General features: G+C 44.6%; 3 protein-coding genes across 4 annotated transcripts; 2 read left to right on the top strand and 1 right to left on the bottom strand.

The window, feature by feature from the left end:
* The first annotated feature begins 1,314 nt into the window (after positions 1-1,314).
* On the top strand, positions 1,315-9,930 carry Enpp5 (ectonucleotide pyrophosphatase/phosphodiesterase family member 5). Its single transcript, XM_038342336.1, has 4 exons — positions 1,315-1,448; positions 3,889-4,752; positions 6,116-6,292; positions 8,582-9,930. Exons 2-4 carry the CDS (start codon positions 3,924-3,926, stop codon positions 8,992-8,994), a joined length of 1,419 nt encoding a protein of 472 aa, XP_038198264.1. The 5' UTR covers positions 1,315-1,448; positions 3,889-3,923; the 3' UTR covers positions 8,995-9,930.
* A 9,965-nt stretch (positions 9,931-19,895) lies between these two features.
* Positions 19,896-28,249, bottom strand: Enpp4 (ectonucleotide pyrophosphatase/phosphodiesterase 4). The gene is made up of 4 exons (XM_038343518.1): positions 28,060-28,249; positions 24,336-25,193; positions 23,829-23,999; positions 19,896-22,222 (listed from the first exon to the last, which is right to left on the bottom strand). The coding sequence occupies exons 2-4, from the start codon at positions 25,159-25,161 to the stop codon at positions 21,858-21,860; spliced, it is 1,362 nt and encodes a 453-aa protein (XP_038199446.1). The 5' UTR covers positions 25,162-25,193; positions 28,060-28,249; the 3' UTR covers positions 19,896-21,857.
* A 40,049-nt stretch (positions 28,250-68,298) lies between these two features.
* Positions 68,299-215,535, top strand: Clic5 (chloride intracellular channel 5). Of its 2 annotated transcripts, none has more exons than XM_038344006.1 (6): positions 68,299-68,817; positions 163,508-163,617; positions 168,748-168,873; positions 174,469-174,575; positions 203,167-203,348; positions 211,684-215,535. In XM_038344006.1, the coding sequence occupies exons 1-6, from the start codon at positions 68,299-68,301 to the stop codon at positions 211,849-211,851; spliced, it is 1,212 nt and encodes a 403-aa protein (XP_038199934.1). In that variant the 3' UTR covers positions 211,852-215,535. The 2 variants fall into 2 exon arrangements, with proteins under 2 accessions (XP_038199934.1, XP_038199935.1); XM_038344007.1 differs by lacking the exon at positions 68,299-68,817 and adding an exon at positions 117,755-118,109.
* The last annotated feature ends 72,823 nt before the right edge of the window (positions 215,536-288,358 follow it).

The raw sequence follows: 288,358 nt of genomic DNA, 5'->3' as shown, positions 1-288,358 counted from the left end.
TCAGGGCTACAAACTTCACAGCTCCAGCGCACGAAACAGACGGTATTTGCTCCAGAGGTCACTGTTGTGGTTGCTTGCATCCTTCCCTTACCAGCTGATTAAATGTTGAGACTTCAATTGTGACAGTTGGGCTATAGGACTGCCTATCCCAGACAGACTTAGAATCTAATTAGATAATTAGACACATTAGGATAGGGAAACTGGGTGGGCTAGACTGAGTCTCCCAGAGTGGCATGCCGTTATTGCCATCATATATGGTTTGTATAATTTGGCTCAAATAGACAAATCAGGACCCTGACTACACCCCTTCAGGCCTTAGAGTATCATTAATTACATTTTAAAAGTTAGTTGGCAAAAACAAAAAAAGATAAAACTGAATCACTAACAAACCAGAAGTGTGGGTGCCTTCCTGAAATGACAGGTTTAATGCCCTGTGGACACAGCAGCATCTGAAGCCCGGCAACCATCCAGAGAGTTCTGCTTTCCTTCCAGAGTAAATTAATCCAGCCAAGTCTGGCTTGGTTTAACTGGAGCTTGGGGCGGGCGGGGGGGGGGGGGGGGGGGGAGGAGAGAGCGCGGCTATTGTTTGGGTAGTCTGAACAGCAAACTCCGAACTACAGAGTTACAGAGCTGCCTAGATTGCCGAAGGCTTTCGCAGACAAAGTACTTGACACCAGCTATTCGTGAACAAAAGAATTAATGAGGGTTAGGGATATAGCTCGGTTGATGGAGTACTCAATTGGCATCCAGGAAAACCTGGGTTCAATCCCCAGAACCTCATAAAACCAGGCATGGTGATTTACGCCTGTAAACCCCAGCATTTAGGAGGACAGGCAAGAAGGTCTTAGGTCCGAGGCCATCCTGACCTACAAACCGAGTTCCAGGCCAGCCTGAGCAAAATGAGATCTTGTCTCAAACAATAAACATCATCTCATGACAATTCTTAGATATTTTGGTGACCCTCTTCGAATGAAAACCTACGGAATGACGTCACCAGTTTATGATAAAGGGAGAAGAAAACTCAGGACAAGTGATTGAACAAAAGTGGCTGTAACAAACATGAGTTTCAGACTGTCAACCGCTGGGATAGGACATTATGGTCCTGCAGCATCACTGAGGTAACAGGCCTAATAGAACAGTTCCGAGAGACAGGCTTTCTCGGAGCCTGGCCACCAGTTCCCCCTCCTCCAAACCCAGGCAGCGCCCGCCCCCGCTTCTACTGATTGACAGGCAGCACAGCTACTCCTGGGGGCGGATATTTTGCCCGGGTAGAACGACAAGCCTGAGGGAGCCAATGGCGTTCCAGTAACGGGGTGGGCGGCGACGGGTCAGGTGCTGTGCGCTGGGGCTCCGTGCAGGTGAGCCTAGGATCTGGGATCCGCCGGCGTCCCTTGCTCCCGGCCAGCTTCCCGCCCCTAACGCTCCGGAACCTACCGACCACAGCGCGGGTGAGTCCCCGGGAATGAGTGGCCTCCCTCTCGAGGCCCACACTGGGGCTATCACCAGTCCTGGGGTGGGGGCGGGGAGGCCTAGTAACCCCGATGGTGAAGAGCCTGTGCACCCACCCCACCCCCTCGAACACCTTTCTTTAAGCCCACTCCTCTTCCCTGCCCTCTGCGCTTTGATTGGTGCTCTTGATTGCACAGGCTGTGGGGGTGGAGGAAGCTGGGGGCAAGGAAGGACTGAGAAGGCCAGCGTGATCTAAAGGTTTGCATCCAGATCTAAAGGTTTTCAGGGCTTTGTGCCATTTCAGCATAGAAAAGAAAGAGATCTGTCCTTTTTTCTCATCCCCACCTGCGCTGTCACCCACGTATTTATGTTGGTTTTTATTGACAAACATTTCTGAGCTTTAGACGGCACTTCATGTCTTCTCAGCTCAGTCTGCCCCAGGAAAACAGTTTTCTTCTATTTACTGCAATTAACTGAATTTCCTAAAATAGATGAAAATCAGATGTTCCGTGCAATTGATTCTTTCTTGGCGTTAAATTATATTTGGTTGATAATAAGTTTCCCTCATGTTAGTGGAATGGGAGACAAAACTGGGGGAAAGAAATAGGGGACGGAACCGGGATGGGTCACAAAGGTTAGTCAAGATACTTGCAATATCCTGCATACAATTAACTCCCCTAGTGCAGCCGTCATTAATGTTGCTTCCAAAATTGGAAAAAAAAATGAGTGGCATTCATGATACAATATTAAATTTATGTTTGGAATCATTGTCTTGAGATCAGTGTTTAAAAGAGTATCAAGTTTAGGTGAAACTACAGTTAAAAACAAAACAAATCTTAGTCTGGCAGTGGTGGTGCACACCTTTAATCCCAGCCCTTGGGAGGCAGAGGCAGGCAGATCCTTGGGAGTTCAAGGCCAGCATGGTTGGTCTACAAAGTGAGTTCCAGGACAGCCAAGACTACACAGAGAAACCCTGTCTTGAAAAACCAAAAAAAATGAAACAAAAACAGATCTTACCTTAAGCTCCCATGTGTCATTCACATACCGTTCGTGCAAGCAAAGCCAGCATGCCACACAGGTTACATTCATTCCAGTCTAGAATACAGCAGGGCAAGACTGGGCCTCTTCTGAGTTATGATAATGTCTTCACCGTGTTTGAATTAGGAAGATGCTAAAGCAGAATATAAGAGATTTCTTTGCATGAAGCCATGATGAGAACTGGTAAGATCGCACAGGATCATTTAACCATGCTTCTTCTTTGCATTGACTTTTAAGAAACGTGCAAATGTTAAAGAAAAACAAATGTGGATTCAAAGAAATTGAATCTTGGGAAATGGTTTTGCGATGCTGACTGATTGTAACCTGGGTCGAATTTGAGAAGTATGCTTCCATTTATACTTAGTTTAGAATCTGTTTGTGCAGTGCACAGAACCCTAAGATTTGATTGTTAACAAATGAATATAGATTACATTCTCTAAATATAGTTGAAAGTCACAAAGTTTATTTCATTCAAGAAACCATGTTTAGTTGGGCAGTGGTGGCACACACCTTTAGTCCCTGCACTTGGGAGGCAGAGGCAGGTGGATCTCTGGGTTCGAGGCCAGCCTGATTGATAAAGAGAGTTCTAGGACAGCCAGGGCTACACCAAGAAACCCTGTCTGGACAAAAACAAAACCAACCAAACAAAAAAGAAACATTTTTGTCACTTTTCTCTTTATAAAAATACCTTTTAAGACAGAAGATTCAAACATAGGGGTTGAGTATAAAAATGTATATTATATATGTGTGTATGTGTGTCTAAGTACCACTATTGAATAAGTTAATAGTATTTTCTGTTGCTAAGTTTCTGTATTTATCCTATTTATAATAAAGTCAGGAGTCCCTTAACTATATAAAAGTTTCTGAACAGAATTCTGGGTTGGGCATGTAAGAAGGGCTCAACAGGTCAGGTGCTTGCAGATAAACCTGACAACCTGAATTTACTCCCAAGGGCCCACATAGTAGAGGGAGAGAAGTTGTTCTCTGACTTCCACAGGCACATTATGGCCTACGTGTATATAAATGCCTACGTGTATATAAATGCACCACACACACACACACACACACACACACACACACACACACACACTCCAAATAGAAAGGTAATAAAAATTTGAAAGCATTCTAGATCCTTCTGAAAGTCTCTGAAAAGTCATATATGCCAATCATCTTTTAAAATGTCATTGTGGAGCCCATTTAAATGATTTCTTTAAGCAATATATTTTGATGTTTAGTGGAAAGTAAAAGTTTTTTTTTTTTAAATGGCACTTAAACTTTTTGGCCCTGGTGTCCTGTTGTCGAGTGGAGTTCTGCACCACAATTTTTCCAGGCTGTGACTCAGTTTGGAAGAAAATGTACAAATCCTAGTTGTTACCATTGACTTCTCTGTTTGTTCTACAGATTACCTTATGCTGAGCTGATCAAGGACTTTGAAAATGATTCCAAAGTTTTTCGTGCTGTCTTGCACACTGGCTGCCCTAACTCATTCAACTACATTTTCTCTCCAACCAGAACAGCAGAAGGTTCTAGTGGTTTCCTTTGATGGATTCCGCTGGGATTACTTATATAAAGTTCCGACACCTCATTTTCATTATATCATGAAATACGGTGTTCATGTGAAGCAGGTCACTAATGTCTTTATCACGAAGACCTACCCTAACCATTACACTCTGGTCACTGGTCTCTTTGCAGAGAATCATGGGATTATTGCAAATAACATGTTTGATCCTATTCTGAACAAATCTTTCTCTTTGGAGCACATGGACATTTATGATTCTGAGTTTTGGGAAGAGGCCACACCCATATGGATTACCAACCAAAAGGCAGGGCACGCTAGTGGTGCAGCCATGTGGCCGGGAGCAGACATAAGGATCCATGAGACTTTCCCTACCCACTACCTACCTTACAATGAGTCTGTTTCTTTTGAAGACAGAGTTGCCAAAATCATTGAATGGTTTACAGCCAAAGACCCCATCAACCTCGGTCTTCTCTACTGGGAAGAGCCTGATGACACAGGCCACGATGTTGGACCTGACAGCCCTCTCATGGGGCCCGTCATTTCAGACGTCGATTACAAGTTAGGGTATCTGATAAAAATGCTGAAAAAGGCCAAGTTATGGAATAACGTGAACCTTATCGTCACGAGCGATCATGGAATGACCCAGTGCTCTAAGCAGAGGGTGATAGAACTGGACCGCTATCTGGATAAAGACCATTATACCCTGATCGACCACTCGCCTGTAGCTGCCATCCTGCCTAAAGAAGGTAGGTCTGACCTCACGCCCACCCGAGCTTCGCACTGCACGCGCTCAGCGTTTGAGCTGCTGTCCTTCTGAAAGTCAGTGTGCTTGTGTCCTGACAGCGTACTAAGATTTAGGTCTTCGACTTTGAAAGCAAAGACCTCTTTTCTCGGAGTATAATTCCCCCACCTAAAATACTGACACCCGGGCTATAGGTTTTAAGCATTTTAGAATCACAAAGTATGATAAAAAAAATAATTATGACCCCCCCTTCTCAGGAGAAATGGATATGGCCTTTGAATATAATTACAGTCATCTCTTGGAAGCCTGTGACCATCAATAGACCCTTAATGAAGACCCCTTTACTAGAGAAGCAATAGAGAATAAGAAAGAGAAAGTGTGTTTGTCAGTCTCGGGTTTATTTTCATTTTGGTCAGCAAGTTTTAACAGTACCTTGCATCCTTTGTAAAAATCCTCAGTGTTGGCTACATTTAGGTAAACCTTTAACATCCAGAAGCCGTTATGTAGCTGAATGTGCAAGGCCCGCCTTTCCGAATGGGACAGTAGCACCTTGGAGGGTTGGACTAAAGTATCAAGGGAGAGAATGGAGTTTGAAACGCTGTGCTACCTCACCAGTGGGAATTGTGCGCTCTCAGGGGAGCTAAGCAGATTCTATTAAGTAGCCACGTGGACGTATGCATGTGTGCCTGGACACACAGTTTGCAACTCATAGGTCTATCAGTCCATCAGATTCCCTTAGGCAACTGGAGTGCTCTTGTGGTTTTCTCTTGTTGAGGTGCAGGGACTAGAGAGACAGAGGACAGATAGATTTGATGAACCAAAGTTAAAGATAGTGGCGAGGTGTGGTACATTGGAAATTCTGGGCTATTCTCCAATTCCCCCAATATATTGGGGGCCTTTCCATTTCTCAGGCTGCTCGCCACCTTTGATCATCCTCTCCCTACCCATGACCTCCACATACCATGCTCTTCTGCAGAGATTCTGTCCCTACACCCGTAGTGACTGACTGCCACGTGTTTAGTCTGAGCCGTGTTCTCATTTGGGTTTCACAAATCCTTGGTATTTGGTAGCATCTATAAGACAGATGATGTGTGTGCATCTATCTGCATGTTTAAGTCTTCAGAAAGTAGGGATTCCTGCTTCTCTTAAAGGCCCTTTATTCTGTAAGAGACTGTGCTAGTGACAGAGGAGTAACCATTTCTATTTCCCCCTCAAGATTCTTTCTTCTTCAGGGTGTGGAGTCCACCACGCATGACTCCTCCGTTTCTTGTGCTCGCCCTCCAGGCCCTTTTCATCAGCTGGGAGTCTCCTGTGTCTGCAGGCATGTGAATCTTGTTCTGGGAACCTCTCTCTTCCTTCCTCCATAGGGAAATTCGACGAAGTCTATGATGCGCTGGCCGGTGCCCATCCTAATCTAACAGTCTACAAAAAGGAGGAAATTCCAGAACGATGGCACTACAAACACAATGATCGAGTTCAGCCAATCGTGGCAGTGGCCGATGAAGGGTGGTATATTTTACAGAATAAGTCAGATGATTTCATGTGTGAGTATGTTATCATATTTCTTCCCATTCTGCACCGTTTCTTGCTAACGTGGAGGCTGTGGATAATACAGCAGTTTACTTGCTGATTTTTCTTAACTCTCTGTTACTTTACTGTTGAAGGGTCTGTGTTGTATCAGTACTCACCTAGAAATGTTTCTTAAGATATATCCATGACAGACATACAAGGTTGAGGATAGGGCTTGGTGGCAGACATGCTTGCCTAGCATGTTAATAAGGCCCTGGGCTTGATCCCCAACTCTGGGAGAAAAATGTATAAAAATGTTGCTTTAGATAGAATTGGGTCGCTGCCCTGTTCAGTGACTGAAAGCAAAGTAGTTGCATGACTATGTGATTGTGGTGTACGTGTGACTCCGAACAGCAGATATGTACATTCTAGTTGCTGAGCATTTTTACCCACAAATAATTTGTAAATCACTATTTGATCACGCCAAGGAAGCTGGGGAGGCTGTGTCATGGGAATCATTTCTACCTTCATTTGTTCCATTAACAAACTTTGCAGGTCTGAGCAGTCTCAGTGAAAAGGTCTGCTATCTTTGAGGATATATATATATATATATATATATATATATATATATATATATATACATACATACATATATTTTAAGTTAACATCCATTTAGGGAGACGTCATAGGTCTTTGGTTCTGTGAACTGCAATTGCTCAATGGGCTGCTCACATTTATTTTTTGATAGAAAACCTCAGTGATTCTGTTTCGATTACATTATTATGCTCCTATAGCCAATGGATAGGCTGCTACTATGGTCCTTTGCTGCCAGAATTCTACAAGTTACTGAGTCCAAAGGCAGGTGTTCTCAAAGGGCATCCCTCAGCACAACAGTATCCAGATCAGCCGGAAATGGCTGGAAAGGCACATCCTTGAGCCCAGTCTAGATGTGCTGAACTGGACACTGGGAGGACATGGCCTAGCCCTCAGTCTTTATGTGGCCCAAGGAGCCTCATTCACAGAGCGTCTGAGAACCATCTCCCCTGGGTACCCATTATTAATACTGCCCATTAAATCAAACATTTACTTTAACAACTACCCTTATTTAAGATTTCCTCTTAAATCTGGTTCTCTGGCACATGTTATATGAAAGAATTATTACTGCTTTCTTATATGACTTAGAATCTAGATCTCAACTTCTCACGGAAATGATGGCAACCACCCTTACATCAATTCTGGATAATATTATATAACGGCATATTTTCAGTGTTGTTATCAATTAAGCAGATGAGCAAAGTGCCTTGTCTGATACTTGCTATTGGCTCATAAGCCCAGAGTCATTCTTCCTTGAATAAATGGAAAAGAATTATGTCATTTAGAATGACTTCTGCAGGTGGATCAGATTGACAGGAAGACTTCAGATTACTTTTGAAGTGACAGATCTCAGTGACTTTCAGAGAGTGGACTTGACTTTTCATTTGCTACAGTTGGATGCTGTTGTGAATTTCCTTGTAGCAAGGATAAGTAAGAGAACTGGAGGTCACGAGTCATTTTCATTACTCTTAAATAAAAGCCTGCCGGTTTTCATCGGTCACCATCTTCCCAGCGACCATTGCCATGCCTTTGCTCTGATACCTTGTCAGCCAGCCATTCCGTTTTTAATAAGCAGCTCTAATCCTTTGCTTTCGAATGGAATCACTGGGTATCACGTCAGAAGACCGACCTCTTCAGTTTTTATTTGTAGCCACACTAAAACACAGAATACTAAGCTGTGTCTTGATCTGAGCCACGGAAGTCCAAACTTCTCACTATGCCTACACGTTCTGACCTGGGTTTCAGAGTGGGTCGTAGCTGTGACTAAAGGGTGGACTGCTGTACTGTCTTGTGTTTATGCATTGCTTTCACTTTCTGTTGGGGATTATGGGGTTTGCTTTTACCATTAAGACTAACACCACCTTACTTTAGAATGATTAGACATTGTAGCTACCCTGTTAGTATTTGCTAAACATCAACCAACCATAGAAAAAAAACAAAAATCAACCATCCACCTGCATTTCCCACCTTGAATTGACCCAGCTCTGCACTGTTCCCTTCCTTCTTTGCTGTTTAAGGGAGTAGAGACCATAAGAAAGATTTGTAACCATTTGATTTCTTGAGGTGATTTGTGGGGTCGACAGCAGCAGAGATTACAAAAGATGATTTCATTTTTGTAAAGTCAAATGGGATAAAATTTGCTCTTGAGGTCAGAACTTGACCCTACGATAATTCTTTCCATTTGAATGCCATCTGGTTGGCTAACTTATTCATGCATTTTCTCTTCACAGTAGGCAACCATGGTTATGATAATGCATTAGCAGAAATGCATCCAATATTTTTAGCCCACGGTCCTGCCTTCAGAAAGAATTTCACAAAAGAAGCCATGAACTCCACAGATCTGTACCCACTGCTCTGCCACCTCCTCAATATCACCGCCCTGCCACACAATGGATCATTCAGGAATGTCCAGGATCTTCTCAGTTCAGCAACTCCAAAAGTTACTCCTTACACACAGAGTACCACACACAAGCCAGGCGAGTATGAGCAAGAGGAGTCGTACCCTTATTACATAGGCATCTCTCTTGGCAGCATTATAGTCGTCGTATTCTTGGTAGTTCTTGTTAAGCATTTAATTCACAGCCAGATGCCTACTTTACAATATATGCAGATTGAAGTTGCTCAACCATTGCTACAAGCATAGTGCTTCTTTAACACGGAATTGCATATTGAAGTAGAGGTTGCAAAGTTCTATCAATGGTGAACCTTCAACTTCTAGGAAGCTGATTCCTAGACATCTGCATAGGCCATCAAGCAGTTAATCTTGGGCACACTCACACCTACCTACATACACACAGACAGATCAGAACGCTCCTGTGTGCACACGATCAAAGATGTCATCGAGAGAACATCTCCACTGCTTCCTCTGGCTTAGGGGGTAGATCCTGCTGTACTGGGGTTGGCACGTACGTACAGTGTACAGACTTAACAGCTTGGCACTATTGACAGTACCTCAGACGTTGCACTTCCCTATCCTACGAGGTACCTTTCTCTGAAATGCACTTTATAACTATGTCTAGTAACTTGGTTGACAATGACAACCGTTTGCATCTGTATCACCAAATACTAGCATTTCATGTACAGACTGAGGGAAGTTTCTAGCAATTCTCGAATTATGTAGAAATCTGTCTCCTTGAATGGGAGGAGGAAGAGAAAGGGAAGGTGTTGAAAACTCAAGGGGACCAAGTTTGTGGCCTGCATGTTGGAGAGATGCATTTCCAGCAGCAGGTTGCCATGTGGGCATTTCTAGTTCCGTCTCCTCACCAAGAGCAAAGTTTTCATTTACTTCTTTCCTCCGGTAGATTCAAACACTGAAAGATGCATTCTAAAGATCTTCCCATTAGTCATTGCTTCTTGTTGATGAGTCCTAGTCCTGACTCCATCATGAGGATGCCATACATGACCTCCTTTCTGTGTAGAGTAGCAGGGGTCTGAAGGGCAGAGACCAGGCACCTTCTCTGCAGTGTTTTTATCCTGCCTGTCATTATTTGCATATTTACTACCAATAATTTACTAATAATGTTATTAATCACATTAAAAATCAAGTGAGATTAAAAAAAATAGCATTTGGTTTTGCTTATTTGTTGTTTCTGATGGCATGGAGCGAAGTACAAACATCTTTTAACCCCGAGACTTTCAAAACCCAGAGTTGCATAAGAGGACAAACCGTATTAGGTGACATAGGCCACCTAACCCTTGGAGAGGGTTCTGTGGCGCCTAGAAAACAAATCCAGCAGGACCTCAGACGAGATGTGCACACTGTAACTGCAGTAACAAAGGGTGCCTCTAGTGGTGGGTGGAGTCTCTTGGTGATAAGACGTTCGGGAGCTCGCAGACACAGAACTCGGATTACTTGATTTTGTTTCAGGAAACAGTTGCATATCCAGCTGCCAGATATTTACTGAAGTCAGAGGTAAATCCCTTTCTAGCCGTGCCTTGCCCAGCTCCGTCGCCTGGAGCTTCCTCATCATCTCAGCCCCCCCCCACCCCCCCCCGTGTCACAGCAGCTTAAAGCTGTGCCTCTAGATGGCTAAGCAGGGAAGAAGTTGGGGTGACAGAGGACCCGCAAAGAAAAGCTTTCTCTAGAAACGACACCAAAATAGCCACGAAGCCCATAGAGCACGGGGCGATGGCCGTCTGCGTATTCGCACTCCTGCCAGCTATTGCCTAAAGTAGCATGGTTATTTCAGAGCAAAGGGACCGGCTATGGGTAGAAAGTAAAGCGAGAGAAACTGGTTTTTAACATGTTCCCTAAAATGAGGTGAATCATTGGCAAGGATTATGCTGCCCCTCCTAAGGTAAAGGACATTAGTCTATGATTTTCATGTCAGTAGAGACCTCTAAATAGGGTAGAAGGGAAGAGACGCAAATAGATAGTCAGGATCCCAGAAGATGGGAAGTTAGATGCTGGTGGCGAATGGCTCGTGAGTGTACACTCTGGCTGTCTACATCCCGAACATGTGCCCACACATGGTGACTGACTGCTACTGTGAACGCTGCGGAGACACCAGCACAGTGACTTGGAGGTTTTAGCTCCTTTCAGAGCACTGCTGTTCAGACGCCATATGCGTGTTCCTCCAGATGTGTTCAGTTCCCTTTAGAAGGCGCTATTACCTCAGAACAAGGGATGAGCTCATCACAGTTTAGATAGGTTTGACTGCTAAATGGTTTGTTACATCCCGGTAAAACCATTTCCTGAAAAATCCTGTCATTCGGAACCCTTTGGCAGCTTTATTTTGTAGTTTAACCAAAATGTCTTCCTTGTCCAGCTTTCTGTAGGGAGCATGAACTAGCCCTTGGCAGTAACACTAAGATTGCCTAATTTGATAACTGCAGGCAAGAATTTGAATAGCAGTTTTAAGCTCTTCTTTCTCCTCAGTTTGCTCAGAGCCTCTTGCTTCTTTACACATTTTGTACAATTAATTGGTAAGATTCTTTTCCCTGTAGAATAGGTTTTTCTAATATTTACTCCCTCTGGCACCTGGCAATTAGGTTTCATGCTTTTCTAAATTCCAGCTCTGTAACATTAGCATCTATTAATCATTTTCTTACAAGAAATTATTCTGTCTAGAAAAAAATCTGAGAGACCTAGCTCTTGTGGCTGCCAACTGTTTCCAGCTATTAACTGGCTGGGGGTGACAGCCTCTATTTTAGTTACACAGCTAGGAACGGCTGGAGGGATTTATTCAGTGATCTAATTTAGCTAGGACCCTCACTCTTTTTCAGAGAAGTAACTTGCATGACCTCATGCCAGGGCTAGAAGCAGGACCCGGGTTCCTGATTTAGTTTACATGCAAAGTGGAGGTCAGTGGATTAATGGTCCTTAGCCTGAAGCCTGTTGATCCACTGCTAAGGAAGTTTTCTGCACGGCCAAGCTCCTTACTACCAGGCTTGACTTTCAGTGATGCAAAATTTATCTTCCTTCCTGATTGACCAGTACTGCGGGACAAAGGTGGTCCCAAGTGCTTACTCTCTTGTCAGTATTTCAGTCTCCCCTGAATTCACCCTGGTACCTTGGTCTGGGCAGATGGCTTGGCTGGTAGGTGCTTGCTGGATAATCATGAGGCCCCGGGTTAAACAGGAAATCGCTGGGTGTGATCCAGGCTTGCAATCCTAACATTGCAGCAGCAGAGACAGGAATCCCTGAACCCACTGACCGCCGAGTCTAGCCTAAGGGTGGACTCCAGGCAGTGAGAGACCCTGTCTCAAGGAAAGTAGGTGGGATTCTTGAGCAGGGATGACACCTGAGGTTCTCTGACCTCTCTCTATATACATACATGGTACATACACATGTACACATGCACACAAACATGAATATGCATACACACACGAACATGCATACACACATACTACAAAAAAAAAAAAACCCTCCAGAAATCTGGTCAGAAAGGACAGGTGGACATGTTTAGCCTTTTTCCTCCACAGTGAACACAAACATAGCCCTGGAAATGAGACAAAAGACGTAATTTTCTTTTAAGCCACCTGCTTAGGGGCCCAAAGGATGGGTGGCAAAGCACAGCGGCAGGGCTTCACATGTTCCTTACCCAACAGAAGGTGGCACTGGCCCCTATTCCCAAAGCCCAGCCTAGCCAGATGGCAGCTCAAGTAGGCTTCTTCCTGGGACTGAAGACGAGCCTGTCTGTATCAGGTAAGACAATTGACCCCCATTGGGTGCCTGTTCAGAGTCAACCCTCAGCACTGAGCCATTCTACTGAGAGATATGGCCAGCAGAACCTGTAAAAGAGGCCCGACCTTTATGTCCTCACAGGCTTAAGACTCTTACCCACTCAGAAACACCAGACCGAACAGAACAATGATAAATGGGACCAGGCTACAGAAAGGGTCCTGGCCCAAGAGCCTATTTGTCCTCACCTCCTGAGATTTGTTTCCTTGACCCCCAAATATCAGTGATGTATGTGGAGGGGTGAATTACAGGATTTCACCTTGCTCTCCTTCCTCAAGTGACCCTGGCAGCTTACCTGGGGCAATCCTCCCATCCCCTGCAGTTCAGACCAAGAGAAAAGAAGTGACTCTTAGCAGCAAATGAAACACACTACAGTCACACCACAAAGTCTGAATATGAAGCTGACCCTGTCCCAAGCTACATGCTAATAATCATGTATAGCGTAATTTCCTGCTAAGATGAACTGAAAGGCAAAGTTTAGGCCCTTCAATAAGGTAAGAAAAAGAAAGAAAAGACATACATGTTTGGAAAGAAGAAATAAATTGGTCCCTGTTTTCAGGGCACATGATCATGTCTGTAGAAAAGTCACAAACAAGTATCTAAAAAACTCTTAAGACTAGTGTGGCAAACTACAACATCACACGTACACATACCAAGACTGCTGGTATTTCTGTAGATTAGCAGCATGTGCCAAGGCTAGTCACATTTCTGTATATTAACCATGTGGATAAGCAAACTTGAAATGTAATGCTGTTTACATTATATTATGAAACAGGCATAAATATAACAAAAGCTACTGCATTTGTATCCCGAAAACAATCAAATGCTCATGAAAGAACTTGAAGGAAACTTCTAAGGATAAAAAAGATACTCTATATTTATAGGCTGCAAGACTCAATATAGGTCAAGTCATCCAAAGAGTGTCTGTAGCTCTTGATCATCTCCCTCTCCCAGGGTCCCTTTCTACAGACAAGTTATCCCAATAGTTATGTGAAAAGTCACAGGCCTCAGGGGAGTTAAACCTACTAGAAAGGGACAAAGGAGAATTATCTTAGCTGCTATTAAATCCTGCTGCCTCAATGTGATAATCCATGCAGCGTGGATTTGACACACTGGGCACATAGTTTAAGGAACACTAGAGTACTGTAAGTACATTCATGTAAATATTCCTGTGACTTGACAAAGGTTCAAAAGCTTTGACTGGAGGAAGGGCAGACTTGACAAGTAAGGTACTAAAGCAACTAACTAAGCATCCACGGGCAAACAAACTCAATCTTATGGAAGCCACAGCTCAAAACCTGGGCTGGAGCCATGGCTGGGTGTGTAGAGGCACTTGCCTCCAGGCCTGATAACCTGCGCTGATCTCCAGCAGCCACCCCCATAGCTGCCCTCTGACCTCTACATGCATGCTGTGGCATGTATGCACCCCCCACACACTAATTATGAATAAAACTTTTTTTTAAAAAGCTCAAAATGACAGTACACTTAAATGAAGAAAAAAGTTTCAGAGCCCAGAATAAGACAAGAGTTCTTAGACTTGTCAACAAAAGTACAACCCATGGAATAAATACTGGTGAATGAGGGTGTAGCTCAGCTGTACAGGACTTCTCGAGCACGCAAGGGGCATGGGTTTAGTGCCCATCAGGGAGACAGACAGGCACACACACACAAAACCATCAGAGAGACAGATGCACACACACACACACACACACAAGGGTTGGGGGGGACTATGAACTGGGAACTCAGCACTTACCAACACACACACACACACATACACACACACACACACACACACACAAAGGTGGGGTGGGGGCCTGAAACTGGGAACTTGGCACTTACCGAAATGAACTATTTTGTTGTTCTGGGAAAGTTCATGTGAAAAGAAGACAAGCTAGTGACTGTGAGAAAAGCTTCTGCAAACCACACACCCAACACAGCACCGGCACATTCAGTTTCAAGGCAGGCAATTCATGGAGACTTTTCACCAGAGACCAAATGGGGCAAATGCCGTGTGCAGCTGCTTTGCATGGGCAGCCACTGCGAAATGCAAATTAAACCACAGAAAAGTGGCAGTAGCTATGAGAATCGCTAAAATTTTAAAGTGTCATCAAGAGCCATGGGATGCACAGAAATTAGATCACCCAATTGCTCCTGGCAACATAAGCAGAAAACACACCTAGAAAAGAGCAGTTTCTAGAAAGTCAAATGGGAGCCCCAGTATTTGTCCTCCTGAGCTATTTATCCCAAAGAAATGAAGACATCTTCACAAAAGCCAACACATACTCATACTGGCTTTACATGGCTTTACATTGATCGCCAAGCCCTGGAACTGAATACCCTTCAAATTGCTGCATAAACAGTGTTTTAAAATAAAAAAGATTGCATGGAGAAGTAGCAATAAAAAGTTTATTGATGTTTACAATTAGTTGGATGAACCTTGAGGAATGGTGCTGACTGCAAAGTCTAGTGCTCCAAACACACGGCATTTCTGAAATATCATCTTAGAATTAAAGGGCCAACCATTAGACAATGCGGAGGGATCCTTGTGTTGTGTCTACAGCAGCTAGCTCCAGCTGCTCTGGGGGGACGGGGTCTCAGCGCTGGAGGTGAGGTGGGAGGGCAGTTTCTGGCCCACAGACGGCCACTCCCCACAGCATCAGACACACAGGGCTGGAGAGGGGAAGGCACTCTGCCCTCTTCTCTAAAGTATCTCATGGTAGGGGCTCCATGTGGCCTCACTTTTCAGACCCTCACTCGAAAATGTCCCATGGCCTGAGGGCTCCAAGATGGGAATTTTGAGGAGACACAAACTGATTTTTCAACGATCAGACTAACCTTGTTTCTCGCTATTTCATGTATTAAGAGTTATTACATATAAACACTTAGCAAGAGTAGTAGAGAGATTCCAAGTTCCTAATTAGCCTTTGTCATTGTGTCTTTTATACTGCAATGACACATCAGAGAACTTCTGCTCCAAAAAATGACAAAATACGGGTTCAGACCAATGATTCCACTAAAAATATGATAAAAGAATAGTAGAGGGATTGTATCAATGTCATTCGCTGTTGGCAACAGTAAACTACATTTTTTTTTAAATGTGAAAAAGCCTCTTATTTCCTCCAAAGCTACAATCATTTCAATTTTGCTTCAGTTGTGAAAGGACTGGAAATATTTATGTGACTGTTCTATTTACTTTTCGTGGATGCATTGCTCCAAATCACCAGTTCTACCGTTATTGGCAGCTTGTGTCTGATTCATTATTAGGTGAAAAGAACGCCACAGGTGAAGGGCGAAGGTTGACAAGAAGCCTCAGCGGCTGCAGAGGGTGGGAGTCTGGTCCCAGCACCCATATCTGTTGACTCATAACACCTCTAACTTCAGCTTCAGGGCATCCAACACCATTTATGGCCTGAAAACCCCAATCACACACATATGTAATTACAAAAACATGGAATGACATGCACTAATATCTATGGGAATGATTCTAAGTGTGTTATGTAAAGTAACTGTAATACTTGCAAGAGCCACAGGGGCGCTGGCACTCTTAATCATACAGATGAGGATGCCGCGAACAGAAACATCCCGAAGATTAATTGGCCATTTTACCCCTTAACACTTGCTATGCCCTCCAGTTAAATGACAGTCATGAGTTCAGACTCCTCTGTTTTTGAACTGAGAACATCCAGGACTGTGCCATTCAGGGTATTATCAGTGGCTCTTCTATGTGAGTTGGTTTGCACACGTCACCAGTTTCAGGAAGTTCCCCTCTGCTTCAGGTTTCATCCTTTTATTTAAATGAGTGATGAGTTTTAGCAAGTTCTTTCCCATTCCTTTTGCTCTATTAATATGGATGGCATTGATTTTTAATCATGCATGTGTGTGTGTGCACGTGTGTGCATACATGAGGGCAGAAGCACACAAAAGAAGAAACCATCTACAAACAGTTGTGAGCTGCCCAACGCAGGTGTTGGGAACCAAACTCAGATCCTCTGCAGGACAAGCACTGGCTCTTACTCGCTGACACTTTGATTTTAGTCATCAAAAATAAAAAGTCGTACCACTATGGCAAATTCCACGTATTAAATAACCATCATTTTGAAATACCGAATTCAGGGATTTTTCTTCATAAGATAAGAATAATGATCAAGGGGCTGGAGAGATGGTTCAGAGGTTAAGAGCACTGGCTGATCTTCCAGAGGACCGCAGGTTCAATTCCCAGCACCCACAAGGCACCTCACAGGTGTCTGTAACTCCAGTTGCAGGGGGTCTGACACCCTCATACAGACATACATGCAGGCAAAACACAAATGCACATAAAATAAAAAGTTATCTTAAAAAAATAATGATTAATTTTCTGTGATCTTCATATTTTTTGGTTCCTTACTTCACTTTCTGTAAGTCTGTGTAAAACTGATACTATTTCTTATAGAGTTAATGACACTACTTTTTTAAAAAATAATTTATGTTTTAGATAGAGACAATTAAGACTTTCTCGGTTTTATGGTAACTTTGATCATATTTTTCAAAGAGTCTGTCCATTTTATCTACATTGTCAAGTTTGTTGGCATCTTTTTGCTAAATGCAGGACTGACACGGCTGCCTCTTTTTAAGTTAGTATCACTAACTTGTGCTATACCATTGTGCTATAACTTGGGACATACCATTCTACTAATAAGGCTATAAAACCAAGTTTGGTCTTATTAGCCTTCTCTACCTGTCTTTTCTATTTCAGATTCTATCTCTTTTTCTTCTTACTAGCTTCTGAAAAGTGCTAGCTTAAATTGTTGGTTTTGAACCTTTCCTGGGATAGCAATTCAAGGTTATTAACTTCCCCCTAAATAAGGTTTTATCTGCAGGCCTTAGAATTCAATAGGTTATATATTGGGATTGTAAAATACATTCTCATTTGCATTTCTGACTCATGGTTTACTTAGAAGCATACTGTTTAATTCCAAATTATTTTTCCAGATTACAGTTATAGAATCTAATTCCCTTTGGTCGGAAAGTGTGATTTATACAACTGCAATTCTTTGAGACTATTTACTAAGACTCTCCTATGACAGTGGAAACACCTGTCCTGGTAATTCCACGGACTCAGAAAGAATGCCCTCCCAATGTCATAAGTCAAGGTGGCTGATGGCAAGTCTGACATTTTTGGTCTCATTCTATCAATCAGAGAGGAGTAGAGTACTACATTTTTTTCAGTTAGACTTAGGGATCCTTTCTCTCTTTCCATCTGTTTTTAATTTATGTCTTTGGGGTGTACAATGCTCTCTTCCTCACATATGTATGGGTGGGTCCCTTGACCATAATTCAGTGGTCCTCTCCAGCTTGAAATTTGGTCGAGAGCCTTTGACATTAATCACAACTAATCCAGATGATAATTTCCTATCAATTTCTATGTGTTCATTTTGAATTTGTAGTTTTGCAGTTGGAATATCTCTCTGGTACACTACCTACTGATACTACTTCTTCATCCAATTTTATTAACCTCTGCCATTTTCATTCAAATGCTAAGTTCCTTTACATTTAATTAATTGTCAAGATTAGTTTTTGTTTTACTACTTTCTCATTCAAGATATCGTTTTTTTCCTACCTAAGAATTATTTTTCACTAAAACCTTTGTTGTTATGGTGGCAGATGTAACACTTTTTAAAAAAGGGGGGGAGGGACTCAAAAGGACTGTGATACATTTTTATAGCTTAGGACCCCCTCAACCTGTCTTAGATACAGAAACTGATACAATGACTATTGGGTGATTGATAGATACGATGCCCCAATATGGCAACTATTTTAATACCTGTATTTATCCCATGACATGGTACTGTATATGTACACAATACGTTTCACTGTAAAAATAAAATAATTACCAAGTAAATAAATCATTCCATTGTATTTTTCTCTACAGTTAATAATTCCCTGGGAAAATATTGATTTCATGTGTATTTTCGTATTTAGCCATGCCAAAGAATATAAAATAGATTCTTAGGATTAGAAGACATCTGGAAATCTCTGTACTCTTTTAATTCCCGTTCCTTGACTGGACCAGCTTCTTAGCCTCACAGCCTTTGCCAGATGCAGATGCCTCTGGCTACTCAGTGTAGGGCTCTTCCTTCCTTTATGGCTCTTCCTTCCTTTCTATCTTGGCCTTTCCCTTCTTCAGTTCCTTTGAACTTCTTCAAACCTGAAGCACTGACTTGTTTATTTTTTTTCTGGCTCCCCCAGTCTTAACAGGAGAGCTGGTTGAGTCACATGATCTACACTAAGACAACAGAATTCTACATCACTTTATGAGATAAAAACAACAATGGAGGCACCTGAGGTAAGGGAGGGCGCCTGCAGCATAATCAGCTGTTTGATCCACGTGGGCCTATAAAAAGAATGCCCTTCACAGCGTGGGCTGCAGTGTTCTCTCAATGTTGTGGAAGTCAAGGTGGTTGAGTGTGGGGGAGGGTGTGTTCTAGTCTTATCAATTAGATTAGAGAGCGGTGTTAAATTCTTCAGTTGTTTATGCACAGTATGAAGATTTTTGTAAAGGTGACAAATGAAGAAGGATCATAGTACATTTGTCTGGGTAGACTTTATTCACATAAAATTTATCATAAGCCAAGTCGTTAGCTACAAGTTCAAACATATAGTCAAAATGTATCTCCTTTAACTTAAGGCACTCCAAGTTTCCCTAAAGTACTCACTGTTTTCACACACTGTTCGAGAACTAGCCATAAATACCCAGTGCACACGGAGCTTTGTCCTTCATTTGTAGCATTATAAATTAACAATGAAATAAACCACTCTACATAAGGGGAATTAAAGCCAAACATCATTAAAGCTTACAAATTGGGCACAGAAAGGAAACCCCCCAATTTCAGTGCAAAGGCATTTGATCCTTTAATATTCTAAGACTTTACCTGTGGATTCTTAAAGTCACCTACTGGACAGCACTGCTAGCAAGCCCTTCTCACACCCCTCTGCTCTTATGGAAGAGCCTGTATTAACAGCCTGATAACATCAACATGACTGCCCTTCTACTAGAAAGTCAAGGTACTGAGTTGACTCACAGAATTAACAAAAACACACCAACACCTTCCTACTACCTTTGGGTACTGTCATTAAGAGCTAAGTAGTTTCTGAAGTCAATACTTTCTCCTGAATAGAAAGCAGAGCAGAATTTAGTTAATCATTTGACAGCGCGCACGCACGCGCGCACACACACACACACACACACACACACACACACACACACACACACACCTCCATGTCAAAGGCTAGTTCACTACAAGATTTTCTCAAAGCAAAACTGGACTCTCAAGGGCTTTAATAGCAATACACTGTTTCAAAGACACAAATGAATGAGCACGAAGTTCAATATGATAATCTATTTAAATATTATTTCCTGAATAAGCACTTTATAAAACATTACATAGTTCTAGTATTCTGAGAATAAAAGACAAAGTAAATACATCTCACAGAAGGCTAAGACACCAAAAGGACTCCCTTCTTATGCTACCCTTTCTAAAAACTCACTCATAGGCTGGATGAGCGCTGTATAAGCCACAACTGAGCCAACAGAGTCGCTGGTACCCACAGCACTGTAGGACTATGGTATCTTCAGCTGGTGTTAAATACTCTACTGGCAGACAGCTAAAAAATGTATGCAGAAATTTTTCTACTATTTTATTTGATAAACTCTTTATCCTTTAGTATTGATGTTACATGTAACAAGTCAGAACATTTATGAACAAAATCAGTCCTGTTCTGTTCCCAAAACACCCATTTTTATGATCAACAGCATAGATTATGTATGGAATACAGAAATGCCTCTCAAAACTCCAATACTGGGCGCCAGATATCAGGCGTTGAGAAACTAGCAGTGAGTCAAGACAATGCAGTGTCTGAGATGACCAACAGGCGACACTGTCTCAAATGCTTGACTGCACTGCACACTTCCTGTAGCGCCATCACCAAGCTGGTTTCATGTTGTTAGAACTTACAGATCACTCTCGTCAGTGAACACTGGTCTTTTCTCTAACAGACATTATGTGGGCTGTTCTAATAATTCTGGTGCTGAGGAACCGAGCAGCTAGGGAGTGATGGCAGTGCTTCTCAACACACCTGCGGTTCTCAGTGAGGATTAAGAAGAGTCCAGTGAGGAAGTAAGCAGGGTAGGGCCGGGCTGCTTTGCCCCTTAGCACATGGCACCCACGTGACCGCGGTGAAGAAGCAGAAGACAACAAACTCCACTTTACATTTCTTACCACTCTGCTATATGGAAGGCACATTAAAGTCTCAAAGGTAAATATAAAAATTCTGACCTTGCAGCCTTGTATTTTTCTACAGCATCTGAACATTTCCAATAAACATAAGAACTGAAAACCGTAACAGGAGTTTTTAACTGTAATATCAACTTGTGAGTCCATGGGAGTATACAACTAAGGTTTGCAAGAAGTGACCTTTCCCGACAGCTCTGCTCTGGCACGTAGTCCAATCCCCTTTGTAAGTCACATGACATCCATATACACACACACTCACACACACACCTTACCCAAAGACATTAAACACAAATAGGGAAAAACAATTTTTCTCTATTTTCTTTGAAATTTCTTATTAACATTAGTATCCACATGGTCTGGGTACATAACCCAGGCTGGACTGGGCTCAATCTCAAGGTCCTCGGCCTCATCCACCCCATCCCCCAACTATCCGACCGACCTATGGCACTTACAACCACGCCCAGCTCCAAAGACAACTTGTGACCTGTCAACAGCTCAGGGCCTTAACATAGTCTTAGTTGTTTTTTGTTTGTTTTTAGCAGCTTTACTTAAAGTGATTTCTTTGTATGCTACAGCTCCACTATGTGGCTAATCCACTTATTAACCATCACAGAATTTCCTACTTCAAGGGTTTTCTTGGGTCACACACTACTTAAAGATAAATATAAAAATATAGGCAACTTTTTCTCCAGGATACACAAAATTCACAAATTACATAAATATTTCCCTGTCACTTACAAACATAAAAATTTGTTAGAAAAGCATGCCTATTAAATTCTGGTGTATTTTCACTGAAAGTTAGATTTTTAATGAAAAAGAAACTATACTATTTTTCTCAAAGGCCCTTGTTAGTGAAACAGGTGGTCTGCACTGACCACCAGCATCTCTACCACGGTCACGGTCATTTATATCAGGCGACACTCCAAAACAAGACACAAGGAAAACCAGAGTGGCTTTAGCATGTTTGTCTTGTCTTTTGACACATATCTCTTTATGTGATAACACCATTCCTTGCATGGATCCTTAGATCTGAAACTAATAAGACACTTTGGGTTATGCAATTAAAGGATCATCGTCATCTTCCTGCAGCTGAAGGCGTGAGAATGGACGGGAAGCGGACGTTCTGCTCTGCATGAATATTATAAGGCCTGTTAGCATGGTTAATACCAATAGTGCACTGATGACAATCCCAATGATTTCTGGGAGATTAATGCACCACTGGTCCACTAACAAGCACTTGGTATGGCTGAATGTTCCATTATTAGGATGTGGTTTTAGTCCCAGGATGTGGCACATCATTGGGTAAATGTCCACGGTGTTAATAGTGCTCTGCTTGTAACCTTTTCTAAAAGCAGGACCGTGGGCAGCAAGGAATGGATGCATAGAAGGCAAAGAATTGTCGTAGCCATGGTCACCTACTGGAAAAAAGACAAAATCATGTTATTAAACATCAATCTTTTTATTGCAAAATAACTCATTCACTATAAATACACTAGCTTCTTACCAGTCTAGTTCCCATTCATTAAGACTCTGACTGGCTGCACTGCAGAAGACAGAAATAAAATCTTTATTTCCTTCAACTTGGGCTTGCCATTTCATATGCACACGCTACTCTTCCAGACTGCAGTTCTCTCTACCTGAACCACTTATGTTTCAGTCCTATGCACTCACTCACCTTCCCATCTCCCGTGCTACTTGTAAAACCTTACTATCAACAGCACGGGCAGCTTAGAAGAATGTTCAAGTGTACAAGTCCCGTACACTGCGAGACAGAACCCTGAATGGGAGGATGGGACTCCAGGCTCAACTGTGTCAACTGTTCCAGTGAGAATTACCATAGCACGGTGTATCACTGCTTACTGCCAGCTAATAAATACCTCAAAAAATCAGGAAGGTCCGATAGGTGAGGGTTTAGAGAAAGTATTTGTGTACTGACTGTGAAAGAAATCCAGCCAACTCTAGCTTGTAACTTCAGAAAATGTCCGGGCCAAAGAAAGACATGGCTGGCCATGCCTGATACAAAGCCGACCCCAGGCTCCTCCGCTAACAACCTTGTCTATCAATGCATTGCATGAATTTCCATTTTAGGAATATGGAGGTTGGCTGCAGCATTGTGGGACTGTTACAACAAGTCTCCAACGATTCCACTGCAATTAAAATTTTAAGTAAGTATCATGGAAAAAATATTGGGAGGGGAAAGTCCCACAAATCATGCTTGTTTATATTCCCACACTGATGGATTGTAATGGTTTTGTTCTCTGCTCTGTATTTTCCAAGTTTACAAAGTAAGTATTTAAAACAACATAAATATCAATTTTACATAAACTTTCTTAGCTTCTTACCCTTGCCTGATACTTCCAAATTCCCATCCTGTAGTTTGCAACCAAATTTGGTCCTTCACCTGCTTTGTAAGCCAACGTTCACTGCCACATACGCCACTTCAGTCAGTGTGCTAAGCAGAGCCGTTTCCATGCCAGAAAAACAGAGCCGAGCAGCTGAAACACAGCTGGCCCACAAAGCCAAACACATCATCTTGCCTTCTAAGGAAGGTGGCTGACCCCTGCAATGTACTCCTGTATCAGAATTCTTAAAAGTCTTCTACAGATGAATAACCTTCCTGTGAGACAAGACATGTAACTGACCCTACACAACCAACGTTTGAGGAGCAGTGCTGATGTGTCTACTTTGCTAACTTGGCTAACTGTTTCCTTTGAACTCCTGCCCAGTGATCCACAGAACCACAGCATACAAGGAAGTGATTTCATCATTTGGGAAAGTCTGGGGGTCACTCGGGCAAAAGGAAAAGGAATTAGAAAGTGAAACAGCAGCCCTCCTTTAGTTACACAGCCTCTTAATGGAGAGTGAGACTTGGCCATTGTAAGGGGTTACCAAATGAAAATCACGCGAGAACTACCTTTGCAAACCTGAATATAGATATAATGAAATCAAAGTACCTGCCTTCCAAAGCCAGGTCACAATGTATGATAGCCTTGAGATTACAGAATACCAGAAATAAATACTTACACTTTAATGATGACTTATTTAGTACAATTGTCCAGCCTTCATCAGCAACCAAAATAATAGGCTGAATTCGATCACTATGTTGGTAGTGAAATCTGGCAGGAATATCTTCTTTGAGATAAACATTCATGTGAGGGCTACAGTGTTTCAGTTTGTCATAAACCTCTGTGACATCTGTAAAAGGGATGCAAAGGGGGAATACTGTGACTTAGAAGCAAAGCTATATCTGACTAGTGTAAATAGAAATACACATTATTTAAGACAACATTAGCTGGTTATATCACTTTTATTCTCAAAACAGAGAGCAATCATGAGGCAGTGTCAGAGATGGGCACACGCAGGACTTTCATTCACCCGTGTATCTCTCTTCATTATGTGGTATGTGCTCAGTGTCTTAGAAAGGAAACAGTTTTACACTGAGTATCCTAAGCAAATATAAATTGTGTATTATTACTGATTACTAATTCTATCACTGGAAGAAATGCCCATCTTACTTAAAGAGCTACTTACTTCTTTTGGGAAGAATCGCAGCCACAGGGGTCAAGTCTATAAGACTGTAGTTTGAGGGGTTGATGCAGGCGTCCAGATGTATCAGTCTGTTCTCAGAGCACTGAGTCATCCCGTGATCACTTGTGATGATCACATTAAGGTTTTCCCACAGCCCTAACTCCTTGAGTTTTTGTACAAGATCACCAATAAGGCCATCTATTTCTTTCAATACCCTGCTCATGTTTTCTTTATCTTCAGGCCCATATTTGTGGCCGCTTGCATCTGGTTCTTCCCAGTAGAGCGTGGCAAAGGTGACGGGTGGGTTGGAACTACTAAGCCAGGAGGTGACATTATTGAGTCTCTCCTCAAAGGGCACTGAGCTGCTGTAGCTCATAAAATAGGAAGGTGTAGTATTGTGGATGGGCACATCAGTTCCGGGCCACATGGCAGCAGCACTTGATCTGTTTCCTTGAAGCTGATTGGTCACCCAAATAGGCACTGCCCCATCCCACCAAAATGGATCCTTATCATTAGACTCAGAAAAATGTTTCTTTGTGACGCCATCATACATGGTGTTGGCCACAATGCCATGGCTTTCCTCATATAAGCCTGTCACGATGCTGTAATGGTTTGGAAACGTTTTTGTGATAAAAACGTTTGTAACATGTTCCACCAAGATACCTTCTTTGATAAAGTTCTGGAGGTGAGGGAGGTCATAGTCCTTCAGGTAGTCAGCTCTAAAGCCATCAAAGGACACCAGAAGTAACTGCGGTGTCAAGCTATAGGAAGAGTTACCTCTACAGTCAGCGACAAGTCCCAGAAATAAAAGTATTACTAATAACTTCATAACGAACACGTTGAACACAGCAGCCAGGGCTCCTAAAATATAAAAACACAACTAGGAACTAGTAACATTACTTAAGTTTCAGAAATTTAACCAACAGAAGAGAACAGTTACAAATTCTTGACATACCAGCTTTACTGATGTCAACTTAGAACTTCAATTTAAAGATAACAATAAAGTTGAAATACAGAAGGAAAAATTGCCTTGCCTTGTCCAGTTTCCAACTGATACCTGTCCCATACATCGTCAAACTGTGGAGGGAAAATGGGACATTTTTCTGTCCCCATAAACATTCCTGCTTATCTGTTTTGCTCATGTAGAGCAGGAGAAATTATTCTAAATGTTTATGAAAAATAGATAAAAACATAAGAATGATTCTTTTGTTCAAAATACAAGTAATTCCAAGCTTTCAGGAGTTTTTCTTAGTTTTCATAGCTGTGGGAATTCCACCATGCTGGCTCATCACAGTTTGTATTTATGAAAAAATCCTGCTATAAAATAGAGACAAAATAAATGCTACCCGAGAAGGGAAATCTCATTGGGCATTTGCTCCAATTTTGACATGAAGTTGACTAGCAGACAAAACTTATAAGGACTTGGATGCCACAGTAAAGAGAGAAGAAACTGAAGTTACTAAAAGAGACTTCATCTCTATACCATCCTTAAACTTTCATTTACTGCTTTAGTTATGACTATTTTTCCTAATTTTCCAGATTCAGGGTTATTCTTAATTACTCTTTAAAAATGATCTGTTGGTTACTGGATTGATCATGTGAAATTTTACAGTGTCTAAAATGTTTCAAATATAGTTACATCTAATGAGAAATGAGGAATGCTGCAATCAGAGCTGGGCCGCCACACACAAAAGAATTAGCATGGTGTTCCTGTATCCCACCACATGGAAAACTTAAAATTCATCCCAGACCTGCATGAAAGCTGAAGCTGTAAAGTTCTTAGAGGAAAATCAAGCAGGGAATCTTCATAAGCTTTTATTATGTCTAAAAACTTAGGTGTCATGCCAAAAACACAAGCGAAAGAGGGATTCACAAGTGATGGCTTCCTGTGTGAGTCTATTCAGCTGAATCTTAGAAGGTGTGAGTCCACAGAGATACAGCAGGCGTAGTTACTCAGGGGTCGGCTTGTGAGAACGCGTCAGTAATGCCAATGGGAGGGAAGTTTCTTTTGGAGGTGGTGGAAAAGTGTTCTCAGATTGACTGTGACGATGGTTATAATTTTATACAGCTGTACGTCTAAATGAGTGACTTCAACGGTATGTTCTTATATACCAATAAAATTATCTTTTCAAAGGTGAAACTGTATTCTTAAATGTTCCAACCACAAAATAGCCAACATCTTTATCATCTCTCATTTTACCTCAAAAAATGGTGTGAATTATCTCATAATGCAGATTTGGGTGTTTTAACATGAGAAGATTTTGTACTACTTCCTATATGCAAAACAATACCACAAAACAAAACCTGTTTGTCCTTTTCCTACAAAATACAAACGAAAAATCTTTCTTCCCCAAATCCTGAAGAGAAAAGGCTATTCAATAAACATATGCTACTACAGAACCCCAGAGTAGGAAAACTCGGCAGACTGGATACAAAAGCAGTCCTTGTCTTTAAGCTTAGCACAGTAAGTTTTATTCGAACAAAGTCCTAAGTTATAAGCAAATCACCAGCAAAAAGGTCCCCAAACTATTTTCAGAGAATAAGATAGCCATGGTTCCAAAAAGAAAATTATAAAACACTGAAAGAAATTCTGTAATATCCCAAGGAATACACAAGCAGATATATCTGGACTGCATCCCACAGCTTGCCAGTAACTGGAAAAACCATGTAGTCTCCAATTTAGAAGACAAAGCATCCCTTCCCTCCTCTGGGTTGGCTGTCTTGCCTGGATGGAATGCACGTCAATCAACTCTCACTGAATTACCTAGGGCATGATAGGCTTCGGTTGGATGAGCACAAGGTAAAAACGCCACTTTCCAGTATCAGAATTCCATCTGCTCTGTGGTGCACAAAAGTGGCTTTAAAATAGCGTTATCCATTACCACCTGTGTGCGCAGTGACATAACGGGTGGGTTACCCAGAGATTTTTATTAAGTGCTTAGCAATCTAAGGGAAGAAACCCAACACCCTGAGAACTTTCTACATCTTAAAAAAAAAATATAAAATTATAAACGGCCCTCACTCCTGTCCCTGACCTCCACTGTTCTAGACCACATAAGGTTTTCTAGTATCTTCAAGTTAGTACATCTATCTTGTATATCTGTGTATAAAATGCCCCCTTTAAGTACTCATTGTAGACCCAACAGAATTTCTTCCCAATTATGCTGCGTGAAACTAATTTTAAAATTAGTTGATGGGAAAGGGGTGGGTACTCGAAAGCGTGGAGTTCCTTAAAAATGAGAAATCTCTGGGAAAACGAAAAGAAAGAAGGCGTTCCTGCAGCAGACCGGCCCTCTGGAGTCAAACCGAAGGTGCACCGGAATTTTCCGGTCACAAACTGGCCAGCCCTCAAGGCTCAGGGCCGGGACCAGCGTGGGACCGGTTGTTTGTGCAGCGCCTGACCCAGCATCCGGCATCTCCCTCGGCTGCTCGCTCTCTAGTCTTTTAGGACCGGTACCTCATTCGACAGTAGGACAGCACTAACCCCGGGGCGGACGCCGCCCGGCCCGCACGCCTGTCCCCGACCTCCGTCCTCACCTCACGCCACAGTTCCCATCCCTCCACCTGCCGGGGTCGGCGCCACCTCTCCGAGCACCCCCCCCGCGCGTCCCCTCCGGGGAGACCGGAGCCTCACGTGGAGAAGAAGGGAAGCAGAGGCTCTGGCGGTCACTCCCCTCCCGCCCCCGGGGAAGCTGGGGAAGAGAGTGGCATGTCCCTTCGGACTCACCCGCAGCCGAGGCCACCTCGGTCCGGCGCGCGGAACTCGGCCCTAGCGGAAACCGCGCGCTGCGGACTACTTGCGGTCGAAAGCGACGCCGGCGGAGCGCGGCTCAGCCGTGCGCTTCCTGAGACGCCCTGCGCTAGTAGCGGTCGCCCACCCCCGCCGGGGCCAGCGGGACGCCGCGGAGACGAGCGCTGCTCCGGGCGCTCCCAGTGCGCAGCTGCCGGACACCGCGCTGAGCGGCAGCGGCCACCGCGGAGTCTGAGACGACTACCTGGATTGGACGCCCCAGCCAGCTGTGAATGGGACTCCCCTTCCCATTGGCTGGTGTCACGTACCACTCGGAGACAGGTGGAGTTTAACTGGACCTAGGGAAAAAGGTTTGCTCCTCTCTCTCCGGCCCTGCCCTCTTATCATCCAAGTTATGAGTTCCCAGTTTTAGCCAGAAGATGAGAATGTCCCTTCTGCCTTCACCTGTACAAAGAAAGAAACTCTGAAACAACCAGTTCACTTTTCTGGGCATGTTTCTGCTGTTTTGGATTCCTCTTCTGATGCGGCGGAGATATACTATTGCCTGTGTCTGCAATCCTAAATAAGAGTCAGTTAGAGTCGTCAAACTAAATTTGTTCCAGTTTTCCCTTTCACACAGCTAGAATGTGTATGTGAAATGCTCTTGCCTTTAAAGAGAGTGTTAGTCACTTAAAAATCCAACTTCACACCTAAGAGACTTGCCAGAGATAGATTGATTTTTATGTTGGTGTTGCCCAGGACAACTGACAGAGAGAGGCTAGTACTTTTCTTTGTATCTGTAATGCCCAAAGATGAAGCTGTCACTAAAGTAAGTATTCAGTCTTTGTTGGATTTAATAAGGTATTTTAAGGTACTCCGGGTTAGTATCCCCTTCCTCTGCTAAAGTTCAAGGACCCAGAGAGTATTCTCATTACTGAATCCATACCAGATACTCAAAACTGTATAATGGAATGAGTTGAGGATATCGTAATCATACACAACATCCTGAAGTCTGAAAGCTGAGCTGTGAACCCAGTAGCTGGATTTATCTGGTACTTGCAGCGGTTGTCACTAAATGCCAGACTGAGTTTGGTACCTTGGTCTGACCTGAGGGGATAGCCGTAATTAAGACCACGGGTGCGAACAGAGGGAGCAGTTTGAATGGGAATTGTCGCCTGTTCGTTATTGGTCTGCCTTGACAAACTGATCCAGTTTCAGCAGCCCCCCCCGATAATCCCAGGCGTTAGAAAAGTGGAGCATCTTGGATCCACAGGTCGTCTCTGCTGAAATCTTGGTAGAAGCCATCAAATTCAGCCCTAGAATCTGCCAGCACTGAGTAATCTTGGGCACTCGCCTCAACCTGTGTGAACTTTATCTCCTCATCGGCACAGGCGTTTCTGCAGTACCGACCTCTCAGGATTCTTGTCAAATAAGTTCTTGAAGGCAATCAAGCACTTGGCATACTCGTTGATCGTGGTATTAGCTGGGATTGTCGTGAAACCGCCCAGAATGTTCCCCATTTTGAACAATAATTAGGTTAAAATGGAAGTTGCAGGAGAAGTTATATAGTTGCACGGTTTAGCAAAACTTAGATTTTCTGCATTTGGGCACCAGTTCTGCATATACTGCTGCTTCCTTACTAGGAAAAAAAAAAGCAGAATTGAGTGCTGTATGGGTGACACGTGCAGTAAGAAAGCAATGTGCTGTCCCCAAGAGAAAGAAAAACTTCCGCATCCCCTGCCATTGCCTGGGAGTGGATCGGTTCAGAGACCCAAGCGTATGGTCCCCTCCACTACTTGAAGATAAGGGTAGTCAAAAATAAGGGACAAACTGATTCCTTTTTGACACCAGACTCTCTGCTGTCTCTCATATTATTTCTCCTATGGCAATTAATTGAAATCATGTGTCAAATATACCCGAATGATAAGGGGTTACTTGTTTCCTGAAGAACAAGAAATCCAGAAAGAAGGTGCACTTCAGAATCACTGACTTTGCAGTTCCATGGGGGGGTGATATTACTCATGCATGCCACTCTTTCTTTCTACCTGGAAATTGATTGGCTTCTGATTCTTTTCATGGTAAAGATAACTACCTACAGTTTACAGGAATGGTAAGATCTATTTTTTTTTTTACATGCTTCCTGGGCAAACACGAGACTCTCAAGGGTTTTGGTATCTTAGTGGTGGCACCTCCAATTCAGTAGACTAGTTGCTGTCTCCTATGCCCAAACTCTGAGAGAGTAAAATCAAAATAGGTAAGCAACTATTTTCCATCCACACCCTAAGCTGAGCACCGGGCAGAAACTATTTTCCCAAAATTCTTTCTTCTTAGTATGATTTGAGATGGAGTGGAGCTGGTCGTTGGAAGTTCACTAAAGTATTCGTCTAGATATGTATGTTTGGTTGGAAGTGTCACCCCAGCACCTGGCATCCCTATTTTCAAAAATCTGGGATGTTTGGTTGGAAGTGTCACCTCGGCCCTTAACATCCCTTATACCCAAAAGGTCTGGAATGTTTGGATTTCAGGCTTCACACTGGCCAGCCTTACAGACCAGGTAGCAATGACACACACCTTTAATCCCCAAGTAGCCACACTAGTTTGCCATAGAAACCAGGCTAGTAGTGATCCTTTAATCCCAGAACTAGAGAGGATTATTAAAACAGGAGGGGACAGCTCTCCGTCTCGTCTCATTCTGAGGTTTCTTGGATGGCCAGATCACCATTTTCAGACTGAGGTTGAGGTAAGAGCCAATGGCTAGCTGCTTGTTTTTCTGGTTTTCAGGTTGAACCCAACTATTTGTCTCTGAGGTTTATTAATAGTGCTTCAGGGGTAGTACTCAATTGTGTAAATGTACCACATTTTCTTTATCCATTTTGTGGTTGAGGGGCATCTAGGTTGTTTCTAGGTTCTGGCCTATTATGAATAATTGCTGCTATGGACATAGTTGAGCACCATGTCCTGTGGTGTGGGTTTGCATCTTTTGGCCCCAAGAGCAGTATTGTTGGGTCTTGAGGTAGATTGATTCCCAATTTACTGAGAAACAACCATACTGATGTCCAAAGTGACTATACTAGTTTGCACTCCCAACAGCAATGAAAGAGTGTTCCCCTTCTCAGCATCCTTTCCAACATAAGCTATCATCAGTGTTTTGATCTGAGCCATTCTGACTTGGTTTAAGATGGTATCTCAGAGTCGTTTTTGAGATGCATTCCATGGTTGCTAAGGATGTTGAACAATTCCTTAAGTGTCTTCAGCACATTTGAGATTCTTACTGTTGAGAATTCCTTGTTTAGATCTGTCCCATTTTTGATTGGATTATTGACATTTTAATGTCTAGTTTCTTGAGTTCTTTATATATTTTGGAAATCAGTCATCTGTCTATTGTGTGGTTGGTGAAGCTCTTTTCCTATTCTGTAGGCTACTGTTTTGTCTTATTGACTGTGTTCTTTGCCTCTGTAAACTCAGTTTCAGGAGGTCCCATATTTTAATTGTTGCTTTCAGTATCTGTGCTACTGGTTTTATATTTAGGAAGTGGTCTTCTGTGCCCCATGTGTTCAAGGCTACTTCCCACTTTCTCTTCTGTGAGGTTCAGTGTGTCTAGATTTATGTTGAGGTTTTTGATCTGTTTGGACTTGATATTTCTGTAACATGTTGACATACAGTTAAGCCAGCACTATTTGAAGATGCTTTTTTCCTTTGTATATTTAATGGTTTGTCCTGTCCCTTTAAGAGAAAGCTCTGCCCACTCTCCCCTCCCCTGTCTGACAAGGCAAGCAGATCTTCCTTCCACTTCCAGCCTGAGACCTTCTTTTCCAATCTCTCTCCCTTCTCCCCCTTCTCCCCTTCCCCCTCATCTCTGTTTCTCTCTCTCTCTCTCTCTCTCTCTCTCTCTCTCTCTCTCTCTCTCTCTCTCTCTGCCTTTCTCTGCTCTTCCCTCTTCTTACCTTTCCTCTTTCCCTTCCCCTCCATAACCCACTAAATAAATACCCACTTTCTCCACATGGCATTCCTATCCAGTCTTTGTCTTTCACCCGTCAACCAGCTCACACCCACAATGCAGCTCCCTGCCTGGGACTCACTGCCCCTTGTGGCCTACTGCCCACTGTCACCACTTGGGGACCTGCAGCATTTTATTTTTACCATAACAGTATAATTTTCGCTTCTTTGTCAAAAATTAGTTGTTCATATATATGTAGATTAATATCGGGGTCTTTGATTTGATTCCATTGGTCCACCTGTCTTTTTCATGTCAATACCAAGCTGTTCTTATTACTATAGTTCTATAATAGAGCTTGAAGTCAGGGATAATGATACCTCTGGAGGTTCCTTTATTATATAGGATTGTTTTGACTATCCTGGGTTTTTTTTGTTTTTCCGTATGAAGTTGAGTATTGTTCTTTCAAGTTCTGTGAAGAATTGTGTAAGTATTTTGATGGGGATTGCATTGAATCTGTAGATTGCTTTTGGTTAAGATTGCCATTTTTACTGTGCTGATCTACCTATCCAACCAGCATGGGAGGAGATCTTTCCATTTTATGGTATCATCTTCAATTTCTTTCTTCAGAAACTAAAGTTTCTTTTCGTACAGGTCTTCCACTGTTTGGTTAGCATTACCTGATGTTAGGGAGGGTCATCTGTCTATGTGTTACTCTTTCATTAGTTAATAAAGAAACTGCCTTGGCCTTTTGATAGGCCAGCTGTTAGGTGGGTGTAGTAGACAAAACTGAATTCTGGGAGGAAGAAGGCAGTGAGGCAGTCGCCATGAAGCTCCAACCTCAAGATGGACATAGGCTAGAATCTTCCCAGTAAACCACCACCTCATGGTGCTACACAGATAACTAAATATAGGTTAATCAAGATGTGAGAGTTAGCCAATAAGGGCTAGAGCTAATGGGCCAGGCAGTGCTTTTAACTGAATATTTTTGAAGTATGATCTAATGATTTTTTTAATTCCTCAGTGTCTATTGTTATGTCCCCCTTTTTTATTTCTGACTTTGTTAATTTGGATGTTCTCTCTCTGTCTTTTGGTTAGTTTGGATTAAGGGTTTGTCTATCTTGTTGATTTTCTCCAAAGAGCAAGTTTTTTGTTTGTATTGATTCTTTGTATTGTTTCTTGTTTCTATTTTATGATTTTCAGCCCTTCGAATTCCCTTCAATTTCTTTCTTTAAAATTAATTTTATTTATGTGAGTAGTATTTTTTTTTTTTAGGTATGAGTGCTCTGTTCTGCATGTATGCCTACGGGCCAGAGAGCATGAGCACCAGACCCCATTATATATGGTTGTCTAGGCACCATGTGGTTGCTGGGAATTGAACTCATGTCCTCTGGAAGTTTTTTTAATGCTGAGAAATCTCCCCAGCCCCGTGTGCATTCTTTTATGTTGTATTTGTTTAATTATGTGGAGCTAAATTACCTCCTAAAACACTCTGATTGGTTAATAAAGAGCTAAAAGGCCAGTAGCTAGGCAGGAGAGAGATAAGCAGGGCTGCCAAGCAGAGAGAGAATAAGTAGAAGAGGAAGGAGCCAAAAAGAAAAGAGAAGGAGAGGAGGACTCGAGGGACCAGCCACCCAGACACACAGCCAGCCACAGAGTAAGATGGAAAGAAAGACATATAGAATGAACAAAGGTAAAAGCCTAGAGGCAATAGGTAGATGGATAGTTTAAATTAAGAAAAGCTGGCAAGAAACAAGCCAAGCTGAGGCCGGGCATTTATAGGAAAGAATAAGGCTCTGTATTTATTTACTCCACAGAGTAAAAGAGTAAAAAAAAAAAAAAAAAACAGCTACACCTTTAAAATCATTTTGTGTTAGAGATTGCAAGTATGGAGGCCCGAAAATATGAGCCTATTTCCACATTGACCAAAGATTAGAGAATTGGAATTTACCTTTATTCCTTCAAGGTTATTGTGTTTGTTTCTCAAACAAAGGTCCCATCTAGATTTAGAACAAGGAGTTCTGCTCTCTCAAGGTTACTGTCAACAGGTGTGGCTAATATCCAGCCCTTGTGCTTGAGGAATAGAGAAGTAGATTGTTCCTACCTCAATCAAGTCTAAGGATAGGACTAAGGGTCCAGTTCTTTTATGGAGATGACTTTGGATTCTACCCAGGGAGTGGTTTGCCTACAGAATGTTTTGGTCTAGTGTGTGAGTGACTTGTTTTGTTCTAGCAACAGAATGTCTAACTATGGATGCAGCCTGTGACCTTCAATTGGTATGTTCATTCCCTTGTATCATGTTAATACAGTTTTTTTTCTTACTCCTACCTTTTAAGGTCAGGGTATTTTAAGCAATTGTAAATTAAACATGGGCAAATTTCAGTATTCACTGGAACTCCCCCCCACACTATCCTGTATGTTTCTCCATTTTATTATTTTTTTATTTTATTATTCTTTTGCGTCTTCATATTCTTTACTAATATTTTCTAAATCCCCACACCTCTACCCTGGCAAGAGATATTTTTGTCGAGGCTTGTCTCCAACATGCAAGGAAGCAATAGTCTAAACTTATTCAGAAGTGAATGACGTGCCCTAGGGAAAGCAGCATTGTTTTCTTTTCTTCCATGAACTAAGTTCAAGATTTCCTATCTCTTCATTAACTCAAAATACTAAAATAATCTATTTTCAAAGCTTAGGGTATAGCTCTTTATATATCCATGCATATGTACGTACACATACACATACAAAAACACACATAAAAATACCAACAACACCAAAGACACCCTTGAAGCTTCACTCACCGTTGGCAGGAGTTAGGTCAGAAGTTACAGGAAAATGGTTTCAGAGCAAAAGCCACACCCTGGCCGAAGCAAAACAACCCCTGCTTTCTGTTCTAATAAGAGAGTCACCAAACACAATGGAGTGAGCCGGCTCTTGAGGAGGGTAGTTTAAAGTACATATTCTGGTGTGCACTAGGTGTCTATATATGAAACCATAAAGTAGGTTTTGTTTTAGCTGTAAGACATGAAACCACCTTATGAACTATGGCTCCATGGAGATTTTGAGAGTTCAGTGAGTAAAATCATTCACCTACCTTGCTTTAAGCAATATTACATTTGAATAATCTCAGGAGAAACACGAATCATTGTTTAAAATGATCCTATATCATCTACCATGAAATTTCTTTATCCTAAGAGATATTTCCCCAAGTATTTAATAAAATGAAAAAGCACAAATTCTTCCCAGGTTTCCCCCCCCCCCCCCCGTGGAGAGCAATGTGCTCATCCTTGCTCATCCTCCCCAAAGAAACGGAAATGAGTAAGATGCAGCCCCGCCCTCATGGGGCCGCTCATCTAAAGGAGGAGCAGAGCAGATGCCTCTCTGGAGTCTCCCCGCCCCTCGTGCATTCTTCCTTTTTCTTAAGGTTCTATTGGAGACTACCCACTTTCATTTTTAAAGGATTTATTTGTGTTATTTTGAATTATGTGTATGTGAGTGTTTATATGTGTCTATATGCACGTGAGGATAGGTACCTGCGGAAGCCAGAGGCCGCAGGTCCCCCTGGAGCTGGTGATTCAGGCCATTGTGAGCTGTCTTCATGGGTGCTGCAAACCTACCTCAGGTCCCCTGAATGAACAGTGCATGTTCTTCAGCACAGAGCCATCGCTCCAGAGGGGCCCTCACCCCACATTCTTAGCCTGTGGGAGCTCAGAGAGGCTAGACATAGTTCTTCCCTCATCCACAGCATGGGCTCCTAAGGTGCCAAATGTCTTGGGTTACAGTAAATTGAGGAGTTTTCTGGGGTGTGAGGGATATATACATATATATATATATATAATACATATTATATATATATATAATAAGAAAAATAAACAAACTGGAGTTAGTTAAAACTAATCCTAGGCTGGCCTGTTGGAGCAATTCCATCCTACTACCCAAAAGAATTCGTTCAATCATGGGGACATGCTCCAGTCCAGAACAGTACAATCTCTAAAGATTAGCTGAAACAATTAGAAAAGGCAGTGTTTTGACTGAATTGCTATACTGGAAAGCTGAAGCCTGGCGCTGATCCTGCTCAACTGAAAGACCCCTGGTGTAGAGAGACTCTCACTCAAGTCTCGGGATAACATGACACCCCCCCCCCCCCGTAACTCACGAGAGACCACCCTTGCTGCGATCACACGAGGTTTATTGACAGGTACCAGTGCACTGGGGCCGAGACTCATAACCCACGCAGGGGAGGAGTTCGACCCTGAGTAGCTGGGAGAAGGGGTAGTTAAAGGAAGAAACCACAACCCAGTAATCCAAAGGGGGTAGGGAGGGCATCATTGGAAAATTCTGAAAATACCAGTGATAACCACAAGGAGGTAACTCCCTGTGTCTCAAGATTATTCTCGAGATTATCATCTAACTTTATCTTCAGCTAGTTCCTGAAACACAGTCACTGAACTGGCTAATCCTAGATTTTTGGCTCTTTTCTTCCTGCTAGAGGGGTCTGGATTTATCTGGGTCTTTCACAACCTTGTTGCTGGAAAGGGAAGGTCTACTCCCAAGCCAAGATATAAGCCAAGGCAGAAGAGAGCAGAGCCAAGAGTTGGAGCCCGACACTTGAGGACAGTGACTACTCATTTCCAAATCTCCACAGCTTCATTCTGGAAGCAAAATGCATGCCTCAACAAATTATTTCTCATCATTATCGTTATGATTGTTGTTTGTGTGCCTGTACGTGTGTATGTATGTGTCACAGCACAAGTGAAGCGGTCACCTTGTCAGAGGCCCAGTCTCCTTGTTGTGCTGTGTGCGCCAGGCTCTCTGTCCCATGGGCTTCCAAGGGCTCACGTCTCCACCTCCAAACTCAGCACAGAAGCGTGCTCAGCTCCTCTAAGTAGCTCCTAGCTTATCTGGGTTCTGGGGATTTGAACTCAGGTCCTCTGTTGCAGCACGCTTTATCTGCTGAACTCTCTCCCCAGCTTTTGATAAGCTCTTCTTTCTAAAACTAGTCAGAACCGAGTTCCTGTTGCTTATGCCTAAAATGGGATGAGAAAAATCAAAACTATTAGCTTGTTCTGTGCCATCAAGTGAGGTGAACACTCTAAGAGAGCCTCAAGGAAGAAGGGGTGTTAGCCAGCTGCAGAATACAGGAAATGAGCCTGTGATGCTACCCAGTGATAAGATAGCAGAACAGTTCATTGGTCACAAATACTTGTACAGAGAAACAGAAAGTAGCTGCTCTGGAGAAAGGACCCCTCCCTGCAGCCTAGGGGAACGGGCGACCCTGAGATGGGTGGGCAGGGGGGCTGCTGCCAGAGCTCCAAGAAGGTTCAGGTCTAGAGCTGAAGAGGCTGTACCTTGGAAAGAAGCAAATCTATGGTCCTTGTCACATAAGAGAAATGGGAGGACTCGCCACTATCTGTGCTTCCTGCAAGCCAGAGAACACAAGACTCTAGGCAGAAACCCAGTTGTGTGAATTTTTATATATTATTAAATAAACGTGTTTATAACCACCCATGCCACATGTTCTAATGTCATTATGTTCCAATGTGAGACACTCCATTTGGAATCTGTGAATAAAATAGTATCTCTTCTCAGCATAAAGGCTGTTGACAAAGTGACTTCTGAAATAACATCTTTATTCCTGTAGTTTTATTTGTCAGTATGTCTTCCAATCATTTACTTATTCTATAGTTCTCACTCAGGATACTCTCCTCTCTCTTAAGCTGTGGAACTGCAATAAATATTCTTCCTAATGGTACAGTCAAAGGGATTCTATTTAACAGAATTCCTCCCCTGGGGCCTACCTGTAATCTCCCAAATGTGCATAGTATATCCCTTAAGATATGTGCCAGTTTTGCCTGGTTGTGGTGGTGCACGCCCTTAATCCCAGCACTCGGAGGCAGAGGCAGGCAGATCTCTGAATTCAAGACCAGTCTGGTCTACAAGAGCTAGTTCCAGGACAGGCACCAAAGCCACAGAGAAATCTGTCTCGAAAAAAAAGTGTCGGTTTCAATTCATTTATGTCCAGATAGATCAATGTGGTACTTAACTAATGCATTTTCCTCCCCTAGATATGGGCACCCAGGGAATCGTGCTGCGGCATCCGAGAACTTGTGTTTCTCACGAGCCGTGCTTTTCAGTCATCAAAGCTAACTTTCTTTAGGCTCACCTGCTAGGTTCCAGCCTCTAGTGACTCAACTACAACACAAAGCTGTGTCCCCAAACCAAGATCTTCTCGCTTTCCATACCCACATGATGCATCTTTGGCACTCAGGCATTCTGGTCTTTTTTTTAATATGATCTTTTATTGATATTTATTGAGCTCTACATTTTTCTCTGCTCCCTTCCCTTCCTCTCTCCTCTCCCCTTAAACCCTCTCCCATGGTCCCCATGCTCCCAATTTACTGAGGAGATCTTGTCTTTTTCTACTTTCTACTTCCCAAGTAGATTATATCTATGGAAGTCTCTCTTAGGGTCCTCATTGTTGTCTAAGTTCTCTGGGATTGTGGTTTGTAGGCTGGCTTTCTTTGCTTTATGTTTAAAAACAACCTATGAGTGAATACATGTGATCATTGTCTTTCTGTGTCTGGGTTACCTCACTCAAAACAATGTTTTCTAGCTCCATCTATTTTCCTGCAAAATTGAAGCTGTCATTTTTTCTCCTGTGTAGTACTCCACTGTGTAAATGTACCACATTTTCCTTATCTATTCCTCAGTCGAGGGGCATTTAGGTTGTTTCCAGGTTCTGGCTATAACAAACAAAGCTGCTATGAACATAGTTGAGCACATGTCTTTGTGGCACGATTGCGCATCCTTTGGATATATACCCAAAAGTGGTATTACTGGGTCTTGAGGAAGGTTGTTTCCTAATTTTCTGAGAAATCGTCACACTGACATCCAAAGGGGTGGTACCAGCTTGCATTCCCACCAGCAATGCAGAAGTGTTCTCTTTTCCCCACATCCTCTCCAGCATAAGTTGTCATCAGTGTTTTGATTTTGGCCATTCTTACAGGTGTAAGATGGAATCTCAGAGTTGTTTTGATTTGCATTTCTCTGATGACTAAGGATGTTGAACATTTCCTTAAGTGTCTTTCAGCCATTTTAGATTCCTCTGTTGAGAGTTCTCTGTTTAGGTCTGTACTCCATTTTTTTTATTGGATTATGTGATCTTTTGGTGTCCAATTTCTTGAGTTCTTTGTATATTTTGGAGATCAGACCTCTGTCTGATGTGGGGTTAGTGAAGATCTTTTCCCATCTGTAGGCTGTCATTTTGTCTTGTTGACCATGTCCTTTGCTTTACAGAAGCTTTTCAGTTTCAGGAGGTCCATTGTTTCTCTCAGTGTCTGTGCTGCTGAGGTTCTATTTAGGAAGTGGTTCCTTGTGCCAATGCGTTCAAGTGTACTTCCCACTTTCTCTTTTATAAAGTTCAGTGTGGTTGGTTTTATGTTGAGGTCTTTGATCCGTTTGGACTTGAGTTTTGTGCATGGTGATAGATATGGGTCTATTTTCGTTTTCCTACATGTTGATATCCAATTATGCCAGCACCACTTGTTAAATATGCTTTCATTTTTCCATTTGATATTTTTTTGCTTCTTTATCAAAGATCAGATTTTCAAAGATGTGTGGATTGATATCCGGGTCTTCTATTTGGTTCCATTGGTCCTCCTGTCTGTTCTTATGCTAATACCAGGCTGTTTTCAGTACTGTAGCTCCGTAGTAGAGTTTGAAGTCAGGGATTCTGATGCCTCCAGAATTTCTTTTATTGTATAGGACTGTTTTGGCTATCCTGGGTTTTTTGCTTTTCCATATGAAGTTAAGTACCATTCTTTCAAGGTCTTTAAAGAATTTTGCTGAGATTTTGATGGGCATTGCATTGAATCTGTAGATTGCTTTTGGTAAGACTGCCATTTTTACTATCTTAATTCTGTCTACCCAAGAGCATGGGAGATCTATCCACTTTCTGGTGTCTTCTTCAATTTCTTTCTTCAAAGATTTAAAGTTCCTGTCATACAAGTTTTCCATTTGTTTGGTTAGAGTTACTCTGAGATATGTTATGCTATTTGTGGCTATTGTGAAGGGTGTTGATTCTCTGATTTCTTCCCCAGCCCTTTTATCATCTGTGGACAGGAGGGCTACTGATTTTTTTGAGTTAATCTTGTATCCTGCTACAATGCTGAAAGTGTTTATGAGTGTTTTTGTTCCTTAGTAGAATTTTTGGGATCACTTATGTAAACTATCATATCATCAGCAAACAGTGAAAGTTTGACTTATTGCTCTAGCTAGGACCTCAAGATGTATATTGAATAGATACAGAGTGTGGACAACCTTGTCTTGTTCCTGATTTCAGTGGAATCACTGGGAGTTTCTCTCCATTTGGTTTGATGTTGGTTGTTGGTTTGCTGTATATTGCCTTAATTATGTTTATGTATGTGGCATTCTTGTCTTAATAAGATGTCTCATTATTGTGCTGGATTTAAATGAGAAATGTCTTTCATGGAATCATGCCTTTGAACATTTGGTCCCAGGTTGGTGTTGCCATTTGGGAAGGTTCTAGAACAATGGTTCTCAACCTTCCTAATGCTGAGACCCTTTTGAGTTGTGGGATATTGCTACTTCATAATTATAATTTTGCTACTTTTAGCAATCATAACATAAATAACTGTGTTTCCTGATGGGTCTGGGGGTGCGACCTGCAAGTTGGGAACCATTGTTAGTGGAACTCTTAGAAGGAAGCATGTTGTTAGAGATGGGCTTTAAGAGTTTAGTCTCACCCCACTTCCTGTTCACTTTCTCTGCTTCCTATATGTGATTGAAGATGTGATCCCTCAGCTGCCTGCTCTAGCTGCCTGCTGCCCTGCCTTTCCACACATGCTGAACTTTCCCTCTGGAACTACAAGCCAAGATAAATTCTTTCATCCAGAAGACTTTAGTCGTGGTGTTTTATTACTGCACCAGCAAAGTAACTAACAGTTAGCATCTTTAGGTCTTTGCTATGGTCATCCAATGATTTCCTGACATCTCTCTCCCAGCAACTTCCAAACTTCATATTCATTTCCATGTTATTTGAATAGTCACACCCCCTTTCAGTTACTTCTGTGTCACACACACACACACACACACACACACACACACACACACCATTTATAAAGTTTTTCCAGGCTGTTATCTGTGTATATAAATTTGCCAGGGCTGTTATAATGAAGTCCCACAGATTGCATGGCTCACAGTGATATAAATTGCCTAGTTCACAGCTCTAAAGACTAGACATCTAAGACAAGAGTGTCAGTAAGCTTTGGGGTGTCTCTCTCCTTGGCTTGCATATGGTCATTGTGGTGTAGCTTTTGTTAACTTGCTAGAAAATAGTCATCTAAGGAGAGGGCAGCTCAGCTGATGAAAACACCCTAATTATATTGGCCTATAGGCTTGTCTGGGTGGTGTTTTCTTGATTGATGGTTGATCTGGAAGGGTCCAATCCACTGTGGGTGGTGCCACACCTGCACCGGTGTTCCTGGGTGCCATAAGAAAGCAGGTAGAGCAAGTCAATAAACATGGTTCCACCACGGCTTCTGATTCAGTTCTCGCCTCCAGGTTCTTACCTTGAGTGTCTGCCCTGACTCCCATCTATGATGGAGTAAACCCTTTCCTTCCAACTTACTTTTTTGGTAATGGTGTTTTATCACAGCAACAGAAACCAAACTAAGACAGCTACCTTTCCTATCTTCGCAGTGCCTTTTCTTTGTATCTATTCTAATATCTTCCTTTAAGATCATAGTCTCATGAAGTTCTGCTTTAATTACCTCTTCATAGGTTCAGTTTCTAAACAGAGTCACATACAAAGATGTTCAGCATTGAACTTCATCCTCTGAATTTTAGGCATGTGGGAATGTAATCCGGCCTATAACACTACCCGCTCTAAACACTAACTGGTCTGCTTGCCAGCATAATTTACTTGCTTGCAAATGTGAGCTGTTTCTTGTCTATAACCCACACAAATTGGCCAGTGTCATATAACCACCTGCATGCTGTCAGTGCCCACTGATTTTGCCGGGGCAACTGACCTTTGTGCTAAAGAGTCCTTGGCTGCCTGGCACCACAGCCTGTCCGCTGACATCACAGGCTTACAATGCTGCTCTAGAACCTGCTTTCCCACTCCTTCCAGCAATGCTTGCCCCATCCCTCTCCTTCCTTGTTGTACCCATCTCCTTAGTTCCTGCTTCCTGTCCTGCCACTCATCCTCTCTACTGAGAAACCAGGGGAGCTTTGCAACTAAAATTTGCTTCCCATGGCTCAGCCACTTTGTTCCTAGCCATAGTCTCTCATTGCCTTCAAAATATTGTCTTTATTCTTAGTAATTTTATGCATGTAAACAAAGACAAACGACCATATCCACCCTTCATTTCCCTTTCCAACTCCCCTGTATCCTTCCTCAGCAGCTATCACCTGCCAGCAGTTCCCCAATAAGGGGTTGGGCCTGGAGACAAGATCATCCCTATCTGGTCAAGAACTTTGTTTGCCTTTGTCTTATGCAGGTGACCACGGTTGGTGTGTGGTCATGACTATGGTCGGCACGGCACGTCCAGAACACAGCATTTCAACACTTCTCCCCATCCTCCAGCTCTGACATTAGCTCCTCCTCTTCTTCCAAGATGATGGTCCCTGAGCCTTGGCTGGGGGTGGAGGGGGACTTGTTACAATTCATATCTCTGTAATTTATTTTAACTTTTATTGATTCTTTGCAGATTTCATATCTGATTCCACCCATTTCTTCATCCTCCCCCCGAACCTGCCCTCTGCCATTGCAACCTCACCCTCAAAAAAAAAAAAAAACCACCAAAAAACCCCAAAACAAAAGCAAATAAACTAAAAAGCATCTTGTCATGGAAGCTGTAGTGTAACGCAGAGTCACAGTTGACCCTTCAACCCTTTCATCATCTTCGCTTGTGAGGATTACTGACCATGAGGTCTGGTTCAAGGTCAAGGTAAGAATCCATTCAGCAACCTAAAAAGCAACGTGGGAACAGGTAATAACCCACCTGGATATTTTTGCAAAAGCTCTAACTATGCCTCCACTGAGGAACAGGGTAAACACGGTCACTGATTCTTTTCATGGCATCCTTGTTAGACTTCCTTCCAATCTTCAATTTCCTTCTCTAAGTTTTACTCTTTATGTCAACTAGCTACAGTCTGGAATAAAGTGGTCTTGTGGAAATAGAGCTCAGAGCAACAGCTCATCCTTCATATATGTGCCTCATGCTAGAAAAGTTACCTTAGGAATTCAACAATGCTTTGAACTCTGACATATATGTATATGTGTATATATATATATGTATGTATGTATGTATGTATATATATATATACATACATACACATATATGCTCTCTATATATATATATACTCTTTATATATACTATATATACTCTCTATATATACTCTTTATATATACTACATATATACTCTTTATATATACTATATAAAATATATATACTATATACATATACATACACACACATATACTCTTTTAAACATTTAATTAGGTGGTATGGTAGCCTAAGTTACATTTCAGTTTTAATTACTATGCATAAGAGATCCATGAAACAAAAATGCCTCTGATCTGCCCAAGGACAGACAGTTCCTGAAATGCTGGAAGCTACAGTTTATGGGAGATAACAAATCACACATTTTTTTTCACTTCCCTAAACAAGTTTGTTTGACCCAATTACACCAGAAGTGCTTGATCACCTATGTACACGGGGTTCACAGGCAGGAAATGTCAGGATGTATGCTTGCCCCTGAGTAGACCTAATGGGAAATATTATAAGCCCCTACAAACCGTGACTTGGCACCATTTCCTGGGAACCCAGGCATGGACCTAGCAAGAGTCCATCCACCTGGCCAGTATTTAATTAATGCTTGTTTCAAATTTAACTTTAAATTTTGGTAGTGTTCTTATTCTTGACTAGTGGGATTAACAATGGGCCATTTTGAAAATAAGGGATCAGAAATGTTAAAACAAACAAAAAAACAACACAAATAAAAAGCTTCTGGTAGTGGTGGTGCATGCCTTTAATCCCAGCACTTGGGAGGCAGAAAGGCAGGCAGATCTCTCAAGGCCAGCCTGATCTACAGAGCACATCCCAGAGTAGCAGAGGCTACAGAAAAAACACAAAGAAAGAAAGAGAGGGGAAGTTGTTATGGTAAAAATACAACGCCACAAATCCCTGAGTGCCGGGAGGAGCTGCGGTGGTCAAAAGCTACGGTTGTCCCATGAGGAGCCGTGGCAGGTGAAAGACAGTCAGATAGGCATAGCTTGCAAAGTGAGGTTGGATATTTCTTTAGTGGGTTATGGAGGGGGAAGGAGAAGGGAGGAAGAGGAAAAGGAGAATAGCAGAGAGAGAAAGAGAAGGGGGAAGGGGAAAAGTGGGGAGAAGAGAGAGGAGGAAAGGCAGAAGCTGCCTCTTTGAGAGAGAAGAGAAAGGAAGGAGCTCAGGTTGGAAGCAGGAAAAAGATCTGCTTGCCTCATATGGGGAGAAAGTGGGCGGAGCTTGTCTCTTAAGGGACAGGACAGGAGGGAGGGGAAGAGGAAGGAGAGAGGAAGGAAGAAAGAGACAAAAAGAGAAAGAAATGTTAAACATCCCAGAATGTATGTTTTCGCTTCTATTGCCCCATTCTCTAACTGGAGTCTTCAGTGTATCAAGAATTAATTCATAAAAATCATTCTTCCCTAGGGAGGGGATACTATGAGCAATGTGATTTCCAAGGACAATCAAGTTCATAGATGACTAAAGAAAGTTCAAGTCAAAAAGAACCTCAGAGATTTGGTTCCCCTTTGCAGCTTGATGGTAAGGTCCTATTCCCAACACCACATATGTGAATCATAGAACATGGGGGAATGTAGCTGGTGCTCACATAGAAGCGTCACCCCTGCTGCCCAGCTTTCACAGTGTGTTGGTGTCACACTACCACAGGAGTAACGTCATCAATCACCCCCAGTGTGAACACTGCAAGCTGCAATAAAACTGATCTGAGAAGATATGCCCACTGGTGTGATAGTGACACTAGTGGAAGTAACTGGTCACTTTCTGATTAGATCTAAGGTGTGCTCAATGACATAGAATCTATTCCCTGCACTGTGGTTGGATAGGTCCTGGGCCCTAAGGGAAAATATACTACTATTATTCTGCTAAATGGACATAACATGACATTAACTCCTCATGACTATAGCTATGCCTATATAGACCAGTACATTTCTCATTCCTCTGTGAAGAAACTTCTTGCAGTAGATCAGGGTTCCTACAGAGACCCATGAGTGGACAACATGCAGAGAACAGGAAGCTGTGAAGTGCTCAGCTCTCAATGGGATATATACATCACACTCCTGTCCCCAAACCTCAGGGATCTTGCTGGAAGAAGGGGAAGAAAGATTGTAAGAATCAGAGGTGGTGAGAAACTGTTTTCCAGACAACCAGGACAGAAGCAGGATGTGGAGTATAGAACAAAGGTAACCAAGCCACATAAAGGAATGGAGTGTATATTTAAAGATATGGGTTACAGCACTCGTGAGGCAAAGGCAGGCAGAACTCTGTGCGTTCGAGGCCAGCCTGGTCTACAGAGCTAGTTCCGCGACAGTTATACAGAGAGACCCTGTCTTGAACAAAAATGGGGTGGGGGTTAATTTAAGTTATAAGAACTAGTTAGGAACAAGTCAAAGCTAAAGCCAAGCTTCCATAACTAATAATATATAATTCATAATAAGTCTCTGTGTCACGATTTAGGGGCTGACGGTCCAAAAAAAAACCCTGCTACAAAGCAGTGTCCCTCCATGGCCTCTGCTCCAGTTCCCGCAGTCAGGTCCCGAGTTCCTACTCTGATTTCCTTACCTAACGATGTGTGAGTGTGGTAGAAGAAGCCAGATAAACCCTTTCCTGCCCCAGTTGTTTGATCACGGTGCTTATCACAGCAATAAAACTCATGTAAGACAAGTGCTCTCTTTGAAGCCGGAGGCAGGTGGGCACGAGGAGATTTTATATTCTTTTATTTTCTTATCTTCCCTACACTCAAGCAATGTATTTGGATAAGGGTATACATGGTGCTGACGACTGGAAACAGGACTGTGTGTGAGGCAAGCAAGAGCTTTGCCCCTGAATTACACCGCCAGCCCCTTTCTTGTATAATTTAAAATTAAAAAATATAGACAGTGATTTAAAACAAAGAATACAGTGTTGGTCCACATACAGCACCCGATCATCAGAATCCTCAGCATGTTGCTGCTTACATGTGTTTTTAGCAGCAAGATTGAGGCTGGAGGGCCATCTGTCATTGCACTTCCCGTCAATACACATGGTGTCGTAGGTCACCCTCTCACAGCACCATGCACAAGCAATGTCAGGGCCGAGTCATAGATGCTCATAACTCAGGGAGCTTCCAGAACCATCACCAGTCAGTTTCCTTATCTTTAAAACGGGCATAAGGGCAAGGATAGAAGTCCTGGCAATCCACAGACTTCTCATTTGGTTTAAGTTTGGGTTGATTTTTATTTCCCGGCCACTTGACATTCCCACACATTATGGCTGCCACCTCATGGTTGAGGACCAAAAGAAGGTAGAGTTCGGAGCAGACAAAGACGCGTGGGTTGGACGAGTTAGCGAAGGGAAGCATGACGTCATCATACACATCTGCCTGGCATCGCTGCAGAACTGACTCCGTGGGCTAAAGAACACCACGGCCTGGTGGAGAACTGACTGGCAACTCACCAGGGGTTAAAGAGTGCACCAGACCTCATCTTTACCACAAGCTTTCACCAGGATGATCCCTCATCTGCCACTCTTGTCGATGAGGAAAACTGTGGGTGCCTCTAGCACCCGAGGACGCAGCAAACCCCAGCCACAAGGCCGGTAGACATTCACAGCCCTGAAGTTCATGTATGTGATCCGTTCATGTATGTGAACAGTCTAGAAATACACAGAAATGAAAGCAAAATCCTCCCACAATCCTCTCACCCAGAGACACAGCTCCTGAAAAGTTTCTCTCCATGTGTTTTTCTAAAAGGTATGCTTTGGTCACATTTTTCTTTCCATAAGAACACATGAAGAAACCGCTGCCCGGGATCATATAAGCATGCAGTGATAATCTTTCTAGAAAGTTTTGACTTTCTTTGGAGGTTGCCTTACTTCAGGAAGCTGTGAGGGACCCAATTGATCCTCCACAGCTCTGAAAACAGTGGGGGTATCTCTTGCCCCTGCCCTGGCTGCAGATAAACCCCAAGCAGAGTACAGCACCTGCAGCTGGATAAACTCCTTGTTGGTCTTGGTTTGGTCTTTGAGTTGCTACTAGCCTGACTTTAACCTCTTTCTGCCCCTTTCTCTAACAAGAAAAAATTCTAAAATCCAAATCCCGTCGTTGAGCCTGTCTAGGAAGTTCGTAGTTTCTCACCACAGTTTATCAGCATTCTTTGCCCTCCCCTCCATCTGACCCAAGGAGGGCAACCAGTTGCTGACATCCTGCACCTCACTGACTGGGTTCTGGAGGCGTCTCCCCAGCTGGGCTTCTCAGAGCTGGGTGGCTGTGCACTTCCAGCAGGCCCTGCTTGGCAATCAAAGAACAATCCGTGCTTTGTTTCAGTGTGCAGCCCTCGGGCAGGCACAGGCTCCCTCCTGACCTTGTCCTGCTGTCCTGGAACTTCCTATTCCTCTGAGTGCGGAGGGCAGAGAGCTGGGAAGGGAGAGGGCACAGAGCAGAGAAAGCACCTTGCAGTCCCGGACAGGAAGCTGAGAACTGTTGGGACAATAGCTCTTGCCAAGACCGTGGCTCCTTTCACTTCCGGTAGCTGCCCTAAGCGAGGGCATGCTGCCATGGTTCTGCTTACTTTTTGTTTTGTTTTTAGTAACCAAAGACTCCTTCAAAGCTTCTTCTGAAATACCAAACATAAAGCCTTTGGCATCTGCCCTAAGCAAGTGCTGGTACTTCCTAGAGGGCCATGTCTGAATACCCAGAAGAACATCAGAAAGTAGCTACAACATTAGAATCATTTCAACCAATGAGATCCCATCATTCAGATATTCTAAACCAGAAATGTTCTGATGATCTAAAACCAAAGTGTCTACTGCTTTTCATTAAATTTAACTATGTGTCCTGGTGGCTGGGTGTGGGCATGTGGGAGGCGTGTTCCATGAAGGCCAGAGGTTGTGGGCTTGTGCACTGTGAGCCGCTGAGCAGGAACTGAGGTCCTCTCTAAGAACAATACTGGGATTTTAGTCTCCGAAGCCAAACACTGCCGGGCTCTAAAGTTTGCACTATTTATGTGAATTCACTGATTCACCACACTTGGTAATAATTTTTGAACTGAAATAACAGGAGTCTATTATTTTTGTTTTGAAGATTATTTTTTTAATACATTAAAAGAAATTTAAGAACTGGTCATGTAAAATTCCCACTAAAAGGGAGGACTTTTAAAATATAATCTCAGGGCTAGAGAGACGGCTCTACAGTTCCCAGCGGAAGAGGATTGTGTTCCAACACTCACGTGGCAGCTCCCTATAGCCTGTAGTTCCTGTTCCATGGCGGGCAGTGCCCTCTTCTGGCCTCTGTGGGCACTGGGAGCACAAGAGGTGCGCAGACATACATGCAGGCACATGTACAACAAAAGTAAAAACACACTACACTCATACACAAAAAATTAAGAATAAAGTAAAATTAAACCTACAGCTGCCCAGGCCTCTCTTCTACTCACCCCTCCATCTCAGCCATTTGTCCTAAGGCCGGCTGCATCCACGGGCTCTTAACATCTCCCGGGAAGCCAGCTTTCAGGGCCGGAGCTCAGCGACCAAGAAGACTCGCTGCTCTGGCAAGGGACAAGGTTTGGCTCCAAGCACCCACACCGGAGGGCTCTCAATTGCATGGAGCTCCAGTTTTGGGGGATCTAAAGCCTCTAGTTAAGTCAGTTACTGAAACATCCGAAGGTCTTCACTGGCTGCCAGTCTTCTGAAATATACGTATTTACCAGAACAGAGGAAAGAGTAAAGACCGCGATACAGCCTGACAGCTCCAGAGGTTCTCTCTGGGAACGTGGGTTAGAAGGAAAAGCACTGTCCTTTCTATTTGTCTACTGAACTTTTTCAATGCGTTTTTTGGTCATAATTTCACCAATGAATTCCTCTGCTATTATACATCTGTCAATCATTTTCATCTAAATTAATCTGCATCTTTAACACTCGAAGAAAATGGGTGGCTTCAAATGAACTAACAGCAGGCCTGAGTTTGGATCCAGCACCCACCTAAAGAAAAATGAGGTGGTGTGTGTTCAGAACCCCAGTTCCAAGGGGGCCGAGGCAGGCAGATCCTGGGTTCTCTCCAGGCCAGACAGACTAATACATCGGGCTGCACATTCAGTGTGAGGACCTGTCTCAAAAACTAAGGTGACAAGCCAGTGAAGTAAACAGCCAGTGTTGACCTGCAGCCTCCGCATTTACATACATGGGAAAGTGTACATACAGTCAGACATGCATGGACACAAACGCAGAAAGAAGTGGATAGATAGATACATAAGGAATAGCATGTGTTTTGTTCTGAGTAAAAACACAAATATGCCTGCAATCCAGAGAGTATTATTTGAGAAACAGAACATTCTTCCTCCCAGAAAGCTCCCCACATGATCCATTAAATCATCTGTCTCCAAGCAATCACTCTTGTGTCTTGGTTAAAATTATGCATTTGTTCTCTCTTATATGTAAAAGAAACACAATCAATCACATTATAAATTTTCTTTTATGTCTGATGTTTCTCTCAATACAAAGCATGCATTTATCCGTATTTATTCATGAATGCAACCTCAAGAAGAATGTGAACCAGCAGAGCCAGCATCCAGAGAGAGAGAGAGAGAGAGAGAGAGAGAGAGAAAGAGAGGGAGAGAGAGAGAAAGAGAGGGAGAGAGAGAGAGAGACTAATATCAAATGTTACAAACACACCTTGACTCATGGATCAATATACCAGTCAATGGAATCTGAGCATGAACTAAAATGTCTTGTGCTGACATTTTGGTGGACCCGTGTTTTCAGGTTTGCTTGATAAATATCTAGACTTGAACCTGATAGGTCATCAGATAGGTGTATGATACGAAATGTTTTCTAAAGCAGAGTATGGAGGCACACTTACAATCTTAGCACGTGGGAGGCTGAATCTAGAAGCTCACCAGTTGGAGGCCAGCCTGGGCTTCGCAATGAGACCATATCTATCGCAGAAGAATGAGCTCAGAAACTTGACACATTCTCTCCAAAGCAGTGGCAGCATCTTACATTTCCACCAAGACTGTGCTAGGCTCCAGGCACTCTGATGTCTTTGCATACACTTGGTGCTGACCATTTTTTAATTTTAGCCATAGAGGTAGAAGTCAAGTGGCACATCACCAGAATGGCTAGTTACACTTGACATGCCGTGCACTCAAGCATCCGCTGTGAAGAACATCTTCACAGGGGCTGTCTGGACCAGGCTGCCCTCTGGGCATATCTGTGGGAGAGTAGTCAGAATGGTGTTCACTGTGCACAGTGTCATCCCTGAGACTGAGTTCTGGATTTCACGGAGTAAAGACAGTAAACTAGCATAGCAGGCAGGCATGCATTCATTATTATCTCTGCTCCTGACTATGAATGGGACCAGCTGCTTGAAATTCGTGCCGCGACTTCCCTGAAGGGATGTGCCCTGGGATTTCAACTTGTTAGAAACACTGTTTCCTTTTGCACAGGGGGGATGTTGGCGGCCTCCTACAGCTGTTGTCACGACTCCCTTCCCCTTTCCCCCGTGAAAGCAAGAATCATTCCTACACACCGCAGAATGGATATTCTCAAAACCAGAGAAGAGAAATGGTGCTGGGGTGTGGAATTCAGGGGGTCTGCTCATCCCACCAGTGGAGAACACACCACTACCACAATGCAAAGCCAAACTTGAAACAAGCTTTAATGAAATGCTGGCAAATTGGATGGATCTGGCGAAGTCCATCACTGGGTTTTCAGAAGATGGCTCCCAATCAAGTTTTGCAGCGGCTTACATGTTTCTCATCAGGTCCAATCAGGGGCAAGCATACATCCTGATGTGTTTCCTGCCTGCGAACCTCCCACCCACAAGAAATCAAGCGCACCTGGTGCAGATAGGTCAAATGAATTTGAGGCATGGAAACACGTGACTTGTTATCTCCCATGAACAACAGCCCACAGCATTTCAGGATCTGTCCTTGGGCAGGGCCTTACAGATCAGACACATTTTTGTTTTGTGGATCTCTCAGACATAGTAATTAGAGCCAAAAATGTAACTTTGGCTCTCAACACCATCGGCAGGAATGTAAATTAGCAGGGCCATTGTGAAAAGCAGTGTGGAAATACCTCAAAAATTGAAAATAAACATGATACAATCCATCTAGTACCCTGTTGCTTAGCTACTTCCTCCATGTTGAAATATTGCCATCTGTGGGGAGGAGAAAGACGTGGAAAGCACCAGAAACTAAGCAAATATGCAAAGTTATGGGTTTGGAAGTTCAGAGAGTTACCAGACCCACGAGGCCTCTCACCAGGGTTGGGTCATCGGTAGTGGATTGTAGGAAAGGGAAGTCTTCTGTGGAGCTGCCTGCAGGGTGAGCGGCAGGCTCCAGGAAAGTTCTCATGAGCCATCGTCTATGCTAGGGTGACCTTTAGTGATGGAGCTGCTATGGAGTCGCCCATGCCTTTGTAAGCCACACTTCACCCGTACTCCTGTAAGTAAGACCAAAAAACTCACTGGCCTAGACTTCAGAGGAATGGTGTCCTTCGTCTGTCATCAACACCCTAGCTGGGGTGACTAGACATTTGCTCAGGTCTCCCCAGAAAAACGTCACATTTGGATCCATATACAAAGATACGTAAATATATACCAAACAAAGGCTTTTGTTTCTATTTTATTGCAGTATTGTTCATAATAGGCAAGATTCAGACTCCCCATCAAGTTTCTACCAAGAAATAAATAGATAAAGCAAATGCAGTGTATCCAAACAAACGCAGCATTGTTTGGTTTTAAAAATTAAGGAAACCCTGCCATTTGCGACTACATAGATGAGCCTGGAAGACATTGTTCTAAGTGCATTAAACAAGGCTCAGAAAACTTATTTTACATGCATTCACTTTTATGTGGGTTGTGGAAAAGTTAAAAGTCCAGAAGGAGAATATGGTAGTGGCTTCCAGGCCCCGGGGAAGGGGTTAGTGAGGACATGTTGGTGAACTGATGTCAAACGTAGGATAAGAGGCAGAAGTTCCAGAGCTCTGTGGTGGCTTGAACGAGAAATGTTCCCCACAGGCTCAGGCGTTTGAACACTTGGCTTCCAGCAGGTGGTGCTATTAGTGGCGGTAGTGCAGCCTTGCTGGAGGGAGTACATCCCTTGGGGAAGGCTTTGAGAGTTCATAATCTCAACCCATTTGCAGCTCTCTCCATACTAGCCTGCTATCCTGCCTCCCCACTGTGGTGAACTGGAATTATTAGTCCTAAGGAACCCTTCCTTCTAAAGGTTGCTTTGGTCATGATATCTGACCACAGAAACAGAACAGTAACCAATACATGGTCTTATAATAGTTCGTCTTTGTTGTCAACTTGACTGGGTTTGAAATCACCTAGGTGCCACATCTCTGGGAGTACCTGAGGGTGCTCCCATGTTCCAGAGAGGAAAGATGGTGAGTGGCCCATTGTCATGGGCTGGGGTCCTAGAATTAATCAAAGAACCAAGGAGAAAATGGTTCACAGAACAGGACATTCCCCTTTCTCCATTTCTCATTATCTCCAGATGCAAGCAAGATCTTTCTGTCACGGACACCAGTCACTCCCACCTCCATGCCTTCCTTGTTATAATGGACTGCACTCCCTGCCAAGGGTATCCAGCCCTTTTACATGGCAACAGGATGGTGTCGTCGAAGATGTATTGGGCCACATTCACTGCTGTCACGGCTCCATGTTGGCCATGTCAGTCAAAGTGAATCTTTGCTACTGGGAGTTGACTTATTCAGCTATTTTGTTCCAGCAACACTAAAAGTAACGAATATAGGTCTATAGGTCTATTGTACCACTTGAGACTATGAATGAAAAATGAAATGTATGCCCTGGCAATGCTGGAACACGAATGGACAGCCCATATATGGCGGTTCTGTTGAACTTGTCCATATTGGGTTTCATGGTCTAAGTTGATGAGGATGACTGAGCAGGTCTCTTCCTCAAGAGGGCACCAGACCTCATTACAGATGGTTGTGAGCCACCACGTGGTTGCTGGGAATTGAACTCAGGACCTTTGGAAGAGCAGGCAGTGCTCTTAACTCCTGCATTTCTTGTATGTCTGAAAATTGATGAGAACACACTTTAAGGGTTTCCACTGACAAAGAATAGGCTTTCTGTAAGCTAATGCCAATGTTAAGTGTCTTGATTTAGTGATTCCACAATACACACACCCACACTCACACACATACCCTCACATACACACACACACACACACACACACACACACACACACACATATCAAAGCAATGTGTTGTACACCATAAGTATACACAATTTTATTTCTTGAAAAATTTCCAAAAGCAGGGGCTGGGGAGATGGCTCAGTGGTAAAGTGTCTGCCATACCAGCCTGAGAACCCGAGTTCAGATCCTCAGGGCCACAAAAAGGCCAGGTGTGGGGTGTACATTTATAACCCCAGAACCTGAGATTGGGGGGACGACACAACCAAACATGACACAGATGTTCCAGGCTTCATGAGCAGTCAGCTTAGACAATCAGTGCCCTCTAAGGTCAGTGAGAAACCCTGTCTCAAAATAAGTAAACAAACAAATAAATAAACAACAATTAAATAAAAATAAATAATGTGAAGAGAGAAATGCACAAAATACCAATATCTGCCCACACATACATGTATATATACATAATCACATAATCACCCCTCAAACACAATTTTAAAACTTTTTTTTTAAATGTAAAAGTTGTTAACTGTATTGTAAGGGACAAGTAAAATTGACTCCTAAAGCAACATGACTCATACCAACCAAATGCTTTTAGCATAGTTTAGAATTTGAAGATGCCCTCCTTAAGGCAGAATCACTGAGCAGGGAAACGCACAAAGCCAACACCATTCTGAAATGCAATTTTGCTTATGCAGTAGCCAACCTAGATTTAGAGAGATGTCAGATAGAGTGGACAATGGTGCCCCCTAGTGGACTTTGGGAGCAGAAGCACCCAGAGGTTGCCAACTCTGCAAGTGATTTTAAACATGAGTCTTGCAAATGTTTGCTTTTGAACTTTATTTTTGAGTGAATCTTCACATAGTTTCAGTGCAATATCTATCACTATGAGTCAATTATAGACGTCTGGCGCTATGAATCAATTATAGACATCTGGTATTTTCTGCGTCTCTACAGGCTCACTTCTAGGAAACATATTTGAAACATTGTATCAGAAAATGTAAGTAGTTGAAATTCAGTGTCACCTGGAGGAGACCAGGTCCTCAAACACCACAAGAGCAGGCTTAGTCCCTGGAAGAATCTCATCTTTAAATAGGTCTGGTAGTATCTGCCTATTTTATATGTTCTTATGCACATCATTAAAAATGCTGCCTGTTAATGTCTTTTGAAGGTTGAAATTATTACCAGATGCAAATGTAATCACTATGATTGTAGGGGATTAGGTTATTGAAGGAGAGTAAGTTCCCAAATGCATACTGATCAATTTGACACAGTGAAATGCAGTTCCAGCTATATGCTAATATGCTGTTGTAGAAGGAGCGGCAGGCTGTGTCCCGCCACCCGGCTAGCTTTACCCAAAATAATTACACGGAAACTGTATTCTTTTAAACACTGCCTGGCCCATTATCTGTAGCCTCTTATTGGTTAATTCTCACATCTTCCTTTAACCCATATTTAGTAATCCGTGTAGCGCCACGAGGTATGGCTTACCAGGAGAGATCTTAACCTGCGTCCATCTCGGAGAGGAGAAGCATGGCGACTCCCTATGGCGACTGCCTGAAGCATCTCCCCACTGCTTCTTCCCACAATTCTGTTCTGTCTACTCCGCCTACCTAATTTTCTATCCTATTAAAGGGCCGAGGCAGTTTCTTTATTAGCCAATGAAATTAACACATAGACACTCCTCCATCATGCTGTGAATTAATTATGTTACTTCACCATCATTCTTTTTTCTCTTCTAGAAGTTTTCATTATGCATCTCAGGTCTGACTTAGCTATGAGACACTACTAGACACATAGAACACACCTATGCAATCTGTCAGGCACTAAGATTTTACTTGTAGATTTCATTCACTTTTACTTTCCTAGAGAAGGTTCTGAAAGTTTGGAGGTTTGTGGCCAGGAGCACCCAGGGAGGGAAGTGGCCCTACCTTGCATCACACATTGCTAAGCAATGTGCAGGCCAGTCTCCCTGTGTCCACACAACTCCTATTAAGCGAGACATACTGGAGCAGGTGGGTTTCTCAGTGCTTAGGAGCGCTTTCTCTAAGCACGAGGACTTGGGTTGGTATGTCCAGGACTCACATAGAAGCCATGGACATGGCTGTGAATGTCAGTGCCTCCAGCCAAGAGCTTCCTGGCCAGCCAACCTAGCACAAATGGTAAGCCCCAAGTCCACTGAGAGATTCTGTCTCAAAGCAGCAAGACCGACAGTGAGCAATAGAGGAACAGATGGGACAGCCTGCTCTGGCCTCCACATACCCTTGCACCCCTGCACTCATGTGCACACACCACACGCAAACTAATTCACTTACTCATGTGTGTATATCACACACACCTCACTCATCACTCATGTGCACATATTACACACACACTCATGTGCACACAACCACACTCAAACTAATTCACTCACTCGTGTGCATATATCACACACACCTCACTCATCACTTATGTGTACACATTACATACACATAATCATGTGCACACACCACACGCAAACTAATTCACTTACTCATGTGTGTATATCACACACAGCTCACTCATTCTTGTACATGCATTGCACAAACACACACTCACATACTCCTGTGTTTACATCACACACACTCATACACTCTTGAGCACATATGTCTCTCTCTCTTACACACACATACACACAATCACACAAGATGCATTGATAAACAAATACCTTTCTTTTCCATCCCTCACTTCCGTTATTTGTCCCGTCTATCCTTTGACTTGTCCACACCATTCCCAGATGTCACATGTGCATACCAATTGAGTACACCACCTGCTGGAAGGGAAAATCGCCCACTATCTGAACGTGTCCTACCTTACAGTGCAGGGACTCCTGGTTATGCTGATTCTCCCATGTTTTCTGAAGAATCCCAGCACTGCCGTCTGGGAAGGGGACAGAAAGCCAGCACAAGAAGTTCTGCCTCACTGCCTGCTTTTATGGGTGGCCCAAACACCATCCTCTGCCTTTTCAAAATTCATTTGGCTCAGCAACAAAAAGTCCCCCTTTAAATATTCTAAATCCACCAATTATATCACCCAATATGGTGTTCACTATCTGAAAAATAGTGTCAATGTCCTTGCCGTGTGTGTGTGTATGTGTGTGTATGTGTGTGTATGTGTGTGTGCACATGTACATGAATTTCCTTTAGAAACAGAACAAAATTCTTCACACTAAAAAACCATATCTAAAGATTCCACAACAGAAACCCAAGGAATTCAAGATGGCAACTGTCTCCCTGCACTCATGGATTTCTTAATGATGAGAATACATTCTGAGCAATTCACCATTGGGCATCTTCATAGTGTGAACATCCACAGACTTAATTTACATAAATCTGGATGGTGTAGGGTAAGTTGTGGCCCATATGCATTATAGGAGATGCCAGAATCCTAAAGTAGCTATGAACACCACCCAAAGACACTCGCAGATGACAACTTCATATCACAAAGCCAGATGGCTGGACCCTCCTGGGTAGGCCAGCCCTGCAATGTGGCCCACCAAGAGAACTCATAGACACAACATGTATGAGGCTGCTGGTGGGCTAAGGGGCAGATGGTTGTATAGTAAGATTTTGTTTTTGTGAGTAGAGACTGTAAGTCTATAATCACAAGACTATCATATAACAAATGCATATGCCAGTAATATAGATCTTTAAACACATAAGCGTAGATTTTTATTATCATTACCGAGTACTATCTACTTTGCATAACTGTGTGTACTTTTTTCTTGAAATGTAGTGGTTTGTCTACATCAGTGTCCCCACAGACCCCTGACTTTGCAGTTACAACCTTGCGATGTCTACAGGGTTACTAGGGTACTGGTGTGAAAGAGGTAGCCCCTATAGACTCAGGCATTTAAATGCTTGGTTCCCAGCTGGTGGTACTGATGGGAAGGTGTGGCCTTGTTGGAGAAAGTGTGCTGTTAGGGTCAGACCACACCAAGCCCAGTTTGCTCTGTGTCCTGAAGTTTAAGCTTGCTACCCAGTCACCGTGCCTGCTGCTTCCCTGCCATGGTGGACATTTATCCCTCTGGAACCAAAATATCCAGTAAACCTTTCTATGAGTTGCTTGGTCATTATGTTCACCACAATGAGAGAAAAATAACGAATTCATTAAGTGCTGTGAATTTTCAGCTTTGTTACATTTTTATGGGGTCACTGTCATGATGTGTCTCCTGCCATTGGCTGTAGACTCCACGCCACAACAGTTCATGCTAAGCACATATATCTGTGAAGAAACCTAAAGGCAGTAGAAGTGGGAAATACTGTTTAGAAAATAGAAAATGGGCCTGGGAGGGGGTTCAGTTGGTAAATGCCTGATACATCAGTTTGGGGGCTTGAGTTTGGATCCTGCTAACACATGCACAAGCAACAGTGACTGTTCCCTGTAGCCCCAGAGCTGGGGGTGGGGTGGAGGCAGGTGAAGCCCCAGAACTCACTGATCAGTCATCCTAACCAAATCCATGAGCTCCAGGTTCCATGAGACACCTTAGCTCAGGAAACAAGATGGAGAACAGTTGAGGAAGACATCTGACATCAAACTCCGGCTTTATTCACACACGTGTGAGTACCCACACAAGTATGCACACACCCACGTGAATACATAGGCAGGCATACACCAACACACACACAAGGAAAATGACGCCGAGAGAGGAGAGGATAACTTACAGTGGGCATGTATCCTGAACCCAGTCAAATGATAGGAATCACATGGCTTCAAATCCAGCAGCTGCTCTGAATAATTCAGAACGATTTGCTATATACATATGAAGCTGATCACCTTTGGGGGAGTCTGTAGGCTCACCTGCTTCAAGGCACGGCTTCCTCACACTAAAAGCTCCAGGAAAGTGGCAGAGAGTCTTCAAGACTTGTTCATGATAGAGACAGGAGGAGGACCCTGGAGCCATCTGAATAAGTTGGCAATAGAGGGGGAAAGGGTTTTTTTTTCATATTTCCAAGTTACAGTCCATCACTACAAGGAAGTAAAGGCGGGAACTTAAAAAATCACAGCCACAGTCAAGAGCAGAGAGAAATAAAATGCATGGATCCTCGCTTGCTTGCTCTTAGCTAGCTTTCTTCACTCTTGTTTAGGACAGATCCCAGCCTAGGGAATGAACTTGCCTATAGTGGGCTGGGCCAATGGGCTGGGCCAATTAACTATCAAAACAGCATCACCCAGACAAGCCCACAGGCTAACCCTGACCCCCAGGAAGACCCTCTTGCCGGGTGTTTCCTGGCTATGACAACTTGACTGTTACCATGAAGCAGCCCCACGGGGGGGGGGGGGGGGGAGGGAGCGGTGAGGCACTGATTCTGAAGCCGCTGAGCTTGAGAATCTAGACAACAGTGTCCAGAGGACAGTGGTGGATACAGCCCAAAGCAGGGCGGTGTGACACCATCTCTGAAGACAGCTGCTGAGCTTGAGAATCTAGTCCCTCCAAGGTATGGTAACAGTGTCCAGAGGACAGTGGTGGGTGCAGGGACAAGATGAAGTGGGGTGACCTGCCTTGGTGCTTGAGAACACACACTTTATTCTCTTTTTACAAGTGGTATGATTTTGGGTACTCAATTTCTTTATTAATTAAAACAATACAATCTTGTCATTTTGTATCATTCATACTTGACTGAAGAGGATCCCATTTGTCTCACTTTTACAATATTTAATGTTTCCACTTCTACTGTTTTATTTCTTCACCTTCTCTTGTTAGTAAAATATCAGTAACATTCACCTAGTCTCTGCTAGGACCCCTTCGGGATGTGTAATCTAAAAGAATAGTAAGGTATATTAATCAACTTAGATACAGGAGGGATGCTTGTAAACTGAAAGGAAGATGTAGTTCAAATTCGGGAGTCAGGCTACAGAGATGGCAGTGATTAAGAGCATGGCTGCTGGTCTAGAGAATTCAGTGTGCTTTGTGAAGCCGTATATAAACTAGATAAGATTATGCAAGCAAAGGACTGGCTTTGACGGTTTGTAGGAGAGGCTGGGAGCGTGGAGCACATACAATGGCTACAGCGCCTCATTGGGAGCCCAGGCTGTCCCTGCAGTTTCCTTGCGGTGCTCAGGCTGAAATGCAGTCAGGTTGTGAAGTACCCTGAGATGTGCTTCAGTGAGTAATGCTGAGCGTCGGAAATGGTCTTCTCTGCATACCTGCTGAGCATCCGAAATGGTCTTCTCTGCACACCTTTCTGACATAAACCCGGATGGAGCGGAAATGGCTGTGGAATGAGTTGAAAGTGCTGTCCATTACTACATCTCCTCTTCTGCAACGTGGTGATTAATCTCCATTGTAATTTGATGTGATTTAGAGTCACCGTGGAAACAAATCTCTGGGTAAGCATGTGAGATATTTTCTAGATGAGGCTAATGAAACGGAAAGACCATCCGAAGTGCCTGAGGCTCTTGTCCGTGGGCCAGGGTTCTAGAAGTTATCAAAAGGAGAGAACCAGCAGAGCCCGGACCTTAATCGCCTGCTGTTCCTGGCTATGAATGCAATATGACCAGTCTTGCCAATGTGCCTTCCCTGCCCGCCGTCACATTCTACCAACCACGATCCTTTCAAAACATGAGTCGGAATCACCCTTCCTCACTTGAGCTGCCTCTTGCCAGGTAACTGACTACAGCACCAAGGAAAATAATGAATACATTAAGTGTCATTTTATGGCTGTAAAATTCAGATTCCTTGTGGTGCATGCCTTTAATTCCAGTACTCGGGAGGCAGAAGTAGGTAGATCTCTGTGAGTTCAAGGCCAGCCTCCTCTACAAAGTGAGTTCTAGGATAGCCAGAGCTACACAGAGAAAACCAAAACAAATAAGCAAAATTCAGATACCTTAATCTGGTGTTCGATGTCTAGTGTGTTCTCCACCCTGTACTTCCCTGGTCCTAACATGTTTGCACTTAATTTCTTCTTTCTTAATGTGAATTCTCAGCTCCGAATCATATTTCACCCCAGAACCTTTGTCTTCGCTCAGCTGATCCCGGTTTGTTCCTAGAAAGAGCGACAAAATGATGCTTATTTTCACGGAGACACGGAGAGTGAAGAGAAGACAGGAAATACCCATGTAAACACCAACAAAATGGGGGAAGAGCAGAAAGTGTTGTAAGAGATAAAAGAGACATCCTCTATTAAAATAACAGTTCATCTAGCAAAATTATACATAATAAATAATAAAAACAGGCAAGAAACTGGCATAAGTGAAGTAAGAACTGGAAAAAACACTCAGGAGTCAGAGGCAGGTGGATCTCTGTGAGTTTGAGGACAACTTCATTGTCTTAGCTAGGGTTTCTATTGCTGCCACAAAAATACTATGACCAAAAACCAAACTGAAGAGGAAAGGGTTTATCTGGCTTACACTTGCGCATTGCTGTTCATCCCTGAAGGAGGTCAGGACAGGAACTCAAACAGGGCAGGATCCTGGATGCAGGAGTTGATGCAGAGGCCATGGAGGGAAGCTGCTTACTGGCTTGCTCCCCACGGCTTGTTCAGCCCAGGGATGGCACCACCCGCCATGGGCTGGGCCTGCCATCAATGGTCACTAATTGAGAAAATGCCTTACAGCTGGATCTCACAGAGGCCTTTCCTCAGCTGACACTCCTTCTCTCTGGTGAGTCTAGCTTGTGTCACGCTGGCACACAAAACCACCCAATACACTGATCTGGCAAGTTCTAGGTCAGCCAGTGCTAAATTGTGAGCATCTGTCTCAAAACAAAGGCAAAATAAAACAAACAAACAAAAACAAAAAGAAGAGGAAGAAAGAAAAGAATTGGGCAAGTCCATTTTTGAGGAAAGATTGAACTTTTCCCTTTAGTAATTATACAATAAGCATATGAAGCTTGATAGTGCTGGGTATAATAAAACACACCTTTAATCCCAACACTCAGAAGGCAGAAGCAGCTCCATCCCTTTAAGTTTTAGAACATCTTGGTCAACACAGAGAGATCCAGGCCAGCCAGGGACACATAGTGAGAGTCTGTCTCACAACAACAACAACAACAACAACAACAACAACAACAAACCAATAGAAATGTAAAAAAAATCCATAGAAATAAGAATAAATGCAAACTAATTGTGATCTATGAGACACTGTCCCCAATTGAGGAGAAATGCATGTTTGTTTTTTCAAAAGGACATGGAATAATTCCTAATTTTCTAGGTCAAAACCACTCTCAAATTCCACTTGACCTTTCACTATAGTGAAATCAGGTTTTAAAAAGGAAAAAGGAAAAAACCCAACTCATAACTATTTGTTGCATTATCAGCATATTTCCAAAGGTAGTGGGCAGAGGGGGGAAATGGAAAGTAAGACCTATTCAGAATTGGATAATAATGAAAATTAAAAACATAAAAATGTGTGGTATGAAGATAACTCTATACTTAGAGGAAAACTTGTGGCTTCTTTTCCTAGTTTATGATTTGTTATTCAATAAGACAGTATTTATTTTCCTAGGCGGAGGAGCACAGAAGACAAGGCTGCACACAGACGGGGAGCTCCTACTGTTGGGGGGTTTTCTTCAGCCTATCGCTTGCAGCCTGAGAGCCCCGCTTTCCTGTGGGGCTGGTCCACAGCTCCTTCATTTGTGAGAGTACAGAGCTGCATCTCTTTAAACACCGGTGAACTGGAATTCGGCATCATCATGGACTTGGACACACTATGATTTAAGTTTTGTTAAAGCCGCGACCTCCACAGTTAACGCCCATCAGCATATGGCTGTGCTATGGACCCAGTTGGAAGAAGACCAAATAGTGTTATTAGAAAAAAACAGAAAGAGAAACACCAGTGATTTAAAAATTCATCACAATTATTTTGAAGTTTGTTTTTAAAAGCTGGTAAAGTATAACGAAAGAGAGAAGAAAATAGATAATAGCCATCACGGTAGAAATGAATGAATTTGCACAGAAATGCATTTTAGAAAGAACAAAGCCAAAAAGATCTCACAAAAGAGAATTAAAATTGATAAATTCATAATCATATTGAGATACAAAGAAAAGATAATAATCATTAATTAGTAATTTGAAGCAAAAAAGTGGAATCTTAAAAAAGGTGGGATAGCACCTCAGAAGCTAAAAACATGGCACATACTGCGCTGGTTTTTAGTGACTATGAGCCTATTGTGAAGTTTGGAGACAAGGAACATAGCTCAGTAGTTCAGAACTCTGACTGTTCTTAAGGAAAACCCGAGATCAGTTTCCAGAACCCACATGTTAATTCACGCCCCTCTGTGACTCCAGTTCTACGGAATCTGGTGCCCTCTTCTGGCCCCTGCCAGCATTGCATGCAGAGGTGCACAGACATACCTGCAGGTAAAAGACCCACCCAGATACATGATATAAAAATAAACATTTTTCCTTAAGTGCCTTTCAGTCATTTTAGATTCCTCTTTTGAGAGTTCTGTTTAGGTCTGTATCCCATTTTTTGGATTGTTTGTTCTTTTGATGACCAGTTTCTTGAGTTCTTTGTATATTTTGGAGATCAGCCCTCCGTCCAATGTGGGGTTGGTGAAGATCTTTCCTATTCTGTAGGCTGTCATTTTGTCTTGTTGACCGTGTCCTTTGCCTTATAGAAGCTTCTCAGTTTCAGGAGGTCCCATTTATTGATTGTTGCTCTCAGTGTCTGTGCTACTTGGGTTATATTTAGGAAGTGGTTTCCTGTGCCAATACATTCAAGTGTACTTTCCACTTTCTCTTCTGTGGGGTTCAGTGTGGTTGGTTTTATGTTGAGGTCACTGATTCATCTGGACTTGAGTTTTGTGAATGATGATAGATATGGATCTATGCTCAACATCCTTAGTCATCAGAGAAATGCAAATCAAAACAACTATGAGATTCCATCTTACACCTGTAAGAATGGCCAAGATCAAAAACACTGATGACAACTTATGCTGGAGAGGTTTTGGGGTAAAGGGAACACTTCTGCATTACTGGTGGGAACACAAGCTGGTATAGCCCCTTTGGATGTCAGTGTGGTGATTTCTCAGAAAATTAGAAAACAACCTTCCTTAAGACCCAGTAATACCACTTTTGGGTATATTCTCAAAGGGTACTCAGTTATACCACAAGGATATGTGCTCAACTCTGTTCATAGCAGCATTATTTTTAAACAGAAAAAAATGCCCCTTGACTGAAGAATGAGTAAGGAAAATGTGTACATTTACACAATGGAGCACTACACAACAACAACAAAATGACATCTTGATATTTGCAGACAAATGGATAGAGCTAGAAAACATCATACTGAGTGAGGTAACCCAGACCCAGAAAGACAATTATTATATGTACTTACTCATAAGTGACTTTTAGACATAAAGCAAAGAAAACCAGCCTACAATTCACAATCCCAGAGAACTAGACAACAATGAGGATCCTAAGAGAGACATATATAGATCTAATCTACATGGGTAGTAGAAAAAGACAAGATCTCCTGAGTAAATTGGGAGCATGGGGACCTTGGGAGAGAGTAGAAGGGAAAGAGGGGGGGAGAGGAGTGGAAAAAAATATATAGTTCAATAAAGCAATAAAAAAGTCTAGAGGTTAGAAGGAAAGTGTTTATTCCTATGGGAGGTCATGATCCAAGGAGGATGACAAAGTTGGCCCATATTTCTGGCCCTCTATTCAATAAACAAGTTGGACTAGATGGTCTCTGAGGCCTCTTAAAGTTCTAGAAATCTATCAAAGGGTTTATTGAGTAAATCGCTACATTCCATGCTCTTAAAAGTCAGAAAATCAATAAATAAAAAAATAAATATTTTTCAAAATTGACAAGTTTTGAAGTCAGTTTGAACAGTACACTTTGGATGGTGGTAAAGGGAAAGTTAGCATCTGAGTTTCTCAAGTGATGCTCTTCAGTTGAAAGAGATGCGATTTTACCATATCTGCTGGTCCTGCACCAATTTAGTGACGCGCTTCGGTTCAAAGTGATACAATTTTACCGTATCTGCTGGTCCTGCATCAACTCAGCGGCATCAAATTCATGCAGTGCAGAAAACCAGGCTGTACCAGAGGCTGCTCTAGTCATTGCCACCAAGAATATGCGACAAGAAGAGACTTGGAACAAGGATTTATTTTAGCTCTAAGCTTCACAGCGGCAGACGTGTGGCAGCTGGGACTCTGGCATCGTTTCTCACATGCTAGACCGTGGGAAGTAAAGATGGGACAGGAAGCAACCAGCTATGAACCCTACACGCCCATTCCACCAGATATCAGCTCCCTCTGGCTAGGTTCCATAACCTTGCCCTAACAATGCCAACATCTCAGGACCAAGTCTTCAGATACATGAGCCTGTGGGAAACATTTTATATCCAAATTGTAATAAAGGTTGACCCCAAGGTTTTTCTGGCTAAGTTTATGACATGGTGTAATATAATGAGATACCACTCATGCAAATGGGACAAAAGAAAGCAGAACATGAGTTCTAGACACATCTCCACTTTCTTTACTCAACGAATGTTTACTAATCCCTTGGGTGTGTCAGACATAAAATGGGCTTAAGATCTACAGTGATAGGCAAAGTCGATATGGACCTTGTCTGATTGCATTGGGATGGTCAAAGTGGCTTCATGAGAAGGGGACACCTCAGCAGAATCTGTAGGAGTTTGAAGTGTTGCTTGTAAATGATTAAGAGGAAGTATATCCCAGCTACAAACTACAGAAGATATAAAGGTCCTCATAGGTAAGTTTCCTGAAGTGCTCCAGTGTTGACAACAAAGCCAGATTGTCTAGGCAGGTATGTCAATAATAGGCATGGGGGAGGGGCTTAATTTATGAAAATCCTGTGGGCTAGTGTAAGGACTTTAGATTTTACTGATAAAAATAGGGAACCTTTGCTGATGGGAGCAGAAAGAGACATGACCCAGCTTGCCGTTCAGCAGAATGCTTTGTTCTATTTTATAACCCGTGACTATATATCAGAGCAAGGATGCCCTTAGATGAGAAACACTTTCTATGTGACCTTGGACCCTGAACTTAAACAGGCTTGGGTAGACCCCACTGAGTCACTGTGGGAATCCAGTAACAGGCAGCAACGATTCCATCTCCATTGTCAACACGACTGGATTTGGAATTAGCTAGGAGACACACCTCTGAGCGTGTCTGTGATTATGTTTCAAGTAAATTTAACTGAAGAGAGAAATCTCACTCTGAATCTGAGTGGTGTCATCTCAGAATCTGATTGGATAAATGGAGGAGAAGAGAGAAAGCCAGGCAAGCATCAAGAGTTAGCTCTCTCTACTCATTCTTGTGGATGCAGGGAGAACATCTGTCATTCTTTCCCTGCCATGATAGACTGTATGCCTTTAAACTGCAAGACAAAATAGGCCCGTCCTTCCCCAAGCTGCTATTGGTCAGGTATTGGTCACCTCAATGAGAAAAGTAAGACACCTGTTCTACAGATATCTACACACTATCGAATGTTACTGTGGGGTAGCGACACAGACTGGCCTACAAGAGATGCACATTTTAGTAAGTGTTGTGAATTATGGAAATAAGCAGTGTCTCCACTAAAGAGATCAAAAATGATTTTCAGAAAGCAAAGAGCATTATTTCTCTATGGGGTTTGAGTATATGGGGGTGATGATGAAAAAATGGTTGGAAACACTAAGAAGTTGAGTAGCAGGGTGATCACACAGAAGGAGGTTTAGAATTTTGTTTATTTTATGTGTGTGAGTGTCTGTCTGCACGGATGGATGCACACCATGTGTATGCAGGATCCTTGGAGGTCAGAAAACGGCATCAGGTTCCCTGGAACTGGGCCAAATAGTTGTGAACCATCATGTGGGTGCTGGGAACTGAACCTGGGTCTTCTGCAAGAGCAGCAGGTACTCTGAACTGCTGAACCGTCTCTCTATCCCCAATCCCCAAGCCCGACTAGAGGTTTGGGAATCATAGCTGATATAAACTGTCATTAACCTGTGTGAACTTGGAGCATGCACTTCTCTTTCTGAGTTCTATTTTTTTAATTTGCATCTCAAATCTGAAATAAAATGTCAGGTGGATGATCTGTGTGGTTATAAAAGCTTTAAAGTTATGGAGAGAATTTGAGAGAATTTGAGCTGAGGCCATTCAGTTATGCACACCCGATTCTGAAACCTAAGATAATTTGACAGAAGTATGTACCCATTAAAGCATTTTAATAAGATAAAGAGTTAGTATCTGGGAAGGCAGAGGCAGATAGATCTCTGTGAGTTTGACTACATAGCTATAGTCAGATTTTTCTTTGGGCTGTTAGCTAACAAATAATGACATAGAGACTCCTTATTAATTATGAAAGCTAGACCTATAGTTTGGGCTTGTTCCTAACTAGCTCTTATAACTTAAATGGACCTATTCATATTAATCTGTTCTTTCACATCTCTTCCATCTTGCACCTCCTATTTCCTCTCCATGTCTCCTTGTGTCTTATCTACACCCCAATTATCTCCTCCTACTTCCTCTCTCTGCCCAGAAATCCTACCTATATCTCCTGCCTAGATATTGGCTGTTTGGGTCTTTATTAAACCAATCAGAGGGCACCTTGGCAAAGATGCATCTTCACAATGTAAACAAAAATATTCTGCACCATTCAGGGCCACATACTATGCCCTTGCCTCAATAAACAAAAGGATTAACCATTATTCTTTAAGATAGACCTCTGGCCTCCTTTGCTTTATTCAGTCCTTACCTGCCCTCAGAACGAGGTTTGCTCTAGATTCCTTGGAAGCCTAAGGATATAAGATGGTGTTGCTATAACATACCCAAACCAAATGTTTTTAAGTCCTTCCACCAGGACTGAAATGACTGTGGTCTTTCCCATGATTTTAGGCATTAAAATTCATTTACAATCCATGCAGATTTCACTTTGAAAAAAGAGAGACAACTGGTACACTGAGGAGAAACGGTCCTTAGTGGGAGAGAGCACCAGACTACAAAGAGCACATGCAGGAAGACGGGCGGCATCTGTAGATGACACCTGCAGGCTGGCCTTGCACATAAAGTTCTTTAGGGCACAGCCCAGGCTAAGTCAACAGCACCCAACACCCCCAGTAGCTTTTCTGTGTCTGCTAGGGTTTGCCTGATATTGTTTATCCTTTCTCCCCAGGATAGATTTCTTCTGCTTCTTTTATTTGGTGCTCAGTTCAGAATCCTGTGTATGGGACCCTCTATGTGGATGTCTGTTGACTGTGGACAACCGTGTTTAATGTGAAAGCTAAAGATAAAACCCAAAGGGACAGATGTTTGAGTCTCACTTTGTGTGCTCGGTATTGATGGGCCCACGGGCTCTTATCTTCTTTTCCTTCAGCTGTTGAATCACCTGCTGGTGTTTCCAGATAAGAACTGTAACTGAAATCAGTTTCTTTGCTGGGCTGTGTGGAAATCAAAACATAGGACATCAACTGGCAAAGAATCATTGTGTGATGAATTCAGCTGTAGGCAGGCAGCTCTACTCTGAATTATAGTTCTCCACTGACCTGTAGTTCTCTCGGATACGTCAGTAGTTAGGGTGATTCCAGCAGAGAGCTCCTTCATGAATGACAAGAGGCTAAAATTGCAGAATTTCAGCTTGGACTGGGCTGATACTTGGACTTCTCAGAGTTACTGGCAGTGGAGGAACCACCAGAGTCTAGCTGAAAGCCTCTTCAGGAGCTGAAGGAGTTAACCGGGTGGATGAACTTTATCTTCCACCCAGTGGACCAGTGGTTTGCTTATTAAATCTCCGGTAAATGATTGCTAGAGACCTGTCATTGATAGCTATTGCTGAGGGCTGCATCTCAAAAGCATTGACTCCTCTGCATGGTGAAGCATCCTCATCCTTTCCCTAGCCCTAGTCCTGCTCAGCTCTGCCTAGGAGAGGATCTGCTGGACCAAGCAGCATGAGCAATGAAGACTACAATGACATCTATGACACAATCCAAAAGGGGATAAGAGACGAGGGTCCACACCAGCTGGAGGAAAATGAGGGTCCTTTATATGGTAGAGTCCATGAAGACTTGAGGAGTGAAAATCATCTGTATGCCTCTCAATTAGAAAACCAGGAATACGATGTTTTGTCAGTATATGCCTTGAAACGTGAGGAGACCACCTCAGCCTTCCGGGAGCTTCCAGAAGAAGAAAGCTACCTCCAGCCTGATGAGGTGTTTTCTGAGCCCCAGGAGCTCAGGGAAATCTCCAGAAGAAGAAACTCACGTTCACCAAGGCAGAGCCTAGAGCCTCTGCTGAGGGAGCTGCAGCAGAGAGGAAGAATGGTCAAGGAAGATTCGCCTCCTTCACCGAGCTTCATGGTTCAGCACAGCAAGGGCTTTTCCACCAGCCAGGACTTCCCTACCTACGCTTCTGCTGCTCTTGGTTTGGAAGCAGTTTCCAGCAACCCTGAGATCTTCCTGTATGTGAAGGTAAGGGCTGCCTCTGACCGGCACACACCCACAGGGTGAGGTGTTCGGTGTTATGCTTTGTTCTGTGGACCAGGGGAAGATGTATGATGTGGGTCAGCGTCCACACCGCAGAGCAAAGACGATTAAATTGATCATTTGGAATAGTTTCAGGACTTCTCAAAATGAACTGAATTAGAAAGTCCATTCATTTAAAGTTTGTGTCTAATCATCGACTTTCATAAACCACAGGAAGAGCTCTCTCTAAGAGCTTAAACGAGTGACCAGAAACTGCTGCTCAATTTTTTACGTTTGTAGTAGACGTTAGCTGCTTTATCCTGTATGGTTATATTTTCTTTGTCAGCATGATTTTTAAGAATGAAACCAAAGCCAGCGAGAGAGAGTCCTCTCCCTTCAGGACCTCCCCCTCGTGTTTCTAAGGTCACACGTACTCCAGATTCTTGGGCAGTAAATGCTGTGCCTGTCATCGTATCTGCTCTGTCAACACCAATAAAACTCAAGAGCTTCGAAAAAACAAACAAACAAAAAAAACTCAAGAGCTGACGAATGCCTATGTTACCCAAACAGAAGTCTTTAGTGACCTTTGTATTAAATTGAAAATGTCATAAAGGTTATTATGATTATGAATATTACCAAAATATGAAGTGATTCACAGTTTAAAAAGTCAATCAAAGTGGTAGACCCCTCCACTCCAATCCTTGTGCCCATTTTTTTTCACGTGAGAACACATTCGTGTGTATTGCTATTTCTTATTATTTAAATGAATACTAAGGTTGAGAAGATTCCTCAGTGGTTAAAGCCCCACTGCTCAAGTGTGAGGAATGAAGTTAAGATCTCCATAACCCACGTAAATGCTGGATCTGGCAGTCCAGCTGTAATCCCAGTGCTCACAAGACAGAGAAGGGGTATCCCTGAAACAAGCTGGTTAGCAAGATTAGCTGAAGTGTCAAGTTCTGGGTTCAGCCGAGACACTCTGCCTCGATGAATATGGAAAGCAATCTTAAAGACTACTGGGGGCAGCCCTAGGCCTTTCTATGCATATCCGTGCATGCAGATATACATGCATGCACCCAAAGCATGCACCACATACATACACATGAGTGTGAGAAAGAAATGGTTACTCTCGGGTCTGGGGATAGACCTTGGTTGGTAGAGTGCTTGCCAACACACGCACCGTACACCAACCCTAGAGTCACCAAAACTTCCAGGGCGAGAGAAAATCTGTACAGGAAGGTGGAACTAAGAAGCTCAGAAGTTCAAGGTCATCCTTGCTACATAGTTCCAAGCTAACCTAGGCTACATGAGAACTTGTTCGAAAAAAAATTACTCTTTGAACCTATGAAATCCCCATTCTGTGACAATCTCTCGCCTTCATGGTTTCCAATATACTTCTAATGAAATGAACTTTGTCAATTGAATACTTTAGTATATATTGCTTTCTAATTTGTTTTATGTATTGGGTCTTCCTCAACCTGCTTTTTAAAAAGATCGCATGGAGCTTCCTTCATACTTGGGTGGTACTCTGCCAAGCACTTGGGGGAGATGTGACTTTGGCTCCTGAGGAACGAACACCTTGCTGTAAGAGGAAGGATGGGAGGACAGTGGACATGTGGGGCAGAGGGGGCTGGGTATCTTCTGAAGAAGATGCTGAGCTGAACAAGGGGAGGCCAGTAGACGCTCTGTGGAGGAGGTGACATCAAGCAGCCTGCCCGTCTCTGTGACTACATCAAAACAGCATCACACTGTCCAAACTAACTTTTTAATAAAGGGAAACTAGACACATTTCTTCTCAAGACAGAAATAGCCACGTCATTTCTTGCAGTGAGACACAGAGGGTCATTACCATCCCCACTAGCCCATCAAGACATGACCTGTAGATCTGGCAAAGTGCGATCCCTTTGGAAATTATCCTGGCTTTGGGGTTGGAATCAAACCCCAAGAGGGGTTTGGAGAAAGGAATGGTACCAGCAATGGAAGATGCTGCCAGACAGTAGCAAGGAGCTCCTAAACTGTTAAACTCCCATGGTCTAAGGCAGATACCAGACTTAAGACGGCATTTTGTCTTAAGAATGTTATGTTATGAAGAGGACACATACTATACTTTGGCTTCTTCCTCCTTTTTTTTTCTCCTCCTCCTTCTTGTCCCCTCCTTCTCTTCTCTTCTCTCTCTCTCTGGTAAGACAAGCAGAATTAGATTGAACCTAATAATAACTTAAGATAGCATCATTTAAAGAATCTTAGTTTGGTTTCATCTATGAGTCCATGTTGCCACATTAAGTAACATTCACCTCTTTCGGGAATTGGTAGGAACGTAGTTGTGGCCACCATTTAGCTTCCCATAAAGCAGGGGCGGAGGGAGACTGCACTATGGCTAGGGGTGGGGAAGCAGTTGGTGGGGTGATGGGAGGCTAGAGATGTGTGGCTAGGCTGCATCAGCCTCTGGGCATCATAAGAACTTTCATTTTCACTCTGAGTGACCTAGGCAATCTTTGGACTGTTTCTAAAGGAACCCTGTTTTATAAAAAATGGACTGTATTGGGGAAGATGAAATCAGGATCTGAGGTTGGATTAGGCTCCCCGTGATAGCAGGGAAGCAGGGGGAGTTGGGAAGTGGCCTCAAGAAGTAGGCCTAGGGCTTTTGCTGATGGGTTTTCTGTAGAGTTTAAAGAATGGAAAGTCTGGTTAACTCTAGAGGCTTTAGCTACCGAGGGAATGGGGGTATTCTTTCCATTTCATCCATGGACTCCTCTCAGGGCGCATGTGACTGAGGGTGTGAACTTTCCCAATTGGTGTCTGAATGTGTGCGTCAGAGGCGGGAAGGGTGCAAAGCATTCTTGTGTTTTGTTTCATGCTAAGAAAAACAAGCAGTCTGATAAGGATCATGAAGGAGGTGGCACAAATACACACTTTTTGTCACATGCAACACTGGTGGCATTAGTGGCGGGAAGTACTGATTATCTGAAAAACAGGAGTCTCCTGTAGCTCAGGCTGGCCTCCAACTTGGTATAGCTGAGGATGGCCTTGAACTTCTGATCTCCCTGCCTCTACCTCCTGAGTGCTGGGATTACCATGCTTGGTTTTGTGCAGTGCTGGGGATGGAATCCAGGGCTTGGTGCTGGTAGGCAAGTGTTCTACACATTCACTTTCATCCCCAGTTTACAAATTATTTTTTGCTGAATTCTTAATTTCCCTCCATTTCGGTTTGCTCACTGGCAGAATGGATGCTATACTGACCCAGCCCTCATAGGGGTGTGCTGAATGTCACATACTTTGATGCACGTAGGGTGCTTAGTATCTTGTCTGACTACAGTGAGTGTCAATATCCAAGGGTCTGAAGTATTTATTGTACTGAATTTGAACCTTATAAAAATAACTTATTTAAGAATAAGGCTTGTCCCGGTAAACACTGAATAGCTGTATGGTTGTTTTATTCTACTGTGAGGGCATCATATTGTGAGAAGAACACTGGTCTGTCATTCCGCGTCAATGGTGTGTTATGAAATATTCCTGGGTCTAAACTCCCTCATATTAGAAACGCAGTCCACTCCAGCTCTTATAGCCTTTGCTTGCACAGTGCACAGCCCTGCACGTTCATCAGTTGTGTTCACAGAGGGGACCCTCAGTCATCCACTCTAGGAGAACAGCGGCAGCGATTATCTCAAGATTTGGGCATGGTTGGAAAGACTGGCACAAACCCAACCAACACTCCTGTTCAGCTCACGTGAATTCTGTCTCTTTAAAACAACGGCAATCATGGTCCACAAAGCAGGTCTGTGATTAGAACACTCCCGAGGTCCACATGGAGAGACACACATTTTGTGGAAGGAACAAATTTGAGTGGCACTAAAGTTTTTCATAGGAAATGTAAATCGTGCTGTCCTGAAGGCAGATGACATAACGAACAGCCAGAGCTTCTAGCCAGTGGTGAGCTGGGACTCTGGCCACTCAGCCAAGGGTGTTTTTTTTTTTATGCTTTGATTTTGTGGAGGTCTTGTTTGTGTTGTTATTTTCAGATGGAGTCTCATGGACCCTAGATTAGCCTTGAACTCACGATGTATCTGAGGATAACCTGTAACTCCAGATATTCCTGCCTCCACCTCCTAAGTGCTGGGCTCACAGTCATACGCTCTAGAATCCATGGCTCTAGAATTGTTTTGTTCTAAAGAAATAATTTATATAATAACTTGGCTCAGGATTTAAGAAGTGTCACTAAATAGTTTCCTTTGCTATAACCTAATAATAAAAGTATATTCAACAAACATTTTATTGAGGCTCTATCATATCAGGAGCTTGTTGTGATGCCAAGGCTCGTGGAATTCAGGATATTCTACTCAAGCTAAGTCATGTGGTCTTAGAATGTCAGAATTGGAATTAAAAATGCTAAGCAATATATGTATTTACTTTTCACCAAATCCTCTTAAATAGTAACTTTTACATATTTTATATTCTTAATATACCACATTGATATAATTTGAAGTGAAAAAAATGCATGGATATTGTGGATGAACGCTTGTATTTTGTGTTAAACTGCCATATTGATTCATAGGCCTTCCTCTCCCCTGCCATAGGAAGGCCTGGGGCTCTATCCTTGGCCAGTGCCTGATGAGATCAGGTCCTGCCAGCATCCAAGTTCTTCCTAGGAATTTTTTTAAAAGATTATTTATTTATTTATTTATTTATTTATTTATTTATTTATTTATTGTGTATGCAGTATTCTGTCTGCTTGTATGCCTACAGTCAGGAAGAGGGCACCAGATCTCATTAGAGATGGTTGTGAGCCACCATGTGGTTGCTGGGAATTGAATTCAGGACCTCTGCCAGAGCAGCCAGGGTGTTTAACCTCTGAGCCATCTCTCCAGACCCCCCTCCTAGGAATTTTTATGAGCAACTCACTGAGTGCATTTGTCTTAAAGGCAAACAAGGTTTATCAGCATAGATGAGAAACTATAAAACCCCACTTGGCAATGAGGGAGAGGAAGCTGGACCTGGATGTTGAATCCCAGCTTAGCCAATGCTGGAAGGGGTGGCACTATCAGGGCACAGCAGAGGCACCCAAGGATATGACTAGGTTCATGTGGCTCGGTGAACATAAGCCCATGATGGTGCTGGATGGTAAAGATGAAGAGCTAATATGTAACTTGCCTACAAACTAAGGAATTTGAAATTTATCCTAGAAGCCATCAAAGAGTACTAGAATTTTTTTTTTTGAGGAGTCATTAGCAAATTCTTGTACCAGACAACAGACAACCAAATTACATACATTTCCATTTGCCACCCAGAGCAGGACCAAGATATCCACCTTGATTGATTTATATCTAAGATTCATTCAGAGATTTAATTGTAAATGTCTGTGTTCAATGAAAGCTTTTACCTTCCAACTCATCGTCTGGATAAGTCCAAACATTTAAGTGCTTAGCTTTTTATACCCAGATTACTTCAGTAGAAGCTAGATAATTAGTGCAATATTGTTTTATAGGTTACTTCTGTATGTTTGTAGCTGTTTCATTAATGAGAAATGCATGAAATCAGCACAAAAATATCAACTATTGTTTTTAGTATAAAAATAGGCCTGGACAAGGCCTGGAATACCAGGCTAAGAACACTCTGGCAGCTGTTCCTGGTCCATGATGAGGAAGAACATGTAATTCTAATGTCACTGATTAGAATGTAAGTTCTTGGAAACTTTTGTAAGAATACTACGTTAGCCCAAGCTTGTCCCCGAGCACTTGTCCTTCCATAGAACCAGTGAGACATGGGGAAATGAAGCAATGGGTTGGTGTCAACAGATCACTAGCCATCCTATAATTTCATCTTAATCACATTGTTGAGAACTCCATGCAGACCCAATCTCCTTCAGAGCCATTTCTGAGAGACCCATGTGAAAATCAATTCCACCAGTCAAAGATGTCACAGAATCCTGGGACAATGATGAGAACTAGGCAGCTCTAGAAACATTCACGGAGCTGTCTGTGCCAAGCTGGCTTTCCAGGCTGTCAGTCAAGAGTGCTCTTCTTTACATTGACACCTGCAGCCTGGGAGGCAGAGTGGTCATCTATGTGTTTCAGAAGGTTCAGAACATTCCAAAGCTCTATGTAAAAGGTCCTGTCGGGTGACTTCAGAATTATCTTTCAGAAGCCCTAATTGCCACATATATTCTTCCTTCCCTATATCAGAGCTCCTGTCTCTGATGTCATGTGGGAAGGAGTGGAACATGCCGTTGTGTAACCTACTCCCTGTTTTTCCTGGGTAGTCGACTGTTTGCTCTAAACCTTTTTGTCATCCTGAGATTTCACTTCAAAGGAGTAAAAGGAAGCATTACTCAAGTCAGCAGGTGAGGATTATATTATTTCTCTAAAGGAAGGTGGTGGGAGACTCAGAAATAAATGATCCAACTTAGCAGTCTTGATATTTCTGAGAGTTTGTGAGCTTTTCCTTAAGAGATCCAAACAAGCAGCCATTCATCTTAGACAGTGCATGGCAACAGACAGAAGGAGCCATTCAACTCAAGTACATTGGTAAGTCATTAAGTCCTTTGGTTTTATACGAGTATAGTCATTTACATCAGCATGGGTGACCCCAAAGAACCACATCCTTAGAAAGTCCCAGTTGAGCCTTAATGGTGACTTTTTCACAGCTATATGGATGGAGTCTCCATTACGTTTCAGCCCTACTTTTTATATCCTTTCCAAAGACCCCCATGCAGCTGGGACAGAGTTTCATACAGCTGGAAGGGGAAGATTAGGAGGGGCTGAGTGTTTATGATAACAGACAAGGGTCTAAAGATGTCTCTCAGCCCTCTTCTATGACTAAACATTGACAAGCCCACCATGCAGCATACACTCATTTCCTCCATCTGGTCAACCTATCCTCTCCTTTCTGAATTCATGTTTCCTGGGAAGAAGATATCTCCAACCCTCAGGGCAGTTCTGAGGCACCTTCCCTCGGGGATTACCTTTGTCATAATGCTTGTCACTACAGAGTGACATGATCTTATTAGTTCTCCTCAGTTCCCCACCAGGAAGAAAACTCCACAATGAAAACCACACCTAGCTCCTGTATAACCAGAATGGTTAGCAGAATCTACCCCATAGTTGGGTCTGAGAAATAATTGTTGAGTTGAATTGGCCTGTGTTGGCTTTTGAGTAATGTAACTGGGTTTGCTGTTGGAGGGCTCATTTCTTGGTGTGTTCTGGGACACTAGGCAAGCATCCAAGCAGAGCCCATTTCTCTGAATGCTGGTGAGAAACCATCTGGCCTAGAAGAGAAAGAGAAACTGAACCTCACATCTGCTGAAGCTTGCTCTGGGCTAGGTTCTTGTGCTGTCCTTGTCTTTTGGATAGAAGTCTGGAGCTAGGGCTGGATTCTGGCGCACGACAGTGGAGACATTACTGAACTCTGAGTCTTAGATTTCTTGCTTGTGAAAACAAATTGTTGATTGCAATTCATCCAGGGCCTTCTCTCTCCTTTGACTAAGCAGCTTATTCACATCATTTAAAAACTGAAACACACAGCAGAGAATCACTCCTCAGCCACACTCCCTTTTGTGATTCCTAGCAAGCCTTTCTGAAATTACATGGGTGTGCTTCCTGTGGCAAACATGAGTGCACGTTCATGTATCTGAAATTATGTTTTGATTTTACTCTTAGTATGAATCATGTTATACCTAATACTCTATTATTTAGGGTGTCTATTTTATTGGAATATAATTTAATACAGTAAATACTTTATATACTTTATATACTTTAATGAGCTTTGAAAGACATGCATAGCCACGACACCACTACCACAATCTTCACATGGAATGTGTTCATCACCTTGAAAAGTCCTCCCAGACACATCCTGCCTCTCAGAGCCGTCAATCTTCACTCCATCTCTATGGTTTTGTTTTCTAAAGATGACATAAGGTGTATTATAGTGGTAGGACACTTGCCTAGCAAATACAAAGCCCAGGGTTCAATTTCCAGAATTGTCTTTTAAAAGGAATATAAATTAAGTTAGATGCCATACTGCCATTTGTGTTTAATTTCTTATTGCTTCTGAGTTCATCTGCATTGGCATACTTACCCAGAGTTTGTTCCTTTCTGTTTCCTATGTATGACATGCTACATTTTGTTTATGCATTCAGTGATGGGCACTTGGACAATTCCACAGTCTTTGGCTGTTAATGATGAGATTGCTACAATACATAGGCTTTTTGTGTTGCATGATTTTTCCCCCTTGGTAATATTACAGTGGAATTTTTAGTCAAATTACTCCTACTTTCAAAAACTGTCACATTGTTTCAACGTGACTATCAACATCTGACAAGACTTCATATCTTTCATCACTGGGCTTTGTCTCTTCCAGTGACCTGTGATATGGAACCAGACAACATGCTCTTCTTCCTTACATCTCCTTGGGGAAACGTTTACTCAAATAGCTTGCTCATTTTGTCATTTTAGGATTTTGTCTTCTTATTGCAGATAGTTTTAAAAGTCATTTAGATATTGGAAGACTTTTCAATGGCCACATAGTTTTCCAATAGTTTATGAAGCTGCAGATGACTTCTCATTTTCATGACCACAACCACTTGAAGACAAGGCTCCATCACTCTCATGAAATCTGCTGCTGTAGCGTGCCTTGCGCTGCTATAAAAAGATAACCACATCGTGTATAAACAAGGGAGGTTTTTTGGGGCCTGGAACTCTGGTGGATGGAAGACCCAACAGTCGGGTGTACCATCTGATTTTGTCACAACACGACACTGGGGACAGGGAGCTGTTGAATACAGAAGAGGTGTGACATGAGCAAGAAAGCCAGTTGTCTGAGAGGTGTGTCACATGCATCACACTTTCTGGGCGTGTCCCCTTCGTGATCTAGAAAGCTCTTCAACCTACCACCACTCAGTGCAGCTATGATGCGCTCAAAACTTCTGGGTGACACAGTCACACCCTTGCCAAAGCACAGAATTCATATGCTCAAAAATTCTGGGTGACACACTCACACCATTGCCAAAGCACAGAATTCATATGCCAAAGCGAGCTGTGCATCTTTATTTAGAAAGATTTGCCTAACTCTGGGTTACTAAGAATTTCTTCCTATCTTTTGTTCAGAAATAGTATAGCTTTAATACTATATTTCCTGTCAAGCTCACTTCATGTTTGGTACCCAAAACTGGTTTTGGTTTTCTTCCTTTCCTCCTGCCCTTCTCCTTTCCTTATTCTCTCAATTTTTCTTTACTTAAGATTCTTATTTTTAATTATATGTATGGTAGAGGGTTGTTCATGAGTGTAGTACCGTTGGGAGCCAGAAGAGGGCGTCAGAGGCCCTGGAACTGGAGCTACAGGTGGTTGTGAGCCACCCCCCAGTGGATGCTGGAAACTAAACTCAGGTTCTGTGCAAAAGTGATACCATCTCTTAGCCCCCGAGTCACTTCTCCAGCCCCCTTTCTTCCTTTTATTGCGGTGCCATAATTCATCTTCAAATGTTAAATCAACCTTGAATAACCTTTCTTCAATGTGTATTAATACTTTTATAATTTATAGATTTGATTTGTTATAATTTTGTTGAAGTCTTTTGCAAACCTGTTCATAAAGGATGTTGGTCTGTAGCTTTATTTGCCTTTCTTTGTCTGGGTTTCTTATAGAAATGAGTCAAAATGTGCCTCCTCTATTTTGTGTGCTAGATTTTAATATAATTGCTATTATTCTTTCCTTAAGAGCTTGATATAAATCACTAGTAGAATGGTCTTCACTGGGGATTTTTTTTGTGGGAACATTTTCTTTCCTTTTACAAACTGGTGTATGTAACAGACTCGGGCCATTTTGGTCATTGCTTTCTTCATCTGTGAGTTTGGTCATTTGTGCCTTTCAAGTTACTTGTTGTCTGTGTGAGTTGTTGAATTTCTTGCCAAGACTCTCTTGATCAGGTTCATGTTTCCTTCTACATTTGTAAGTGTATATGTATAGGTATAGAGCAATTTTAATGTTCCTTTCCACTACTTTGATCATTTTATTTGCCTATGAATTTATGTGGATTGATTGCCCTCTGCACACCCGTTCTGAGCTGCATCTAGCTAATCATAGATACATACTGAATGTATCTTGGCTTCCAGATGCAATGCTGCTTGGTTTGCTCCTTTAATGTTTTGCTGTATTCCTTTAAGGAGGATCAAGCCTCATTCTCCATTGCAGGTTCAATCATTGGAATGGATTTGTCTAGTTATTTTGGCTACATTTTTTGTGAGCAGAGTCCTGTGAGGACTGAACCCAGTGCGTGTTTACTTGGTCCTCTCTTACTCTACCACCTAGAAACACATACTTCCACTAGAATAGTGAGGGGGCCTGGAGTCATTTCTCCAACTCATTTCAATTCTTTCCCATATTTGATAGCTTTTACAAGTGAGCACTGGAAGTCTGGACTTAGCCAAAGATTTAAGAGTGTCAATCTGCAGTATATCTTTGTACTATCCATTATCTATCTATCTATCTATCTATCTATCTATCTATCTATCTATCTATCTAGTTAGCTAGGTATCATCTATCTATGCATTACCTGTCTATATATCATTTATCATCTATATTTAATCAACCTATTTATATATACAATATATCTATGTATAATCCATATATCTGTCTATCTATATCTGTATCTACTACCTATCATCTATCTATATGTTTATCTATAGGTATGTATTATCTGTCTGTCTGTCTGTCTGTCTGTCTGTCTGTCTGCTTGCCTATTGTCTACCAAAATTTTCAGCAGCCTCACCCTGCTCAATTCCAAAGCTGATTGTTCACTCCATAGAGTCTGGTAGATATACACAGTTCTCATGATGCCTGTTCTCAGAATCTGAAAATCATTGTATTGTATAATCTTTTCTTCCAACCTGACTAGAAGCAAGATTGTCTTGAGTGAGTTTAAGGTCTCCACTTCTTTCTAGTTGTTTCTCCTTTCTTTAAGTTTGAATTGAAATTCCCAGCACAGTCACAGAGTCCAATGGGATAAAAGTCCAATAATTCTGGCATTGTTTTGCAAATGACAGAGTCAGCAAATGTTTTGTGCTGATGGAAGTTTCCTTTCTGACCCTTATTCTTTTATAGGTATGCTGGCTTTTGCTAAGCTTTTATATTGTACCTTGATTTCTCAGCATGTTCTAGCTAATAATTCACTAATAAAATCATAAATATAATATGTCATCTATTAATCTGTTACCATTCAAGCCTCAGGCTACCTTTTTTGCCAAGGTGAAATCTTATTGGCAAGCTATGTATGATATATATTATTTTATATAAGCTAAATATGATATGTCATCCATTAATCTCTTACATTGAAGCCTCATGTGATGCCATGGTTTCCTTTAGAAAACCACAAGGAAAGTGGCTTTTATTTTTGTCAAGGTGAAATCCTATTGGCAAGCTATATCCCCACACCCAGCCTCCGTGTTCAGAATCCACTTTTGTATGAATTCTAATGTGTGCGTGGGAAGACCACTTTGATTGTCAGGACTGCTCCTCAACAGAAGAGACTCCTTCAACAACATGAGACAGGGATTATGGAGGTGGCCTCTGTGGAAAGTGATTGCCACACAATCATGAAGATCAGTTTGGATTTCTAGAACTTACATAGAGCCCGACATGGTAGCGCATGCCTGTGGTCTCAGTGCTTCTACAGCGAGACGAGAGAAACCCAGAAACCAGCAGCCAGCGAGCCCAGTGTACACAGCAAGGAACAACGAGAGACCCTGCCTCAAGGCAGGCAGGAGGTGAGGACTGACATTTGCCCACCATGTACACACCATGACATGCACATGCCCCCACTCACACACGTGAACATGTCAAAACATGCCTGTACACACTTATCTCACACATTAAGAGATAAAGAAACCCCAAGACTGCCCTGTGAATATAGCATGTATCTTTTACCTGAAACTAAGGGCTCTATTCATGTTTTGTAGTGACAAATTTCAGCCACCTGGGCTGAAAACCTTGCCCCCTTTGGGGTTTGTAGGCAGTTCTTTCCCTCCTTGAATGAGCCTTTGGATCAACAGTGAGATCCAGGTCAGCTAAAAGCCATCGGCTGCACTCAGAGTGCTTGCGGGCGACAATCACATGGCAACCGCTGAAATAAATAAGAGAATGCATTGTTTAGCAAACTCCGAACGTTCCAGGGCTTCAGTGCTCACGCCTAAGGTAAATATGGAAGGTGGGAGCAAATAACTGGAAGGACTGCCTGTGGGCCCTGGCCCGTGGCTGCGGAAATACCCTTTCTTCTATTCCATGGTGACAAGAGAGGAAGGGACGCAGTGGGTATGACTTTGATATTTGCAGTAGCAGCTCTTAGAAACAGAGATTTTATTCTTGTCTGAAACCAAGAGGCAGAGTAACTGGGTTGGGTGAGATGGAAGAACCCTCATGCACACAAAATAAAGTGCTGCTGAAACCGTTCAGTTCTACCAGCAATGCCTACGGTGTCCGTCGGTGTGGACAAGCTGGCTTTGAACAACATCTACGTAGGCAAAGCTCTGCAACAGTCATGGGCCCTTGCGAAGCACGGCAAAGCCATCAGTATCCACGCGCCAACTGAGGATCGGCGAGACTCTCTGTGGGGCTTAGGGCTCTGACAATACCGCATAACCCAAGGGGTAAAATGCTACCCCTCCGGTCACCAAAGCCAAGTGCCGACAGGGTTTACCACACTTTTCCTCAGACCCAAGAACTTACGGTGTTAGTGTCAATAAAGAAACATCGAGAGGAGCAAGGCAGGGAATGATGGCCCAGACCCGGAATTTCAGCCACTAGAGAGAAGGAGGCAGGGGGATTATAAGGTTAACGCCAGCCTGGGCTACAGGTTGAGTTAAGTCCAGTTTAGGCAACTCAAAAAGTGAAAAACTGCCTGGGACTGCAGTTCAGTGATATAATGTACCTCACCCGAGTTTCACTGCCCAGAGCTGAAAAAGATATTGGACAGCAGCCAAGATATATTTTTTTTCCAAATTAAAGCCGGGAAGGTTGTCTAGGCTCAGATAAGGGTTGCGAGATATACTCGGAACATACGAAGGCGATGGCTCAGCTGCTCCCTTGAGAGTGCAGTGTATTCTCATCCACAATACACGCTTCACAAGCAAAGGGTGAGCCTCTGGTTGAGCTCCTAGTCTTTGTACGGTTTCTCTTTTGTATATCTTAAATCAGCAGGTCAATAAATCTTTATTGTGCCTGAACTCTGCATCTCACGTGCTGGCTTTGTGAGAGGCAGCAGGAAATGGCAGGTGAGGCCCTTTCTGTGAAACTCTGACCAGCTGACTCAGGAAGGAGGATTGACATTGAGAATGACCTAGAAATTGATTCTAGAGGTGTGCTAGAAGTGGGTTCTAGAATATACTATACAGGGGTCTACGTGAGAACAGTTGCTACAAATCAAGAGCAAACATGTTGAGCTGAAAAAGTAGGACAAATCAGAGAAAAGCAAATCAAAACAACTCCGAGATTCCATCTTACACCTGTAAGAATGGCCAAGATCAAAAACACCTATGACAACTTATGCTGGAGAGGATGTGGGGTAAAGGGAACACTCCTGCGTTGCTGGTTGGAGTGCAAATTGGTACAGCCTCTTTGGAAATCAATATGATGATTTCTCAGAAAATTAAGAAACAACCTTCCTCAAGACGCAGCAATACCACTTTTGGGTATATACCCAAAGGATGCTCAATCATCCCACAAGGACATGTGTTCAACTATGTTCATAGCAGCATTGTTTGTTATAGCTAGAAACTGGAAACAACCTAAATGCCCCTCAACCAAAGAATGGATAAGGAAAATGTGGTACATTTACACAATGGAGTACTGCACAGCAGAAAAAATAATGACATCTTGAAATCTGCGGGGAAATAGATGGATCTAGAAAACATCATATTGAATGCGGTAACCCAGACTCAAAAAGACAAATATCATATATACTCACTCATAAGTGAATTTTAGACACAAAGCAAAGAGAAATAAGATTACAATTCACATTCCCAGAGAACCTAGACAACAAAGAGGACCCTAAGAGAGGCGTGCATGAATCTAATTTACATGGGAAATAGAAAAAGACAAGATCTTTTGAGTAAATTGGGAGCATGGGAACCATGGGAGAGGGTTGAAGGGGAGGGGAAAGAAAGGAAGGGGAGTGGAGAAAAATATATAGCTCAATAAAAAAAATAAAAAATAAAAATAAATTGTTAAAAATAAAAAACTGGTAATTTCAAGTCATAGAAAAAATATTATCAGAAAATAAAAGACTTGTGTGTAAAATGGATAAAAAAGAAAAGGTATTTCTCCAAGTTATTAAAATTTAGTATCTGTTATGTGCCCAGTATTCTGTTAGGTTACTGACATTGAAAAATCTTTAAGAAGGGCTGAGAAGATAACTCAGTGTACCTTTTAGTCTAAATGTGACCTTACCACAACCTATAATCCCCTGGGAAGAGAACTTCCAGTGAAGAATTACAGAGTTCAGGCTAGCCAGTGGCATGTCTGTGGGGGACTGTCTTGATTATCACTTGATGTAAGAGGGAAGCTCACTTACATCAAGCAGTGGGCGACACCATCCCCTAAGAGGTCCTGACCTAAATTAGAAACAGGAATCAAACGTGAAAGTAGAGGGCAGTGTGTGTGCACACGTTTCTTCCTGCCTGAGGCTGTGATGTAGCTGTACACCTCACACATACATTGAGTGCCCCTGGAGGCCAGAAGATAGTGTCAGATCCCTGGAACTGGAATTACAGATGGTTGTGAGCCACATTGGTGCTGGGGACAGAACTCATGTCCTCTGGAGCAGTCAGTGCTCTGAAACTCGAGTCATCTCTCCGGCCCCATTGATATTTGCAATTTTATTTTAAATTATATACATGTGTGTACATGTTTGTGGGGGTATGTGCTTGTGAGTGCAGTTGCCCTCAGAGGACGGGGGGGACAAATGGAGTCCCTGGAGCTGGAGCTACAAGCAGCTGTGAATAGCCTAATCCTGTTCTTAAAGAGCCCCAAATCTCTCCAGCCCTGAGCCCCACCAATTTAGGGGGAACATTGTATACTATAGTTTGGGTGGTGAATGAGGGGCCTGAAAGTACAGACGCTGGACAAATAAAACTATACCCAGGGATTGACCTGGATTATAGGAGTATTTAACAGCAGCGAAGACTTTTCAAGTGTGTTCAGTCTATAGTGTGGCAGGAAGCCATCAAGAGCTTACACAAGAAGTTTTAAAGGTAGGGGTGTGCCGGGGAAGGATGGTTTCAGCTATAGTGGGCTTAACAGCACTGCCCTTATTACCTTGGGTAGGGAAAGGAAAGGCAAACACTGTTAGACTCTTCCTGCTTTGCATTGCTTTCCTGGGTGCCTACCGGTAGGTCCCTACTTTAACTGACCATGTGGTTATGGATAATGGGCATAGACTCTAGAAAGGTTTTATGAGAAAAATCAGTATGTGGAGCACCATGACTGACCTACCTCCAGCAGATCGTTCATGCATCACCCCCATGCAATGCCATGTTCTTTATTTAAAAAAAAATAAAAAAGTCTGGGTGGGATCTGCCTGCCCACCGTCAGGCCCTGATCACTTTCTAACACGTTTCTCGCCAATTGGCCAGCAACACAACATGGTCTCCTGGTCCATCTCACGAAGTGGTTTCTAGTTCTTAGAGGTTGGACACCACCCAATCTCAATTAGAGAGTTCTTCAGAACAAGGCTATGGAATGGAATGCCTCTCCCAGGGTAAAGTTCTCCTCCGCCTGTTGGAGTAGTTGGCCCAGCAGCCACTGTGCACCGCTTCTAAAAATAGGCACGGTATAAAACCCCAGCTCCCAGAGAAGCGAGGGAAAACAGTTTGCCAAGGAAAGCAAGGCAGAGCGTGTCAAAGCGTGGCCTGACATTAGCAGCACTTCACGGGATATGATGAGTTCCCGAAGCCCACTAGCTCTGTTTTCCATTGAAGTGGATTTCTGGGGTAGGAGGCGAGGTCACTTTCTAAACTGCAACAGCTGTTGGGGGCCATCTTAGGGGAAGCCCCTTATTTTTAAGGGGGAGCAGAGTGAGGTTTTGCCACATGGCAGTCTCACCAGGAAGCTTCTCCTTTTAGGGTCCCTTAGCACCCGGGGATGCTGTCTGTGTGAGCCTCTGCCCTCCACACCAAAGCAGTGCTGCTAACGGTTGCTTCCTCCTCACTGCGGGTTTTCCATGGGGGTCTTTCTGCCCTGTACAATGTCAGCCAGTTCCAGGACAGGGCCACGGCCAGGACAGGGTCTGACACCAATGTTCTGAGTGTCGGCATGCTGGGCCTGACACCCTGCTCTCCGCTGTCCTCTCTTTCTTCCTTTGGTTTGTATGTTGCCCTTTTGTATTTGGTCTCTCTGTGGCTAGTTCTCACACATACGTATTTGTTGTTATTGTTTGTGTATGTGTGTGTGTGTGTGTGTGTGTGTGCGCTATGTGTGGATTCATTGTTGTTGTTTGTGTGTATGGCATCCAAATCACAACCTTTCCTCTTCCTCCAGTCCAGGGGTAGAGCCCCTGCTTCTCCCCCACCCCAGTCCAGGCCAGAGTCCCTCCATCTCTCCCCAGAGACCCCTGGGATTCACTAGACTGCTGTGTTTTCTGTCTCCCACTTTGGAGCCCCCGTCATTTTCTCTGTTAACTTCTGCAGGCTCAGAAGATACATGGAAGGGCTTTTAACCACCAGGCATGAAGAAAATATTCTACATCCTTGGGGGAAACAAAGCCTTTAAGTGTTTAAACAAGGTTCTTGGCTTCAGAGCAATTCCGCACCTTTAATCAGCAAAAGCGTCAGGCAGAGGGTATGCGGTGGAATGGTTCCCAGTTACAGGACCACAAGAATTTTTTTTTTTTTTGCAGGGAAATCTCAGTAGAGTATCATACCAAGAAACACTCTGGAAATACCCTGCCTTGATTTACCTGTATCATTATAAGGAATGCAATGAAGAATCATGTCTGTTATCTAAATGCATACACAAAGGGAGCATCAAGGAGCCTGAATATCACTTTATCTGTGTAGCAGATTTCTTCACTACTGTGGTGCTTTGGTTAGGTAGCCCATTGAAAAATGTCCAGGCTCAGCTGAGGCTTAATGCAACTGCTGGTGTCCAAGTCCTATTATCTGTGACATGGGGAAGCTACCCACTCTTTTATTTTTTAAAAATTTATTTGTGTATTTTAGGTATGAGTGCTCTATCTGCATGTATGCTTGCCTGCCAGGAGAGGGCATCAGACCCATGATGAATGGTTGTGAGCCACCATGTGGGTGCTGGGAATTGAACTCAGAACCTCTGGAAGAAAAGTCAGTGCTCTTAACTGCTGAGCTATCTCTGCATCCCCTCTCTTTCCCTCTTTCCTTTTGTTTTAAAAAATATTTTTATTTCAGTCTAGCATTACCAAAGCAATATATCATATAAAATAGAATTTGAAAAACACTAGATATCATTAAAATATTAAAATAAAAACTTCTGTATTGCCATATGGGACAGAAGATCAAAATTAAAATAGACATAGAGGTGAACTCCTGTAACCCTGGCACTTGGAAAGTACAAGCAGAAGTTCAGAGTCATCCTTAGCTACATGGTAAGCTCTGGGCCAGCCTGGACTACATGAGAGCTTTTTAGAGAGTTATTAAGGCTGTGGATGGGCAGACTCCCTTCCACAGAATTAGTAATTTTCAAATAAGCTCCTTGCTCCCTAGTAAGCCACCTCAATGTCCCTCAAAACCTTATCTGAAACCTCACAGGAGGACTGTGCCTTTTCGAGACAGGCTCTCATGTATCCCAGGGGGCTCTGAAGAAAGGAAGTCAGGGAAAAGCTGGGAATCTCTCCTTATACTTTTCTGAGGCTGGGGGAATCTCACAGTTCAAACCTGCTGCTAGGCTTTCTGGTTCCCAGGCAGGAGGCAGAACGGTTGGGAGGGATGTGTATGTCCACCAGTACTCACCTTGACGTAAGTCACTTCCCCAGGTCAGAGACCCTGACTGGCCCTGGGAAGTGTCTGTTAGCTCATAATGTTTTAATGGGGTGTCTGTCCATAGATGCAAAAGAGAAGGGCTGGATTCTCACTCTACATTCTCATCCCTCCTCCCCCCAAACCCACAAAAATAATGATCTATGCTTTGAATACACAATAAAGTTGATGAGTTTTTGTGTGTGTTGTTTTGTTCTGAGACAGAGCTAACAAGGAGGTCTTTGGGGATTTCGTCAACCCAACACCACCCAACACACACTTTCTGAGCCTCAAGTGTTGGCTGATTACAGCCTCAGGGCTGGGGCATCCCAAGTGGAGATGGATTCCCTCCTGAAAGGCTTCTGAGTGTTGGGGAAGAGAATGGTAAGCACTAGAGGAAGGCTGAGGATTTGAAACTGCATGATTCAGTGGAGTGTTCTAGACATTCAGAGGAAGGGCCTGCTGGTGACCAGATTAAATCATCTTCTAGTAATTCCTCTTTCCCACTTTCAGAAATTCTTCCCAGTCACCTCTAATATCCTTAGGGGATAAGGGGACACACATACACACACATAAACACACACACACACAGAGACAGATACAGAGAGAGACAGACAGACAGAGACATACAGACAGAGACAGAGGAAGAAAGAGCTGTGACATCTCTTACATCTTATTTCTCATTTTTTATTATCCTTAGAGTTCTGTGGAATACATACTTCATGCCTGACCCCAAGGTGAAGAATCTGTTAGGAATGTCGAAGACTGATTCTTTCCTTGTGTGTGTGTGTGTGTGTGTGTGTGTGCGCGCACAAGTGTGGATGTGTATGCATGGGATTGCACATGGAGGCCAGAGGTTGATGTCTGGTGTCATCTTCTATCCCTCTTCACCTTTTATTTCTGACTCTGAATTTCACTAAACCCAGAGCCCAGCCATCCATGCAGGCTCGTGGGCAAGAGAGATCCAGAGGGCTACCCATCCCCACCTTGCTAGCTCTTGGAAAAGAGATGCCTACTTCTGTTCCTGGCTTTTTATGTGAGTTCTATGAACCCGAATTCAGGGCCTCAACACTTGCATGGCAAATGCTTTGTTAATTAAGCCATGTCCCATCCAGGAAGGCTATTCCCTGACCTTAAAACTGCAGGGTTTGGTGACCTATACCTTTAATCCCAGCATTCTTGGAGGCAAAGGCAGGTGGATCTCTGCTAACTCAAGGTCAGTAAGTTGCAGGATAGCACAGATATATACTGAGGCTATGTCTCAAAGGACAAAACCCAAAACAAAAAACAAAAGCCTCTAAGATATAAGGGACCTGTTGCATATTTGTCACTAGGTCCCAGAGTCAAGATGTAGGTTTTTTTGGAAAAGGACCAGAGGAGAAAATACCCTTTTCCCTGGCAACAAGTTTTACTTGGTATTGAAATAATATGTTTGTTTGGGTAGCCGGGGCATCTATTAGTGCTTTAAGAGCTAACTTTTATAGAGCAGCAAATTGGTTTGGCATCTCAGCCCTGATGTGGGATAATTTCATCAGGGCAATTAGTGGGCCTGGTCTCCCATTAGTAGCAGCTGTGAAATGATGTGGCCGAACATCTCAGGAAGCCAAGTTTATTTTGTGTTTGGACAAATGGTATACAGTCTGGATTTCCCCTTAAATGATCTTTCTATAAAGCCTTACCATTTCATCTATACTGGAGAATCCAACTGATCCAAATAGCTAGAACCAAAACTCAAGGTATGGCCATAACAGAGGCCCAGAGTGTCACCAAGCAGAGATTGCTCTGCCCTCAGCCGCAGAGGTGGCAACTGTCCCCTGAGCTGAGTGACTTGGATGGCTTTGCAGAAGAGCATAGCTCCAAGGACTCAGAGGAACACGGAGAGGGTGGAGAGAGAGACCCTTGGTATTGAGTAAGCAGCCTAAAGGATCCACGTGGCCCTAAATGCTTGCCACTGAGAATACAATAGGGCAGTATTATGGTGCGTTCTCTTATATACTAGGGTCAGTGTATTATATATGAAACTATAGTCTGCCAAGCACAGCTCCCTTGAGAAACTACACACAGACCAGACACATGTACACACCCACAGTTCCATACCTAAAGAAATTTGAAAGCATTGACTGCTTCTGCTACTTCTTAGAGTGGAGTGTTAACCTGTAAAAGGGTCAGATAATTCTCCAGAAACCTGGGGCCTTCTTCGACTCAGTACTTCTCTTTAGGAAACACTAAGGCTGGCACAGGCTGTGCCGCCATTGCTCCAGCCTGAGGTTTCTGCTGGCGGCTGATGGCATAGCCTATTGAAATGGAAGGGAAGTGAAAATTCTACTCTACATAAGTCTAATTTTTCCCAGGGATGGTTTCAGAGGCTTAATATTTGATCACTCGTTGAAATACATTTTGCCGAATCCTGCCTTGAATTCCTACAGCTCCTGCTTGGATACAAAGACTTTGAGGAACCAGGAGCTCATCTCTGGCCTCATTGGTCTCAAAAGCCCACACTTTCACCTATGATTCATTCTGCCAACTGGGAACACATTTAAACTTCTCTGCAGGGCAAGTCAGTGATCGGCGACTTTCATCATCTCTTATGATGCTCACTTCTCTCTCAGAAATAAGGAAGGAAGGAAGAGGATGGTGGAAGGGAGGGGTAAAGTCCTCGTAGATGTATGGGAAGACTCCCAGGGATTCATTTGAACTTTCGTGATTCTCGTCTCTTTGACACCCAGTCTTCTGCTATTCAAGACCCCAGAGATGTTATGTTTGGACACAGGTTAACAATGCTTGTTAAATGTGAAAAGTCAGTCACCTTCTAAGGATGGAGAAAGGGTGGCTGCAGATGAGATACCCTAGTGTTTCTCCCTGAAGTCTCTCCAGGGGAGCTGTGCTCTACTCAAGGTCGTTTGCAAAGCAAAGCAGCCTTGGGGAAATGATGTCTTTTCTGTTCTCTCTCCTGTAGGAAGTGGGGGCCATACAGATGAGAGGTCTTTAGCAAAGCCCCAAACAGCCAGCACCTTTGTTTCTTTCTCTGACCATTCTGGTTTTCATATTCCCAAATTTGAATTCTCAAATTAGACTCGGAATGACCTTTAGCATAGATTGCCTAACAGACAGAATTCATTTCCCCTGCTGTGCCCAAGGGCTGGACCATGCCTTCTGATGCCAAGCCACCATGGTGCATCAGAATGATCTAACACTGCAGGCTCTGAGCCAATTCTTCCACCCCCCCCCAACGCCGAGATAAGTGGCATCTGAACCAATCAGATTCATCCCATCGGTGAACCTGTTCCGATTGGCTCCCACAACCTAGACCCTCCTCATGACCAGGAGGAGATTCATAGCTCCGACAAGGCCCCAGGGTCAGAAGTTGGACTACGGAAATGGAGCAAGAGATGAGCAGGGACCTGCAGGACAGTGGCTGCATGAAGCAAAGCAGGCAGGAGCCAGTGAGATTGGGAACACATGGGGCCATTTACGGCAGGCAAGGGCAGTAGAGGCCAGTGGGCGGGCAGAGAGAGAGAGGAGGAAACCGGAGAATGGAGGAGAGTCAGGACTAAGTTCCCATGCCAAGGAGAGTGGGCAGCTGTGGCAGGTTCAGGTCTTGGGAGTCTGAAGGCCATGCAACCAAGGAACCCTGCCTAACAAACTTGTATAGAGTTTGGAACACACAATTAGCTGCTGAGGTCATTATGAATTTGGAATTTAAAAATCAAAACAATTACAAATTTATTAAAAATTCATCAGATACTAGATGTCAAAAAATAATCCAGAGAAGTAGCAAAGCTATTCAATACCTAGCTTTCATCTACAATACTTTTGTTCTCTCAGATTTTTAATTTTTATGTGACCTTTTACCTCCTCATTTGATGATATTTGGAAAGTCCTTTTATGAGAGAAAGAACAAAAACACACTTCCTTCACTACAATGAGCCAGCAAATTTGAGTTTAATATTGGTAATTAGTATACAAGCTGATTATATATGCAGCTTCCCACAGACCAGGTTCTCTCTGTGTGTATTTCAAATCTTGATGTTTCTTTATTACCCACATACTGCTGCTGCTGCTGCCGCCATTGGTTATATTTATATTTTGGTATGATCTATGACCTTGGTTCTTGGTGTCACAAACTGGGCTAAGACAACAGATGTGAATAGCATTACTGGAAGCCAGTGCTTTACAATAGCAATAATATATATAATAAAAAAAGTAAATAGTGATATATTATAATATAGTTGTTATCAGAAATAACTTATGACCACAAACATATACCGCTTTAAGCCTAAACTGTATCCCTAATTGAGTTTCTTAATGATATCTCCTAATTTCCAGGTCACTCTAGAGCCACCAGATCCTAATGGCAGCATGATAGAGATCTATAGAGGAGAGAGACATTGGTCTTAACAAATCACATCTTAAGTAGCTTATGTTTGCAAAGTTTACTGTGGTTGTTTGAACAAAAATGTCCCCCATAGGCTCACAGGGAGTGGTTCTGTTTGAAAAGATTAGCACACGTGGTCTTGTTGGAGTAGGTGTAGTCTTGTTGGGGGAAATGGATCACTAGGGGTGGGCTTCAGGGTTTCAGATGCTCAAGCCAGGCCTAGTGTCTTTCTCGCTTCCTGCTGCCTGTCAATCCAGATGTAGGACTTTGGCTCCTTCCCAAGTACTGTATCTGTCTGCACACTGTCATACTTCCCACCATGACAGTAATGAACTAAACATCTGAATCTGTGAGCCAACCCCAGTTAAATGTTTACCTTTATAATAGTAGCTGTGGTCATGGTGTCTCTTCACAGCAAGAAAAAAAAGTGTGTAAACACTTGAAACCTGGATTGTGAGGTCTGTGAGCATCACAGTGAAGTCTTCTTTGATGGTCCGAGGGTTTCAATTTCTTCCTAGACTACCACCTATGAGGGCACAGGTGATAATTTCCATAATTATGAAGCAATTAACTGGATAAGATGGAACCCTTTTGGCCTCTGTATTTTCTAGGGACATAGTAGGATTGGTGACAGTCTACTGTCTTTGTGCAAGTCTTTAGGAACAAACAAATACTTTGTGTGTTGGAATTTGATGTCACGTGCTTCTTTTTGAGGAAACATCTGCTATCAACTGCTCCGAATGCACTCTGTCCCAAACAGGGAAAACCCAGCTGAAAGGAAACACGTGTCAGGTGAGCCTGAGGGCCCACACTGGAAGGCCCACGTGGGCTTCAACTAAATCAAGAAGACTGTGTCACTACAGAACAGGAAGTAGTGTGTGGGCTCTGGAAAAGGCTTCCAGTCACTTTATCTCTGCTCTCTCTTTCAAGTCTATGGCCATCTTAAGCATCTTCTGTGTCTACCTGAGTGGGCTTGTGAGCCTGTCTTGCTGGAAACTTTACTTGGACAAGGGGAGGTCTCCAAGTAGGGAAGGTGAGGGGCTGGGGAGGTGGTTCAGCTGGTATAGTGCTTGTCATACAAGCCTTGGGACCTGAGTTCAAATCCCCAATACCTATGAAAGTTCTGGGAGTAGTGGCACATACCTGGGATAACGGCTGGGGAGGGATTCCTGGAGCTTGCTTGCCAGTACAAATAGACAGAATGATGGACTGCGGATTTACTGAGGGAACTTGTTTGAAAAAAAAAGAGTAAAGTGGAGAATGATTTAAGATGTCAGTGACCCTGACCCCCATCTCCACACCTGTGCACACACCCACGTTTGAGGGTGGATAGGCATACAGACATATGCACACAAATATGTCATCTATACATAAGTGAGGGGAATGAGATAGCATCTGGTTATGTAAACGGAGACTCAGCTTTGGTTTCCTGGTCACCGAGACTCAAATAATCACACAGAAACTGTATTAATTACAACACTGGCCAACAGCTCAGACATATTCTTATTTAGCTCTTACATCTTAAATTAACCCATTTCTATTTATCTGTGTATAACCACAAGACTGTGGCTTACCAGCAAGGTTCTGTCTCTTAGACTCCACAACGTCTCTCTCTTTACCTCTGTTAGGATTTCCCACTTGACTTTACTCTGCTAAGCCATTGGTCAGAACAGCTTTATTCATCAACCAATAAAAACAACACATATACAGAAGGACCTCCCACACATGGGTTCAGGAGAAGAAACGAATCTTGGGGGAAGGTTGTCGCTGACTAGGAAAAGATACTAGTAGCCTCCAGAAAATCTAAATAAAACAAACAAACAACCCATCAAAATCAGGCAAGGGGACCTTGTACCTGTCATCCTGGCCCTAAATAAAACAAACAAACAACCCATCAAAATCAGGCAAGGAAACCTTGTACCTGTCATCCTGGCCCTCAGAGGTAGAGAGAGGAGAATTTCTGGATTTTGCTGGCTAGCCAGCCAACCTAGGCAGCCAGTGAGTTCCAGGTTCAGTGAGAGACAATTCAAACAATAAAGTGAAGAGCAATTAGCAAAAACTAACATCTACAGACACTTGCACCTGAGTCTACACACATGTATGTGTACAAACATATACCCAAATGCACCCGTGTCTACACACATACATACACATATACACACATGCACGTATCTACACATGAATGCACATACTCACACACACATACACAAATGTACTTGTGCACATACACACAGAGTAGTTGATAATACATATATATTTGATTTCTTAAAATATAGTAAAGAACAAAAACACCTTGTGTGAAACACATATAGGTAACGAAAATATCAAACTGTTAGCAGGGGTGATAGTTCCGTGATAGTCTTACAGATGCTTGTCATTTCTTTATTTTTTATATCTCTTTACATTAAAGTTTTTAATTAATAATTATTTTCTGAATTTAATGAGTAGATAAAGATTTGTATATTTTTTTAAGAAAGATTAAACGACCTCGAATTTTAGTAACAAAAATACTTTCATTTGGCTCTTTGCTTTCAATTTAGGCATCTTCTTTAGTAAGTCGGAGACCGTACACTCAAAGGCACTAGACAAACTTCCCCGAGAGATTCCAAAATTGAAGGCATTTTCAGGGCAATCACTTGCTCGCCCACGCAACCAGTGACTTCTTAGTCCCAGATCACAGAGGACAGGCTAGTGCCTCTGGCCTCTGTGAGTACCTCCTGAGGTCACACTCACTGTGCGACAGTCTGATGAGTCATGTCCCCCCCTGGAGCAGGCAGTTCCCATATATCCAGCGGAAGGAAGGGGAAAAACAGAGTAATAATGTGGTTGTGATCGTTGCATGCAAAGGAATTTCCAAAATGCTGGACCGGGGGGGGGGGGGGGCGGGTGTCCCAATTCTAGATGCCAACCTTCTCTAAAGATAGAAGATGCAGTATATTATGCCACCCTGTTTATTTTCTGAGTCTTGGAATTGCCTATGAACAGGAGACAACTAACTCTGGCAAACTTCCTGGAAACTTGACACAGAGTCTTGGGGTGGCATTAAAAATGCAACGGGGCATTTGACTCTCGGAGGAGAGCAGGGTAGAGCCCCCATCCTCCCTCGCTGCTCCGAGTCAGCAAATGGGAGGGTGCCAGGGGCACTGTGGAAGCTGGACACTAGGGAATGAGGTACTCAAGCCCAGCGTCAGTCTCAGGGAGCTCCCGAGGACCGAGGATCTTGCATTTGGTGTTCGTTGTCAGATAACTTTACACTCCTGTTAACAGGTATTGTTGAAAGCTCACGGCACTGAAAGGAAAAGAATCCAAGTATGCAGCAGGAAATTCCCCAAGTCCTGTGCGTTTCTGCACAGGACTGTTCTAAACTATGTGAGGTCTAATACCATTCCTCCAGCAGTCACAGGTCCTCTGACTCTATGCTCTGCTCTGCCCTCCTGGTTCTCTCCCCTCTGCACATTCTCTGAGCCCTGCTCCTGAACGAAGCAGCTGCTACCAGGCTGTGGTGTCTGTGTGCACATGCTTTGAAGTGGTTATTTCCATAGTGTTTCCAAACTCCCTCAACTGCAGCCAGGGAGCCTTTGTCCAGCTTTAAGCACCAGTAAGTTCATTTTGCTAGGACCTTTAAGCATCGCTCTGGGTGTGACAGCCATGATGATAACACCTGCTTTTGTGTTTCAGAAAAACACTTCCTGTACACATGCATTTGCTCTAAGCACTGTAGTTCCTGAGGTCTTTTCTCCCACACAAACACGTTGAAGAGGGTGGTGTGTTTCGATTTGTCCACTGCACTATTTCCCTGGTCGTTGTGACCAAATACCTGCTAAGAATCTGTGAAAGCCATGGGGATTTATGTGGGCTTACATTGCAGGATTGCGTACAACAGAAAGTGGCCAAGTAGTAGCAGGCATGCATTCCTTCTCCTTCTGTGCACTGGGGACGCCACGTGACCAGTTGCTTCCCGATCTTGATACCTTGATTTCCCCGCCATGGTGGACTTGAACTGTGAGTGGAACAAAAAGCCTTTCTCCTTCAAGTTCCTTTGCCAGAGGATAACGATGACGGTGCCTCTTGCAGGCCCTATATAGACAGCATATCTGTCATCACTTGTTTGATGTGCTCAAGTAAGGGCCCGTGTTCAGAACTCCATCATAACTGCCCATCATTTTCCATGCTGTAGAATAGGGACATACCCAGGTGGAAGGACTGTCCTTGGGAAGAAAAAGAAGTACCAGAGAATGGGTCAGTTCGCTTTGTCCTTTACAGCTCAGCATCTTCTCTCGGGCTGCTTGACTGGTACTTTGAGGAGGATGTAACTTCAGCCTCTACTAAGTGCTACAGTGATCCACCGACTTGAAACACTTTCCATCTATATATGTATATGTATATATATATATATATATATATATATATATATATATATATGGGAAAGGGATCTAGCTTAGTAGAGACATGCCTCATTTGATTGCCAGCCCCAAAGCTCCAAGTTAGTTTATCTGCCCCACTTCTGCCATCTCGGACCTTAAATTCTACTCTGTCTTATGTGCTATAGATCAGAGGTATCTGAGAAAGTGGTGAATAAAATATAAATACATCAGTTTGGTTTTACCACCAAGTTCCTTACCGGATGTATAAATCTGAGGAACCTTAAAACCTCTAACTATCAGTGTTCACATCTATAATTGTGGATTAGATAATACACACCTTACGAAGTTATTGTTCTAGATTTCAACAAAAAAATGCAGGTGAGTACCTAGCACGGGACCCGTGAGGTACTCAGTGGGCACGGACAGCACCATCGCTGTGGAGAGTCTCGCCATCGTCACTGCAATCAAGTCTTATGGTGCTGAGACAAAGGCGTAGTATGTGGCCAAGGCAGAGTCATGGGGTGCAGTCTCTGGCTTTTGTAGAGTTTGAAAATATACTTCTGCTCATCGGGCAGATTTTTTGGTCCCTAAAAACAGAAAGAAGTGTGGAGGACCGTGAGATGACTCAGTAAAATGTTTGATGTGCTCAAGTAAGGGCCCGTGTTCAGAACTCCATCATAACTTAAAGCCAGATGCAGAAGCACAGTAAGAAAAAAACCCTTGGCTTCCATGTGCGCACACACACACACACATGCACACACATACACACATGCACACACATACACAGATGCACACACACATGCACACATGCGCACACATACACACACATGCACACACATGCACACACACATGCACACATACCACACACATACCCATCCTACTACACACTGATCAACAGAGAATGAGCTTCCAGAAACATGTGCCTTGGCTTTCCAGCCTGGTGGTTTCATGTTTTTTACCTGACACACAAGGCAGGTAGGGCTTAGCACCTGGGTTCTGAATGCCAGCTTTGTCTTATTAATAATGTACACAAAGTGACCTCCACCGAGGGCCTCGCCTCTTTGGTGTTCCGCATTCCCGTCTGCAATCAGAAACCCACACTCAGCCCTCTCTTGTCCGCCTCGGGCTCAGGAGCACAGTCTGTATTTTGCTAAAACACATGGTCTGTTTTGTTTATGGTGCGGCTACTTCCCTTTTGTTGCTCCTGTCCATTTTCCCATTGAGAGGGAGAGCAGAAGCCATATCAATAAATCCATGCCCTCTAGTGTTTTACGGAGGGATTACTCTCCTGGGAAAGGACACTGCTGAGCTTCCTGCGAGGCTCTAAGGTAGGAGATATAGATTTGCCCTAACTTGATGGAAATTTAAATGAGTTTATCTTGGAAAATTAAAACACTATGAGAAACCAACCCCCTAAAAAACCCTGTAAAACTACAGAAGTGTAGGAATCCAAGTTATGTGGAAAATTACTGGGGAAATACTAACTTCTACTTGGTAGAACATCATGATTTAATTCAAAGGTGGTACTACTTTTGTTGAAAACTAGTCTTTCGAAAAATGTTATGAATAGGTGGATGTTAACATGTATATGTGTGTACTACACATGGATGCCCGGTCTCCTTAGAGTCAGAAGGGGATGCCAGATTCTGCGGAGCTGGTGGCACAGGAGGCAGATGTGGGTTCTGGAAATTGAACACAGGTCCTCTGCACAAAAACCAAGTTCCTTTAACCACTGAGAAGTCTGTATAGCTGCAAGAAACACAACTTTTAATGCTTCACTTGGCTATTTAGAAAAATATTCAGAATATTTAAAGAAGATAAACTTCAGTATTCATCTACTCAATCTTTTACTACTAATAGTCTTTCTCAAAAAAATCCATTTTACTTGTTTTTAGTTTCTTATTTTTCTTGCTATGAGACAAAAATATCAATAAAACAGTTTCATTGTCTCCATGTAGCATCACAGAAAGTGGCAGCTCATCTAGTCTGTGACTTTTGTCATATAGATAATAAAATCCAGAACCTGGTACTTTTGTTTCAAATTAAGAATGCTAGGTACTTTCTGAGAGAAAAGTAGTCAGCAGTGATGTTATTCAATAACATATTATAAATACTAACTTACTGCCTATTAGGCAGGCACTGATATGACCCACCCAGTCACCCCGTTTGACCCTTGTAACGACCAAATGCAGCGCTACCGTTGTTAGCCCCACTTAGTAACTGAAAACAAATAGAGGTTATAATGTTTAGTTTTTGTCAAATTGAGGCAAACTAGAGTCATCTGCGAAGAGGAAGCCTGAATCGGGGAATTGGCTCCATCAGATTGCCACGTGGCCTTGTCTTTTATGCACTTTCTTGATTAATGATTGACAGGGGAGGGCCCATTAGAGTGGGGAAATTTCCCAATAATTCCCGTTCATCTGGGAAGATTTATTTGTGTCTGTTACAAAGCTCAAATCAGAGCACTGTATTTGCTGATATACTGGTCGGTATAAGAAAGCAGGCAGGGCACACCATGGGGAGCAAGCGAGGAAGCAGCCTTCCTCCGCGGTCTCCGCTTCTGTTCTTGCCTCCCGGTTCCTGCCTTGGCTTCCCTCGTTGTTGGTAATGGATGACAAGGAAGTGTAAACCACATAAATCCCTTCCTTCCCACTGTTCTTTCAGTTACGACGCTTATCACAGCAGCAGAAAGCTAACTAGGTTAGAGGACTAGAAAATCGAGCCGTACCAAATTCACGACATCGTAAAGCCAGCAACCCTCTCGTTAGACAGCACGGTCTCACTCATTTGAGCAGTTCTGTACTGAAACCGAGACCACTGGGTGTTTACGATTTTTGTTTGATTAGCAGCAGCAGCAGCTGATAAGCAGTTTCGGTTTTGAAACGTTTCTAGCCACTGTGTGGTAAAATGAGGATCACAAATCTAGGGTGGGACAGAAAGGTTGGGTTTGGAACAGATTCCAGGGAAAGTGGAGGCTGGCCCCTTTCAGTGCTGGTCAGGTGGGGACCAGGTATCTGGATGAGCTTGAAGTTCAGCCGTGGCACTTCCTGAGTAAGAGGTCCATTGTGCACGTATGTGCCAAAGAGGACCCCAACTCTTAGGAACTGTTCATTTATAGTCTCTTCTGCTCTCCAGCCAAAGGACAAAAACACGAACCACATGAACATCTGGTTTTGTAATGTTGTTCAAGCATGGACTTTTCATACGCACAGTTCCTTGTGTTTTACTTTGAATAGCTGCTTGACATGAGACCATCATCTTAGCCAATTGTAATTTGCTTAGTCATTTCCCTATTGTTTGGGGCTTTGGATTGTTTCCTGCTAAAAATAAAACTCCTATATTATTTCCAGACCATTCTTAATTCAGAGGCAGTTTTTCCAATGCATATCACCCCAGAGCTTAATTTCTGGGTCAAATGTCTGCAGCAGCATCTGCTGCCATGCTTTGCTAAGGCGGCTTTCTAGAAAGAACGACAGCAAATTGTGTAATCAGTAGCATTGAGATTTTAGCATTTTGTTTTTCCCAATCCTCCATTGTTTATCTATTTTTGATATAAAATAATAATAGTTATTATTGTTGTTGTTGAATATATGTGCATGGTTGTGAAATACATGCAGAGCTTAGTAGTTAATATCAACTGTCACCCTCAATTTCCTCTCCACTATAATTTTTATGATGATTAAAATGTATTTTTTAAATTTCATAGATATATACAAGGTATCTTAATCATATCTTCCCCCTTACTCCCTCTTTCTAACTTCCCTGGCCCCCTCCACCAATGTATCTCCCTTCCAGTTTCAAATCCTTTTTTTATTAATCGACTGAGTCTAATTAATGCTGCCGTGTGTACATTACTATGAGGTCATCCAATAGGAACGGGCAACACTGCCACCCAAAGGAAAGGGATTTTCTGTCCCCTGTAGCCATCGACTGGCAATAGCTCCTGAGGTAGGGTTACAGGATTGGGAGCTCCTGCTCTGTCCACCTTGGTATTTTGAGACAAGGTCTCTTATAGAACCAAGAACTTGGTGATGTGGCAAGACTATCTCTGTGTCTGCAATCTGTAGGGCCCCGGGTGCTCTCTGAAGCACCCTAATTTTTAACACTAGTGCTGAGGTTCTAGACTCAGATTTTGTATTTGCAGAGCAAGTATTGAGTTCTTCTCTCTCCAGCCCAACCTTAAACATCTGGTCCTCCTACCTTCACCCGCCCTGTTGCTAAGACTATAGGCTGAATCGCCACTCAGTTTACAGGAAACTAGAATCAAACTCAGGGCTTCCTGCATGCTAGCAAGAGCTCTACCAAGCAAGCTTTGCTCCACCCACATTCCCCCCCTACTGTGTTATTTTACATGATTTATTTTCATGCTTACTTCTGTGCGTGTGTGGGTCTGTGTACACGAAGGCATATGCTCATGGGGATCAGAGGCATCATCTCTTCCTGGAGACAGACTGAGAGGCAGTTGTGAGCAGCCTGCCGTGGCAGCTGAGGCTTGAACTTGGGTCCTCTGGAAGAGCAGTGCATAGTTTTAAGCCCTGACTTGCTCAATTGGTTTGCGGTAGCGTTAAAAGTTCCCTTGCTTTCATTTTGCTAGTTAACAAGACTGAGTGCTTTTCCACGTGGAGATTTATTGTCCACATTTCCTTGTGCTCACACTTGCCATTGATTTCCTATGACCTCATTTTGAATGAGTTGACTTTTAACCTTAGGTAACTGGGCCAATGCTCCGTTTGTTAAAACTAAAGCTGTCTTTGAAATTTTCCCAGCACATGGTCTCCCAACTGCCTTGTAATTGTCTTTATATTGTTTTATTACTTTAATTGTTTATATTCTAACATGTATTCAAAATAGTTTTGTTTATTCATTATTTTTGTGTGTGTGCATGTGTGTGTGCATGTGTGTGCATGCATGTGTGCATATGTGCCATGGTGTGTGTGTGTGGCGGTCAGAGGAAAACTTGGTGGGAGTCATTTCTCTCTTTCTACCACTGGAGCCCAAGGATCCAACTCAGAGCACAGGGCTTGGCAGCAATAACCTTTACCACTGAGCCATCTCGCTGGCCTGCTAACATATATATATATATATATATATATATATATATATATATATATATATATATATAATGTCTAATTACTGACTAGGGAATCAGAACCATTTGTTTCCTTCATAGAAATGATCTGTTGATGCTATTATGGTTTTCTTTTTAAATTTATTTATTTTTGGTTTTTCTTTTATGATTATCATTCCTGCTTTGACCAAAATTTATTGCAGTGTGGATTCAAAGCACTCTCTGTAATATGAACTGATGTCTTCATGGGCTACACAGTAATTATTTTTGTGTGTGGGTGCATATCCACATGGTGCATAGGTGTGTGCATGTGTGTGTGCATGTGTGTTCGTATGCATGTGTGTCCATGTGAACATTTGGTGGGTACATGTGTGTATAAACTGGAGGATAATCCTAAGTATTGTTCCTCAGATGCCATCAACTTATTCTTATTTTATTATTTAAATATTTGTTGTCTTTTTAATTGTGTGATTCTGTGTATGGTACATGCACACCTGAGCACAGATACTGAGTCCAGAAGAGGGCACTGGGTTCCCTGGAGCTGGAGTTACAGGTGGTTATGAGCAACCTGATTTGAGAGCTGGGAACTGAGCCCGAGTCTCTACAAACATAGAGATTCCTAACCACTGAACCACCTCTCCAGCCCTTCCATCTGGTTTTGGAGACAGGATCTCTCATTGTTCTGGATCTTGCTGACCAGGTTAGGCTGTGATATTTCATTGCTCCAGTACACCGGATGCACAGCGCTGTAAATTTAGCTTAGAAGATGAATGTGGTCATGCGGTGGTGGTGCACACCTTTAATCCCAGCACTCAGAAGGCAGAAGCAGGCAGATCTCTGTGAGTTCGAGGCCAGCCTGGTTTACAGAGTAAGTTCCAGGGCAGTCAACACTGTTACACAGAGAAACACTATCTCAAAAAGGAAAGAAAAAGAAAAAAAGAAAAAAAGAATAAAGAAGGAAAAGAATATGACTGTGATTTTAGTGAACTCTCTCACCAGTTTGCCCTCTAACTGTGAAGCCTCAAAAATGAACATTTTGGATATAGCAAATTTAGCTGCTGTTATCCAGATGCATAACATCAGTGACCTCTGCATTAAGGCCAGTGTTTCAGAGAAGCAAAGCCCGGGATGACCCAGTCAGGAAGGAGAGTGGAACTTGGAGCAGGCTTCGTCAGTATTGAGAGCTAATGTTGCCCGAAGCCGATAGAACTGAATTTTTACAAACCCAATGTGAAGTAGGAGACAGCTGTCCCTGAATGTCACCGCTTCCACCTCTCTGCTGTTTCTCTCCCCTTTGCCATCGTCTGAGATGCTTTGACTGGGGCGAGGGTGACAGCGAAGAAACCGTGCACTGGAGAATGACCGAGGGGAGGGCCTCTGAGAGTCCAGTACAGGCAGGAGGACAGAGCGTTGATCCAGCTGCAGGGGGACGCTAGAGCGTGAGAACCCACCGGGCGGGGGACACTGCTGCAGAGACTTGGAGACAGGAAGAATGGACAGACCGCAGACAGGAACTTGGAGGGTGGGAAGATGGATTCCGTAAATCATAAGCTTTGCTGCTTCTTGTTTGAATGACTGGATAGATGGTGATGTCACCAACTTGGAAGGAATATACAATGGAGAAGATTTGAGGAGGGAGGCCGAGAGTGTCAGACTGTGGACATTGACCTTGGGGCACCTGGAACATCAAAGAACCAGCTCACCAGACAGCGTGATTATTAATATCAGGCCCCCAGTAGAATGACTAAGACTAAGAATTAAAAATTTGAGGCATATGGGTGGATCCAGGAGGCGTTGGGTTTCAAGCAGAAATTACATTAGCTCCCCATAACTCCAGGGTAAGTCCTTGTCCACTAGAGGCTCCATCACAATTGCAGATCTGAAATGTTCAGCCCGGACCCCCAGAAATCCCCACAAGAGCTGGGAAGCCCAGAAGGACCCTGTATTTACTGTTGAATGACAGTGAGCTACATGGTGGTCAGGTGTTTGTTTCCTTCCTTGGATTCAGCTCAGTTCTGCCCCCCACCCCCAGCAGAGGTTTGCTCGCCGTGGGAGACATTTTGGTACAGGCTGCACGGCCAAGGTCAAGAGCACATGGGCGATCTCTTGTATCACATAAGATATGAGAGGGCCTCTGTCAGCCCTCACCTGTGCTGTATGAGCGTGAATTCATGTTTCGTTAAATATTTAACAAATCGAGTGAGTCAGGGTTGGGTTTTGGGGGGTGGCAATGCAAACGATAAGGTGTAGCACACATCAGGGATTCACAGGGGGGCTGTCTCTGCATCTCTCTAGTGAGGGAAACTTGGATAGATGAGTTTGTATCTGTGGATATGAGTCTCCTGAACTTGATAAAAGGGGTATAATGAAAACAGTCCCAGCCCACCCACCTGTGAGACAGCTGTCATGATGACAGTGGAGGAAGCCCTATGCAAACAGTGTCATTGTTTAAAGGTGCTTGGTAGTGGACCACGTCTAGAAAGCCTCAATAACAGCTGACGATGGAACTGCGCTGTGAGTACCTTCCATTCAAGGCTCTGATCTTGCATTCCACAATTGCCTACTGGGTGCTTGCCGTCGGAGTGGGTGGGGCGCTGTGATCACTGCTAGAGGATACAGAAGAAGCAAGGGTGCCATGCCGAGATTCCAAGAACCTTAAATGCTTATCAGTCAGCGGAAGGCACGAGTCGGAAAAGGCCACATGCAGTTCTAGCTTGTGGCATTTTGGAAGAGGCATGACCATCTGAAGGGAGACAGGAAGCAATCAGCAGTTGCCTGTGGTTAAGGGAGAGAAAGACAAGGATGTTAATGGCATCAGAAATGCTCTATGAGATGTTCTCATAGGAGGTACATACCACTGTAAGTTTGTCCCCAAAAAGAATGTTCAGTACCGATGGGCTGGAGAGAGAGCTTGGCTGTTAAGTTTGCACAGTGCTTTTGCAGAGGACCCAAGTGTGATTTCCAGGACCCACATTGAGTCACCTGTCACTCCAGCTCCAAAAAGCCCTCTTCTGGTCTCCATGGCTACTGGCACACTGTGAAGATACACACACTGATGTATTCATTACTTTTCTATTGCTGTGATAAAATTCTATGACTAAAAACAACTCACCGAAGAGTTTATTTTGGCCCTGGTTCCAGATGGCTGAGTCCAATCATGAGGAAGGCATGAAAGCAGATGACAGGCATAGTAGCAGGAGCAGAAAATTGAGAGATCACATCTTCAGCAGCACGCATGAAGTAGAGAGAGTGAACGGGAAGTGGGGCCTGGCTATGAAGTCTCAGAGCCCACCTCCAGTGACATGTCTCCTCAGGAAGGCTGCACCTTCCAGTAGCTTCCCCAGCAGTACCACCAACTGGGAATCAGGTGCTCCAATGCCTGAGGCGATGGTGGACACTTTTCTTCCAAATAACCACATATGCATATGAATAAAAATAAAACAATACATCTTCAGATGTACAGCACCAAGAGTGGGCTGTGATGTGAACAAGGGACTTTCAGTGACTCTTCCGCATCAGAGCAGGTTCTCATTGCAGATATAATGCAATGTTCTTGCAGAGGCTAGGTATCTGGGCTGTGTGCAGAGGGTCCCTAAAAGAAACCTCAAGTTTCCTGTCAACCTAAAACTACTATAAAAGTGATCGCCTCAAGAAGCAGAGACGGACACGTGGTAGAGGCCCCTATTCCGAACCAGACGAGGGAGAAATTGGAAAGAGCTTTAGGTAGAGATAAATGAGGAGGAGTGGCCATGCACACACATGTGACGAGCAAGCACTTCCCCTCTTTGGCGTTCTCTTATTCTATTTTCAAGCAGTGGGTTAGTACAACTCTTGTTTGCTTGCCTGCTTGTTATTGATTTGATCTTTAATGCTGTGTCTGTGACTTGTGTGATTATGGGTACCAGCAAAGAACAACGACAGAGGGCATTAGATCCATTGAATGTGGAGTTACAGGCAAGCTGCCATGTGAGTGAGGGAACCGAACTCAGGTCCTCCGCAAGAGCAGCAAGTGCTCTTAACCACTGAGCCATCTCTCCAGCCCCAGCAATGTTTGTTGACTTTTAGTTTTATTCACCCCAGTGTAAACGGTCATCATATGGGGAACGGCTCAGGTCACCTTCAGCCTCCCAGGATTTGGAAGTGAGGGGCATGCAGGCTGGAATTCACATGGCCAGACACACAGAGCTTCCACAATTAGCTAGCAAGGAGCAAGGGAGGAGCTGGTGTTGATGGGTGACCTCAACCAGACCACTTTGGTGTGGCCCTTCTCTATCCCTCTGACCTTCAACTTCATGTCTCCTCCCACGGAGCAGATGCCTGGGTGTGAGGCGGGACCTTAAGGCATCATTTGACCCTGTGATCCTTGCTGCTGAGAACTTATTACCGAGAGCACAAAGTCTTGTGTCCACTGCCCTAATCGCCCAATTCCGTGTTTCTGGGAAAGGAAAAGAGTCACAGTGTTTGGATAATGAAGCAGTAAGCGAGGATGGGTGGAGGACAGAGTTAAGCTCAACCGACTTCAATGCAGCTTTAAAATAGCACAGAATCACTTAGGTTCAATGTCAGCCTTTGACCGGGGCTTCTCTTTCCATGAGGCTGAGTCAATGGTGTCCACGCAGCTGTTGAGCAGAACCCAGTATGGGGGGATCTGTAGCTTAAGAAAAAATCCTGTAAAGGTATCACACAAGAATTGTGTAACCAGGGTTGAATTGCAAGCTTAACATTTTAAAACAATCTCTGTCTCTGTCTCTGTCTCTCTCCCTCCCTCTCTTCTTCCCTCTCCCCTCTTTCCCCCCCTTCTCTCTCCCCTCCCCTCTCAGTTGGGGCGGGGTGAGGGCAGGTACCTATAAGCCATAGGACACACATGTGTTGGTCACAGGACTTTCAGAAGTCCATCTTTGCTTTCTATCTTGCTTTGAGGAAATTTCTCTTCTGTCTCCTACCTTGTCATATACTCCATCCAGGTGGCTGGCCTGTAAGTTTCTGGATGATTCCCTGCCCCTCCCCCCTCACCCCCCCCCTCCCATCTCACGGCAGGAGTCCTGGAATACAGATACAAGCCACCACATCCGGTTTCTTACAATGAGGAATCCAAACTCGGGCCATCGGGATTGCATACCAAGTGCTTTTATTCATTGGGCCATCTCCCTAACTACTTCATGGTAGTTGTTTGCAAGGTGCATTTGACTGAAAACAAGCGCACTAGAAATAGTCACAAGGCAGTGACCTGCTGGTTCCCTCGCTAGATGTTAGCACACTTTGTTCTTAGGTTCCTGTGGTTGTCATGCCTCCCACAATGGAGACTGTCAAGACTCACTGTGCACTTGCTCACCACAACCGCTTCGTTTCTCAATGTGTGCCCAGGTCGTCGATTGTATGTGGTGGTTAATAGGCCAACAGCGCGTGAATGTGAGTAAGATTACTTAACAACCTACATCTCAATGCAAGAAGGGCAGCTGTTTGTGAGACGGCAGCTCTACTGCCGCTGACTACATCATCTTCCCAGAAGGGAAACAGGAAACAGAGGAGCCTCCTTTCTCAGGACCATGGCCTCCGTTTCTGTATTCTCCCAAAACACATCACATCTATGTGGCTAGTGTGTAGTGCAGGCTGGGAGCAGGCCATATGTGTTTGGAGTCCTGTGAGCTCCTCGCTGGAAGCGCTTCAATATTCTACACACGTTGACTCCCAGCACTGAGCTCTGGTCCCCACTATAGAGCACCCGTCCAGGAAACTGAATTTCACACGCAGCTGATATAGTTGAGACATTTTCTGCCCTCCCTAGAAAAAGGAAATGGAAGTAATTCAAGGTAATACATTTCGATCTCTTGGAGGCATGAGAAAGCTTCCTGGCGATTCATTTTAAAATTGCACAGCTGGGTAAAACATGTGACAAAGTCATATCGAAACCTCGTCCCCATTGGAAGATTGGGCAGAGCCTTTCTCCACCCACCTCCATATTCTACCGCAGCGTTCCCTCTCTCTGCCTCGCCACCGCTAGGGAAAAAGCAAACGCAGAGGTCCCTTGTCTTTCTAAGGAATCCTAGCTGGAAGGAAGCGTCTAGTGAAGAGGAAAGGAAATAGACATAAACATAAAGGTATCCCTAGAACCCAGAGGACTCTGACGCTGCTGCTCACATCTCTAGGATGACTTCAGTTGGGAAGTGACTAACTTTGGTCTCTTATCCCCATTTTGTAGATAAGGAAACGGAAGTTCAGAGAGGCTGGACTTCCAGCTTTCGAAAGTCTGTGGTGTTTCTGGATCCCAGTTCACTGTCTTTTTCATTATAGGTGTTCTGTCCGCTGAAAAAAAATCAAGTCATAAAATATTATTTTACAGTTTTGTTATTCTGTTTTTCAACTACCTATATTCACTACAGATCCATACACATCTTCTCTCTGTGGAATTCTGGCAGTTTCTGAACACATTTTCACCTTCATTTGTATTTTAAGAACCTCCAAAGACAACGTGGCACTTTTATGAAAATCTGGAATTTTAAGAATATTACTTTCAATCACCAAGATGTGGCCCATTTTTTTGTGTATCATTGTGCTGTTGACTCATACCCACCTGGTCATGGCCCCCCAGGGGGTTTCTTTTGTCATAGAGATGGTCGCCCACCAATGTTCTCTCTAGTCTGTGTAAGTTCTCACTCTGCTCTAAGTTTCCAGCTATGAGCATGATGTGTGGTGTGAGGTGGTCTCAGCCAAAAAGGAAGCTTGGTGATGGATAGGAAAGAAGGAAAAACTCTAGGGATTTCTCGTTTCAGTGCCGCAAGATCCAGCTGCTCAAAGGGTTCCCCACATCTCTGGTGTCCCCACATCTCAGCCTTCGTTTTCTGTCAGTGTTGCTTGGAGTCATCCTGGCCCCATGGGGACAAGATGGAGCCACAGCTTTCTAGCCTGTTCTACTCTCTCTACTAGGCCAGAAGAAGGAACAATGTTCTCAAACACATTCCTGATGTAAGTCCTGGCCATGTGAGCCACCTGCTCACCTATGAAGCTCCTCTGAAACCTAATGGGCAGTGAATGGAGACAGTGTGGAAAGCCAAAGAAACTGGAGACCCTGTCCGTTTCTGTTCCTCTGAAACTTAACTGTGCGGCCACGGGCGTTTGCTTCCTTTCTATGAAGCATTCTGCTACCATAATGGATGGGTACTGGTTTCCATTCCGTGGTCTTCTGTCTTATTCCTCCCCGTTGCCTACTCTTTTGGGCCACATCCCTTTTTTCTTTTGCTTGTCATCCTTTTCTTGTGGTTGAGATGTTGGGATCAAACCGAGATTCTCTGAGTCATTAAAAACCCTTTATTCACATGCTGGTCCCGTGACCAGATGAAGCTCAGATGTGCAGGTCAGAAGAACAGGAGCTGACAGTTGCGTTGCTGGGTTTTTGTTTTTAATGTTAATTTGTCTTGGATCCCTTCCCGGATACACCTGCGAAATAGCTGCATTAAGATTTCACCTGAGTTCAAGGAAGTGTTTGTTGATCACTCAGTGAAGAAGGTCAGCTACTCAGTAAATTCTGCCCCAAAGGTAGACACCACAGAACTGACCTCGGTTTGCTCTTTGCTTGTCTTTGACTTCTATGGCTTCCTTTCCTGAGGTTGGGTGTTTTTAAAGCTGTGTGTGCCATCACTGGACCCCAATGTTTGTATGTATGCTTGCGTATTTTCTGCTTCTTCTCTGGGTATCTCTTAGGCAGCATTCCAGACTCCTTGAGCCTAGTGACTCCTTAAACAAGGTCAGCCTGCACTCACCATGTCACGCCTATAAGGCACAAAGACTCTCCAGCTCATCCCACTCGGAATGTTTTCTCCTCTGTGGGCCCAGGGAAGCACTGCTGATGTTCTGGGCTTTAGTGATGGAGAGAGCTGGAAGGAGGATCAGCTCTGCTGGGTATAGCTATTTCCAAACATGTCATCCTGCCGCTCCAAGACTTGGCTTCTGTGTTTGTGAAACAGGACTAATAGCACCCAGTCACTGGCTTATTCAGGGATGACACAAGCTAATAATTCAGAACTCCCAGTGCATGGCAGAATCTTAGCCAGTGTTAGCTATCATTCATGTTATGCAAGCTTTTTCATGTTTTAGTTCAAATTAGAAGTTATGAAAATGCTGTACTGTAATGCTCATTTTGCCCATGGAAAGGTGGGACCCAAATAGAGGGAGAAACTGTGGACAAAAGAGGTTTCAGTTATTCACTGACTGCTTGATTCCTTTAATGTTGACATATTGATCATAAACAGACCATGGGACTGAGGATAATCCCAAATAAAACCTGAAATCCCAAACACATGCTTGTGATCTCAGCATCCGGAGGGAAAGAAGGAGGGCCCGGAGTTCAAGTCCGGCCTTAACTGACACTAAGTTTGAGGTCAGCTGGGGTACCTGAGACTCTGTCTCCCAAAACCAATAAATAACAAATGAATCAATAAATTGTTCCTTCCTTGAGTTGGTCCTCTCAGGTGCTTTGTCAGAGTGATAAGGAAGAGCACTAGAAAGGTGAGTTCTGATGTAGATGAGGCCTGTGGAGTCCTGCTGTAGATCCTCGTGGGGTATGCTGTAGATGAGGCCTGTGGGTCCTGTTGTTGATAATGTCTGTGGGGTCCTGCTGTTGATGACACCTGATCATTGTTTCAGAAGCCTTTGGAACTGATCTGTAGAAGAAATGTGGAAAAGCACTGGGATACAGGCTTGGGAAAGTTGAGGATGCTGTAAGCGAAGCTTAGTGAGTGATTCAGGTAGGCACTTGACTGGAAGGCTGGACTGCTAAGAGGGTTTGAGAGGGCAGGAGGAGCGCTGGAAGACTAGACAGGAGGACGCTCCTGTTACACTGATGCCAAGAACTCGTCTACACTGTGTGTTCCCTGAGGTTCTGGCGAAAGCTGAGCTCAGGGAAGTGTGTGTATTAGTCTGATGGAGGACACCTCAAGCAGACCCACACTCAGGCTGTGATATGCATTTCCTGACTGTGTTTAGTTCTTAGGAGCACACATCATGGTACCAGGTACCCCAGAGTCCCGAGGTGGAGCTATTGCATTTAACATTTTCCTTGTGTTTTGGTTTGGCCTGGGTCTCATCTCTCCTCTCTACTACATCCATTTTCTCTTTATGAAGGGGGATGTTTACTCTGCCAACATATGTTGGGTGTGTGTATGCTCTTTTTTTAAAAAACATTTTTATCATCATAAGGACTCACAGCCAAGAGCTACTTTCCTTCCTGCCTATGTTGTTTCGTTTCCTGTTTCAGGAGTTTGCGTTACATTTCTGAAGTTAATGGTGTGATGAAATTTGGGGAAAGAGTTCATGGAGAGGAGGATATGAAAACGAAATGGTGCATTTGTATATATTTTGTGTTGTGTGTGTGTGTGTGTGTGTGTGTGTAAACCGTGTGAGTATGTGTAGCTCACAGATCAACTTGGGTGCTGTTCCTCAGCAACCTTCCGCCTTGGGTAATTTTTGTTCATTGCCAGTTAGGCAAGGCTGGGCAGCCCGCAAGTGCCAGGCATCCCCCTGTTTCCACCTTCTGAGTGCGGGCATTCCAAGCACATGACACCACGCCTGGCCTTTGAAAATGCTCCAAGTGTTACAGAAAACCCAGCTCAGGGAGTTCTGCTTGCATGGCAGACATGCTACTGACTGCACTGTCTTCCTAGCCCTGACTTTACAGTTTTCAAAATTATTTAAGAACTTTGATGCTTTTTAAACTTTACACGGGGAACACTCATTTTGGGGGCATGCAGTTCTGCAAATTTTAACACATACAGAGATGCTTGTGACCACTAGAACAGACAGGATATTGGTTTTAGCACCAGAAATCTCTTTCCTAACATCTGTGCAGTCAAACTTCCCCCAACCTGCTGCTGCCTGCCACTGACCTAGCATGTCATGCAAGCGAAGCTATACAGTGCGTACCTTTCTGAGACTAGCCTTTCAGGTAGCATTGTCCAATTGAGATTTATGCCTGTGCACACCTCTTAGAAGCTCTTTTTGTTAACTGCTAAACAGTGTGCCATTGTTTGTGTGTATTACAATTGGTTAGTTCATTTAGCCATTGTTTCTAGTGTGGGGTCATTATAAGTAATACGGTGTAAACATTCACGTTCAACACTAGGTCAACAGGCATTTTCATTTCTCTTGAAGGGTGCCCAGGAAATGGGAAGACACAGAGAGCATGGACTTTATGTCATACATAGTTTCTAAACCACTCTGCGGAAATGTTCTAGAAGTTGACAGTTGTAGCTGCCTTCCTGCTAGCTAGCACTCGAGGCGCAGCGAAGTCAGCCTTCCTAATAGACACATTGTAGCTTTTCTCTTTTTACCCGTGTACCTCCAGGAAATAACATTAAGAATAGTTTCGTGTTTAGCTCTTCTGTAAAGTGTCTGTATCTTTTTTCTGTTTTTTTTTTTTTTTTTTTTTTTTTTTTTTTTTTTTTTTTAGACAGGGATTGTTCACTGGTTTTTGAGTTGTGGAAATTTCCTACACATTCTGAAGTGTCTTTTGATTTCCCCCCTTCTATTTCTGAATGACATTTATAGAATTGGTGTTACTCTGTCTTAAATGTTTGGTAGAATTTGTTAATGAAACGCCTGGGGCTTCCGTGTCTTTTGCTGTTGGCTTATTGAAGGGTTCTCAAGTATGAATAAAATACATTTAATAGAGAGAGAGAGCCTGTCAGGTAGATCCACCTTTTCATGGGTGAATTTGTTATACTTTGTCTTTCAAGATTCCATACAATTTGCAGGCATGGTATGAGTGGTCTACTTAATTTATCAGCAGGCCCTTCCAGTAGTTCTGTGTCCTATCGCTTTTGGAGGTGTAGTTGAGGGCCCCATCTTTCACATCTGACTTTAGTAACACACCTTCTCTCTCTCGGTAACATCGAGATGAGTGTGAATATTCAACTTTGTGGCTTTTAAATCTTTCTTTCTTCCTTCCTTCCTTCCTTTCTTTCTTCTTAAAATAAAATCTTCTTTTTAAAAAAAAATCACGTCCTATTTCTTTGTCTTTCAATCAGTTCTGATCTTACACTTACTCTTTTGCTCCCCTAGTTGCTTGGGTACAGTTAGCTATTCCTTTTCTAGAATTCAAGGTTGACTCTTAGATTACTGATTTAACTCCTTTATTCTTTCCTACCATATCACTTTCCCTCCAGTGAGCATGACAGCTGCACCCTACAAATTTCAATGTTCTCTATGTTCATTTTAACCCAGTTCAAGTTATTTTCCAGTTATCCTCAAGGCTTTTGTGTTGGTCAACGATTTTCTTTTATTATACTGCTTAATTTACAAACATTTGGTTTTGGGGGGCATGCCTTTCTGACATTAATCTAATTGACTCTATAGCAGTCCTAAGACACATTTTCATTTTAAATCAGAATTTTTCCTGTGGCTAGAATATGGTCTTTTGGAGGAAGGCCACTAGTTAATTCTGGGCTAGTTAGCCCTGAAATAATCACTCAGAAACTGTATTAATTAAATCACTGCTTGGCCCTTAGCTCTAGTTTCTTACTGGCTAACTTTTGCATCTTAATTTAACCCATTTTTATTAATCTGTATATCGCCATGTGACAGTGGCTTACTGACAAAGTTTCAGCATGTCTGACTCTGGTGGTGGCTCCATGGCATCTCCTCTGACTCCACCCTTCTTCCTCCCAGTGTTCAGCTTAGTTTTCCCCCACCTAGCTAAGTTCTGCCTTGCTATAGGTCCAAAGCAGTTTCTTTATTCATTAACCAATGAAAGCAACACATAGAGAGAAGGACCTCCCACACCAATGGTCCTTTGGTGGAGTTTCCTTGCAAACTTGAGAATAATGTGTAACCTGGTGACCATTTCCTAGGAGAGTTCACAAATGTTAGCCATGTAAAGTTGGCAGACAGTGTTTTCAAGTCTGTCTATGACTTCACAGAGGTGTTGGCTGTTCTTCTATTTTAGATGTCAATTAATAAGAAGGAGATTAGAAATTTCTGATTGCAAGTGTATTCTTGTCTCTTTCTCTTTTCTGACCAATAAGCTTTTTCCTTCATCTGAATCGAGCCTCTGTTATTATCAGTTATATACATGTTTAAGATTCTCTCTGTCTTTGTCTCTCTTACACACACACACACACACACACACACACACACACACACACACATTCCAGGCTGGCTTTGAACCTGCTGTGTAGTCAGAGATGGCATTGAATTCCTAACCTTTTTGCCCCAGGCTTCCCAAATGCTGTCATTGCACACATGTACCTCTGTGCTCCCCAAATGCCATCATTACACACATTTACCACTATGCTCCCTGAATGTTATCATTGCATGCTTGTATCACTGTGTGTATGAATGTACATCACGTATACACCTGGGAGTCATGGAGAGTTGTGAGTCACTATGTATGTGCTGGAATCAAACTCAGGTCCCCTGCTAGAGCAACAAGTGCTCTAAACCTTCAAGCTCTCAGGCTTCTCTATCTGAAATTGTAAATGGTATATCTTAAATTATGTGTATGTGGATGCTGTGCACGTGTGTGTGGATGCTTCCGAGGCCAGAGGCTTCAGAGCCCCTGGAGCTGGAGTTACAGGTTAGGTTGTGAACCAAAGGATGTGGGTGCTGAGAGTTGAGCACCGGTCCTCTGGTGGAGGAACAGTACACAGTCCTGACCGCTGAGCCATCTCTCCAGCCCTCATCTGCTTTTCTACTATATCTCTTTGTATAAAATAGAGGTATTTATTTGGGATTTACAGTAGGACTGTTTAGCTTTTCTTATATTTATGGCAAACAATTTAGCATTTCAACTGAATTATATAAAGTGTACAATTACATAGATCCCTTAAACTTTTGTTCTTTATGTTGTATTTGTCATATTAATGAATTTAAATCAATCAACCTAATATATGTAAATATATCAGATATGTTGTATTTTTCCTTCAATAGTTGTACAAAAATACAGGTATTATAGAGACCCACATATCAGTGTTTCCCGGGCAATGGTAATCTCCTCACTCTGGTTCCAATTTTAGCCTGTGTGCTGGCAAAGAGAACACTAAAAGCATTTTTTGCAGTTCTTTCCTGATAAAGCCTAATCTAAAAATTGTGCTGAGTTTATAATGATGTGGGCTAAAATGAGAAGTAAAGTGTTTTCTGCTTGTCAAAGCTGCACTTGGCTCTAAGCAAGTATGCTTGGGCAGCGTTCGGTGCAACAGGCTTTCTTTTGGGCCACCAACCAGCTCCCAAATCATGACATGGGGACTTTCACATTAATTAAGAATGCTCAACCTTATCTTATGCTTGTCCCACTAGCTCTTATAACTTAATTTAACCTGTTTCTCTTCATCTGTGTTTTACCTTGGGGCGTTTGACTTTCTTTCCTTCTGCATGTCCTACTCCACGTCTGGCTGGTGACTGCCTGACTGTCCCCAGGCATCTACCTCTCTTCTTCATCCTCTTTTCTCTCGAGAGAGAGCCTAGATTCCTCCTACTACTTATTCTCTCTCCCTGCCAGCCAGCCCCACCAATCCCTCTACTGCCTAGCTATTGGCTGTTCAACTTTCAATTGGGTCAATCAGGTGCCGTAAGCAGGCAAGGTAAAACAGCAACACATTTTTACATAGCTAGATACACGCAGCATATACACATGCAACATAGCTTTACATAGCTAATATTCTGCAACACAAACATATGCAAACATCAGCTTTACATAGTTAAAGTAATATGCCATAACATTTGGGTATAAATCCTTTATATCAACCATACTATTGAGCTAATAGTAAAACTGTGTACAAAAGTAGTTGATGACCAAGCCTGATACCGGGTGAGACAGCAAGAAGATGTATAGAGGGCTGGAGAGACCATTTAGCAGTTAAGAGCACTTCCTGCTCTTGCGGAGGACCTGGGTTTGGTTCCCAGCACCCATGTCAGGTGGTGTATGATATCATGTAACTCCAGTTCCAGGGGATCTGACTCTCTTTTTTGACTTCTGTGTGTACCTACAAATGACATACACTCACACATACACATAAAGACCAGAAGAATATGAAGGTTTATTGTATTTAAATTATTAGTTATTTGCAGGGCTGCCCTAATGGGTGATGATTTCTAAAAATGTTAATAAGCAGAAACTTCCTGTTTTCCAATATGTCTGTGCCAGGCTTGAGATTCAGAAAGAAAGATTATCCCACACATTGCTTGGATCCTAGGCAAGAGCATGATCCAAAGCTCTCATAAAGGACTTTTCATTTAAAAGATTCCCCCCAAGGCTTTATCTTTCTAATTTTGTTTGTGTTTGCTGACGTGATCTGAAGACATCCCCACACTCCAGTTCACAGAAGGTGTGACTCTACGATAGGCCCCAGACTCTTCTGTAATCTGGGTCCTACCCTAGGGATTGTTACCGCCGGTGCAGAGTTTCAGCTGTGAAGGTGACTGCTTGTGTAAAGGCTTAGGTGATGTAAGTCTGAAAGCAAGGTGGGACTGAGACATTGAACCTCACCCTGATTAAGAGCCCAGAGGATTGCATGTTGGCCATGATGGTGCTGTCTTCAGCAAGAAGGGAATGCCTGAGCTTGGAGTCTGTAATGGTGGCCACAGCACATTGTCCTCCTCCACACACCTATCAGAAACATGACCAGGGAGTTTCAGCCAAATCAGCTTGAGCTGTGTGTAGCCCTTTCCTTCCCATCCCTACTGTGTAAAGCAGGCCCTTTGTGTGCTGTCCCATGGAGCCCCTCTGTGCTTGTCCACTTTTTCTGCCATAACAAAATACCTGAGATAATCTACTGAAAAAGAAGAAAGGTTTATTTGGGTTCAGTTTTAGAGGTTCTATAGTCCACCATCCATTGGCCTCATTGCTTAGGACCTGTGGTAATACTGTACACAATGACAGGAACCTGTGTGGATGGAGGCATTTGCCTCTTAGATAGGAAAAAGACGGGCTGGTGTGGTTCCTTAACTCCTGTGGTAGTTTGAATGAGAACGACTCCCATAGGTTCATATGTTTAAATGCCTGTCCTCCAATTGGCAGAATTGTTTTGGGAAGGATTAGGAGTGTAGTCTTATTGTAGGGAGTATGGCTGAAGCCCATGCCAGGCCCAGTCTTGATTTAGCTCTGCCTGCTACTCGTGGATGAGATGTAGGCACTTAGCTGCTGCTCCAGTACCAAGCATGCCTGTCTGCTGCAATGCTCGCTGCCATGGACCCTCTAAAACTGTAAGCAAGCTCCTAATTAAGTGCTTTTTGAAATAACATGCCTTGGTCCTGGTGTCTCCTCACATCAACAGAAAAATAACTAAGACAATTGCCTTTTAGGGCATGGCCCCAGTGACCCAACTGCCTTCTACTGGTAGGCCCCACCTCTTAGAGGTTCTGATAGTGCCCCAGCTGGAGTCAAGTGACAGTTCAGATCCAAACTCAGATCCAAACCCTCCATCTGCCTAGTTCGTGTGACAGCCTTGAGGTTGCCTTTTAGGACTACGTCACTGGAATGGATTTTACTTTTCATTGATTAGGACCAGATCTCATTTCCTTCAGTTCAGTGTGCACTGTGTGAGAGACACGGTTAGTTGAGTAACTGAGGAGGAAATACCAGTTTATCTGTATTCAAATTCTGACTTTCCCATTTCCTAGACTGATAACTACAGTCAAGTTTCTTAAGTCTACTATGCCTCAGTTTCCCCACTATCAAATCAGGCCAATAACACCATTTGTAAAGATGAATACAGCCAATGTCTTTCTTGAATTGCTCTCTGTCTTATATTGAGGCAAGGTCTTTCACCTGAACCCAGAGTTCAGACTGAGTTCAGACTGCTCATTCAATCTGTTTGGTCTCCACCTCCAGAGCCCTGAGAGCAGAGGCAGGCCACCAACCCTGCCCAACAGTCACACAGATGCTATGGAGCCCAACTCAAGGCCTTAGCTTGTCTGGCAAGAGTTTTGCACATTGAGCCTCTCCCCAGCTTGACAACTACTTTTAAAAAGAAACAAAAGGTAGGAAAAGATGCTTTCGGAAATCACAACACAATGTTTAACAAAAACGCCTGCGAATCTGTGGTTCAGCACCGCCCTCCTAAGGATACATACAAGGGAAATGTGTCCACTGTCGTTAGGGCTGAAAGAAACCAGGGTCACTAACCTCACTCCACTCCACTAACCCTAACTCTCACCTTAGACTAGTTCAAGACTGGGTAATGGTTACCATGGGGAGGAGCAGGGGAAGAAAGGATCAAGAACTTCTGGTGATGTGGCTAACATTTCATTCCTTCATCTGGTAACCGACAGTGAAAATACATTTAGCTGTATACCCAAGGATGTGAGTATTTTACCCCTGTATCATAGTTCACAAACAAAACAAAACAAAATTGCACAACAAATCAAACAAACAACATCCCCCCCCCCCAAAAAAAACAATAAAGAAAGCTTGGAGTGGTGGCGTGCACCTGTAACCAGCAATTGGGAGGTGAGAGGTAGGAGGATGAGGAATTCAAGCCCGGTTTCAGTTACAGAGTGCATTCAAAGCCAAAGGCCAGTCTGGGCTGCATGAGATGTGTGTGCATGTGTGCATGTGGAGAGAGAGAGAGAGAGAGAGGGGGGGGGAATAAAAAGCAGAGGAAAATAAAACGAAGCCAGGGGAAAGGGGAGACCCATAAAGTTAAAAGCCACAGATCCCTGACTCCAGTACCCCTGACCCTGTTGGCTCACCCCTTTGCCTCTCACAGGCTCCTGCCCCACCCCTTCTCTGTTTGCTCAGTGCAAAGACGCAAATGCTACGAATTAGGGATCTTCCCTTCTTTTCTTTTTCCCAGGACTCTGCTCGCCTTGCAAGTGCGTAATTTTGGCACTAGAGTAACTTGATCTAGCTGAATTGTTTTGTTAAAAAAAATTAAAAATGTATACATTTAAAAATCTTGAAAGCCGTGGGCTCTTTACCTCTTCCTCTTGTCCCTGGCTCCCTCTCTGTGTGGCATTACCCCCTGCAGGACTTCCTCTTGGTCATTTGGGACTGCCCAGGCTCTGTATGAGCCTGGAGCACTGAAAGGTTTTGGGGGTGACTGGACGCAGCTGATGCAGAGCTCCCCACTGTGTCGTCCTCCCGACGGCCAAGTCCCCGCCCGGATTGACCCCGCCCCGCGGCCGAGGTCTATTTTGGGCGCACCGGCGGAGGCCCGGGATCGCTGACAGTCGCGGATCCTGTGACACCTCCCAGCAGCCAGGCACTTGTTGCTCCCGGGACCTGTTGTCAATCCCTTAGCTCGCTTTTCCTTTAAGCCCCCTGCTGGCTCTTGAAGTCGGTTCTTTCCCTGGGTCACCTGAGACACTGATCTCTCAGACATCGCTGTCCTTGCTTGAAGAAATTGATGAGAGATTAGAAGCCTTAAAAAAAAAAATTAACAGCGCTCAGAAGAGAGGCTCCCACCGTGAGCAGGAGCCTGAAGCGCTGCAGAGGTGGCGCCTCTCCGACCCGGGACCGCGGCCCGGGGCGCCGACGGTATGATGGACTCAGCGACAGCTAATGGGGACGATAGGGACCCCGAGATCGAGCTCTTCGTGAAGGTAGGTCGGCATCCGCGATCTCAGTGCTGGCGCTGTCGTGATCTCAAGTGTCAGGGCGCAGATCCCTCTGGGACTCGGGACCCTCCCTAGGGAGCACAGCCCTCCTGGTTCTGCAGGTGGCCTTTCTGCAAGGGGTTCCAGGGAAGATGGAGTAAACTTCAACCTGGCAGGTGTCTGTCTTCCTGGAGAGCTGACCCGCAGCCTGTGAAACACTGTAGGGCAGGTCACCACCATAGATCCTGGACTCCAAGGGACGCTGTGACCAGGCTGATCTTAAAGGATGCCCCCAGATATAGGGACAGGAGGACCTGGCTGGACCAGTAAACTTTTCTTCTACAGTAGAGGAAGGATGATGATGATGATGATGATGATGATGATGATGATGATGATGATGATGATGATAAGGAGGAGGAGGAAGAGGGGAAAGAGAGAGAGAGAAGAGAGAAGAGAGAGAGAGAGAGAGAGAGAGAGAGAGAGAGAGAGAGAGAGAGAGAGAGAGAGAGAGAGAGAGGAACGTTGATAAAAATGATCTTTGGCAAAGCAAAAATAGCATTTCCTAGCACCATTCCTTTTTTATCCAGAAAGACTAAAATAAAAGTGAAGGTCGCAAAACTATTTTCTTGTTTTGTGTCTTGGAAAGTAGAAAATGAACACCCGTTCCCCGCTGTTATTGTCATTGTCATTATGATTCTGCGGGGCAGTCTCTGTAACTAGGGGACCTGCCAGTCATCCTGACTGAGGGCTGCGAAGCAGCAACGTCTTGCAGAACCACTGCTTCTTGGGCGCTCCGTGAGCAGGATCAGGAGCGAGACAGAGGCTGTATTTCCTTTGCAAGCTGCTGAAGAAGTATCAGGCCAGGTCCGCGGGCATGGGCAGAAACATTTGATCAGCCCTCCTTGCTGGACACTGCAGAAGCAGAAACTTGGAAACCTGAGGCGGGGAGGAAAGCAGCCTCTGGGCAGGCGGAGTCGCCAGGGCTAGGGGGAGGGGGAGAGCTCTGCTGCCTGATTACCTGAACTTTTTACAAAGGAGAAGAAAAATCAAGGGCGGTTTCCTAGCATAGGGTGCTGAGTGTGGAAAACACACTTGTCTTTTACAGGGCCTGCGTATAACCTGGGAGCCGAAAGATGTCAGTTTGCTCAAACCACCCCTTATAAGCCAATTGTGCAGACTTATGTAGAAAGTTTTACGTTTGTGCAAACCTGAACAGCAATCTTTTCTTCTTAGACACCTCTGAAACACACACACACACACACACACACACACACACACTATTCAATACACATACTGAATTTCTAATATATATATATATGTATGTATAATCTTTTACAAGTTATATTATGTCTACAAAGTGATTTAGATCTCCTTCAGGCATTTTTAGGTGTGCTGGCGGCCGACCTAGGTGATGAACAAGGGCCCTGTCTCCTCCCAGGCTGGACAGGATTTGACCAAGTGAATCCACACAGGGTGCCCTGAGATCAGGCGCCTAGGCCTACAGCTGGGAGGGTGAATGGACAGAGGTTTCACACAGCTTGCTGTGTTCCTTAAGAGTGCCATTCTTGCACTTGCTCAGCTTCCCTGGGAGTAGGGACTTCAAGGTGTCAGGTTCCCTTAGGGAAATTTCAAACACAAATTGGTTCTTTTAAGCCAAAGGAGCCCTTTGCCCTGCTACCAGACGCGGAGATCAATCCTACCTGTGTCTTTGGAATTTCATGTTGGCAGCATTCAGAGATTTTGTCTATTTATATAAAAAAGCTTACTCCACAGCTCAAGTAGCCCCCAGAGAATTCTAGAATATCTGTGCTGTCATCTGCTTTTCTCTAAAGAGAAGCAATTAGTGGGAGCCAAGCAGGCCTTGGTAACTCTAAGACCAGATTGATGGCAGAGATGTTTTGATTCCCCAATCCTCATTTTTTAGTTTCTAGTTACTATTATGATCACAGAGTAGACACAAAAGCTGGGTCAATCAGGTCAGTGGTGGTTTACCCAGCATGCAGGAGGCAGAGGCAGGAGGATCTCTGAGTTCAAAATCAACCTGGTCTACAGAGCGAGTTCTAGGACAGCCAGGGTACCCAGAGAAACTCTGTCTGATAAACAAAACCAGTTGAGTCTAGAGAGGAGCTGCTGCTCTGAGCGGTGTCATTTTGGGGGAGCGGCTGACCAGTTTGCAGAATCAGACTTTCCCAAATCTGAAGTTTCCCTTCTGGATTTCCACAGAAAGAAAGTCTCTGAAGTCTGGTGTTCCGTAGCAGAGGTTCTTTCTGAAGGGGAGGGTGGGTTGGTCCCTCCGAAGTAGCTCACGGGGAATGTGGGTTGGTCCCTCCGAAGTAACTCACAGAGAGGGGGCCCCACCTGGAGCCATGATGTTGGTCATTGTCAGCAGCCTGTGAAAGACCCCCCACACACACACTTCACATAACACCGAGTCTGCCATTCCACCCTACTGCTCTGTGAGACTCCACGTTGTTTCCTTTCCGTGCTCTCCGAGGCTATCACCTGTTTCTCCTGCAGTGATAGTCGTCGTCATACCGATGAACGGCAGCATCCTAGGTCGTGTGGAGCTCAGGGGAAGAAATGATCTCATTGGGCCCTCACATCCTTATTCATGAAGGTTATTTCACTCTTGCGTGAAATGAATAAAACAGTGAACTGTGATTCACAGGACCTTGTGATCCTTGCAGTCACAGCTCTTGGTGAACTGAGGTATGCTCTGTTTCAGTACTCAAGGCCAAGAGGAAAGAGCTTGTATCATGTTTCCATTGAGCAATCCTGTGCTCCGAGAAGGCATGTGAAGTGCTCTGAAGCAGCCCACGGACAGCATGCAGGTTCAATCTTCGGTCTGGCACATCATACTCCATACGTCCCATCTCTCCCCGAACACTGATATGTCCATCTTTGTATTATTTATTTTCTGGCATATAATATAGCCCAGACTGGCCTTGAATTCCCTAAGTACCTAAAGATGACCTTGAGCTCCCAATCCCCCGCCTCCATCTCCTCAATACTGAGTGCACCACCATGACCAGTTTGCTTGGTACTGGGGATGGAGCCCAGGATTTCATGCGTGCTAGGGAAGCACTTTACCAACTGAGTTTCACCGGCAGCCCCTTAGACCTTATTATGACAAGCTAGAATGATACCTAAAACCTGCACCCAAGGCATCTCTCTGCCCCGGATGAACTAGATGACTATGAGCAAATTACTCAACTTCCCTAATTTTCTTTGGCCTCTCCTTTAGCCAAAAGTGTTTATAACTAATAGCAAGGAAGCTAACGATAACAAGTCATTGTCCAAACCAAGATACTTCAAGAGTGAAGGGAACTGTGGTGCTCAGACCGAGGACAGATGTGACCAGGATTGTGAGAACGTGTGGTGCTCTGATCAGGCAAATGCAGTCATCACCAATTTGCTGTAAGCTTCCATGGGGTCATACAGGCCAGAGTGCTTTGCAAGTTGAGACTTGCTACACATGTCTTATCTTCCATCTTCTCTTAAGTAGTAAGTCAGGTAGAGTGTCACTGGATTTGGGTGTCCCCGATTTCCTTTGGAGAGCCGAGGCCTGGCTTCCTCCTCACTAGCAGGGATATTTTGAGAACGGATGAGATCATCTGTACCTTGGACTTTGATCATAAAGGGAGGGTACCAGGTTAGAGAAGGCAATGAATATGGTTCGGTGAAGGAAAGAATAAAGAACAAGGGAATCAAATCGAAACAGAAAGCAATTTGAGAGGACAAACACAGGACTTTCTGAGCAGAGTATATCAAGTTCTCCCTCCTCTCCTAACCCCGCCCTAGGTCACAGAAACAGAAAGTTACCAAAGGAAAGGGATTATGGTCGACAAGTTCCCAACAGTCATTTCTAGAAACTGGGGGTATCAGGAGAAACTATGGATTCTCAAACGTGGATATATGAGCAAGTCATTTAGGGAAAGTGAAAGGCACTTGGGCCAGGACCTTCCCCAGGCTGATGACATCAGTCCCCACAGGCAGAGTCCAGAGCAGTTTTCTCACTGCTACCTTGAGGTGACTCCAGTGTGGCAGGGCTTATGGACAGCCAGGCGGGTGCAAGGCAGGCAGCTTCTGCTACAGCTAAAATAATATATGCAAAAGTATGGAATGTCTAGTAAACTGGGGGTGTGGTCAGGAGGGCTGTGGATGGAACGCTCAACTCTCCTGTCAACAATTGCTAGTGAGCTGGCAGCAATTCTCTGCACAGGACTCTAGAACAGTCCATGCATGAATGGTGAATGTGGCTGGTCAAATAGTCCTCCACGCCATGTGCTTGTGGTGGGAGAATAAAACAATCCTCTGATGGTGTGATCGAAATGGCTAGTTGTTTTCGTTGTCGGTGACCCCAAAATCTCTGACAGGGGAGCAGTGGTCAAGTCATGAGATACATAGTGTGGTCATCTGATTTCCAGAACAGGCAGGATGGAGTCTCGTGGTGTTCCCCGCACAGCCATCAGCTCTTCTGACAGCCTGATCCTTTCAGGCAGCTCACCTAAGCATAAGTTATCCCGTGAGGTGTTTGTGTGTGTGTGTGTGCATGTGTGTGTGTGCATATGTGTGTGTGTTGCACATGCCCATGCCCTTGGAGGCCAGATCAGGACCTCAGGTGTTCTGTTCTATCACTCTTTGCCTTTTTTGCCTTGAAATATGTTCTCGCAGTGACCTTGAGCCCAGATGGTAGTCAGCGAGTCCCAGTAATGAGATGATCCTGGTGTCTCCATCCTCAGATGAAATGTTGGGGTTACAGATGGAGCAGATTACGTCTAGCTCTTCGTGTGAGTTCTGGGGATTTGAACTCAGGTCTTCATATATGTGCAGCAGTCACGCTCACTCACTGAACTGTCTCCGTGTGTGTGTATGTAGCATGTGTGTGTACACACGCATATGCTTGTGGTATAGGTATATGTGCATGAATGTCTGCATGTTGGTACAAATGCACCTGTGTGCACATGCAGTGGCGGTCAGAGGTGGTCTTCTTTGGTCATTCTCCGCATTATCTTTTGAACAGATCATTTGCCTATATTGTTGATTTTCTCAAAAAATCAACTTCATTGATTCTTTGTATTGTTCCCTTTGTTTCTACTTTATTGTTTTCAGCCCTCAATTTGATTATTTATTGTCTCTTCTTGGGTGTGCTCACTTCATTTTGTTTTAGAACTTTAAGGTATGCTGTTAAGTTGCTAGATTGAGATCTTTTCCTTTTTTGTAGGCTTGTGAACTTTTTTTAGTGCTGTGAACTTTTTTCTTAACACTGCTTTCATTGTATCCTAGAAGTTCGGGTTTGCTGTGTATTCATTTTCATGGAATTCTAGGAAGCCTTTAGTTTCTTTCTTATTTCTATCTTGAGCCATTTTTCACTCAGTAGATAGTTGTTCAGTCTCCATGAATTTGTAATCTTTCTGCTGTTTCTGTTGTTGATATCCGGCTTTAAACTGTGGTGGTCTGGTAGGATGCACAGAGTTATTTCAGTTTTCTGGTATCTTCTGAGACTTGCTTTGTGAGCAAGTATATGATCAATTCTGGAGAAAGTTTTATGAGGGGCTGAGAAGGTATATTAGTTTGTGTTTAGATGAAATGTTCTGTAGATATCTGTTAGGTCCATTTGGTTTATAACTTCTGCTAGCTCCAGTACTTCTCTGTTTAGTTTTGTCTGTTGACCTGTCCATTGGTGAGAGTGGGGTATTTACATCCCCCACTATCAGTGTGTGAGGGTCAATATGTGATCTAATCTGTAGTGGTGTTTCTTTTACAAACTTCGGTGTCCTTGTGTTTGGGGCACAGATGTTAAGAATTGAAATGCCATCTTGGCAAATTGGAGTAGTCTGGGCTGGCATCTGTGGTCTTTCAGAGTCTGTAGCACATTTGTCCAGGCCATTCTGGCTTTCAGACTCTCCACTGAGAAGTCAGGCCTAGTTCTAATAGATCTGCCTTTATATATTACTTGGTCTTTTTCCTTGCAGCTTTTAATATTTTTCTTTGTCCCGTATATTTAGTGTTCTGATAACTATGTGGTGAGGGACTTTCTTTTCTGGTCCAATCTATTTGGTGTTTTGTTTGTTGCACCTTTTAAAGCATCTCCCTCTTTAGATTAGGAAAAATTTCTTCTAGGATTTTGTTGAAAATATTTTCTGAGCCTTTGAGCTGGGATTCTTCTCTTCACTCTGTTCCGACTGTCCTTAGGTTTGATCTTTTCATGGACTCCCAGATTTCCTGGATGTTTTGTGTCAGGAAATTTTTAGATCTAATATTTCCTTGACTGATATATACATTTCTCCTACCATGTCTTCAGTGCCTGAGATTCTGACTTATCTCCCTGATATTTGGTTTGTGAGGCTTGCCCTTGTAGTTCCTGTTCCAATTCCTAAACTTTTATTTTCAGAATCTCTTCAGTTCATGTTTCTTTATTGCTTCTATTTCTATTTTCAGGTCTTGAACACTTTCATCCAATTTCTTCCACTGTTTATCTTTTTCCTGGATTTCTTTAAGAGATTTATTGATTTCCTCCAATTGTTTGTGTTTTCCTGGATTTCTTTAATAGATTTATTAACTTCCTCTTTAAGGACCTCTAGCATTTTTATATAGCTGGTTTTAAGGTCTTTTTCTTGTGTTTCAGCTATGTTGGAATATTCAGAGCCTGCTGTGGTAGGATAGCTGGGGCTCTAGTTGGGACATAGTGCCCTGGTTGTTGTTGACTATGTTGCTGTGCTGGCATTTAGGCATCTGGGTCTGAGATGATTATAGATCTGGTGCTAGTTTCTGGGTTTGTCTTTGTTGGGTGGGTGTTTTGTTCATTGGTTTCTGTTTCCTCTCTGGATTTTCAGAGTATGATGGCTGTTGTGTTTTTTGTTTTCCTGGCGTGCTCAGCTAATGTGTTCACAGGGGTATGCCTGCTAGTGTTGGAGGCTGGGATACAGGGGAGGGCTGGGGAAGGGAGGTTAGGAAGGGATTATCTGTGGGACCCACAGAGATACAGGCAGGAAGGAAGAGAAGCTGCAGCTGGTGATCTGCTGCAGCTCCAGGGACAAGACTGACGGGTTGGGTCTAGAGGAACAGTAAGAGGGAGAAGAAGGTCTGTGGGCAGCCTACCTGACTTCCTGGCAGGCGTCATGATCTGTTCTCAACATCCCAATACTTAGCACCTATGTGCACCATCACTGCTTCCTCTCCAGGTACTCGATGGTTGAATGGTGCCCATCTCTGGAGCTATGGCAGGGTATAGGGGCAGAGATCCAGTATCAGTGGCATGAGCCCCTGCCTGCCTGCTGATCTGTACTCTCTCTTTGGGTGGCTGCTGGCTTTCTCCAGTTTGATCAGAGTCTATGAAGTTAAATATGTAGTTAAGTTGGAAGCTTTCCTTGAGAGACCAGGTGCTAAGACTGCAGCAGTAGAAAAGTGTCACTGTGCCAGGCAAATTGTTTGACATCACAGGCCACAGTGTGCTTCCTCCCTGTCTTCCTCCTTTCCTTCCTCCCTTCCAACTACTACAATGCTAATAACAACAGTACGTATTTGATGGGTTTGGTCTTCTGTGTTAGAATTTGGGACCCCCCTCTGCAGACCCTGTATAAGATATGGCCTTTAAGCCCTGTTCCCCTGGATGGTACGGGAAGTCATAGCTTATTCTCACCCACCTCGTCACTGATGGAGCTGTGACATAGACCAAGGGCAGTTGGCCCTTAGGGCAGCCCTCCCTGGATCCCAGTCCTCTGACTGGGCTGATGTTTTCACCAACCAGCGGCCATTGCATTAAGGGTGTGGTTGGTGTCACTACAGTACAGGGGTGAAGCAGAATCATTGATTCTGGAAGTTGATACTTCCTGCCTGTTCCTCCATCATCCAACAAAGCTTCTGCACAGCTGTTTCCTGGGAGGATGGGGTTTCAGGGCTCTGTTCCTTTTCCTGTTTCTTGACTCCAGGAAGAGTGAGAATTCACACCTGAGAATTGTCTGTGACTTTGACCGTTAGGTGAGATGAAGACTTTGGCGTCTGTGCCCTTTGCTTTTGGAGGTCCCTGGTTTCCTCTTCAGATTTCTCCATCCCCTCACAAAGACTTCCAGGCCTTGCATAGGTGTAGAGGTTTTTGGAGGAAACACAAACACCCATGGGCTTCCCAGAGGTGTGGGTGTGTAAAAGGTCTCTCACTATCCAGGAGTTCAGAAGACTGCTCTATATATGAGGAAACATCTCTTCCGGCCTCTCGGAAAGTTAGAACTGTTTATCTATTTCCTGCCAGCCTCTGGGAAATATAGATAGTTCCTGAAAGACGTTTTAAGTTCCAAGATGTGAAGTTATTTAAGGACAAATAAAAATTTGCTATCAGAACTGAGATGAACCTTTCATTTTAAAAAGAAAGGAGCTCCTGCCTGTAGCACGAATAATAAAAACCCAGAGTCAGAAATTGGGATTCAACCCAAAACCAGGAAAGGAAAGCAGCCAAGCCACTAGAAAAGTCCTACCTCCACCAAGGCTGGGCAACCGCAGACTAAGCATCCTAAGTCTCTCCTCCCGTTTTATATTCCTTCCAGTGCTGGGATTAAAGGTGCGTGAATCCCAAGGATTTGGATTAAAGGTGTAGACACTACTACCTGGATTTGTTTCTGCATTGATCTTCTGTAGCCCAGAGTGGCATTAAACTCACAGAGATCCATCTGACTCAGTACTTCCTGGGATTAAAGCTATGTGTCACCATTCCCTGACCTCTAGTGTATTTAGCTTTGCCTCTGGTCTTCAGGCAAGATGTATTTATCAAAATACAAATAATATACCACCTATCTATGGAGATACCCTAGATCACTGCTGGCACAGGAGAGCCTGGGTTTTGCTTATTGTTGTGGTCCTCATAAACGATAGTGAGGCCAGAGGGTCTCAGCCCTGGATGCATGATGTTCATGTGATCCTCCTCAATCCTTCTTCCTATAAGTTTAGATTTAGGGAGGTTGAGGAGAGCAACTCAGCCAACTGTGTCTTTACATAGCTACCCTGTAGTCACTCTCTGGCTCATCAAAGACAAAGAAGCACTGGCTCAAATGAACGGGACCAAATGAGCCCGTGGGAGATCCAAAGGACAAAATGAAAGCCAGGCCCTGCAGAAGCATGCATTTTACAGGATGGAGGAGCCTAAGGCAAATATGCTCGTTAGCCTGAAGCATCCCACACTGGCGTCAGATCTCCAGGAAAGAGAGGAATGCTTTGACATTTTTTTTCTATTTGCTCTTCCTCTCTTGTGATTTTTCTCAGTAATGCAGGAGTGACAAGCAATTTTAAAAGCCAGGCAAATGGGAGCTATTAGTCAGATAAAGAGCTTGAGGAGTTAGGGCTTAGGGGGATTTCAGATGATGGAGAGAGTGGTTAGTACGGATGTTTACGAAGCCCCACCCTGTGCCAGACTCTGAAAGATGAGGGCAGTCAGGGAGAGGTTCAGAGCAAATGGGGTCGCAGCCGTCCAGGAGCCCACAGTGAGGGAGATGAAATGCGCATGTGCCGCAGGATGTGACAGGACAGAGGATGAGGGTTGCAGATGAAGGGACCAGAGTGGCACCATTGAAGGACCCTAAAACTAATCTGGGAGGAAGTGAAACCAGCAGTGAACCCTGAGGCATGATCCAGGTGCAGGCAGCTGGGAGTAGGCAAGCGGGGTGATGGAGTTCAGGACTATCCAGGGCTGTTGGCAGGGAATGGAACAGCTGTTGGAAGGACGTCATAAACAACAAGTGGAGGGGTTTGTGTATTGTTGTGTTCCCTTGTAAGTAGTGGAGGTCACTAGAGGTGTCTGCCTGCAGCCCGTGGTTAAGAAATGCCTATCTGCTGTGTTGTGTGATACACTGGGATGGTAATGAACTCAGGGACAGAAGATCTGGAGCCACTCCTGCTCTCACACATGTGGTTTACTCCTCTGTGCAATGGGCTCAGCAGCCATAAACTCATATTATTTTCTATTTACACTTGTGGTTTGAAAGAAAATGGCCCCCAAAGGGAGTGGCGCTATTAGGTGCTGTGGCCTTTTTGGAGGAAGTATATCACTGTGGTGGTCTTTGTGGGCCTTGGGGTCTCATATATGCTCAAGTCATGCCCAGAGGGACAAACTACTCCTGTTGTCTACAGGATGTAGGTGGGACTCTTAGTTCCTTCTCCAGCACCTTCTCTTCCTGTACTCTGCCATGATAATAATGAACTGAAACTCTGAGCTGTAAGCAAGCCCCAATTAAATGTTTTCCTTATAAGAGTTGCTGTGGTCATGGTGTCTCTTTGCAGCAATAGAAACCCTAAGTAAGAAAATACTAATATCCAGAAGTCATCTAGTGTGACCCTCCCTGAGAAGACAGTCCAAGTTGGACATTTTGGAGTGTGTGTTGTGTATGTGGAAGGAAGGAAGACAGTGAGCAGATGCTGTTCTGCCATTACTGCTGTGGGCATGTCCGCCATGGCCACGCCCACCATGCCCCTGCCCACCATGGCCACGCCTGCCACGGACACGCCCACCACGTTCCCTGCCCGTCGTGGTCACGCCCACCATGCCCTTGCCCACCATGGCCACAGGAGAGTACTGAGAACCTCAAAGCAGGTGGAACTCAGCACAAGCACTGCAGCCTTTCTATACGCGAATCGATTTGAAGGGCAGAGGGTGCTGTGGGAACATGTTGAAGAAAGCCCAGAAGAAGCCTGTGCAGCTTGTGAGGAATGTCAAAGCCTCATGGTGATATGGCGACTTCATTTCTGGAGAGACGTGTTCTCGTGCTAGGAAGAGCGATAACCCGAATGTGCTTGGCCAGCGTGGCCAGGAACACCAAGTCTGCACTGATGCTCTAAGTGGTGACCAATTCATTGGGCTTTAAGGTTCCTTTTCATGCTGAAACACTATGAATTCACAGTGAAGTTGGGGCTGTGAGGAAGAGGTTTGTTGGTCATGAAAAATAACGTGACGTCAAAACTGTTTTATATGAAGCGTGGCCTTCGTGTTAGTGCTCAAGAGCTAAGACGAAACACCAGAGTAGTCAGGGGCTGTGGATCTGAACTCCTCTTTAGAGCTATAGTTGACGGAATGTATCCCCCCAGGAGGGCATGTGGGGAAGGTGGGTCTGTGCATTAACAAGGGGGGAGGGATGGGTCACGGGATGAGTTGGTTAAGCAATGAGAGGTAGGAAGGGGTTAAGTAGAACATTCTAGGTGCTGTGTGAATGATGGCTTAGAGGCAGGAAATGCCAGGTTGCATCCTCTAAGATACAGCCCCTTGGCTGGGGTCAAGAGAGTGAATACAGGGGATGTTGGGAAGGCAGATGGAGTTAAAGTAAGGGTTCTATTAAAGATTATGGACTAGATATCTTACAAACAAGAGAACAGCTTTGCTTAGTACTAGGGCTTGGAGGTCCAAGGGAAAGGCATTGGCGTGTTAGATGTCTGGTGAAGGCCTGCTTTCTGGTTCATAAATGTGTTCTTGACTGATGGGATAGTAAATCCCTACTGGCTCTCTCTTGGCCAAATTACTTCCTCAAATGCCTACCTGGAGCTGTTGAGACTTAGATTTAAAATCAGATATGCTTATTCTACTTACTAAAAGTGCTATTTTAAGAGTGAGAGCGAGAGAGAGAGAGAGAGAGAGAGAGAGACAGAGAGAGAGACAGAGAGAGAGAGAGAGAGAGAGAGACAGACAGACAGACAGACAGACAGAAGGTGCTTATCCGATCATATTCACCTGACCATGCTGCAGTATGCATAGGGAAGCTCCTGTACCACCACGGTCAGGGTCACCCATGTGTGGTGTTGTCAGCTTCCCTGCTCTAACCACTATGGACCTCACAGTAATGTTTTTCACTTCTACCCATCATTAGTCAGTGATAAGGGAGAAAGAATGGAGACTTTAACCACAGAAATAGCACAGAAGGAGGAGGCAACATGCAGAAAGCAATGCCTGGCAGCAAGCCTATTACCTGGAAGGAGAGCAAGGAAACCCTTGTCCCAGTTACTGTCTTGTAAGAGTCGATTTTGGGAGGTTGTCATGGAGATAGATAGCCTGTTTGTTGTGCAGCCAAAGGCTCCTCTCCCCCAGAGGGACACCAGTGCTTCCTAATGCTATCAGTGAGTCAAGGCTTTGAGGATACCACAGGCAAGGAAGGGAGGCGGGGCAGTCTCAAAATGTGTTAGTGAGATCATAAAAGTTGGGATCCACGAAGCTTTGGGGATTTGGCTCGGAAACTAAAGGGGCCACCAGCCTGTTGTTGGTTGTCTCAATGACATCGGTCAGAGTTTTCTTGTAAGGAGAGGACAGTAGGAGAGTACAGCCACACGAGGAGTCATACGATCCTTCCTTATTGTCATGTTATGGCTCTTGTTGTTGTTTGTATGTTGTTAATTTGAGACACTTTACCCCAGGTTGTCATCAAACTCTCTAGGTGGTTAAGGCTGACCTTGAACTCTGGATCTCCCTGCCTTTATTTGTATTTGCTGAGTGCTGGGATTGCAGACAATCATGGGAAAGCCTGGTTTATGGGGGTGGGTATCAGAGCCCAGGGGCTTATCCATGCCAGGCAAGTACACTATCAGCTGAATCACACCTCCAAGGGTCTGATTGCTTTGGCAGGATTCATGTGAGGGAGTGATGTTAAGGAGTTGACTGGCAACTCAAAAGCTGTAATTCTGGAGCTCCCTGCATGACTCATAGGCAGCTCTTCCCCCACTGACCGCTTCCAGGGCAGATAAGGAAGTAACCTCACCTTCTCTACCCTTGTCATGGTCCTAAGAACATCTTCTGGCATTCCTTTCCCCAAAAGAATACCGCTAGAGAAGACCATGGGCTGGACCTTGGAACCCTCACCACCTTGGGTCCCCCTAGAGGGCAGTCTGAAGTTTATTTGGCCTCTGCTCCCTCTCTCTGAGTGTCAAGAATCACTGTAACCTAGGTGAGGTACCTGCTACTTCAGGGTGGGGAGACACATGGCTCCTAGGGTTGAAGAAGTGAGTACATAGTAGAGTGGAGGGGAAGCAGGACTTAGCAGGGTCAGCTACTTGGTGAAAGGCCTGGGATGTGGGGGGGAGCATGGCTTACAGGAGGTAGAAATGGGTGGGAGATATCAATTGCTCATGCCACTGTCCTTCCCTCTGCTTGCCAATAATTGCCTTCACTTGGGTTCAAGCAACAGGACAGTAACTGTTTAAAATGGTGATTTCAGCACCTCAGATTAAATAATGCCTGCTTCCTACAAAGGCGTGTGCTCACTATTTCCTTATTGCATATGTATTGCGTGTGTGTTTGTTTAATATAGATACAAGTACACACATGCTATACGGTAACTACCTATAAGTTTTATTTGAGTTTGATTCCTGTTGCCATGATAAAATATCCCCAAAGCACCCGGGGAGAAAGGGGGCTTAATTTCAGCTTCCAATTCCAGGTTACAGTCCATCATTGTGGGGAGGTCAAGTCAGGAACTCCCAACAGCTAGTCACATCACATCCACAGCTACAAGCATACGTGCCCACTGACTTCCTTGTATTCAGCTCGATTTCTTTATACTGACACAATTCAAGACCCTCTGTCTAGGGAATGGTGCTTCCCATGGTGGTCTGAGCCATCTCACATCCACTAACGTGAGCCAGTCCTCTGCAGGCTAACCCACTGCAGACAATCTTTCATTAAGTCTCTCCTCTCAGCAGATGCTAGTTTGTATCCAGTTAACAACTAAACTCAGCTATCCCAGAGTCAATACTTCTCTCTTGTGACCTGAGGTCTAAGATTTGGAAGCCTATAGCTGCATAGTGCTTGGCACAGTCCTTTGCTGCATAATTGGCTGCTATCATACCATTGCATGCATTTCTTTGCATCTTACATATTTATCAAAACTTCCCTTTTGTGCGAAAGGGGTCTTTGCTTCTTGCCATTTTGTTGGTGGGAGCTGGTAGCTTGTCTGTCTTCATCTCTAAAATAAAGTAATTGGATGATTTTGCTTTTTGCTGCTGTCTGAGGTCCCCTTTAGCTCTGATAGTTGATTCTTTTATTCTCCAGTGTACTGAGTATCATCCAGGGCCCTTTGAGGGATTCCACAAGGATTTATGGCTTTCTTGATGAAAGAGCTGAACTCTTATAGCCCAAGACAGGGTCATCTAGTGGTCCTTTATAAATGACTCGTGGCAAATATTTCAGGCTTTGTACAATACCACTGTCTCTGTCACAGGCATGAGGTGTCTCTGTCACCATGAGAATAGTCACAGACAACATGCAGATTAATGGAAACACCTATATTCTAGTAATACTCTACTATAGTGTCACCGTGGGCTGACTTATGACTTAGTCACCCAACTGGATTCATGTGGAATATATACAACTGAATTTGAAATGAGTATGGTATAGTGACCAGAGCTATGGGCGTGCTCTTTGCTCTTTTCTGCCATAGTGTGGGAGAACTGTCACTTTCAGGGGAGGTGGCCAGACCCACCTGACATTCTTTCACAAAGCCCCAAGAATGAGGATGCAACCTCTGAGTTAATAATGAAATGGAGTATTCTGAATTTCCTAAAAAAGTTTCTGTGTGAGTTCAGGTTGTTAATACCCCTTTTCTTCATGTGATGAGATATACACACAGGCAGGGCTCACAGGAAGGTTTCTAAGGTCATAGTCTGGGTGTATGTGGGCCAAACTCCTTCTGTGATTCTCCCACCGCTTCTGCCTCCCTTCCCTGCACTGGGGCTACTGGCTGACCTGGTGTCTACCTGGCCACATATCACTGGCATCTGCTATGTGTCTGCTTAGCACCTGGCTGCTCTGTGCTAGTACACAGCCACCTGGCAGAGGGAAGATGTAACATGTCCTCCCATGGCGACAGCACTGCAAAAACAATGATTCCCTCACCCCCCAGACTGGTGTAGAGCCCAGGTGAGACAGGCAAGCCCTGCAAACAGCCACTCCCATCTGTAGGGCCTCAGAGATTTCTTGAGAAAGGACACTGTTGTCCTATGAGGTCACCTTTTCTTAATGGCAAACAGTTGGGGTGGTTTCTGTCCTTGACTTCCATGTATCCTTGACCAAGACCCTTGACCTCTCTGGGGAATTTTTCAACTATGAAACAGATTGGAACCACCTTCCTGGCCCTGCGACATGCTGGCCTCAATTCAAAGTGCATAAATGTGAAGAATCCACTTGAAGTCACTGGGTTTTTTTGCTGTTTTATACTGGTTCAAGTGCATATAAGCCAGGTTCACTGTACATCTACATATGGGAGGTTTGCATGTGATTTTCTCGTATTAAAAGACCCTTTTCAGCAGTGTCATATGTTATGACTTGATAGATTTTTTTCCCCATGGGTCAACAATTTATAATAAAAGGCAGTTTTACCTATTATTCATGTGTTTATGTTTTGGGAGTATTTTCAAGTAGATGAAATGTTGACATTTACAGTGGACACACCCATCAGCACAAACACAGGACCGGCGAATTAGCTGTCTAAATCCTTTTCAAAGTAGCTAGGGTCCCGCCTGTGGTGTGCAATAAGGATCCCCACCATTCTTTCTTTAAGAAAACCAAAATGTAAATAGGATATTTTAATGTCTTATGTACTCCGCTACTTACAAGTCCTAACTTGAGTGCGTAGAAATATTCTGCATTCAGGAATGAATGGAATTAATGGTTAGATGAGTGACCACAGGTCCTTGCTGGAGAAAGAATCTATGCATTTAGACCCAGCACCTAGGATTTGGCATGGGGTATGTATCCAACTCATTAGGAAATCAGTTTCCACAGGCTCAGGGCTTCAGTCTCCCCCCTCCTTTAGGTCTTCACTGTAAAACAGAACAGATAAGCCTATCAGTACCTCCACTATCGGCACCTCCATTATGTGAAGACTTTGTAAATCTTAGGAACAGGCTCAGATGATGCTCTGCTCTCAGAGCCACGGTTGCGTCCTTTGAGCGATGCAATTCATGCAGGAGCTGACGTCTTCTGCTTCTGCCCTCTGCCACAGGCTGAAATATGGAAAGGTAGAGCCACTGACTTTTATGTGTGCAACCCCATAAGCTTGCACAGAGCTGAATATTTCAGAGATGCTCAGTGAATTTCTCGGAGACCAATCACTTGATTGACAAAGTCTTGCCTATCCCAATGATGAGAGCTAGAGAATGTTAAATATTTACGTGGTTCTCTTTCTTCCAAAATGAATTCTTCTTGCAGTTGGGGGAAGACAAAGAATATGATCAAAAATACATTGTATGAAAATGTTTTTCAATTAATTTTTAAAAATGTACACCCTTCACAGTTTACAGTGACATTGTACATTAATAGAATTGCAGAAAGTTTTCTTATTATGTTTTTTTTTTTTTTTGCTCACATGGCCTTATAGAAATGTCTTCTGAAATCTGGAAAGCAGGTTATGCCTACTGAGCTGAGCAAATGACTGGAGCCATCTTCCAATTGCTACCCTGTGTTTCAGGAAAGGAACTGCTTGAAAGACCAGGACAGCTCTCTAAGACAACTGTTAGCAGTAGGGGTTCCTCCTATATGCCATGGTCTCCTTCCAAATAGCATCCCGTGTGTGACATACAGATGTGGACAGCTGCACAGATAGCTGATGTCTTCTTAGGATTGGGCAACATTATCTCACAGTGAATAAAATTTATTCTTGTGAAAGAAAAACTCACTATTTTATGTTGAAGTCATATCCCACACATAAATGGATATATATTGTATCTGTGGTTTTAAATCACCATGAGAGAGGCTAGGAGAAAGCCTTAAAAAGTTATTTAAAAGATGCAAATTAAAGGTAGAAAATGCTGATGTAGAATTAGAACTGGTATTCTGACATATTCTCATTCATGTGCTTGGGCTCCAGTGCACACACACACACACACACACACACACACACACACACACATCTTTTAGACATGAACACACACTAGGTCCATGTATAAACTTGAGCTGGTGACTCAGCAGGACTGATTTCAGCATCCCTTTCAAACTTGTCTGCAATTGAAACCCTCCCATGCAGCATTTGCTTTCACTCTCCAAAACTTATTTGCAGACTGATTCTGTGTGTACCTGTGAACAGCCGTTCTCCTTTCGACTCACAGACATTCACGTCTCACACAGTCTTCAGGCACGGTCTGCATTTGCCATATTTTCTGGAAAGGCTGCTAGTTAGAAATGAGCTCAGCCAATACTTTATCTTGTCAGCCATCTACCAAACACCTCCTATGTGTGTGGTTTTGTACTGTATCCCACGGTCTCCAAAGATGGAGACCAGGGTGCCTGGGCTAGGAATTCCAGAACAGAATCAGGTTAGGGATAGAAGTTAGGGATAGAAGGTAGTAGTTTGCTTGAACTAGGTGCAAAGGGGGCTTACAATGGTTCCTCTGGAATCCATGATACATTTTTTTTATCGTTGCTTACTCTGTTACCCTGTGTCCATCTTTCTCAAAATCAAACTGCTTTTGCTATGACACTACCTGATTTTGAGCTTGAGTATATCACTTTGAATACATTCATAATACCTCTGAGGACTCAAAACTTTTCAGTGTCACATTAAATTAACTTAAATTACATAAATTATAAGGCACTTCCCCTTGATGGAATTTACCCAAGAGCAAGACCAGGTTTGAATTCTCTACTTTTCTTTTCTTCCTATACTATTCCTTGTTTCCTGTTTGTATTAACATAAACCTGTATTTGCCTGGATGCTGTCTTATGAGTTTCTCCCTGTCTCTGCATGTCCCTGTGTGTGTCCCTAACAGCTAGCATCACATAGGAAAGGAATGGGATGCTCTGTTAAAAGGATGAAGCCATGACTGCAGCTGACCCCAAGCAGCCAGATAACAGCTAGTATTACAAATATCATTGTTTATCAAGAAACACCTGTATGTTGCTGTCAGCATTTATGGCAGATTTCCATCATGTAAAATTTCTTCCAAACTATATTTGCTGATTTCCAGCATTTATTCCCATAACGTACACACATGATTTATTTGTGGGTTAGGGACATAGAAGAGAAAATAACTTAATAATATGGCTATGCATTAGTTTAAATTGCAAAAGTTAATTATATGGCAAATTCAAAGGTAAGTAAGATTGCTACATTGGTCCCCTAAAGGGTGGCTAAAGAAACAGGCCAAGTACTAGGATAGCAGTCTTATGTATCAAGAAACCTCAAGTTGTTTCCTTAACTCTGACTGTGGGGTCTGGCAAATGTTCCAAAGAAGATAAGAGCTATTTTCATAGCAAGGCATTTCTGCCCTTTAGTACCTACTTGTTCTTTCTAGTCTATGTGTATCAGTGGTTTATCTGAGTGCATGTTTGTGCACTATGTGCATGCAGTGGCCTCGGAGGCCAGAAGAGGGCATTGGATTCCCGGGGCTGGAGCTACAGAAGTTGATTAGCAGCTGTGTGGGTTCTGGGAATAGAACCTGGGTCCTCTGGAAGAGCAGCCAGTGTCCTTAACCACAGAGCCATCTCTCCAGCCCCAGTTCGAGTACTCTTAAAACCTTTCTGGAAATAGATTGCCTGCATATAGTCTATTGTTAAGTCTCAAACCCTGGAGCAAATGGCTGAGGCGCCTATCTATAATACAAAATTAAAACTTAATTTTTTTAAAAAAATTGTTCTTTAAAAATTAAAGTCACCATCAATTAATATCTCTATTTGACTAGCCTGTCAAACACCAGTGTTGAATTCTTTGCTCTCATTCTCCTCTTCCGTATTACACAGATCGTCTGCTGGCCATGCTAACCATGATTTTGTTCTGTCTTCTAGGGAAACTCAAATCCTTTAGCTAATGGCATGTCAACTCCTACTAGGAAGTAGCCAGTTCAGAATGTCTGGGGTGGGGGTGTCTGAGCCTTCGTATTTCTCCAGGTGACACTGTGATTCTAAATTCACTTAAACTCTCCATTAATAGCATAAACCACTGAGGCTCGAAACCGTTGGACATCATAGCTTCCTGGGGAGCACATCACAAGCCTCCCCTCCCCGCCACTCTACCAGGAGAGCAAGAGCTCCAGAGTAGAAAAGCAAAGCTTACACACTAATATACAAATGCAACCTGTGTCTGGTTTTGCTGTTTGTTCATACTTGGTCTCAGGACTGACCGCTCTCTGTTGGATAATGAGTAAGAGGGCTCCTCTCAGGGAGAAGCTTATTCTCCTAGCGGGCATTAGGTGCCTGCAGTTCTTTGTTTACAAGTGGAACCCCGAAAAATCTCCTCTTCCACGTTAGCTAGCCCACCGATGCTGCCCCCTTCCACGTTAGCTTGTCCACCAATGCTGCCATTGTTCTCTCTTGTTTATGCAGACATTGGTAGGAGCCACTGTTTCACAGCGGACTTCCTGGTATTATCCTGGCTCTTACAAACTATCTGCTTTATTCTTCAAGAAACACACATTTCAGCGTTTCATCGTGTGTGTGTGTGGTGCATGTGTGTACATGTTTATGTGTGTTTGGGTGCATACCTGTATGTACATATTAATGCTGGTCTCTGTGTATGTTGCATGTCCATATGTTCATGTGTGTTTGGGTATGTGCCTGTAGGTACATGTGAATGCTGGTCTCTCTCTCTCTCTCTCTCTCTCTCTCTCTCTCTCTCTCTCTGTGTGTGTGTGTGTGTGGTGCATGTGCACATATGTTTGTGTGTGTTTGGGCTTATGCCTGTATGTACATGTGTGTGCTGGTCTCTCTGTATGTGTGTCTAAGCCAAGGATTGACATTGAACGTTTTATTTGGTCACTCTCTGCCTTATTTTCTGAGACAGGTTCTCTGAGGAAAGCTCTCGCTCACAGATTCAACTAGACAGGCTGGGCAGCAAGGCTGAGGAATCCTCTTATCGCCACTGGCTTAGGGCCGGCATTACAGCCTGCTCGGCCACACCCAGCTTTTCAGCATTTTCTCTTAAGTCAACAAAAATTCTCTGAGCACTTTCAATGTCCCAAGCTGTGGCTGTGCTAGACTCAGATATGACAAAAATGAACCGGGTGTCTGCCCTTGATCAGGCCAGACTTCCACACAGCTCTCTTGCTGCTAGGAGAACACGGCAGGAGTCAAGATGAACCCCAAGGGAGCAAATGTGGGCTTCAGATAGGAGGCTGCCAGTGCAAGTCAAGGAGACTTCATAGGCATCTGGCTTCAGGACAGAGCTTTGGAAAGGTCAGGGCTGGTGACACAAACAGGTCCCAGCACTGCTGTCTGGCAGCTATAACTCTGCACAAGCGTCGCCTCCACCTTTGTCATTTAATCTTCATCTTGTAGAGGACATTCCCTGAAAACTTCCCAGGAGGACAGGGAGCGTGAGACTTAGAGCAGTGAAGTCACCAGCTGCTGTTTCTCGAATGTGCCCCTCTCAACCTCAGGCACTGGGACTGGAGAGATGGCTCAGTGGTGAGGGTGCTGGCTGTTCTTCCAGAGGACCGGAGTTCTGTTCCAGTTAGTGTCAAGTGGTCACCTCCACCTGCAGCTCCAACTCCAGGGAATCTGACTCCCTTTTCCGGCCCCTATTGCACGTATATGCACACGCACACACACACACACACACACACACACACACACACACACACACTTAAAAATGAAACAAATCTTTTTTGAAAAGGCAGGTGTTGCCAGCATGGTTGTATGAGAAACTGGACCCTTTGAGATGTATTAATCCTTGGGAGTACTTTTATAATGAGCAGGATTCTGCCTTCAGCTCAGCGATCAAACACCAAACTCCATCTTGGAAACTGAGCATTTTCCTCACAGCCAATCTTGGCATGTTTGAACTTCCCAGTCCCCAGGATTGTGAGACAATAAACCCCCATCTTTATAAATCACCCAGCTTCAAGGTATTCTATTCAGCAATGTAACATGAACTTAGACATCAGCGCCCCATGTCCCCAACCCATAGAAATGGGGTAGCTGGAATGCCCAGGCAGTGAGGAGGAGGGCCACCCAGTTGAAGGGGGCAGGGAGCATGAGAGGGAGGGTGTGGGGCGGGGCCATAGAGAAGTGCACTTGGGCTGTGAGAGAGAGTACAACTGCACTTGGCAATTTGGTCATTATAGATAATAGTCCAATTATATGACATTTGCATCTGGGACAAGCTCTAGAGACCATGCCTCATGCGGTCCATTAACTTCTTAATGTGGAACTTTGAGAAACTTATTGCATCCCTCCAGGGTGGTGGTGAGGGTGCTCACCAGCAGCTGTGACCCAGCAAGTGCCAGTATTCTCATCCTTGAACAATGGGCCTAGAGCCAATATAAGTTCTGCATGCAACCAAATCTGGAGCTTTTTTTTTTTACACCCAAGACAGAGAAGTTTGACATTTGTTCCATAGGACTGAGAACAATTTTTATTAGCTTTAGGCCTTTGGTTGTTGCAATCAATTACTTTTTCAAGTCAAAAGAAAAATTATGTCTCTGTGTGTATGTCTGTGTGTGGGTATATGAATGTGCCTGTAGGTACCCTTAGGGACAAGAAGAGGGCATCAGATCTCCTGGAGTTGGAATAGCAGTTAGAAGCTGCCTAACTTGAATGCTGGAAACAAAACTTAGGTCCTTTGCAAGAGCAGCAAACACTCTTAAGCACTGAGCCTTCTCTCTAGCCCTAATTGTTTTTGCTATGGATGTACATTGTTTTTGATTTTGACTGTCTTTGGAACCTTTTATGGAAAGAAGTAGAATTGAAATCTAAACCAAGCTGAGTCCTGTACTCAATGCTTCATGGACTTTAATCGCTGTACCTGCCAATGTTTGAATCTCTCCTGGAACTCTGGGTACTCTTCTGTGCTCTGGTGGTTTGTGATAGGATTCACTTCTGTGACGTCTAAGGCTGATGCCTTTTGTCACTTGGGGGCTGCCCCCAGCTCCCTGCCACCTGGCCCTCTTTATACAGTTCATCACAGCAGCTTCCTTCTTCAAGGCCAGCAACTGGTCAGAGGACAAGGTGAAGAAGTTGGTTCTCCCCTTCCACCATGTGGGGCCCAGGGATCACAAGCAAGTCATTAGAAAGAACCTTCACCCAGTGAGCAATCCTGCTGGCTTGAGAGAGTGTTGTATAAACCCTTATATACAACAGGTTTTGTTTTTTTAGTATGTTTACTTATAGATCACTTGGAGGAATGACTATTATTAATCCGTTCTGTTGTTGATATAAGCAAGCTCACCTGCAGGCCTAGAGAGTCTGGTGTCCTTGGCGGAAGTTAGACAAGGAGCTTTTCTTCTGCTGTGCTTGGCTCCACTGGTGAGCTCTTAGCCATTTCTTTTCTTTTTTCTTTTCTTTCCTTTCAAGACAGGGTTTCTCTGTGTAGCTTTGGTGCCTGTCCTGGAACTAGCTCTGTAGACAAGGCTGGCCTCGAATTCCACAGAGATCTGCCTGCCCGTGACCCCCAAAGCTGAGATTAAAGGTGTGCGCCACCACCACCAGTCATGCTTTTTCTAAAGGACAAAGGAAAGAAAATAGTTAAGATGAAGGATGATTTTTGTTGTTGTTGTTTGCTTTTGGTAGACAGGTCTGTTGCTGCCTCTTTAACTTGGCAAGTCATGACTGGAATGGAAAGGGACTTAAACAAGAGTAGAAACCACTTAAAGTGATAATCTCAGGTCACCGGTGTCACCTGCAGTGAAACTGTGGGCCAGGTTTTCAGAGGAGTGCAGAAGAACGGCCCTTTTATGTTTGATCTTAACAACACCCATATTTGTAAAACATACTATAGCCTGTAGTGAATGTTTAATGAGCACATAAGCTAAATTCTTAACAGTTCATGTGACCCTACTTTACAGATGGAGAAGAATTTCAGGGAGGGAGATGTTCTTACCCAAGGCTCCACAGTTCACAGAAGAAGCTGTGTCTCATGCATAGTGCTTTAATTCCAAACTCTCGCTCTAAACTCTTATCCCATGAACAAAGACAGGCACTGTGGGTGGAGATGTCACCGTGAGAACTCAAGACATGAGCTTCTGAGTGCATCTTAGCTGACACACATCCAAACTCCAGAATCTGAGCCCAGAGTTAAACACTAGCCTATCAGTGGATGCTGTTCTTCAAACCAGCCCAGGGCTGGTCCTTTGACGGCTGCCTCTATAGTTCAAGGTATTCTGTTGTAGTAACTCAGAACTAGTGGGAGTAGGGTCAGTCTGTGCTTAATGAGGAAGAGGAGTAGTCCATGCAAGGGTCGACGTGGCTTGCCCTGCGCTCTGCCCGTTCCTTTCAGAATAGAAACGGGACAGAGAATCCTTGTAGGATAGTTTAAAAACGACAACAACAAGCTTTCCCATTGAGATTCAACTGTACTACCTGATACCTTTGCCGACATTACACTATGTGGTGTTGTAGAAGTTGCACCCATGACTTTGGTTCACAGTGAGGTGAGACACAGAACCATGGTGAATGCAGAGAATGACCGACACTGATCTACATCGGAACCTACGATTTTTTTGTGGTGTTGTTTTATTTTTATAATGAATGCTTTCACATTAATTAAAATACAAGACTGCCTGACTTTTGCTAGCCACACTAATTCCTCCTTCACAGAAGTAATGTCAAGAGCCTAGAGTAGCTAAATACTAGTATATTTACAGAACATACTACTTATGCAGGATGCTAGGAGAAGCTCGAAGGGGATTGTGCCAGCAGAGAATGGAGCCACTATCTCAGCTTCAATATCCTAGGGCTCTGATCTGAGCTGTTGGGATGGGTCAACCTGTGAACTATTGGGAAAGGAAATTCTCAGGGTCTGAGGTAGGATCCAGGACCTCAGTCCAACTGGCAATGGGACACCCTACCCCTGAAAATCACAAATCCATAAAGAGAATTGAATCAAAACATGCTTTAAAGCTTAATTTTTCATTGTTATTGGGAATGTCATTTACATAATGAAATATGACCTTATATAAGCCCATATCCCCCTCCAATTCTCCCTAAATCCTCCCACAACATATCTTCTTCCAAGTCAGTACTGAACCCTGAAGACTGCAATGCTAGACTTCCAGGCAAGATATGCCCACCGGTGCAATAGTGGCATGACTGTTATGGACAACTAACTGCTCTCTAATTGGCTTTGAGGCCTGGCACACAGCAGGGATTTCATGCCTCATACTGTGATCCCTTGCTTCTGTCTAAATTCACCCTTGTTCAGGACCCATTGTGCTTTCTTCTCTCCTACTCCCCTTTTGGAACACCTCCCATATGCTGTCCCACCTTTATATTTTGGAAGCATATGGCCTGTCTGATTTCACAGGTTCCTAGCCGGGAAGAAATGCAGGCTCAAGAAGAACTGTACCTCAATCACCTGTTTACCTGATTTAGAAGTCAGTTTCAAGAGACTTGGGCTTCAAAGATGAGTTAAGACTTTGTGGGAGACTAGGATAGGATGAATGTATGTTGAACATGAGAGGAATGTTGATAAAGTCACACAAGTCTGTGGTACTTTCTTCTAGCAACCTCCGCCAACTAAGGCAGTCCCTTATGACCTTAGTGCTGTGATTATAGACATGATGCACAATGCATCTTATAGATTCTTCTCAGACTGATTCTCACTATTAATCAATAAAGCAGGAAAGTTCTTCTCAGTTTGTCTGTATATGAAGTCACCGAGGAGAATGCAGAGGTCAGTACATCATGTCCCTTTCTTCAGAGGACCCTGTAGCTTGGCAGAAGAGATGAATGTGGGAACACCTACCAACAGCCACGGACGGCAGAAGATAACATTGTGTGTTGAGTTCTAAAAGAGAAGCAATGACTCCTTCCAGGGCAGCTATCATGAAAAGTTTTAATAGAGTTTTTGAGATTAGCCAATGTCTCAAGAGGCCAATGTTTTACAGAGAGTTCCATACCCAGCTTGGTTAATGGGGTCACATGCTTGGGTGGAGATCACAGGATGGATGGCTCATGTTACTATTCTCAGCATCTCCCAGTGACTGCCAGCGGAAGAGGAGAAGATCTCTAATTTCACGGACAACACAAGAGCCACACTGAACTTTCAGGAGAGACTCATACTACACATGAGTAGTTCATGGAAGGTGACTCAGGTTAAAGCCATCCTGGAGTTTGGCACGTACACTTTGGCTCCAGGGTCATCTGTCCTTTCACAGGTTTGGTCCTATTGAGCTGGGTCAGACTAGCTAGAGATTCCCTGGGGCTTGAGCCATGGAGGATGGCAGTGGAAAGAACATCTTCTTGGTCCTCTGCCTGGTGACTGAGCAGTCAGAAAAGCCAGGAAGGACCTCACAGCTTCATTGACCCAAGTAGGCTCCCGAGCACTGGGAACCTCGTGCTATCAGTTATTTTCCTTGCTGTGATAAACACCTGACACAAGTAACTTTAGGCAAAAAGGCACTGTTTTCCTTGAAGTTTGAAAGTAGTGCCCATCACGACTGGGAAGTGACAGAGCAGACATGTGAGGCCTTGGGTCATGTTGTATCTCCAGCCATTGAAGGTAATATCCATCGTAGTACACAGCAGAAAAAATAATGACATCTTGAAATTTGCAGGCAAATAGATGGATCTAGAAAACATCATATTGAGTAAGGTAACCCAGACCCAGAAAGGCAAATATTATATGTACTTACTCATAAGTAGCTTTTAGACATAAAGCAAAGAAAACCAGCCTACAATTCACAATCTCAGAGAACCAGAACAGCAATAAGGACACTAAGAGATATCTAATCTACATGAGAAGTTGGAAAGTACAAGATCTCCTGAGTAAATTGGAAGCATGGTGATTATGGGAGAGGGTAGAAGGGAAGGGAAGAGGAAGGGGAGGAATGTATAGCTCATTAAAATCAATAAAAACATTAAAAAAGAAAGAAAGTAGCATCCATCAAGACAGCGAAGTCACAGTGCAGACACGGGATGCCTTTGATTATGCTGTGTCTACAGCCAGGAAGGAGAGAGGGTGAATGTTACTGCTGAGCCCTTTGCTCCTCTTTGTTCAGCCCGGGAACCCAGCACATGGGAAGTATCTTCCCACCTCAGTTAGCCCCACTTAGAAACTCCCAAACCAACACACAAGAGCTTCATCTCTTTGGTGACTCCGGGTCCTGTTAAGTTGAAAGTTAACATTAACTATCACAATGATTATGAAACAACTGAAGAGACAAATCCAATGGGTATTTTGAACAATTTTGCTCCCCCCAAAGGTAGTATCTAAAATTCTACAGAATACCAGGCCTCCAGCGACCATGGTCCAAACCTTCATTCAAGCCCACCCTAGATATTTATGATAGATAGCAAGGCTACTATTCATGTTAGGCAGAATTTTTATGTCTGAGGTCACACAGCTCATGTGGGACAATATGGGTTCCCTGAGCCCCAGGCCAGTGTTCTTTGCCATTTAGATGACCTTAAGGATTCTATCATTTAATATTCCTCTTACATCAAAGAATCAAGTGACATGGGTGAGTCACCTCAAACACACCTCAAACTAGACACTTGGAAGAGAGCTTATTAAAGGAATTAATTACAAAGCGATGGACAGAATGCAGAGGCCCCAACCACAGAGAGCAGACAAATGTGCCTAGAAGAGCAATAGCAGGGATTATCAGACCTGAACCTTTCCCTAAACCCAGAGAGTCCTGGAATAAATGTAACCTTTGGTGGAGGGATGCAGTCAATGCAGAGTGACCCATTATGGGGGGAGAGCCACACAATGAATACTTCATGCTCCTAAGAGCTCCAGTTCTGCTCTGCTTCCCATCGCTGGTCCATCACATCATCTCCAGAAAGGAAGCGGGAGCATCTTTTGATGATGCCCTCACCATCAGCCTCCTAGAATCCACAGCAAAGTAGAAATAGGGAAGGCAGTCCACAGCGACAAAGATCTCCCACCCTGTTGGCTAGGAAGGAGACCCTTCATGACGGCACCACAGAATGCTTACAGGAGCATTCTCTGAGACAGCCTGCTGTTTACAGAAAGCCAAGGAAGCCCCGAGCAAGAGTGTCAAGTATGTTCAGCCCTAACTCTGTTGTCCCAGGACAGAGGTGGTAGAGTCTCACCTGATCCTTTCACCAGTGACTTTTACGCTCCAGGTGAGATGAGTGGCTTTTTGACCTCTCCTGCTTGCTGAGTCTACCTTTCCTGCCTCACTGTCGAAGGACAGCCACACTGAACAAACAGGTCACAGCTTCCAGAGGAGCCAGCTTTACTCAAACTTTCTCCACCCCAGACTTCCCTCTTTATCCTCTTTTGTCTGGATTTCTCTCCTGGGAGAACTTTCAGGAACATTTGTCTGACAATGGTGTCTTCGTAGCCCCATGTGTGCAGTGTGCAGCATCTTCATAGCCCCGCGTGCGTGTGTGTATATGTGTGATCTTCATAGTCCCATGTATGTGGTATCTTCATAGCCCCGTGTGTGTCGTATTGTCATAGCCCTGTGTGTGTGTGTGTGTGTGTGTGTGTGTGTGTGTGATTTTCATAGCCTCATGCATGTGGTATCTTCATAGCCCCGTGTGTATAGCATCACCATAGCCCTGTGTGTGTGTGTGTGTGTGTGTGTGTGTGTGTGGTATTTTCATAGCCCCATGTGTGCGGCATCCCAGAAGCTAAGAATTTCTTCATTCTGCTACCAAGAATATTAACAATGCTCTACCCAGGCACCAACCCCACACCCTTCCTTTCTTTGCATCTGCATGAGTATTAGGTCTACAGGGATCAGGTTGTAAAAAAGCCCCTGGATCAAGGTCAAGATTTTACAGATCTGTTGAGTACTAGGTCACTGAGTATAAGTTAAAAAGAGCCCAGACTTTCGGTTTTATTGCTGTTCCATTTTTTCAGGCATTTTGGTCTTTGCCCTGGGCAGCATGTAAGCATAGGCATTCAACATCAGTAAGTTGTGGTATATCTGCATTATTTCTAACCTCTCACCAAAGCTCATTCCAGTTTTGGATCTATGATTTGTTTCAGCGCTTCTAAGTTCCAGATGTCACTGAGAGAGACTGATTCCCAGAGGACAGACTGAAGTGCCAGTCAATCCTAAAAGATAATTTTGACACCACTGTTGTATCATTCATCTGTGCAGTCACGCAATGGGAGATGGAGTTGACCCAGGCTTTTGTCTCCGTATGTGACATGCTTCACGAGTTGCAATTATGCATAGCATATGCATTCATGCTGTATAATGTATATATTATATTTACATTATATAGTTACACACTGCATATATATATATATATATTCTATTAACTCACTCATTAAGATAGCTAGAAATGGAGTAGAGGTGAACCAGTTCAATTCCTGAGGACTCAGTTTCCTGAGTGCAAGGCAAGAGCAACAAACACCTGTCCTAAGTCACCCTACTTGATAGACTCGAGTCAGGACAATAATAACTCCTGTGTGGTCTCTTGCTGGTGTATGATCCCATACTATTTTGTTTTACACCCTAACCTTCCCAAGTGCCAGGCTTGAACATGTCCCGTTTACCATCTTGGCATTAATGTTAATCACAACTTCAGCATCACCCTTGGTTCTTTATATTTCACCAAACATAGCCTCTTTCTGACCCTCACTATGGTTTGAACAGGTGTGGTCTCCATAGACTCATGAGTTTGCATTCTTGGCCTATAGAAAGTGGCACTATTAGGAGGTGTGTCTTTGTTGGAGAAAGCATGGCCTTGTTGAAGGAAATGCGTCACTGTGGAGGCGGGCTTTGATGTCTCGTATCTGTTCAAGCCATACCCAATGAGACAGTTTACTTCCTGCTGTCTGTGGATCAAGATGTAGAACTCTCAGATCCTCTTCCAGCACTGCGCCGCTCTCCATGATGATAATGGACTAAAGCTCTGAGCTCTAAGCCAGCCCCAATGCAATGTTTTCCTTCGTAAGAGTCGCTGTGGTCATGGAGTCCCTTCCCAGCAATAGAAACCCTGACTAAGACACTCACTGTGGCTAGCATCTTGGCTGACATTCACCAGAGCTGAACAGCAATATCTAAGTGCAACATTTCACTCCTATTTAGTCCATTATCAGGGAATCTCCACTGAACCTCCCTAAAGGCTCACCATTTACAGGAGAGGAACAGGACACACCCTACTGTTTCTGATAAATGATGAATCATACGTGCTCAGTGTTTAATCTTTTCCTTGTTAAATATCAAAAGATTCAGAGAAAGTACATTTCTTTTTCATCTATTTAGATCGTTATATATATACACACACACATATATAAGTATCTATATACAAGTATATATATATGTGTGTGTATGTATATAAATAAATATGACTTACTTCATTTTCTTCTCTTTGCACCTAGAATGTATAGTGTTAGAAATCTTAGAAATTATAAAGGACAAGAGAGTTTTTCTTCACCTAGTGATTATGTAAAATGAAGTAACAATAAAGTAGAAAATGTCAGTAACCTCACCTGTGGTGAGGGTCAAAAAGACTACTGAAAATGACCAAAAGATGATTTTGAGTTTCTTCAACAGCAAGGGGAAAATGAAGGAAGCAAACAGTTCCAGAATTCACAGAGTAGAAGACATATAATTTCTTGAAGGACATAGAATTTCATTATTCCGAAGCATAATGTGATATTTGAAACTTGGAAAGATTTCTCATCAGGTAGAGAGCACTTGATGCTCTTGCAGAGGACTTGAGTTCAGTTCCCAGCACCTGCATGGTGGCTCACAACCCTCTGTAACTCCAGTTCCAGAGGGTTCCAGTGCTGTCTTCTGGCCTTTACCGACACCCACACTCACATGCACAGACTCCCACATAGACACAGACACAGGCACACACACATAATTAAAAAGAAAAGAAATCTTCAAACACGATTCAGGGAGGGTGGCTTTCACGGGTGGAAATCTTGCTTTGTGGAAGCATTTGGCTATTGGAAGCAATGCAATCCAGGGAAAGGCAGAGGCTAGAACAGTACACAGTCCCAGGGGGCCCTCAGCAGACCTCCCCCAAATGGCACTTCTCAGACAGGCTCTGGACTGAAGGCTGCCTTACAGTCTTGAGTCAACCAAGGATTCCACTCCTCTACTGGAGTCATTAAGACACTGAGCAGTGAGAAAGGAAAGGGGAGGAGTATGGCATGCTTAGAGAACCTCCCCACCATTCAAGAAGTCCTCTCCCTTCCCTCTGAATCACTTCCAGTCGGTACATGTGACATTTTCCATTTGTTCTGGGTCCTCCTATCTCACGGTCAGACATGAAACGACTATCCCTATTCTCACACTATGACTCACGAGGGAAGCCGGTGCTCGGGGGAGGTGGCTGGCATGCCCAAAGTCATACTGCAGTGAGTAGAGAACCAGAGTTCAAATCTCAACCACCTGACTTGGCTCTGGGTTTACCCCCACTTTATTGTGGATTTTCCTCATGCCAGAGTGTTGAGCTCTTTCGGAGGGTTGACTCACAGTCTTCAGAATTTTCTCAGCCTCTGTACCTAGGACAGAGGTCCTTAAAGGGAGACCCTGACCAGATGACCACTGTATCAGTATCACCCAGAGCCTCCTAGAAATGTCAGTCCTGTGGCCAATGAGATGACTGCACAGAAAAAAGCATGTGTTTACAAGCCTGATGAACCAAGTTCTATCCCTGGAACCAAACCCAGGGACAACCCATTCCACAAAGTCATCACCTGACCACCACATGGACTGCGGCTTGCCACTCCCCAACATCCTTCTCTCTAATAATCATTATAATTTTGAAAGAAATGCTAACTCATGGGTTCTTCTTGTGTTCTTAAAAAAGTCTTGAACGTGGCTTATAAAAGTTTTGTGCGTATGTGTTTATTTCTATGTACATGTTCATGTGTGTGCAGGTGCATGCTCTTGTTAGTGTGCTTGCCTGCGAAGGTCACAGGGTAACCTTGGCTATTATTCCTCAGGTTTTATTGTTTTGAACCAGGGTCTTTCACTGACCTGGAACTCACCAAGTTGGGTAGGCCAGTTGTCCAGCAAGCCCCAGGGATCCAGCTATCTTTGCCTCCTGATGTGGTGCTGGCAAAACAAACATGTGCTGCCATATGTGGCTTTAGAAAGTGTCAGTAAACATTAAAAAGGGATGTTTTCCAGAATTCCCATAAATTTCACTAAAATATGTGAGAAATCATTCATAATTTTGTTTGGAATCTTTCAAGAAATGTTCAAAAATCACCCATTATGGATTAGCTCCCAATCTGGGAGGAGATTATCTTATCATACAGTGGTCGAGATCTAACTCTGTGTCCTTACATGTGAAAAGCATAAAACGAAAAGGAAATAATGCACACACACACACACACACACACACACGCAACACACACGCAACACACACTCACACATGCACACACACATACACACATGCACGCACACACTCACACATGCACATGCACACGTGCACACACATACACACACACACACACACCTCGTAGGCTTGTGAACAGGTATGAACCATAACTTTTTATTCGGCGCTCATTTTGTGCTATCAGCTTTCACTAAATGCCTGGCATGAACTGTTCCGCTTGTTTCTGGCTCCAGTTTTATGAGCACGCAGCACATCTCATCGCTAGTTTACAACCGAGCAATATAAAGCCAGGAACTTGCCCGGGATTGTGAAGCCAACAAATGGAAAATCCCAGGGACTCGCTTTCTTCTCGTGCTCCTGGTGAGGAGGACATCAATATGGTGACAAGCCGTGGGACACTGGGCTGAGCTGGAACTCGGTGGGCTTTCCTTGGTTCTAGAGAAATATCTAGTGCTTTGTTGATGATCAATATTTGTCAGGCAAATAAGTCAGAGTCCATATTAACGACTTCTTATACAAGAGGTCAGAGGAGGCTTTCCAGGGCAGGCAAAATCTGATTGGGTGCTTGGAAACAGAAATGGAGAGAAAAGATAATCCAAAGGACAGCAGCACTCCAGTCAAAAGAGCAGACAGCAGATCTGACCCCTGTCAGAGAGGGGACAAGGGGACGAAGGAAGAAGTCTTGAAGTGGGAATACTCCTGAAGTAGGAAGAGACAGTGAGGAGTCCTGAGAGTCAGCGTAAGGAGCTTGAATTGATGTTATTATCTGTGGAAGGGCATTGTAGAATTCGGAACATGGTTTAAAGGAACCGAAGAACTCTCTGAGACTTCCTATTATGTTTGTTGGCTCTTTGTCATTTTACAAGTGACAGAAGGAAGTTAGCCAAGCTGCTTATCTGGGGAGATGGAAACAAGGAAGAAATCTTTGTAAAAAGGCCATGTGGATGGAGGGCTGTCTTGGTGGCTAAGAGTCCTTGCTGCTTTTCCAGGGGACCAGAGTTCAGTTCCCAACACCCACATCAAGTGGCTCAGAAACTCTTGGAACTCCAACTCTAGCACCCTCTTCTGGCTTCTGTGGGCGTCTACACCAATGAGTACACACCTACACACACACCCATACACAGACTCTATAAGCATCTACACCCATGTGTACACACCTACACACACATCCATACACAGACTCTTTAAGCATCTACACCCATGTGTACACACCTACACACACATCCATACACAGACTCTGTAAGCATCTACACCCATGTGTACACACCTACACACACACCCCCATACACAGACACTGTGGGCATCTACACCCATGTGTACACACCTACACACACACACACTCATACACAGACACTGTGGGCATCTATACCCATGTGTACACACCTACACACACACACACCCATACACAGACACTGTGGGCATCTTCACCCATGAGTACACACCTACACATACATACCCATACACAGACTCATAAATAAAAATAAATCATAAAACCATTTTTAAAAAGGTCACATAGCATTTTGGATTGTTATAATGATCACAAATCAAAAATAATTGCTAGCCGATACATATATCTGTGCTATTTGATAAAATGAGAATGATGGTCCATTGTAAGAGTCTGCAAACACTGTTATAGGAAAAATAGATGCAAAATCCAGAAGGCCAGAAGACCAACACAAAGAACAGATAAGTCTACATAATGCTTGTTAATCAAGGGTTTCAAACAAATGGCCCAACCTGTTTATTAAAAGTAAATATTTATTATCGATTTTCATTACAGTCATTAACCGGTTTCTTTGAAAATGACAAAGTCACGAAAGAAAGTGATTTTTCTCTTTTGATATGTTGCTGGAGCATTTAAAAATGTATTTTCTGTTTACCAGTGAAAGCTCAAATTAATATAGGATATGATATCTGTATTGTGCAGCACACACATGCAATCCAGCCCTAAAAAGAATCAAGAATGTTCTGTGGACACTGTTATTGTTACTTCCCAATGAGCTGCCACTTATTTATTCTAATTATGTGAGAAGAACTCCCAGTTCTGCTCATCATAACGCCTGTTAGCCATACACATATTTGAAGAGTCTGGAGTCATGATTAATGCTGAGTGGCACCAGACTTGAACCAATAAAGTACAATCTTCCAGGATGCTCTGAATGGAACAGACTGTATCCCCTGGGTAAGCATTGCATGGTGAGCTGTTACATGTAAGCATCCCTGTTTAAATACCTCCTGGAGTCCTTTGTGGCTATAGAAATGCAAACTCATAGGCTATACAGTTTATTATCTTGTTGCTGTGGCAAAATACCCGACACAACCGTTGAAGAAAGGATGGGTTTATTATGGCTCATGGTTTGAGGGGATCCAGTCCATCATGGCTAGAAAAGCACGGTGATAGAATGGTGACTGTGGGAGAGAGAGAACACTCACTCCCTTTGTTCTCAGTCAGAAGCAGAGAGAGGAGAATGCTGGTGTTGAGCTCACATTCTTTTATTGTTCTTACTGAGTTCAAGGCCCTAGAGCATTGGATATATCACAGGCATGCTCTAGCTTGGACTTCTAGTGTCTCTAAATATCAAGTTGCACTGAAGATTAACCATCACATAGGGTAGCCAACTCATTCCAGTTTGCCAGATGCTCCCAGTTCTAACCCTGAAAATCCTAGCACCACCCTATTCTGGGGCACCCTGATAAGTCATCCTGTATGTGTACGAAACAAGCAGAAAAAAATAAATCCAAAGAGGAGCAGTGGAAACAGAAAGACAATTTCCCAGTGTCCTATCATAGTTTAGCCTAGCCTGACATCAGTGTACTCAGGATTTGCGCTGGTTTGAAAGGGAACAGCACTGTTAGGAGGTGTGGCCTTGCTGGAGTAGGTGTGGGCTAATTGCAGGGAGTGTGTCACTGTTGGGGTGCCTTTGAGGTATCATATATGAAGAAACCATGCCCAGTGAGATAGTTTGCTTCCTCTTGCCTTTGAATCAAGATGTAAGGACTCTCAGATTTAGCACCATGTCTGCCTGCATGCTGCCTTGCTTCCCGCTAGAAGAGCAATGGACTAAACCTCTAAACTGTAAGTGAGAAACCACAATGAAATGGTTTTCTTCCTAAGAGTGGCCTTGGTCATGGTGTCAGCACACAGTAGTAGAAACCCTAACTAAGACAGTAGCCACATTAACCCATGAGGGAGTAAAACCATTTCAGACAAAGCCGATTTCACAATAACTATCAAACACATCATGTAATGTATGGAATGCTGCACTAAAATGAAAGCAAAAATGTCAGGTGGGTATAGTTTCTTGCCATCACAAAGCCCCAAACTCATTTAAGTCAAACCATGTTAAGCTGAAGAACATCTATATTATCGTTACTATTATCACAAAATTTTTCGCGTTCCCAGAGTTGTTTAGAGCCTTCCTGTCACTCTGGGTGATGGCCAGAGTAGGTGTCAGATCCTAGGATGAGCAGTTCCCATATCAAGAAAGAGCCTGCATTTTGACTCTTGGTTTGACCTTTTGTACAGTTCAGGGCCTGGTCCTCCACCTGCACAGCATAGAGAAATCACCTGCACAGCATAGAGAAATCACCTGCACAGCATAGAGAAATCACCTGCACAGCATAGAGAAATCACCTGCACAGCATAGAGAAATCACCTGCACAGCATAGAGAAATCGACCACTTATCCCTCATGTCATGAGCTGACGCAATACAGCAGCACCTTCTGGTTTCATTGTCAACGTTCCAAGTGACGACAGGCCTGCATGTCACACTGAGGGACACCAGTTGGACAGTGCTTGTAGCTAGGAGATGGATAGTTAAAATATTGGCTTATTTTTCGTAAGTTGAGATTCTTAGATTCATGGAAACCTGGAAGTGATCTTTAAGATAAACAGTATAAACTATATACTTAGATTCACATAAATACATGTCCATATATACCACATACACATATGCATGTATTCAAGACTGACAGGGACCCAGACAAAAGTGAATGGTCACCTGTCCTAAGTATGTCACCTGGATATATACTGGATTTTGAGAACTTTGGCAGAAATGCATTTGTTTCTATTTCATGTGCAATGATACATATATGACATAATATACCTATGTATAATATAATTTCATGTATAATAACAAAAGCCACATGGAATCATTTTAAGAGCTCATTACTCCTCAGTCCCTTCAATTGTATCAAAATATTCCCCTAATCTGCTGAGTATTTAATTTTTACACTCCAAAGTATTAAGGACTTTGAAAAAAAAAACCTATTCCTAAGGGTTTCAGATATTTTCATGCCTGAAACCATATATACAACAACACAAATCAAGACTTTTCCCACACCTCTTCAACTGCCCTCTGAATGCTCCTAATGTCAGGGCTTGGGTTAGAGCTCAGTTGGGAGTGTGCCGAACTAGCAAGCGTTTGCACAAAACCTAGGGTTTGATCCTCACCACCGTGTAACACTGGACATAGAGGCACGTGTCCATAGGTCTGCAGTTTTCAGAGCTGGAGGCAAGAGGATCAGAAGTTCGAGGTTATCATTGGTTACATAGTGAATTCAAGGCCAGCCTGGGCTATGTGATGATCTGTCTCAGAAGAAGGAGGGGGGAAATGTGGAGGAGGAGAAGGAGGATGAGAGGGAAGAGGGAAAGGAAGAGGAGGAGAAAGAAAAGAAAAAGGGAAATGAGGGAGAGAAGGAAGAGGAGGAGGAGAAAGAAGAGGAAAGGAAGGAGAGAAGGAAGAGAAGGGAAAGAGGAAGCAGGAGGAAGGGAAACATGCTCTCAGCATGTGGAATCTCCTTGCTCTCCCGCACACACCTGTGAACACATGCCAGGCCCTATTTTAAAGTAAAAAAGCGATCACACCATTCATGTTCCTTTGTGACTTGCCTTTTCCTCTGACCATGAAGCTCCTCCCAGAATCACACATAAAGGTATATATCATTCTGATTTAATAGCTGTATTTTAGTCTATCGTATATCTCTATGAGATCATAATCACTGCTCTGCGATTAAGGGACATGATGCTTATACTGTATTGCACTTGAGGATCAAATGATGATATAAGGAAAATTTATATATAGGGTTTATGTAATCATGCATATGGATGTTGGTTGGCAAAGAAATCTTATTCTTCATTATACAAGCAGACATCCTAGGACACAGGATGCTTGAGACAAAAATGAATTAGCTGCGAGACTTTGGCAGTCTTCTTTTTCTGCAGCATGTAGGTTTTCTCTGCACTGGGGCTTGCAGAAGAGAAGTCTGGCGATCCACTGTGCTGTACAGTGGTGGGCAGCATGAGCTGTCAGCATGACACCTTCATAGAGCCACATTCACAAGCCAACACACATCAGATTCCCACAATTTAACTCATCAGACGAGGGTCCGGCATCTGACTGGTCCCTCTGGTAAGGAGGCAGGTGACCTCCGCAGGTGTTGGGCCTGGGACCCTCAGCATGGCTGGCTTCTAACAGATAGGCCAAGTCCTGGAATTTCAATGAATAATTTAACCAGTTCTCTTGTTGCAACGTCAGGGTTCGCTTTCAGCAGCTGGCACCATTGTCTTTTGCAAGCTGGCTCCTCCCCCGCGGGAGGTATGGAAATTTGGCTGAGATTCACCGACATTTTGAGAACCTATGAGGGCCAGATTATTCTACACAAGAGTGGAGATTTATCTTCTCCCGAACAGGAGTTATATGAAATCCAGATGTGGAAACACTCACAGGCATTCATCCCCTGGAGATTTCGGTGAAAATGCTCAGATTCTGTAGGCACACGGTGGGCTTGGGAACCCACCTTCCTAAGAAGCTCCCAGGCGCTGATATTTTGAGTAGCAAGGCTGGAGGCAGTCTAGAATCCTCTGAACAAAAGGGCTACTGCTGTGAGCTCCAGGGAGAGCAAGCTGTCAAGGGACTCAGCTGAGGGGCGGGGGTGGGGTGATGTTGGGTGTATGTGTGTATTCATTTTCCTAAGGGAACTGCCAAGCTGAAGGACATTGTATTCTAGCTACAACTGCACTCCATTGATAGAGAGACTAGTTATGTAATGATTATTGCTCACCCTTTTAGGATGCTGGCAATCACACTATCTTCCGAGAGAACTTCGTGTACCATGGGCAACTGTTTCCACCACCAATTAATTACACAACTGGGGTGGGAATGCTGAGGCCAATTCAAACCATTTACACCATTAAAAAGAAATACTGCTCAGGTGAACAGGCAGGAGAATATCCAGCTACAAGCACGAGGGAACAAAGGCCCTGGCTCTTAAATCAGACCCTCAGACCTGGTTTCTCATTGGCCCATGATCTCTCTGATGCTGTCATCTTTGTGTGCTACAGCTAGAGAGGATATGCCTGGCCCTGAAGTGTGTCACAAATGGAGAAGAATCAAACAGAATCTGCCTTATGACAGAGCAGAAAGGAATCCCAGTACTCACATATTCTAGGCTAACTAGAAAGACACAAGGAGGAACTGTGCCTTTTGCTGGAGTTTGCTCTCATCTCCCCTCCTAGCTGTTCAGCAGAACCATCTCTGTATAGAAGTGTCTGTGTGGACTTCAGGGAAGGCCAGTGTCATAAATAAAATGTGTGATCACCGAATGATACTCTTTCCCACTGACCCCAGCTGGTGTCTCAGAACTCTCCAGAGCATACACCTGGACGCTTGTTCAAACACTCAGGAGATGAGGCGCACGTTGGAAGCTCTTTGCTGTTCTTTTATCAAAAGATCCTTGAAAGGGGCTGGTCTTAGACGCTGGATCTGGGTTCTGTGAAATCTCGAAGGTCATCACAGTATCACACAGTATCTTGTGCTCTAAACATAGCCCAACAATAGCCGGCTTCCTTCCTTAGCCATTCCTTTCAAGTGAAGATAATTTGGGTTTGTCCCGGCTTACAAAGAGCTCAGAGGGCTTGAAGGGCGGGGAGCAGATGGCTGTAGTGTACCGCAAACTGGTTCAATTGCTACACTTGGTCCTCTCAAACAAGATGGAAACATGGATACGTGGTCTGGTTTGGTGATGCGCCATCGTTTCAGAAGCCTTTGAAATGGATGACTTCTGTCAGGGCTGCAAGGGCATTTCCGCATCCTCTGGCATCCCAGATGGCCCATGGGAGGGATCCACTCTGCAAATGTCTCTACCAGGAGGAGAAACTACACAGGTTCTGTCAGTTTGACACAAACCTATGCACACCTAGGATGAGGGAAAATCAACTGAGGAGTTATTTTCATCAGACGGGCTTGTCTGTGGGGGCATGGAGCGTTTTCTTTATTGTTAATTGGTGTGGGGAATTGCAGCCCACTGTGGGTAGTACCATCCCTGGGCAGGTGGGACTAGGTTGCATAAAACAGGGAAGGAAGTTGGTAAGCAGCATTCCTCTGTGATCTCTGCTTCAATTCCTCCCTCCAGGTTCCTGTGCTGTCTTTCTTTGATGATGGTCTGTAACCTGTAAGCCAAACAAACCCTCGCCTCCCCTAAGTCAGTGGTAGTCACTGTTGACCACAGCAATAGAAAGCAATCTAGAAGACATATGTGTACCAGAATAAGGTTTTGTAAAACTTGTGAGATGGAATATACTGGAAGGAGCATACCAAATTCTTAGATTCACAGAAAGGACCCAGGAGATGGGGGAACACCCAGCCCCTTTAAACGTGGATTCTGAACTTTGAACTCAGGTCTTCTTGCTTACGAGGCAAGAGTCTTACCAACAGAGCTATTTCCTCAGCTCATTTTGGGTCTTTACCATGGTACTTACAGCTTTTATCAGAGACGTCAGATGGGAACTTTCCAGGACTGCTCACAAATCCTGATCCCATCTGACTTCATCACAGACAAGAACTGCAGCAGACAAGCCCATGTAGGGGGCAGTCCTCACATAGCCCTTGTTTTAGGAGCAAGGAGGTGCAAGGCCAGACTGAAGCCACAACTCGCTGATGGCACATTTATCTTGTAGCACGAGCAAGACCATCATGTACCAGCTGGAAATTGGAAGGAGTACAAGAATCTCATAGCTTCAAATAATAACTTTTAGAAATATTGGTGGGGTCTTAGAAAAATCCCCTACTCTGATCCCCTTCCTATTAGATTGTGGCGTCCTGGGTGATTGTGTGTTCTGCGTAATTCTTGGAGTAGGCTTATGTTTTTAGTGGGAGTACAATGACTAGGCCATTTCCTGCTTTAGTCTGCCGTTTGGAAAAGGCTCTCCTTTCCTATTTTGCCTGGATGCAAACAAAAGACAGACTCCTGGTCAATTACAGCTCAGCCCCGAGGTTGACCCTGTAACACAGTCAGGCACAAGTTCAGAGTGAATTCTTTGCAAGGTAGAGGATGAAATGAAGCCGCTTCCCCTCGAGTGAATGCTTGGCTGAGCCTCAGCATCGGGAGTGGAGGGATTGTCTTCGAAAAGCAGAAGATTCGATCACTCAGGTCAAGTCTTCAGTGAAAGGCCTGGTTTCAGTTTTCTGTTGTCCTGGGGACTGAGCCTCGCTGTAGCATACTATGGAAGTGCTATGTATGTCCCTGAGTTACAGTCCTCAGACTTCCCCTCTTTTTATGGTATGTGTTTGTGTGATGGGTTCCTGTATGTGTGTGTGTGTGTGTGTGTGTGGCACATGTGTGCACATATATGCCATATGTAGGGGCAGATAGGCATGCATATGTGTGTCTGTAGAGGCCTGATGTCCATGTTGGGTGTCTTTCACTTCCTTTATTCAGTGAGGGTCTCTTACTGAACTACCGAACTTACAGCTTATGCATTCCAGGTAGTCTAGCTAGCCACCTTGCCCCAGGGACCCCTCTCGAAAGCTGGGAGTACAGGTAGCCACTGCCTCTACCAGGCTTCCGTGTGAGCGTGGGATGATCTGAACTCTAGTCTTCATGACTGTGTGTAAAGCAGCTTAGCCACTGAGCCACCTTCTCAGCTCCCTGCCCCACCGGGCTAAACTGCATAACGAGAATCTCAAAACAAAAACCTAATAAAAAACAAAACAAAATAACCCCCCCCCCAAAAAAAACCCTGGCCTCTGGAGATGAGAAAACCTGGAGAAAGAGGGCAGGGAAACACCGTGGGAGTCAGAGAGGATGGGGGAGAACAGGATAACGGGCCCTTGAATCAACTAAACAGGGCTCACATGGGCCCAGAGACTGAGGCAGCAAGCATGGGACCTGCATGGGTCTGCACCAGGTCCTCTGCATATATGTTATGGCTGTTAGTTTGGTGATCTTATGAGACCCCTAACAGAAGGAACGGGTATGTCTCTCACTTTTGCTTGCTCTGGAGACTTATTTCCTCCTATTGGGTTGCCTTGTCCAGCCTTGATTTGAGGGCTTCCCCTTGTCTTATTGTATCTTGTTTTGTCTGTCTGTCGCCTCTTGGAGACCTGCTCTTATCTTAAGAGGAAACAGAGGGTGGGTATATCTGGGGAGATAGAGAGAAGCCAAGAGGAATGAAGAGAGGGGAAACTGAGGTTTGGATATAAAAAATTAAAAAGAAAACATTTTACAAAATGAAAAGTCATGTGAACTGTCTTGTTCAGTTGGCTTGGACTGCAAAGTGAAGGAGTAGATTGGAGAGGTGACTGGGAAGGCAGGAGCACTTGCTGCTTTTGCAGAGGACTAGCACGAGGTTCCCAGCACCCATGTCATATGATTTACCACCCATGCCTGCTCAGGCTGTGGAGGACCACACTATTTCGAGTCGTTATGGGAGCAGAGAACACATTTAGATAATCGCCGGAGAAACTCAAGCCAGTGGGGCCATACGCAATGCCCAGCGCTTGAGTTTTTTATGATTGTACCTCTGTGGAAATATTGCTGCTTGGTGTGGTCATCCTGGAAGGTAACAGAGACCTGTGACTAGACCCAAATTCCTAGCCACCGGGCACAGCTCTCTAACGGCAAGCACAGTCACAGGCCAATGTACCCAGTGACATTTCCCTTAGTAAGGGCTTAAATTTGACTTCCTGTAAGATGGAAGAGCCCCACAAAATCCTGTTGTTGGCTCTGCTGCCTAGCAAGAGTACTAAGAGTCTTCAGCCATGTGCACCAAACCGGGCCCTTGATTAGAGCAGCTCTGAATAGCCTAGTGTGTGCCTCTGCCCAGGGCTGGTTTGGTAGCAAAGCCTGGGAGTGCAGTGATGGACAAGCCGTGCACCTTTCTCAAGGAAATGGAGCACAGTGCAGACAAGGGGCAAAGGTGGGCACAGTTTGTTGATTATGGAACCAGGCTGGAGTGGGAATATGGAAGAGCCCACCAGGGAGGTTTGAGGGTAGCCAAGTACTTGATATAGGCCTTGAAGGCTAAGAGAAGTTATGCCTATTGTGTGGTACGTAGGACTGACGTCAGGAAGCAGTGACAATATGAACACGGGACCCAAGCTGCATCACACAGTGTGCACATTCCGAGAGCTGTGAGTGGATGATTGTGCGAGAACCAGAGAGTTCTCCAGTATGCGTTCTCCCTCCAACCTGAGGACCCCACTCCAGACACAAACAAAGCCACAGAGAATTGGCTGCCATCTTCTGTGTCCTATGACTCACAGAGTCCCTCTTCATATCACCATGGCCTCTAACTCGCTTTGCTACTCTTGGCCAATAAATCTTTCCCCTGTGTCCCCTCTCAGTACCAACAGGGGTCCTGTAACTTACCCTACGCAAGGTGAGCCTGAATAAACTCCTTCCATAAGTGTCCTTGGTCGTGGTGTTTCTTCACAGCAGCAGAAAGGGAAGGAGAACAGCACAAATGTGGAGCTGGAGCCAGGAGGGAAGTGGAGTGCGAGGCAGGATAAAGTGGAAGGGAAGGCTGGAAGGAAGTAGAGGGGGAAGCAAGAGGAAAGTGGAGGGGGAGGCAGGAGAGAAGAGGAGGGGGAGGCAGGAGGAAAGTGGAGGGGGAGGCAGGAGGGAAGTGGATAGGGAGCCTGGAGATAAGTGGAGGGAGAAGCAGGAGAGAAGAGAAGGGGGAGGCAGGAGGGAAGTGGAGGGGGAGGCAGGAGAGAAGAGGAGGGGGAGGCAGGAGGGAAGTGGAGGGGGAGGCAGGAGGGAAGTGGAGGGGGAGGCAGGAGGGAAGTGGAGGGGGAGGCAGGAGGGAAGTGGAGGGGAAGGCAGGAGGGAAGTGGAGGGGGAGGCAGGAGGGAAGTGGAGGGGGAGGCAGGAGGGAAGTGGAGGGGGAGGCAGGAAGGAAGTGGAGGGGGAAGCAGGAGGGAAGTGGAGGGGGAGGGAGGAGGAAGAAGAGTAGTGAGAAGCAATGTCCAAGCAGTGCGGTGTCTGGTCCCACCTGTCACCCCTGCTGCAGACCCAGGGTCTGATCCTGTCCCCAGTGGGTTCTTTTATTTCTTTGTTCATTTGTTTTTCAATAATCTCCTTGCTTGGTTTTGCTGAACATCCCCCACTGAGCAGAAGTTGTCAGTCTCTGGCAATCCCAGGAACTCTGAGAGTAAGAATTGATGGTGTCTAAGCCAGGCAAATTAAATTGCATATCCACGAGAGGAGCCCAGACATGGCATTTTCATAAGCATTAGGATGTGAATTTGAAGGGTTCCAAGCATGCTTTATTGACATATTCTTAAATACTGATTTTGCACAGATTTTTTCCAGAAAGTTCCAGACATAGGGACTTTTAATAAATCTCATGACTCTGACTTGGTCTCAGTGCCATAATTTTCTACTATGTCATGATTGTAACAGCAACTCCAACCAGAACGTGAATCCCGTGTATATTATCACTTAGTCACATAGTTTTTGTTCCAAGTTTGAACTTAGAGAGAGGGGAAGAAAGAGGAAGAAGAGAGAGGAGGAGGAAGAGGGTGAAGAGGAGGAAGAGAAGGAGAAAGAGGAGGAGGAGGAGGAAGAGGAGGAGAAGGAGGAGGAGGAGGAGGAGGAGGAAGGACAAAAAGGAGGAACAGAAGAGGAGGAGGAAGATGAGGAGAGGAAGGAAGAGGATTTGAAGCTAAACTTGATTGATCCTGCAATGTCTATTTCCCCAAGGCCCATTCTTAGGTTCTAGGTAAAGATTATTTGGGAAAACATCACTCAGCCTAGCCTATCACATTTGTACCCTTTCCCAGCAGAACCCTTTGGAGCAAAGACATCACCCTTAAAGGTGCAGAACCATATCTGTTTTGAGTCATCATCACCATAAGCTTGCCACTTTTAACCCATTTCTTCAGTGGCTTATCAGAACCACAGTGCTGATGAGCAGAGAGAAAATGGTCCGTGGGCTGCCAGGGTTGTGAGAGCAAAACACCAAAATTTGGACCATTTTCATGGGCTCTTGGCAGCTGTTGCAGTTACTTTTCTTATTGCCATGACAAAAATCTCATGAAATAGCTTCAAGAAGGAAGGGTTTATTTGGCTCACAGTTTGAGGGCACACGGTCCATCATGGTGGGAGTCAGGAGAGTGGAGTGCGACTCCTCATCTTCTTGCATCTTGGTAGACAGGAAGCAGACAGGAGGTGGGGCTGGTCTCTAAAACCTGAAGTCTTCCTCTCCAGTGACCCAGCAAGCTCTGTCTCCCAAGGGTTGCACAACCTTCCCAAAGAGTGCGACCAGATGGGAATCAAGTGCTCAACACATGAGTCTATGGGGGATATTGGTCATCTAAACCACAGCAGCAACTTTTGTTCATTAGATCCGGATTTAAGGCATACACATGTTGAAACCACACAGACCTACAAAGTATAGCACCCCCTGCATTCTGGCATGGCTAACACAGGTGTGCTGGAGGGGCATGACCGTGCCTACCTCAAGGTCATCACTTCACTGTGAAGATCCCATGACTCCGGGAGGAGATAACCCAGCTGAGCCTAAGGGCAGACTTCCAGAAAAGTATTAGAGCACCAAATCTAGAGGCAGACCACTGGGCTCAGCCCTGGCCTCACCAGGGTGGGAACCTTGGCCGGGTATATTGTTTCTCTGTCCTTCAGTTTCCAATCTGTAAGGGATGGTAAGATGCCATTTCACAGACTTCTCATGGGGAGCAAATTAATTGGCTGATAATAGATGTAAATCTGTTAGACCCCATGCCTCATAAAAGAGACCATCGTTATTGTTATTAACATAGCAGTTATTGTATGGGATCTTATTTTTTGCCAGTCAAGAATTCCTTTCTATAAAATTTGATAGGTGGGGAGATGGTAAGATAGCTCAGCTGGTCACTGCCTACTACCAAGTCTGACAACCCAAGTTTAATCCTCAGGATCCACATGGTAGAAGGAGAGAACCTGCTTGTTGTGAGTTGCCTTCTGACTTCCACACAGGCACTGTGACATGCACACATACACAAACAAATAGGCACACAACTAATTGAAAAATAAACAAATAAATTTGCTGGAATAAGGTCTTAGTATGTAGAAGACTGGCCATGAACTCTCTAGGAAGCCCAGGCTGGCCTTGAACTCTCTACCCTTCTGTTGAGATTTCAGCCAGCACCACACAACATAGGCAAATTCCAGGGTGTTTTTTGTCTCTCCTTCAGTTCCTTATCCTCCCATTAGCACAAGAGGAAAACATATGGCAGTATGGGGATGTGAATTCCAAAGCAAGTTTTAATGCACTCTTTGTCACCTGCATCATAGCTGTCCCTGGGGCGGAGACATGGACTGCTGAATGCTTTAGGAGGAATTCTCAGGGACTTGACATGATAAACGCATTTGCACCCGCTGTGATGAAGTGGGTCACCATCTCTTGAATGCATTGTGACGACTTTTAGTTCTGTATCGGGTGCCCCCTTCTGGTGGTGGCAGCTCAGGCTGTCTTGGGTCCTAGGGATGGGTCTATTTCCAGCAAGGGGAAAAGTGTGACCTAGATAGTGATGGTAACTCTCGGTATGGTTAAAAAAAGAAATGTAGTAATGATTCCCAACCAAAGTTGTCAAAGGGGGATACCCAAGAACAGACCGGCTGCTTATATAGATGTGTAGAATGTTGTTGTTTCAGATTCAGGCGGCTGCAGAACCTGGTTTTAACCTGTTGTCAAGGTTCTGCAGTTTCAGAAGGCTATGATTCTAGAGCATCTCATGTTGGAAACTCCAGTTCTGCATTTATGAGGACCATGCGAGGTACAAGGCCTTGCTTTGCACAGATGTTAGGGAAACAGGGATGGATACACTGGGTCTCTGAAGTCAGCTGGGATATGGCTAGAAGCCCAGAGGCTGTTCATTACCATCCATGTTCTTTTGTGTTTATTTGTGCCTCAGACCTCAGGCATCTGCCCCTTCTCCTTTTCAGGCTGGAATTGATGGGGAGAGCATTGGCAACTGTCCTTTTTCTCAGCGCCTCTTCATGATCCTCTGGCTGAAAGGCGTCGTGTTCAATGTCACCACTGTGGATCTGAAAAGGTAAAGGACCGTATGTTCATGACAAATACCTAGCACAAGAAAGATTCAGACAGGATAAGAGAAAGCCAGTCCGTGGCTCCAGGCAATCTCTGATGAATTCCATCTCATTGTCCAGAACTGCTTCCAGAGACCAGTCGAGGGCACAAAGGAGGTTGAAAAAGCCAGGGCCTCCCTTGGGGCTGTGCTCCATTCCCTACCCTGATTGGTGAGAATTGATTACCAAGGGAAAAAAAAGCAAGCAAATGGCCACTCGATGAGTGTCCATCTCAAAGATGGACACAGGCATCTAAAAACATATTTATTGCAATAGCACAGACATTGCATCTGTGGGACCATGGTAGAGTCTTCGGGGCACTGGAATTCAGACTACTTCTAATCCTTTCTTTTCTTCACTCTCAGAATCCATAACATGAGGGTTCTGGAGCAGAGGATTTCATGGGAGGGGGTCCTAAAAGGAAAGAAACAGCTTAAGTATGTCTGTTAAGTTGAGCTTTCAAGTATAATCTTATTCATATTTATTTATTGTGCTGAGGCCCCACCTTGGACCCTCATGCATACTATATAAGTGTTCTTCCACAGAGTTACAGTCCTGCTCATCCGACTAGAAGTCTTGCAGCACAACAGGTGTCCACTCCACTGGGGGTTAACAGTGCCCAGAAAACCTCTACTACATCCCTCTGCCCACAGTGGGGAAGCATCAAAAGCAGTCAGTGCTTTGCACAGTTCTCCCAATGCTCTCACTGCGTCCTATCTGCCTGTGGGCTGGCCTACCTCCGGGGCTGCTCTTGATCCCAGTAGCTCTTGACTAGGTACCTTCTTCCACGTCCACAGACTCCTCCTCCTCGTCTCTTCAGAAGCACAGGATACCCTGCCTCCAGGCTCAACTTCAGCCCAAATTCCTCGGTAGGGCCTCTGTACCCTATCACTCTCCAGAGTGGCCTCCCCTTTAAACTCACCTCGCTCCTGTCACCTAGGCTTAGGCAAAATTGTCATTTAGCATCTCATCCAGTTATAACTTCCATTGTTCCAGTGCTTTATAAACCACTGAGGGCTTTCCCATGTAAAATCCTGCGCTGTGTCATTCACAAGGGAAAGCCCCAGACTCCATATTATACAAAGAGGCTGAGAGAGCCACAGAGATGACCTGCCCCATGTCCCAGCCAGAAATAGGAGGGGATGCTACCAAGATCCTAGTGCCTGTTGTTGGTTTTAGTGCACTAAGGGAACATGTGTCTGCCATGCAGCTAGTGTCAGTGACAAATGAAAGGAACAGGCTGGAGAGCCTGGGGAAGGAGCTTGCTTTCATGGAGACAAGAGTCCTTAGATTCTCACCTGTGGAGCTCACTGCCATTCCCAGCTGGAGCTCAGGCTGGGGTAGGGAGTCTCTGCAGCATCTTACAGATGCCTCTGTCTCTCTGTCTCTCTCTCACATGATCAGATCTGGTCCTGCCAATGCCTCTCTGAGGCGGGCCTGGTGAGTAGCATGGCCTTAGTTTACAACATTTTTACACACACATGTATATTCTAATTCATCTCTTACTCTGGTACCACCATTGATTGGCCGGGTGACCTTGAACTTTCTTGAGCCTCCATTTCTTCATCTTCCCAATGATGTTGAAAAAGCAATACCTTCTTAATCCATAGGAGTGCTGCTGAGGGTTTAAGGGGGTGGGCCGCGCATTCATGTTCGGGATTATACTAGCCCTGCTGCCTGAACTTGAAACCTGGTAGCAATGTTCTATCTTAGCCATGTTCCTGCCCCCGTGCTATTGTCAATCCAAGGAGCAAAAGACAAATTGAGACACATGGAATAATTCACAAATCAGAGGCAATATGTGATTCTGTAAAGTCAACTCCAAGTGTTAATAGGAGGTCTACGCAGAGAGGAGGCTGTGGCTGGCCAGCAATCTCTCTGCAATGCCCAGCTAAGTTTCAAAAGCCAGAGTGGCATGTCCCCAACTTGTCAGAATCCAGCAATCAGCGTGTATCCAGTATCCCAGAAACAAAACCACACACAATCAACAGATCACTGTATCTTTAAGCCACAGAGACTGCTCAGAAATAAAATGAGTGAGGACTTCCTTCCTTGCCAGCGTCAGTTGCTAAACAGGAGGAACCGGCCAAGAATGTCCTCGCTTTATGTCAGGGGAGGGACACACAGAGTCAACAGAGGTACTAAGTAAATTAGATTTTAAAAATACTCACAGTCTCAATTGTCTGAGTTCCAAGTGTCACAGAACGAGGCTGGAGAGCAGCCTGTTGGGAGTGACAGGGAGCAGCATGTCATTGAAATTCCTCTTGTCCCCTCCCTAACTGATTAGGCCAGGAATTTGTCTCATTACAGATGCCTCTGCCCCTCTTGTTGACTTCTTACAGTGCCTCCACCTCATATTTTCTGCTCCAGTGTCCGCAGGAATGTTGCAAACTCAGAGAACATACAGGGCCATGGATGCTCCCCATGCCCAGAGACTTCGGCCATCAGTCCCTCTTTCCTTCCCCAGTGCAGCCCTCAGATTCCCCACTTTTGTTGCCAAGGCCACTTCCCTTCCCTCAGCCACCCTCGCTCTCACCTTTGACCCTGGCAGGAGCATGGCAGAGCACACCACATTATTGGCAGTGACAGGGTCAAGCAAGTCCTTCTTGCTGCTGTCGCCAGAGGTACATCCTCAGTGGCGGTCAGTACGCTGTCCAGCACAAACAGGGACCCCACCAGGCACTACGGAGGGCAGAGTCCAGAAAGTTCAGATGGTTCCTTGTTTATTCATGGATGTGTGCTCCTCACGTCCCTGTTCTTTGCCAATATTTCTGCCTGCCTCTCTGGATCGTGGGGAACCTTCAGTGTCTCCTAATCCCCATTGTGTGTGGTGGAGGTGGCAGGGTTCACTAACACCTGATTACTATGGATGTGAGCAGCATACCCCGAGGGCTTCTTTCTTCCTTGTGTTTGGAATGGGGGGGGAGGCTGAGCCCAGGGCTTCACACACACACTAGCAAGTGTTCCATTGCACCCCAGCTCCCTCTTTGTGCTTTCTGCTTTGCTACAGCATCGTGCTCAGTTGCACAGACTAAACTTTGAGTTCACTCTGGAGCCCAGGCTGACTTGAGGTTGAGATCTTCCTGCCTTAGCTCGGCCGTCTAGTTGGGGTGGTGGGTCTAGGTTCTCTCTTCTGAGGGACTGTGTCAGCTAAGTACCCGTCCTCTACAAGGTCTTCCTGGTCCCAGGACCACCAGTGACAAAAGGAACCAGCTTTCCTAAACACATGCTGCATTTACTCAAGTCCTGTTAGGAGAACGAAGCTGTAATTCCTTGGAAATTGATCATTTACAATCCGAGGTATCCCCTAAATGCTCCCAAGAGGTTGTTTTTAAAAGATTCCATTTCTGATTTTAAATTTATATATATATTGAACAGGATTTTAAAAAAATACTTAACAAAACAACTGCTTTCTACTAAGATTAAAATCATAATAGTCACATTTTAAGAACAGTTTCGCTCAAATTGAGATTGAAAACAATAAAAGTGGACTATGGTGGATTATTAACAGGTTACCAGTAGGCCAGCTGCCTACTAATCTCCCACATTAAGTGGAAAGCTCAAAACTTTCATAATTGGGTTGAAGCTTTTATCAATATCAGGTCAACTTTTGATCTCTAATTTCACAGCTAAAATAATTTCTTTTAATTTATATATGGGCGTTTTACCTCCATTTGTGTCTGCTCACCTTGTGTGTGCAGTACCTGAAGAGGCCAGAAGAGGGCATCAGTTCCTCTGGAACTGGGATTATAGGCAGTTGTGAGCTCTTAGCTGACATGTGGGTATTGGGAACTGAATCCATGTCCTCTGAAAGAGTTGCCAGTGCTCTCAACTTCAGAGCCATCTCCTTAGCCCCAAATCCTCCCTTTCTAAATTAAGATATATATTTTGTTTATGTATTGAAATACAGACCTACCTGCTGAAGATTTCTGAAAGCCGGCATGGTTCCAAGACTTTTCTTAGATTCTTAGTTATCTTCTTGCTTAGTAACAGTGGGGTCTCTGTCTGTTTGATTGATAGAGTTTTGAGACAATGTTCTGTTCTGCATGGCTTCACAGTTGTAGCAATCCTCCTGCCCCAGCCTTCCATCTGCTGGAACACCAGGAGTGGACAGACTGTCAAGCCCAGCTCGTAATCCTGTCTGTAGAGTCCTTGGCCACATTCTGCCCAGTGTTTCCAGATCTGTAAAACTGAGTGTAGGTCTGTCAGAGTAAACCGCATGGGTGTCCACTAGGGCCCGATGGTGAAAATGAGCAAGACCAGGTTCTTTGAATACACAGACTCCATTTCATAGTCTTGTTTTTCAACTAATATTTATCTTTCTCATGAATTTCCCACACCAGGGGCTATTTGGAGAGAGAAAAAGTATTCTCTGATGTCTAGAAATATACTGACCAATGCCAGATGTTAATTGCTATATATTAAAATCATGTTACTCATAATGGGAGCATATGAACTTGAGTCGATGACCCAAATCCAGCTCCCCAACATATATAGTTTTTGTATTCAAAGATATTTCTTAGGGTCAAAGTAGGATCCAATGTGCTAATTTGTTTTTTCTTTGTGGAGGCCAGAAGAGGATATGAGATCTCTTGGAGCTGGAATTACCAGCGGTTGTAATCTTCCTAAATGTGAGACCTGGGAACAGAACTCAGGTGCTCTGGATAGCCGGATGTGGCCTTAACCACTGAGCCATCTCTCCAGCCCCAGCGTGTTAATTTGTCAAGCCAGGAATTGTGGGTTTCATTAGACTAATTAGTGAAGCAAGCAGCATTTGCAAGCACAGCCCTGCACAGCTAAAGCTGCGAGTTAATTTAGGCAGCCACCGTGATTCCCTCCAGGTTTCTTTCAGTTGTATTCGACTTCATCTTGTGAGGTCCCTCTGCCATTTCCTTCCCCCCTGAGTTTTCTCTGTCACATCATAGGCCTGCAGGGCTCTAGCCAGCTTCTACTGTCTTACCCCCCCACCCCACCCCGCCAAGTACCACAAATCTGGTTAGGCTACGGGCATGCTAATTAGTGCCAGATGGGAGTTAAAGTTAAAGGCTTCTCAGACCAGGACTCCTGCCCTCACCTGAAACTCACTCTTTCGACAGAAAGCCAGCGGACCTGCACAACCTCGCTCCTGGAGCGCATCCGCCTTTCCTGACCTTCAATGGGGACGTGAAGACTGATGTAAACAAGATAGAAGAGTTCCTGGAGGAGACCTTGACCCCTGAGAAGTAATAAACTCAGTCTTTGCAGAGCTATGCAAAGGGGAGGGTTAGCTGTGGGAAGGCAGGCTCCCAAAGGGGCTGTTTCACTTTGGAGCAGGGCCTCTGCTTTTCAGCAGTGTGGAATGCCAATCTCAAAGTGGGTCCACTAAGGCCTGTTGCTAGAAAGTATTGCCAGTCAGTTCCTACACGAAGTGACTTTAGGGACCCTGCAGAGATCATTAGCTCTCTCTTACCCATTGGGCTTGTTTCCCCAACTCTGTTTAGTGTACCTGTAAAAACTCAAGATGGGGCAGACTCTCATCTTCAGAAGCAAGATGACGATAAACCAGGAAAGGGACAGTTGGTGCCTGAAATTAAATCAGGAGACGTAAGTCTGACCAAGTCACAGATAAGGAAATACTGACAGGACCTGGCAGGTGCCGGAACTGATGTCCTCACTGGGTGGGGAGGCGGTGGGGCATGAGATTAGCTGCTACCTATATGAGAAGAAAAGGCATAGTTTGAAAGATGACAGCGCCTAGGCTCACTGATCGCTGTAGAATCCTGTAATCAGAGATTAAAGCAATCATACCTCATTGTTAAGCCAGAAAACTGGCACTGCTTACAGAATGCAGCATGAACTAAGGGGAGCCAAGGGAAGATCTTGAGCAAACACCTTGGAGATTTTACTGGAAGTCTCACCCTGGGGGCTGGGAAAGGAAGTGGTGCAAAGGGTCGAGGATGTAGCTCTGTTGGCAGGGTGCTTATCAGGCATGTGCGAAGCCCCGAGTTCATTCAACCCCTAGCTACACATGAACCAAGTGTTTTGGCACATGCCTGTATCCTCAGCACTTGGGAGGTAGAGTCAGGGAGATTTGAAGTTATTTTTTTTTTTTTTGGAGTGCAGGATGTTCAAGACTAGCTGGGGTACCTGAGATCTTGTCTAAAACAAAGCATCAATAACAAATGGGCTGAGGTTCAGAATCAGGTAGGGGGAGCTGACTGGTGGCAGCCCAGGTAAGACAGGAGGAAGGGCTCAGCCGAGGAAGAGGAACGAGGAGACTTTAACGGAAGTGGAGTCCGACAACCAATCGCCCTCTTATGTTTACTGAAGCTGTGTTTACCTGTCAACATATGTAGTTCCCATGTTGTGTCAGACACTGAACTCTCTGAGTCCTGTCACCCTCATCAGCCCTGGGACCTGGGAGAAGGGGCGATCCTTACCCTCATTTTCATAGTCAGGCATGGTGGGATAGCCCAAGGCTACCAATGAAGCCTTTACCGTTGGAAAATTAGTTATCTCTGCTGTGCTCTGATGAAGCCCTAAGGATAACTTTTGTAACCATGTTAGGACAGCTTGTTTTCACACGAAGGGGAAGCTGCCTGCAGCCCATTGGAGGTGGCTGGGTACAGACTTTCAATAAGGACATTAGTTCAATTGTCAGTGCAGCCACACACAAAGCCCAGCAGGCCACAGCTAGCAGCCACAGATGTCTCTGGACAGAACACCAGCCAGCTGCTGGGATGGATGTGTCCCGAAAGGGCCGACTGCTCTTTCTTGCTCCCCTGGGACTCAGCCTCATTTGCTGCTTGCACTACTTGCGAATCCCACATGAATAACTGTTTTCAGCACCCAAGCGGAGTCCAGACATCGCCGGGGAGGTTAATACTGTCTCCTTGGAACAATCCTCCCAGGCAGGAACGTCTACTTCCACCCAGTCTGGCAAGGAGGATAGGAAAGCTCAGGAAGACATGTCCACATGTTCTTGTGCCAAGCTGGTAGGTGGGATAGGCTGCTCGCCCTACCAGGGGACATATGTCATCTTGACCCATCATCCCATGTCTGCTTTTGGCTTCAGGCCTCCTCTGTGAAAGAACATTCCCAACCCCAGACAGTTTACTGTCCTGGTTCTTCACAGTCAGGTTAGTCAAGACCCCTGGCTCTTATCACCCCAGTCAATGTCCACAAAGGACACAAGGACTCTGGGAGTATATATTTCATAGTTTATTAAATTCTTCCTGAAGGTCATTATCAAACTTATTGTCTTCTTGTAAATCAGGTTGTAAAGGTTCCATTGTCTAACAGGACCTAGTAATGCTGGGCAGGGCCATTCTAGCTTCTCCTGGCTGCTCACTCATGCTATGGGTGCTGAGCCTGCTGCCTCCCACCCAGGTCTTTTCTGAACTTCAGTTAAGTGGAGGAGGTGTGAGGAAGGACATTCCAGCCAGTCTAGTGACCTGTCTAGGTCGTAGGTCCTTGAGATCATTAACATCTTCAGAGGCCTCCTCAAATAAAGAGCTCAGTGACAAGACCATCAGTAACTACCATCAGTAGTTACTCAGGATGTTGTTCACAGAGAGTGTGTCCTTCTATGCTTCTGCACTGTCAGGTGGGGGCAGGTGCTGCAGTTACTGGCCAGTAAATATCACCAAGCCAATGCCTCAGCTCTGAGCTCAGAATCCTGCCAATCTACTCTCAAGCCACAAACATACCCAACTTCCCCACCAACTTGGGCAGGAAGATGGGGTGGCTTGCATCCAGAGGCCTGTGGCATAGTGTTGCCTGGCTTTCTGCTTCTCCAGGGGGCAGCAACACTCTGTTTCCTGATATTGCGAAGCCATGCATTTCTTATCGTGTGGCTGTTTGTGAAAACTGCCAGAGAGCCAAGACTTTTCTCCCTTCATTTTGTTTGTGAAAAGAGAGGAAATCACACACAAATACTCCAGCACTTTAAAAAGATTACCCTTGGTTACACAGAGCATTTAGGGTCACGATGAAGAATACTAGCTTCTAAATGAGACTAACATCCTTCCTTTCTGTGGACCAACCCAGTTAATGCTCAGGAAGAAAGTCTAGGAGCTCATGTAGAGTTATTGTTGAGACAAACCTGGCCCTTGCCTGTAGTCTCCATCCCATAGCCAGAGTTTCCAGATTCAGAACTGAGAAGCACGGCTGCCTAGACACCAGTCACACACCCTGGGTGACTTTAGACAAGGCTCTCTTCCTCCTGGTGTAATCATCATGAAAATGAAGGGGTGACACTATGTCCTCCAAGATCCCTTGCAGCCCTAAATCTGTGACTGCGTGAGTTTCACGGAGGTCTTTCCTAGAGCTGACTGTTTTAAAATAATCCTAGTGGGTAGAAACTGGGATGAGAATTCAGGGGGTGAAGGTGGCTGTGAGACTGCTCAGCATGTATGTTTGCCTTTGCCAGCATGAAGGCGAGAGTTTAGAAACTCACTGAACTGCCTGGTAGGCACGACTGACTGCCTGTAATTCTGTCTGTGGAAAGCAGAGGCAGAGGATCCCCCAGAGCAAGCTGGTTAGCTAGATTAGCCATATTGAGGCGCTCTGGTTTGACTGAGAGACCCCCCGCCTCAACCAATGAGAATCGGATGGGGATGTAGTGTGATGGAGGATGATTCCAGACAGCAACCTCGGGCTCCCGTATGCACGCACACACATAACCCCCCCTTCCCACGTCACACATTCAAAACATGAATACACACATGCACACACTAACAACCAAAGAAGGAAAGCATAGAATCCAGGATACTAATCAAAAACCAGCTGGTTACATGGTGTACCATCCATCCCCTCAGTCAGCTGGTCACACGGTGTGCCATGTCAGGCAGCAGGCATGCACTGAGCGTTACCAAGGATGGAAATCAAGGCATCGTAAGTGCAATGTTTTATTAAAAATGTGTACAGATCTCTTGCAGCAGTAGAGCAGAGCCATGTTCTCCTCTCCCTCTGAGGGGTGGACACAGCTTCAGACGCTCCCACAGGATGCTGCTGCACGCCTTGAATGTGAGCTCTGGAGTCTCTTACATGGCTTCAGGTCTGTGCTGCCACATGCAGTAACATGAGGCACAGTGACGTAAGAGGACAAGGGCATTTGCCACTGAAGCAGAGTCTCAGTGGCCGGTGCGGCCCTCTTCCACCTTGTAGCTATATGCGCATGGCCTCCAAGGTCTTCGGCAGAGGAAAGCAAAAGAGGGGCACACATAGTGCTTTCAAGGGTCAGAGTCATGAGGGGTTACATCACCCCACCCCTCCCCATTCCACTGGCTAGAATCTAGTCACATGACCACAGAGTAACTGGCTGGGAAACGTGGACAAGCCCACAGATATTTAGTAAGTGGGCACATTTGCTGGCAGGCAAATTTAAAACAGAATAAACAGAAAACACTTTTCTAATTTTGATTCTCAAGCACTACGTGGTATTTTGCAAGGCACCATGAATGAATGTCTATTCAGCCCAAAAGTAGGGCACCATAATAGACCGGTGAAATAATCCCACCCAAGTCGTGCTCGGTAAATCAGCGAGTTTATTAGGATTACTTCAGGGGCGTGGTCAACTCAAAGAAGAACCCCAACATGGAAGTTACTTATAAAGTCACCCCTGGGTGACCACTGCATCCCTGGGACTCGTGTTAAACCCGACGCCAGCTCCACCAAGGAGCTTCCTCTTCCCGGGGGGGTTGCGGGGGTGGAGCTGAGAGCCGGGCCCTAGATGGAGGACTTTTCCAAGGGCAGTATCTCAGGCATTAAGCCCTCCATGGCCCCAAAAGCAGGGCAATCCTAGTCAACAAGATCACTGAAGAACAAAGAAATAAAGAAGGATGGCAAACGATGTGTGCGTGTGCACACGCATGCAGGTTTGTGCACATGTGTGTGCACGAATGGAGGCCAAGGTCAACCTGGGTGTCATCCCTCAAGCGTTACCCCCTCTCTTATGAACCATTCACTCCAGATCACAAAGACCCATGTTTATAGTTAATGATGAGTGGCCACTTGCTGCTGTCTCTGCCCACTTCTTCCTGGCCATACACACTATGACTTTGGGAAAAGAATGGTTTTGTTTTGTTTATTTATTAGTAGTGAGGATCACTCTATGATGGTGGTATTGGGGTAAATCTAAGGGTTCCCACACGTGTGAGCGCACCTCCTCGTTCAGTCTTAATGCAAAGGTCCTAAGCTTGGCCCTATCTCTTGTATTTTTTATAGCTTCACAATGGGAAACAGTGTAAGGAACGGAGTGGGGGATCATTGTGAATCTCCCTTCACACTTGGAAATCCAGGTGATAAAAACACAGGATCTTTGAACAGAGCCAGGTTCAGTTCTTATTACCACATATATGTACTCAGTGCCAGGAGTCATTTTAGAGGCACCCAGGGGACACTCTTCATGTGGAGAAATGAGTTTGGCATCCACTGCTTCTGGCCAGCCAGGATTGTGGTGGTGGGCCTGACAGTAGGTGTCTATCTTCATGGATTCAGGGGAACTAGCAGGGACCCCCACCCGACACAGAGGCCAACGCTGTATCACTCTGTACCATTGGTGGTGGTTCCAGGACGAGGCCTATGCACGAAATTCTGGTTCATTGCCTGAGAGTCTGACTCAGTTTGGTTGAGGCTCTCAGTACCTCACCGGCCCCGGATTTCCTTTATTATGAGTGAGTGCTGAACGCCCACCCTTCCTGTAGGATGACAGCAAAATCCCAGAAGATGGTAGCCTCAGCCAAGAAAGAGAATGCTGCCCCCTGCGATACAAACAGGCTTGTCCCTAAAGTGACCCTTTCTCACAGTTTCATAGAGCACCGTGCCTTCCCTTCCAGGTACCCCAAACTGGCTGCGAGACACCGGGAGTCCAACACCGCAGGCATTGATATCTTCTCCAAGTTCTCGGCCTACATCAAAAACACCAAGCAGCAGAACAATGCGGGTGAGTGACCCTCCTGGGGATGCCTGGCCTGGGTCTCTTCGTGCCAAGTGCTGCATCTTTGGTTTGCCCATGGCCATTTCAGAGCACCAGGCCAGAGAAGCTTCTGGAACCGATGTTGCTTGTTCTTTTCTCTTCTCCCATCACCCTCCTGACTCATAAGGGAGGTCACAGAACCTGCTGCCTGTAGCGTAGGAGAAGCTGACTCAGAGGCAGGGGTGTAGCTCATTTTGGAGAACTACCTTATTACACAGCAGAAGGCAAGACATGGAAAGGCTATTGGTGTTGTGCAGTGTCCCCAGACATGTGACTCCATCAGTGTTCACAACGGGACACAACTTCCCACTTCTTTATAGTCCAGGAAAAGCTTTTCTGGGCTGACAGGAAGCATGAGAAGGGCAATGAGGGTCAGAATTTGGTGAAGGCTACAGACCTAATTCTCTTCACTATGAGCATGTGGGGAGTCTAGGGATGGGATTCTAAAGGCCAGGCTCCTTCCTCCACACAGCCCTTCCTTCCTGGCATTGGCTACAAACCTAGGACCTGCTTCTCCTATGATGCCCCATCAGAGGGGACTGAGTACACCACACTTCAGTTCAGGGAATTTCGGTCCCTCATTCAGGAACGTCCTTTGAAGATTTGCTGAGGTGTCTGAATGGGGGTGTGTGGGACCTGAAGAGAGGTTGTGAGACACTCAAAGCAAAGGGGTGGGGTAGACGAGGGAGAGAATGAGCTAGATCCTCAGGGTCCAGTACCAAGGCAAGCAGAGGAAACGCCATGTGAATCTTCATGAAGAAAGCAGTCAGTGATGCACAATGGACCACAGGAAGATACCAGGTCCTCTTGGAGTTCAGATCAGCGGTTCCTCTGAGTACTCATGAGAAAAAGAAAAGATGGGTAGTGAGAACAGACCCAGCATAACAGGAAGGGGCTAGAGCTGTCACAGATACTGGGATTTTAGTTTGAACCTGGGGGCTCAAAGAGATTCATGACAGGTCAGGGTGGGAGGAAAGTGCGGGAAGTCGAGGAAGGATCAACTGGCTCACAGTTTGAAAACACAGGACCGGAAGTCAAGATTGTCAGATACCAGGTCCCTTTGTGTCCAGTCTCCTGTGCCTGCTGGTGGAGGAGGAAGGCTCCAAGTCACACACACACAGTCAAATTAGAAGACAGGAGGCACGGTCTGGTTTAATCAAAGGGAATGGGAAGAGCTGGTTAACGGGCCAGCAAAAAGGAAAAGTAATTTCTGTGGAGGCACTTGAAGTAGGAATCCATCCTCTGAGAAAGTTTCTAGAAGGATTTCAACTAGAGATAAGGCTGCAGTGTGTAGGAGGTCAGGGAGATGGGAAAGGCTAAGACCAGAGGTCGGGAAGAGGCCAGAACTGCAGTGCCAGTCTGTGTGTCTTTGGCTTTATCCCTTGGACAATCACATCGCTAGAAGGATGTTAGAAGCACTGTGAGAGAGCAGCTTTTGGAGGGTACTTGGTGATCTTGCTTCACTATAGTTTGAATACTGTAGTTCACTGAATAACGCCCTGTCCCTCAAAGGTCACATGCACCTGTTGACCTTGGCCCTCAGAATAGGACCTTGTTTGGAAGTGAGGTCTTTGTAGGTGAGATTAGCTCAGGATCTCAACATGACTTCATCCTGCACTGAGTGTGGTCCCTTAATCCAATGACTATTGTCCTCATAAAAAGATGAGAGGAGCCAGGCGCTGGTGGCTCACGCCTTTAAGCTTTTAATCCCAGTACTTGGGAGGCAGAGGCAGGCGGAACTCTGTGAGTTTGAGGCCAGCCAGGTCCACAGAGCTAGTTTCAGGACAGCTAGGGCTGTTACACAGTGAAACCTTATCTCAGGAAACAAAACAAAACAGCATCATCATCAACAACAACAAAAAGCTAAGAAGATACACACAGAGCTGCAGGGCACAGAGATTCAGGGCAGAGGGCCACAGCCACAGCCACAACCACAACCACAGCCACAGCCACAGCCACAGCCACAGCCACAGCCACAGCCAAAGCTTTCCAGAAGCAGAAAAAGCAAAGGAAAAGTTGACATTTAATTTGGCATGTGAGAAATGTCCCATAATTAAGTCATCTGGCGAGTGGTCTTTTATAGCTATCACTCCAAGCAGACTAACACAATCCGCCATTGGTGTTTTCCCACTGTGGTGACAATAGCAACTATTAGTGAAGGGAGGGTCACGCTGACTCACAGTTTGAGGGTACAGTCCATCTTGGCAGGAGGGTGGGGCGGGGGCTCAGGGCCTCCGTTCACAGTGTGTCCACAGGCAGGAAGCAGGTGGAAGCCGATGTACTCAGCTGGTGTTCTCCTTTTATCCATTTTATTAAATCTAAGACCCAGCCCATGGGATGGTGCCACCCACGTCAGGGTGGACCTTCCTTCCTCAGTTAAACTTCTGTGGAAACCCCCTCCTAGACATACCCGGAGGTCTGTCTCCTAGGTGATTCTAAATCCAGCGAAGCTGTCAATCAAGCTTAAGTATCACAGCCCTCAGAACTTCCTGGAAAAGAACAGTTATTGACACTTTGCTGGCCAGGGGCCCAGAGGCCAAGAAGAGGACCAGGGACATCCTTCTTTCCCTGAGCTGGCTGGCTCTTGGATTCTGTTTCTTCAGACTCTACACCCAGTGTCTTTTTTATCTCAACCACAAATATCTTCCTCCATACTTGTCATAGTGCCCTCAGAAAGATTATCTCATTTGAGTCTTCCAGACTTTTTAAATTATAAATGGTATTTACATATTATCCACATATGCAGTTCTGTTACGGCCAAAGCCAAAGCAACGGTTTGCACAGAATACCGTGTGTCGATTTCCTACGAACTCAAATCCTCCCCAGTTTTCCTTGTTTCCCTTCTTCTGTTTCACCCTGGTTTTCCCCACAATGGGCTTTGCCCTTCTGCCCTCCACCAACTCATTTGCACATTTCAAAGCTCACACAGGTCTGCTGTCTCAAGAGCTCTGTTCTTCTCAGCCCCACACTGAGATAGCCCATGCTGGTAGCAAGCCCTACCCACTGCCCCGCACGCCCTTTCACGTTTCCTTCCTCCTGTCCCATACCCAGTGTTGGTAAGCAGGATCCTGACATCCTTAGGCTCAGAGAGCCAGGGGCCCATGCTTCTGCAGGCCAGTCTTCCTTGTAGAGACGGCCTCACTGCTGCAAGAGAGCCCAGAGCCACACTCTCAAGCCAGAGCCAGCTCTATGCTCAAAGCCCACATGCCTAGGAGACAGGCCATGGCTCTCTCCATCCTCTGGGAGCTCCAGGCTGGAAACTGCAGGTTTTCTGACATCCATCATTTCTTGCTGGCTCTTTAGTCAATCCTCTGTTCCCGACATCCCTCTTCAGATGGTAGGCATCTCCTAATTCACTTTCATTTCTCTCATTTTCAGTTTTTGAGTATTTTTTAACTTGGTTTTGTAGTTCCTGTGTGTCAGGGTACACATGTGTGGGTGGAAAGGTGTGCATGTGCACATGTGTATACACGTGTGTGGAGGTCAGAAGTCAATCCCAAGAGTCATTCTTCGGATGGCATCCCCTTGTTTTTCTCGAAACCACATCTCTTGCTGGCCTGAAACTCTCTGCTGTGGCTAGATCATGCTGGCCAGTGAGCTCCAGGAAGCCCGTCTTTGACTTCTAAGTGATGCCATTGCAACTCCAAGCCACTGCGCGCAGTACTGGGGACCAAACTGAAGCTCTCGTTATTATGCAGGAAGCACTTTGCCAGCAGAGCTATTTCCAGCCCCACCTTTCTCCCATGAGCAGAGCCTCCTCTTCCCCCTCCCCCTAGACACATTGCCGATGGCCATCATCTAGTCCTGTCCCGTCACCAAGAAAGCTCAAGAAAAGCCGGTGCCACAAATGCCATTCAATGGGGTCAGTCATCCCTCCACACACCTCGGCATCTAAGGAGTGCCCAGTACATGCTAATCATACCCACGCTGCTGGACACACAAGACAATCCTGCTGCTCCTGTTCTCTGTTCCCCCTTACTACCCACCTCCCACCGGCGTCTGCAGGCCTCTCACCCATCGGTTTCTTTCTGCTTCTTAGACTTCTGTTCTCCCTTTCTTGTTTAATCCTTAAGATTATTATGGGTGGCGAGGGTGCATGCTGCAGTGTGGGTGCAGAGGTCATAGGACAACTTTGGGGGTCAGTTTCCTTCTTCTACCTTTGCATAGGGCCAGGCTTGCCAGCCAGGCACTCTTACCTACCCACTGGGCCATGGCACTGGCCCTATTTCTTTTTATTGTTTTCTGTGGTGCGCATGTGCTCACAGGATGCTGGGAACAGAACCTGGGACCTCTGCAAAGACAGGAATTGTTCTTAACCTATTCCTAGCATTTGAGCTGTCTCCCTAGCTCCATCATTTCCCCTTTTCTGAAGGTTGCTTCCCAAAACATATGCACCCCAGATTGCCACTGGTATGATCCTGATCTCACACCCTCACACCCTCAGCCTCTTAGTGTGCTTTGTGCGTTGTTTTGGGTCTGCCTCCTGTCCCTTTCATTGCCCCATCCAGATCCCCTTGGTCCTCTGTGACCAGATTCTGCCTCCAGCTTGTCCCAACCCTTCCTTCATGATCTTTTCAAATCCCTCACAAGTGACTTGGACTTTTTTATGAATGGATCATGAGATTCTATACTCAGTCAGCTGTGCATAAGCAGATGATAGCTCTGTTGTCTCTCTGAAGACATACCCTCTCACCCCTCAACACCCCTCCACCAATGCCCCCTCACTACCTGACTTCAGGAAGACATCACTGTCTTAGTGATGAGCCGAGTGCCAACACTATGTCATCACAGTGTGAATTGTGGCATCTAGATGCTCTGTTATATTATGACAGCACTTCATCGTGAAATCGGAAAGCCTGGTTAGCCATTCCAATGCTCCCTCGTGACGCCTATACACACACCCTTTCTCACAGCACAGAGCCCATGAGCTATGAGATTCAGCCTCTCGCTACCACCCGGGTTCACACCTGAGCCTTGCCTCTTGCTGACCTCACAGCGCAGGGTTTGCCTCAGTTCCTCCATCTGCAAACCAGGGAGGTTAGGTGTGCTCCCCACACTCATTCCTATGACATGATGGCTCTCCTCGTGTGTCAGGCCAGCTGTTCTAGGGCCGACCGCTGTACCTTCGGGCAATTTGAGGAATTGGATATTTGGGGGACTAGATCAGGAAGTGAGCACGATACTAAGGTCAACATTTGAGGCATGTTGTCTGAGGAAGGGCAGAGGGAAAGGTGGGGCATTCGGAAAACCAGCCTAAGAAGAAGAGGAAGGAGGGAGGGGTCACGGAGACAGGAAAGGCAGAAAGTTTAAAAAGAAAAGCCCAGGGTTGTCTATGGGAAACCCCACGGTGCGGTGCCCAAGGCTGTGAATCTCGCGCACTGTGCAGCTCCTGGAATTCTCAGTCTCTTCCTCCTCTGTTTCCCGTGGGCGACACTGATTCCCAGGGAGACCCCAGCTGAGTGGGGAGTCAGGATTCCTCTCTCTTGGACGGCTGGTGCTGAGATGGCTCTGAATGGCAGAAACCTACAGAGAGGGTGCTCATGGCCCCAAGGAAGGACACCTTGGGGGTGAAAAAGCGGTCAGGCCCTAAGAAGTAGTTGTGTGGCTGCAGGGATCCCTGCTCTCTCCTCATACGTGGCTTTTTCTGTTGAGCAGGGGAAAGCTGTCACTTGGTTGGCATCGGGATTTCCAGAATCCTGAAGCTCCTGCTTTCTTTTTGGCACACCCTCTTCATCCCTGAAGTCAATAGTCAGGCAACGATCTCTATTGTCACCCTGAATACTCTGATGCATTGTGACGGTCACATGACAGTGTCCAGCCTCCCTCTCTAATTCCCGCCATCTCTGACTTGAGTGATGTGAGGCACAACCCTTGCCTCCCACCCCTACTCCGAGGAGATGCTGCCACAATCATGGGAAACCCCAGATGAGCCAAGATGGGTGGCGGGAGCAGTAGTCCTAACAACCCTGCCTGACCCCACTGCAAGGCATGCACGTTCTGCTGGAGACCACAGTTTGGCTCTGAGGGTTCCCTCTTCCCTGCAGGGGTTCCTTTCACACTCCAGTACATTGCTCCTCCACTCTCTGTCATCTCCCGAGACACCCCAGGCCTCTCCCTCTGAACACTCATCTTACAAATTGCCGTCAGAACAGAGCTGAAAATCTCTGCCAAATCACTTGGCCTTCACAAACTCCTTTTTAGCGACTTACCATAATTTGGGCGTAGCACACTGCATTCTACCGCATTTTTCCCAATCTCTCTTTTCCTTACCCTTCAATCCTATCAGTTCCTGGGACACATTTCATGTCTTATACCATATGGCGCATTCCAGGCAATTAGCAAGGGATGGAGTGCACATGTCTAATTCTCTATTCTTATTAACTCATTTGAGAGTCCCTTTTTATTTCTTTCAACCCTATCGTGTTTCCCTCAGATACAGTTAACATTCCTGCCCGGAATTACCATCCTCGTTTTGGGAAAGAGTGTCAGATTCTCTATGTTTTCTTTTTAGCTGGTGGGGAATGGGCCATGTGTATGCACTGGGCTAAGACAAAGATCTGGGGTTTTATTCCCCTTGGTTCACATTCACCGTCTTTGGTCCCCAGCCTTTGTGGACATACCACAAATGTTGGGGAGAGAGAGATTAAAGGTCCCACTTGTGAGGTGGGAGAGCACTCTCTTTTCCTGCTAAAGGACTAAAAGGTCCCAGTAGTCTTCTCTGAGTGTGGACTTTATAAATGTCCTACAGCCATGGGGCTTCATCCCATGGGGTTTCTCAGGCTGTCTGATCACGCATCTGTGAGGTGACTGTTTTCCCAAGTTTGAGTTCTCCTGTCTCTTCTTTGTTCCAGCCTCCATTTCTCTCATTTTTACTCCCGTGTCCCTCTTTCTTGGGGGCCTTCTTTTCTATTTTAAGTGTATAATTCACTTGTTCTGTTAGCTCCTCATAGCAAAGCATCATCCACTAGGAAAAAAAGTGAGAAAAAAAGCAGAGAAGGGTTATATGCTTGGGGTGAGTGCATACGTGTGTGTGTGTGTGTGTGTGTGTGTGTGTGTGTTTGTATGTGTGTGGGTGTATGTGTTTGTGGTGTGTGTGTATGTATGTCTGTGTGTGTGTGTGTGTTTGTATGTATGTGGGTGTATGTGTTTGTGGTGTGTGTGTATGTATCTCTCTCTCTCTCTCTCTCTCTCTCTCTCTCTCTCTGTGTGTGTGTGTGTGTGTGTGTGTGTGTGTGTAAACCAAGAGTCCAGTACCCGGGACAGCCTGCCTGACAGGCATGGTGGGCCACCAGCATGGCTCAAAACTTCCAAACAGATGAAGCAAAATAAGGCTTCTGGTCAGTGCAACCTGGTTCTGACTACAGATAAAAACAAACCAAGCTCCCCAAAGAATAACAAATAGTCCTGACTTGAGCCGCAGACACCAAGGGGCTGCTGTTTCCATTTTCTTTGGCTCTTCCCTGTGTGCTTTGCCTTCCTACCCAGTGACTCCAGGAGGCCAGGCAAGCTCACCCTTTCTGTTTTCTCTCCACACAGCCCCTGCCCCTGACTTTGGCTGCACCCCCCTCCCCACCTCTCCTGTGGCCACTTCTGTTCTTTCTGCATCCTGACCTGATTTGCTTCTTTTTGTTCTTGTTTCTGTGAAAATTCCATGAGGCTTTGCTACATAGGACTGTGCCATCCATTCTGCTGACCCTTTCTGTCTGGAGGATGCACACATAGCAACCTGCCTGTGGTTTATGTTTTATTTTTTATTTTTTTTTGAGACAGCGTCTTGCTCTATATGTAGCACAAGTTAACCCAGAACTCACGAGCAAGCATCCTGCCTCAGCCTCCCAAGTGCAGGGATTACAGACACGAGCGGCCACTCGTGCCTGTCTTAGGGTTTTATTGCTGTGAAAGAGACACTATGACCATAGAAACTCTTTATAGAAAAACATTTAATTGTGGCTGGCTTACAGTTCAGAGGTTTAGTCCATTATCGTCATGGTGGGAAGCAGGCAGACATGGCACTGGAGAAGGAGCCGAGAGTTCGACATTCTTATCCGCAGGCAGCAAAAGAAGACTGTACCACACTGAGAGTAACTTGAGCACATAAGGTCTCAAAGCTCACCTTCACAGTGACACACTTCCTCCAACAAAGTCACTCGCACTCCAAAAAGGCCACACTGCAGTGCTACTCCCTATGGGCCCAGCTCTCAAACACGTGAGTCTGTGGGCGCCATTCCTATCCACCCGCCGCAGTTCCTAAGATAGATTTGCAGGTGTTTGTCTACTTCTGTTCCTAAGGTCACCATGGGCACAGTGAGCCTGGCCCCCCTCCGTCTATTAGCAATCAAGAAATCGCCCTGCGGACATGCACAGAAGTGAATCTAATTAGAGACAATGTCTCAATTAAGGTTGTATCTCTCTAGATTATCTCTAGTTTTTGTCAAGTTGATAAAAATCCCACCATCATACCCTATGTTCATTATAACCACAAAGACCACGCTTTCCCAGACTGAAGAGCAGCTGCTTCCATGTGGCCTTCACAGGAGACAGAGTGATAAGAAATAGGTGCAGGTACATTAAGTCCAGGAACCAGTCTTCCCTTTATGAAAGGCACTGAAGCTATCAGGCAGGTGTACCATGATACCGAAATCCACCCACCCTTGGGACATTTGCTTTAGGTCCATTCATTTAAAATGTCTCTGAGCAGCTGAAGACCAAAGATGTCCAAATGTGGGCGCTGCATTATCTTAGACTCCTGGTTCCTACCAATCTTCATTGAGGCTGTTTGTGAGACGTGTTACCTCTCCTACTGTTTGCCCTGGGCTCCCCTGTGGGAAAGGAAGAGGTCCAGGTCAACACGGCCTCATTCCTCAGCCGTGGCTGCACTGGCCTCTCCTGTGCAATGATGGCGCGTCAACTCTCACCTGTGTCCTCTGGCCTGGAGTCACGCAGCACACTTGTCTTGGGTCAGAGGCTGATGAGATCTTTCCGTGAAGGGTCAGATGGGAAATAGTGTGGTTTTGGTAAACTGCACAAGCTCGCTCAGCTCTGCTCAGCAATGCCTTTGGAATCTTCGCACACCCCAGACAGTCCATAAACAAGTGTGTGTTGCTATGTTAAGTGAACTTGGTCTCTGGATCCTAAAATACTATCTTCACACCCTTTTCCCCATGTCACAAAATACTGTTCTTTCCACTCCCCGGACTCTGCAATTGTGTAAATGTAAAATGTAAAGACCAATCTTAGCTCAAGAACAGCATAAATACGGGCAGTGGATGGTGGTTTGGTTCTGCATTGTGTCCACTGTTTCAGGCAGTCTCTGGTTACAGCGGCATGCTCTCTAGATTTCGCTGCATTGACTCCTGTCTGTGATGATATTAAAACACCTTCTCCCATAGCATTGTTGTGTCAATCAACACTTGCATGCACGCAGAGCTCTTAGTTCCTAGCACCTATCACTGTGGATTCTGAGACTGCTCTGTGCAGGGTTTCTATCAGTGGTTTCCCACTGATAGAGAGGCATGTGCTGCCCTCTTGTGGCAGACAGAGAAATCGGTCCCAGAGACGATTGAAGACCTGTAGTCTCAACTTGGGGATTTCAAAAGGGGCCAGGTCTCCAAAACACCTTCCACAGTCTTTGCCCATACTAAGGGAAGGATGGACCTACCAGGCCTAACAAACTCTCAGAGGCCCTGGCAAGCTGCATCCTGAGGCCTCTACACTTTCCTCTCCCACATCCAGCACCACCAGTCTGAACCTTTACAAATTTCTTTGACCTAAAACAGAGACATGTTAGGAAGGACTTGAGAAGCCTAGGAGGGCTATTAACATAGAACTAAAAAAACCCTTATTATCTAAAGCCCATGCCTGCTCCAGAATGTCATGAAAGCCCACTGCTGTTGGGGACAGAGGCCCGCTTGACTTATTTTTTTTTCCTTTAGATTCCCAAGATGTGGCAGGCCACAGTGAAAATTCTCTCTCTCTCTCTCTCTCTCTCTCTCTCTCTCTCTCTCTCTCTCTCTCTCTCTCTCTGTGTGTGTGTGTGTGTGTGTTAGAGAGAGAGTGTGTGTGTTCAGTACTTTAAAAGCAAGGCACTTAATATCTTCTCTCTCTCCCCTCCTCTCAGCATCTGCTCATACCCTGGACCTTGTATAGAAGCCTGGCTTTTCCAGAGGCTGTGCCCAGCCCCTACTCAGTCAGCCTCCTCCTAACTTCCAGGACCTGGTAAAAAGGCAGAGGAGGCAACAAACAAAACCAAAAACAGTGGAAATATAAGTACAGTGGTCCTGCGACTTTCTCCAGGCCAAGCAGAGCTGTGGCTGGCAGGGCTGTGGCTGGAGGCTCCGTGTCCATTCCACTGGGAATATTCCCTGATTCATCTAGAGATCAAGGCTTGTTAGCAACTCAGACCCCAGTCTGAGAGAAGCCCTGAGCAATGGCTGCAGGGAACTGCTGTCAAGTTGCTGTTATCTTTGGGTTCCTGGGTGGCCAGACCTTCCATAGAAAGCAATCAAAGTTCCTCTTCCAAAATGCCTTCGCCACAAAAGGGGCTCTCCAGACTGCCTGTCCCTGGATTCCCCGCCTGCCACTTGCCAGCTCCGGGTATTTTGTTGGCTGGTTGGTTGGGTTGAAGTTGTGCTTTGATTAGCATTCTTGCAAGGAAAAACAAACAAGCCAAGCGCTGTAGACCCACCTCCAAGATCGGGCAGGCCCCACGCCGTTAGTCCTTTCTTCTATGGAGACTACAAGCTCCAGTGGTTGTGACTTCCTGTGCCACCCCCCAGGAGCTGCCCAGGGGATCCCTCCAGAGGGTCTTTGGTTTGGATCCTTATTGAGGAGGTTTCTGTGATTTGAATTTTAACAAAGTTTGTTCCGGAAACTCACCAATCCTTGGGTAGTAGTGAGGAAGGCGGTTAAGGTGGTTGGTGGTGGTGTGAGGGTGTTGAATGGGAGGAGGGGGAGGAGTGGCGGGTCCTGCGTGGGTGGGCTCATTCATTAGTGAGAGTTTGCTGTGTGGGCTCCCGGACTACAGTAGGGTGGAGACCACCAACACCATTCATGTGGAGGAATTTCCCACTGTCTGACCAGAATGAGTTCTGCTGGCCTAGTCTGGCCTCAGATCAAGACCTAAGGGCTCGGGGATAAAGGAACATTAGATGAGTGACTTACACAAAACTTAAATGCTCTTTTACCCATGGCTACTGTGGCTATGTCCTGTTTGACAGATCTCACTTCATCCCGTGTGACAGATCTCACTTCATCCTGTGTGATTCTTAGATCTGTGCAGTCTACAAATAAGTTTCTTAATCTCTCTCTCTCTCTCTCTCTCTCTCTCTCTCTCTCTCTCTCTCTCTCTCTCTCTCTCTCTCTCTCTCTCCCCCCCACACACATACATACACACACAATTTTTTTGTCTGTATTCTGATGGCTTTATGTGTCAGCAAAGGCCTTGCATGCCTCCTTAACTAATCATATCAATTAGATCTAATTTAAACTGGAGCAAAGCTAAGCCTTTGCTCAGCTTCTATCCACGACGATGCGACCCAGCTTGACTGTTGAGTGTAGTGGTTCTGGACCACAGCACTGCTGCATGGGTGTGAGTGTCAACAATCCCTGGTACACATCGTTTGGAAAAGCAGAGTTGATTTTTATGGTGTCTGTGTCCACGAGCCCTTATCCATGATTGGGACACAGTGTTCTAGAAAGATTCTCCTACATTTCCCTTGAGTCACCATGGAAAGGGGCTCTGGGAAGTTAGCATGAGGAAGGAGCTTCCCCCATTTTGGAACAGCTGTGACTGAGAACAAGATGAACGCCTAGTGGACTGTGGAGACTGCCAGCGGAAACCTAAACATCCCAGCTTGGAGTCAGCCTTTCTTGTTGGACTTTCTTTGGACCACCAGCCCCCCAAATAATCAATGAAATGGAGACTTATTATTAATAATGAAAGTGTGGCCTTGGTTTAAACTTGTTCCCAACTAGCTCTTAAAACTTAAATTAGCCCATTTCTACTAATCTTTTTTTCTGACACATGGCTCTTTGCCTCTCTCCCATTCTCTATATCTGACTCCCTCCATATCTGGCTGGTGAATCCTGCCTCTCTTCTTCCCAGAGTTCCTATCTCTGTCCAGAAGTCCCACCTATCCCCTCCTGCCTAGCTATTGGTCATTCAACTCTTTATTAAACCAATCGGGTGCCTTAGGCAGGTGAGGCAAGACACAGACCCATCTTCACACAGTGTAAACAAGGTCCTGAAACAGCAGCTGATAAACCCTCACTGCCAATTTCGTTTCTTCCCCGTACAGATTAGATAGGAGGCACTCAAGGACACTGCTCAGACAGCTAGGGTAGGGGAACTGGGACATCTTCGAAAGTCATCTGTATTATTTTGAAGCCCCATTAATAAAAACTCAGGGACAGATATTGGGGTTACTCCTGAAGATCCAAAGGGCAAAACAGGCAGCCACTGAGACCTAAACCTCAGTCCAAAAACGGTGATCCTGCCTCCAAGAATTTCAAAATGAGACTATCCGTGAACTGTCTCTTCCTGTTTTATAATCCTCTGTAGGGCTGGGATTAAAGGCATGCACTGCCTGGTTTCTATGGTAACTAGTATGACTAATGGGATTAAAGGTGTGTGTCACCACTGCCTGGTCTGTAAGGCTGACCAGTGGGGTTGTTTCCCTCTCTGATCTTCAGGAAAACTTTATTTATTAAAACAAAAATGAAATGCCACTACATTAGTTAATTATCTCTCTCATTGCTGTGACAATGTTTGTGTTCTGTGAGGAAGGGAGCATTTATATTAGCTGGCAATCTAATAGAGCAGCCTATCACAGCAGCTGTGTCGGGCATGCCCCCGTTGCTGTAATAAAATGCCACACCCAAAAGCAGGTTAAGGAAGACAGTGTTTGTTTGGCTTACAGCACCGAAGGGATAGAGTTTAGGATGGTGAGGGAAGCGTGGCAGCAGGTGCAGGAACTAGAAAGGATCGAATTTCATCTACACACAGGAAGCAGGGGGAAAAGAGAAAGGGTGGAGAGGCTGTACCCCTCGAGCCTGTGCCCGCTGATGTACTTCCTCTAGAAACCTCTGCCTTCTGGAGGTTCCATAACTCCCCAAATAGCTCCATCGGGGGCATCTACAAACCAACCAACACAGCAGGGGAAGCATGGCGGCAGGAAGCTGTGGCTGCTGGTCACATGGCACGTGCCATCAGCAAGTAGTGCGAGATGAGCCAAGTGTGTGCTCAGTTCACTTTCTCATTTGTATGCAGTTTGGTAGCTCAGCCCATAGTCTGGCACAACTCCCATTGAGAGTGAGTCTCAAACATAAAGTGTCAAGTCCCTCTCTGCCTTGAGTGACTGAATCCTCAGGGGCTGAAAAGCAGCTTTTGAAAAAACTATTTCTTATAATTTTCAAAATTATAATTCCTCCCTTCAAGCCCTCCCATATATCTTTGCTCTCTTTCAAATCCATGGGCTCTTCTTCCGGTTATTGCTTATAAGCACCTATGCATATGGATGCACACCTATTTCTAAATATAACTTGTTCACTCTGTGTGTTACCCATTTGCATGTCTTCAAGGCTGACCATTTGGCATTGGATAGCCAATTGCTGTGCTTCCCTGGGGAATTATTTCTCCTGCTCTCAGCATCCCCGAGTTGCTTGTAGTTCTCTGAGTGGAGCTGAGGCCTCTCGGGCTTCCCCCTACCCCCACATTAGCACGTCATTGCAGCTGACCTTGTTCAGTTCACACTCAACCAGTCACCCCGAAAAGTGGCTTTGAATGACCCCGTACCACGTCTTCATCTGAGAACAGTGCATTTTCCTCAGTGACAAACAAAATGGTTTTGAATCTCTGGGCAGTAACTGCACATGAGTTCTGTTTAGTAAAATTGTTTATCCCAGGCTGTTCATTTGTCTTCAGTGGTCAGCCTTGTTCCTGATTGTGGTAAACCTATGGGCTTCTTTTCAACTAACAGAGAGGGGTGGCAGACGTATTTCCAGCATTGTCTGCTGCTTTATCGCCTGTTGCCGGAGTCCGGTTCCAGATGAGGGCAGGGTCTGAAGATGGGAGGAGGCAAGAGCAGCGACGGAGGAGGAATCAAAGATGGGCACCTCTTAGTTTCATTTTAGGAGAGATGGACAGAGAGGAAGCACATGCCCCCCCCTCATGGTCCTAAACGAGGATATAGGGAGGTGGTAAGGGAGGGAGGGAGCCAGGCTGTCGTGGTCGGGAGAATCTTGCAGCCTGACTGACTGGCAGCCAGAGTACTTCTTTATTTATACAGAATTTAGTAAGTAGGAATACATTCATGTTGTTCCAAAACATAGACGATATCATTTTTGGTTTTGGACGTGTGTTTCACTTCCTTCTGCTCCTCTTTTACTCATCATTAATAAACTATGACAGAACGGTTACCATTTTCTAGCATTTTCCCTCCAGTCTTGACATCATTGATTCATTGATAAACAGAGTTGTCATTGTTACTCATTAACCCCATAAGCCAAGTTTTAAGAATCTAGAGGCCTATGACAGCCTGTTCTCAGGCTGGTAGCCCTGGTTGCTTCAAGGACACTAGACCAAAACAAAATCTTCAAGCCAGCCCGGGCATACTGCCATGTCCCAAACATTATTAACTCTCAACAGTCAGAGTGCCCAGGAAAAAAATCCTCAGGCCAAAGCTGCTGCAGTTATTATTCAAATTCTGGCATTATACAATGTTTATATTTTATATTTTTATAGAATCTGTCTACATGTCTAGTCCTGGCATTCCGTTCTTCCTTGGTCACATGAAACCACATTGGTTCTGCATGAGCTAATGTTTCTCAGAAAGGGAGATCCTGACATCTCATTCTCTTATCATATTTCCCCTCCGTTCTTTGCTCATCAATATGAGTCTCTGTGTAGGGCAGAGGTAATTTCAGCTAATCTAATGTTGTGGCTGTATATGCTATGCAATTGCCTGAGTGTAGAGTAGGAAGAGGCTCTCAACCCGAACTGCGGCCCGCTCCTCTAGCCCACCAAATCTTGCTAACCTTTTTAAGTTTTCTTTGTTTTGGTTATCTTGTTCCTGTGTAAGTACAGGAGCAGATGTCTCAAGAATATCTCAGAGCCTCGTAAAGAAACCTCTGGCTTCTTTACATAAGTCAAACCTCTGAGGCATAAAGAAGACATTCAATAGATAAGGCTGTCTCCCTAGAGCCAGGGAATAGTGTGCTCATGACGGTCCTGGGGAAGCTCAGAAGCATTATTCCTGGGAGAAGGCATAAATGATTCATGAGAAAATTTCCATCAATCCAATATCCCCAAATTGTGCAAACATTTAAAGCCTCCTCCTCCCCCCCCCCCCCCGAGTAAGCGTTAGGTGGAGATGAAAGCCAAAGGTTGCGCAGGGGCCATCACATGGCTCAGCTTGGCTGGATCTTTGCCAAGCAGCTGTGCCGGCTTTAATGACTCCTGCCATTCCCATCAGATACAGCCGCGCCAACCTCTAGCACGGCCATCCTTCACGTTTCAGAGTAGACATTCAGGTCCTGACTAGGAACCTGACAGTGGCAGCAGCACGTGGTGGAGGCTGTTCTCCTTACTGCAGCCAGGAAGCAAAGGGTGAGAAACAAAGTGGAGAGAGCTCCAATACAACATGCCCTTCCAGGACATGATCAGAGAGACCTATTGCTACCTGAAGTTTTTACAACTTCCCAAAAGCACCCTAGCCAGATACTAAGTTTTCAGCAATGAGCCTTTGGGGGACAGTCTATTTCCAAATCACGACTGAGGAGCTTAAGGGGTGCACTGCCTAGGAGGTTAATAAGACAGCTTTTGTGAGATCTCTGCACTTTCCCAAGCCTGAGTTATTGTGGGTGAGTTGACTCATACCTTTGTTTCTGGCCTCTGCTTTGGCTATGCAATTTCTATTATCATGATGCTGTTAAGAGGCCCTCCACCAGAATGCAAAACCAATAGGGATATTCAAAACTAGAACTAAAGACTCTTCTTTATAAGGTTAACAGCATCCGGTATTTTATTACAGTAACAGAAGTAGATATTGAGGTAGTGGGCCCGAAGTAAGGCTCATGGTTCCTAAGCAGTCATAGTGTTGACACTCATCCTGGTGGTTCTCTGCAGACCAGGGCGTGTCTCACTCCTGTCACCTCCAGAGGCCTCCTTAGCTCCTGGTCTGGGCCAGATGTTCAATCAGGTTCCAGTAGGAGCTGGGGAGATGGCTCGATAGGTTAGTTCCTATCTTCAGCACCCATGGGAAAAAGCAAGGTGTGGCTGCACGTGCCTATAACTCAAGCACTTGGGAGCGGAGACAGGAGGATTCCAAGAGTTCCCTGGTCAGCTGGCCTGCCTACTCAAAGGAGTGTGAGACTCTTTCTCAAGGCAGTAAAGGAGGAAGTGGTAGTGTAGGACCCCCAACCTCCTCTGTGGCTTCTGCACGTGTGTACACGGATGTGCACGACTATACACATGCATGGATGTACCCCACACACCCCTCCACACACAGCTCATTCAGTTCCAGGTGCTTCGCAATGTGCTAGAATAAAACAGAACAACAAAATGCTGCTTATCGATACCTATATGTATCGATAAAAGGTATGTTTCTCCATGTGGAATAGAAACATAACTACAGTAGCTAAAGCAAACATTTATTCTATTTGGCTCAGCAAGACCTGTGAAGCACGTTACTATGCACCATGCCCTGTCCTAAGCGTTCTTGGTATTTACTTCTCAACAGAAGTTTGCTTTTCTCACATAGCAAGACATCAGAAGAACAGTGCGTTCCAGGTAAATACTGTGGGGCCTAAAGCAATAGTGGATTCAGGTCTTCAGACCTCCTGATCCTTCATCTTGGGTCTACGGCTATGCGTATGCAAACGTGTGTATGTGTGTGTGTGTGTGTGTGTGTGTGTGTGTGTGTGTGTGTTTGTACTTGGTATGCATGTTCTGTGGTATGAGTACGTGAGTGTGCAAGTATGTGTAACATTGCACACACACAAAGCCAGAATGTGCGATGTCTTTCCTTCTCACCCCACGGTATTGCCTTGAGGCAGAGTCTCTTCAGAGAACCAGAAGATCACTGTTTCAGATAGAATAGCCAGCCATGGAGTTTCCAGAACCTCCTGCCTTTGACTCCCACTCTCTGCCCTATGCTGGGATAGGCTTTTTTTTCCCACATAGGTTCTGGGGATTTGAACTCAGGTCCTAGTGAATAAGTGCTGTTATCCAGTGAAGCATCTCACCAGGCTTCCACGTATGCCTTTTGTCTTCATTCCACAAAGATAGTCACTGTATTTCCAGACATTAGATCTGAGTTTCTCGCATTGTTGGTGGACATGTCTTTTCCAGACGTCCAATGACCACTCTCTACTTGTGTCCCCTTAGCCGGATCCGCCTGAAAGGGTGGCAGTCTGAGAAGATGTGTCCTTCTGACTAAGCCCTCTGATATCCCAAAGGGAAAAAAAAATAAGGGTTCTGTTTTCTATTAGTAACAAAGAAGAGAAGAGAGGACGCTTGCATATAATTCACTTTCAAGTTAAGGTAATTTTCCCCCTATGGCTAAAATATCCGATCTAGCCATGCCATAAAAGATACATCATTTCCCGTGCTCTTTAGGGCTTGACAAAATATGCTGAACTTTAAGAAACAGAAGTAAAAAAATCGTGTGAAGAATTTTCTGTGTACCCAGCTCAAACTTCAGAAGGCACAGTCTCGGGTTGGTTGTAAGAGTCCTGGGTAGTTTCGGTCCTCAAATCAGACTGCCCAGGGGCAGGTGGGGTACCCGTGAAATGTTCTAGGCAAGCTAGGGCCGGGAGAGTGGGTTGGAAGGTATCTGAGTTCTGTGGAGATTTCTGTCCAAACCCCAGGGGTGCCCCATCCGTGTGATGGGTAAGAGGAAGGCTTACTGGGGCCAGACAGTGACTGCAGCGGTATAAGGACAGGCTAGGATGAGGATGGTGGGAGATGACCCAGTGGGTGCAGCGCTTGCTCCATAGACGTGAAGACCTGAGTTTCCATCCCTAGCACTTAACGTTTCTTAAAAAAAAATGCTCGTAATTTTATTGCTGAGGAGGAAAATTCCTGGGGCTCGGTGGCTGGCTAGTCTTGCCAAATTTGTAACCTCCAGGTTTGATGAGAGACGCTGTCTCAAAAAAAAAAAGTGGAAAATGACTGGCTGACTGACATTTGACCCTGCACAAGTATCTGTACACGCACGTGCACACACATGGGCTTACGTGCACACACACGCACGCTCACTCATGTGTGCGCCCACGTGCATGCATGCACACTTATGGCCAGATGAGAATCTCCATTTCTGTGATCACTTACTAAGTGTAAGAAGGGCTTGAGTCTGTCCAGGATGACTTCCTAGGAAGAAAATGAGTCAGACACGACATCTGTCCAGCAGAGGGAGGGCTACATTTCTCCTTGCATCTCTTGATTAGCTTTTCTGTATCTCCAGTCTCAGACACCAGTGCCCTCCCGTGTCACACACACTGCCAGACACTGTCCCTTAAAGTCAGCGACTCAATGGCAATGGCCACCAACCCGATGAGGTACACCAGGTTGTGATCTCCACTTTGAAGATGAGAAAACTGAGGCACAGGTGGTTAGAGTAGCCCACCCCGGTCTGTGCGAGGCAAACCCAGCAGCTGGCCCCACGGTCTGTGCTCTTGATTTGCGTGTGTTCCACATTTAACATTATCCGTTGTTTAAGAACCGCGCACTGTGCAGAGTTTTCAAACAAGAGGGAGGCTTAGAAAACAGTGACCAAATCAATTTGTAAGTCAGCAAGTCCGCAAGGAGTAAGTACCGTGTGTGCTTTCTAATACACTCAGCAGGCCCAGCTTCACCGTGGTCCCAGACCTCACCATCCACAGGGGAACAGAAGGTACCAAACCCAGCATGTAGCAGACACTGAGCAAGGCAACTGGAAGAAAATGTGTAGATTACTCCCCAAATTACCCAAACTAGGAAGGGAGGTGGCAGGGTGATTGCTTGTGCATCCGAGAAGGTCTTTGTCTAAAGATGTGGTCCTTCGAGGACCAAGCAAGCATGGGGAATGGAATTCCCTTAGTCCGAGTGCTTGTGGTGAGAAAGAGGTGAGGCAAGACCCGGGTCTATACAGGAGCAGACAGCCGGTGTAATTAGCGTCTCTCTGACAAGCTCGCCCTTAAGTCTGAACATCCGTGTTAACCCTAATCTATGCCCCCACACTCTAAAATCACCTTTTGTGAAGTAACTTAGAAACATCTCCTAGACTCCACCCGACTCAGTCAACCTCGTGAACGACACTGGCGGCATCAATAGCGTCAGTCAGCATTTATGTCGTTCCTTCTATTAGCACGATGGATTTTTACAGCCGTTTATGAGTTTCTGGGAAGCCTAATAGGAAACATACACAAGCTCCCACTGAAGCGGTAGACAGGGTGGCGCGCTGTTCAAGGAAAGGCCAGAAGGGGTCGCCACCATCCCACGGCTGGTGTCAGTACTGGCCACTAATCAGGAACATATCCTGTCAGTCCAGTCAGGGCAGGGTCTCTCTCTCTCTCTCTCTCTCTCTCTCTCTCTCTCTCTCTCTCTCCCTCCCTCCCTCCCTCTCTCCTTTCCTCCCTCTCCCCCCACTGATAAATAAACATATGGAGAGCTTACATTGTACAGTTATATGGAATCCTAAATTTGAAGAAGTAAATGACATTTTTTTTTCTTTTTGAATGTACCGTGGCTTTGAGGAGATTTTTTTTTAAAAAAAAATATCTGTACCTGGAACTTGTCTATATCATCAATATCATCCTTCAAAAATGTATTATATGAACAGCATGCCGAAATTGCCCTGAATTGCTCACCACAATGATGCTTTAGCCATAGCTAAAAATTACCAAAAGCTCTCATTCTTTTAAATAAAATAGCATACTTGTAGTGTTTGCTATTGCCCTCATAAATGTTCGCTAATAATTAATTGATAATTAGTCGACCTGTGGAGCTAAATTGGAAAGTTCTTCTTTTCAAAAAAAAAAAAAAAAAAAAAAAAAAAAAAAAAAAAAAAAAAACACAAAACTGGCTCCTCTATAAAGCTCTGGGAAGCTGCTTCAAGAAGAATGCATTTTCCTTTAAGGAAAGTCCCTGGCTTCCTTGGAGACATGTCTGAGAGGGTTCTGCTTACACTGTGACTTTGGGGGAACCCACAGTGTCCACTGTGCAACTCGCCACAGTCACAAGGTTTGGATCCTGCCTGTAGAGTAAGAAATCATTATTCTTTCCCCCAAGGCAGTCATCCTTTCCAGAGGACAGGGTACAACCCTGGCGGTAGGAACTGTAGACTCTTCCCTTGGTTGGCTTCCACTGCCAGGGCACAGCAGCGGACATGGTCTAAGGGCTATGGCATCATGGCATCTTTCTTACCTTAGTCTTCCTGCCATTTCTCTTTGGGCCAGTGTCTGGAAATGCAGGCCTAGAGATTGCTTCCCACAGGTGTGTGCCTGGGTCTCCCAGAGCTGGGCTGATTTGGTAACACACATCCTGCTGGCCAATTGGGTCATGCCTAGTGGTATCGGTCTGATGGAAGATGGGACCCAAATTCTCCAAGGGATCAGAGCAAGAAAACCAAACCCTGGCACTATGGAAAGAGTAAGACATGGCCCTAGGAGATGATTCCAGACAAGGGTAGGTTCCACTATGAGAATGAATGCCATCCTCCATGAGCCCCGGGATCATCCCTACTCATGCCCAGGAAGATCTAGTGTTCTCAGCTTTCCTCCCACACTGAACTTCTGCCTTGAGTTGACCTTTAGTTCACTCGGTGACCCCATCCTCCCATAGGCTCAGATCCAGTCACAAAGGGATCATAAGTTAGGTATTTCCTGAGGTCCTACTTTCTGCTAGTCTGTGGAAGTTGCTTCAGCAGCGGCCAGTAAACAGCCATTGGTAGCTGTAGATGACAAGAGCAAGTGACTTGGGAGTGACATGTCATGGATGGTTGGCATCTGTTGTCATGGTTCCCCTGACCCTGGTATGTTAACACAGCCAGAGGCCCAGAAACAAAGGAAGCAACCGCACTCCTGAGTAAGCCCCTTCCCAGACTCTGGAATCCCATGCCAGCTCTGACCCAGTAGCTCTAGGGACATAATAAGAGTCAATTCCACTTCCCTATGGGCACCCAAACTCCACAGCCAACTGTTTTATATTTTACCTCTGTGTGGTCCCTTACCCTCAGATAACCTGACTCTGGGTGATTCCCCAAACCTGCACAATGAACACAAACACTTACGTGAGTATTCATGCACCAGGAATGGCGGGGGACCAGTCTGGAATTCATATACCAGGGACAGGGGGACCACACTGAAAATCATATACAGGGGATGGGGGAGACTACATACATATGGAAATCACATACCGGAGATAGACTCCTGAAAATCTCCTTGCAGCATCTCTGCCTTCCTCAGAAATGCACTCAGTGTGACAGTATCGCCATGTCTCCCGCTGGCCAGACTCCTTACCTCACAGCTTTCATGGCCATGTTCTGTTCCAGCCCCAGCCCCAAATTCCTCGAATGTCTGGCTCTGAGCAATTCAGCTTCTCCTCTTCGCCTCCTTCCATGTAATACCAGGGCATGGGAAGAAAAGCTTCTTCCTCTAAAAGATGCCAGAGAAGTGATGTCAGATTCTTCTTATTGGATTTTTTTTGGTCTCCATTACCTTATCTAATTCACGAAATCTCATTTGTTTTTAACTCTCGAATGCCAGCAAAGTGTGACTATGTTTCTTTTCAGCCTCCAACAACGGGATGGCTGGGGTCTCCCTCAAAAGACAGCTGCATTTTGTGCCTCTTTTCTTTTTTATCCACATGAGCTCAGATGAAAAATAAGAAATTTCATCCAATTCTCCAAGTACTTCTCAGTATCCGGATGTTTTCTTCCTCCATGGAGGAACCCAGTTTTCTCCATGAAATTTTCTCCACACCGTTTTTATTTTTCCTTACACAGCACTGTGCCTGGGCACAGGCAAGGCCTCTGTTGGTTCTTTAGAAAGGGTGTAAAGGCCTCTGGTAGGCTCTGTACTCATAGACAACTTCTAGGCCATTCTGGATGATTCTTGAAGCATCAAGATTCTGATTAAACTCAACCATTAATAGTAGAAAGCAAGGTGTCCCCCAATTGATTGGATTGTGGGCACAAAGAAATGATGCTCCCTTTCACAATGAGATGAAGATGGATGACGTGTCAGTAGCATGAGATAGACCACATAGGTGGCCAGAGACAACGGGACAGCCTTTGGCACTCACAGTGGCCTGCAGAGTAGGAAAGATTTAAGTTTTGAGATCCAGTGTCTCAATTTTTAAAACCAGGTTTTGTTCCTGACTTATATATTTGGGCTAATATTTTGAAAATATACTTTTCTTAGCGTTTCTTAGTATATTCTAATTCAAGCTATACATACTTATGTCCAGAGAGTAGGATATTTTAAGAAGGCTCTGTGTGTGTGTGTGTGTGTGTGTGTGTGTGTGTGTGTTGAGGGGGTGGAGCACAGGTCAACCTTGGATATCTTCTTCTGTTGATGGCCACATTATTCTTGGATGCAGAGTCTCTTCCATGAACCTGGGCCTGCAGTGTCCCCTGGGTTAGCTGGTCAGTTGTCTCAGGATGCCTTCTCATCTCCATCCTGCTGTACTGCGGTTACAGATGCACGCTGCCAAGCCTTGGTGCACACGGTTATTGATGAGCCAAGCTCAAGGCCGGCATTTTACCCACTGAGCCATCTCTCCAGGTCATTTTAAGTAAGATTTCTAAGAGGGGAAAAAGGAATTTGGTATGTAATTTCTGGAATTCAACATAGCTGCATACCTTTTTAGAGATTTTCTAAATTCTAGTTTCTCATTTAATTTTTCACCCATCAAGAACCTTGTCCAGAAAGTTCACAAATTGCAGACAGACCCCTCATGCGCCTAGGCATAGGGGCTTGCTGCTAGGGACTTCACAAACTATTTGATATAGGAAAACTGAAAGGAAAGCTTAGAGAAGCGGTTCCAAACCTGTGGGATGTGACCCCTTTGAGGGGGACAAATGACCCCTTCATGGGGATTGTCATCTGCATATCAGATAAAATTCAGAACAGTAGCAAAATTACAGTTATGAAGTAGCAAAGAAAATTTTACAATGGGGGGGTGTCACTACAACATGAGGAACTGTACTAAAGGGTTGCAGTCTTAGGAAGGTTGGGATCCACTGACTGAGAGATTTGGGAGCGATAGAAAGGTGAGAGAGGCCTGGAAGTCAGCAGATATGTGTCTAAGAGACCCATGTAGTGCTCGGCTTGCAAACCATCTCAGCATGGAGGGGAGGCAAGAAGCCCACATACACCCCACCCTTAGAGCTAGCATCTCCTTAGCCCCACTAGAGAGAAGTCAAGACGTGTATGAGCTCCCACCCCCACCCAGTGCCACAAGGTCACCGGAGTGTCCTCCCCCACCCCAGTTCCGTTGACGCAGGAAGAAGAGCAAGGGAGAGACAGTCTGTCTGAGAAACTGAGTACTTCTATGCAAAAGAGACTGAGGATCCTCTAGAGGGACCATTACATCAGACTAGGTTACAATCCAGAATAGATTAATAAATTGCTAACTTTCCCACTGCCCAGTGCACGGGATCCCCTAAGTAAGTGTGTATAACAAATGGAACCAAGGACATATTATATTCATGTATACCTCTGAAGTGCTTTGGACTTTTCATGAAACTACCTATGTATGTCCTGGCACAAGTAAATGTGCCTTGGGTATGTCTGCGACTCGGTTTACTTAACTGTTAAGTGAGAATAAATACTAGCGCTTGGCTCTTATGTGTCTAGGCAACCATGAGCACCACATTCGGGGGTCCCTTCAGACGACGGTGAGTGTTGCCTTCCCGTGGGAATGGTCCTTAGCAGAGCAGTGTATGGAAGGCAGTGTGAAGGGTGCTCAGCCTGGGGCCAGAACCTAGTGGTTATGATCTGTTTTTCCATGGGCAGGCACCTACCTAGACTGCAGACTTTGCCAAAGGTGGGCCCTGATCCCTTTCTAAAACAAAATTTTATAATTTAAATTATGTGTACGGATGCTTTGCCTGTGTATCTGTCTGTAGACCTCAAACAGTGCCTGAGGAGGCAGAAAGGGTCAATTGAACCTGGGCGGTGGTAGCGCACGCCTTTAACCTCAGCACTCGGGAGGCAGAGGCAGGTGGATCTCTGTGAGCTCGAGGCCAGACTAGTTCTAGGACAGGCACCAAAGCTACAGAGAAACATTGTCTCAAACAAACAAACAACAAACAAACAAAAAGGGTCAATTGATCCCCTGAAGTGCAGTTAGAGCCAGTTCTTAGCCCTTGTGTAGGTGTTGAGACTTGAATCGAGGTCCCCTGCAAGAGCAGCCAGTATTGTTAACCCTTGAGCCATCTCTTTCCCAATTTATTTTTATAAGGTTTCTTTTTATTTATGTTTATATGGATATGTCTGTGTGAGTATATGTAACATATGTGTACTTCTCCAAGTACACATGACAGAGAAAAATACACAGAAGACCCTACAAAGCTCCTGCCCCCAGACCTGCTTTCCATTGTCTCAAAGACCCTTGGCATCTGCCCCTCTCTGTGTGAATTTTGAAAGCCAGAGGTGCTGCTGGTTTCATGATCCTCAGTTCCCATGCTGTGCCCAGATGTTAGCAAACTAGGGCTGAGCCTTGCTTGCAAAAACTTGTTGGAGGCTGGATTAGAATCTTGGCTCCCCATTCCTCCTCCAGCCCCCATGCCTTGGTAAGACTATATTATTTTCTTAGCTCAAATTGCCATTCCCAACTCATTATTTCTCTATGACGAGAAAACAATATTGGCTCTTATGTAATAGCAACCTCAATGAATCTGGAAGTGATCATGGAATGGGTGGATTTTTTTCCCTCCTTAAAAAAAGAGAGAAAAATAAATTTGAGATTGTTTGCATATGCCTGAGAATATTTATGAACTCTTCCCCTTTTTCCTCATTGCATATTTTACCCAGCACATTTGTGTGTAGTACAGAATAAATCTTTATGGGAAGCAGAAGCAGAGCAATTAAAAGACTGGGTATCCATCAAGTTCATGGGACGTTAGTCATCAAGGGTCACTGGGTGCCGTAGCCTGCCTGAGGTTAGTTACCACAGCCAGTGTCTGAGGAAGCCTTTCAGTGGTGAGATTCCCCCCACCTCTCTCTCTCTCTCTCTCTCTCTCTCTCTCTCTCTCTCTCTCACACACACACACACACACACACACACACACACACACGCACACGCACACGCACACACACACACACACACAAAAACAGAGAGAGAGAGAGAGAGAGAGAGAGAGAGAGAGAGAGAGAGAGAGAGAGAGAGAAGGACTTACTGTCCCCTGCCTTTCACCCTGATCTCTTTCCTATCCATTTTACCAGAGTAGAAAGTTCGCTCTGAGTGGTTTCATGATCCAGATGCCATCAGCCGAAAGAGACCATTTAATCCTGTGGTTCAGAACTGAGCCAGCAGGCAGGAGGGAGAAAGCTGGAGAGAATGTCTAGGTACTGTCATGGGTGGCTTGTTAGCCTGGAGTGTTTCAGCATGTGGGTATGGTGTGTCTGTTCCCCTCTGACCATCCCTCTCTACATGGTTTGTCACCAACAAGGATAGTTATGGCTGTGCATTAAATATGCAAGGGAGGGTGCATGGTGGCATATGCCTGTAATCTTAGTATTAGGGCAACAGAGGGAAGAGGAGCAAAAGTTCAAGGCCATTTTTGCTAGTTATTGAGCTTCATGAGCAAGTCTCAAAAAACAATTTTAAAAATCTAAGTAAGGGAGGGAAAGAAAGCTCCACTCTGGGGACTTGACCTCAGATTTGGGGTTACTTAGAATATCGTGCTCTCTGTTGCATCTTGGAATGTCTAAGAATATACTAATTTGAAGTATGGGAGGATGCACACAGACAGAAGGATGTCTGTTTCATCGAGTCACAAGAAAACAGTGATAATCATTGACCAACCTGGTACAGTCCAGGCCCTTGTCTCAGGAACTTTCCCGGCACTGAGTTGAGTGGACCTAAAAGGGGCCATGTGTGACCTGGGGGTTTTCATTGTTGCTCAGATGAGGAAACTGTCACTCAGTGACACTGAGGAGCTAACCTCTAGCCAGAACCAGGGGCCACAGGTAGGATTTACAGTGCCCAAAGCTAATACAATAAGCTTAAACAGGGAAGTGAAAAAAGTCATGTCCTCGCCCCCAAGTCTTGGAGAGGGCTCTTCAGTTAAAGGGTCTTGAAGCTATAACTTCAACTGTGAGTCTATTCTAGGCAAAATCCAAATCCTAATGGGGTGGGGAGCAACGGCGGGATTCCATCCTGCTTTTCATCTCGTGTCTCTACCATGATTACTGCCGAGTCAAGTTACTGACAAGCAGTGAGCATGCTCAGAATGTACATGCCCTGTGTGATGTTGTAGTAATGATGTAGAGGACCCAACCATAACTGTTATTAAACTTTACCCCTCCCATTTCAAGAGCTCATTAGGCAGATAGTTGGAATCTATCCAGAGCTGCTCTCCCAAGGTCTCCATCATTGCTTCCCGCCTCTTTGCCAATATTCACTGTTGCCAAAATTCACAGGTCTGCAAGGTCTCCAAGAGGCATTGGGAGTTAGGACTTGGAATGTCTCCTTTCCATTTGCACACTCCTTCATATCCGTCTGCTGACACAAATTGATCAAAATTTAACAACTATACCATGTGTCATGGTCATTTTTAAATGTCAACTTGCCACAACCTAGACTTGCCGGGAAAGAGAGTTTCAATTGAGGATTTATTTAGATCAGGGAGAGCAGGAATTACATTGATTGCTCATTGATACGAAGAGAGCCTATTGTGGGTGGCACCATTCCCTAGGCGGGGGGGGGTGGTGGGTGGGGGTGAGCCAGATAAGAGAACAAGCAAGCAAGAAGGCAGCCTGGATATTTGCTTCACGCTGCTAACTTAACTATGGTTGTGATGTGACCAACGGGTTTCAGGCTCCTGCCTCTGACTTCCCTACAAAGATGATCTGCAATTCAGTAATGTGTGCCAAATAAACCCTTTCTTCCTGCTTTGTAACAGGATGTTTTTAGCAGAACAACAAAACTGAAACTAGAATATTGTGCTATTTTTTTCCTTTCCTTCTGGGGTTGGGTTTTTGCCCCACTCTATCGCTGAAAGGATTTGAGTAAGCAAACAAATGCAGCATGAAATGCAATCGCTTTGGGGAGAAAAGCATAATAAGTATTGTCCAGTACCCACCCTCTGCCTTAGCCCCTGAATAGTCTGGTAATCCCATCACAGTCTAGACAATCACTGAGGGGAATTCAAGCATTTTTCCCCAGCTCTTCTCACTCTATTCTCTCAAACCGAAAACACAAAGCAGATGATGAAGCCGAGTTCAAATGCCACACCAGGGAGAAGGAAGTATTGAGAAACTAGGGGCCTGCCTCTAGTTGCTTTCCAAACATTCCAGGAAGTGTTCAGTAGCATTGTCTCAGACTAGTGTCCTTCCATTGTCTCAGACAAAAGGCCTCCTATGAAAAGACAAAAGTGGGTTGTTTGGGAGTGGCTAATTAATAGAAGGCACATCTGGGAAGCCATGACAAGGAGGACAGACCTCACAGTTTCTCCTCTGGATGGCAATGTCCCCCTTGTATCTGAGGCCAGGTGGGTCAATGGGAACTCCTGTGATCTCGGGAGCATGCTGTCAAAAAAGAGTCTAGGGGTGGGGGAAGTTGAGGAGCAGGACTGATGTCACAGGTACAGTGGTTAATGACCATGCAGCGACCCTGCATATTCAGGTGCAAAGTTGCCACATCTCCTTTCCATGATGAGCATGGTCCTATGCTCCTGTGTATCCAAATGGCTACTTGCTATATAATCAGGAGAGAAATAGAAGTGTCTTCTGTCATCTTGTCTTCTTTGCATCTGTGGTAAGTGACAGTCTCTATGCAATGGAATTGAATACACATTACTAATGGCCATTCCTGTCTGTTGCATTGGTCTTCCCAAACAGGACTGCTCTCTTTCCTATGTCCTGGTCTCTGAAGGTCCCCTCCCCATTTCCAGCTAGTTTAGTCAAAGTTAATGCTTCCAGAAAGCTGGTCCTATCTTAGGACTACTCCTGTGTCATTTTTAATTACTTAACCAGCCTTTTCTTTAAAATTATTGTGTGTATTGTGAATCATTGACAAAAAATAAATATAACAAAAAATATGTTGCCTAATGTTGTACCTGCTGGAGATAAGCTCCGAATACTTTGACATATGCTTTAGCTACTGAAATTCTTTATTTAATAGGAGACACATCTTAAAGTAAAAGGAATTTAATCAAATTAAAAGGAATATCTGGTGTTTTAATCAAATTAAAGAAATAACTAGTGTTTGCTGCTTTTCTCAGATTTATTGTGTGTGTGTGTGTGTATGCATGTGTGTGTGTGTGCGTGTATACACATGCATGTGTACTCTAAAGTCCCCATGACTATATTGAGTAAGAAGAGAGCTGACCCTTCTTTTCTTCTTTCATGGCAGCTCTTGAGAGGGGCTTGACAAGGGCACTAAAGAAACTGGATGACTACCTGAACACACCTCTGCCAGAGGAGATTGATACCAACATCTGTGGGGATGAGAAAGGGTCCCAGCGCAAGTTCTTAGATGGGGATGAGCTGACCTTGGCCGACTGCAATCTTCTCCCCAAGCTGCATGTAGTCAAGGTAAGAGGGGTCTGTGCATGGTATTGCCTTCCTCTCAGGCCCAGACAAATGGGTGGATGAATCAAGAGTAGTAACTTCTGGGAGCCCAGACAACTCTAGGCTCTGATGCCAGACTTATTAGGGACCCAGATCAGCCTTTACAACTTGTTGGGTGAACAGCCTCTCTGGGATTGAATTTCCTTAAATTAAAAAAAAAAAACTGTAGCCAGGTGGTGGTGGCGCACGCCTTTAATCCCAGCACTCGGGAGGCAGAGGCAGGAGGATCTCTGTGAGTTTGAGACCAACCTGGCCTACAAGAGCTAGCTCCAGGACAGGCTCTAAAGCTGCAGAGAAACCCTGTCTTGAAAAACCAAAAAAAAAAAAAACTGTATACATCTGGGTGTTTTACCCGCATGTGTGTATTACACTGTGTGTGTCTGGTTCCCATGGAAGTCAGAAGAGGCTATCAGATACTCTGAAACTGGAGTTACAGATGGTTGTGAGCTGTCATGTGTATGCTAGGAATTGAACTCGGGTCCTCTGGAAGAGTAGCCAGTGCTCTTAGCCACTGAACCATCTCTCCAACCCTTGAGCTTTCATACTAATTTATAAAATAGTCATCTGTTATTTATCTCCAGGATTATTGTGGGACTTGGGTATGAAACTGCTTATTTTACTAGAGGGACACAATGTATGGTAAGTGCGATGCCACTATACACATAGTTGCACCACAGCCTCGTCTTGGAGTTATCCCTGCCATGCTTTCTCATCTGCATTAGATGGGTCCTCCTGGGTCTTCATGGATCGCTGTGCACAGACTCCAGAAGCTCCCTCTGGTACCCACCTGCTATTCTCCCTCCCTATTGGCTGAAGCCATAGAAACTGCAAAGGAGTGGCGTTGAGAATGCCCGCTTGTTCTCATGACTGCTGCCCGTCTGCACCACCTGCTCAGTCATTCCCTATAAAAAGGTCACAGACTGAGTGCTTTTAAGAGGAAATTTAGGGGTTATCTCAAACGACCTCCAATCTCACACCCGTCTGCTTCCTGCTGTGTCTGTGGCAGCCTTGTGTGCAGCATGGAGGGATGTTTCTTGTAAGGAGCTCCCATCTTCCTGCCGCACACAGCTCTGAGTACTGAAGCATCCTTCCTATGTGGAGCTCCAGCACGTGCTCCAGAGCAATGTGGGACAGCTCCGTTGTTAGCAGACGTTTCTGTCCCATAAGCCACCTCCCAAATGACCACGCAGAGACTTATTGTTAATTATGAATGCTTAGCCAATAGCTTAGGCTTGTTAGTAACTAGCTCTTACAACTTAAATTAACCCATATTTATTAATCCATAGGCTGCCACATGACTCATGGCTTGTTACCTTATTTTTACATGTCCCGTTCCCTCTGTATATGCCTGGTGACTCCGCCCTCCTTCTTCCCAATATTCCCTCAGTCTGGCTCTCCCACCTAACCTATTTCAGCCTAGCTATTGGCCAGATGGTTCTTTATTAAACTAATAAGAAGAAATATCTTCATGATATACAAAAGGATTATTCCACAGTCCTCTGTTCTCCTTTATTTCATTGGAAGTCAGCATTTGTATCCTACTGAGGTCTCCAAGCAGACCCACCTCTCTCTCCTTTTCTCTCCCTCCCTCTCCTCTCCCCTCCACCTTCTCTCTTGTGTGTGTGTATGTGCATACACATCTAAGTGTATGCACTATAAGCACATGGAGGCTACACGTTAACGTTGGGTGTCTTCCTCAATCCCTGTCCACCTTATTCTTTTAAGACAGCAGCTATCACTGAACGCAGAGCTCACCGATTTGGTTAGACTAGCTGGCTAGTGAGCTCTAGGGACCCTCCTGTCTCTGTCTCCCAGCACTGGGAGTCCATGTGTATACTACCACACCTGCTCTTGTGTGTGGGTTACATTAGGAATCTATGCTCAGGTTCCCATGCTTGCAAAGCAAGAATTTTACTGACTCCATCATCCCCTCAACTCACGCCGACCCACGTCCATTTTGACGCTCACCATCCAGATGACTCTAGAGCAGCATGCAGTAGGGTCTGATGCCCAAATAACCCCCTGCTCTTACCATGTCCGTGTCTTACCATCTCATTTTGACCACAGAACCTTTTCTAAGTGTGGTGACCCTTTAATAAATACTAATTTATGGCAATATGATCAGCTCCTATGTTGTTTAGGGTAGTCATATTATTTCTGTCCCTCACTGAGGAGAAGGCTCACCTACTCTCCATCAGCAGGATATCGCTATTACTTTCAGCTGAAGTATTGAGCGAGATACATAGACTCTCCTCTAGTTAGAGAGCACTCCAGCCTGCGGTGAAGTCACTCAGCTGGTCATCCACGTGTGAGTGTCCCACGGTTCTGGGTTAGCACTAAAACTGGGGAGGGAATTACATGCTTCCAGGGCAGGCCAATACGACACTTTAATATGAAGACATTTTTGGCTCAGGGCCAAGCTAAAGATCTCTTGTAGGACCAGCCAAGTATGTTACTTTGAAGTTATTAATTATTGCACACCCCACCCACCAAAGTGTGCTTTCTTCTCCTTTCCCTGAATAAGCAGAACCATTAGGTACGTGTGATGCCCACTCAGTCACACGGTGTCATGGTGATAGAGTGGAAAGATCAGAAGAGCCAAGTCTAATTCATCACCTGCCACCAACTAGCAGGGCGGACTAGGGCAAGTCATTTGATCTTTTAGGATTTCATTTTTCTCGTGCCTAAAAGAAGAGGCGTGGATCAAATTCCCTTGCTTCCTTTTCCTTCCTTCCATCTCTCCTCTCTTCTCTAACATGTACAGGCAACTCACTTAGGCATCCTTTGTCAAAGTAAGCAAACACACAGCACACACAGGCTTCTATGCCATCCTCTGAATGCATCAGTTCCAGCCAGCCCTAAATGACCAAGTTAATCCCCTGTCCTTGGAGACAGTTCAGTGGGTTTCTAGCTCTGGGAAGCCAGGGATCAGATGGAGGATGGCCTAGGAGGGAACAAAGGCTGGGCCCGGGCTCCTGTCTCCTTGGATTTCTGCTGATCCAGCTTATCAGATCCAGGGACCTGGCAAAGCTCTCCAGTGCAGAGAGCATGAAGGGGAGCCAAGGCAGTTTGGCCTCAGACGCCAAAATCTAATCTGGGTGGTGGGAGCTAACTGCTTTCATATGAGACAGCAAATTCACAGCATGAGCAAGGAAGTTCCTCTGGACCTCAGAGTTCTGTGCGTCCTCGTTCCTGCTTGCCTTCCGGACACATCTGTCCCCATCCCAGGATGCTGTGGGGCTGTGACCCACACTCACCTTGAGCCTGGTCTAAACTTCCATGGGTGGGCTTTTCCTGGCCCAGCACAGTGACTGTTCTTAGTGGGCCAACTTGGAAGGGAGATAGACATATAAATATAAATACAGGTTCTGTAATTGCATGCCTGTTATTTCCAAACTAATGAAGATAACCCAGGATATGTTTTCTAGTTTGCCTTGCTATTGCTCTGATAAAACAACGACCAAGAGCAGTTTGGAGGTTTGTATTTGGCTTACACTTTCACATCGCAGTCATCATAAAGGGAAGTTAGACCAGCAACCCAGGAGCAAGAACCGAAGCAGAAACCAAGGAGGAATGTTGCTTACTGGCTTGCTCCCCTTGGCTTACTCAGTCACCTTTCTTGTGTCCTGGCTCACTTGCCTAGGGATGGTACCACCCATAGTGGGCTGAGCTTTCTTACATCAATCAATAATCAAAAAAATGGCCACACAGACATATCCACAGTGTGACCTGATGAAGTTCCTTCTCACAGATGCCTCTAGTTTGTGTACAGTTGACAAAACCAACAGGTACAGCTCTCATTGAGCACTGGCCTAAAACCTAGCACCACAAAAACAAATAAACAAATGGATAAATAATAAAACTCCAAATTAAAATGCTAGCACTAACCAAGTACGGCTTTATTAACTAGTGCCAAATATCCCCCAACCCCATTTCTTTGAGCTCAGCTGGCACAGAGTCTATAAATAAATGATCCAGGTTGTTCTCTAATTTGAGATCCTCCTGCCTCGGTCTGGTGAGAGTATTTGGATTCCAAGTTCATGCCTTCAGGCCAAACCATGCACACCAGCTCTTAGTAGATTCATTCGCTGTACTTTGAGCCGTTTTTATCCCACTTGGCTTATTCCAGCTAGTTCCCTTGGTCAGAAAATCATCACAGTCTAGATTTGCTCCAAGCCGAGACAATCTCTTCTCAAAGGTCCTGGTCAAACTGGGAGGTCCTCCTCTTGTAGTGACCAGAGGGAGCTCTGGGACAACTGGACAGAACATTGTAGGTGGCTTCTTTGGTGTTCAACCCCAGGAGAGAATAATTTCCTATCAAGAATTTCTGCCTCTTGAATACTGGGAAGCACAGATGTGCCTGGAGGTTTCCAGACTCAGTGGCAGCTACTTTCTCAGGGGACCCCTTGGATTTGTGGGAATGTGTCAGTGGGGAGCCCTGAAGAGGTGGGTCCTACAGAGATACCACCTGGACTTTGGAGGTAAGAGGGATGGTTGGCTGTGTCGGGAGCCAGTCTCTGCCGCTGAGTCCCTGTCGTGTCCTGCTCCTTCTGAGCTGGCACAGGAGGTGTAGGAGTAAATAAGAAACAGGACTCAAGGCTGCCATAGAGGACAGTAGAACCTCCGGAAGGGGAGCACCTGCTACCCTGGCTTCCAGTCTTGCTGCCGGGTGTAGTAACTTTTCTTCAGGGCCTGTAGACTTACCTGATGTGGCACAAGTAGGCTGTTCACAACCCCAATATTACCACAACAATAATAATAACAGCAAAGCAAATTGGGGGACAAATTTGGAAGTGAGCATAGGTTTTGAGGAATGGACAGATTCTATGGAGGAAGGGAGGAGGTCACAAATGACTTTCTACACAAGAGCATGGGGCCACATGGGGCCATCTACAAAGCCTAAGACCTGAGACTAGAGTAGCTGAGGCTCATCAGCCCTTTCTCAAGGGAAAGAGGCAGATGAGGGATGCAATCATTTTGAAGGTGCCTTGATGACCTCTGGGGGAGGACGGACATAAAGACAGGGAACTCCTAGAGTTTGAATGAGCCTGAGAAGCTGCCGGGCAGGTGTGCATAGGGGCCAGTTTCCCTTTCCAACACAGACAGTGAAATGCTAAGGTGCTATAGCAGGCAGTTCTCTTCTGCACAAAGAAGCAGGACAAAAGCAGAGGGACTCTGAAGCTGAGGCAGTTTCTTGGGTCTCTCAGGATGTTAGAGAACCAGAGTATCATTGTCTGAATGTCACCAGTAAGAGGTCACAGATTAACTGGCACTTAGGGACTAGGAGATGAGTTGTCCTGTTTCCTCATTAGTTGCATAGGGCTGAGGGGAGAGGAGAGTTATGGGATGAGCAGGAACTGTAACAAGTGCTCCTGATTGCTCAGCGGACAGGCCCTATAATGGCAGTCCCTGTGACCCACACTGATTCCCACCCTTCCTAATGCTCAATGGACAGGCACCGTACTGGTAATCCCTGCAACCCACAGTGATGCTCATCCTTCCTCCTGCCTCAGCCCTTTAATACAGTTCCTCATATTGTGGCAACCCCGATTATTTTCATGCTACTTCATAACTGCAACTGTCATTGTCATGAATTGTAATGTAAACATCAGTGTTTCAGATGGTTTTAGGTAACCCCTGTGAAAAGGTCCTTTGACCCACAAAAGGGTCATGACCCACAGGTTGAGAATCACTGCAACATGTCATGAGTCTTTCAGTCTCTCCTGGCTCCAGTTTGCTCATGGCTAAAGAACATTTTCACATTTAAAATGAAAGGTTTTGGAACACCAGGAATGTGACTTAATGGGGGTGGTTTGCCTAGCATACATTATGCCTTGGCTTCAATCCTCTGCAGTACACACACACACACACACACACACACACACCACAGAATGGTTTCATCACATATAACTCAATGTACCTTGTCTGATGTTGGGATAACAGAAGATACCAATGATTAAATTCAGCTGTGCACTGAAACTTTACTTATGAAATGACTGTGCCTCTCCTTTCTCATCTGGACAATAGGGATACAGTCCTTGCAGGATGCTTCAGAGATCTGAGCAGCTCCCACCCAGTTCCGAGTAGCTTAACACAGCACCCAGATGAGAGCGGGCTTATGAGCCAGTCATTAGGATTACGGAAGGGTGTAAAAGCAAGAAGACTGTAGTCCCTCCCTGTCCTGCTGTTGCTTACAAGCTGGGGAGGAGAAAAGGATGCTGTCATCCTTGCGACTCAGGACAGAATGTACATATTGTCCTGGAATCTGAAAACTGAAATGAGTCCCTGGAAAAAAATGTGTGTTCTCCCTGGTATAGAAGGATCCCCAAAATGAGTTTCTCATGCAGTTGGTCATCCTTGTCCTTGACTTGGCATAATTTTCTGTGGACTTTACATCATCCAGATGGGAAGGTAGAAGAAATCCTCACATAGCTGAGGGGGAGAGGGGTTCTGAACAGAATATCAGATCCTGTGGTTTGATGTCTCTCCACCCACAAGAGAAAAATGAAAAAAGTTGGGAGCAGAACCCTTGGAGACATACTACTCTCTGCTGCCCCTGCCTGACCCTGAGAGCTATAGGGAGGATAAACTAATGGGCAGGTCCCAATGAACAGTGAACACAGGAGCCCTTGTTAAAAATATATATATGAAGACTCCTGATATTAACACAGCATTAAAGCAAGGGCCTTCTGTATGCAAGGCCCTGGGAGAGCTCACAGGTCATGTGCCCAGAAAGTTGTAGCGACTACACAGACCTTATTCAGAAAACCACCCTGCCAGCCTCCATGTAGTGAAGAAGCAAATGCATGAAAGGGGTACCTGCTGGGCATCAGTGAATTGTGTTAGACAATGGTATGGACTGTCTGGCTCTCCTCTGAGCATTCTGTCAGGACCCATTCATCCATTTCTGCAAGGTAAAGTCCTGTTATCACCTCCATGTGAGAGAAAAGCAAATTGGGGCTCAGAGAGGTGTCAGGAGTTTGTCCTTGGTCACAGCTGTCAGATGAAATCGGGATTACAAAGTGGCCAGCTGAGTCCCAGAGCTGGCCCCTAGCCACTGACACTACTGTTCCTATAAACACAAACCTCTCTTCTCCACATGTCCTGAGCCACATCTGGTAAGCATGGCAACTCAGAAAAGATTGGAGACTACTAGTGGCCCGCACCCACACCAGATCTAGAACCTACATATATATGCTAATACCTGACTCTCTTTTCTGGGTCCCACCACCACTGCCATCACACAAAAATAAGAATGCTTATTTAGAGCAAAGCAGAAGAGGGACCAAAATTAAAGAGAATTTGAACTAAGACAGGTAGCATGTATCTACAATCCTTGTACCCAGGAGGTGGAGGCAGGAGGACTGGAAATTCAAAGTCACATAGGAAGTTTGAGGTTAGCTTGGGCTATGTGAATATGGATACTCTATTGGTAATATGCTTGTGGTTGTCACACATATTTTCCCAAATATGTTATAAAGTACAGAAACTATGTCTACCTCAAAAAAAATTCATATCGCTTGGGTTTCCTTCACAGCACACTTTTTTTGTTTATATATACATGTATGCATATGCATGTTTACATGCCTGTAGGCATGTATGTGCATTGGTGCATATAAACATGTATGTGCATACATGTGGGGTCCTGAGGTTGATGTCAAGAGTCATCCTCAATTTCTCTTCCATTGACTCATTAAGGCAGAGTCTCTCGCAATCAAACTCAGAGCTTGCTGATATGGCAAGTCTTTCTGGGCAACTTTGTAGTGTGAAGCGGCGGGGCTGCGTCCCGCCACCCGGCCGCCGGCTAGCTTTACACCCGAAATAATTACACGGAAACTGTATTCTTTTAAACACTGCCTGGCCCATAGTTTCAGCCTCTTATTGGTTAATTCTCACATCTTCCTTTAACCCATATTTAGTAATCTGGGTAGCACCACGAGGTGTGGCTTACCAGGAGAGATCTTAACCTGCGTCCATCTCGGAGAGGAGCAGCATGGAGACTCACTATGGCGACTGCCTGAAGCGTCTCCCCAACTCTACTTCCTTGTTCCCACAATTCTGTTCTGTCTACTCCACCTACCTAATTTTCTGTCTCTTAAAGGGCCAAGGCAGTTTTCTTTATTAATTAACCAATGAAAGAAACATAGACCGATAACTCTCCTCCATCACAACTTTTCTCAGCCTTGGTGCATGCAGATGTACCTGATATGCACAGCCACCCGTGAAATCGTGGTCCTAATACCTCCTACTGATTTGTGTCCTGTCTTCACACTATCTCTGTCTTGTCCTCTTTGTTTAGATTGTGGCTAAGAAGTACCGGAACTACGACTTCCCGGCTGAGATGACAGGCTTGTGGCGGTACCTCAAGAACGCCTATGCGCGGGACGAGTTCACCAACACCTGTGCAGCTGACAGCGAGATCGAGCTGGCCTATGCAGACGTCGCCAGGCGCCTCAGCCGATCCTGAGCTTAGCCATTTGGCCCGATTCTGCTGCAAAAGAATTCTATTTCTCCCAACGGCCTTCTACAGACTCATTTCCCTCCTTACCTTGAGGAAACATTTAAAAGCAAAGAACGAAGCCACATCCTGCCGGCACCCCTGAACTCAGCTCCAGACTGCTACCTTCTAAGATCAGTGCCATCCTTCTGCCCTATCCCAGGAGCCAGACGAGAGGAGAGAACACAGCAGCAGACCTTCCCACCTGCTGACCCCATCTAGGGTCAGTGTGACTGGGGTCAGTTTGAAGAGCTCCCATGGGATTGTCACTGGTCCCTTCTGCCAATATAATGCTTTCCCTGATGCTTTAGCAACTCCAATCCCAGCTTCTTCTCCACCCCACTTCTTCCTCAGTAACTTCGAGGCCACCGACAAATATTATCCCATGATCCTTAGGGAGAGAACGATGCTTTGATTGGAAGACAGTGCTGGGGGAGGGACCCAGCTGGGTATGGCTTTGGGAATCTCGCAGAGCAGTTCCAACTGCTCACTATTTCTGACTGAGGGCCATATTATAATGTCTCCTTGGATACACCCAAATTTGTTGCAGTGCTGGGACCAGATGCAATGCGATTATGTCCTGGCCAGCACTGAGCCCGGCTTTCCACCTGTCTCCATTCGGCCATAAAGGCAGTTGACCTATGATTGAAAACTGAGGCGATTCAAATGGAGAGGGACTTCTGGGAAGCAAGCTGATGCCAAAAGACCCAGCAGGGCCTACAGCCACAGGGGTCACTGACTTAAGAGTACTCAGCCACTGGAGAGTACAAGAATGAGCGTGACTGTGTTCTTCAATGAGTGGCTTTGGGTGGAGTTGTGGGGGGAGAGGGATGGAAGCAGATAAAGCAAGGAGTTTGAAAAGTAGCCTAGTAAACGTTTAGACCAGTCTTCTCCCTCACTATCTAAATCATGGACTGCTCTTAGGGCACACACACACCTACCAAACATCAAGCAGACTCCAACATTGGCCAAAATTGTCTTCCGGGCCCTTCCTAGTCACTTCTAGATGTGGGTTGCCACCTGGGTGTGCTCAGGATCCCAGCTTCCTCAACCCCAGCGTCTGATGGAAGAGAAATTCTACTAGGAAATGGTGTGATCAGGGGCTACCTTAGGAAGAAAGTCCATGGGTCTTTCTGACTGGGAAGCCACAACTTGAATTTGGAAAATATGTACTGTCCTGGGTTCATTTTCCCGCCATCAAACTCATCTATCAGATTTTTAAGAAAAAGCTTTTTTTTAAGCCTAATATTTCTCTCCTTAGTCGTCTGCCTTGTGTTTTACCTACAAAGCTCATGGGGCCTGAGCATGGGAACCTGGACTGACCAACCATTATGACAAATGAGTTAATCATTCCCTCTTCCTCTACCAATGAGCTAGTGCGCACATGGGAGAAATCCATCCGCTGGACCTCGCTCTAACAATCCTGCCTTCTGTGTCGCTGCCAGTGCAGAGCAAGGCTCCTGAGGACCGGAAAGCCCCTGGACTTGGCTCATTACTCCGGAGGGTGGGGCAGCACGGGTCCTTTCCACAGAAATGTCAACACATGCTAACAGTCACCGGACTCACCTGCCTCTAGGGATCGCCAAAGCAAAGCCCGACCATTGATCCAAGAAGGGAGGAAGCAGGAGGTCTCCCTAGCCCATTGGGGAAGAGGACTCTGCCTGCATTTTATAAACCTGAAAGGGCTTTGAAGGTGCAAAATGAATCGATTCATTTCCATCCTACAGGAACCTTTCCACAGGCTCTCGGCAAGCTGCCCCTGGGGTGTTTAAAGAGCAGTTCTGCTGAGGGACCAGCCCTTTTACTGCAGGGAAGAGCCCCTAGTGGGCCTGCGGAGCTGGGAGAGGCGCAGGAAGAGCTTCCGGAACCATAGGAAGGCTGTTTAATTAATAGGAAACCATGCTGTTCTCAGGAATCCTTCCCAGAACTCATAAGCAGGGTGAACCCCAGGCAGTTCACAGCCCTGTGTCCTGCAGGTGGACCTATAGTGAAGACCAGGATACATATAGAGGAGTCCCCGAGGGAAAGGAGAATACTCGGGACCCTCACATGATATTGTGAGCCCGGAAATGAGCAAGTCTTTGAAAATAAACCACCCAAGCTGAGTCAATACTATTTCTAAAAGGTCCTCCTGTGATTGAGTTAATTTTACATACATAACAAAATTTAGCCCATGTTGGATCTATCATAACCCCTTTTAAAAAGTGGTGAGATTATAGAATAGAGGTTCTTCTGAGCACTTAAATTCAGAAGTGATTTTAATATTATCAGAGAATCATAATTAGACTGACCATTGTCTTAGGACAGAGTTGTCTTGGTATATAAAAATAGCAATTAAGTAAATGATAATTATTCCCCATCCCCCACCCCCACCCCCGAGCAGAGTTTTCTTCGGAGGTTCCAGCTTCTTTGGACCTTGGCCTTAACCTTGTCATGTGTATGATTCACCATCTGCAGCCACACTCCGGTAGGTTCCAAGTCTCCACTCATACTGTGTGAGCACTGCCTGCAGAGACTGGATAGGAACTATTCTGGCAAATGCCAGTCCCTCAGGAAGCATTTGGGTGACAGAGAAAGACAAGCTATTTTGATGGAACCATTTTTTTTTGTGCTCATTTCTCACCTTGAATTTTCACATGACGTGTGTGTGTTTGTGTGTGTGTGTGTGTGGCAAGTGGCAGGCAAGACAGACAGCTGGAGTGAAACTCAGAATTACTGAGTTGCATGTAGTTACCTATTTAAAACTTCCTATGTCTTAGGTTGACCCAGAGAGAAAATCTTTATTAAGATAATACTAACTATACACAATAAGATAGAAAGTGAATTTTTGGTTGTTCCAGAACATTTCATATTTTCCTGCCAAATTCAGGTCTTAGGTATGTGCATATTTCACCCTTTAAACAAGGGATCTAGATTAGGCTCCTGGCAGCAAACAAATCAGTTGCGAAGTCAGAAACAGTCGGTTTATTTGGCCAGGCAACCCTAAACAGGTGCCAGATTTCTGGTAGATGGCAACTGCCCCTGGTGTTCCCTTCTGGCGCTGGTGGGACCAGACAAGATCTTGATTTTTTTTCATCCACAAAAAGCCGCTCCAAGAGCGAGGTTTGTTTGGGGGATGTTTTTGGTACCTTCTGGTTGTCGTGAGATGAGGCAGCAGTCAAGAAGACAGCACCTATGCTTCAAAGTGGGCATTCTGCACACAGACAGTCCCAAGCATTTTAGGACCATTGTGGGAATGGAGCATGTTTGTCACAGACAGACATCAACTGTCTAAAAGTCCTAGGAATCTGCAAGGCCCAGGAAAATTGTGTTTTGAAGGAAGCAGAGGCAGAAGCTGGGTGTCTATCTAGGAAGAGTTTGCCACCATCACTGAAAGGGTTTGCAACAACAATCAGATCATTCTAGAAGCGATAGGTGTCTGATAGGTGCTTCTGGGATTCTCCATTTTCCCATGATCAGAGGTGAGCTCAACTACAAGAGGAGTCAGAAAACTGGTGGCCTTGCTTGGAAACATGAAACATTAACTTATGCTTGAAACTTAAGTTCAGTGATTCCCAAGGCTTATATTTTAAAATCTAAGTATTTGTGCCGGGCGGTGGTGGCGCACGCCTTTAATCCCAGCACTCCGGAGGCAGAGGCAGGCGGATCTCTGTGAGTTCGAGACCAGCCCGGTCTACAAGAGCTAGTTCCAGGACAGGCTCCAAAAGCCACTGAGAAACCCTGTCTCGAAAAACCAAAAAATAAAAAATAAAAATAAAATCTAAGTATTTGTATCATATATATTCATATATATATATTATACCTATATATGACATAAAGAAAGATCTTTAAGCTAAGCGATATTGGCATATACCTTTAATTCCAGCACTCAGGAGGCAGAAGCAGGCAGATCTCTGTGAGTTTGAGGCCAGCCTGGTCTACAAGATGAGTTCCAGGACAGCTAAGGCTACACAGAAAAACCCTGTCTTGAAAAACAAAAGAGAAAGAAAGAAAGAAAGAAAGAAAGAAAGAAAGAAAGAAAGAAAGAAAGAAAGAAAGGAAGGAAGGAAGGAAGGAAGGAAGATCACTAGAAAACATGGAGGAGAGAAGCGTGCCTGTGAAGCCCCAGATTCTACTGTTGGGAGAACATTTGGAATCTTGTCATTGGCCGTGGGGCCCTTCTACAGAAAGGCCAGTGACCTTGCATCCTTTGCTGTCTACCACTCAAACTAACATCCTGTGCTGAGCTCCAAGTCCATTCTCTTCCCCTTACAATATTCTGTTCTCAGCCTCATTTCAAGACTCTTTCATCTTGTACGTATGAATCAAACAGCACAATCCTATTTAATGTTGTTGGAGGAAATAGACCTGTTCCCTACTACTACCACATAAACTAGCAAAAATAAGCAAAACATTGCCCCCGTATGAGGTTTGAGTTAAATCGTATTTTCTATTAAATCAACCTGATGTTTGGCAAAAAAAAAGTTTGAAGCCACGATATTTTTGTATATAGCTAAAGATGTTCAGACATTGACCATGAATGTATTTATAGAAAATATCAGACTAGGATCTAGCTTGGTTGATAGAGTGTTTGCTTAGTATGCATGAAGTCCTGGGATAGATCTCCAGCACTACATAAACCAGGCTTGGTGTGAACACTTGTAATCCAAGCTCTAGGGAGGTGGAGGCAGGAGGGTCAGAAGCTCAAGATCAGCTACATAGCAAGTTGCAGGCCAGCCTGCTATATGAGACCATCTCAAAACAAAAGAACAAAGTCAAAACGAGCAAAATATCCAGCTGATATTTAAATTTGTCCTCCTCGCCCTCCCAGTCACCTAGCTTTTTCATTTTTGTAAGATATGTAATTAACTAATTTAGCAATTCTAATTAGTAATTTGTAGACACTCCAAATGATGGTAACTCACTTTTCTTGAGACCCTTAACTGTGGTGAGACCAGGCCTTGCTTGAAAGCCTTACTAAATGCGACATGCCTTTGAATACACACAAGTCCAATGCTTGCTTTATATCTTGAGCCAGCTGTAAATGCATTTCCCAGTTTTGATTGGTATTGACTGATTCAAATAAAGTTGGTTTATTTTCAAATATTACAGAAGAGATCACTGAACTTCTTTGGGGAAGGGTTAGGCTGCTTTAAATGACAGCACAAAAGTCTCTCTTTTTCAAATAAAGGTTATTTAATTTCACATGAAACATGTTCATTTTTTTAAAAAATCAAAACTAAAAAAACATACAGGTAGAATTGGATGTGGCTCTGTGGTAGAGCCCTAGATGTCTTAGGTTTGATCCCCAAGATAGAAAGGAAGAAAAGGGGAGAGGGAAGGAGGGAGGGAAGAAAAGAGTTAGGAAGGAGGAAGAATAGAAAAAAGAAAGGAAGATAGAAAAGGGGCAAAGATAAATGAAGGAAGGGGAAGGGAATGGGAAGTGAAAAGCAGGAAATCAAAATGCTTGTGCTGTAGCTGTCCCAGTTCCATTTTTTTTAAGTAGACAGGCTATAAGCTCTTTGATAGCACAGGGGTAAGGTGAAACATACCCTTACCAGTCATGCTTCCCATTTCCTTTCTGCAATGTCTACCCAGAGAGAGACCAGCAAGTTGCAGTCTAGTGTGAGTTAAACTAGCCATCAATTTGTGGCCCAACTCCCCTCTGGTTCTCATGAGCCCCATCACATGCCCAGCTCTAAACTTCTGGTCTTAGCATCATATCACTGACTCAGATCTGAGGTACCCAGGGTCTCTGAAGTCAATGTAATCTCTGATGAGGTCATCTATGAGCTAAGGTCTTGGCCACCTTGTAGGGTCTCTGTAGAGTGAGACTAGCCTTCGAGAATCTTAGAAGTTACTAAACAGCTGCATCAGGTGCCACCATTGGATATGTGTGGTGATTTGATTAGCAAGCTATGACCCCATAGACTCATGTGTTTGAATGCTTGGTCATAGGAAATGGCACTATTAAGAGGTGTGGCCTTCTTAGAGTAACTGTGACCTTGTTGGAGGAAGAGTGTCACTGTGGGGCAGATGTAGAGGTCTCATAAACTCCAACTACACCTAATGTGATATACAGTTTCCTTCTGCTGCCTGCAGATCAAGATGTAGGACTCTTGGCTCCTTCTCCAGCATTACGCCTTCCCACATGCTTCCTTGTCCCATCATGAAGATAATGGACTAAATCTCTGAACCTGTAAGCAGGCCCCAATTAAATGTATTCCTTTATATGACTTGCTGTGGTCATGGTGTCTCTAGTAGGAGCATGGAAGACAGTGGTGCTGAGGGTGATTTAAACTGTGGGTGGTTTATTAAGTGACCTAGAGATTGTTCTTGTGATATCTTGGTGAAGAATGTAGGTGCTTTTTGCCCTTGCCCAAAAGTCTGCCTGAGACTAAAGTGAAGAGTTTTGGATTAATTCCACTGGCAGAATAAATCTCAAAGCAGCCTAGTATACACTCAATCGTGTGGTTACTAATGTTCACTCTTATGGAGATTTATAATGAGAGTGAGTGAGTTGAATAAGTTAAAAACACAAAATGTACAGACTGAGGAGAAAAGAGGCACCAGAAAGCTGAAAGGAGCTAAGTCCTATGTTCAAGGAAATAACAGATCAAAGAAGAACCAGATATTAAGTGGAATATAGGGAGTGGTGACCTCAGGGTAAGACCCCACACAGCTAAGCTTCCAAATTGTGAAAAGGAATTAAAGAAAAACTTAGTGCCATGTGTGGCAGTGCACACCTATAATCCCAACACTCAGAAGGCAGAGGCTGGTGGTTCTCTAAATTCAAGGCCAGCCTGGTCTGTGGAGTGAGTTCCAGGGCAGCCAGGTTTAAGCAGTGAAGGAAACCATGGAACACAGAGAGCTAATGAAGATTGAATGAGGGAAGGGTCATGTTCTAACCCCAAGAGTAGAACTTGGCAGCTTTGGCCACATGGCTATGGCTTTAGAGTCAAGGATAGAAGAAAAGGGATTATGGAACCTCCCTCTATGACTATGGAAAACTGCTGAGACCAGGTATGCCCCTGTGTGGAGGCCCAGAAAGGCCAATGCATAAAACTGTGAAGCTGAAGTCTGGATTGCCTTGGAGACCCCACAATGTTGGCGATGATAGAGCCATGCAATACCTGTCTAGGAGAGCTGGTAACTGGGAGTGCAACTGGCCCAAGAGAAACAAGTGTATTGCAGTCAACAAAGCTTAACAGAGTTGGAGATCTGAAGAGAGTTTTGGCATCAGACATGCAGCGTTTAGAGTTTTCCCAGGTGGTTTTCCATCTTGCTTTGGCCCAGTATTTCCTCACTGCGCTCCCTCCTCTTTTTGTAAGAAACAAAAAGAAACTCTGAACCTGGTCCTAGCTCTGTTCTCCCCACTCTGTAACTCATCCCATATTATTCCTGAGATTGTGTTTGTTTTTTCCCACCCCCATCACCAAAGACATCCTATAGTGGACAAGTTCATTGTTTGTAGGCAAGTGGCTTCCCATGTTTCATTGTTGGAATGCAGAACTGTGAACTGCAGAGCCCATGCTCGATCAAGGGAGAATTCATCTCTCCTTAGCTTTATCATGAAGAAACCAGGCAGCATAGGAGTATGTCATGGTTTGAACTTGAAATATCAGCCATTGGTTCATGTGCTTGAGCTTGTACAGCTGTAGGCAGATTTATCTGTCCTGCTTATCAGCTCTTAAATAACCACAGGGAGACTTCTTAGTAATTATGAAAGCTTGTCCAATAGTGTAGTGATGAGGCGAGCAGGCCTGCTTTTCATCCCACCCAGCTCCCGCACGGCTAACTTAGCCCCAGAATAATTACATGAAAACTGTATTCATTTAAACACTGCCTGGCCCATTAGTTCCAGCCTCTTATTGGCTAATTCTCACATCTTGCTTTAACCCATAGCTAGTAATCTGTGTATCACAACAAAGTGGTGGCTTACCGGGAAGATTCTAACCACTGTCCGTCTTGGGTAGGAGAAGCATGGTGTCTGCCTGACTCTGCTTTCTTTCTCCCACAATTCTGTTCTGTGTTCCCCACCTACCTATGTTCTGACCTATCAGGCCAAGCAGTTTTCTTTATTAATTAACCAATGAAAGCAACAGATAGATAGAAGACCCTCCTACATTACAATAGCTTAGACTTATCTCTAACTAGTTCTTATAAATTGAATTAACCCATTTCTATTAACTTATTTTCTGTCTCTTGTCTTTATTACCTTTACTTTGTAATGCCCATGCTGCTTTCCTGTCTGGCTGACATCCTTCTTCTTCCCAGCATCCTCTCTGCCACGAAAATTTTGCCTAGGTATTGGCTGTTTGCCTTTTTACTAAACCAATCAGAGTGGTACTTATTCACAGTATTCAAAAAGATTATTCCACCATACCAGCTGCTGGAACCTACTAGGAGAAGTAGGTCACTGTGGGTCAGGTATTGAGGCTTATAGACCTCTCTGTTTTCCTGATGTCAGATACAGTGTGCCCAGTCCCTTGTGCTAAGAGCTGCCATGCTTTTTCCACAATGAAGGACTGAATCCCTTCCCAAATTGTAAGCCAAAATAAACCCCTCCTCTCCTAATTTGCTGCTTGCCAGGTATTTGGTCCCAGCAGTAAATTTTGTAACAAACACCGTGTGCAATAGCTGTGCATAGTATCAAAGAGGGTGAAGTCCTATTGTGGAGAGGTCTCCAAAAAGTGATCTCAAAAGCACTCAGTTCTGTGTTTCTTTTATTTTTATTTTGTATTAGTGTGTGTTTGAATGTGATCTATGCTCACGTGTGTGTGGAAGAAGCGATTAGGTAGATTATTCCATCAATATCTCCCTGTTTTAAAGATAAGATCTCTGATTGAACCTGAAGCTAGGCCAAAGGTCAGAAATTACAAGAGATCCTCCTGTCTCCTGCCTATGCAATGTGTGTGTATCCACCCTTCTTTTTATGTGGGTGCTGGGATCTGAACTCATGTCCCAGCATGCTTATTTGGCAAAGTGCTTTTATCCACTGAGCCATCCCTCCAGCCTGACTCTTTTAGGTCTATCACCTAGGCTTCCCACACATAAAACACAGTCATTTTTATTAAATAAAGGTGTAGGGCTTCTTACTAAGAAGGGAGGCAGCTCAGGCTGAAGACAAGAATATAATTCTACTTGTGGGACAGTCATTGAATTGTTCTGTGACCTTGGGTAGGGACTGTTTTGTGCCCTCAGCTTTCAGAAGGAAGTACAAACTCCCATGTCTGGAGATTATAGGGTCTCTGACAAAGAACACTTATTGGCCACCATGACTTACTTCAAATGGAATGATATTCCAACAAACTGAAATGTCCAGTCTATGGGAAGGTTTCTCTGTGAACATCATCAATGGTCAGATAATAAGTAAAGAATTGGTGGTTGTCTAAGTGGGTTTTTGATGTAAGTGTCAAGTGTCTATCTTGGAGTCGGTTGACCTAACACTTGTGTCTCCTATTCTCCACCTACATGCAATGAAATCTGTATCCTGTTACAAAGAAAATGATCCCACAACTCTGCCAAGAAGCTCACCAGGCTGCAATTGCTTAATACAGGAAGTAGGGAAGACTCAAATTTTGAAAACTTTGAAGATGAAGAACGTGAGTGAAGGGGCCGGAGAGACGGCTTAGCCGTTAAGAGTGTGGCTGTAGATCCGAGTCTGGCTCCAGTATACACGCTGGGCAGACTACAACCACCTCCATTCCAGCTGTGGCGGTCGGACTGGTGCCATCTTCTAGCCTATCTTAGCCCCTGCACTCACATTACATTACCCCTCCCCCTGCGTTCATGACTAGAAATAAAATAAATATTATATTTTTTTTAAAAAAAAAATGAATGTGGGTGAAAATAAATTTCATTTACACTCACTTTACCCCCATTTAATTTAATTCCCTTAATGCCCCACATTTTCTTAGCTCCAAATTTATAGATGCTTTGTATCTGAAGCACCCAAGAGTCATAATATAGATACAGAATAAATATCAAATAGCATTCCCCCTACGGAGCAAAGCTTGCTTTCCCACTATTTATCATCATCTTGAATGGTGTCTCTGTTAGTCACTCCTTCACAGCGTTTCCACGATTAAAAATGAATACTGAAAGCACAGAGTAGTCTTCCTAGCTTTTTGTTCTTATACCCAATGCTATAAAGACCCATCAAGAGGCTAAACTGCTCACTATCTCCATGATTCTCCTTGGGATTCATATTAGAGTTCGAATTACTAGGTTAAAAAGCATGCATATTGTAAGAGTCCTGTACATGCTGCTAAATTAGCCTTTGGATGCTCCATCGTCCTTCCTCAAAAGCAGAGCACAGAGAGCTCTTCCCTCACTCATTGCTAGTGTTGGGTTTTATTGCTTTCCAATTCTCTTCCGTTTGGCCTGTGAAGTACACTTCATGGGTCTGCCTTTGTTTATCTATGTGTTGAAGAGCTTTCCAAAGTATGTGATTCCATTGTATCTACCGTTTAGGCTCTCGCTCTTAAAAGAGGGGTACCATTTCCTCTCCTGAAGTACAGCTGCCATAGATCTGAAGCCAGCACATCTGGGTGAGCCGAATGTGAACTGCTTTCCCTGGCAGTTGCTCTTCTCCTTCTGACTTCCTGGTACAGTTTGAAACAGACACTACCATATAGATTTCCTTTTTTAACTGAAACATGAGAAAACACAAAAAACAAAACAGAAAAAAAATTCCCTTACTTTAGATTATACCCAGGCCACCCTAGATCAAGTCCTTGTGTCCCGTGCCAGCATGTGAGGTATAGGGGAGGCGGGGTCTCCTCTAACTTGCAGAGTTGGAAACAGGGTATGTAGAGCATTGGATTTTCTAGAAAAATTCTACTCAAAATTCTCAGACTTTGTTGAACCCTTGGTGTACAGAGTTCAATAAAACCTGTCCTCAGGCAGACGAGCATGGAGGAGTGGGGAGAAAGCTGACAGATTGGCTGCCTCTGCCCCAGGCTGTGTGGAAGTGCAAAAGCAAAAGAACCTGAAATCTAAGCATTTATATCTAAGTTATCCTATATCTTGGATGACAACCTCCAGAGTAATCTAGCCCCTCAAATAAGAGCCGAGAAATAGCAAAGATTCCATGAAATGTGAACTTAATTAGTGCTGATCCAAGACTTCACTCAACTGGAGTGGCTGGACTTTTGAATTAATCTCTTAGGTCTCTCCCTTGCCCTATGATGCTATCCTGAGTCAGAACTCCATCTCGGTCAACAGCCTGTGATAGTCACAGATTCTCAAACAAGCCAAGATAGTGCTCTGCATTTGTCCCTTAACAAGATGCCACAGAACCCACAAACAAAGACTGGAAACCGAGTGGCGGCTCTGATGGGTCACAAGAGTCTCACTGAACCACTACATAAGAAAGACCACAGCAGGGCCAAATTCAACATCCAAAAGAGACACAGTTCCCCAAAGCGACCGTGCAGTTGCTTAATTCTAGAAAGGGGAACTATACCAGAGTGTTGAGGAGGATAATGAAAAGAGCAGTTAAATACTAAACTGCCCACTGGAGACTATTTGAAAATGCCTTTTTTTAGTACTTTACAAGGAACTCCAAAGTCAGTAATAAAAGAAAGACCCTATAAATGCTTCAAGGCGGAAAACCAACTAGATAGTGAGCATATTTGACCCTGGGTTACCCTGGAGCAGGGAATGGGAAGAACATGAAGAAAGGTCAAGGAAAAACAACACAGATATGATTTTGTTTTCTTTTATAAAGGACATGTATGCTCAAAGGCAAAGGGATTTGATGGACTGAGAGCAGGGGATGGCAACAAAAGGTGACCTGGGGGTGACACAGAACAGGAGCACATGGTTTCAAGCTGATAACCAGCTTGCTTGATAAGGACAGTAAAACCCCGACACAGGCATAGATACACACCAATTTGTACCCAGAGTAGTGAATTCTGAACTCTTTGACTCTTACCTATGACAGCATGGCCACAAAGCCCAGGAAAATTCCGGCCGGACTTCTATTGGAACAGCCTTGGGCCGTGATTCATAAATGTTTTACCTGGTATGAAATTAGGGTGTGGTGGCTCCTGTTTGAGTTCAACTGAGGTCAGATCACAAGAATTGTCAACAAAACCATCATCCACCCTGTTGAATGACCACCTCTGGATTCTCATGGGCTGAATAGTAAGTATTGATTTTCCTTCATATCCTTAAAATATCTTCGTAATATTTTCTCTTTTTTTTTATATACACAGATGGGATCTGAGACCTGCAGAAGTCTCAAAGTGAAGGGTGTTTATGGGATCACAAAGAACTAGGATTCTGCCCCAAAGACTGACATGGCAGTCTTAGTGTAAAGCTGCAATGAAAGAGGAGTCAGAAAAGGAAAGATGCGATGTGTTTAATCCACCAGATGAGAAGGAATCAGGTAGCATTATGAAGCCGTCAAAGCAGCCGAAGTTTTGTGGTTTGGTGTGAAAAATCCTCCATAGGCTCTCGTTTGAATACTTGGTCCCCACCTGGTGGTGCCCACTGGGGCATTAGAGAACCTTTAGGAGGCAGAGCCTCACTGGAGAAAGTGAGTCACCTAGGGGGTGGGACCCGAGGCCCCACTTCCTGTTTATCCTCTGCTTCCTGAGTAAGGACACGAGCAACTGGCTTCTTGCTCCTGCTACCTTGTCTTCCCTGTCAAGGATTGTAGGCAGAGGCTGTTCTTTTATTTCCTGGCCACCCTGACCAGAAACAATCACACAGAAAGTGTATTGATTACAATACTGTGTGGCCAATAGCTTAAACATATTTCTAGCTAGCTCTTACTTCTTAAATTAACCCATTCCTATTATTTTTATTTTACCACAAGACTTGTGGTTTACTGGTAGGGTTCCCGGGTGTATGTTTTCTTCAGTGACTACACATCATCTCCCTGACTCTGAGATCTCCCACCTTACCCTATACTCACTACAATATGCATGAAGTGTTTTCTTTTATTAACCATTGGTAGTAAAACATATTCACAGCATACAGAGGAGGATCCCACATCACCTCCTCTTTTTATCTAAATAAAAACGAAGTCTTTAACATAGTAAAATAAATATAACAAAACAGTTATCAAGTAAAAATTATAGATATAATATTTAGTCCATTTACATTTGGCAGATTAAGGAAAATACTCTATCATCTATCTTATTTTTGTAAGTCTAAATTTTTATATATAATCTCTTTTATAATTATAAAACTTTCTTTCTTCAACCCCATCAAAGACTCCAGAAGGATATAATATTACCTAAGTTACCAGGATGTGCATTGTAAGCAACTTCCAAAACTCTAGAATTGACAGAGATATCTCACTGCCTGGACAGTCACCTGAATCTCCTTGAAACACTGGGGCAGATATCCATCTTCAGCCCACAGGCCCATAGTATCTGGCAGACTTTTCCAAGAAGCAGGAAATTTCTTTTGTTTTTTGGGTTTTTTTTTTGTTTGTTTTGTTTTGTTTTTCGAGACAGGGTTTCTCTGTGGCTTTGGAGCTTGGCCTGGAACTAGCTCTTATAGACCAGGCTGGTCTCGAACTCACAGAGATCTGCCTGCCTCTGCCTCCGGAGTGCTGGGATTAAAGGTGTGCGCCACCATCGCCCGGCTGAAGCAGGAAATTTCAAAGACCGTTTTGCCTATATTGGCAGTTTGTCAATGACTTTCTTCTGTGTCCTACAGAATGACTGGCAGACTCTTTCATGAAACAGGAACCCCGAAGGACAGTCTCACCTTTACGCAAGTTCAGAAGTCATTTTTTTATTCCTGTGGACCCTACATATCCAGTTCATATAGCATACCATCAAACAGTCCAGGCAAAAGCAATTTCTTGGTTTCTTCGATGCCCATCATCTTCTTGAAACAGATTGGTGCTGCCAGGAGCAGATGTGTCTCATTGTCATGAAAAGTCCTAAGTTTTTAAAACATTTTAAATGCCATATTCTGTAAGTCTTTGAAAGGTTTGAAGAATACTAATTCATCTGAAATACATCTCTGTATATTTAGAAAAACTAACTAACATGAATGTAAATTTGGCTATTATAGATGACTATCTATTAATATGCAACTTTTAATTATACATTACACTTTTAAATGAGCTATTTAAACATAATATTTTAAACAAGAACAAAAGTACATATAACAAAATTGGCTTTAAATTTGTATCAATAAACCAAGAACCATATCAATGCAAAGTATTCATCTCTATAGCAAATGAGGGATGGTACCCATCCAGAACTGTAAGCCAGAATAAATGATTCCTCCCTTGAGTTGCTTTGTCAGGGTTGGGTCACAGCAGTGAGAAAGGTTACTATGTTTTAAGCACATATTATTCTAAAATGTGACTTACAGTTTGTTCTAAGAACACAAGGAGCTTCTTCAGTTCCATTTGTTGTCATATGGATTTTTATTGAACAGATATTTATTTATTCATATTTTTAATTTAAGAAGAAAAACATGCACAAAGCAAAAGAAAATTAATTCAATTAAAAAGTATTATAATGAACAGTAGGCAACTTTCCTGCCCAGAACATTCTCACTGCTTTCCAAAGGCCTTGAGAAGTCATGATTTTGTGCATGGCTATTTACTTTCAGATTTTTCCATGTCGACTCGCTGTCTAACACTATTCCTAGGAAGACATGAGCACAGATGGGGAACCAACAACAGACCAAGGAAACAAAATTGTTGTCCAACTTGATAAACCAATGATTGTATTGGGGTTATTTGCAGGAATATCAATGAGGGGTTACTTACAGGAACATGGATGACCACAAAACTGCTACATCACCAATAGCTCCCCCCAGCCTGGTTCATGAAAGTTGGAACCCTAGAGGTCTCTGCACAACTTGCAGGCACCTCAGCAGGTCTCTTCTGTTTAGCAGTCTTCATTGCTCATACAGCCTTCACAAAGTAAGACCATTGTGAATCTGGTCGATTTCAGGAACTGTCCTAGACTTCTGAGTTGTTTACTTTCTGAGTCTTAAGAACCTCCTTCTCAGATGGAACATTTTCAGTAACAAGAAATTGCTGTAAAACACAAATGTATACCATAAGATACATACATACATGCTCTTTTAAGATCAGTAGGATATGGGGATCAGTATACATACATAAATTATACTTATTTTATCAAAAATGACAATATGATATTACATATATGTGTATATATGAGAAATATATGAGAAATCACATATTAATATATGTTTCATATACCATGTAGCATCTCCTAATGTTTCACTTTGTGGATACAATATCATTGAACCTGTGTACCCTTAAAATATTCTTAAGTGACTTCTAGTGATTGAAATAAAACTGGAGCAAACAAATCTCTAATATTGAACACAAGTGAGAAAATATTTATAGTACAAGTTCCCTAAAGGTATGATTAGCAGATCCCAGAGATGTGCATTTAACTAATTAAATGCCTCTTATTTCAATTAAGGATATATTTACATGCTTTTAATATTTTATTATTTATTTACTATTTTAACATAATTTTAATATTTTAACTATTGGGAAGTTTCACATTCCAATTTCTGTAATGAGAACTTTCTATGGAGAGAATGCATTGTCCCAAAATTGATATGTTAAACTTTTCTGTCCTGTCTTGTATGATGGTGATGGGATATGCCTCTGGGGAAAGACTGTGTCATAAGGGTAGAGCCCCATGAACCCGGGTCAACTCTATAATAAGAATGGCCATGAAGGGCAGAACGGGTGGATCAATGGTAAAGGACATGGGCTGCTCTTTCAGAGGAACCCAGTGCCCATCTGCTATCTCATAACTATGAATGCAACTCCAGCTCCAGACTCAATGCCCTCTTATGACTCCAAGGACATCTGGCACAGATGTGGTATACAGACATACATGCTTTTGAAATACTCATACATATGAAATTTTTAAAAAGAATAGTCTTGAGAAAAACACTCTCCACTCTCCCTCATGAAGGACATGAAAGTAAAAAGGCTAATGGCAAAGAGTCATTGCCTTCATCTTGGGCTTCCCAGCCTCTAGAACAGGGAGAAATTAATGTTCATCACTCCAGCAACATCACTTTATTATAGCAGCCCACACATACAGTGACACATCTTCCCACGTAAGCACAGAGGGTCCACCCCCACTCCTTAGAGCTGTGTACTTCTCCATGGTGACTTTGTATGCCATAATTTGATTAATCCTTTTTAACAAACAAAAACTATACTAAAATTTTGTTATTGGGAGATCCATTATCATGTCGGTTTTTGTTGCTTGGATAAAATATGAGAGCAATTCAAGGAAAGAGGGGCTTATTTTTCTCACAGTTTAACCCATCATGGTGGGGAGGTCAAGGTGGCAGACGCTGGAAGCGGCTATCACATTGCATGTGTAGTCAGGGAAAAGAGAGGAAAAGTTGCTGACCAGCGCTCAGCTAGCTTCCTCCCTTTCATGCAGTTCAGGTCACAAGCCCCTACCCCCAAACAGTACCACTTTCCTTTAAGGTATGCTTTCCTACCTGGGCAGTGGTAGCACACACCTTTAATCCCAGCACTTGGGAGGCAGAGGCAGGTGGATCTCTGTGAGTTCCACGCCAGCCTGGTCTACAGTAAGTTCCAGGACAGCCAGGCGTGTTACACAGAGAAACCCTGTCTTATACAAAGATGTGCCTTCCCACCTCAATCATCTAAGTGAAGTCATCCCTTTCAGGCATGGCTGGAGACTAAAGGAACCTACATGATTTACAACAGATGTCCTGGAGGCTTATCCTAGGTGAGTCCATCCTGTGAAGCTGATGACCAACACTAACCACTCCAATTATCTCATGCCACACCATTGTCCCTTTTTTTAATAAATAAAAGAAAACAATAAAAAGAAAGTCACAATCCTTCAAAGGGTAAACCTTAAGCTAGAACGAAAATAGATTCATGCTTCCACAGCATTCCAGATATCCATCTGATAAACCAGCAAAATATCATTGCTTTTCAATACATCTCTATGTTTTCAATATATCTCTGTATTATAGGTTGAGTATTACACTGTGTTTGAATCCCAATGCCTAATACCTGTGTGGTTGGCTTTATTTTTATTTTTGGTTTTTCAAGACAGGGTAGCTTTGGACCCTGTCCTGGAATTAGGGTTTTATAGCTGGGTGCCTGGTGGTTTGAAAGAAAATGACCCTGAGGAGGAGTGGCCCTACTAGGATTGTGGCCTTGTTGGAGGAAGTGTGTCAGTGTGGGGGTGGGCTTTGAGGTCTGTTTTGCTCAAACCTTCCACAGTATGACAGCCAGTCCACATCCTGCTGCCTTCTGGTCAAGATGCAGCCAGCACCACATCTACCTGCACACTGCCATGCTCCCCACCATGATGATAATGAACTCAACCTCTGAAACTGTAAGGCCCCACCCCATTTAAATGTTTTCTTTGTAAGCGTTGTTAGTGGTCATGGTGTCTCTTCATAGCAATAGAAACCCTAACTAAGACAAGCTGTGTTGCTGCACACCTGGACTCAAAGCCCTGGTGAAGCTGAGGCAGGAGAACGGAAAGTACATAACAGCCTAGGCTGAGTGGTGTGAAGGAAAGAGCAGTAGGCAGGAGGGGAGAGGAAGTGAAAAAGAAAGGGTTTGTGTTGCAAGGAGAGCCACTTGTTCGTCCCAGCCTCCCGGCTATCTTAGCTCCAAAATAACCACACAGAAACTGTATTAATTAAATCACTGCTTGGCCCATTAGCTCTAGATTCTTATTGGCTAACTCTTACATCTTAATTTAACGCATTTTTATCAGTCTGTGTGTCTCCGCTGAGCCATCAACAGAGCCTAACTCTCAGAGGTCACCCCTCCACCGTGCTGGAAGCCCAGCCCTTGTGAGCATGGCACACACAGATTCACCTAGTCCGTGGGCTCTAGTTTCACACTCCCGTTAAATCCTCCACTGTTAGAGTTGGTAGAGAATTTAGCACTGTACTTGGGTTACAGTGAAGTGAGGGATTCTGGGAATAAATGTAATAGAGAATCACTGAGTTACATTGATTTTAAAGAAATCTTTGGGTAAATAGCCTCCCAAAATCGGTGGGTTAAAGGCATGGTCTCAGCCTGAGGTGCTGCTGGGAAATGGTAGCACCTTTTGGAGAGGAAACTTAACAGGTGGAAGTTGGCTCATCTTGGCACAATAAATCATGGCATAAGTGTGTAACAGAGGATACTCTTTAGCCCATGGCAGCCATGAAGTACATAGAGAGACGGAAAGGAGCCAAGATTCCAATATCTCCTTTATGAGAGATCCCTCAAAGACCCATCCTTGACGGCTTTCCTCGACGCAAGGAGCAGCCTGTGGCAAGCTATATACTCTCATGACTTCAGTGGCAGCCTCTGCCTTGATTTCTTTCGATGATGAATGGTGATATGGAAATGCAAGCCAAATCAACCCTTTTCTTCCCAATTTTATTTTGGTCATAGAGATTTATCACATAGGACAGATATATTATTTTCCTAATCAAGTCTGAAGCATTTTGTTGTAGTAACAAGCTAACCCCACCTTCACCAGAGATCTCCATAGGGCTTACCTTATACTAATATATGTGGGAGCTGCTCCCATCCATCCCCACTGGGGAACTTAATTCTTTCCATCTAAGTGTCCCCTTGAGCTCAGTTCTTCGGCTCCAATATGAGCCCCTAATCCAACAGGACAGAATTGACTTCCTTGGGTCACAAAGACAAGCCTGCAGCCAGGCCGCCTGCCGCTGGCTCCGACTTTCTCCATTCACCCTGTGGCTCCATTGTGAGCTTCTCCACCACTTTCTGGCCACACCGATAATTTAGCACTTTGCATGGTGGGTCATGTACGTACTTATGTCTAGAGCTAAATTATAACCTTCTACAAGGAAGGAGCCATTTTAACGCTCATCTCATGTTTTCCTCACTGGGCGTGGAGTCAGCCATGTGGTTAAATGAAGAAGAAACAGTGAATTGATGAATGCAGGAAATAAAATCGATCACATCACTTTGAAAACTAAACACGTCTCTCTGGAACTAGACATGCTGTTAGTTTTTGAACCACTACAATCTGCAAGGCTTTCCATGACCTCATTACAATGATTTCTTATCATCTGTTATGGAAACATTGTAGTTTCAAGGGCATTAAAACAAAAAACAAATGTGTATCTTAGAAATTAATTAAAGACAGCGAAGACCTTGACTCAAAGCAAAACTCAGTGGTCCAGAAAAATCTCCTTCCACCAGGAACTTACTCCAAAACGACAAAAAGCCTCAGAGTGGGAGGGAGGGGACAGGAGGAAGGCTTGAAGCTACAGGGTTAAAATAGAATTTATCGGGGAAGTTCTGCCAAGGGCCAAACTTGTAAGTGCTTTGAGGTTTGATAGAGTTGCAGCCATTGCTGCTGGGCAGCCTCCATCTCAAACCCAACAAGCAGGGCACGCAAATGGCATCAATTAATCTGAGACTGGTAATGACATGTTTGCTTTGGACTGAAGGAACGTCACTGTGGCTTCACCGCTGTGGTTGGCTTGCTGTGGATGGAGGGTGGAGAGCTATATGTCCTGGACACAGCCATGTCATGGCCTTTGGGGGCCATCCAAGATGGTTTGGGGTAATTGAGAACCTCTGGATAAAAAGTATTTTCTTCAAGAAGCTCAAAGAAAGGAGGCAAGAACATACATGATCCTGTGAACTGGAGGCTAAGCCTTATCTGTGGGTGGCCAGGAAGTATTTTCTGTGGGCTCATACTCCTTTGATTGACAAGTAATAGTGCATGCTATCATTGGTCTTTTATTCTATTTATAATTTAAGAGAGTGATATACATACATACATACATACATACATACATATGTATATATATGTATATATGTCAGGGAACAAATGCGGTGGAGGTCCTCACCTTCCACCTTGTTTAACACTTGTGTTATACTGCACTGCTTGCTGGCCTGCAAACTTCTGGGGTTTCTTCTGCCTCCACTTCTCATCAGCCTTAGGAGTGCTGGAATTACAGGCACATGTGTTCTGGGATCTGAACTCAGTTCTTCATGTTCATTCACACAGCATAAACCCACTAAGCAATCCCCCATCTATTTACTTTTTAGGAAAGCTTGCTTTCTCTGCTATGCTCCTGTTTCTAGAACACAGTCCAAGTTCACAGGTTCAGCATTTCAAATGCGCCCTGCCTCTTCGGTGGCTGACCTTACTAAGTTGGCAAAGTCAACTTTCTGCACCAGAGAGGGTGGTTTGAAATAGCGGAGTACTTACTGGGCTTGTTAGAAAGGACACCAATGTCCTCTGGGACAGAAAATAGCTTTTTCCAAAGAGATTTTCATGATTAAGTGCAAATGAATCCAAAACACGTGGATCAAATTTCCCTGAAATTACACAAGTTATAAAAATTAAGGGGGAGGGGAAACAGAACGGTTTTTCTGGCAATGCCATGCATCTAAAGAAATAGCACACATATATGCATGTGTACATGTGCACATATATACATGTGTACATATGTGCTAAAATATGCATATAAAAATGCATACACACATGCATAAGCATACATGTGCATGCATGAGCATACATGTGCATGCGTATATGCATGTGTGAAATAGAGACACAACATAATGCACATGTGGATATGTGAACATGATCATACACACACATGTATCTAAAGAAAAAGCACACAGATACACAGACACATGCACACATTTTAACAAACACACATACATGTGCACACACATGAATATGCACACATATATACCTATGTGTGTATGCATATGTGCATGTGTGTTCATGCATGTGCATATGTGTGTAATACAATGCACATGTGTATTTTGAATGTGCATTTGTACATTTGTATGTTCACATACGTATGTGCATATCTATGTGCATGTGTGACTGTACAAGTGTATATGTACGTACATATTGTGGATGTGCACATGTGTGCTATTTAAATATGTGTGCACAAGTACAAATATTCATGAATATGTGGGTGCACATATGCACATGTATAAGTATGTGTGCACATCTGTATATATATATGTGTCTACACATTTATGTTTGCATTTGTACTAATGAATATGTGTATTCACACTTTCACATGTGTATTTATATGTATGTGCATACATCTGCACGTGTATGTGCTTGTGTATGTATATTTTTGTATGTATGAGCATATGTTTATGTGGATGTGTGTGTACACATGTGCACATGTGTATTTGTATTTGTTTACATACATGTGAATATGTAAGTGTATATATGTACGATCATGTGTTTATGTGTGCAAATGTGCGCACAAATGTATGCATGTGCATGTGTGCTCACATGTGTATGTTTGTGTGTACATGCATACACGTGTTTGTGCATGGACGTTTATACAAACATTCACATACAGATGTGCAGACACACATGGACATGTGCCTGCTATACACATGTGTACACACACTTAAGTGCACACATCCACATATGTGCACACACTTACACATACACATGGTCACATGCACAAAACCACTCACACACATATGTACACCTGTGCACACACACACTTATGCATGTCATGTGTGCACACACATACTGGTGCAGACAGACATGAGTCAAACAGAGCTGGTGATCTGCTTGTGTAGAATGCTGCTGAACTCACCTCTGCCTGGTGAGCAGGTCTGTGCCTTCCTTTCCTGTCAGCTAAGGGTAAGGGCACACTGTGGCTGGAAGACTCTCCTCAGCTGAAATGCTCTCTGATTTTGTCGAGGGAACAGGCAAGCCAGGGGGAAAGCCCATTTTCTGTTGGCTAAGCCGTTCCATTAGCTGCCTTTACCTTTATGTGAGCTGTTAAGATCTGGGTTTTAGCAGACATAACTTTACATCAGTAACATCCTTCATGGGTCTTTGATTTGCTGCCTCCATATGTAACCCCTCAGCCCACTAAGTTGGCCCCAATTTTCATGCTGCTCTCTTACTTTCAGCTTTTCCTTTGGTTGCAAGAGAGGGTGCATGGCACTGAGAGTGGAGCAAAGGGAAGAAGAGGAAAGGATGGAGGAAAAGACGAGACACAAGAGTCTTCTGCCGGGCTTCCTAAATGTGGAGTTCATTGTCTCTACTGATTCTGGGGCAGAAAGGGGGAAAAAATCAAAAGCCCAAAAGTTAAATTATTTGTTGGAGTCTGGATTTCTCCTTGCACCCATCCCTGCCCCAACAACCATTTTCCTCTTGTAAAATTAAAGCTGAAACTAGCAGCTCAAGTCTCGCTCTTGAATGTCACCCACTCTGCTGCTATTACCCTGATTTTTCTAGGCAACGCCCATTGGTTCTCTGTTGCAGCTTGGAAACCCTGCTTCTCTCGGCTCTGGCCTGACAGCTGCACTGAATTTGGGCTCAGAGGGTGATTTACTGGGTCTGCTGATATTCAGCCGCATGATTTAGGAGGGAAAAGAGGGAGAGAGAGAGAGAAACGTGGAATGCACCAAAAAAGCAATATATGCATTATTATTAATAATAATAATAAAGATAAATGTCAGCCCCAAGTGACTCTTGTGGCCCCTGCCACTCCATTTAACATTTTAACAGTGGCATGTGGCCCATGCGTGGCACTTGATTCTGTCTGGTGCCTTCAAAGAGGCTAAGAAAAGGTTATTTGTCAAATGCTGGGTTGGAGTTGTAGGGGGGGGGCATATTTTCCAGGCTCTAGGTCAGCCCAGCCCAGCTGCATTCCTGTCCCTGTCATTGAAGGGGCTGAACTTTGTCACATTATTAAGCTGTCAGCAAGGCCAGGGCGTTGTTTAGATTTCTGGTGGGAACTCCTCACACATGCTCTGGGCCTCCATAGGGATTTTATCAACACCATTGTAAAACACGCACAAATGAGCTGTGCTGGAGCTGCCCTGAGGAGGCCAGTCTCCTTCAGCCTCAGCAGGCAAGAATGGAAATACCAGAGCTGAACTCTTGTACCACCCACGGGCATCCTCCCTTTCTGCCTCTGCAGACATCGCCACACAGCGAGTCCCTTGCTCTTCCTGGCACGTCTCCCTGGGTATTAATGGCAAGATAATCACCTTTGGCCTTGGCCACATTAGGTCACCTTTACAGTAGTCGTTCCCGGACCCTTGAGGTCCAAACGTTCTCATCTTGGTAGACCTCCAGGCTGGAGGCTGGAAAGGCTGAAGTTGTCAAGAATTATGGCACTCCTTGTCTCCGTAAGGAGGGCCTCTAGTCAGAGGGAATTGAAAGGAACAGCCGTGCTACATAGCTCTCGGCAGCGACTCCAGGGAAGGGCTGCAGCCTGGGAGGCTTTCCACCAGCCTTCCAAGCACACCACTCGCTCTCAGCCCACACAGCATCCGCATGAAACAAATATTGGAAGCGAGGTGTGGGGAAAGGAGCGTGGGTAAAAGCTAGTGGTGATGGAGACACCTGCAGTGGATATTGCATTTCTCATCGCTGTGGTGAAATATTGGACAAAAGCCACCTGTAGAAAGAAAGATTTCTTTTAGCTCACATTTAGAAAGGGGGCGATGCAATGCACCATGGGAGGCAGGTGCAGGGGTGGGATTGCAAAGGGGCTGGCTGGCCACACTGCACTCGCAGACAGGAAGCAGAGAGAGCTGGCTGCTGGTGCTCCACTCACTGTCCCCAGTCTGTGGAATGGTGCTGTCCACATTCGAGGTCTGTCTTCTTCTCCAGCTAAACCTCTCTGGAAGCACTCTAAATCCCACCAGGTTGACAGTGGAAATGGACCATCATCGACAATCTAGTATCCTTCAGATCTTTGCAAAGCAACTTAGCAAAGCAGTCAATGACATTCTCCTTACCTGCAGCCCCACCACCCAAAGAGAAGAGCAGAGGGATGTGTTCATGAGAAGCCCAGGCATTCTCAGAATATAGGAAAATATCAGGTGAGCCTCGAGCTTTTTGAAATTAACTGAGTTCGTTCTCTAGTTACTGTCTAACCATGATCCCTTGTCATATATGCTACATATGCATATTGTATGTACATGCATACCTACAGTTATATACATACATGCATAGATAGGTATTTATAGCACTATGATAAGACGACAGTATTTCCCTCCAAAAAACAAATCCTGCTTCCTGTTATATCACATTCATGGGTATAAAAAGCCCAAAAAGAACCACTTTACACTGTAGTACAAAGAGTTACCTATTCAAATCTATTATTTTGATAAATTCTGAAATGGATAGTAGGCATTCATCCATTCTTGGGAAGTTTTATTAAGGGTTTCTTGATCTATTAGAAATTATTATGGCTTAAAGAAATTGATGCAATATGTAGATAAATAGTGAGTTAATAATATAGAGCATGAATATTATTAATATCATATATAATACACTGTGATACATGGAATATGTACAGGAATAGATGAAGAAAGAATAGCATAATATGTTATGGATGTTATATATACAAATTCATATACATTTATAATAGAGGTATTTTTATAGATAGATAATAACTGGATGAATGAGTAGATAACATGGGTGGGTGCACTGATGGATAGATGATTGATAGATAATAGATAGGTGATAGATAAATAGATGATAGTTGATAGGTGATAGATAGATAGATAGATAGATGATAGATAGATGGATGATAGATAGATAGATGATAGATAGATAAATAGATAGATGATAGATAGATAGATAGATAGATAGATAGATAGATAGATAGATAGATAGATAATTGGCAGATCAACCAGTTCCAGGTGATTCCCTGCCAGCCCAACTACTCTGATGAGACTTCTCTAGAGAGAGCATAACAAAGCCTTGGTGCTTCTTGGCTCTGCCCTAGTAAGCAGCTGTGTCAGGTTCTGGTCTGACTCTGCCACTAACCAGCTGTGAGAACTTGAGAAACACAGCAGCTCGCGGATCAGCAGGGAGGATTCACTAGTGACTCAGGTCTCCATGATTCTTTTTCAACTTGCCTGATCAAATTAAGAGCAAAGGAGTCAGAGCCGTTGTGTTCAAAATCCAGAGGCACCTGAGGAACAATGTCACAGTGACATTTGCAAAGCGGAGCAAGTCACACCTAAACAGAAACACATGTCTGTTTCCCCTCTCCACTCCAGGGCACAGCAACATGTGGGTGGTCCCCACAGGGAAGGGGGAAGGAGCACACACCTGCTCAGGAGAGTTTCCACATAGGAAGAGCTCTTTCTCCAGACCACTCACTCCATGTAGTCCACTGCCCTACAAAGAACTCATAGTGGGGAAACTTCTAGCAAGGCCATGTGTCTTAGTTAGGGTTTCTATTGCTGTGAAGAGACACCATGACCACAGCAGCTCTTCCAATGAAAACATTTAATTGAGGTAAACTCACAGTTTCAGAGGTTTAGTCCAGTATCATCATGGTAGAGAGCATGCAGCTAAATGTGATGCTGGGAAAATAGCTAAGAGTCCTACATCTTGCAGGCAACAGGAAGTTGACTGAGACACTGTGTGGTATTCAGAGCGTAGGAAACTTCAAAGCCCACCTCCACAGTGGCACACAAGGCCATACCCACACTCTAACAAAGCTACAGCAAAGCTATTGCATTCAAATACCACACATGTAGCAGGAACTCAACAGTTACTTGTTATTCTCGCTGTTATCCAAGATACACCTTCTAGATACAGTCAGAAGTGGATATGAGCCAGATGCCTTAAGATTATTATTGCATTCATTCTGAGAGATGACTCAGTGGGTAAAGGTGAAGTCTGGTGACCCGAGTTTGATCCCAGGATTCATATGTTGAAAGGGGAGAACTGACATCCACAAATTGTGGTTATATTCCACATGTACCTCATGGCACACACACACACACACACACACACACACACACGTGCGCGCACGCACATGCACACGCACAGAGAGAGAGACTCACACAAGTCACTCACATACAAATAAATTTATGTAAAAACAAACTCAAATTTCTTTAGTATTGCATTTTAAGGTGCAGAGTAGGAGACTGCAGAATTCTCTGCCTTAAATGAGACTTCTACACCACACCCTTTCTCCAAGGCTCAGGGACCATAGTAGATGGCAGGGTGAAAATGTTATAAGATCAAAAAGAGCGTGAGCATGTGTCCCCAGATCCTCACCGGCAGATGGACTAGAGATTGCCATTGAGTTAGAAGAGTAAGAACAGCATGCCTGGGACGATGGGAGTGTTGAGGAATTCTGCAGCAAAGACGGAAAGGAAGAAGCTGTCGAGTAGCCAGCGATTCCCTCCCAGGGCATCCGGGCTTCGTGCCCATCCCCACTCAGAACCCACCCTTTCCGTGTTCTGCCTTCTGTGGCTCTTCCAATGGGTCTGCTTAGGCTGTCAAGGCTTCTCTGACTTGCCATGCCCAGGCTCCCTTTATTTTCTCTCTGAGTTGTTGTTCCCTCCACTCACAATGTCATTCTCTTTGTACCTTTTGCTGATGACAATCCTCCTCCATGACAAAGCCCCATCACAACTCAACTCCTTTCCTAAGAAGTGCAGTGTACTCCACCGTGGCCTGGGTCCCAGACTCTATAAGAAGAAGAAAGCAAGCCTCACACAGGAATCCATCTCCCTGCTCCTTGACTATGGCCACAGTGTGAGCTGCCTTGCGCTCTTGGAACCTTGCCTTCCACCTAGGGATGGACTGGATGTACACTCAACCCGCGAGCCCTGTCGTTTGTCACAACAGTGATGCAAGCAATACACATACCTGACAAAGACCCTCCCGAGTAGCATGGACTCTAGAATACGAATGACACAGTATGAAGGAGAGCTGGCTAGCCTAGTGGTCACTGCACAGACTCTGGAGCCACTCAGCCAGAACATCTCCTTTCCAGACTCCTTGGCGTGTGTGGCCTTGAGAGAGTCACTTGATCTTTCTGGGTCTGAATGTCTTCACCTGTAAGGCAGGACCAACAATTGATGTAGACCCTGTGGGATGTGGGGAGGCTAAAGGCGTTTCAAGTGTCCTCAGAGCAGTGCCAGTCACACAGAAACGCCATTTCCATCTCCCCTGGCTGGGTAGCCCTTTAACTGCTAACTTCCGGTTCAGAGGCCTGAGGATTGTCTAGGTCAGTCAAGTCACATGACACGTAAGAAAATCAGAGACTAGAGAGTTTTGCACCAACACTTTTCCAAGGTCTTAAGTAGGCGGTCAACAGCTGTGGGGATTGTGATGTGAACTGTTTGTGGTAGTGACGGGGTTGGTCTCAAGGAAATTTTGCCGGAAGTGTCAAAGATTCTGGGACTGTTAGGGCTAGCTCCCTCGGAGCATGCCTGAAGTGAACTCTGGACCATCTCTGGCCCTAATTTAGTCTCTACGGGTGCCTGGGCCTCTTTTGTCACCACTGTGACAAAATCAGCTTAAGAGAAGAAGGGATTTATTTGGGTTCAAGGATTGAGGATATAGCCCATCAAGCAAGGTTATACATGGTGACCGGAGCAGGAAGTGGCTGGTTTCATTGTATCCGAAGTCAGGAAGCAGAGTGAGGTTAATGTTGGTGCTCAAATCGCCTTCTCCTTATCCAGCCATAGAATGGTGTCACTGCCATCCAGTAAAAGCCTTTTGGAGATGTCCCAAAGACAACCCCCAAAGGTGTGTCTCTAGCTGGTTCTAAATCCAGTCAAGTTGGCAGTAAAGATGAATTGTCAAGCGTAAGAAAATATGAATTGGAATTTGGATGAAGGACAGAGGGTGTCTGAGATGCAGACTTTGGGAAGGTGAATGTCATTTCCTCCCATGGGAGGCCCATGTGAAGTATGCATTGGATTGGGGAGAATGTCATGGCTAAGGACCACACAGATGCCCATGGGACCGTGAAAGGAGACTTAAACAGGAGGACACACAGCAGGACACTCACAGGCTCTGATCCAGCCCAACTATGGCTCAGAAGCTCACAGAGTTTAGCGGGCAAAGAAAGGCAGGTGGACACATAGGGGCCTTTCACTGAAACTCTGAATGTTGCTAATGCAAAAGGAAGTCGCAGAGGACCATTGGAATTGTTTTTATGCATCCAGAAGTATTTGCTGAGAGTCTAGTCATTGCTCCGTGGGACGGCAACCAGGACAGTGTCATGCCTGTGCAGAAATACATGAAGACAATCACCCTGCAGTCTGCATGGGATTACTGCCAAGAAGGATAAAATATGGCTCCAATCCTCCTTTACTGACATGCTTTTGTGAGCAGACAATGAGAGAAACCAGCCTGGCTTTCATAACGTGGGGGCCTCCGTGAAAAGTGCTTCTTGGAGAGAGAGCAAGAAGCAAGGGGCCCAGGCACTTGGTAGCAGTATCTAATAATGCCGTCGAAGGACCCAGCCCTTCCAGAGAGTCCAGGGTGCTCACTGGACTCTAAAGGGTGTGAGAAAAGCTGAGTGGCAGAGATGAGCAATCTATTTGGGAGGCGGTGTGATGCTTGCCTCTTAGTACCAGTCCCGATCCAGGGACCTGATGCCAAGCTAATTCTGGGCCATGGAGGTGGCAAGGAGAGGTCTCCAGTGCAAGCTTCTGAGAAGAGAAACTGGTATTTGTGTTTCTGAATTCAAGACTGGAGGAAGTGGTGTGAGAATTCTGCCAGCCAATTCTCATGTTTTAAGCATTTAAGCTTCCTGACTCACACTAAGAGTCATATTCATACAATGAAATTGACCCAATTGTCCCCTTGGGAGAGAACTACAGAATCATCCATAAGCCCTTGTCTATAAGAACTTTATGGCTCAAAGTGTCCGTCTACAACGGGATGCACTTTATTCTTCTATTGAGGAAGTTTTATGTCAGCCATTTCATTAATCGTAAGAATCTTGGTGCTTGCCATTAAATGATAATAGAATAACACATCAAACGGCAGCCACATCGAGGAAGTTGAGAGAACAAAGTTTAGAATCAGAAGCTTCATCCAAGATTTGGGTGTGGACCAGTGAGCATCTAGAGCATCTAAACCAGAGGCAGTCAGTTCTCTTCTTCCCACACCTCGTCCTTTCTCTTTTACTCAAATCCCGCCAAGCAAGCACCCACCCCAAGCTGCTCCATTTTCTCTCATGGCTGAAGGAATGGAGTTCAGCCACACATATGAGAAGTGCAGAATTAGGTAGACAATCAGCAGGAATTGGTAGCCCAATGCTGTGCTCAATGTTACTGTTGAAAAGATGACCCAACTTTTACCCTTTTAGAACAGCCCAATTTCTTGTAAACCTTTAAGTTCGCTTTCTTGCCTTTGGATAAATGCACACATATCTTTGCCTTATTTTTTTTTTTTTTTTTAGTAAGTGAAGAAGTAACTTTGGGAAACAGTATAAAGTATACTGAATCAACACCAAATATAAAATAAAGCAGAGATTGCCATGGCTTTTTCTGTTCCATGGTTGTGTAAAAACCAGAAGTGAAAAACAACAGTGATATTTATGAAGAGAAAGAAAGCATCACGAGGTATTTATCCTACACCAAAATAGGTTTTTTTCCCTCCTACTCTTTGTCTGAACAGGTCCCTTAAGTTCATCAGTCAACAAGGAAGACGGAGACCAGTGTCCTTGCCTCAGGCTAGCCTCTCTGTCAGGGCCATTTTTCTTAGTCCTCAAATGCTCCCACAACCTAGCTCACACTAGTGGGTCACTGAGAAAACCGCTTCAATGGTAAATCCCAGTGTCAGCTTGGCAGCATGTAGAATGCCCAAGGGGCACGCCTGAGAATAAGAACGGTCTGCAAAGGTTGGGTGACTAGAAACTTAGTGATGTAGAAGCACCCTAAAGTTGCAGGTCCAGAGCACAGTTACAGTTTATTTTGGGCTAGCCTTAGCCTCCTAAATAGCCACCCAGACAATGGTATCATGGAGGGTCTCTAATATTATACCCATTTTGGTTGTTGTTGTTGAGTTTATGGCAATAACCACCGTGTGTTTGAGAATATAGTCTCTGTCCTGTTCTCAATGGGTTCTATATCCTGGCTGTGATGAGTCTTCTGTGACGTCTCTACATGTTCCAAACCATCTGTGGATCCAGTTGGACCCATGTTTACCTAGAGAAATTGAAGCTCTCAGAGGCCAAAGACCCATCCATGCCATTGCAGTGACTTTTGCCATTCAGTTACCTACAAACCGCATTTTATGTGCACACACAGTGGAAGAGAGAAAGGACAGTTAACCAGAAGGGTCTGCATTGCAGGAAATGTGAATATTCAAAACACATAGAATATACTCAGGCTCAAGGAGCGGAGCTGATCTGGAAATAAATATGGTTTCGATATGCCTCTCACATAACGCTCTGAATATAAGGACCCGCTATCTCTAATTCCTTTGTTGCAATTTTCCAATAAAATCTGGCAGAGGTCCAAGTTCTCCAAAGCCTAATAGGAATAAGAATGTCCCTGATTTCTCTTCAAAATAAGAAATCATTTCAACGTGAGGAATCCAGGCGCAACTGGCATGGTCCCCATGGGTCTCTGGGTTTCAGGAAAGGGACCTGGGCCTCTCTCAGGCCATCCCAAAAGCCTCCCAGACTTATAATCTTTCAGTCAACATCCCAGAATTGTGGCCTACTTAGTTTTCTCTAAAAGCACTTAAGCACAGTTTAATGAAAGGAAAGAGCAGCAGAGAAAGGGGAAAAATGCTTTTTTTAGGATCTGAACAAAATATCATGTTTTCTTCTTCTTCTCTCTCTTTTTTTCCTTTTTTTGCAATATTTCTCCTCAGAGAAAATTATAGCCTTGAGGGCCAGCAATGTGCTCTGTGTGTTTTGCTTATTACAGTGGTTAAAATGAGAGCCACGGGTGATGGAGTATCATTATAACATTCTTGATACCCCGATATATTTGTGCAAACATAGCTGTGGGCTGCGCATGTACATCGGGATGTGCCCACGTTGTCTGGGGAAGTTTCTCTTTTGTTCCCACAGCCTTTTGTATTACCTTGCAATCCATACTTTGTTCTTTTCTTTCTTCCTTTTTTTGTTATAATTTTTATCTCTTCAGAGTACCTCCCCCGCCCTGTTTTTTGAGCTTGCCTTCTCTCCTTCCCTCCCATCTCCTCAATCAGAGTCCTAATGTTCCCTAGCCAAACAATTTGCAAAGGAAATGGCTCAGGTTAGGAACCAAGTAGCTTGTAATCATAGCTCAGGGTTTCTAAGCGGTACCACTTCACTTGGGTTTGTGTCTGTGTGTCTCTATTTTCTGCTTCTGTCAGGGAAACCCAGGAAGAGGTCCTCTGACCTCCCATACAAGAGACCAGAGCATCCAAAACTAAAAACAAAAAAACCAACAAAACAACAAAAAAAGCAAGCAAACAAACAAACAAATAGAATATCACATCTCACCAAGCCAAATGCTGTTGGGATTCAGTGATCTCCCCGCTCTCCACTCCCCTACTGTTCTGAAACACTTCAGAAGCAATGAAGGAAACAGAGCAATTATTAATAAGGACCACAGCAGGATGGGTAGAGAAGGCTCTCAGTGGAAGAAGTGCCTCATTTAGAGTCACAAAGTATAGATGGACCTTGTGGGGACTCAAAAGAGAAGCAAGAGGAAGAGAAGGTTCCAGACAGAGGGAGTGATAGAGCCATGAGGGCAGCTTAGGTCAGTCAACCCTTCTGACTAGCTCAACACTTGAAGGCTATGGCACTGTCCATGGGAACTTTTTAAAATTATAATTATTAATTGCACACTAACTGGCTTCACTGGGAGATTTTCATACAGGTATCTAGCATGCCTTGACTTCATCCACCCTTCCTTCTGCCTTCCCCTCTCTCTCCCTGGCCCTAGTCCTCCTCGTGATCCTGAACAGTCTTTCTATTTTCAAGTCTTTAGCTTGATTTTAATTTTCACATATGAGAGTAAACATCACGTTTGTCTTTTCATGGATAATCCCCAGCTTCATCCATTCCTTTTTCTGAAACTGGTGTATTTTACTTTTCTTCATGGCTGAGTAGAACTCCATTGTGTGTCAGAGGGAATCACGTTTTCTCTTTGCACCCTTCTGTTGATAGGCAGGTATGCCGAGACCACAGGATGGCTATCGAGCCTAGGACAGCAATGCACATGGATGCACATACGTTTCTTCTCTGCTTGATGCTGACTTAGCTTCCTTGAGGAATAGAGACTAATATTGATGCCTCATAGGATGGATCCAGTTTGTTTTGAGGCAGTGTTTCTCTTATATGCCTGGCTGTCCTGGAACTCGCTCTGTAGACTAGGCTGGCTCAAACTCACAGGGATCCACCTGATTCTGTTTCCTGAGTGTTAGGATTCGAGGCGTGCGTCACCACTGCCTGGCTCCCATTGTGGATTTTTAAGCCTTCTTACGGTTTTCTCCTCAGTCATTGGATTCTGTTTGAGGATACAACACACGGAGATTCTGACAAAAGTCGTGGACTCTCTCCTCAGAAAGATGAGCATACACACAAAACCACATTATCAATGTTAGGGATCTTCTGATGTTTCCTGAAGATACCCAGGCTAAAATGTCTTGGGTAAATTGTTCTTGGAGGTGCATCGGTGCTTAGTCGTTGCTCAGAACACAATTGTTGGCAGACACAATGGAGCACATGATACAAGGAAAAGTCCCTCCTTGCTCTTTGCTTCCAAGGGACTTCTATCAGTCTATCCTAGGGCCATGGATCTATTCTCCTCGCTGATCTCAAGTACCTGCACGGAAGATTCCCACAGGGTCTGCCCAGTGGCAGTTCTGCTCCTGCCTGTGAATCTTAAAACCCATGTATTGACCCACTTGTTTGTCCTGTGTGGTATGTCGCTGGAGGTTGTGATCACCCTGGCATCTAGGGTGAGCATCAGCCAGTAAAACAAATCTGTGTTAATGTGCTAAGACGACAGGATTTGGCAGGTCCCTCACCCCTTTGGTGTCTTTCCCAGGGACCATGTGTATCATGGCTGCTTCTCTAGCCACAAGCGTCTGCATGAGGGAGACTGCAGCTTGGTGGAGATAGGATGTGTGTCTCTGCAAGGTCAGAGGAGAAGGTGTTTTGTGATGTGGGAAGCTTGTAGTGACTCTCCCGTCACAGACCATGATTAAATGGTTTATCCAAAAATGGAAATCATAGAAAAGCACACTGGGTTCATATTCACAGCCACACATCTCATGGTCTGGGAAGCCTTTCTGTGCGGATGCTGTGGGTGCACTTTTCTTCTCTTGGTTTATACGTGGTGTGTGTGAGAGTGTACATGTCCACGTGCATCAGGTGGATGCTGATGTGGTACGTCTTTCTCCACCATTCTCACCTAGTTCTGTGAGACAGGCTCTCAGGGAACATGGAGTTCACCAATTAGGCCTGACTAATTGCTGACTAATTGGTGACGGTCAACAACTCCAGGGAATCCACCTGTGTCTGCCTCCCCAGCAGAAGGACTGAAGGTACAAGCTGCCATGCTTGGCCTTTTATGTGTCTGCTGGGCATTCAAACCCAGGCCCTCCTCCTTGTTCAGCAAGTGCACTGCTGACCGAACCTCTCCCCAGCCCACTCTTTTCTTTTTTGTTTTTCAAAATTAATTATTATTTATTAATTATTTATTATTAATCATAAATTAAATTATAATTTATTTATTTATCCATCTATCTATTTATTTTGAGACAGGGTTTCTCTGTAGATTTTGGAGCCTTGTCCTGGAACTAGCTCTTGTAGACCAGGCTGGCCTCAAACTCACAGAGATCTGCCTGCCTCTACCTCTTGAGTCTGGGATTAAAGGTGTGCGCCATCAACCGCCCGTCTTGAATAATTTATTTTTACAAAAACAACATTTTCTCATTTTACATACCAATCCCAGTTCCCATTCCCTCCCCCTCCTCCTGCTCCTTCTCCTTTTCTCCCCACCCCACCCCTATCCACTCCTCAGGGAGGGTAAGGCTTCCCACGGGGAGTCAACAAAGTCTAGCACATCGCTTTGAGGGAGAACCAAGGCCCTACCTACTATGTATAGACTGAGCAAGGTATTTTTTCAAAGAGAATGGGTTCCAGAAAGCCAGTACAAGCAGTAGGGATAAATCCTGGTCCCACTGCCAGTGGCCCCGTAGACTGCCCCAGCCATACAATCCACATTCAGAGAGCCTAGTTTGTTCCTATGCTGGTTCTCCCGCTGTCAGTCCAGAGTCAGTGAGTTCCCAGTAGCCCAGGTAAGCTGGGGTATCCCCATCATGGTCTTAACCCCTTTGCTCATTTTATCGCTCCTCCCTCTCTTTGACTGGACTTTGGGATCTTAGCCCAGTGCTTCACTGTGGATCTCTGTATCTGCTTCCATCTGCTGGATATCGACAATTAAGGTAGTCAATCTGATTACAGGGGAAGGACAGTTCAGGCAGCCTCTCCATTATTGCTTAGGGTCTTAGCTGGGACCAGTTTTGTGAATTCCTGGGAATTTTCCTAGTGCCAGTTTCTTGCTAGTCCCTTAATGGTTCTCTTGATCAAATTATCTCTTTCTTCATTTTCTCTCTCTCTCCTTCCCCATCTCAATCATCCCATTCCTCATGTTCTCCTACCCCCAGGTGTTGAAGATACAATAAAAAGAAGTGGAGAAATGTTTTTAATTTTTAAAAACACACTTAATATTCATTAAGAGACCAAAATTCACAAGGCTATATACTTGCAGAAAAAAATATATTAAATGCAAATTTTGTCCAGTAGAAAGACAAGAAATATATGCAGGACTGAAGAAAGGACAACCTCCAAAGGGGTTAACTTTTATATGTAAAATTTCATTTTGACTGTCTCCTGCTGGGTGCCTGCCCTGTAGTTCCTGGATTGCTTGTATTCCTTCTCCATGCCCCACAACTCTGTTTTTTAAACAGGATTTCCATTAAACTTAAAGCTAACCCCAACTCCCTACATAGCTCAGGCTAACCCGAGACTCTAGATCCTTATCTTCCCTGACTACTAGTCTTATGGGCTTAAGTCACTATATGCAGCTCAGGTACTCTCTTTCAAAGTAGTTTTAGCATCATGTAGAATTCATGATTAATGGGTTTAATAAACCTTTGACTTATGCTCACTCTCTAGCTGTATGGGGATTATTTTTAATTTTCAGGGACTTATCAGTTACATTTCAACTGTATTTAGAAGCCAGTGGCAGAGGACTTTTAAAATCCAGAGTCCTCTATTCTACAGTGGCACATTGCATTCCTGGGGGACTCACACAGGACCTGGGTCCTTGGAAGATGTGATTCTGATTGGGAAGCCCCGAGGTGGGACACTTCTGACAAGCCTCCAGCTAATGTCACCTTTGCAGAAAGGATGCTACTTTATGGAGCCTGCAGAATGGAGATTGCTCTCACAAAGCTTCCATGGGTCTGGCTCACAGTCCATCTCTGTAGCCGTAAACGAACCAGATGTCCCTATCGGCCAAAGAATAAAGCCTGGTTTGTAGAGTCTGGGAATTCGGGAGGAGGTTTCAGCATGTCTGTCTGGAGGGGTGTAGATTGGAGGGTGGGGAAGCATAAAGGAAATGAAGTGACTCACACTTAAGTGTGATTTCAGGAGTATGAAATGCAATCATAAGGAAACATGATCTCCATCAGAGGGATGATCTAGCCTGCAGCCGCCATGCGAGCATCACAGTCTCCACCCTGTGCTAACACCCTCCACGGCCCTTCCCCGCAGACCTTCTTCGGCTCTCAGCTGCAAAGACTCTTCCCAGACCCCCTGTTTCCTATGGCAGTGGAGTCCTTTGCACTTCTGCTTGGAGTGCAAGTCCTTTGCACTGCCCCCTTTGTTTTCGGTGGGCACATTTCAACACTCCGCTGGTGGCAGATTTTCCTCTTCAGTGTGTTGCTTTACAGCATTGTGAGCTAATATGTTAAATCTGCCATGTTTCTTAGAAACAGATTTCAGAACCCCCCACCCACACCCCCAAAGATTCACAGTTTAGTCCACTGCGGCCCAGAGTCCTTTCCTGAAGGAAAGAAGAACAAGCTCCCAGTGAGGAGAGAAGGGTTCACCTGTGCGTCTTCAATGCTAGTTCATAGCCTGAATTGACCTGAGAAGGGAAGAGAGAAGAGGGAGGAAGAAGGGGAAGGGGGGGAAAGGGAAGGGGAGGAGAAAGGAGGGGAAGGGATGGAAGGGGAGGGGAGGGAAGGGGAGAGGACGGGAGGGGAGAGGAGAGGAGGGGAGGGGAGAGGACGGGAGGGGAGAGGAGAGGAGGGGAGGGGAGAGGAGAGGAGGGGAGGGGAGCGGAGGGGAGAGGAGGGGAGGGGAGGGGAGGGGAGAGGAGGGGAGGGGAGCGGAGGTGAGAGGAGGGGAGGGGAGCGGAGGGGAGAGGAGAGGAGGGAAGGGGAGGGGAGAGGAGGGGAGGGGAGAGGAGGGAAGGGGAGGGGAGGGGAGGGGAGAGGAGGGGAGGCTAGGGAAGAGGGGGAGGGAATAAGAGACAGGAAGAAAGTGTTGATGGCATTATATTTTTTCCTGGAAGAATGATTCTTTATTCTGACAGTGTAGGCTATTTTGGGGGAAATCAGTGTATTCATTAATGTTATATTGGTAGACTATGACAACTGTTCCTCTTCTTTCAATAAAATTAAAATGTCAGTCTTCCCATATGGGGAAGTCGTTGCACCATGAAAAGTGACACCTCTGAGTAGCTTAGTCACCATCAGTGATCTTCTTCCAGCTGTTTGGAAACCAGCCGTTTATTCCTATAAACATATACAGCAGCGGGTAACTTCATACCCGGCTCCCCAGCTCCATCACCAGACTGGGAAGGGAGCAAGTGCGTCTTGAAACATAGTGGAGTCTTCTCTGTGTCTCCAGCACAGAGCTTGAGGGCCTGGGTGAGTCTTGGTTTCACCACTTGCAAAAGGCCGTGGACTTTTCACAAGGTCTGTAATCTCTCTGATGATGAAAAATGAAAACCTTACTGTATTGCCAAGATAGTAAAATCCGCAACATTCGCAGAGAGCGTTGTTGAGTGCAATGCAAAGGAATTGTGGAAATGCACTCGGTTATTCCAAGAGGAGCAGGTACTCACACGCACCTTTGCTGTGACAGAAACCAATGAGCTTCCCCAACGTTTTTTATTGTTTTGTTGTTGTTGGTGGTGGTGGTGGTGTTGCTCTGGGATGTGTTGGAGACATCAAGCACCTCCTAAGTCACTAAATACATATCTGAGGTCAGTTATCAAGGTACTAGGAACTGAGATAGAGAAAACACGTATAATGGAACTTTCCAAATGTTCTAATGCAGTCTCTCATATAACTCTCAATGCAGTGCTTACGTCCCCATCGCACAATGAAAAGCAGGCATTCTAGATTCCAATTTACGCTGCCCCAGCCCCTGATCGTCAGTCAGGGGCAAGGTCAACAGACTGGCTCAGGCTTACTCAAACTTGTGTGTTTGTTTTAGAGGTTATGTGAGCATCTGCCTGTGTGTATGTGCACATGAGTACAAGTGCCTGGGAAGGCCAAGAGACAGCATGATATGAAGTTACAGGTAGGTATGAGCTGCTTAGTGTGGGTGCAGGGAACTGAGCTCGTGCCCTCTACAAGAGCAGTGTCTGCTTCAAACATCGAGCCATCTCCCAAGCCCTGTTCTCTACTCTCCATGAGCCCTATGCTGTCTACGAGCCAACTACAAGCCTTCACTCACTGGTCATGGGTCAGTTCTTCAGTTAGATACCCAGGCTGTGATTGCTCCCGCTCAATCCTTTATGTACTATGTGTATGGGGACATGTCTGTTCTGTGGCTTCCTATACAATTCACAGAAGAAACATGAAATCTTGCCAGTTTCTGTGGAATCAGTCATACACACAACACAAAGAAGAGCACACGGCCTTTGTAAAGCCCATAACCATCAGCTCTTGGAGTCACAAACTACAGGCATCTCAACAGAATAGCCAGTAGAAGCAACTTCACCCAAGAGGAACCTAGTGTGGTTCACAGTTTCAGAGGCTTCAGTAGGTGGTTACTTAATGCCATGCATCAAAATGGTAAACTGGCCAAGTGGTGCACACCTTTGATTCCAGCATGCAAGAGACAGCCAGGAGGTCTTCATGAGTTCAAGGCCAACCTGGTTTACATAAAAATATCAGGCCAGCCAGTTCTCCACTGTTTTGATGACCAGGAAGCAAAGAAGAAGACAGGGACATCCAGGGATAATATATTCCTCAATTCCTCAATGACCTATTTCCTGAGGCTGGGTCCCACCTCCTGAGTTCCAGAACCATCTCCTAAGAGCCATTCTCTGGGGTCCAGACATTCAAATCATGAGAGCACTACATATTCAAATTGTCACAACTTTTGCTAATGAATGTATTCACCACCAGTCAGAATTTACTCTGTATGCTGTAACATAAATATGAATGAAATGTCATTTGTTTTTCCTACGAGAACTGGCAATCGGAACTGCTCATTCCTCATGAACAGTTTAATAAAATACTTCATTCTATTTCTGTGGAGCCCTAGCTGACTCTCAGGACTAATATTGGACATGAGCTCATCGGTGTACATTAGATGGAACGTAGGCATCTGTTATTGATGCTAAGCATCTAATTGGGGGAGTGAAATGTAATATAATAAAGAGAAAGTATACACGAAGAAAAACCAACTCCAAAATGCTTTCAATTACAGCATGATGCCTTCCATTTTATTTAATCAAGTCCTTTCTTATAACTCAGTTAAAATGAGAGGGAATAGAAGAGAGGAAAACTAATACTAAGATTTATCCCTAATTTTAACTCAGAAGTATACAGTCATCGTAGTGATTTGATGAAATACTCTGAAGCTTCCAAGGCTAAAAAAAAAAAAAAAAAAAAAAAAAAAAAAAAAAAAAAAAAAAAAAAAAAAAAAAAAAAAAAAAAGTTTTATGTTTCTCATCTAAAGCTTCAGAAGATAAGTACAGCTTTACCTTAATCATTTTACTATTCTGACCTCAGAAAGTTAAAGATGTGGGTAATGTGGGCATGTATGCTGAAAGGGACATGGAGCAAAGGTGATGGGCCTGGTTTCCAAAGATCTTATCCAGAGCGCATCAGAGTGGCTGAGTATCTCAACTATATCGAATGGTGGGACTCGTGTGTAGACTCCAAAAGACATATGTCTACCATGTATGTTTGTTTATGCTTGACTTAAAAATAAGAAATCAAAAAAATGTGCACTGAAAGCCCCATGACGTCGTCTACCTTACAGGTCCCTCCTCTCTCTCTTCCTGTAAAACACTGCTGCCCTAACGTCAGCAAAGGCTTTGGGCGCAGCAGCGACGAGGCTTCAACGCTGCTTTTCCAAACAAACCTGTGATAAACTTAGCCGTGCAATGTATTGAAACTGTCTGAGACGGTTTGGGGTGCAATGTTGAGTGGCAGAAACTGTGGGTGTCCAGTCTTGTAACCAAAAAGGCATGCTGGATGCTGTACTAGAATGAGAGCCCATGCTTGGGAGGACCATTTGATGAGCTTCTCTGGTTTGCAAGCTTTCTGTATGGATGGGGGAGAAGCAATTTCCCTTCAGTAATCCTGTCCTGCCCTTGTAGTGGGGATGATGCCAGGATACATGACATGAGAAAGGGATTTTCTATGAAGATGGTGAGGGCCAGACTCAGCGGATAAGGCCAGGAACTGGGAATACATCTAGTTGAAAGCAAGCAGCAGACTGACAGACGTTCCCTAGTCTTCTCTGTGTGGGTTAGGTTATTTCTAGTCTGCACAAGGTGAGGACAAGTTTCAGAAGTCTTCCTACAACTCACTTTGCTGATCAGTGGGTGCTGTGATGTAGAACTTCAAGGTATGTGCTCAAAATTGTTTGTGCAGGCCTTGCAGTGCCCATTGCTGCAAACATGGGATTATGGTGTGGGAAAACTGAGAAGTCTTGAAGCTAGCAGCTTGTCTATGGAAACTCCTTTTACCATTTATTTCAGTTCCAATATAAAAGGAACATGATAGATCTTTCCAAACATTTGCGTACTGGGAGTTGGTTATGCATGTGTGTATTTATTCAAACATAGAGAGGTCAGGGGTTGACATCAAATGTCTTTCTGAATTACTCTCCACCTTGTGTTTGAAGACAGTCTCTTGCTGAACCTGGAACTCACCAACTTGACTGGGTTGGCTCACCAGTGAGTTCCAGCGACGCTCCTGCTTCCATTCCAGCAATGAGACTGTAGACCACACTCAGCGTTAGGTGAGTGCTGGGATCTGAACTCAGGACCTCATATTTGCACCGTAAGAACATTACTGACCGAGCCAATTCCTCCACTTCTCCCAAAATCTCAAGTTATCTCGAATGATCCTTTGGAACTTTTCCTTAAGTGATTTTACAAAAGTCTTACCAGGGCTAAAGGACCCTAGAGAGATGGCTCAGCGGTTAGGGGCACTTGTTGTTCTTTCAGAGACTGCTGGGTCAGCACCCACATGGCAGCTCAGAACCATCCATCCATCCAGTTCCAGGGGACCGGATACCATTTTCTTGACTCCTCAGGCAATGCTTGCATATAGTGCGTGCACACACTTGCAAGTAAAACACCCATACACATAAAATGAGATTTTTTTAAAAAAAATTGAAATAAAAGTACAAAAGAAAAGATCAAATTTTCTGTTCGGCCCAAAATGTTACATTATTTTTTCTATAAAGATATGATCAAAATAGGCAGCCCCACAAATATGGAAGGACTGGAATTACTAAATACACCAAAATGTTGATTAATAAAAATATGTTGTTTTATGGATTGTGTAATGTTTATGGCCCACTTTAAAAATTACTAATGTTTTGTAACAAATTCTGCCATAATGTACATTTTTTTGTCACAAATAGAGCATACCAAATTATGTAATCTTTGGCCTGTGAAATGTGTCTTCCACATGTTCTTGTGTGAATGCATCATTTAGACAAAGATTTCTTCCTTTTCCTCTTATTTGAAAGCAGTCATCATATGCCACTCCATAGTTGCTGCAGCCGAGCCATGTAGCGATTAACAGGTGAAAAGCAGAAATGTAAGAATCCTGTGACGGCAGAGGGAAGAAAGAGAGAAGAGAGAAAGGGAGGGAAGTGGAGAAAAATGTACCTCGCAATAGAAACAATACAAAGGAAAAAAATCTGGAGAGAGAGAGAGAGAGAGAGAGAGAGAGAGAGAGAGAGAGAGAGAGAGAGAGAGAGAGAGAAAGAGTCCTATAGAGGGTCCCACAAGACGACTCCACCAGGGTGAATGTGCCTGTCACCAAACCAGGGAGCATGAGTGAGATTCCTAGGACTCACATGGTGAAAGGAAAGAGATGACAGCAGCTTGTCATCTGACCTCCTCTCAAGTGCTGTGGTGTGCAAATGTGTGCATGTGTGCACACACATGTGCAAACATACAACACATGCACACACATATACACATGTGCACACCATGCACTCTCACACAGACATGTGTGCATGCACATGCATACATGCATGCGTCTATACACATACACACATGTGCATGTACATACACAGTGTACACATAAATACACACATGTGTGCACACACATGCACACACACAGTAAATAAGTAAAATCGTAACAAGGAAAATCTTTTCTTGTTACAGCAAGCAGCCCTCCTAACAACCCTATGAATAAGCTTGGTGTGATGGCTCAGCAGTAAGAGCCCTGGAGACTTGAGTTTGATCCCTGAAACCCACCTGATGGAAGGAGAGAACCAATTCCTGCAAATGTTCACTGACCTCTACAACTGCATCTCCACACAGAACATACAAAATAAATAAGTGTTAAAAGAAGCTTCTATAAAAATGAATTATTAAATAAATGAACCCTTTTCTATTTATTTTATTTATACGAGTGCTCTATCTGCAGGTATGCCTGCCTGCACGCCAGAAGAGGGCATTAGATCCCACTAATAGTGGCTGGGAGCCACTATATGGTTGCTGAGACTTGAACACAGAACCTCTAGAAAACAGCTGAGCCATCTCTCCAGCGCAAATCCCTTCCTAATGGAGCCTGCCTGTTTCAAACACTAACATATTCTTCATGGCTACATCGCCCAGTGACCTTATCTTGGCTCCGTGTGTTTGCCCTGTGTCTTGAACATAACATCTAACTGTATGGAGCCCCAGGTTTCTTAGCTGCCCACAAGGAAAACGGGATGAAGTGCTATGTTGCTGTGTGGGTGGAGGGAGGAAGCCCCCCTCCTTCACTGCAGAGAGCAGGACTCGCACACCGTGCCTCTGATCTTTTGCCCACAGTCCCGCTGCACCTTCATCCGCATCTCCCCGCGAGCCACCAGCAGCTTCTACGCTGAGAACACAGCTGGCAAAGAGACGCTCGGAGGAAAGCCTCTGTAATTAATGTCACATTCACTCAATTTCAAGTCTAGACAATATTTTTCTTAAACAATTGCTTCTGAGGAACAGTAATACAAACAGAACAATGTCAGTCATCAGGACTCAGAAAGGGAGGGGAAATACTGCTGACGGGTCTGTTCTGACTTTGATCAGAAATTCCACCCTCTCCTGGGAGACTCACAGTAAATGATTTCCACACCTCTCCACGGGTGTTGGTCCGTGCTGTGCATGTTCCCCAGTCTCAGGAACAAAAGGCAGGAATGCAGGGACAAAAGGGCTTGAAGACCCTTTGGAAGGATCCAGCAGGCTCAGAATCTATGAGTCAAACATTAACCACACTGCAGAATGGGAGCTGGGGACTCTGGGAGTTCTGGGTAGCCCAAATGTTCTAACCACAGAGTTTTCCCGGCCAGCATCCCAGGGGCCTGTACTTCTCTTTTACCTGTTGTTTAAGGTGACCTTGTGAGAAGTCACCTGTTATCCTGGAGCAGTAAAGAAGGCAAAGGGGACAATGACTTTTCCTGGCACTGGACCTGTTGAGGGATCATGGCTTGAGAGATGACATCTTGAAAGAGTTCTATGCAATAGCACCCCATCAATGGGGACAGTTGTAATGCAGGTGTTTGTGATGTGATATTCTTTCCTCAAATAGAGTAGAAAGACTAGAAACAGGAAATGCAGAGAGACCACAAGATAAGATAGGGAGTTGGAGGTCGGAGGGTGACAGTGAGGGTGACAGAAGTCCGTGGCCTCGGTGACAGATTGAAGGGACAAGCTCATTGGTAAATAAATAGATGATCAGAAGTCAGCGGATGTTCTCTTCAACCCAGGGGCCACCTAGCGCCACACTCTGTCACCAGATCCCACAGTTTCCATTTTGCTTCCAAAGCAAGGTTCTCAGTCAGCGGGGGCCCCAACTTCTTGCCATAGATTAATACAGTTGAACGAGGACAAGGCTTTTAGGGGACATCCATTTCCTGGCACCCTCCTCTGTCTAGTATTGTGCTATTGAACATAGTCCCAGCAAGAAGGAATGATTCAACTCCAAGTGTCGTGCCATGCTCTGGGTGTAGACATGCCCACAGCCTCAGCTTTCTTTCTGTTGCTGTGATAGACACCATGACCAAAAGCAACTTGGGGAGGAAAGGGCTTCTTTTGGCTTACACTTTATAGCCCATCACTGAAAGAAGTCAGGAAAGGAATACAAGATAGTAGCGCAGAAACAGAAACTAAAGCAAAACCCATGGAGGAACATTGCTTACGGCTTGTTCCACTTAGCTTGCTCAGCCTGTTTCTTCTTAGACAGAGCCAGGACCACCTGCCCAGGGACGGCACCTCCCACAGTAGACTGGGCCATTTCCACATTAATTATTTTTTTAAAGATTTATTTATGTATTATGTATACAACATTTCTTCCACGTAAAGTGCATGCCAGAAGAGGGCACTAGATCTCATTACAGATGGCTGTGAGCCACCATGTGGTTGCTGGGAATTGAACTCAGGACCTCTGGAAGAGCAGTCAGTGCTCTTAACCTCTGAGCCATCTCTCTAGCCCTCCACATTAATTATTAATCAAGAAAATGCTCCACAAATTTATGTATGGGCTAGTCTGATAGTGACATTTTCTCAGGTGAAGTTCCTATTCCCCGATGATTCTGCCTTGTGTCAAGTTGATGGAAATCTAGCCAGGACAGTCACTCACTAGGTACCTGTTTCCAGTTCCCTTAAACATCCCCAAAATGAACCCTCCTATTCAAAAAAACCCATCATGCACTGGGAATTCTCTCAGCTAAGTACAAAGGGGAATCTAATTGAACTAATTTTTACTCAGATATGAGACTCCTGGCTTTCTTTAAGTCCCAGGAACTTCTTATACTGCATTAAAGCAACTTGAAGCAAAAATAAATAAGATGCAGGTCTGGTTGGTAAGGACCCAGGAACGGGCAAAGGAGAAGGCTGCAGATGAGAGGGAGGACTTTCAAGACTGAGCGGGCCTCCTGGTTCTCCATAAACCACACCATGAAGGTGATTACTGTACCATGCAGAGGTACAGTAATCAAAAACGCCGGCCTCACTTTGCCAGTCATGCCTGTGTTCTGCCCTGTTACCCACCGGGAGGGCCTAGGCTCCAGGCCAGAGTCAGCTGGACACTCATTCCTCCCTGGCTAGGGTCAGAACCTCTGGGCATGGGCTCTCGAAATATTTGATTAGCAGCCTTGCGACGCCACCAGTAGAGGGCGTAGTGAGCTGGAAGGACTTCATCTGACTTGAGTGACTTAGTAAACTTAGTAAACGTGTGTGGGCCTCAGTTTTGACAAGCACAAGATTAAACAATTGGATGGAAGCAGTGTTGATCAAATGCCCGTGGGAGGAAACTGTTTAATTACTCAGAAGTCTGGAAAAAGCCCTTCTTAGGCACACAGCCTCTGAGAGAGTGGAGAAACTCAGCCTGGAGTAAAGAAACTGGCTTCACTCTACTGGACCCTGGATTGGTGAAGCCCACTAGACACGCCCAAACCAGGAAGTGGGTAATGCGCAGAGAGCAATGGACCGAAATACACTGTGATTGGGCTCTTCACTTGTCCTTACACTCCAGGTGGCCTTGAACAAACAGCTAAGTGTTCCACTTTCTCCCATGCTTAGGGGAGCTGTAAAGCTCCAGTTGCCTTCTTGTGTGTGAGTTCACGTGTGTGCATACAGGGGAGGTGGGATGCCCATGCATGCCTGTGCACATGCTTGGAGAAACCAGAAGTCAAGCTTGGTGTCTTGTCTCAGGCACCGTCTTCCTTGCTTTGTGAGACAGGATTTCTCACTGACTTGAGACCTATCAAATAGGCTATGTGGGGTGCTTTGAGCCCCAGGAATCTACCTGTCTCCACATTCTCACTGCTCGGATTACAAGAATGTGCTACCACACCTGCTTTTTGGTGTTTTTTTTTCCTCACAGTTCTGAGGATCAAACCCAGCCAGGTCCTTGTGCTTGCAAACATCACCTTTACTGACTGAACCCCTCAGTCCCTTAATTCCTTTTGACACAGGCTGTTAGAAGGCTGGAGAGGCCAGGCATGACTGGGTACTGCACACTGCTGGTAAATCCTTAATTATCAAATGCCAAATTTGTCCAGTTACCTTCTTCTTCCATATGACCATGTATATGGCAGGATGTGTTCCGAGATGGCTAAGACAGGGCTAAGCTAACAATGGTTGCTGTGTTTCCTCTGTCAATGAGGGGCGGTAGAAAGAAATGGAAGGCTATCCTGACCACTCTGTTGGAGATGTCCTTGGGGTGTTGGGGGAATGGTCTCCTTGTTTCTAAAAAGAGGCACGAGAAAGAAATGAGATCATTGTCCCCAGTCATGGTCCTATCTGAGGAAGATACAGGCCAGCTGATCTGGACATCTTGCTACCATCAAGAGACACACTTGAACATGGAGCTGATCTGTGGGACATGGGAAGAACATGAGTCTTTGATACTGTCACTGAGCCATTTGCTCAACCTGAAGATGACCTATATTAATTGCTTTTCCTGTTTCTGTGACAAAATAACTGACCCAAAATAAAACAAAGTTCTGGAAAGAAAGGTTTATTTGGGATCCTGGTTTGCATGTGCAGGCCATCATGGTGGGTGGGCTGTACTGTGGTGGAAATAGGAGCAGGTTGACCACATTGTGAGGAGAGACAGACAGACAGACAGACAGACAGACAGACAGACAGACAGACTCTGAGAGAGTGACAGGACCCTAGCACACAGGACAGAGCCATTCACATTCACCATGCAGCTTCCCACCTTGATTAAACCTCTCTGTTACCTGCTTAATTGTTAATTAAGTTAATTCTCCATACTGCCAAGAAACCAAGATGAACATCACATGTTCTCTCTCTGCAATTTCCACAAGAAATAACACGTGTGTCCTTGGCTAACGGTGGCGGAGCCAGTGTGTTGTGCTGTTTGCGCTTTGTAAAAAGCTTCTTGAATATACCTTAGTGAGCCACTGTAGTGCACTGATGGTTGTGTGTATGTGCAACATAGGGATATGAATGTGTATGTACATACATACACATAGGTGCATAGCCATGCATACGACTACACATAAATGTGTATCTATCTTATAGATAGTGGAACATAGAACCATTATTTAGACTGAATATTTTAAATTTTGTTATTTCATGGGAAGAATATCAGCAGATGACCAGGAAATCCAGAGGGGTTTGTCACACTGGGATAAGCAAGCATGCTCTGTGCTCTGTGAAGGGCCACAGAGTCTGGGAGGCTGAGCTTCAGGTCACTTTCTTTCTCTGATGTTCACACTGGGTAGCACACATTCTGTGTGTGTGCAGCAAATGCTGATCATCTTGAAGACTTAAATAAATATCACGTTCTGGTGTGCCGCCTCTTCTATGGAGGCTGAACTGTAGTACTTTTCTAAATGCTTGCGTGCCACCTTCCAGAACCCTCTAAAGCATGGCTCACCATGCCCTGGGTGAAGCAACTATGAAAACTAACTGGGAGTCACAAGCACACTGCTTCTCTTTTTCCTCAAGTGAAATGGAGAGATGTTGGCTGAACAGAGTGTTCCATTTTTTAAATAGAATGCTTTGTTTGGCCAAGCCAGATAGGACTTAAAGACGGGTATTCAATTGCATCTAAGAGGAAAAAAAATGAAAATCTAAGTATTAAGATGGTGCAGTACCTAAGTGAACATGGACGGGACTTTCTTCTTCTATAAACTACTTACTCTCACTATTCTCTTTGATTTGATGGCAGATGTCTTCATAATTGTTGAAAATGCTGTGGGATTGTGTTTAAGTTTGGAATTTGTAAGCTGGGCCAGCTACTCCTGGCAAAAATCAGGTGATATCAGATGGATGCCTTAAATGCTTGCCTCCCAGTAAAGGCAGAGCTCACTTGAAGGATGGCAAATGTCTAATAAACACTGTTTTCAAAAGAAATACTAAGCCGGGCGGTGGTGGCGCACACCTTTAATCCCAGCACTCGGGAGGCAGAGGCAGGCGGATCTCTGTGAGTTCGAGGCCAGCCTGGTCTACAAGAGCTAGTTCCAGGACAGGCTCTAAAAAAGCTTCAGAAAAACCCTGTCTCGAAAAACCAAAAAAAAAAATAATACTATTTTTGTTTGTGTGAGGGAGGGTTTGCCAGTGAACGCAGGAAGAAGACATTGGATCCTTTGGAGCTGGAGTTCCACCTAGGGGGCTACATGCTGCTGGACATGGGTATTAGGAACTGAACTCTGGCCCTCTGGAACAGCAAGAAGTGAAATTAGTCACTCTCCATCCCCAAAATACTTTTTAAAAAACACTCACAATATCCTGTTTGTTCTAACAAGACCCTGAGCATTGCCCCAAGTTGGAGTTTGATATTCTATAGACAGATTTGAGATTAAATTATTTATAGTAAACTATCAGGATCGACACATTCATTAAGAAGCCTCACGTTTTTACTAAGATATAATGTGGCAACAATGATTGATTTGTGTGAGACCCTGCTGAGACTCATCGTCTCTGGACAAATTAAATGGAAGCAGCCTTATAAAAATCATGGTATCTAGAGGATCTTGGTTCTTCCATTGGCTCCCTAGTCCGTAAGTATGTGAGTTGCATAGCCCCAGGCAAGTACATAACTTGCATATGTAGTCTCTTTGTTGGCGAGATGATAACAGCAGTAGTGGTGACTTATAGGCAGGGCTGCCCTTGTCCCCCCTGTCTGCTCCCAAATAACAGGCAGCCTCTTCCCAAATAACCGACTCAGAGACTTAATATCAATTATAGATGCGTGGCCGATAGCTCAGGCTTATTACTAACTAATTCTTACAACTTAACCCATTTCTATTAATTTATGTGCTGTCCCAAGGTTTGTGGTTTTTACCTCTATCCCATTTTGTGTGTCTGAGTTTTTCTCTGACTGGCTGGTGTCTTCTCTGACTCCACCCTTCCTCATCCCATTTTTCTCAGTTTGGCTTTCCCACCTAACTTTATCCTGTTCAGCTAGTGACCAGTCAGCTTATTCATTCAACCAATCATGGCAACCTTTATTCACACAATGTACAGAAGGATTATTCCACAGCAATGACTGATAAAGAAGTCAGAAGAGATGATGGAGATAATTCATGGAAAATATTTTGCCAAGGAATCTGTAATATTTGTCCTTAATAGGGTCATCTAAAAAAGGAAGGAAGGAAAGAAGGAAGAGAGGGAGTGAGGGAAAAAGGGATGGAAGGAAGGAAGGGGAAAGTGAAATAGAGGAAATAAAGAAAGGAAAGAGGAGAATGGAGGAGAGAGGAGGAAAAGAAAAAGGAGAGAAGAGAGGTTGGGGAGAGGGAGGGAGGGAAGGAGCCACGGCCTTTGAATCCAGTCCATGACACTATAGCCTATGATTCTCTAGGAAGAAAGGAAGAGATGGAGGGAGGGTGGAAGTGAGGGAGGGATGGAGGGAGGAAAAGTGTGATGAAGGACTCTCATTGGTTAATAAAGAAACTGCCTTGGCTTTTTGATAGGGCAGGATTTAGATAACTGGAGTTGACAGAACAGAATGCTGGGAAAAAGGGAAGTTAGGCAGTCGCCATGACTCTCCTCTCCAAGATGGATGCAGGCTAGAATCTTCCCGGTAAGCCACCACCTCATGGTGCTACACAGATTACTAAATATGGGTTAATCAAGATGTGAGAGTTAGCCAGTAAGAGGCTAGAGCTAATGGGCCAAGCGGTGTTTAAATGAATACTATTTGTGTGTTGTTATTTTGGTGTAAAGCTAGCCGAGTGGGATCCGAGCGGGATGAAAAGCAGGCCTGCTTGTCTCATCACTACAAAAGAGAAAAAGGGAGGAAGCCAGAGAAGGAAGAAGAGAGAGGGAGAGGGAGGAAGCCATAGATTTGAATCCATTTCACGATATTCTCAGCCCTGTTCTGTGTGGCTAATTCATGGATTATTGTAGAGGGAGATCAACCAACCTTGCTTCTGGGTTCCCCAGGGCATCTCCAGTCTTGCAACTGTCTTGCTGTGTCACCAAGGCCTGTGTGCAGCTTTCTGTCTATCTCAGAAGTGAAGTTCACAGAGGCACGGCTAATCCTCATCTTTTTATCTCGAAGCCAGGGCTCCTCTCTTGGCACACAGTAGCATTTAGCAAACATTTGAAAAATGAGTCAGTGAGTGAGTGAGTAAAGAAGCTTGCCTTGGACCAGACCTGCGTTCTGTAAAATGATAAATGATTGACAGGGAGGCCATTGGCAGTTCCTAAGACAAATCTGGATGAAGCCACTACAGAAAACCTTCTCTGGGGCCTGAATGCTAGGGGCTCCCATGACTGGTCCTGCTGCCAGATGGAAACCACATGAGTGGTAATTTACATTGTGTTCTTCTAACATGGAGAGAATCAAGACAGCCTGGCTCCTGCCATCTTAGGAGCGATTCAGCCCCCAACACACTGGCTACTGTTCTTTCTAGGGAGTAGCAGCACCCCACTCCCACTCCCACCCCCACATATCAACAAACAGCTACAGAGTCAAATTAGTACTGTTTACTGTCAAATTAAGATGGAAAGTGATCCTTTCTGTTCTTTGTTTATGGCGTCTGTAATGCCTGTCCCCAGCCCCAGGATTCTTTAAATGCAAGCGGACAATTTCTGACGGTGGATGCTGGGCTAGATCAAGCCCAGCACAGATTTTGTTTGTCTTCCACAATAAGCTGTCTTTTCAGGTTCGCGGGCGCAGAATCCCAGCTATCATGTTTCGCCAGCTGTTTTTTATTCTTCTGTTAATTTTACAGTTCGGGCTTGGAGAAGGAGGGCTCTGTCTTTGTTCTGCTCCTTCTATGGTGCTGGTTCTGTGCCAGGGGAGCAGAATATTGCAAGAAGCCTGGGAAGCCGAGACAGAGGGGCAGGGTGTGTTTGTGACTTTGATGCATGGATAGCTGTGTTCTGAAAACTCGTTGTAAGATAAATAGTGTTTATTGTCAAAGCCTGTACATTAGCTAAATAATAGTTTTTAACCCTGTTCCTATTGCCAAGTATTAATTTCCCTCCCCAATCACTCCACTATTTACGTATTTCATAAACAGGCCTTGAGTATGTCCCTGTAAGCGCCTCTCAGAGTATTGAGCAGGACAGAAGTTGGTCATATGTCATCAGAAACCATTTGTACCTGCACTAACATGATTCCGTCAGTCATTACGTGGGGGACATGGACATGTCACGTGCTTGTAAATTAGTAAAACACATTATTCTACTGTTGCCATTTTCCAATCTTGTTCATCAGCCTCTTGTGGGAAAGAGTTTTGCAAATGATCTCATTAAGATCCAGACCTTCTCCTGATGAATTTTCTGGGTAAGTCAAGCCGCTTTCTCAACAGAAGGAGAGATACTATGTATGCTGGATCCCTGGGATTGCCAGGTTTTAGTTTGCTTGTTTTTAAAATGTAGGTCTCTATATGGGCGTGTGCACAGAGTGCCAGTGTCTTTCACAGTGTCAGTGATACCAGAGGAGGGAATCAAAATCAGCTGCTCTTGAGCTGGAGTTACAGATGGTTGACATGGATTCTGAGAACCAGGCTCAGGTCCTCTGCAAGAACAGCAAGCATTAATAAAAGCTGGCCCTCTCTTCAGCCCCAGTAGGTGTTTCGTATTTTTATTTATTTTATTGAAACAGGGTTTCTCTGTAGATTTTTGGAGCCTGTCCTGGAACTAGCTCTTGTAGACCAGACTGGCCTTGAACTCACAGAGATCTGCCTGCCTCTGCCTCCCGAGTCCTGGGATTAAAGGTGTACACCACCATAGCCTGGCTTTTTGTTTGTTTGTTTCATGTTTTTATAATTATACACCAGTCTCAAAATAGCTTGGTCAAGATGTCCATTCAAGAGTCTCATCATATCCATGGCTTTACAGTTAGAACCTGGTGTTTCACTTTTTTAAAAATAGGACCAATAGTTTGCCAAATCCATTTGCCATTTTTTCCACAAAAAGTATTTTCATAAGTGTCATGTCATTTTCTGCATAGTATTTTAAGGTGGGCCATGACCCCCCATTCAATAAACAACAACAGCAGTGCTCCACGAAGTGAAGACCCACCCAAGAGGTAAACCCGCTGCCAGCCCAGCCTGGACACTTGCAACACTGCAGCGCTTTGCCTTCCCGGTGGGCTAAGGCTTGACTCCTAAGACCCACCTTACTTTTCAGAGTCCTGCTTTTCTTTAGTGTGGCTTGAATTAAGTGTGGCAGGATTGTACGCTAGGAATTAAATTCCTGGAGTTGCAAGGTAAAGGTGTTTGGGGATAGGACCTTGTGATGATAGATCAGTGGACTAAGAGATAAAGGAGTTGTTGAGGGAGTGGCTCTGATATAAAACTCAGTTCTTTTCGGCGTGCTTTATCTCACATGGGATGCCCCATGCTACATTCATAGTTCATGAAAGGTCCCACTATCAGGAAGTCTATCAACAGATACATCTCCTCAACCTTGGACTCTGAAACCTCTCTAATGGTAAGAAATACTTTATGATTTCCCAGTCTGTAATACCAACTATATGGACCAAGACATCTTCCCCCAACGCTCTAGTCAAACTGGGCTACTCAGGTGCTGCTGTGTTCCAGTTCTTGCTACAGGGTTCGGTAACAACCTTCTCAGACCTCAGCCTTCTCCACATAGTTAGGATCTAGTTTAAAGATCACAACTCCCGCCGGGCGGTGGTGGCACACACCTTTAATCCCAGCACTCGGGAGGCAGAGGCAGGCGGATCTCTGTGAGTTCGAGACCAGTCTAGGCTATAAGAGCTAGTTCCAGGACAGGCTCCAAAGCCACAGAGAAACTCTGTCTCAAAAAAAACCAAAAAAAAATCACAACTCCCACATATCCCTTTCATATGAACACACACACAGACCCCCCCACAGAGAGAGACAGGCACATACACACACAGACACACACAGAGTGACAGACACGCAGACACAGAGACAGACGCACTCACACAGAGACGCAGACACAAACACACACAGAGACAAGCACAGACACATACACACAGAGACAGAGACAGAGACAGAGAGAGACAGAGAGAGAGAGAGAGAGAGAGAGAGAGAGAGAGAGAGAGAGAGAGAGAGAGAGAGAGAGAGATTGCTATTGCTCTATGTAGCCGTCACTTGGCAGTGATTAGAAAACACACGTTGCTGGCAGAGTTCAGGGTCTTTCACTCTTTGAAACCACAAAGTTCAGGAATCCAGCCGAGGAGAATACTTAAAGTGTCCCAGAACTTAAATAGGCCATATAGACTCTTCTAGACCCCAGGCAGAGCAGAAACGGAGCTTCGAGGCTCTTGCATTGCCTTCTCTCATTGGTACAAAGCCTGAGGACACAGGCTCTTCCACAGTTCTGCAGGAGTAAATAACACATTTGCCCAGTCGTTCTCAGCCAGATCCACGCGGAGAATTGCAACTGGAGACACACTGCTAGCAAAGTTTGTGCATGTATGTTCCTTAGTCCCTGCGGAGGTGGGGCTTCTCATCCATTTCTTCTTCATCCATTCATCTTTTCTTAAGAAAATAAAGCCCGCCATTGAAAAACATGAAGGGAGGAAAGGGTGGGTAAGAAGAAATGAACCCTAAGCACAAGAGTAAAAGACTTTGATGAGAAATAGGACTTTGGGGATCACCAATCAAGACAGTGGTCCCTGTATATCTCAAGCACTCAAATGCAAACACTTCCTGAACTCAGGAGGATGCGTTCACTGTTTCTAGGGCAAGATGGAAATAGAAGATTCACAAGGATTTTTTAGGAGAAAGATAATTTGGGGCAAATGTTTAAAGGCAGAAGATGTCAGAGGAGCTCAGGCAACAACAGACAGGCAGAGGGAATGAAAAGTAACCCATGGAAATTGTGGGAAACGGAGAGGAAGGCTGAAGGTGCCCATGAGCAGCTAGTGGACGTGACTGTTTCTGGACGGGTAGTGGAGAGCCGCAGTTTAGAGCAGAGAAGTGACTGATAACTGTCTAGGAAGTTCACGCGACGGCTTAGGGCTCATCAAAGAGAAGCGGAATAGATGAGAAGAGCTTCAAACGCCACGTTCCCTGAGGCCGTCCCCGTGTGGCTCCTTCTGATCATTTCTAAGTTTTCTAATCTATTTTGTTCACCTGGACTCATCAAACTTTAGTCTGAAGTTGGATCCCAGCATAAGTCTGTTTTCCTTTATTGCTTTATTTGGTGTGTTTATGGGGGCACCTGCATACACACCACAGCACACGTATGGTCAGAAGACAACTTACAGGACTTGGGTCTGTTCTTCAACAATATAGGACCTGGGAATCAAACGCAGGTTGTCAGTTTCAGTTTTAGAGTCAAGCGTGCTTGTCCACTGAGCAATCTTACTGGCCCCATTTTTTTTGTTGTTGTTGTTATTCTTTATCTAAGGCAATTTACAGTCTACACACACAAACTACAATTTACACACCACTTAAAGATAGGCCTGTGTTCTGAGAAATTAATTCCTAGGTGGTGTTCATGCTATGAGCATGAGAGCAACTTCTATAAACTAGCACAGCCTTCGCATCAATAGGATTAGGTTATTCAGCTAACTGTTCCCTAAAGTGATGCCATGTGACACATGACCATGTCTGTGCTAGCTCCAGTTATTAAACAGCAATGGCTAAATCGGACATATTTCTACAAATTGGAAGGAACTTCAAGATGAAGGCTTTAATTTGACATCAATTAAAATCAAGTGGCAATGTGGAAAGCTATAGAACATTTATCCTCTAAATATTTAATGGACTCATTTAATCCTTTAAATGTGTTAAGATTGAAGAGAAAGTGGTTGACCTTTCATACCATATGATCACCACCATCATCCCCACCACTACCATTACCATTGTCATCATCACCACCATTATCACCATCATCACCACCACCATCTCCATCACCATCATCACCACCACCATCTCCATCACCATCATCATCACCACCACCATCATCATCACCAGCATCATTGCCATCACCTTCCATTGCAATGTTGTGGACAGAGCCAGTTCTTTGTGCATGTTAATCAACCACTACCACCGAATCAGTTCAGACCAAGAATAAAATTTCTAATCTTTTATAGGAAACAACAGAGAACTCAAACTCGGCCTGCCAAAATATTATTTGGCTTGAATGTGAGAATTGATTACTACAGAGGTCTGCATTTCTTCCGTTCTTCCAACACTTCCTAAATATATATTATATTACTGCCCGGACATTAGGTGTACAAGACAGATCTGTTCCTGCTTCCGTAGATGGATTTTCATTGAAATGCAAAAAAGTAGAAATATTCTCACCCAGTTCAGAGTAACAACAACAACAAAAAGAACGTGGACATGAGATGCAACTCTGATGATAATTATTTGGGGATTTTAGTCAAGTGGTTAGACCTCCCAGAGACTTGAGGAGCAAGAGACAAAATTCCCCTGCAACATCTTAACCCTGCAACAGAAGCATGATATCCAGAGTTTCCTAGAAGGCTGATATTTTTCTCCAGAGCCCATCTCTGCCTTTCTGCTCTGCAGGCCTCAAAGAGTCTTCAGTGGATCACAACTGCTGGCCCTTCTCGCTGATGCTAATGAGAGTCATTCTTAGACCTAGTGGGTTAAGCCAGCTGCTCTAGGACACTCTGAGTCCGAACCCGCTCCACTTTAACTTGACATTGTTTACTTCCCCTAACTAGAGAATCAAGTCTTCCGTAATAATGGCTTTTGGGAAACTGAACTCTGGGGTCCAGTAGGTGTCACATGAGGCTGAGGGCTTGTGTTTGAGCCCCTTAAATCCTCATTAAAAGCTGGGAATGGTGATATACACTTGGAATCCGAGTGCTGGGGATAAATAACAGGAGTATCCCTAGGTCTAGCAAACTAGCTAGTCTATCTACCTACTTGACAAGTTCAAGGCCAGGGTGAGACATTGTCTTAAGTATAGTAGTAGTAGCAGTAAACTACATTTGAAGTTGGGGTGGGAGTCAGTAAGGTGTAAAGCTTGCTTCTCTCTCTCTCTCTCTCTCTCTCTGTCTCTCTCTCTCTCTGTCTCTCTCTCTCTCTCTCTCTGTCTCTCTCTCTCTCTCTCTCTCTGTCTCTCTCTCTCTCTCTCTCTCTCTCTCTCTCTCCACAATTATCTAACTCCCTTCTCAAATCCAGGAAATCTGACCCAAAAAGGCATTCTAAGAAAAGACGCATGTGGGGAAGATAGCTTCAAATTGACTTGGTCCCAGGAAAAACTCAAAGGGCACATGTCAGCGAGTTCTCAGAGAGGTCCACTAACCCTGGGCACACCCTGCCCTGACTGGTGGTAGCTCAGTAGAAGCTGGAGCTGGTTTTCAGCCCTCTCCCCTGCTACCAATGGGCTCCAAAGGCCAGGCAGCTGCAGTGCCCCCTCCAGCACAGTGCCCCCGCTAATGACTCTGCCAGGGTTCACATTCAAGGATGCTAATGAGCACAGGGCTCGAAACTGAAAACCAGCTACTGGAAAAAAAAAACAGAAAGAAAGAAAAAAAGTGGAATAATTTTGATAATTTTGTTCTTTATTTCACAGTTACCAGAACTATTTAGAACATATTTTCATGTTGAGGTCTAATTACAGAATTTTCTAGTTTTATTTTTTCATTGTTGTTGCCATTTGAACCCAACTTGTTTTGGTCATTTCCTCGGATGGAAACTTTTAGCTCTCAGTGATTTTTTTGTATGAGTACCTTTTAAAAAGAGAGATTTTGGTGCAGTTCCTCCACCTCAGTGTGGACTTCCCTGAAATTTACAGGAAAATAAAACATCGAGTCACTTTGAATTTAGGTCAAACCAAAGTTTAATATCCAAAGAATTTAATCAGAAGGCTGGAGTCTGCATTACTGCTCTAAGATACCGGATTTTGGCATGTGTTCTATGCTGTTATGAAGGCCCCTACCCATCTCAGGACTAATGCAGTACATATTAACATTCAGGACTCAGGAAATCTCATTTGGGTTCCCATTTAACTCTATCAGCCCTGGCATTTGTAAGATAAAGAAATCCATGCCTCACGTGCAGGCACAAAGATCGTATGAGATTGATTTCCCTAGTTCAGGGTGATTTGAGAGTTATCAAATTGCTCAACACATTCCAAAAGCAAATAGAAAAACATCTCATTAATTCTGACTTCTCTGATTTAGGATTTATTCATTTTTCAAATCTAAGCAACTGGCAGTATGTACTGCATTTAAATAATGTTTCAGGATCTTCAGGGGACACTGCTGGTGCTGAGGAGACGGTCCAGTGGCTATGAGCACTGGCTGCTCTCCCAGAGAATCTGAATTTGCTTCCTACCATCCACTTGGGCAGCACAAAACCATCTGAAACTCCAGCTTCTGGGGACCCAGTGCCTTCCCTCACCTTCAAGGTTAGCTGCACACATGTGGCCTTCACTTTCATGCACATAGACATATACACTTAAAACTATAAATCCTTTTAAAAAGGAGACATTGTTTGGGGCTAATGAAATGGCTCAGTGAGTTAGAATATTTGTGCCTGCATGAAGACCCGATTTCAAATTCCCATCAGCCAGGTAAAATGCCAGGCATGGCCGAAGGTGCCGTCACTCCGTCACTGGAGTGGATGAAGTTGGGAGGGTCATGGAAGCTTGGCAGCCATCCAGTCTAGAAGATATGATAGTTTCTGGTTTAGCGAGAGACCCAAGCTCAATGCAATAAGGCAAAGAGTGACAGAGAAAGCCACTCTGTCCTCCTCTGGCAGCTGCATGTATGAGCGCTAACTCACACAGCCACACACGCATGTGCATGTGTCATACACTATATACACATGCACACAGACAATGAAGAGAGGAGATATGGTTTTAAGTGTACTAAAAATATTTGGTGGGGTTGACTCAGTGTTTAAGGGTGCAACAAGCTCTTCCTTGGAACCTGAGTTCAGTTCCCAGTATCCACTGGGCATCTCACAACTACCTGTAATTTCCGCTCCAAGAGGGAGCTGATGCTCTTTTCTGGCCTCGCTTGGCACTCTCTGTCTCTGTCGTCTGTCTCTGTCGTCTGTCTCTCTCTCTCTCTCTCTCTCTCTGTTTCTCTATCTCTCTCTGTCTCTGTCTCTTTCTCTCTCTATCTCTGTCTCTCTCTCTGTCTCTCTCTTGCTCTCATACACAAACACACACATCTGTAAAACAAATATCTTTTCTATTTACAAAGCAAAGGCAATAAATACAAAAATCTGGTAAGCAAATCCCCAAAGCTGACACAGTATCTCCTCTTTGGATAGTGTCCATCGGGTCTTTATCTGAGACACTGGTTGAAGTTGAAATTTCTCCTCAAACCTTCTGCAGCTCTAGCTTTACCCCCTCTGGGGTGCTGGCAACACAACCTAATGGAAATTCTTAGGACGCCTGGTGTTGGATACGCCACAGTGGAGACGGGGATGGGCTTGACCAGGATGCACAGTTTGCTCTTTTGTGACTCACCCCTGCAATGATGAAAGCCTTTGTGGCAGGAGGAGTGTCAGAGGTGCTTCTGGGTAAACACAGAAGAAAAGCATGTCATCAAAGAATTGATCCCAAATCAGTTCTTCAAAGGTTCTCTGGTTCAGCATTGCCACGCAGCAAGAGTTAGCAAGCCACAGCTCCAGGGCGGGCCTCTCTCACTGCCCCGCTGTTTACTTTATGAAAAGAACACAGCTCGCTCCGGGCCTCTGTTACTCTTCCTCTAATGCACTTCTGTTGACTCAGCTCTTTAGCTTCACATAGCCACTGAACCACTTGTTTAAGATACGTGAAGAACCCGCCTACAAAATTGTCCACTTTCCCCCCCCATCTCTGTGGTGGCAGCCCCATATAGATTTAATTACTGAGGAGGTCCAGGGCATATATCAGCTGCCCCATGTTTTTTTAAACCCGATTCTTCAGTTCATCCCTGCCTTGTGTTTTCTGGTAAATCAAGAATAGATGGGTAATTTAGGCAAAAGAGGCTGGGAGCTTACCAAAGCAACTTGGGTTCTCTTCCAACCGAGTGCAGGAGCCACAGGCCACAGTAACCTGACTCTTCCCCGACATGTTCACCATGGATCCTGGAAGCTGTTTTCTTTCTGGGTTGTGATTTTTTTCTTTCTTTTTTTTCAGGAAGATCCTGGGTAACCAAGGGGTGGGGATGGGATGCAGGCAGGGATAAACAAGGAGAAAGAAATCCTAGCCTTTCCAAACCAGACCTCACTGTCATCCACACAGCAACCTCACGTCAGGTCACCACTACTTCAGAATTGGCGACGGTGCCGTGGTGAGCGCCGAAAGGCAATTTTGGCCTGACAAACTAATTAGCCAATGATCATAGCCACTTCCTTGCCCCTTCCTAAATTTCTTAAACATGTGTTTTTGTAATCCACCTCTTTTGCCACATAGACCCGAGTGACAAGTCATGAACTCTTAAGAGCCGGTGCCCCGTGACAAACCACTGAGCACGCTGCCCGAGTTGCCAGGAGGCAGGAGGGAGAGACTACCAAATTTGGTTAAAGGAAAAAAAAAGCAGAAAATAAGCAAACAAAAACAACTTCTGTTTGTATAAACTTGGTGGTATGTTCCAAAAAGCGAGGATGACATTCATATTCTGAAATATGTTACAATTAAAAGAATGACTGTCTCCCAGAGGGGCAACAGCTTAGCTTGATGTTGATGGAGTTGCTGCCGTCCACAACCCTGCTCCTCTCCCTGGTAGGCCCAGGAGGCTGACTCAGTCCACCTGTAGGCAGAACTGAAAATTCATTTCCAGCAGGCCAATGTTGGATAACTAAGCACACAAAGAGACTTACGGTTATAGCAGAGGGTCGTATAATAAGTAGCAGTGGGGCAGATCATTTCAGGGGCTGCTAGGTCCTGTCCTTCCAGCTCTGTTCAGGAAGACACCTGAAAAGCCATCTCAAGGATCTGAGGATTGCTACCAGAAGACCGTTGGCTCGTCATGCAAGAGATGGCCTTCTGAGAACCCAGCCCATGCCAGAGATGGCCTTCCGAGAGTCCAGCTGAAACGTCTCCTCCTTCATTGAGTTTGAAAGACTCGACAAGCTTGTGTCTTGCTACAACCCCAAGCTGCTTGATGATGAATTTTTTTCTTTTCTTAGTTTTTTGAGAATTTCAGGCAATGTAATTCTGTGCAGACATCCACTGGAGTCAGACCGCTGAAGCAAGCTAACTCTCTCTCTTCGAGCCGCCATAAACGACCACTAGGTTCTGCCTATGGGTGGGAGTTGTGCCTGTCTCTCCATTCCACACTGGGACTTGGCTGGCATGAGCTCGCCCAGGTCCTGTGCACGCTGCCACAATCGCTGTGAGTTCACATGTACAACTGTTCTGCCATGTTCAGAAACAGAGTTTCCTTACAGTTATTTATGGTCAATGGCTCCTTCGATCTTTTTGCCCCTTTCTTCAGCAATGAATCCTGAGCTCTTGGGACCATGTTTGTGATACAGATGTCCCTTATAGGGCTAAATATTCTTTGGTCTTTCATTTATGGTCTGTTCTACAAGATGAAACCCACACCTGGTACTGTTGTTCAAGCCAAGAACCTGTGGCTAGACAGCTTACACAACCTAAAGTATTTTTGCATGTTTTAAAATTTGTTTAATATTTATGTGTGTATGTGAGATGATGTGTGTGTTATGTTTGTGTAATGTGTTAGTATGTATGTGTGTGTTGTGTTGTGTATGTGTGTGTGTGTATGTATACATATACACAAACTTCAAACCATTCCTTCCCAGAACAGGGCATCAGGTCTGGAACTGGTATTACAGGAAGTTGTGAGCCACCATGTAGGTGCTGGGAACTGAACTCTGAGTCTCTGGGAGAGGAGCCAATGCTCTTAACCATTTGATCTTTCTATCCCTTTCAGTATTATTTTCTATAGGAGGAAGAAGGAGAATCCAGTCTTTCTCCTAGAATGATTGATTGATGGAGGAGGATCATCTTTCTATGTGTTGCTTTCCTTGGTTAATTAATAAAGAAAACTGCTTGGCCTGATAGGTCAGAACATAGGTAGGTGGGGAAGACAAAACAGAATGCTGGGAGGAAGAAGGCAGTGAGTCAGTCGCCATGACTCTCTTCTCCGAGACCAATGCAGGTTAGAATCTTTCCCGGTAAGCCACCACTTCGTGGTGCTACACAGATTATTAAATATGGGTTAAAGCAAGATGTGAGAATTAGCCAATAAGAGGCTGAAACTAATGGGCCAGGCAATGTTTAAAAGAATACAATTTGTGTGTTTTTATTTCAGGGCATAAGCTAGCCAGGCGGCCGGGAGCCAGGCAGGACTTAAAGCAGGCCTGCCCGCAGCTCTTTCTACAATTGATGATTTTTTTTCCTCTGAATTTAGAGGTAGCAGTTTGGAGTAGGCATTGATGAGAACTGAATACTTCACCTAAAAATACATGAATATGAGGATGTAAATGTTCCAATGTAAGCTCTGGCTCCACACGTATATAATAACCGTCTTCCACCTCCATTTCACCAGTCCCAGGCAACTTAGGCCACTGCCTATGAAACTGTAGGTCTGGACCTTCAGCATGGGGGTCATGAAGACTCACTCTGTCAGTGATAAGAACTTCTTGAACATACAACAGTCAAAGATTAATTCAAAATCAAACATTGACATAAATCTATGTGCTCACCTACATTGCTTTTCGGGGCTTCCCTCCAACCTTGGTTTTGAACATACAGCATGCACTTTGCAGGGCGTGTGCCGTCACCTTACTCGAGATAACACAACACTGTGCGCATGCCACTCTGCCCCACACAGTGAAGGAACACGGCCTGACATACCTGGCTCAGATATGAAGCTAGTGTATACCATGAATCGTCATGTTTTTATGGTGCTCACCATGTTAATTGTTAATTACAGGAGAAATATAAGATAATATTTTTCTGCCAACATTCTTCAGAATGTAAGTATCAAGCTAATGTTTTCTTTGGGTTGGGTTGTATCAGAAACTTTGCTGTTTGAATTCCTGACTTTTTTTTTACACACAAAATCATTGCATGGATTTTAGCTTGAGATTAGGAAAGAATTCACAAGAACATCAAAAATGGCCTTAAACGTACCTCTGCCATGGTGGACTGTGTATGTATGCCTAACAGCATTCTCTGCACTGACAATCATAAAAATCAAAACACTCAACAATTCCAAACAATGTTGAGGCAGTATCTGTGCTATTTAGGCAAGATTGAATGCTTCATGTGAAAACACCACACACACACACACACACACACACACACACACACACACACACACCAGCCAATCTGGACTCCATGGAGTCAGGAGCTGCAGAGTAAACCTGTAGAAGACACTTTGTACTGTACTTGTTCAGCCAGAGGCAAGTGTCATTCATCTCTTTATTGTGCAAATTTGCCTTTTGTCTTTCACAAATGGTAAAAACAGAGGTACACCAAATATTTGTTCTAGAATAAAATCTCTTATGTGTCATTATCAATAGACATTTGATTTGTTTTCCTATTTTGTATACCTAAAATTCTACGGTCATATAAAGATTTCTTAGATGGGAAGGGTCATGAATGGAAAAGTTTAAGAAATTCTCATTGAACATGGTCGATTTGGTCATGACCGACACATTGTCCTATACCCTCTATACCATGGTGGGGACAGGTCCTCTCGTGGGTGGTGAGGGAACCCCTGCCATTCCTTCCCATTCCCGCTATAGACCTGAGGGCCAACCATCCCCAAATATTCCCTGAAACCCTAGTCAGTTGTCCTCGGTACGGATTCTCAAAATCTCCAGACCACCCCACTCCCACGGCGACCCCGAGACTGTTTAATGGGAAGAAACGCTGAAGCAGACAGAAGCCTTCTCTGATTCTGCCAAAATAACACTTTGTACTGTGGCCTCCACTTAGCCCCAGGGGGCTGCACAGGCAGTTGGGAGGGAGGATGCAGAAAGCCCAGTGCCACCAGCTTGGAAGGGATCCAGGCTGTAAACCTAGAAAGACCAGACCTGCTGGTGAAACTGAGCATTGTCCTCCAGTGAGGCAGCTTACCTGATGTCTGGACCGGACCGAGGGTTGATCTTAAGGTCGTAGCTATGGGGCAAGAGTGGGGGTGGTCTCTCCTAATCCTTAAAACGAGTCCATATGTGGCTGGATTTACCTGATGACGTGGGGAGGAAGGTGAGGGACCAAATGCAGCAGGCATCTATATCCAAGGGTTGATTAGCATCTCTGGGGAAGAAAAGGAAAAAAAGAGTCAATGTCAGTGTAAAAAGCAAAAAAAAAAAAAAATGGGGAAAGATAGCATCCTTTCCCTCCATACATCGCTCCCTCCCTGTTTCTCCATATCTCTCTGTCTATCTCTCTCTGTCTTTGTTTCTTTCTGTCTCTCTCTGTCTCTCTCCCCCACACACAAGACACACACAAGACACACACACAAAAGGCAGGCACACACACACCCACCCACCACCCCCCCACACACCAGCCAGTCTGATACAGGTCTGGGCTCCATGAAGAGAGAAGCTACAGTGTGAACCAGCAGCATTTGTCTGTTAGATGGGAAACCGGAAGAAACCATGGCCTGAGATTTTGTCTCTGCTTGATAAGGAATTATTCTTGTTAGAAGGACGGGGAGGTGATGGATTTAGTGTTTTTACTGGGTGAATGGGCACTCAAATTCACCTCACTCATGAGCTCCCAGGCAGTCTCAGCTCTCAGCTCTCCTATCTCCACCGAGGGAGCAGGTACAGGATGAAGAGCATCCCTGTACTCCCTGGGCTCTGTAGGGCTTCATAGCCTCATGAGTACGGCCCGTTATTGACACCACAGCATGAATCTTCTCCAGCGGCAAACAATGGAGCAAGGTTTAGGCAAAAACCAGCCTTCTGTCAAGCCTTGTCACTTCAGGAGGTGCTCCTACGGCATTGAGGCACTGTGGCTGCCCTGTGTGTGTCAGACCTTAAGAGACACGACGTTTCTTCATTCCGTGTGTGATGGACCTAGCTCTTCACCTTAAAGTCGTCTAAGTGGTCCAGCTGCTTATATCATTACTCCCATAACAACAGACATTACGCTGAATTCAAAGTACTTGGAGAGAGAGGTAAGGATGGCCTATTCTCCCCAGATTCTGTCTTTTTTCAACCCATAAATTTAGCAGCAGAGTGAGAGGCAATGGAGCTCCTGGATGCTTGCAAACCTCCAGGCTGCCCACCTTCCTGTCCCTGGTGCCCACCTAGTGTTACGGGAAGATCTCTTTTAACTGTACCATTGAATGATGCCATGTGTTCCAGACTTACTGCATCATATTTTTAGTTTATTTTCCCTTCCAAGGTAAATCACAACTAACAAACCCCATAGCTTGGATTTTGTGGACCGACACCGGTTAAGAATCACCTAGATCCATTCCCCCATCAGAAATGTGGGCCTTAGAGGAGAACCAGTGGTTCCGAACTGATTTTGAATACTAAGAAATATGCTTATAGGTAGGTGTAGCTCTTGGAGGAAGCTTCTCTTTGTATCCATTGCAGAGTGTTTCAGAAGACCACAATAGGTCAAAAGTCAGAGAAGAACTGATCTGTCCTACCAATTACATCTACAACATAACCACATCAAAGAAGAGGAGGCAGAAAGATGGTAAGAGTCAGGAGACCAGAAAATCTACTGTAAGATTGTTGCTTCTAATAGTAACAGTGAAGTTTCAACCATGAGGTCCCAACAATATGGCTGCCTGTATGAGAACTGAACAACTGCACCAAGAGACCCACTCCTAAATAAAGAACTACAGGCAATTAAGGAATGTTGAGAGAAGAATGAGCTTTCCCCATGAATGAGTCCCTAGTTGATTATCCAATACCAAGAGACCAGTCCTGAAATCACATATACTCTTCAATAACACTGAGCAGACTCAGCAGGTTGTATGTGTTCACTATGTATATATGTAACAATAACAAAGAAAAGGGAGTCATTGTTGGGGAATATTATTTTAAGGTGTGTTACTTTTGTTTATGCTACATTTGTTTAACTCTGTGAAGCTGTGATTCTTTGCCTGTCTAAAACACCTCATGGTCGAATAGAGAGCTGAATGGCCAATAGCAAGACAGGAGCAAGGATTGGCAGGGCTGACAGGCAGAGAGGATAAATAGAAGGAGAATGGAGGAAGGGAAGGCGCAATGAGAGAATGAGGGGAGGAGGATGTCAGGGGTCAGCCACGCAGCCATCCAGTCAGCCACAGAGTAAGAGCGAAAGGAAGAAATACAGAAGTAAAAAAGATAAACGCCCAGACGGAAAAGGTAGACAGGTTAATTTAAGTAAAGAAAAGCTGGCAAGAAATAAACCAAGCTAAGGTCGGGCATTCCTAACTAAGAATAAGCCTCTAGTTGTGATTTATTTGGAAGCTGGGTGGTAGGCCCCTCAAAAAGCCAAAAGAATAAAGCATCAAACAACAGGCCATGAATTTTATGGGGAGCATGAAGGGGGATCCATGGGAGGGGCTGGAAGTAGAAGGGAGAAAATGATGTAATTCCTTCTTAATGTTTTAGAGATTGAAAAGATGCTAGCAAGACAAAAAGAAATGCAACCAAAGAGAACCCACTGGGCTGAGAATTAGGAATCTGGTTTCCCGCAGGACTCAATAATTCTGACATGAGCGAATTTAACATTGCCTGCAAGCGTTGTCTGCTTGTACACACCCATAGGGTCAAGTTTCACTTTTAACTTCAGTCTTTTTTTTTCTGGGTGGAAATGAGAAGATAGAAATCCTTGGTACAATGAGGATCCAAAGACAGTGATGTGTGTCCAATCCCTCTGGGGTAGAGGTGAGAGGTAGACTTTATGCCAGGTAGACTTTATGCCAGGGCTGCCTCTCAGGATACCTACCTTGGAGAAACAAGCATGTCTGGAGATGACACAGGTGGGCAGGAAACAGGGCTGCCCGGGGTTGTGCTGGCGTGGAGATTTGCTAGCTCTCCAGGAGGTCAGGGGTCCACCTTGCAGGTAGGGAAGAAGAATTTGATAAAGTATGTGAACACTGTATGTGTCTTTATAGAAGACAGAGCGCTCTTCAATTAGTCCTATTCAGACCAGATTGCATCAAACTCAGTGCTGGGAGCCTGAACTTTCCAGCTACACTCATTTTTCTTGATGCACTGACAAAAGCATCTTTAAAAGGGAAGATTTTCTGTGGCTCATTGGTTGATGGACAGTCTATCGTGGTAGTGAAATTCATGGTGGTGGGAACGTGAGGAGGTTGATCACATGATACTGATAGTCAGGAAGCCTATGGGGCAGCTGGTCACATGACATCCACAGACAGGGAGCAGAGATGAACACGGATACTCTGTTGGCTTGCTCCTTTTTTTTTTTTTCAGTCCAGTATCCCAACGCAGAATGGTGCCACTGCATTTAGGATGAGTTTTCCCATATCAATTAACCCAATTGAGAAACTCTCCCATGGACACACCCAGAGATTTGTTTCCATGGTAATTCTAGATCCCATTAAGTTGACATCATTGCTCACCATCACTGGTACCTACATCCAACCATAAAGAGCATAGCAGCATGATGCTACTGGCCTTAGCCATGGAGGGATGGTGATATGCCTGGACCAGGACCCACATTTGCCCCATCTCTGGGGACATCTTCTCTATGGGAAATGACTGAGAAAGCAGAGGAACTTCCAGGAACTTTATTACAAGGCTTTGAGGCCCAGCTGGGACTCTGGGGGTCTTGGGAGGAAGCCGCAGGTGGCCACGCCAGAAGGTAGCACATTCTTTTGGCAAGTACTACACAGTTTTCTTTTAAGTGTGGTTAAATGATGATGTTTCTTTGTGGATTGGGCTGGGAAAGGAGAGGAGATGGAAAAAGGAAATGAAAAGAAAAAAAGAAAACCGCTCAGCTTAAGCAGTGTATCACCACGAGGCTGTAGCCTACCAGTAAGATTCTGGTGTCTTTTTTCCTTTAAAAGCTACTTGGCATCTCCCTGACTCTGCCTATTCTCCTATTCTCTCTCTCTCTCTCTCTCTCTCTCTCTCTCTCTCTCTCTCTCTCTCTCTCTCTCTCTCTCTCTCTCTGTGTGTGTGTGTGTGTGTGTGTGTGTGTTCAGATTTCCCACTTGGCTGTGCTCTGTTAAGCCTTTGGCCAAAAGAGCTTTATTTATCAACCAATAAAAGCAACACAAATACCGAAGGACATCCCACATCAGGCTGAAGTTCTAGTTTCATTGGTGTGAACTCAGATTCTCCTTCAGGAAAGAAGATGTGACAGACACACCCTGGGCCTGGAGCATCATAAGCTCTTGAATATGTCATTTAACTTTATTTTTGACCTATTTAGAATCCAGAAGGCTAATGTCATTTGTCGTCTTGTTTCTCTTGTTCCTTCACAGGTCATGACTAACTCTAAACTGATAGCAATTCCTTCTAATGTGCGGGCTGGTGCATGGCTTAACTTAGCAAAGTAGAGGACTTCAAATGGAAAACATCTTTCAGGACTCAGGAGAGGATTCCCTTGACACAGTGCAAGCCTCGAGGACTTGAGTTCAGATCCCTGAAACCCCCATTAAGAAAAAAAATTAAAGCAAAAAAGGCATTGTGGCAAGCTCCTGTAATCCCAACTTCAGATCCTCAGAGACCAGAGAATTCCCAGAGCTTGCTAGCCAGCCAATCAGTGAGCTCCAGGTTCTTGAGAGCCCCTGCCATAAAATGTACTGTAGAGAGAAATTGAGAAAGACGCTTGACATTAACATGTAACCTCCACATCCATGCACCTGCCCATAAATTCTTACAGAAAACATCGGCAAGATAACATCTGCCCATTGATACACTCAAACAATACCCATGCTAGCGAGTGTGGGCATACAGTAGAATGGCTGCCAGGAAGACTTTGAGCTTCATCCCAAACCCCATTCACCACAGTGAGATTACCCTTGGACCTCGGTTTCCACTTTGGAATTTGAAGAATCTGGGGGCTCCCCTAGTCCTTTATGAAAGTACAGGATCCCCAACCACAACTACTTCACAAGGGTGATTGTCCAAGTTGGAAGACAGTCTTCTGGAACAAGGCTTCCGAGGAAAGAGGTGTGGAGAGGGAAGACGAAGGGAAGCAGGGGCTGGAAGAGAAAGGCCCCAGAGATGGTTGCAACAACTCCTTAGGTTTGTCTTGCTGCTCCAGCCAGTCAGCAGCAGAGTGCTTGCCCATAGACACTGATGATAAATAAAAATGCCCCCACGAGTCTGTCATAAGCCACCTTCCATGCAGACCCTGTGCTGATGCTTAGTGGGCAATAATGTGTGTAGTCCTTGAGACCATCAGGTGGATCATTTGGCAGATGGAAAAATGGAGGCACTGAGAGGCCAGGTGTCATATGACTGAGTTATAGAGCCTGGACACTGGACTAGGTGACTTGACTCTAATAGAAGGCTCTGTATCACAAGGCTAGAATACACACACACGCACACACATACACACACAACAGAGACTGACTTTTGGATTCAGTAACCATGGCAATGTGTCTGGTTGTGTGCAAAAGATCTTATGCAACACTGGCATAGTTGGTATAGCCCATCTCTCTGGAGAAAAGACAGGTAGGGCTTACAGCATCTCCATGCAAGCAGAATACTCAGGAAAACACACTGCATGTTGGGACCTGAGTTCCCCACAAGCGGAAATGCCCTAGCATGGGCTAATGTAGTTCACCGGTTGACAAGCTAAGAAGCCAGTTTCTCCTGGCCCTGTATCTCTCCAGATCTGCCCTGCGCAGCAGATTCAGGGCAATTCAAACCCAAGCCAGTCCCTCACAAGTATGAAGTGTGTTCCTCAGACTTTCCAGGGTTGTTTGTAGCTTCTGGGTGCTGTTGGATAGGGAACAGGGAGGATTCATTACTCTCATCTCCTAAGAGTCGGTCTGCCCTCACCTGCCCCCAGCACCCTCTCTTGTCTCTGCCTCCTTCTGGGAGCATTGCTAGAGTCCAGGATGGTTTTCAGGTTTTTGGTTTTTTTTTTTTTTTTTAACAGAAGTATGGCTACGATGGATGTTTTTCATGTCTCTGCCTCTGCAGAAGAAAAGCCATCTGTGACCAAAAATAATAATTTGTAGGTCAACACAGTTGTTAACTATTTCTTCTGCTCGTTCTCACTTCCCCCCAGACTCTCACAATTACTATCGCTGCACGCCTTGCCTAGCGTCTAGAACCGTATTTGTCTGTCCAGGAAATGACAGCTTCTGGGATGCCCCTCGCTGCATGAGAGGCATGGGCAGCTGAGCATGGAACCTGAGTAAGGGCCATTTCAGGGTCGACTGAGCGAGGGCATGAAATGGGCCAATGCACCCAGAAGGGCCCACAGCTGCAGGTCTTGGCACTGGGTTTCTAAAGGAGCCTCTAGTACCAGCTGTGTGACCCCAGACAGGCCACAGAGCCTCCTGGGCCTCTGTTCATTCAACTGTGTAGTGGAGAACACAGCTCTCACCATGACTAGTGCATGGTATTGCTGGCTTTGTTTTATTTCACATTTTATTTCTGGGCCAACAGTGAGGACTAGACACTGTCGCAGAGCCTGGAGGGACCTTGGTAAAAAGCAGACAAACATCTTCCTCTCTCTAAACCTCCACTGAGGGTGGGGGTGTGTGAATCAATCTGAAATGAGCCCAACACACAGGTTCTCCAAGGGTTTGGGTGACGCAGTGAAGCAAGCAGGGAAGGTGAGAGAGGGCAGGGAGAAAAGGCTGCCCCTGAGATGCAGATCCACAGGAGGCAGCAGGGGGAGTCAGGAGGGGATTCGGGGGGAGGCGGACATTTGCTGCTGTGGCAACAGCTGATGCAAGGTCCTGAGGAGAGGGTGAACATGGCTCACTGAAAAGAGGAGCGATGGAGCCCAGGAGGAACATAGTGACTGAAAGAAGCGGTCCAGACGGGATGTGGCTGCTAGAATCTTACCTTTAACTTGCGGTGGGGGCTGTGACTGGGTTCTCTGAGCAGAGGTGTTACATATGCCTTGGGTTTGACAGCAAATGTGTTTAGAAAGGAGAGTCTGAGGAAACTGCATGACCCATGATGTTTTGAAAAAAAAAAGTCACAGAGAATGGGTAGAGGTTAGCAAGAACCCAGCCCTCCAAGGCTTTCCAGAACAGGTTGCTGTGAAGATGCGGGGAGTGGGGATAGGGGTGGGGGTCAAATACAGCTTCTCTTTCATTGTCTCCTCATGGAGATGTCAAGTTTTGTTTTCATTCCCTGGGAATCTGGTTGGTACAGAAAGCTCTGGATCAAATGAGTAGATGGGTAGATGCTGCACAGACCTCCGTTCAGCCTTTTGATGCACCGTCAGCTTTCCCTCCATCCCTCTGGGAACCCTTGTTACTGGGACATTTACTCTCAGAATCTAGTAGCCATGTGGCAAAAATCTCAAGTCACATGGAAAGGCCACATGTAGGAACTCCCAGTGGCAGCCCACATGGGTTTCAAACGGCAGCCACTGTCTACTGCCAGCCATGTGAGGGAACCACCTTCAAATGTTCCAGTCCAGCTGAGCCCCCATGACTACAGCCCAGCCAACCTTCCAGCTGTGCTCAGTTACACACACAGCATCATGGGATGCAATAAAAAGGTTGTGGCTTTCGGGCAATGATATTTTAAGTTACTCTGTTATACAGCAACAAAGAAGCAAAACTATAGGGTGGCTTATGGACCCGAAAAGGTCTGCTCGGTTAGGTATCAAAACTTGAAAAGGTTTTCATCTCAATGAGTGGAAAGTTTCCCGAAATAAATTTTACATTTTACTTCCCTCTTACAGAGACCTTACCCATGGTGATTAAGTCTTTCCTGATGGTTTGGATGACCAGTGGGAGCACCGATGCGTGTCTGTCTTGGTTCTGTGGTGCGATAAGGCCCTAAACATCTCCAAGTTAATTGGCCTCATTACTAACAAACCATGCGCCCATCTTCTTCCTTGGGTATTTAAAATGTAAGAAAGTAAAAACAGGTTAACTCACCATCCTCTCTCCTTCCTGTGTATTTGTGTCAGCCCTTCCCGACCATTTTCGAAACTGTGCTTTGTATTTGAGCTCAAGAAACGTTTTAGGGGAATCTGAGGAGTATAAGCAGGTGGACTCTGGGAAAGGGCTGGCTTCCTGCGACCTCGCGCCCCCGAGCGCTGCGCCGATCTCTGTCTTGCGACCTGTTGCTTCACAGTATCCCACACGGATAGGCCTGCTGGACTCCTGAGTTTGGGATGGTGAAGAATTTTCATATTCTCCATATAAATAAGTCTAGGTTCCTACTTATAAAATTCTGGAGTTGGGGAAACATAGCAAAGATTTTTGTGTCCTGATTGGTCCAACTTTCATTTTTGTGCCATGATTAAAATATATTGGCAAAAAGGCACTTGGAGAGGCCAGAGAGATGACTCAGTGGTAAAGGTGCTTGTGTTCAAGTCAGGCCAGGTTCAATCCCCAGGACTCCCATGGTGGCAAGAGAAGAAATGACCCTAGGAAATTGTCCTCTGACTCCCATTCTTGCACTGTGACACACACAGACACACAAACAGAAAAACAAACAGGGAGAAAGGGCTTACTTCAGCTGACCATTCCAGGTTACAGACCACCATTGGGAAGTCATGGCAGGAACTTCAAACAGCTGGTCCCATGACATCCACAGTCCAGAAAAGAGAGAACCGAGTGTAGACTGGCTCGCTTGCATGCTTCCTTGACAACTTGTGCTTCGCTGGATTCTCTAACACAGTTCAGGACCTCCTGCCTAGGGCTTGGTGCTGCTCACAGTAGGCTGAGTCTTCCCACGTCTGACAAAGTTCCTTCCATTTGTTAAAACATCTAGATTGTTTGACTTGCAAAAAATTTAAGGAAGAGTTTCTAGCAAATCCAGAATTTGAACTCAGGCTCCCAACTCATATGTAGTTCTCTCGGGTACCTGAGAGAATTCAATCCATTCAATGATCTGCAAGTCCCCATTGATCCCAGAAGGCCTAAGGCACATTCCTTTGCCAGCTCCTGAAGCACAGGAGCAGTGTCTGCCCAGCGAGCTGCTCAGCAGCCATGCTACACAGGGCAGGCTGCTCCAGCATTCTGGGCCCATTTATCCATGAGTCACTTCCGCGGCCTATGATGTCTACGGAAAACCAGTGAGTTAATCCACGCTGAATGCTTAGGGCAGTGTCTGCCTCTTGGATGTTGTTTTATCTTTATCAGTCCTTATCTGTGTCCTCAGACGGACCTGGCTTTAGCAAGGCCCCAGGTAGTTGCAGGAAGAACTGAGAAGCTAACAACTAGAGTGACCCACAGAGAGACCTTGAATAGTGAAACAGGCTACCTCCACCAAATCCCACCCTTCAGGGCTCAGTGAATCCTGAGGAAGAACAGGCAGAAAGAGTATTAGAGCCAAAGGGGATGGAGGACACCAAGAAAACAAGCAGATCAATGCTGTCAAAGTGCATATGAACTCCTAGAGACGGCGGCAGCACGCTCCAGACCTGCTTGGCTCTGCACCAGGCTCTCTGAACATCTATTACTGCCTGCGGTTTAGTGTTTTCATGGGATTCCTGAGTATGCAAATGAGTTGGTCTCTGCTCCTCGTGCCTTCTCTTTTCCTTCTGTTGGTTTTGGGAATTCCAATGTGTTAGCTTTTGCTTTATCTTATTATATTTTATTTTTTATTATCTCTTAGAAACCTGTTTGTTTTCTGGTAAGAGACATGAAGAGTGGATCTGGATGGGAGGGGAGGTTAAGGAGAAAGTGGGAGGAGTAGAGAGAAGGGAAATCATAACCAGGATATACTGTGAGAGAAAAAAATCTATTTTCAATAAAAGGAGAATAAAGATGGAAGGACATTGTAATGATGATCATTGGGGACTGCGAGATGGCTCAGCAGAAAAGGACGGTTACCACCAAGCCTAATGGCATGAGTTCAACCCCCGAGTTACCTGGCAGAAGGAGAGGACTAACTTCTGCAAGGGCCTTGGAGCGTGTGTCCTCCATCCCACCCCAGATAAATGAATAAATATAATTTAAAAGAAAGATCTGAGAAACTTTCCCTTCTCTGGGCCACCTTGCCCACTTGGTGGGGTTATGGTACCTGGTGGACAATTCCTCCGGGCAGCATTGCACAAGTGGGAGGTGGTCTCGTGAAGGGAGAACCGAATGTGCGGGCCTCACGGGGGTGAGGAAATCAATGCGGTTGCCTCCTGTCAGTGGGTCCACTGTCTGCCAGGGAAGTCCTTCAGGGACCAGGTGTGGGCATTTGCCAGGAAGTGGGTGTCCCAAGAACAGATACAACTTGGGAGGCCTGCAATGAGACAATGCCTCGGCTCCCAACCCCACCAGCTCCCTGGAAACTGTCAGGACCCAAATACTTGTTCTGATGAGCATTTAATCAGTAATCAAGGGGGGGCAGTAAATCAATAACAGAGTTTCCTTCTCATCTGTTGATCTCAAATGTCAAGCCAATGCCACCAATCTAGAATTTCTAAGTTGTAATGAAAAGAATGAATGATAAAACTTTCTTTCTTTCTTTTTTTAATTTGAGCTGCCCTGAGCAAACCGCTACTTAGAGTCCAAGTTTATCACAGGACTCACGAAGGCACAGGGCGACATCCTAAGCTAGTCAGGGGATTCAGCAGGACGTTTTCACTGTGGCTTGTCTCATGCTACGTGCTTGGATGTGGTATTTGTGCTGGGTCTTCTCGTTTGTCCTCCAACTTGTTTTACTTGCAGCTTCCCTGCACGCCGAGTTAATCATGCAGAAGCATTCAGAACAATGAAGGCCATTGCAGGACCCAGGGCAGTGGCATTGCCTGTGATTTCACAGAGGCTGACTAAACACATTACATGCTTGGCATTGTGCTAATGACTGTGGATACCAAGGAAAATGACAACAGCAATCACACAATGATCGTGACAGTCATTGCCGAAAATCTACCACACACCACGAGTCCAGAAAAGGCATTGATCATTGACAAGAATGAGATGGGTTGGGCATTTTTGATCAAGGACCTTGAAAGTGGCGATTTTGTTTGTGTCCTTAACCCAAAGCTGAAATATTCTTGGTTCTTTCTTGGCCAGAGACCAGAGATGCTATGAAAAATTCTAATTCCTGGTCTGATTTCTTGTTGTCTTTCATATCTCAAATAAGTTTCCTTGGGGGGTGGGGCTGTTGTGAGGGTGTGGCAGAAGCGCAGGTCCAGGTGGTCATCTCTTCTGGGGGACAGCTTCAGCACCAGATCTCTGGATTTTCATCATGGAAATGGCTTATCTCTATTTCCTCATTTGTAACCATGTCTTGCATGAGATTAGGGTCTCAGCCATTTAATGGGGGAATGTTCCAGTAGCTAGAGGCTATTGGGAATGAATCCTTTCCTCATGACCAGCTTTCAGCCCCACCTCCCAATTCACCAGTAGCATTACAAAGATAAGTACCAGCATTGACACCTAAGTCTTTGGTTCCAAAGAATAAAATCTACCTCCAGCCCTGGGTGGAAACAGGGCATTTTGATCTGCTTTAAGGATTAGGATATTGCATACTACTGTTTCTTTCCTTCAGAGTCAGTCCAGCTGGGCCTGTCAATCAGCTGGCCAGGAGCCCACCCCCTTGGGAAAGCTGATTTACCTGAGGACCTGCCGAGAGAATGGGAGGAATAATTATCCCTATAATGAAATAACGTACTTCTTCCAAGAAGCCTCTCTTCCATGTAGCTGCTTACAGAGCTTCCATTATGGGACAGTCTGGAGCTGCCCACTTTTCAGTATTGACTTACAAAAGCACATTTTTCCTCATTTTCTTTCTTTCTATCACCTTTTCCCTCAGATACTAGACAAAACTGGGGCGTGTTTTCCCAAGGACTCAGGGACTCCCCATTCTTTATCTGAAAGAACTCTTCACACCCACCCACCACTTCCACCAGCTGGCCGCTTTGGACCTCTGTTACCAAACCTGCTCACACTTTTTTTCACTATCATAAAAGGCATGACTTTCATTTTTTCCCTCTCTTAGAAGCTGGCTGCTCTGTGTATTTCCTTCAAATGCTAATAAAATTCTCCTTGTGCTTCCTTCCTATTTTGTTTCTTGAATCTTTTATTAACAAGACTAGGAACCCAGTAAGGAATCTCAATTTCCCTGATATATTGTCTCTGTTTCATACATGAACAAATCAAGGCTTAAAGACATTAAGAAAGTTATTCAAATTTCCACAGCTAGTAAGAACTAGTAATTTCTTTGATCTGATTATTTTGTTGTTATTGTCAGTTTGTTTTTTGAGACAGGGTTTCTCTGTAGCTTTGGAGCCTGTCCTGGAACTCACTTTGTAAGCCAGGCTGGCCTTGAGCTCACAGACATCTGCCTGTCTCTGCCTCCTCAGTGCTGGGGTTAAAAGCATGCACCACCACAGCCCGTCTCTTTGTTCTAATTTTAAGAAACACCATCTCTCATTAATTATCCAGAGATGTTCTCTTGTGTTCCTTCTCACACTGATATTCAACTGATAAATTTTTATAAAGTCCTTCCACTATGTGTATGTGCAAATATAACACTGATAACAGAAAAATACACAGGACAATTGTATGTTGAATCTCATGGAACTCATTGGATGTTTAGAGACAGAAACATGTAGACCAGAGAAGCTGGGAAGTTTCATGGTAAGAGTGAGGTGTGGCATGAGTCTTGAAAGACGAAAACTGAATGCTTCAGAGGTAGTGTGGAGCCAAGGGGACAAAGGCATAGGGGATCTACATAATCAAAAATCATCAATATAATTTTTTAAAGCAAGGGTTCATTGTGCCACCATCTGAGGGTGTGATTCATCATGATAGAGACGGCAGGATGGCAAGGGCTTGAAGAAGCTGTTGACATTGTGTCCCCGGCTGGAGAAGTGAAGATGTGTGCTTGTGGTCAGCTCATTTTCTCCTCTTTATTTGGTCTGGGACCCCAGCCCAAGGGATGGTGCCACCAACATTTAAGATGACTCTTCTCTGCTCAGTTAACCCAGTCTAGAAACTTCCTCACAGCCATGTTCAGAGGCTTAACTGCTAGGTGATTCTGGACCCTGACAAATTGATAGTCAACATTAATAATATATTCTCTATAATAATATTTCAGTCATTGGGGTAACAGCAACTTTCACTAATGTTAATATCATTTATAATGCCTGCACACACATGATTTTGCTTTAGAGCAACAAGAACCCTAAGAAGTGGCTTACACACCTCTGACTACCCTGTTTTGAAGTGGAGAAAATTGAGATCCATACCTTACCCAAAACTCGAGAGTGGGAGCATTATGGCTGGAGTCCCACTTGGATGGAGGTAGGAGGGAGCTGGAGACGTGCTCCCAGGTGAGTTGCCTGCTTCATTTTGCTGTCTTCTTCCCCAGCTTCATCCTGGGCAGGCTGCTCCCCTACATACAGTCCTCTCACCTCACACTTGTGGAGACAAAAGACTGAGAAGTTTCAGTGCCTGTGGTTTAATGCTTAATCTCAATCAAAATACTCATTGGGTCAGTAACGAATGTGAAAGAGAAAGTCAAGAGGTTACAGCCATTGGTTAGACCTCTGAGGAGGGGATCTTCCCTCACTAGCTGTAAAAACAGCAAGAAGCCCTCTCTCCAGGCCTCACCCGAAGCTGCCCTATTCTTCCCCATCACTCTTTACAGCCATTCATGCCACCAATAACTCTGTCCAGAGCAGAGTTTTTCTGCCTTGGTTTCCATTACGAGGTCCCTAAAGAACCTTCTAAAGACTCAGGAAATTTGAATGACGCAGTGACTGTACACTAAGGCAATGAGCCATTGCAACGATCTGGTTTCCTTCACACCCTTTGCACCCCAAATCAATTCTCATCACTTAGGGACATTACCACCCACCCATTGAGAATCTATGGCGCAAAGCATTTCCTATGTGAGGGTACGACCTGAAGAAATGTCTAGACTCTCCCCCACTCCCACCCTAGCATGAAGTGGACTCTACCCTCTTTAGAACTGAGAGAACCCAGAGGCCCTGGGCTAACTTCAGTTTAAATCGCAAAGGGTGGTTTCCAGAACTTTTGCTCTTAAGGGCATCAGGAGCGCTCAGCTGCATTTCCGTCCAGCCACCAGCAGTGAAGGCTGCCCATTCGGAAAAACTGGCCCAGACCAGCCAATGCCGCCTGTGTGGAAGCAGTTGGGAGACATTCACCACACAGCTACAGCATAAAGGGTAATTTTTTTGCTAAAAGAAAAAAAAAAAACCCAAACACTGTTTATAATAACGAAACACAAGACTAAATGGAACAAATCCCTCAAAAAAAAAGGATGGTTTTCTTCTATCGCTTCTATTCAGCAGCACTTATATAGCCAATTCTATTCAAGATAACGTTTCAGTCTCTTTAAGAAGGGGAAG

Source organism: Arvicola amphibius, chromosome 9 (genome assembly GCF_903992535.2).
Source record: "Arvicola amphibius chromosome 9, mArvAmp1.2, whole genome shotgun sequence".
Classification (NCBI taxonomy): Eukaryota; Metazoa; Chordata; class Mammalia; order Rodentia; family Cricetidae; genus Arvicola; species Arvicola amphibius.
The sequence above is the reverse complement of the archived record's forward strand: the minus strand, read 5'-3'. Positions and strand labels throughout refer to the sequence as shown.

Bases quoted from the DNA above. Each gene is read 5' to 3' on its own strand.
- Enpp4 (XM_038343518.1), bottom strand. From the start codon at position 25,161: ATGAAGTTATTAGTAATACTTTTATTTCTGGGACTTGTCGCTGACTGT. The intron at 24,000-24,335 runs GTAAGTAGCTCT...TCCCTTTTACAG, and splicing joins TGCGATTCTTCCCAAAAGAA to ATGTCACAGAGGTTTATGAC. The intron at 22,223-23,828 runs GTAAGTATTTAT...TCTTTTTTCCAG, and splicing joins AAATAAGTCATCATTAAAGT to TAGGTGACCATGGCTACGAC.
- Clic5 (XM_038344006.1), top strand. From the start codon at position 68,299: ATGAGCAATGAAGACTACAATGACATCTATGACACAATCCAAAAGGGG. The intron at 68,818-163,507 runs GTAAGGGCTGCC...TCTCCTTTTCAG, and splicing joins AGATCTTCCTGTATGTGAAG to GCTGGAATTGATGGGGAGAG. The intron at 174,576-203,166 runs GTGAGTGACCCT...CTTTCATGGCAG, and splicing joins CAAGCAGCAGAACAATGCGG to CTCTTGAGAGGGGCTTGACA.
- Enpp5 (XM_038342336.1), top strand. From the start codon at position 3,924: ATGATTCCAAAGTTTTTCGTGCTGTCTTGCACACTGGCTGCCCTAACT. The intron at 4,753-6,115 runs GTAGGTCTGACC...CTTCCTCCATAG, and splicing joins TGCCATCCTGCCTAAAGAAG to GGAAATTCGACGAAGTCTAT. The intron at 6,293-8,581 runs GTGAGTATGTTA...TTCTCTTCACAG, and splicing joins TAAGTCAGATGATTTCATGT to TAGGCAACCATGGTTATGAT.